The sequence below is a fragment of the Oncorhynchus tshawytscha genome, linkage group LG30, assembly GCF_018296145.1.
Source record: "Oncorhynchus tshawytscha isolate Ot180627B linkage group LG30, Otsh_v2.0, whole genome shotgun sequence".
Taxonomy (NCBI): Eukaryota; Metazoa; Chordata; class Actinopteri; order Salmoniformes; family Salmonidae; genus Oncorhynchus; species Oncorhynchus tshawytscha.
In genome coordinates, this window is record NC_056458.1 from 32,218,136 (window position 1) to 32,506,493 (window position 288,358).

The 288,358-nt window shown below is 42.5% G+C and overlaps 7 protein-coding genes across 17 annotated transcripts in view; 2 read left to right on the forward strand and 5 right to left on the reverse strand.

Annotated features, from left to right (window-relative positions):
- Positions 1-2,109: 2,109 nt before the first annotated feature.
- On the reverse strand, positions 2,110-4,680 carry LOC112228402 (aquaporin-11). The gene is made up of 3 exons (XM_024393698.2): positions 3,940-4,680; positions 3,516-3,632; positions 2,110-2,715 (listed from the first exon to the last, which is right to left on the reverse strand). Exons 1-3 carry the CDS (start codon positions 4,532-4,534, stop codon positions 2,618-2,620), a joined length of 810 nt encoding a protein of 269 aa, XP_024249466.1. The 5' UTR covers positions 4,535-4,680; the 3' UTR covers positions 2,110-2,617.
- A 10,289-nt stretch (positions 4,681-14,969) lies between these two features.
- Positions 14,970-46,650, forward strand: LOC112228400 (glycerophosphodiester phosphodiesterase domain-containing protein 5). The gene is made up of 16 exons (XM_024393693.2): positions 14,970-15,202; positions 18,702-18,871; positions 19,844-19,947; positions 24,224-24,317; positions 26,777-26,836; positions 27,209-27,307; positions 27,399-27,492; positions 31,755-31,900; positions 33,116-33,198; positions 39,914-40,064; positions 40,438-40,662; positions 41,153-41,310; positions 41,439-41,586; positions 42,016-42,098; positions 42,280-42,353; positions 43,505-46,650. The coding sequence occupies exons 2-16, from the start codon at positions 18,704-18,706 to the stop codon at positions 43,579-43,581; spliced, it is 1,764 nt and encodes a 587-aa protein (XP_024249461.2). The 5' UTR covers positions 14,970-15,202; positions 18,702-18,703; the 3' UTR covers positions 43,582-46,650.
- Positions 46,651-47,523: 873 nt separating this feature from the next.
- On the reverse strand, positions 47,524-132,915 carry LOC112228410 (unconventional myosin-VIIa-like). Of its 2 annotated transcripts, none has more exons than XM_042309026.1 (50): positions 132,598-132,915; positions 123,832-123,900; positions 105,896-106,009; positions 105,362-105,514; positions 104,310-104,327; positions 103,488-103,672; positions 103,061-103,182; positions 102,052-102,194; positions 101,470-101,583; positions 100,888-101,041; positions 99,749-99,825; positions 99,498-99,617; positions 99,217-99,359; positions 98,550-98,760; positions 97,871-98,006; positions 92,650-92,756; positions 90,038-90,175; positions 89,678-89,836; positions 89,410-89,502; positions 89,143-89,237; positions 88,629-88,713; positions 88,158-88,376; positions 87,611-87,808; positions 87,246-87,365; positions 86,718-86,924; positions 77,619-77,798; positions 76,772-76,870; positions 76,307-76,434; positions 75,845-75,971; positions 75,461-75,580; positions 74,901-75,074; positions 74,525-74,752; positions 74,035-74,205; positions 73,545-73,662; positions 73,273-73,399; positions 70,905-71,092; positions 68,190-68,383; positions 67,606-67,730; positions 67,297-67,454; positions 66,708-66,861; positions 66,344-66,499; positions 64,262-64,367; positions 64,031-64,144; positions 52,046-52,133; positions 51,340-51,446; positions 51,075-51,260; positions 49,875-49,991; positions 49,356-49,439; positions 49,120-49,239; positions 47,524-48,425 (listed from the first exon to the last, which is right to left on the reverse strand). In XM_042309026.1, exons 2-50 carry the CDS (start codon positions 123,847-123,849, stop codon positions 48,333-48,335), a joined length of 6,591 nt encoding a protein of 2,196 aa, XP_042164960.1. In that variant the 5' UTR covers positions 123,850-123,900; positions 132,598-132,915; the 3' UTR covers positions 47,524-48,332. The 2 variants fall into 2 exon arrangements, with proteins under 2 accessions (XP_042164960.1, XP_042164961.1); XM_042309027.1 differs by having other exon boundaries at positions 70,905-71,074; positions 132,598-132,914.
- Positions 132,916-140,090: 7,175 nt separating this feature from the next.
- Positions 140,091-212,174, reverse strand: LOC112228396 (calpain-5-like). Of its 2 annotated transcripts, XM_024393683.2 has the most exons (14): positions 211,814-212,174; positions 210,874-210,914; positions 186,526-186,691; positions 172,685-172,816; positions 160,529-160,737; positions 157,412-157,604; positions 146,009-146,202; positions 144,672-144,749; positions 144,274-144,469; positions 143,974-144,096; positions 143,581-143,777; positions 142,994-143,115; positions 141,881-142,017; positions 140,091-141,679 (listed from the first exon to the last, which is right to left on the reverse strand). In XM_024393683.2, coding segments are annotated over exons 2-14 (1,932 nt in total). In that variant the 5' UTR covers positions 210,876-210,914; positions 211,814-212,174; the 3' UTR covers positions 140,091-141,496. The 2 variants fall into 2 exon arrangements, with proteins under 2 accessions (XP_024249451.1, XP_024249450.1); XM_024393682.2 differs by lacking the exons at positions 210,874-210,914; positions 211,814-212,174 and having other exon boundaries at positions 186,526-186,966.
- Positions 212,175-213,004: 830 nt separating this feature from the next.
- cul5b (cullin 5b) lies at positions 213,005-234,401 on the reverse strand. 7 transcript variants are annotated; one of them, XM_024393675.2, is made up of 20 exons: positions 234,245-234,396; positions 233,899-233,997; positions 232,114-232,223; positions 231,614-231,713; positions 229,248-229,424; positions 228,846-228,987; positions 228,280-228,425; positions 227,563-227,643; positions 226,015-226,156; positions 224,452-224,582; positions 220,967-221,074; positions 220,741-220,805; positions 220,353-220,485; positions 218,625-218,756; positions 218,420-218,552; positions 217,709-217,884; positions 217,454-217,615; positions 215,244-215,362; positions 214,916-215,039; positions 213,005-214,706 (listed from the first exon to the last, which is right to left on the reverse strand). In XM_024393675.2, the coding sequence occupies exons 2-20, from the start codon at positions 233,920-233,922 to the stop codon at positions 214,512-214,514; spliced, it is 2,400 nt and encodes a 799-aa protein (XP_024249443.1). In that variant the 5' UTR covers positions 233,923-233,997; positions 234,245-234,396; the 3' UTR covers positions 213,005-214,511. The 7 variants fall into 7 exon arrangements, with proteins under 7 accessions (XP_024249443.1, XP_024249440.1, XP_024249445.1 ...); XM_024393672.2 differs by lacking the exon at positions 233,899-233,997 and having other exon boundaries at positions 234,245-234,401; XM_024393677.2 differs by lacking the exon at positions 233,899-233,997 and having other exon boundaries at positions 226,063-226,156; positions 234,245-234,400.
- Positions 234,402-243,242: 8,841 nt separating this feature from the next.
- Positions 243,243-279,971, forward strand: elmod1 (ELMO/CED-12 domain containing 1). 2 transcript variants are annotated; one of them, XM_042309592.1, is made up of 14 exons: positions 243,243-243,551; positions 248,102-248,242; positions 256,183-256,426; positions 256,873-256,957; positions 266,661-266,806; positions 266,997-267,025; positions 267,417-267,514; positions 268,166-268,295; positions 268,807-268,940; positions 269,146-269,214; positions 270,107-270,127; positions 270,518-270,568; positions 271,459-271,592; positions 275,950-279,971. In XM_042309592.1, the coding sequence occupies exons 4-14, from the start codon at positions 256,941-256,943 to the stop codon at positions 276,123-276,125; spliced, it is 1,005 nt and encodes a 334-aa protein (XP_042165526.1). In that variant the 5' UTR covers positions 243,243-243,551; positions 248,102-248,242; positions 256,183-256,426; positions 256,873-256,940; the 3' UTR covers positions 276,126-279,971. The 2 variants fall into 2 exon arrangements, with proteins under 2 accessions (XP_042165526.1, XP_024249436.1); XM_024393668.2 differs by lacking the exon at positions 243,243-243,551 and having other exon boundaries at positions 248,099-248,242.
- Positions 279,972-287,254: 7,283 nt separating this feature from the next.
- gria4b (glutamate receptor, ionotropic, AMPA 4b) overlaps positions 287,255-288,358 on the reverse strand; it is a 175,648-nt gene continuing 174,544 nt past the window's right edge. For both annotated transcript variants that reach the window (XM_042309512.1, XM_042309511.1), the window contains exon 16: positions 287,255-288,358. This exon is cut by the window's right edge and continues 1,142 nt beyond it. The gene's annotated coding sequence lies outside the window, so the exon portion shown is untranslated.

Below are 288,358 nucleotides of genomic sequence, written 5' to 3' on the forward strand. Positions count from 1 at the left end.
TGTTTGTCGCCACTGCTCTTGCTGCGAGACAAGTCATCAATTTGGGCACCAGCGTGTCTGTATAGCCTCTCCCTTAGGGACATTCTGCCTAAGGGAGAGGCTATTCTGTCTTTTCATTCTGCTCATATTGAGTATGTTGTACTGGTGTAGTCATCCAGGGTATAAGGTTCTTACAGCAACAACATAGTCATCCAGGGTATAAGGTTCTTACAGCAACAACATGGTACAATGCATTTGGAAAGTATTCAGACCCCTTCACTTTTTATACATTTGGTTTCATGACAGCCTTAATCTAAAATGGATTAAATAAAAATGTACTTCAATCTACACACAATGACAAAGCTATGAGACTTAAAATTGAGCTCAGGTGCATCCTGTTTCCATTGATCATCCTTGATGTTACTACAACTTGGAGTCCACCTGTGGTGAATTCAAATGGAAAGCCACACACCTGTCTATATAAGGTCCCACAGTTGACAGTGCATGTCAGAGCAAAAACCAAGCCATGAGGTCGATGGAGTTCTCCATAGAGTTCCGAGACAGGATTGTGTCTCAGCACAGACCTGGGGAACACTACCAAAACATTGAAGGGTCCCCAAGAACAGTGGCCTCCATTATTAAATGGAAGATGTTTGGAACCACCAAGACTCTTCTTAGAGCTGGCCGCCGTGCCAAACTGAACAATCGGGGGAGAAGGGCCTTGGTCAGGGAGGTGACCAAGAACCCGATGGTCACTCTAACAGAGCTCCAGAGTTCCTCGGTGGAGATGGTTGTCCTTCTGGAAAGGTTCTCCCATCTCTGCAGCACACCACCAATCAGGCCTTTTTATGGTAGTGGCCAGATGGAAACCACTCCTTAGTAAAAGGCATATGACAGCCCGCTTGGAGTTTGCCAAAAGGCAAAAGGACACCGATATTGAACTCTTTGGCCTGAATGCCAGGCATTACGTCTGGTGGAAACCAGGCACCATCCCTACGGTGAAGCGTGGTGGCAGCTGTGAGAAATTACATGTTTACATGATTTGTTTGATATTTAACAATTATATATTTGAAAGAGTGGGACATTTCTGTTCTAATGATATGTTTTTATGGTCTACACTCTAGCTCCCTGCAGCTAATATAAGCGTATGGTAACTAGAGAGAGCTTGAGATGACTGTTGACTTGGTGATAAAACCTAAAGACTGCATTCCATAGACAAGATGTGTAGGGTGTAACAGAGAGAGCCTGGAGGAGTAGAACAAAATCCCTCATAGTTGCCCAAATACAAGGATGATTAGAAACAAAGCTGGGTTGTGGGTTAAAACGGCACCAGGTGCAGATAATCACAAGATGAACCCAAAGTGTCTGAGTCTCCTGATCTGCATGGGAGGGGTGGAACCAGCCATGACTAAGCATTTTAGTCTCAGCTATATAAGAACCAGGATTCCTCTGGAAGGTTAAGCGCTATACAACACACACTTCAGAGTGTGCTGTCGACCAGCTTCATTATTGCAATAATGAATCAATGTTAAAGATTGATTGTTTGAATAATTGTCCAAATCTCTCCTCAGTATACATGAATTTCCACGACACAGCATCATGCAGTGGGGATGTTTTTCAGAGGCAGGGACTGGGAGACGAGTCAGGATCGAGGGAAAGATGACCGGAGCAAAGTATAAAGATTCTTGATGAAAACCTGCTCAGGACGTCAGACTGGGACGAAGGTTCACATTCCAACAGGACAATGACTCTACGCACACAGCCAAGACAATGTAGGAGTGGATTTGGAACAAGTCTCTGGACGTCATTGAGCAGCCCGGACTTGAACCTGATCGAACATCTCTGGAGACCTGAAAATAGCTGTGCCGCAACACTCCCCATCCAACCTGACACAACTTGAGAGGATCTGCAGATAAGAATGGAAGAAACTCTCCAAATACAGGTGTGCCAAGCTTGAAATGTTATATCCAAGAAGACTCGAGGCTGTAATCGCTGCTAAAGGTGCTTCAACAAAGTACTGAGTAATGGGTCTGAATAGTTATGTAAATGTCATATTTCCCTATTTTTATAAATTTGCAATAATGTCAATACCTGTTTTTTGATTTGTCATTATGGGGTGTTGTGTTTAGATTGAGGGGTGGAAAAACAATTTTAATACATTTTAGAAAAAGGCTAGCGTAACAATGGAAAAAGTCAAGGGGTCTGAATACTTTCTGAATGCACTGTATGCCATTGCTGTAGTCATCCAGAGTATAAGGTTAATTTTAATTCATGAGGTCATGACAGTTTTGGATAGGTTCATACAGGAACATGTTATGCCATTAGAGGTAACCCTGCACTAATAACTAAAATATTGCATAATGACAAAGTCCAGGGAGCCTTTTCTCAGCACATTTTTCATCAAATCTTCAATTTAAGTAAAAATGTTTTACTGGTCAACAGCTGATATTATGGCCCTTTTTTAGGGCAGCATAAATTGTGCTGTGATCAGTGACCACAAAGTTAAGACTTAGTATGTGTGAACACCCTTAGACCTAGTCATGTTAAGGTGACCCTAATAATCAAATACTAATGGCCGCCCTGGCACCATCATATATAAAGGAGCCTACTCAGAGGGCTAAAACCATAATCTCATGTGTTACTGTATCTTCTTCCGGACAACAGGGATGCCCATTGTGCTTTTCCCAGATAGGAGTGGGATGATTTTGTCAAAGAGCAGGATGCACATTGCCATGCCTGTGAAGATAGATAGAGATTATACAGGGTACACTTGGGAGCAAGTTTTTCCTCTGTAGTTCAGCCCTGTCCCAAACCCCAGGGCAGGGTGAAACTCAATTGTCTTACACAAGAACCCATTTTTCTAGCCTGGTCCCTAATTGCCATGCAAATGACCATAGGCTTTGAACTAGCAGCATACGAGCCAGCATCATCCCACCCTGAAGCTAAGCAGGGTTGGTCCCTGGATGGAAGACTAGATGCTGCTGGAAGTGGTGTTGGAGGCCCTCTTTCCTCTGGTCTAAAAACATATCCCAATGCCCCTGGGCAGTGATTGGGGACATTGCCCTGTGTAGGATGCGGTCTTTCGGATGGGATGTTAAATTGTGGTGTCCGTCCTGACTCACTGTGGTCACTAAAGAGCCCATGGCACTTATTGTAAGAGAAGGTGTATTCACCACTGTGTCCTGGCTAAATTCCCAATCTGGCCCTCATACCATCATGGCCACCTAATCATCCCAGGCTTCCAATTGGATCATTCACCCCCCGTAACTATTCCCCAGGTCGTTGCTGTAAATGAGAATGTGTTCTCAGTCAACTTACCTGGTAAAATACAAAGATTGTCTGTACAGCACAAATCGTTCTGGGACCAGGCTACCATTTCTCTATTCTAGTGGAAACAGAACGATATCACCACAACTCACATTCTGTTTCACTTCACGTATGACGAAGTGGAACGGAGTGTGAGCGCTGCTGTCAGTTTGATTGTCCAGGCTACCATTTCCTTTACAGCTGGTAGGCAAATAGCACAAGTACTTTACCTGTGACTGGTCCTAGCCAGTAGACAAAAGCATATTCCAGGAAGGTGTGTCCACTGCAGGGGAACTGGACGGAGAAGGCCATGATTGGGTTGAAAACAGCCCCTGAAATATGACCCCCTGAGATTGGGGGGGAGCAAAGGGTGAAAGTTAATTGACATCTCAGTAGGATAGTTCCTCTCCTATTCATATAGGTTAGTGTAAATACATACATACACCCATGCCCCCCTTCTCTGCTTGCACACTAACACACAATCCAAGTCTCCATTTCTATTCCATTCCCAGTCCCAAGTCTAGTAATTGCAAACAAATTAAATTAGTTTAATTGAAGTATAGATGACATGAGGGCACAAGCATAACTAGGCTATTATACTTTGAGTTATTAAACAGTGTGGCGATGATCATAATGAAAATCAACTTGACAAACCTGAGTAAACCAGTGACGTAATGACAGCAGCGATGACAGGGGCGTGGAATCTCTCGTCTAGTTTGTGAATGTGGAGGACTGCGGCTTGGACAGCGAAAGTGCAAGCCAGCTCCACACCAGCGGCCTCCAACAGGGACCCATTGATGGGACTGAAGCATTTAAATCCGAACCTTTTGTGCGTGAGGTGGTGGTCGGATAGACCCAAGGACCAAATGTGGGGCACAAGGAGCTGCGCTGCTTTCCCACCTATAAACATACAAATTATGCGCGCCACCGCAGTTTTCCCTGTGATATTCTTGCGGTAAACGTTCTCGATAGCACCATTTGGGTTGGCGAACGCCCCGTGAAAAGTTATTACGTGGACCACCGTGATTATGAAAGTCAGTGTGAGTGCTATATGCGGTTCGATTCTGCCAACTTCGCCCAGAACTTTGAGTTCGTGCGTACATGCACAGAGCTGGTAGGTCGAGACAATTTCCACGAGGTAAATCGCATAATCCTTGCCAGAGAAGAGGCGCGAGATCAGTATGCGCGTCGCCTCGCAGAGAAGTACTGTTGTGGCCAATAGTGCCAATGAAATCCCCAAGTCTGTCATTCTCGCAGAAATTAGTTTATTTTTCCGCTTCTCTCAACAACCGTACATTTGGGTAACTTAATGCACCTCTCTGTGTAGTCGGTGACAACATGTATCAAAGTCCTCCGCCGCGAGCCGAATGGCTAGCTCGACAAACGGAAGTTGCTTTCACTATTTGTGTCCGGAAGAACAGCAGAGGGCGCACTACACACACAATTAAAGTAGCTATGCCACATATCACAATTCAACTATGATTTATTTATTAGGCTGTATTCAATGGAATTTCAATTAATGATATACCCATTGATATTGGGGTGGCAGGTAGCTTTGTGGTTAGAACGCTTGGCCATTAACCGAAAAGTTGCTAGATCGAATCCCCGAGCTGTCAAGGTTAAAATCTGTCATTCTTCCCCTGAACAAGGCAGTTAACCCACTGTTCCTAGGCCGTCATTGTAAATAGGAATTTGTTCTTAACTGACTTGCCTAGTTAAATAAATAGATTTTTGAAGAAAATAACTTATACATGCCTTAGGCTATACGGTTGTTGTATTACCCAATGTTTCGTTTTTTGTTGTCTTTTCAAATTACTATGTTCCAGAGTTGCAAAAGTATAATGATAGCTTACTTGCTATCAGATAATATGTAACAGCTACACATATCCATTCAACGTTCAGAAAAGGAATACATTCCTATTCTGTAAAGAATACAATGTATCCTTTACAAGCTACTTTAACTTTTCTGTTTCATATATGAGCTGGGTAAAGGTATGTTGCTTGAACAAGAGTGACCCCTCTTGTTTTAAGTATGAAGAACTATGAAGTTTCTCATTCCTTCCCCTCACTAACTAAAGATAGTTGGCCCTGCTAATGTATTCTTGATCAAATCTACTGATAAAGAGGCAAATTCTAAATTCCATTTAAGACAAAATTGAACTTAGTCATGCATTGATGTCAATTTGAGACACAGTCTGCGTTTAAACAACGGCCCAATTCTGATCTTTTTTTCAATAATTGGTCTTTTGACCAATCAGATCATAAAATTACCTTTACATTTCTATACTGCAATCTGCGATACATTTTAATTTAGGGTTTTATTCAATCTGTAAATGGAAGCTAGGATTTGCCCCATACTGGATGAAATACACCATTCATTCCTAGGTATTTTGTCAGGGCCTAATGAAGGAGAGTGTATTCTGGGAGATTGTGTGTGTGTCATATCGCGCACACACACTGAACTAATCTGAAACACTTGAACCTGTAGTAAAGCCTTCATAGCGCTGTAGTAAAACCTAATAACGAACTAAAACTATGAATGACAACATGAATTCATCATAAACACTGTCACGACACAAACATATCAGGTAGGCATGTTTGCAGGTCTGATCTGCCGGTATTGACTTAGCCTACAGTATACTTATTTACTCAATGTTTGCTAACTGTTTGCTAATCCACACAGCATCACATGATACAGTTTGGGCAGTCAATAGTGTTACACAATTTGTTACACAACTAACACCACTGCCTTCACAAATGATTCCTCACTTTCAGAAGAACGTCATGAACATCATTGACCAAGAAGTCTAGTACACAAAGGAGAGAAGCATCGGTGAGGGACTTGATGTTCTGCTGTCACTGTATCAGGCTGAGCTGTGAGCAAGCAACTGTTATGTTCCAGTCAGACACACTGTGAAAAAGACAGTGCCTCAACCACCCTGTGGAGCAATTCATGGTGTGGACTCCACCACTATTAGCTCTGACAGGATGCAACTGTGGAAAACGCACAAAATATATGTCAAGAGTTAAAATTGTGTTTTGTGTGTTACGGTTTGATCGAGGACATAGTGGCCTCTGGGAATTTAGCCAACTGGAGACTATTAAAGTGCTTCGTTCCTCTGCCGTGCTATCAGGACAATCCATTACCTCAAGAAAATCCAGTCTGCTCTGTGCATCAGTGACTTTAGTAGTGCTGAGTGATTATTGCTTTTTGAGGTTGGTTGGTTTCGGTTCGATTATTACAAAATTCTTATGGATTTTTGGTTTTCGATGTTTAAAAAAACAAACATTAAATGCACAATACATTATGTGGGTTGAATGCTGTAACAACAGAATAAAACAAAAGTGCCACGATGGTGTGAAAATGTTTTCGATGTAGCTCATAAAAATGACAACATTCATTATTTAGGAGTTCAATTTACACAAATGAAGTAAGTTTAGTATGTCAAACAGTGGGCACAATTGATACTGATGCTCCTTGGAATCATTGGTAACCCAGTACCGGTAACTCATGACAGTACTTTTGAGTGTCCATACATAGACCAACATACTGTACTGTATAAGTGTGAATCTATTAAATAAACCATTTGGAAGTTGATTACATCTAAACTGATCGCATTGTTAGTTTTGTTTTTCTCTTCAGAGAGAGAATGGGTGGGCACTGGGCAGTACATTGCTGTTATTGTGTGAGGTCATGGCCTCATTAGGACAATTAGGGACAATCGCAGCTTTGAATCGCTGTGTTTTGGAGGATTACTTTGTGTGGATTTTGCCTTTCAATTGGGTGGCCACAGCCTGTAAGTTTGTGCTAAGACACTTTCTCCTGAGTGTATGGCACAAGTGCAGGTTAGGTAACATAGCCTTTGTTATGAAACTAGCATTGTATCCAGTAATTGGCTGAAACACAGTGGCCAGTTGGCTTCTGTAATTGGGTATTGCATTGCCTTCTATCACATGAACAAAGGCAGTATTTCATTATAATTAAGCGATAATGCCCATGAAGCCGGTGTTTGGAGGATATATTGGCACAGGTGTTGTTAGGCCCGAGATGAAGTCCAGGGTAGGCAAACCATGCCGATATTATATCCTCCAAACACCAACTTCGAGGGCATTATCACTTTTATTCAACGGGTTACCAACATAAATCAAATAATGATTGACATATTTTCATTTTTTTTTTTAATGATTTTATTCATACTATTTCATCCTTCCATGAGATCTAGTCCTGACACACATTTAGGGTTACTACCGGTTATATCGGTTAGGTTGCCAGAGACGCGACCCAGTCGTTAAGTCTTTTTGTTCTATATCTATGGACGCAACCCAGTCGTTTGTTCTAAATGTTCCATTGCAATACTGGCTGGCAACGTTCTTATCCCTTGCTTGCTAGCCAGCCAACTACGGCTAACATACAGTCACATCAAACAGTGCAGCTAGAATAATATCAAAGTATCTGCAATGTAATTTGTTTAAGCTGTTTTCTAATGAAATTTCTTTGTATATATTCATAAAAATGCGGATTCATGACTGGCTGAGAAAAGCTGCCTGTCTGTCTGTCTGTCTCGTCCCGACTCCTGACCCCTACACGTTCATTACTATGGGACAGCTGGAGCTCGAATTTCAATATTGAAACAATGTTGCAAATGTCAGAGGGACAGACAGCAAGGTTTATGCAAGTCACTGCTATTGAAAACCAATTGCTAGTCTAAAGTAAATTGGAGATAATATCTAGATGCTTTTTACAGTGGAGATCAAGTTTGTAAATTGTCTTGCTGGGCTGATGAGACAGTGGATTGTGCAGTGAGATGGAACAGAATAAATAAGAATTTCAATGTCATAGCTTTACCCGGTGGTAGCTTTGTGGAATAGACAGCGGCTAGAATGCGGTTTTAACCAATCAGCGTCCAGGATTAGACCCACCCGTTGCATAACCTGTATTATATCACACTTTGGAGTTGCTGTGATTGGTTGGTTATGACTTCTATCAGATATCATTCTTCATTTTACTGTTTCTCTGAATCCAGGTGTGGCGCAAACAGAGATGGTCGCCTCGCTTCGAGTCCTTAGGAAACTATGCAGTATTTTTAAAAAAATGTATGTACAGTTGAGGTCGGAAGTTTACATACACTTAGGTTGGAATCATTAAAACTCGTTTTTCAACCACTCCACAAATTTCTTGTTTAACAAACTATAGTTTTGGCAAGTCGGTTAGGACATCTACTTTGTGTATGACACAAGTCATTTTTCCAACAATTGTTTGCAGACAGATTATTTAACTTATAATTCACTGTATAACAATTCCAGTGGGTCAGAAGTTTACATACACTAAGTTGACTGCCTTTAAACAGCTTGGAAAATTCCAGAAAATTATGTCATGGCTTTAGAAGCTTCTGATGGGCTAATTGACATAATTTGAGTTAATTGGAGGTGTACCTGTGAATGTATTTCAAGGCCTACCTTCAAACTCAGTGTGTTTCTTCTTGACATCATGGGATAATAATCAAAAGCAATCAGCCAAGACCTCAGAAAATAAATTGTAGACCTCCACAAGTCTAGTTCATCCTTGGGAGTGATTTCCAAATGCCTGAAGGTACCACATTCATCTGTGCAAACAATAGTATGCAAATATAAATACCATGGGACCACGCAGCCGTCATACCGCTCAGGAAGGAGACGTGTTCTGTCTCCTAGAGATGAACCTACTTTGGTGCAAAACATGCAAATCAATCCCAGAACAATAGCAAAGGACCTTGTGAAGATGCTGGAGGAAACAGCTATAAAAGTATCAAAATCCACAGTAAAACGAGTCCTTATCGACATAACCTGAAAGGCCACTCAGCAAAGAAGAAGCTACTGCTCTAAACCTGCCATAAAAAAGCCAGACTACGGTTTGCAACTGCACATGGGGACATAGATCGTACTTTTGGAGAAATGTCCTCTGATCTGATGAAACAAAAATAAAATTGTTTGGCCATAATGACCATTGTTATGTTTGGAGGAAAAAGGGGGAGGCTTGCAAGCCGAAGAACACCATCCCAACCGTGACGCACGGGGGTGGCAGAATCATGTTGTGGGGGTGCTTTGCTGCAGGAGGGACTGGTGCACTTCACAAAATAGATGGCATCATTATGAAGGACAGTTATGTGGATATATTGAAGCAATAATATAAGTTAAAGCTTGGTCGCAAATGGGTTTTCCAAATGGACAATAACCCCAAGCATACTTCCAAAGTTGTGGCAAAATGGCTTAAGGACAACAAAGTCAAGGTATTGGAGTGGCCATCACAAAGCCCTGACCTCAATCCTATAGAAAATGTGTGGGCAGAACTGAAAAAGCGTGTGTGAGCGAGGATGCCTACAAACCTGACTCAGTTACACCAGCTCTGTCAGGAGGAATGGGCTAAAATTCACCCAACTTATTGTGGGAAGCTTGTGGAAGGCTACCTGAAACGTTTGATCCAAGTTAAACAATTTAAAGGCAATGCTACCGAATACTAATTGAGTGCATGTAAACTTCTGACCCACTGGAAATGTGATGAAAGAAACAAAAGCTGAAATAAATCACTCTACTATTATTCTGACATTTCACATTCTTAAAATAAGTGGTGATCCTAACTGACCTAAGACAGGGAAATTGTATTTACTTTTACTACTAGTATTTGGCTAAGGTGTATGTAAACTTAAGACTGCCACTGTATTATTTCTTACATTGTTACCCCAGGAAATCTTAAGTCTTTTTACATACAGCCCGGAAGAACTATTGGATATAAGAGTGATGTCAATTTACCAACATTGCGACCAGGAATAAGACTTTCCCGAAGCGGTGCTTCTGTTTTGGACCACCACCCAGGACAATGGATCTAATCCCAGAAGCCAACTCAAAACAACGCCGCCGCAGACGGAGTGGCCTCATGGTCAGGCTCCGAAGATGTGCACATCGCCTACTGCTCCCGAGTGTACTACTCACCATTGTCCAGTCTCTTGACAAGGTAGATGAAATTCGAGCAAGGGTTGCCTTCCAGAGACACATCAGAGATTGTAACATTCTCTGTTTCACGGAAACTTGGCTCTCTCGGAATATGTTGTCGGTATCGGTTCAGACACAGGGCTTCTCAATGCATCGCGCTAACAGAAATAAACCCCTCTCTGTGAAGAGGAAGGGCGGGGGTGTATGCTTCATGATTAATTACTCATGGTGTAATCATAACAACATACAGGAACTCAAGTCCTTCTGCTCACCCAACCTAGAATTCCTTACACTCAAATGGCGGCCATATTACCTCCCAAGAGAATTCTCGTCAGTTATCATCACAGCTGTGTACATCACAGCTGACTACAAAAAGAAAACCAGCCACGTCACGGACACTGAAGTCATGCTTCCAGACAAACTAAACACCTTCTTTGCCCACTTTGAGGATAATACAGTGCCACCGTCGCGGCCCGCTAACAAGGACTGTGCCTCCCCTCTCCTTCTCCGTGGCCGACGTGAGTAAAACATTTAAACGTGTTAACCCTCTCAAGGTTGCTGGCCCAGACGGCATCCCTAGCCGCGTCCTCAGAGCATGCACAGATCAGCTAGATGGTAGATGGTGTGTCTACGGACATATTCAATCGCTTCCTATCACAGTCTGATGGCCACCATCACCGTCAAGATGGCCACCATTGTTCCTGTACCCAAGAAGGCAAAGATAACTGAACTAAATTACTATCGCCTCATAGCACTCACTTCTGTCATAATGAAGTGCTTTGAGAGACTAGTCAAGGACCATATCACCTGCACCTTGCTGGCCACACTAGGCCCACTTCAGTTTACATACAGTTTGCCCCAACAGGACCACAGACGATGCAATCGCCATCACACTGCACTCTGCCCTATCCCATCTGGACAAGAGGAATACCCATGTATGAATGCTGTTCATTGACTACAGCTCAGCATTCAACACCATAGTACCCTCCAAGCTCATCATCAAGCTGGAGGCCCTGGTGCTCGACCCCGCCCTGTGCAATTGGGTCCTGGACTTTCTGATGGGCCGCCCCCAGGTGGTGAAGGTAGGAAACATCATCTCCACTTCGCTGACCCTCAAAACTGGGGCCCCACAAGGGTGCGTGCTCAGCCCCCTCCTGTACTCCCTGTTCACCCACGACTGCGTGGCCATGCATGCCTCCAACTCAATCATCAAGTTTGCAGACGACACAACAGTAGTAGGCTTAATTACCAACAATGACAAAACAGCTTACAGGAAGAAGGTGAGGGCACTCGGAGTGTAGTGTCAGGAAAACAACCTCTCACTCAACGTCAACAAAACAAAGGAGATGATCGTGGACTTCAGGAAACAGCAGACAGAGCACCCCCCTATCCACATCGAAGGGACAGTAGTGGAGAAGGTGGAAAGTTAAGTTCCTCATCGTAACCATCACAGACAAACTGAAATGGTCCAACTACACAGACAGTGTGGTGAAGGCGCGACAGTGCCTCTTCAACCTCAGGAGGCTGAAGAAATTTGGCTTGTCACCCAAAACCCTGACAAACTTTTACAGATGCACAATTGAGAGCATTCTGTAGGGCTGAATCACAGCCTGGTACAGAAACTGCACCGCCCTCAACCACAAGGCTCTCCAGAGGGTGGTGCGGTCTGCACAACGCATCACCGGGGGCAAACTACCTGCCCTCCAGGACACCTACAGCATCCAATGTCACAGGGAGGCCAAAAAGATCATCAAGGACAACAACCACCCGAGCCACTGCCTGTTCACACCGCTACCATTCAGAAGGCGAGGTCAGTACAGATGCATCAAAGAAGGGACCGAGAGACTGAAAAACCGCTTCTATCTCAAGGCCATCAGACTGCTAAACAGCAATCACTAACTCAGAGAGGCTTGCATTGAGACCCAATGACTGGCCACTTTAATAAATGGATCACTAGTCACTTTAAACAATGCCACTTTAATAATGTTTACATGTCTTACATTAAATCAAATCAAATCAAATTTTATTTGTCACATACACATGGTTAGCAGATGTTAATGCGAGTGTAGCGAAATGCTTGTGCTTTTAGTTCCGACAATGCAGTAATAACGAACAAGTAATCTAACTAACAATTCCCCCCAAAAAACTACTGTCTTATACACATTGTAAGGGGATAAAGAATATGTACATAAGGATATATGAATGAGTGATGGTACAGAGCAGCATAGGCAAGATACAGTAGATGATATCGAGTACAGTATATACATATGAGATGAGTATGTAAACCAAGTGGCATAGTTAAAGTGGCTAGTGATACATGTATTACATAAGGATGCAGTCGATGATATAGAGTACAGTATCTACGTATGCATATGAGATGAATAATGTAGGGTAAGTAACATTATATAAGGTAGCATTGTTTAAAGTGGCTAGTGATATATTTACATCATTTCCCATCAATTCCCATTATTAAAGTGGCTGGAGTAGAGTCAGTGTCATTGACAGTGTGTTGGCAGTAGCCACTCAGGCTACCATTACTCATATCATATGTATATAATGTATTTTACATCATCTATTGCACCTTGCCTATGCCGCTCGGCTATCGCTCATCCATATATTGATATGTACATATTCTCATTCACTCCTTTATATTTGTGTGTATCAAATCAAATCAAATTTATTTGTCACATACACATGGTTAGCAGATGTTAATGCAGGTGATACGAAATGCTTGTGCTTCTAGTTCCGACAATGCAGTAATAACCAACGAGTAATCTAACCTAACAATTCCAAAACTACTACCTTATACACACAAGTGTGAAGGGATAGGTAATTGTTGAGGAATTATTAGATTACTTGTTAGATATTACTGCATTTCGCTATACTCACATTAACATCTCCTAACCATGTGTATGTAACCAATAACATTGTATTTGATTTGAGTGTAGTTTGCTGTTGTGGATCAAACAGAGTAGGGTTAAATTGCCCATAGATGCCCATAGATAGGTCAGTTTAGAATTTTCCCCACTAATGGTTAAAGGTTAGGATTGAGGGAAGGAAAGCTGTACAAGGAACAGGTACCTGCTGGTGTCACAGCTTCAAACAACTTCGAATGCACCTAATATACTTCAGACACCAGCAGAGAACAGACAGATTTCCAACAGGGCTTTCCCTGAGATGGCAGTAGACTCCTATGGCGCTGTCTAACATGAAACATGTCCTTTGTTCTACCCCTTTTTTCATGGTCTTACACACGCACAGCATCTGCTTTGCAATGGAGAGGTCTTTTATGAGATTATGAGATTATGGACTATAATATTGGATTATCTGGGTAATCCACCCAGTAAATGGCATCTTTCAAAACATGGATCCGTTTATATTTTTATGTCTTTCATTTGATTTACAATATGTACCAGACATGTATATTACTGAGAATATGCAGGACGTTTTGCTCAAGAGGTGTCCTGTCAATAAAATAATTACTGAGTTTGAGACCTGCAATGGGGGTTACACTGTTGCCGTTAGCAAAAATTGCTACATTGGTGGCAGCGGTGGAATGCTGCCTTGGGGACCATCAGAGAGGCGTGCACATGTGATGTACTTGGTATGGAGAAGCATAGGGGCACGCTCTCCCGAAAGGAGGGATAGTGTAACAAACCTTGCCTTAGGCCTGTTACAGTCCCCCTAAAAGGGTTAAACCGTTGTTTGAGCAGTGGTTAGCAGGTCAGCCTGTTGAAGACCCGGGTTGGAGGCCCGAAAGGGGGGTTACACTGTCGCAGTTAGCAGAAATCCCTACAATATCATGGTTTAGTTTATTTTGTAAATTAGACTATTGTTGAGAATTCATAGTGACCAAATTGAGTGTGTAAGAAAAAAGGGACACACAGAGAGATGCTTTTAGAATGGTTTGTGGCCACCTTTTACCCCCCTTTGCACAGTTTGAAATACTTCCTAGGGTCCTTTATTTTGAAACTTGATTATGTCACACAGTAAAGCCACAGATGGGCCAGATGTTTCACCTGATGTGTAAATCTGAAGCATCCGGTTTGCGTTTCCAACGACTACCAGATATGGTAAAGCCCAGTGTTCGGCAGTGGGAGAAAATTGAGATGGATTTTGGCAGACATTCTGATAATTTTGTCATCGATAGAACATTTAATCTCATTACACTTTCTCTTCCCAAAACTACAATCTGTTACGGACAGAGTGGACTCCGTTTTGTAAACTTTACCATTTGCCAAAGTTTTTAAAAACGGCATTGTTTAGAAGGAGTGCAAGGGTGAATTGCGTTATTGTACGTGCACACTTCAAAGTAGGTGTTCCCTGACAGGAATGCACAACGCGCCAATACGATCTCGCTAGCTCGTGCTTGGCTCTGCCCACCTCCTTGTTCTGCCTACTGTGATTAATTTGCTCCCATTGGAAACGACAGGATGCAGTCTCTCTTGGAGTAGTTACAAAACATCTTTGGTAAAACTGTAAATTTGCAGCTGTAAGATTTACGTTATGTAAGACCGAAGAACTTGATTTTCAATTTAATTCCCCTACCCTCGCCTTCACAATACACATTCAAATGAACAGTTTCCACCCTGCGTAACACACGTCTTTTTTCATACGAAATATAGTCAGCCGATATTGAAACTCTGATTACAATATTGTCCGTAACTAAAATAGTCTATAGCCTACTCCACACACTGTCATGTGATAAGAGTAGCCTACAGAGTCGGGAAATTGTAACATTGTATCCATCATTATTCAACATCAAAGGACAGTGCACTAGAGGGGGATGTCCGGATGAAAGAAATAGCGCTACGTACTGTACACGAAAGCATATCTCCATTTGCAACAGGCGGCAGTCTATGTCAATTAGACATAGCACGGTATCCTTTACCTGGTCGGCGTGCATAAGGATTTCGGAAATTCTGGAAATCTAACGGAACTCTTTTCAGAGGTAGGTTATTTAAAGGATTAAAGTATCGGATAAAGGATTTAGATGGGATATTACTTGCATGTATGCCATTTATGAGCATTGAATATTACATATGGACATTCTTAACATTTGAATAACTTCAGTCTTACAGGATAGACGTATCTCTGACTAGTTCCCTAAACAGACAATGTGTCCAAATCGTCAATATGTTAGGGGATTTACGATTTCCTGCACGACGACTCTGTATCATAGGTGCTTTTAGCTGGAACTTGAACAACCGTCCACGTAGTATTGTATCAGGTAAACACTGTTGTTTCCCGAGGAAATTTCCGCGCCATAGGGCAGCAACTATAGACCTACTTAGGCTATACAAGCTACATCAAGGCGTTAACGTCTGCAGCCTATGGGCTACAATTCATATGCAATTATTGTTTCCAGTAACATAGAAACATTTGTCATTTTTAGCATAGTGCATGGCATGTGTGCATAATGTCATTGGTTGTCAGATAACGATCGCGTTATGTAGTTTAGGCACCAACAACAGATTATAGAAAACCCTTTTGCAATTACAGTTGAAGTCGAAAGTTTACATACACCTTCGCTAAATACATTTAAACTAAGTGTTTCACAATTCCTGACATTTAATCCTAGTAAAAATTCCCTGTCTTAGGTCAGTTAGGATCACCACTTTTTTTAAGAATGTGAAATGTCAGAATAATAGGAGATAATGATTTATTTCAGCTTTTATTTCTTTCATCACTTTCCCAGTGGGTCAGAAGTTTACATACACTCAATTAGTATTTGGTAGCATTGCCTTTAAGTTGTTTAACTTGGGTCAAACGTTTCGGGTAGCCTTCCACAAGCTTCCCACAATAAGTTGGGTGAATTTTGGCCCATTCCTCCTGACAGAGCTGGTGTAACTGAGTCAGGTTTGTAGGCATCCTCGCTTGCACACGCTTTTTCAGTTCTGCCCACACATTTTCTATAGGATTGAGGTCAGGGCTTTGTGATGGCCACTCCAATACCTTGACTTTGTTGTCCTTAAGCCATTTTGCCACAACCTATGCTTGGGAAGTATGCTTGTGGTGATTGTCCATTTGGAAGACCTATTTAACTTCCTGACTGATGTCTTGAGATGTTGCTTCAATATATCCATTTTCCATCCTCATGATGCCATCCATTTTATGAAGTCCCTCTTGCAGCAAAGCACCCCCACAACATGATGCTGCCACCTCCATGCTTCACGGTTGGGATGGTGTTCTTCGGTTTGCAAGCCTCCCCCTTTTTCCTCCAAACATAAGGATGGTCATTATGGCCAAACAGTTCTATTTTTGTTTCATCAGGCCAGAGGACATTTCTCCAAAAGTACGATCTTTGTCCCCATGTGCAGTTGCAAAATGTAGTCTGGCTTTTTTATGGCGGTTTTGGAGCAGTGGTCTCTTCCTTGCTGAGTAGCCTTTCAGGTTATGTCGATGTTGTTTGTACAGATGAATGTGGTACCTTCAGGCGTTTGGAAATTGCTCCCAAGGATGAACCAGACTTGTGGAGGTCTACAATTTTTTTTCTGAGGTCTTGGCAAAGAGGCACTGAGTTTGAAGGCACTGAGTTTGAATACATCCACAGGGACACCTCCAATTGACTCAAATGATGTTAATTAAAGCCATGGAAGCTTCTAAAGCCAAGGGATTTTCCAGGCTGTTTAAAGGCACAGTCAACTTAGTGTATGTAAACTTCTGACCCACTGGAATTGTGATACAGTTAGTTATAAGCGAAATAATCCGTCTGTAAACAATTGTTGGAAATATTACTTGTCATGCACAAAGTAGATGTCCTAACCAACTTTCCCAAACTATAGTTTGTTAACAAGAAATTTGTGGAGTGGTTGCAAAACAATTTTTAATGATTCCGACCTAATTGTATGTAAACTTCCAACTTCAACTGTATATTAATAAGAACATTAAAAAAATGTATACCAACAATAGTTTATTTTTTTGTGAAATTTCTTTAATTTAATTTAGTCATTTTACAGAGGGGGATTACAGGTACAAAAACAAGCAAAGAAATGCATACAAAATAACCCCAATCCATTCCCCATCCACCCTCCTGCATCCTCCCCACCCGGAAACCATGCCCCACTTACCCTACCCAAAGAAAGCATGCCTCTCACTCCTTCCCATTCCACCCACCAAACAAGGTTGCTTACCAGTCCCACTCCCACCCATCCATCCCCAGAGTCTCAATTGTTCCTTGACTAGCACATTCATTCTCGTTGTCGATAATTGTATTGTTATAACTTCTAGTAGTAACTGTATCCCCTGGTTAAATGGGAAAGAATGAGGTACCATTTAGACCATCCCAAAAATCGCTGCAGTGAGGCCTGCCAGCAATACTTTTCTCTGATTGATTGAGAGATTCAAGGTGCTATCATTGTCAGATAAAATAATAGGTGCAAAGCTTTGAATATTTAAATTCATCCACCCCGAAATGAATGTTGTAACTTTGCCCCAGAAGTAATTTTAAGTGCAGGGCACTCCCACATCATATGAAGGAATGTGCCTACCTGATTTAGGGGACACAGTGAATAGTTGGGAGTTGGGACCAAAATACACAGTCTGTGAACACATTTATGTACACATTTATGGTTCGGATTAGGGGATGCCATGGTCTTATTTTTCCATATTATGTTCTAGTTAAAGGGTTTTTCAGATTCAATTAGATCTGTTGACCATACTTTTTTAAATGGCTAGCTCAGCATATGAACTTTCCAAAAATATGTTTTGACTTTAAAGCAAGGAGATGTTTCTATTTTGATATTGTGAAAGAAAACATTTGACAGTCAAAATGATTTGTTTTTGGATAAATTGTTATACAGTGCTATTCCAGTAATCCATGGCTAATCTCTTTCTTTGTCATTTGACAGTAAACATAATAGATGGTGGTCAACTAACACATAGTAGTCCACTAGCCCACAATCAAGGTAGAAGTTAGTGAGTTGTGGATCCCTCAGAGGGAAATCCCCAAATTCAGAGACGGTAACCATCCCAAACTGAAGCATTGTGAAAATTACGATGTCTGTCAGAATGGGGCTTGTCCTTCGCCTAGCCTGTAATCACGTACCTAGTATGGTTTGATTGATTCATAATCTAGGCCTACAGCAGTTGTTAAATGTTTGGGAGCCAGGTTTAAGGTTAGACACGACTTCTTTTTACTCATTGTCCTTCTCCACCATCTCTACCTTTTGTGATGAAGGCGGGGCTTGAAGGCTCGAGCGGGGCTTGAATCCGGGACCTTGTGAAATCTGAAACCCCTTGACAAGATCAAATCCAATTTTATTTGTCACATGCACTGAATACAACTGGTGTAGACCTCTCTCTCTCTCTCTCTCTCTCTCTCTCTCTCTCTCACTCTTTTCTCTCTCTCTCTCTCTCTCTCTCTCTCTCTCTCTCTCTCTCTCTCTCTCTCTTTCTCTTTCTCTTTCTTTCTCTCGCGTGTGTGATCGTGATGGCATTGTGTGTGTGAGCCATGGCCCCCTCTCTGACCACCCTGGGGAAGCTGCCTGTGGTGCGCTGTCGGCTGCTGCAGCGCTACGAGCACCAGCCCTTTGTCTCATGCCTGGCCGGACTCTACGGCTGTCAATGGAGACGCTACCAGAGGACCCACGCCACGCCGGGAGACTGCTGCTGCACCAAGGTCAGGGATGTCAGGGTTCAAGCAGGGACGGGATGGGGGGATTGAGTTCCCAAGTGAGATCATTTGATGGGAAAAGCTGTTTTTGTTTGTTGAATATCTGGTCATTTCACAGGATGGTTTTATACCCCTGACAGAGACTATACTCACACACACTACTACTACACTGTACTCTCTCTCACTCACATGCACAACATGCATGCGTGCCCACACACAAGTTATCTGTTTCTTTTTCTCCCTCACTCTGTCAATATCTTTCATGGCTTACATAACTTTTACTGTGACAGTTTTACAATCACTGTTTAGCCAGTAAGGAGCTTTTCTTCACATTGCTCTCTCCCCAGAGTTCAAAGTGCACTCCCTCAACTGTATGGAAAGCATTCTAGGCAATACATGCATACATTCAGCCCTTTCAAAGAATAGCACTCTCTTATGTTTTGTAAGAGCATTTATTGGAAAATTCCACCCATCTTTTGGTATTTGTTTCATTGTTCCACTGTTGATGTAGTCCCAAAAATGTTTTGCATGTCAGCAATCAACTTTTCAAGATATATAACTTTCAAAATACAGAAATACCGGCTATATTTTGAAAGTTATATATCTTGAAAACTTGATTGCTGACATGCTAAACATTTTTGGGACTACAGCAACAATGGACTAATAGTTTCTGGGTGGAGTTTTCCTTTAAATGCTGCAAAACAACAACTTGCTGTGTGACAATCCATTGACTAATGTTAGCCCAGGCTTGAGTTGTTTACCTCATATGTCAGGGGAAAACACAAATAGAAGTGAAAAAGGTTTGGCGAAGGTAGTGGCTCTGGCCATGAATTCCTGCCTTGCCACCAATACGTTGTGGGTTCAAACCTCATCACTGGTAATTACTTGTTAGTGTACATTTCCATGCCAACAGTATATGGGTTGTGCACTTGTTATGAAGTCACTATGTGGGATTTATTGTGTCTCTCTCCCCTGCAGTTGGAATGTGCCAGCTTTGCACTCCTCATCGTGACATTCTGTCTCACACTGGTCTTCCTCTACTTCTGGAGTGAAGCTCAGAATGACTACAATGATTTTGACTGGTAGGTCTGACTATTACATATTCACAATGTAATGTAAACACAAATCTAAGTATGAACAAGCATTCAAATATATAAGAACTCAAACACACACACACACACACACACACACACACACACACACACACACACACACACACACACACACACACACACACACACACACACACACACACACACACACACACACACACACACACACACACACACACACACACACACACACACACGTGCAAGGCCAGACCACAACTCTGTGGCAGCAGTGGTAGCAGCAGGAGTATGTCATTGAGATTTAGTGGTGTTCCTGTCAGGAGAATCTCCTCTCCTGCATCACATTAACAACATTACCTCCTACTGTATAGCCACAACTCTTGCTATTGACTATTTGAAAAAGTTATAAAAAGCTTGCCCTGTTCTTTCCATCAGGCTGCACACAATATTCTCTCATCAAGCAATCATATTTTCACCCATCAGACTATTCTAAATGTAATCTTGTCTTTACTAATATGTAACATTTGTTTCGATTTGGAATGGTGCATTATCAAATGGGCAGGAACAAGGGAACAGGGGCAGGGGGGAAAAGACATGTCATCCGTATGCACTGGAATAGTGAATGGAGGCTGCTTTCCCTTAGTTTAAATTATACTGGGTAGGCTCCTCTGGTTTTATAACATAGTGGAGCAGCTTAGAAATGGACTTACAGTAGCAGCTGGGATTCTTCTCTTTTTAGTGGCAACCATCAAAAGTCTGCGTTCACACAGGATTGTGGAAATGTCTGGGCAAATAAGAACCCTTCTTTCATTTCACACATTAACCACTGTTTGAGGAGCAGGTGATATTCCGCCCAAACTCTATGTCATGGGCTCCCCAACCATGTTTCTAAAGCTACCCAGTGCTTAATTTGGGACCAAACCATGAGAAATCTGTACAGGAACATTGATAGTAACAACGAAACATATTTAATTAAACTGGTGACAGGCCCCATCTCTGCACGCTTGAGAAAGGAATAAGACGAGAGAGGAGGAGATATTCTGTGGCTAAAGGTATTGTCAGCCTATTAATTATAAAACTATAAAAAAAGGCCCTATTACTAGGCTATTCAAAATCAAATACAAAATTCACTATAATTGTAGGCTAACTCGCTAAACCAACCTGCACAATCAATGAACCAACAGCATCACCTAGGCCTATACATTCTCTCCCAGACGCATGGATAGAAAGTTTGGAGCGTAGCACAAGGTAACCAGTCCATCCAGTATGCCTAATAATACAGTCCACACTCAGACTATTACTATCTTTTTTTTGTTTTGGAGTATAGGCTAGACCAATTATGTACCAAAGACATCTTAAATCTATGCATTTTGTTATGTTTTTCTGGCATGTATAATATGCGGTAGGCTATTAGGTTATGTATTGTATAACCGCACAATCATTATTTTTTAAATCTTTTTTTTTGTGCTCATATACAGTGCCTTCAGAAAGTATTCACACCCCTTGACTTGTGTTACAGACTGAATTTAACATTGATAACATTTACATTATTTGTCACTTTCCTACACACAATACCCTATAATGTAAAAGTGGAATTATGTTTTTTTTTTAATGTTTATAAATTCATTACAAATGTACGCTGAAATGTCTTGAGTCAAAAAGTATTCAAACCCTTTGTTATGGCAATTTGCAAGCCTAAGTTCAGGAGTACAAATTTGCTTAAAAAGTAAATGACTCACTCTGTGTGCAATAATAGTGCTTAACATGATTTTTGAATGACTACCTCATCTCTGTACCCCACACATACCATTTTTTTGTTGGGTCCCTCAGTTGAGAAGTGAATTTCAAACACAGATTCAACCACAAAGTCGAGGGAGGTTTTCCAATGCCTCGCAAAGAAAGGCCCCATTGGTAGATGGGTAAAAATACAAAAGCAGACATTGACTATCCTTTAGACCATGGTGAAATTATGAATTACACTTTGGATGGTGTATCAATACACCCTGTCACTACAAAGATACAGGTGTACTTCCTTCTTGCCAGAGAGGAAGGAAACTGCTCAGGGATTTCACAATGAGGCCAATGGTGACTTTACAACAATTACAGTGTTTAATGGCTGATAGGAGAAAACTGAAAATGGATCAACAACGTAGCTACTCCACAATACCAACTTAATTGACAGAGTGAAAAGAAGGAAGCCTGTTTGTAACAAGGCACTAAAGTAATACTGCAAAAAATGTGGCAAAACAATTCACTTTTTGTCCTGAATAAGAACTTTTATGTTTGGGGAAAATCCAATATAACTCATTACTGAGTACCACTCTCTATATTGTCAAGCATAGTGGTGGCTGCATCATGTTATGGGTATGCTTGTAATCGTTAAGGACTAGGGAGTTTTTTTAGGATAAAAATACATGGAATTGAGCTAAGCACAGGCAAAATCCTAGGGGAAAATCTGGTTGTCTGCTTTCCACCAGACTCTGGGAGATTAATTCACCTTTCAGCAGGACAATAACCTAAAACACAAGACCAAATCTACACCGGCGTTGCTTACCAAGAAGACAATGAATGTTCCTGAGTGACCGATTTACAGTTTTGACTAAATCTACTTGAAAATCTATGGCAAGACCTGAAAATTATGTCTAGCAATTATCTTTTTTATTTTTTATGTATTTTTTGTTGTTGAATTTTACCCCGTTTTTCTCCCCAATTTCGTAGTGTCCAATTGTTAGTAGCTACTATCTTGTCTCATCGCTACAACTCCCGTACGGGCTCGGGAGAGACGAAGGTTGAAAGTCATGCGTCCTCCGATACACAACCCAACCAAGCCACACTGCTTCTTAACACAGAGCGCCTCCAACCCGGAAGCCAGCCGCACCAATGTGTCGGAGGAAACACCGTGCACCTGGCCTGCCACAGGAGTCGCTGGTGCGCGATGAGACAAGGATATCCCTACTGGCCAAACCCTCCCTAACCCGGACGACGCTAGGCCAATTGTGCGTCGCCCCACAGACCTCCCAGTTGCGGCCGGCTGCGACAGAGCCTGGGCGCAAACCCAGAGTCTCTGGTGGCACAGCTAGCGCCGCGATGCAGTGCCCTAGACCACTGCGCCACCCGGGAGGCCATGTCTAGCAATTATCAAGAAACAATTTGACAGAGCTTGAAGAATTTTGAAAAGAATAATGGTCAAATGTTGCACAATCCAGGTGTGGAAAGCTCTTAGAGACATACCCAGAAAGAGTTACAGCTGTAATCACTGCCAAAGGTGCTTCTACAAAGTATTGACTTGGGTGTGAATACTTACAGTGGGGCAAAAAAGGTGTCTTTTATACTGATAACAAGTTCAAACAGGAGCAATTAATACAGGTAAAAGGGGGAAGGACAGAGGAGCCTCTTAAAGAAGAAGTTACAGGTCTGTGAGAGCCAGAAATCTTGCTTGTTTGTAGGTGACCAAATACTTATTTTCCACCATAATTTGCAAATAAATTCATTAAAAATCCTACAATGTGATTTTCAGGATTTTTTTTCTCATTTTGTCTGTCATAGTTGAAGTGTACCTATGATGAAAATTACAGGCCTCTCTCATATTTTTAAGTGGGAGAACTTGCACAATTGGTGGCTGACTAAATACTTTTTTGCCCCATTGTATGTAAATGATATATTTCTTTATTTAATTTTCAATAAATGTGCAAACATTTCTAAAAATATGTTTTCACTTTGTCATTATGGGGTATCGTGTGTGTGTTTTTAGATGGGTGAAAACAATTATGTTTAATCCATTTAGAATTCAGGCTGTAACACAACAAAATGTGGAATAAGTCAAGGGGTATGAATATTTTCTGAAGGCACAGTACCGGCGTATGCATAAGCTCTAATATGTGTATAAGTGATTTACATTCAACGTCTTAAATGCTTTAAATTAATCATCACCTTAGAAAGCGCTGTCAATTTCATTATTTTACTTTGAAACAACATCAATTGTGTTGTTTGGAACAACATCCACGAGGACCATGTTTTCCAGTTTCACCCTGTTGTTGAACTTCATTCTTCAAATTGATCATCTCAGCGAGGTCGAAAAATGCAGCCTAACAGTGAATTAAAAACATGATACTGTTGATAAGTGTTTAATGATGATGATTTTTGATTACATTTGCATTGATGTCAGAGTGTTTAGAGGGATAATTGAGCCCTAAGTACCCCACACACACACATCCCCACTCTCATCGCCATCCTTGCTCTCGCTCTCTCGCTCGCTCGCTTCCTTCCGATTTTCTCTCTCTTTCTCCAGGTTTAACTTTGGGAACCTGGGTTTCTGGTTCCCCTGGTCTGTGGTGTTACTGGTCATCGCTGCCGCCTTCTTCAGCTACATCACTCTGCTGCTGGTGAGGGGTGTGTGTTTGTTTGTGGGGCTCCACAAGGGGGGTTGGAGGGCATGCATAAATCAGTCACAGATCAATCTGGGGATCCCCCCAGGAATATACTGTACTATACTGAACCATAGCTATACTGTACTGTACCAGGGATATACTGTATTGAACCAGAGCTATACATCAAATAAAATTGTATTTGTCACGTGCTGAATATAACAGGTGTAGTAGACCTTACAGTGAAATGCTTACTTACAAGCCCCTAACCAATAATGCAGTTTTAAGAAAATACTTAAAATACCTAAAAGTAAGAGATAAAAAAAATAAAAAAACAATAGCAGGGCTACCGGTACCGGTACAGAGTCAATGTGAAGGGGCACCGTTGTCGAGGTAATTAAGGTAATATGTACATGTAGGTTATTAAAGTGACTATGCATAGATAACAACAGAGAGTAGCAGCGGTGTAGAAGGGGGGGAAATGCAAATAGTCTGGGTAGCCATTTGATTAGATGTTCAGGAGTCTTATGGCTTGGTGGGATAGAAGCTGTTTAGAAGCCTCTTGGACCTGGACTTGGCACTCCGGTACCGCCTGCCATGATTGCAGAGAGAACAGTCTATGACTAGGGAGGCTGGAGTCTTTGACAATTTTTTTTGTCTCAGACACCGCCTGGTATAGAGGTCCGGATGGCAGGATGCTTGGCCCCGGTGATGTACTGGGCCGTATGCACTACCCTCTGTAGTGCCTTGCAGTCGGAGGCTGAGCAGTTGCCATACTAGGGGCAGTGATGCAACCAGTCAGAATGCTCTCAATGGTGCAGCTGTAGAACCTTTTGAGGATCTGAGGACCCATGCCAAATCTTTTCAGTCTCCTGAGGGGGAATAGGTTTTGTTGTGCCCTCTTCACGATTGTCTTGGTGTGCTTGGACCATGTTAGTTTGTTGGTGATGTGGACGGAAAGGAACTTGAAGCTCTCAACCTGCTCCACTACAGTCCCGTCTATGAGAATGGGGGTGTGCTCGGTCCTCCTTTTCCTGTAGTCCACAATCATTTCCTTTGTCTTGATCACATTGATGGAGAGGTTGTTGTCCTTGCACCACATGGTCAGGTCTCTGACCTCCTCCCTATAGGCTGTCTCATCGTTGTCGCTGATCATGCTTACCACTGTTGTGTCATTGGCCAACTTAATGATGGCGTTTGAGTCGTGCCTGGACATGCAGTCATGAGTGAATAGGGAGTACAGGAGGGGACTGAGCATGCACACCTGAGGGGCCTCCATGTTGAGGATCAGCGTGGCGATTGTGTTGTTACCTACACTTACTACCTGGGGTCTGCCCGTGATCCTGGGGTCAGTCCAGGATCCAGTTGCAGAGGGAGGTTATTAGTCCCAGAGTCCTTAGTGATGAGAACTGTACTGTATACTGTACTGTACCACGAATATACTCTAGTGTACTGAGCCAGAGCTGTATTGTAACAGGAATATACTATACTATACTGTACCAGAGCTGTACTGTACCAGGAATATACTGTACTATACTGAACCATAGCTGTACTTTACCAGGGCTTTACTGTACTGTACTGAACCAGAGTTATATTGTACTCTACCATGAATATACTGTACTATACTGTACTAGGCATATACTGTACTGTACCAGGAATATACTGTACTGAACCAGAGCTATACTGTACTGAACCAGAGCTGTACTGTACCAGGAATATACTGTACTGAACCAGAGCTTTACTGTACTGAAACAGAGCTGTACTGTACCAGGAATATACTGTACTGAACCAGAGCTTTACTGTACTGAAACAGAGTTGTACTGTACCAGGAATATACTGTACTGAACTGAACCAGAGCTATACTGTACTGTACCAGGAATGTAATGAACTGAACCAGAGCTATACTGTACTGTAACAGGAATGTACTGTACTGAACCAGAGCTATACTGTACTGTACCAGGAATGTACTGAACTGAACCAGAGCTATACTGTACTGTACCAGGAATGTACTGAACTGAACCAGAGCTATACTGTACTGTACCAGGAATGTAATGAACTGAACCAGAGCTATACTGTACTGTACCAGGAATGTAATGAACTGAACCAGAGCTATACTGTACTGTACCAGGAATGTAATGAACTGAACCAGAGCTATACTGTACTGTACCAGGGATATACTGTACTAAACCAGAGCTATACTGTACTGTACCAGGAATGTACTGTACTGAACCAGAGTTGTACTGTACTGAACCAGAGCTATACTGTACTGTACCAGGGATATACTGTATTGAACCAGAGCTTTACTGTACCAGGAATATACTGTACCAGGGATATACTGTACTGTACCAGGGATATACTGTATTGAACCAGAGCTTTACTGTGCCAGGAATATACTGTACCAGGGATATACTGTACTATACAGTACCAGGGTTATACTGTACTTAGCTCTCTGATGGTGTGTGTGTTTTAATTTGTAGCTGTTGGCTGTATGTCTGCTGTCAGAGGGACAGAAGCTGTACCTACACTGGGGCCACAAGGTAACGTCCACATGCCTTCCCCTGCCCAATTTCAACTTCCTCTGCCTACTTCTCTATATCGTGTTTCCTATCCTCCCTGTCTCTCCTAGACATCCTCTTTGCTCTTATAAACTTTAGAATCATCCCATCCATTTTTCCATGTATAGATGAAATGAATGACTTTAGCTAGATTAAATTGCTGACTGCCTGGTAGAAGAAAAGACTGATGAAATGCTGAATGCTGCAGATTTATGGATAGATCCTGAAAAAATGAAGTGAAAATTAATTGTGCTCAGCTCAGTGCAAAATGAAATGCTCATTAGTGTGAAAAGGGTAAGGTGCCAATGGTTGTCTGTTGTCCTAACTGTACTAATCCTCCGGATGTGTTGCCAGATTGGGGTCCTGGTGAGTCTAGCCTTCTCCATTCTTGCCATAGCAGTGCTGTCTGACCTATGTAGCAAAGAGTGGACCACTCTTCTCCTCTCTTTCCAGGTGGGGCCTCCCTTCTTTCTTCTATTATGTTCATATCTCTCTCTTTATTTTCTCTTTACTTCACCTCCTGCAATATGTTTGTTCTTAATAGGTGACGGCACCATATTTACACGTGGGAGGAGTCTTGCTGATGACACTCCTTTCCTGGCCAATAGCCTTGCATTTCTACCACATCAATAGGAAAGGTGAGACTTGTGATTGAGTAGGTGGGGCTTGTTTGAGCAGCTGTATACATAATATGCTAATTACAGAGTAGAATAAGGCAAATACTGACTTCAATTGTTGACTTCCGGCGCCGACAGAGATGGCCGCCTCACTTCGCATTCCTAGGAAACTATGCAGTATTTTGTTTTTTATGTGTTATTTCTTACAATGTTACCCCAGAAAATCTTAGGTTTTATTACATACAGTCGGGAGGAACTATTGGATATAAGAGCAACGTCAACTCACCAACACTACGACCAGGAATGCGACTTTCCCGAAGCGGATCCTCTGTTTGGCCTACCACCCAGGACAATGGATTGGACCCAGCCAGCGACGGCGCCGTAGAAGGGGCAGACGGAGCGGTCTTCTGGTCAGGCTCCGTAGACGGGCACATCGCGCACCGCTCCTGAGCATACTACTCGCCAATGTCCAGTCTCTTGAAAACAAGGTAGACGAAATCCGAGCAAGGGTAGCATTCCAGAGAAACATCAGAGACTGTAATGTTCTTTGCTTCACGGAAACATGGCTCACTCGAGAAACACTATCTGCGTCGGTACAACCACCTGGTTTCTTCACACATCGCACCGACAGAAACAAGCATCTCTCTGGTAAGAAGAAGGGCGGGTGTGTATGCCTTATGATTAGCGAGACGTGGTGTGATCATAACAACATACAGGAACTCAAGTCCTTCTGTTCACCTGACTTAGAATTCCTCACCATCAAATGCCGACCGCATTATCTACCAAGAGAATTCTCTTCAATCATAATCACAGTCATGTATATTCCCCTCCCTAAGCAGACACATCGACGGCCCTGAAAGAACTTCATTCGACTCTATGTAAACTGGATCCACATATCCTGAGGCTGCATTTATTGTAGCTGGGGATTTTACAAGGATAATCTGAAAACTAGGCTCTCCAAATTCTATCAGCATATCGGTTGTGCTACCAGGGCTGGCAAAACCCTAGACCATTGTTATTCTAACTTCCCTGATGCATATAAGGCCCTCCCCGGCCCTCCCTTTGGAAAAGGTGACCACGACTCCATTTTGTTGCTCCCAGCCTATAGACAGAAACGAAAACAGGAAGCTCCCGTGCTCAGGTCTGTTCAACGCTGGTCCGACCAATCGGATTCCACGCTTCAAGATTGCTTCGATCACGTAGACTGGATATGTTCCGCATTGCGACGAACAACAACATTGACGAATACACTGATTCTGTGAGCGAGTTTATTAGCAAGTGCATTGGTGATGTCGTACCCACAGCGTCTATTAAAACATTCCCCAACCAGAAAATGTGGATTGATGGCAGCAGTCGTGCAAAAGTGAAAGCGCGAACCACTGCTTTTAATAAGGGCAAGGTGACCGGAAACATGACCGAATACAAACAGTGTAGCTATTCCCTCCGCAAGGCAATCAAACAAGCTAAGCGTCAGTATAGAGACAAAGTGGAGTCGCAATTCAACGGCTCAGACATGAGAGGTATGTGGCAGGGTCTACAGTCAATCACGGACTACAAAAGAAAAACCAGCACCGTCGCAGACCAGGATGTCTTGCTCCCAGACAGACTAAACAACTTTTGCTCGCTTTGAGGACAATACAGTGCCACTGACATGGCCCGCTACCAAAACCTGTGGGCTCTCCTTCACTGTAGCATATGTGAGTGAAGCATTTAAATGTGTTAACCCTCGCAAGGCTGCAGGCCCAGATGGCATCCCCGGCTGCGTCCTCAGAGCATGCGCAGACCAGCTGGCTGGTGTGTTTACGGACATATTCAATCAATCCTTATCCCAGTCTGCTGTTCCCACATGCTTCAAGAGGGCCACCATTGTTCCTGTTCCCAAGAAAGCTAAGGTAACTTAGCTAAATGACTACCGCCCTGTAGCACTCACTTCCGTCATAATGAAGTGCTTTGAGAGACTAGTCAAGGACCTTATCACCTCCACCCTACCTGACACCCTAGACCCACTCCAATTTGCTTACCGCCCTAATAGGACCACAGACGACGCCATTACACTGCACACTGCCCTAACTCATCTGGACAAGAGGAATACCTATGTAAGAATGCTGTTCATCGATTACAGCTCAGCATTTTACACCATAGTAACCTCAAAACTCGTCATTAAGCTCAAGACCCTGGGTCTCGACCCCGCCCTGTGCAACTGGGTCCTGGACTTCCTGACGGGCCGCCCCCAGGTGGTGAGGGTAGTTAACAACATCTCCACCCCGCTGATCCTCAACACTGGGGCCCCACAAGGGTGCGTTCTCAGTCCTCTCCTGTACTCCCTGTTCACCTACGACTGCGTGGCCATGCACGCCTCCAACACAATCATCAAGTTTGCAGACGACACAACAGTGGTAGGCTTGATTACCAACAACAACGAGACGGCCTACAGGGAGGAGGTGAGGGCCCTCGGAGTGTGGTGTCAGGAAAATAACCTCACACTTAATGTCAACAAAACAAAGGAGATGATTGTGGACTTCAGGAAACAGCAGAGGGAGCAACCCTCTATCTACATTGACGGGACAGTAGTGGAGAGGGTGGAAAGTTTTAAGTTCCTCGGCGTACACATCACGGACAAACTGAAATGGTCCACCCACACAGACAGCGTGGTGAAGAAGGTGCAGCAACGCCTCTTCAACCTCAGGAGGCTGAAGAAATTTGGCTTGTCACCACCAAAAACACTCACAAACCTTTACAGAGGCACAATAGAGAGCACCCTGTCGGGCTGTATCACCGCCTAGTACGGCAGCTGCGCAGCCAATAACCATAAGGCTCTCCAGAGGGTTGTGAGGTCTGCACAAAACATCACCGGGTGCAAACTACCTGCCCTCCAGGACACCTACACCACCCGATGTCACAGGAAGGCCAAAAAGATAATCAAGGACAACAACCACCCGAGCCACTGCCTGTTCACCCCACTATCATCCAGAAGGCGAGGTTAGTACAGGTGCATCAAAGTGGGGACCGAGAGACTGAAAATCAGCGTCTATCTCAAGACCATCAGACTGTTTATTTCTTTATTTAACCTTTATTAACTAGGCAAGTCAGTTAAGAACAAATTCTTATTTACAATGACAGCCTAGTTAACTGCCTGTTCAGGGGCAGAACAACAGACATGTACCTTGTCAGCTCGGGGATTTGAACTTGCAACCTTCCGGCTATTAGTCCAACACTCTAACCACTAGGCTACCCTGCCGCCCAATCAGACTGTTAAACAGCCATCACTAACATTGAGTGGCTGCTGCCAACATACTGACTCAACTCTAGCCACTTTAATAATGGAAGAATTGATGTAATCAATTTATCACTAGCCACTTTATATAATGCTTACATACCCTACATTACTCATCTCCACTTTATATAATGCATCTTGCCATCTTGATGTAATTAAATGCATCACTAGCCACTTTAAACAATGCCACTTTATATAATGTTTTTATACCCTACATTAATCTTCTCAAATGTATATACTGTACTCTATACCATCTACTGCATCTTGCCATCTTGATGTAATTAAATGCATCACTAGCCACTTTAAACAATGCCACTTTATATAATGTTTACATACCCTACATTAATCTTCTCAAATGTATATACTGTACTCTATACCATCTACTGCATCTTGCCTATGCCGTTCGGGCATCACTCATTCATATATTTTTATGTACATTCATATTCATATCATATATTTTTATTCGTATTCATTCCTTTACACTTAAGGTATTTGTTGTGAAATGGTTAGGTTATATTACTTGTTAGATATTACTGCATGGTTGGAACTAGAAGCACAAGCATTTCGCTACACTCACATTAACATCCGCTAACCATGTGTATGTGACAAATATATTTGATTTGATTCAAAACTAGGGCAAGGAAGGAAACTTCAGAGGTTTTTTATTTCAACAGTGAAGATCTCTGATGTGTGAAACTTTAGGGAGGTTTTCTATCTCAACAGTGAACATCTCTGATGTGTGAAACTTTAGGTAGGTTTTCTATCTCAACAGTGAACATCTCTGATGTGTGAAACTTTAGGGAGGTTTTCTATCTCAACAGTGATGTCTGCATGTAATAAAGAATACATCTGTAGATATTCATGTTTTGTTCTGTTTAAATATAATTATTTGTTTTACTTATCATTTTTATTCTTTCTTTAGTCTTGAGGAAATTCCCATCAGATTCCACATATCAACCACAAATTAATAACTGTATCCCTTTGTAAACAGTGTGTCTGTGTGTTCTAGTTGGGCAGGCGCTCATCATGGGGCTGTACCTGGCGGTGCTGTGTGCCCTCTACCTGGTGCCCCTGGGCATGTACTCGCCCTGTCTTAAAGAGGAGGGCACTCTGGGCCTTGCACCAGCCCTCATCGGGCACAGAGGGGCACCCATGGTGGGTAGGCCTCATCAGCAACGCCATTAATGCCAACCCATTCTTATCCATAGCTAAAAACCTATTTTCATCAACACTAACCCATTCTCATCAACACTAACCCATTCTCATCAACACTAACCCATTCTCATCAACACTAACCCATTCTCATCAACACTAACCCATTCTCATCAACACTAACCCATTCTCATCAACACTAACCTATTTTCATCAACACTAACCCATTCTCATCAACACTAACCCATTCTCATCAACACTAACCTATTTTCATCAACACTAACCCATTCTCATCAACACTAACCCATTCTCATCAACACTAACCTATTTTCATCAACACTAACCCATTCTCATCAACACTAACCCATTCTCATCAACACTAACCTATTTTCATCAACACTAACCCATTCTCATCAACACTAACCTATTTTCATCAACACTAACCCATTCTCATCAACACTAACCTATTCTCATCAACACTAACCCATTCTCATCAACACTAACCCATTCTCATCAACACTAACCCATTTTCATCAACACTAACCCATTTTCATCAACACTAACCCATTTTCATCAACACTAACCCATTCTCATTAACCCATTTTCATCAACACTAACCCATTCTCATCAACACTAACCCATTCTCATCAACACTAACCCATTCTCATCAACACTAACCCATTCTCATCAACACTAACCCATTCTCATCAACACTAACCCATTCTCATCAACACTAACCCATTCTCATCAACACTAACCCATTCTCATCAACACTAACCCATTCTCATCAACACTAACCCATTCTCATCAACACTAACCCATTCTCATCAACACTAACCCATTCTCATCAACACTAACCCATTCTCATCAACTCATTTCAATACTAACTGCCTGCAGGTAGCCTAGTGGTTGGAGCGTTGGGCCAGTAACTGAAAGGTTGCTAGTTTGAAAATCCAAGCGACGAGGTGAAAAATGTGCCGATTTTCACTTGAGCAAGGCCATACTACTAAGGCTAACCCTGTAAACAACACGTGATGTAGTAGTAGAAGAAGTGTGGTAGTTGGATCATTTATTACCGTTGTCAGTATAAGTCAAACCTTTTGGGCTATGTTATTATCTGAACTGATGTTTGTGCCTGGTATTTATCATCTGTGTCAGTAGTACCTCTGTTTAGGGTAACCATATGTTCAAATCATTTGTATGTGTGTTATACCCCAGCTTGCGCCAGAGAACACTCTCATGTCCTTTGAGAAGGCGGTGGAGGCTGGAGGGCAAGGTCTAGAGACTGACGTCACCATCAGGTCAGTGGTGGTTGTCCACCCTCCTCACACCTTAATGCTCCGTTTCCATCTAGTTCGGGGATAATCTACTACATTCAGCCGTAGGCCGGTTAGTTTTTTTCTTGAGTGGATAGTTGTCACTAGCCTACACACAATACCCCATAATGTCAAAGTGGAATTATGTTAGACATGTTTACCTATTAATTAAACATGAAAAGCATAAATGTCTTGAGTCAATAAGTATTCAACCCTTTTGTAATGGCAAGCTTAAATAAGTTCAGGAGTAAAAATGTGTTTAACGAGTCACATTATAAGTTGAATGAACTCACTCTGTATGCAACAATGAATCACCATGAGGCCAATTGCGACTTTAAAACAGTTAGTTTAATGGTTGTGATAGGAGAGAACTGAGGATGGATCAACAACATTTTGTAGTTACTCCACAAAACTAACCTAAATGATAGAGTGAAAAGGTGGAAGCCTGTACATAATACAAATATTCAAAAATATGCATCCTGTTTCTAATAAGGCACTAAAGTAATACTGTAAAAAAAAAGTAAAGAAATTCTCTTTATGTCCTGAATACAAAGCGTTATGTTTGGGGCAAATTCAACAGAACACATCCCTGATATGAGTGAAAATCCACTCTTCATATTTTCAAGCGTGGTGGTGGCTGCATCATGTTATGGGTATGCTTGTCATTGGCAAGGGCTAGGGAGTCTTTTTGGATGAAAAGAAAAGGAATAGGGATAAGCACAGGCAAAGTCCTAGAGGAAATCTTGGTACATTCTGCTTCTCCAACAGACATTGGGAGACATTCACCTTTCAGTAGGACAAAAATCTAAAACACAAGGCCAAATATACACTGAAGTTGCTTACCATGAAGACAGTTTGGACTTAAATTGGCTTGAAAATCTATGGCAAGACCTAAAAATGTCTGTCTAGCAATGATCAATGGGGTTGAATACTTATGTAATCAATATATATTATTGATTTATTTTTCATACATTTTTTATAAATGTTAGAATGTTTCTTCTACTTTGACAGAGTATTTTCTGTAGATCATTGACAAAAAATTACCATTTTAAATACATTTGAATCCCACCTTGTAACACAACAAAATATGGAAAAAGTCGAGAGGTGTGAATGCTTTCTGAAGGCGCTGTAATTACAAATAATTGACCACAAGAAGCTCAAACAGATATAGTATTTGAATAAAACAACCATTTCAAACCTTGCTTACATTTGTGTACAGTCACATATATTCTATTATGCATGGGAATACTTTGGATTAGATTTCCTAAATTAAAATCACTTGGAGCCAAGTTGCTGGTGGTTTTACAGTATTTTACATCCAAAGAATAAGTGTACAAAACATAAAGAACACTTTCCTAATATTGAGTTGCCTTTTGCCCACAGAACATTCTCAATTTGTCAGGGTCTACAAGGTGTTGAAAGCTTTCCACAGGGATGCTGGCCCATGTTGACTCCTATACTTCCCACGCTTGTGTTAAGTTGGCTGGATGTCCTTTGGGTGGTGGACCATTGTTGATAAACACGGGAAACTGTTGAGCGTGAAAAACTCAGCAACGCTGCAGTTCTTGACACATACCGGTGCGCCTGGCACCTAGTATCATACCCCAATCAAAGACACTTAAATCTTCACTCACTGAATGGCACACATACAGTACACAATCCATGTCTCAAGGCTTAAAAATCCTTATTTAACCGGTCTCCTCACCTTCATTTACACTGAATGAAGTGGATTTAACAAGTGACATCAATAAGGGGTCATAGCTTTCACCTGGATTCACCTGGGCAGTCTGTCATGGAAAGAGCAGGTGTTCTTAATGTTTTGTACACTCAGTGTGATTATGTATTCAAAAGTTTGTGGTCACTTAGAAATGTCCTTGTTTTTGAAAGAAAAGCCTATTTTTTTTGTCCATTACAATAACATCAAATTGATCAGACATACAGTGTAGACGTTGTTAATGTTGTAAATGACTATTGTAGCTGGAAAAGGCAGATTTTTAATGGAAATCTACAAAGGCGTACGTACAGAGGCCCATTATCAGCAACCATCATTCCTGTGTTCCAATGGCACGTTGTGTTAGCGAATCCAAGTTGATCATTTTAAAAGGCTAATTGATCATTAGAAAACCCTTTTGCAATTACAGTTGAAGTCGAAAGTTTACATACACCTTCGCCAAATACATTTAAACTCAGTTTTTCACAATTCCTGACATTTAATCCTTGTAAAAATTACCTGTCTTAGGTCAGTTAGGGTCACCGTTTATTTTAAGAATGTGAAATTTCAGAATAATAGGAGAGAATGATTTATTTCAGCTTTTATTTCTTTCATCACATTCCCAGTGTGACAGAAGTTTACATACACTCAATTAGTATTTGGTAGCATTGCCTTTTTTAATTGTTTAACTTGGGTCAAACATTTCGGGTAGCCTTCCACAAGCTCCACACAATAAGTTGGGTGAATTTTGTCCCATTCCTCCTGACAGAGCTGGTGTAACTGAGTCAGGTTTGTAGGCATCCTTGCTCGCACACGCTTTTTCTGTTCTGCCCACACATTTTCTATTTGTGGGCAGCATCTGGTCCTTTGTTGTTGTTGTTCTGGGATTGTTTTGCGCTTTTCGCACCAAAGTACATTAATCTCTAGGAGACAGAACGCATCTCCTTCCTGTGGTATGACGGCTGTGTGGTCCCATGGTGTTTATACATGCGTACTATTGTTTGTACAGATGAACGTGGTACCTTCAGGCATTTGGAAATTCGCCCAAGGATGAACCAGACTTGTGGAGGTCTACACATTTTTTTTCTGAGGTCTTGGCTGATTTCTTTTGATTTTCCCATGATGTCAAGCAAAGAGGCACTGAGTTTGAAGGTAGGCCTTGAAATACATCCACAGGTACACCTCCAATTGACTCAAATGATGTCTATTAGCCTATCAGAATCTTCTAAAGCCATGGCATAATTTTCTGGAATTTTTTTCCAAGCTGTTTAAAGGGACAGTCAACTTAGTGTATGTTAACTTCTGACCCACTGGAATTGTGATACAGTGAAAAAATCTGTCTGTAAACAATTGTTGGGAAAATTACTTGTCAGGCACAAAGTACATGTCCTAACCGACTTGCAAAAACTATAGTTTGTTATCAAAAAATTTGTGAAGTGGTTGAAAAACGTGTTTTAATGACTCCAACCTAAGTGTATGTAAACTTCCGACTTCAACTGTATGTTAGCACAGCTGAAAACTGTTGTACTGATTAAAGAAGCAATAAAGCTGGCCTTGTTGAGACTAGTTGAATATCTGGAGCATCAGCATTTGTGGGTTCGATTACAAGCTCAAAATGGCCAGAAACAAAGTACTTTCTTCTGAAACCTATCAGTCTCTTCTTGTTCTGAGAAATGAAGGTTATTCCATGCAAGAAATTGCAAAGAAACTGAAGATCTCGTACAATGTTGTATACTACTCCCTTCGCAGAACAGCGTAAACTGGTCCTAACCAGAATAGAAAGAGGAGAGCAAGAGGACAAGTACAGTAGTGTCTAGCTTGAGAAACAGATGCCTCACAAGTCCCCAACTGGCAGCTTCATTAAATAGTACCCGCAAAACACCAGTCTCAACGTCAACAGTGAAGAGGTGACTCCGGGATGCTGGCCTTCTAGGCAGAGTTGCAAAGAATAATACATATCTCAGACTGGTCAATAAAAATAAAATATTAAGATGAGCAAAAGAACACACACTGGACAGAGGAACTCTACCTAGAAGGGCAGCATCCCGGAGTCGCCTCTTCACTGTTGACGTTGAGACTGGTGATGTTGACGTTGAGACTGACGTCCAACCCTTGACTCAGTACTTTGTTGAAGCACCTTTGGCAATGATTACAGCATCACGTTTTCTTGGGTGTGACGCTACAAGCTTGCCACACCTGTATTTGTGGAGTTTCTCCCATTCTTCTCTACAGATCCTCTCAAGCTCTGTCAGGTTGGATGGGGAGCTTTGCTGCACAGCTATTTTCAGGTCTCTCCAGAGCTGTTAGATCGGGTTCAAATCTGTGTTCTGGCTGGGCCACTCAAGGACATTCGGAGACTTTTAAAAATGTAAATGGAACCTTTATTTAACTAGGCAAGTCAGTTAAGAACAAATTTTTATTTACAATGACAGCCTACCCTGGCCAAACCCATATGTCGCTGGGCCAATTGTGCGCAGCCCTATGGGACTCCAAATCATGTCCTGATGTGATATAGCCTAGATTCGAACCTGGGACTGTAGTGACACCTCTTGCACTGAGATGCAGTGCAGTACTCTAGGAAGAGTCTTGGTGGTTCCAAACGACTTCCATTTAAGAATGAAGGCCACTGTGTTCTTGGGGACCTTCAATGCTGCAGAAATGTTGTACCCTTCCCCAGATCTGTGCCTCAACACAATCCTGTCTCAGAGCGCTACGAACAATTCCTTCGACCTCATGGCTTGGATTTTGCTCTGACATGCATTGTCAACTATGGGACCTTATATAGACAGGTGTGTGCCTTTCCAAATCATGTCCAATCAATTTAATTTACCACAGGTGGACTCCAATCAAGTTGTAGAAACATCTCAAGGATGATCAATGGAAACAGGATGCATCTGATCTCAATTGCGAGTGTAATAGCTAAGGGTCTGATACGTATATAAATAAGGTATTTCTGTTTTTTTTATTTTTTTGAAATTTAGAAATTTGCAAACAGTTCTAAAAACCTGCTGTTTTTGCTTTGTCATTATGGGGTATTGTGTGTAGATTGCTGAGGGATTTTTTATTTATTTAATCCATTTTAGAATAAGGCTGTAACATAAGAAATTGTGGGAAAAGTCAAGGGGTCTGAATACTTTCTGAAGTCACAGTATATAAACTCAACAAAAAAAGAAATGTCCTCTCAATGTCAACTGGTCTTATTTTTAATCAAACTTAACATGTGTAAGACATGACATGTGACTAACAGAAATGGAAGAATGTGTCCCTGAACAAAGGGGGGTCAAAATCAAAAGTAACAGTCAGTATCTGGTGTAGCCACCAGCTGTATTAAGTACTGCAGTGCATCTCCTCCTCGTGGACTGCACCAGATTTGCCAGTTCTTGCTGTGAGATGCAACCCCACTCTCCACCAAGGCACCTGCAAGTTCCCGGACATTTCTTGGGGGGAATGGCCCTAGCCCTCACCCTCCGATCCAACAGGTCCCAGATGTGCTCAATGGGATTGAGATCCGGGCTCTTCGCTGGCCATGGCAGAACACTGACATTCAAGGCTTGCAGGAAACACGCACAGAACGAGCAGTATGGCTGGTGGCATTGTGATGCTGGAGGGTCATGTCAGGATGAGCCTACAGGAAGGGTACCACATGAGGGAGGAGGATGTCTTCCCTGTAACGCACAGCGTTGAGAGTGCCTGCAATGACAACAAGCTCAGTCCGATCATGCTGTAACACACCGCCCCAGACCATGACGGACCCTCCATCTCCAAATCGATCCCGCTCCAGAGTACAGGCCTCGGTGTAAAGCTCATTCCTTCGATGATAAACACGAATCTGACCATCACCCCTGGTGAGACAAAACCACGACTCGTCAGTGAAGAGCACTTTTGCCAGTCCTGTCTGGTCCAGCGATGGTGGGTTTGTGCCCATAGGCGACGTTGTTGCCGTGATGTATGGTGAGGACCTGCCTACAAACAGGCCTACAAACCCCCAGTCCAGCCTCTCTCAGCCTATTTCGGACAGTCTGAGCACTGATGGAGGGATTGTGCGTTCCTGGTGTAACTCGGGCAGTTGTTGTTGCCCTCCTGTACCTGTCCCGCAGGTGTGGTGTTCGGATGTACCGATCCTGTGCAGGTGTTGTTACACGTGGTCTGCCACTGCGAGGATGATCAGCTGTCCGTCCTGTCTCCCTGTAGCGCTGTCTTAGGCGTCTCACAGTTCGGACATTGCAATTTATTGCCCTGGCCACATATGCAGTCCTCATGCCTCCTTGCAGCATGCCTAAGGCACATTCACACAGATGAGCAGGGACCCTGGGCATCTTTCTTTTGGTGTTTTTCAGAGTCACTAGAAAGGCCTCTTTAGTGTCCTAAGTTTTCATAACTGACCTTAATTGCCTACCGTCTGTAAGCTGTCTTAATGACCGTTCCATTAATTGTTCATGGTTCATTGAACAAGCATGTGAAACCGTGTTTAAACCCTTTACAATGAAGATCTGTGAAGTGATTTGGATTTTTTACGAATTATCTTTGAAAGGCCGTGCCCTGAAAAAGGGACGTATCTTTTTTTTGCTGAATTTATATTGCTCAGAAAACTTGGGGGACAAATAAAATCACAGCCCATGGGGCCACCAGTTGGGGAACCCTGATCTATTGTACCTAAGCATGTCCCAACATTTAGTCTACCTCACCAGTCGTGGGTATTATGAAACAAGCTTGCTATGGAAGGTAAATCCAACATAGCTAGTGAGCTCGTATCATAAATAAAACATTGTCATTGGGTTCTTTCCCATGCTAGTCCTGGGCATTTGTATTTGTATTGGACTTTGACATACATACCTGAATGAATAAATAAATAAATGAAGTACCTGACTCTCTTTGAGTTTTACAGTCATCTTAATGCACTTCGGTCAACTCCTTAACCTTCAATTCCTTAACCGCCAACTCCTTAACTGTCAACTCTGTAACTGCCAAAGCCTTCTCTTGTTGCCATAGCTATGACGGGGTGCCCTTCCTGATGCACGATCACACCCTGAGGAGGACCACCAACGTGCAGGAGGTGTTCCCCAACCGGACGGACGCCCCTGCGGCCATGTTCACCTGGGGGGAGCTGGAGACCCTCAACGCCGGGGCCTGGTTCCTCCATGTGAGTCACCAACTGCCACCGCACCGCACCTCAGGAAAACTCAGGGGGTGCTACAGAGACATGAAAATTAAGCCTGGTCTTGAACAGACTTTTTAATAAAGATCATGATCATTTAGCTTCATGGACATGGTATGATGGGAAACCAGGGCATGTTTGTGTCCAATGACAGTAGCTAGGACAACATAATAAGATGACGGATAGGGAAGTTATGGACATTTTGACAATACATCAACGTACTATCGATGGGAGGTTATCAATTGCACAACTCCCTGCTTTATGGAATACAATGTGATATAACATTGTCACTATGATTTACCATTCTGCCAAAGCATTCCGTATACTGACTGTCTCTCTGCCCCTGGTGGTTCTGCAGCGTGATCCGTTCAGCACGGCTTGGTCTCTGAGTACCGAGGACCGGGCGCAGGCGCAGAACCAGTCTGTTTGCACCTTCAGGGACTTTCTGGAGCTGGCTTCGCAGAGAGGCAAACAGGTTATCTTTGACCTCTACCGGCCCCCTAAGGGACACCCCTACAGGGACACCTGGATCACACGCACCCTGGAGGTCATCCAGAACGAGTCTTCCATCCACTCACACCAAGTGAGGGAGATGTTATAACATTTTAATTATTTAGCAGACACTCTTATCCAGGGCTATTTAGAGGAGCAATTATGGTTAAATGCCTTGCTCAATGGCACATCGGCAGGTTTTTCAACTAGTCAGCTTGGGGATTTGAACCAGTGACCTTTTGGTTACTGGCCCAACACTCTTAAGCTCTTAACTGCTAGGCTACCTGCCATCCTGATGTGTGTCCTCACTGACGTGGTGTCCATCTTCATCTTATAAATAGGAGTAGGGTGAAGCTGACCCTAGAAACTGATCTTGGGTCAGTTTTACATTTTCTTTACTAATGGTTAAGGTTAGGTTTGTGGGAGGGGAAGCTGGGATTATCTATCTTATATGTCATAGGTTCCTTTTTTGACTTGGGAATGAAGCTGTTTATGGGATATTTTGATTACATTGTAAATACAAAATGTTGTAATGCTGAGGTTATTGTTTAGAGTTAATGGTGTGTGTGTGTGTGTTTCAGGTGTTGTGGCTGCCCTCAGACCTGCGGAGCCTGGTCCAGCAGCTGGACCCTGACCTCCAGCATACCTCAGCATCCCGGGCTCCAGTTGAAGAGCTCCAGCAGAATCACATTGTCCAACTCAACCTGCACTATAGCTCCATGTCCACAGAGATGATAATGTGTGTGTGTGTGTGGTAGTGTGTGTGTCTTTGCATTAAATAGTGTGTGTATGTGTGCACATATTAACTGGCTGTAGGTGTGTCAATTGTGTGTGTGTGTGTGTGTGTGGGTTGTATTCCTCCCTCAGTGAGTATGCAGCAGCCAACATCAGCACCAACCTGTATGTGATCAGCCAGTCGTGGCTCTACTCTCTGGCCTGGTGCACTGGGGCTCAGTCTGTCACAACCAATGCTCTACAGTTCCTCAACAACCTCAGTAGACCCCTCTTCCTTATGGTGAGAACAACCTCACCAGACCCCTCTTCCTTATGGTGAGAACAACCTCACCAGACCCCTCTTCCTTATGGTGAGAATAACCTCACCAAACCCCTCTTCCTTATGGTGAGAACAACAACCTAGGACCAATACCACTGCATCCCAATAATCTTTCCTTCCTCTGGAAGTATTGCACTTGTTCTCTACTCTCCACAAATGTAAAAGCATTGGCTTGATGTAAGCATGAGCTACAGGGAGTTTCCACCATACTGGTATTTATTTTCCCAGTAATTGTCTTTTAAATCTATGAAGGGAAGTGAACAAGTGCACGCTTTGGGAGAAATAAACGATTTATTGTGACACCGGGCCCAAATGCAGCCTTACTGAAATTGATTGGATTGGTGAAAGGAATACTCCTAGACACAATGGATGTCTGTCTTTCTCTTTCAGACTCCAGATGAGTACAATCTGATGTGGGTCCTCACCGACGTGGTGTCCATCACCATCATCATCATCATCTTCATCTTCCACTGGTGAGTGAGCCCACTAGAATGCAGAGTGCGAAGGTCGACGTAAGGTGTATTTTTATATGTCTACGTACAAAACGTAGATTGATTATGTGTCAAATTGAAGCTTCGGATGAACGTCAGTCTGTTTTGTATTGAATGGTGATGTCACTTCCTGTGGTGATGACTGTAACTGTGTTGATGACAGGTGGCGAGAACAAACCCTGGCTTTCTGTTCGGGCAGGAAACTAGAACATGGCACCTACATCAAGTTCAGGACAGGTGAGTCAGAAGTTGTCTCTAGGAGTCACCCTGTTTCTTTCCCATGGCCAGCTTTGATAACATGATACACACACGCACATACCCTATATAGGCTTAAAACAGAGACTGAGCAAGAGGACAAGTACCTTAGAGAGTCTAGTTTGAGAAACGGACGACTCACAAGTCCTCAATTGGCAGATTCATTAAATAGTACCCGCAAAACACAAGTCTCAACGTCAACAGTGAAGAGGCAACTCTGGGATGCTGGCTTTGTAGGCAGAGTTGCAAAGAAAAAGCCATATCTCAGACTGGCCAATAGAAAGAAAAGATTAACAAAAGAACAGACACTGGACAGGGGAATTCTGCCAAGAAGGCCAGCATCCCAGAGTTGCCTCTTCACTGTTGACGCTTAGACTGGTGTTTTGCGGGTACTATTTAATGAAGCTGCCAGTTGAGGACTTGTGAGGCGTCTGTATCTCAAAACTAGACACTAATGTACTTGTCCACTTGCTCAGTTGTGCACCGAGGCCTCCCACTCCTCTTTCTATTCTGGTTAGAGACAGTTTGCGCTGTTCTGGGAAGGGCATTGTACACAGCGTTGTACGAGAGCTTCAGTTTCTTGGCAATTTCTCACATTGAATAGCCTTCATTTCTCAGAACAAGAATAGACTGATGGGTTTCAGAAGAAAGTACGTTGTTTCTGGCCATTTTGAGCCTGTAATCGAACACACAAATGCTGATGCTCCAGATACTCAACTAGTTTAAAGAAGGCTAGTTTTATTGCTTCTTTCATCACCACAACAGTTTTCAGCTGTGCTAACATTGCAAAAGGGTTTTCTAATGATTAATTAGCCTTTTAAAATTATAAACTTGGATTAGCTAACACAACGTGCCATTGAAAGACAGGAGTGATGTTTGCTAATAATGAGCCTCTGTACGCCTATGTAGATATTACATAAAAAATATGCCGTTTCCAGCTATCAGTCATTTACAACATTAACAATGTCTACGCTGTATTTCTGGTCAATTTGATGTTATTTTAATGGGCAAAAAATGCTTTTCTTTCAAAAACAAGGTCATTTTAAGTGACCCCAAACTTTTGAACGGTAGTGTATATCATATATATCAATGACCTTTGTCAACCTCTAAACCCTGACCTCACCCCCTGACAGATGTGTGGTCCGTCTCCAGTGTCAACATCCTGGGAGAGCCCGCTGAGCCTAACTTGGCAACCGTCTCAGAGCACTGATAACCAATCAACCAACCTCTGTGAGGCTCAGTTGAAGCAAACCACTCCTCACTCTCCTTTTCAACTTGGCAACTTCCCGGACCCCAAACGGGCAATTCACCAGAATCGACACAACCTGGAAACCCAGGACCCTACTGGTAACCAAGAGCACAACCTGGCAACCCCCTGTAGATTTGTGTGAGAGAATGAGAACCAAAGAGAATTAGAAATAGTTAAATGATGTGAGTGAGGCCTATCGGAGCTGATGTGTCACGTGCAGAAGGGATTTCATTGGATAGATATTAATCCTTAAGACCGGGCTGCCCAACTCTCTTCCTGGAGGTTGGGTTTTAAGTTCAACCCTAATTTAACACACCTGCGTCTACTAATTATCTGCTCAACAAGACCTTAACTAGCTGAATCAGATATGCTAAAGTAGGGTTTGACTGAAAACATAAAGGACAGTAGATCTCCAGGAGGAGGGTTGGGCAGCCCTGCCTTAATTCATTTAAGTCAAATGTGACTGAAGAACAGCCCAGACAACCTCAAGGACCAACCAACTCATAGTTCATACTACAGACACCATCTGGTGGTGGGAAGAGATTACTACACTGTTTAACCAGGTCCTTTGAGATGGATTACTTACTCACTGAATTAATATAACAAGAAAAGTGACCATCCGCTGTAGATATTCTCAACTTGTATTACCCTCCATTGTCCATAGGTTCCTTTCCATTTCAGCAGCCACTGCAGTGTTGAGTTACGTGAGCCACAAATGCTTGACCATTTTGTTAGTGTGTGAGTAGTGGTTGATAAGATGTGTGAATATGTCCAGACCGGGGTTCAATTAGTATGTTTTTATTTGATTTTAAATACTTTAGCTGTGCTTCATTGCCCTTTCCTGGCATAAGGGAACCAATGAAGTAGTCCCAAAAAGTGCACTTTGCCCATCTGGGATCTGGCACACCAATCAAACTGTCTCAAGCTTTGTTTATACCTGCAGCTTACAGGCATCCTGTGTCCTGATCTTGTCCACATTCAGATGGTGACCACATTTTCAGTCTACACATGCTATTAAAATGTATCTTATGTGTCCTCATTGTGACCAGATTTCCTGGTCATTCCCATTCCAATTATTTGACAGATATTCTTTCAGAATTGTTTATTTATTCATTTTTATTCACATATTGATGCCATAAAGCAATGGTCCCACCTGTGAATGGTTTTAGAGGGTGGGGTAATGATGATTTGTAAATGATTTCACTGACCAGATCCGTCTACACTTGTAAGGCTGCGTTTAGACAGGAAGCCCAAATCGGATCTTTTTTCCACTAATTGGTGTTTGACCAATCAGATCAGCTATTTTGCCTATAATTGGGCAACATTTCAGAATTGGGCCGCCTATCTAAATGCAGCCTGCGTGCCCGTGTCTAGGCTGGACAGTTCATGCAGGTTTAGTATTCTGATCATGGAATTCCAAACGCGTCATGCGTCTACACCTAAATTGAAATGCGTCTACCATGTCCGGATTCCCTTTTCCCGCGCTATATTCAACTGCCAGTATGCATTCTACAAACGGTGGAATAGGGATAATCTGATAGCTACTGCCATCAGACGTTGTTGTGTTATATCTACTGTAGCTAGCTAGCCAGCAAGCAACGCAAAATGAATTGCAAACGGATTAGCATAACTCCAGCCAAAAAAACAACGTTATATTGAAAAGGTTCCTCTCGGTCCCAAAACACAAGTTTTCTGGAGACTTGTGGGAGGAGTGCTGATGACGTTACCCATTGTATGCACTTTCAGCTGCCTGATTCGTCCAGACTGAGGTGAAATCTGCCTCCTGAAGTGGTCAGCCAGATCTGAACACAATCAGACCACAAAGCGACATTTGTGCGTCTAGAGACCAATCTTTTCAATGCGATCTTCCTATTCTGATAGCAGAAGTCATGTAAGTGTCACGTGTAGACACGACCTGACTACCTCCGGAGGTTGGCAGGAACATCTGATCACAATGTATTTTGATTGTCTACACCTGTTTAAAAATGTGGACACAATCAGAATATGGAGAAGATCAGAACAAAGGACGCATGTTGGAACCAGGTATAAGCAGCGCTGAAATATCACAAAGAAAAATGAGTACTATTAGAACTCCGGTTTGGATATGACATGATAATCCTCTGTTTGTGTCTGGAGATAAATGAATGTGTTTGATTGGTTGTGTTCAATGTTTATAAGTACTTATCACTTTATTGAGCATAAGGCATTGTAACGAGGTGAAGTCCATAGAACTTTGCAGCATATAATCACTGCAATGACATAGGTGACCTACAGAGAACAATTACACTGTATTTCCATGGTCCATATCTATATATTTTATATGGTCCATATCTATATATTTTATATGGTCCATATCTATATATTTTATATGGTTCATATTGAGGTCATTGTTTTTAACAAATTTGTTTTCAACACAAATTAAAATCCTTCTGGCAAGGATTAAAAAAAAGCTAATGTTGTACAATATTTAGTCCTTTTAGCCAAATTATAGCAGAACTCTTACATCTCTCTTCAATTGATTGTGCCTCAGCTTTACTGTGCAGTGTTGTCTAATCAATGTGAAGAATACCAACTTCAGCTCTGGTAGCTGAAAGACAGTTTTTCTAGTAATGATTATGAAACCTGTTAGATTTCTTTATGACTGACAACATATTGATGAGTAACCTAGCGCCACTGCAGCTTCGTGATAAGCGGCAGCCTTTAAATCACTATACAAAGCCTTAGGAATACCTAGGAAAAAAAGTATGTTTAGCCAAAGAATCACAGTATAAGATACCAGTCTGATTTGTCATCTGCGTACGACACCTGTAATGTTATCTTGGTTGTAAGATCGTTATAGAAAGAATGATCTGTTGTTTACAGTTCTGTCATTCTGTTCCAATCAGAAGAGTATTATATTAAAATGATAGTCTAAAAGTAGAGCTCAGTTGGTGGTGATAGCCATTGTATTTTGTATGAGCCCATTTCGCTATGACATCATTGTAAACTATGGGATTTCTTTTGCATAAACATTATCAGAAGTTAACTGAACTGTTTTGTTACATTTTTGTTGCTTTGAGCCGCAAAATGCACACATGTTTTCTCATTATGAAATTATGTGATAGTGAAATAGGCTCATTCATCTTTTGGGATGATGAACATTAGGCATGAAAGGAAATATTTGTAATTTCTTTATTAATACCAAAATATTAGGTGTCATGGACCAACATTAAAAAAACAGGAACAATTTGACCTAAATTAATATCCACTATACAGAACGGGGCAGAACATTAATGTCACTGAGATTTACTTTTTAAGGTAGACTAAGCAATTTGACATCACCATACACAGTGGGGTGACTTCCTGTTTACAGACATCAACAATAACTTTAATATGCCAAAACTGCCACCATTAAGAGCCAATAATGTCAGTCCTGACATTGTTGTTGTTCATTTCTGTATGTCGATTATATTTTGTCTATGGCGATGTCGTAACGGAGTTGACCTTTAATACTTAAAAATCCTTCATTTGATCCACTTTTTTTTTTAAAGACAAGTCATATGGACCGGGGGTCTTTATTTACAGAATACATTTTCTTCAATGATTAATTCATTAGGCAAACAGCTAAAAATGTGCTTGTTAGAAATATCACATTATTAAATATTGTCAACTTTCCACTAAATGTTTTTACAGTGATGTGGTATACACACTGTATGCAAAGTCCTAGAGCCAGCTAATGTCCAGAGATCAATCTGACTGTTCTCATCAAATGTACTTCAAATAAACTTCATTAATACATCAAATGTACTAATAACACTGATCGGGTATTTTTTTAAAGTATTTAGCCTGCCTGCGACAATGAGGGCCAATTTTGAATTAAACTCTAAAACAATATAATGCAATGATTACACATGATATCTATAGTATGGACAAGCCGTAGTTGTATAGGTTTAGGCCCAACATTTATAAATCACATTATTGGACATTTTACGATCAAATGCTTTGCATAAAAACATTTTCTAAATAAAGCTCTTGATTAGTTGCCATGTAAAAAGTTGCAATCGTTGGTTGTGCATTTGGGTCAAGTAAAGGCAATTGGTGATTGTTAAGACAGGACCCAAGATATATACCAACATCTGACGATAAGTCAAAACATTGTCATGGCCAAAACATAAATCAAACATTTAAATCATCACCATATCTACTGACAATGAAAAAAATAGTATTCTTGTCGTAATACTGCTATCATGCCTCCATCCCTATAACCAACGATCTATATACATTTCTGTAACACAATAGTGTGTGGAGATGCATGATTTCCAATGTCTCTCAGACTTTGCTGCGAGATGTTGCATCAACGTTGTGTCTGTAGTGCTGAGATTAACAGTATCTGTACAACAGACTATTAGACCAGAGGTTCTCAAGCTCCTGTCCTTCCTACTCTCTTTCATCTACATCTTAGGGAGAATCTGTCAAGTGTGTATATGCGTGTGTGTATGTATACATTTCATTGATTGTGTGTGTGTGTGTTTGTGTGTGTGTGCATGCGTACGTGCACATATATGTATGTGTGCGAGTTTGTGTGTGTATGTATGCATGTAATTGATTTAGCATGTTATGGAGGAAGGGTTGTATTTATCCCTCTATGTTTTAATGAAACCGTGTGATAGATCACACAAAGCCCTCGAGGCCTACACTAATACACTCAACAGCGGGATCGATGACTTTCCAGATCACTTGATGTTGCCACGGGAACCGCGCTGTTTGGTCATGGTGGTCAGCATCTGGCTGATGTAAGAGGTCAGGAGGTCGTCCATCTTGTAGCCCTGTGGTCACACAGACAAACAAACCAGTTTAAAGGTACATTAATGCCTTGCAATATTTCATTGCAGAATATGAATCAGACGTGTTCAAATAGTAGTATTTGTTTTCTGTCAAATACTTTAGAGTGTGCTTGATTGAGCTTGCCTGGTGCAATGGAGCCAACGGAGTATTCCCAAAAGTGAAAATCTGCCCAACTGTCACTCCAAACAGGCCCTATCAAACACTCAGCATTTGAACCCAGGTCTGCTTGCATTTATTATTTAAAAGTTTGACAAAGCTACAGAACCACACATGTATACCATTGAAAAGGCTTTTCTATCTGCACAAAAAGATGGACGACACAAAAAGATCCCACAATGTCAAACAAACAAACAAATTACAAACAAAATAATTATCTGTTGGCATTTATAATATTGTACCAAAGCTCCCTGTTCCCATCACAGCTGTTGTGATTTTTTTTAAATACGGTATGACATTACTTGCATAAAAACTGTGGATGTGAAATTGATTATAGTAAGTCAATATTTCCTCAATTAAGTAATTATCAGCAAAGTCAATGCTTGTAGGAAAAGACAAGTGCTTTTTTTTTGGTACGCATCTTTAGAATACTTTAGTTGATACAGTGTGTATAATGTCATTTTATGTCATATGTTATGTCATGTCATATTGTGGGTGTTGAAACGTCCAGTAGCTCACCAGTGAGGTCTCACACAGCAGCTTTGTGCCTCGGACCAGGTTTCCGATGGTGATGTGGAAGTAGGTGTTGCCACTGCTCCAGTTGGAGATCTTAGTGAATGGGTGTGTGGTCAAGATGTCCTGTTGAGGTGGGAATTAGAGAATTACACAGTAAACACACACATACACAACTTCCATAACACACACGTGTGCACAAGAAAATGTGCACACACCCATGCATGTAGGCACACATTCACCTTTGACTTGGGGTCGATCAGGCTGACACCATGTTTGTTGATTGCTATCAAGAGGATCTCTGGGAAGTTTGGATCACTGGTTTGCTGTTGAATAGGAAAACATCAGTTTAGTCACAATTGGTATCTTACAAACCTATAACAAACAACTTGAGTTTATGATGTTTTAAAAATTCATTAAATAAATAAATAGATACTGGGATCGAGGCAGACAATAGGCCCTTACCACAGATAAACTGACCAAGATAATACATTTATAAAACAAGTTTAAAAAAATTTAAAAGTAGCAAGGAATGCACAACAACTCTTTGACCAGGTCAATAATAATAGTCCACGATTGAGATTGAATGAACTATTCTGAAATTTACACCATTGATCAAGAAAATGCATTTGAACAAAAACCTCCCGAAGTACTAATCAGCACTCACATGGTGACTCAAATGTTAAAAAAAAGAAAAAACACAAACAATGATCATTCTATACCGTTTGCACAAGAACATGAATTCATATAGAAATCTTTACCTTGACTTCAAAGAAGGCCGAACCAAACGTAGGCCACTTGAAGATGACTTTGAGGAATGAGAGCTTGGCCTCCTCTCGAGTCTTCCCCGACTGCTTGTTGAAAAACGCCACTATAGACTGTAAGACAAAAAAACAAGCAGCAGAGTGTGTGACCAAATATGATTTAACCCCCCGGATTCCTATACGCTACAAAACTGTGTTAGTCCATTGAGCTAAAGCCTAGGCATTCACTCTGGGAGCTAACGCTAGTCTTCAGGTCTAAGGGAAGGTTACTCATCGCGCAAGCGTGGTTCCCTGAACTACAGTGCATTCAGAAAGTATTCATACCTCATGAATAATTTCACATTTTGTTGTGTTACAGCTTGAATTCAAAACTGATTGTCTCACCTATCTAAACACAATGACAATGTGAAAACAATGCTTTTTGACATATTTGCTATTTTATTGAAGAATGAGTCAATACATGTTAGAATCACCTTTTGCAGCGATTACAGCTGTGAGTCTTTCTGGGTAAGTCTCTAAGAGCTTTGCACACCTGGATTCTACGATATTTGCACATTATGCTTTTTTAAATTCTTCAAGCTCTGTCAAGTTGTTTGTTGATCATTGCTAGACAGTCATTTTCAAGTCTTTCCATAGATTTTCAAGCCAATTTAAGTCAAAACTCAGGAACATTCAATGTTGTCGTCAGTGTATATTTGGCTTTGCGTTTTAGTTTTTTTTTCCTGAATTTGTCTCTCAGTGTCTGTTGGAAAGCAAACTGAACCAGGTTTTTCCTCTAGGATTTTGCCGGGGCTTATCTGTACTCTGTTTCTTTTCATCCTAAAAAAACTCCCTAGTCCTTACCGATGACAAGCATACCCACAACTAAAATCACCATTGACCTCATGGTGAAATCACTAAGCAGGGTCATTCCTCTCCAGCAACTAAGTTAGGAAGGACGCCTGTATCTTTGTAGTGACTGGGTGTATTGATACACCATCCAAAGTGTAATTAATAACTTCATCATGCTCAAAGGGTGCCCTTCTTTGCGAGGCATTGGAAAACCTACCTGGTCTTTGTGGTTGAATCTGTTTGAAATTCACTGCTTGACTGAGGGACCTTACATATAATTGTATGTGTGGGGTACAGTGACAAGGTAGTTCAAAAATCATGTTAAACACTATTTATGCCGACAGAAATTCTAATTTTCCGACTCACCCGTTTCCAGTCGTCAGGCGAGAGGTGTCTGATCTGGTCCTGAGGGATCAGCTCCTTCAACATCTTGGGAATGTTTGGAAACTGGGATTTGTCCTCCTCAAACTTCACCCTGTAGATCAGCGCTCCCAGCTGGAAAACCTCTTCCCGGGAACACTGGTGGTAACCACGGAGATACTTTGGAAGCTCCTGAAGAAAGAGCAGTGAGGAGGGTCAATACACTTACACAAATACGCACGAGCACTCGCACACCCACACGCACACACACCTGGTAGTAGTGAAAGATATAGTCAGCCATGGAGTCTTTCCCTGGTATGGTATTGGTCCACAATTTCTTCATGAAGAAAACCTGATAGGTCAGTGAAGGCACTACACCTGCAGATGGATGATACCGAGAGATTCAGGACATACCTATCATATTAATACATCAACATAGATGGCAAGTTCCCCAACCCAAGCTTAACCTTCATCTAGCTTTAACCACAACATGTTGACAGTCCTATAACATGAAACACCATGTTTGATCAAATATTTATGTGGCCCACTCCTGAAGGCTACACTAGGTGCTGAAATTTGGGTCATCAATTAAATCCTTAGGATTAATATGGTACGTCATTCTTTCTTTCTGACCCCAATAATGTTGGATGCCTACATGAAAGTTGAAAATAGACTTATTTAACCCTCAAACTAACAACTTGGGTCATTTTGGGTCATAGCCCAAAGGTGGTTTATTCAATCATTTCAATTTGAGAGACTTTATAAAAATTATATTTTGATCAGAGTGAGACAGATCTGAGATGATATATGGTTGTTTCTCTGGAGCAAAATTTGAGAAGAGAAGTATGAGAAAATAAGCAATCCTTTTTCAGTGTTGAATAAAGCTAAATTTTGTCTTGGAGAATTAAAGGTGATAAAGAAGAGATCTCATCTTGGATGTTCTACTAGGGCCCTCTACAGTCAACAGATGTCTTTACCGTCCTTTGCAGGTCTGGCTTTTTTGATCCAGTCGGTCAGATGTCTCACAAAGTCAAAGAAGAAATCCCCCTCAGGCACACTGATAACCTGGAAACAACCAGCAAAGGTCAAACACAAATATCAATACAGTTACAGTGCACTCGGAAAGTATTCAGACCCCTGGACTTTTCCCACCTTTTGTTACATTATAGACTTATTCTATAAAGGGGAGACAGGTAGCCTAGTGGTTAGAGAGTTGGACTAGTAACCGAAAGGTTGCAAGATCAAATCCCTGAGCTGCCAAGGTAAAAATCTGTCGTTCTGCCCCTGAACAAGGCAGTTAACCCAACATGGTTCCTAGGCCATCATTGAAAATAAGAATTTGTTCTTAACTGACTTGCCTATATATATATATATATATATATTAAATGTTCTCATTATTCTACACACAATACCCCATAATTACAAAGCAAAAACAGGTTTTTAGATTTAAAAAAAATATTTGTAATTTTTTAGAAAAATTGAAATAACACATTTATATGGGTATTCAGACCCTTTACTCAGTACTTTGTTGAAGCACCTTTGGCAGCGATTACAGCCTCGAGTCTTCTTGGGTATGATGCTATAAGCTTGGCACACCTGTATTTGGGGAGTTTCTCCCATTCTTCACCGCATATCCTCTCAAGTTCTGTCAGGTTGGATGGGGAGCATCACTGCACAGCTATTTTCAGGTCTCTCCAGAGATGTTTGATCGAGTTCAAGACCGGGCTATGGCTGGGACATTCAGAGACTTGTCCAGAAGCCACTCCTTCGTTGTCTTGGTTGTGTGCTTAGGGTCATTGTCCTGTTGGAAGGTGAACCTTTGCCCCAGTCTGAGGTTCTGAGCGCTCTGGAGCAGGTTTTCAACAGGGGATCTCTCTGTACTTTGTTCTGTACATCTTTCTCTTGATCCTGACTAGTCTCCCAGTCCCTGACACTGAAAAACATCCCCACAGCATGATGCTGCTGCCACCACCACCATGCTTCACCGTAGGGATGGTGCCAGGTTTCCTCCAGAAGTGACGCTTGGCATTCAGGCCAAAGAGTTCAATCTTATTTTCATCAGACCAGAGAATATTGTTTCTCATGGTCTGAGAATCCTTTAGGTGCCTTTTAGCAAACTCTAAGCGGTCAGTCATGTGCCTTTTACTGAGGAGTGGCTCCCGTCTGGCCACTCTACCATAAAGGCCTGATTGTTAGAGTGCTGCAGAGATGATTGTCCTTTGGAAGGTTCTCCCATCTCCACAGAGGAACTCTGGAGCTCTGTCAGTGACCATCAGGTTCTTGGTCACCCTGAGGCCCTTCTCCCCGGATTGCTCAGTTTGGCCAGGCAGCCAGCTCTGGGAAGAGTCTTGGTGGTTCTAAACTTCTTCCATTTAAGAATGATGGAGACCACTGTGATCTTGGGGACCTTCAATGCTGCAGGATTTTTTTTGTACCCTTACCCAGATCTGTGCCTCGACACAATCCTGTCATGGAGCTCTACGGATAATTCCTTCAAACTCATGGCTTGCTCTGACATGCACTGTCAACTGTGGGACATAATGTAGACAAGTGTGCCTTTTCAAATCATGTCCAATCAATTGAATTTACCACAGGTGGACTCCAATCAAGTTGTAGAAACATCTCAAGGATGATCAATGGAAACAGGATGGACCTGAGCTCAATTTCGAGTCTCATAGCAAAGTATGAATATTTATGTAAATGTGATATTTCAGTTTGCAAAAATGTTATGTCTTAAAAGCTGTTTTTGCTTTGTCATTATGGGGTATTGTGTGTAGATTGGTGAGGGAAAATAACTATTAATCCATTTTAGAAAAAGGCTGTAACATAGAAAATGTGGAAAAAGTCAAGGGGTCTGAATACTTTCCGAATGCACTGTAATCTAGAATCAGTTGAATCATCCTCACATTCAGATTATATTCTGTGACAGTAGCGAAATCTTACTAAAATAACATAAATTGGTGTGCAGGAGTTATAGAGGAGGATGGATAGAGTAGAGTGGTATCTTTAAACTATTAAGATCTGCATCTCACACTGTAATAATATATTATTTGAATAAATATTATTAAATTGTAACATTTTATTAAAATATATACAGTACCGTTCAAAAGTTTGGGGTCACTTAGAAATGTCCTTGTTTTTGAAAGAAAAGCACATTTTTCGTCCATTAAAATTGATCAGAAATACATTGTAGACAGTGTAGACATTGTTAATGTTGTAAATGACTATTGTAGCTGGAAACGGCAGAGAGAAAAAAAAAAAAAATCTACATAGGTGTACAGAGGCCCATTATCAGCAACCATCACTCCTGTGTTCCAATGGCACGTTGTGTTAGCTAATCCAAGTTTATCATTTTAAAAGGCTTATTGATCATTAGAAAAACCCTTTTGCAATTATGTTAGCACAGCTGAAAACTGTTGACCTGACTAAAGAGGCATAAAACTGGCCTTCTTTAGACTAGTTGAGTATCTGGAGCATCAGCATTTGTGTGTTTGATTACAGGCTTAAAATGGCCAGAAACAAAGAGCTTTATTCTGAAACTCGTCAGTCTATTCTTGTTCTGAGAGGTTCTCATACAACGCTGTGTACTACTCCCTTCACAGAACAGCGCAAATTGGCACTAACCAGAATAGAAAGAGGAGTGGGAGGCCCCAAGTACATTATAGTGTCTATTTTGAGAAACAGACGCCTCACAAGTCCTCAACAGGCAGCTTCATTAAATAGTACCCGCAAAACACCAGTCTCAACGTTAACAGTGAAGAGGCGACTCCAGGCCTTTTTTTGCAGAATTCCTCTGTCCAGTGCCTGTATTCTTTTGCACATCTTAATATTTTATTTTCATTGGCCAGACTGAGATATGGCTTTTTCTTTACAACTCTGCCTTGAAGGCCAGCGTCCTGGAGTCATCTCTTCACTGTTGACGTTGATACTGTATTTTTGCAGGTACTATTTAATGAAGTTGCCAGTTGAGGACTTGTGAGGCGTCTGTTATTCAAACTAAAAACACTTATCAAATCAAACTTTATTTGTCACATGCGCCGAATACAACAAATGTTGACTTTACTGTGAAATGCTTACTTACAAGCCCTTAACCAAAAGTGCAGTTCAAGAAGAAGAAAATATTTACCAAGTAGACTAAAATAAAAAGTAACAACACAATAAGAATAACAACTGGATCCTTAGCAACTGGATCCTTGACTTCCTGACGGGTCGCCCCCAGGTGGTAAGAGTAGGCAACAACATGTCTGCCATGCTGTTCCTCAACACTGGAGCTCCCCAGGGGTGCGTGCTCAGTCCCCTCCTGTACTCCCTGTTCACCCACGACTGCATGGTCAGGCACGACTCCAACACCATCATTAAGTTTACAGATGACACAACAGTGGTAGGCCTGATCACCGACAACGACGAGACGACCTATAGGGAGGAAGTCAGAGACCTGGCAGTGTGGTGCCAGAATGACAACCTATCCCTCAACGTAACCAAGACTAAGGAGATCATTGTGGACTACAGGAAAAGGAGGACCGAGCACACCCCCATTCTCATCGACGGGGCTGTAGTGGAGCAGGTTGCTGTAGCGGAGCACCAAGTTCCTTGGTGTCCACATCAACAACAAACTAGAATGGTCCAAACACACCAAGACAGTCGTGAAGAGGGCACGACAAAGCCTATTCCCCTCAGGAAACTAAAAAGATTTGGCATGGGTCCTGAGATCCTCAAAAGGTTCTACAGCTGCAAGAGCATCCTGACTGGTTGCATCACTGCCTGGTACGGCAACTGCTCGGCCTCTGACCGCAAGCACTACAGGGGGTAGTGCATACGGCCCAGTACATCACTGGGGCTAAGCTGCCTGCCATCTAGGACCTCTACACCAGGCGGTGTCAGAGGAAGGCCCAAAAAATTGTCAAAGACCCCAGCCACCCCATTCATAGACTGTTCTCTCTACTACCGCATGGCAAGCGGTACTGGAGTGCCAAGTCTAGGACAAAAAGGCTTCTCAACAGTTTTTACCCCCAAGCCATAAGACTCTTGAACAGGTAATCAAATGGCTACCCAGACTATTTGCATTGTGTGCCCCTCAACCCCAACCCCTCCTTTTACGCTGATGCGACTCTCTGTTTATTATCTATGCATCGTCACTTTAACTATACATTCATGTACAGTCGTGGCCAAAAGTTTTGAGAATGACACAAATATTAATTTTCACAAAGTCTGCTGCCTCAGTTTGTATGATGGCAATTTGCATATACTCCAGAATGTTATGGAGAGTGATCAGATGAATTGCAAATAATAGCAAAGTCCCCCTTTGCCATGCAAATAACTGAATTCCAAAAAAAACATTTCCACTGAATTTCAGCCTTGCCACAAAAGGACCAGCTGACATCATGTCAGTGATTCTCTCATTAACACAGGTGTGAGTGTTGATGAGGACAAGGCTGGAGATCACTCTGTCATGCTGATTGAGTTTGAATAAGAGACTGGAAGATTCAAAAGGAGGGTGGTGCTTGGAATCATTGTTCTTCCTCTGTCAATCATGGTTACCTGCAAGGAAACACGTTTCGACATCATTGCTTTGCTCAGAAAGGGATTCACAGGCAAGGATATTGCTTCCAGTAAGATGGCACCTAAATCAACCATTTATTGGATCATCAAGAACTTCAAGGAGAGCGGTTCAATTGTTCTGAAGAAGGCTTCAGGGTTCCCAAGAAATTCCAGCAAGCGCCAGGACCGTGTCCTAAAGTTGATTCAGCTGCGGGATCGAGGCACCAACAGTACAGAGTTGCTCAGGAATGACAGCAGGCAGGTGTGAGTGCATCTGCACTCACAGTGAGGCGAAGACCGTTGGAGGATGGCCTGGTGTCAAGAAGGGCAGCAAAGAAGCCACTTCTCTCTAGGAAAACATCAGGGACAGACTGATATTCTGCAAAAGGTACAGGATTTGGACTGCTAAGGACTGGGGTAAAGTAATTTTCTCTGATGAATCCCCTTTCCGATTGTTTGGGGCATCCAGAAAAAAGCTTGTCCAGAGAAGACAAGGTGAGCGCTATCATCAGTCCTGTGTCATGCCAACAGTAAAGCATCCCGAGACCATTCATGTGTGGGGTTGCTTCTCAGCCAAGGGAGTGGGCTCACTCACAATTTTGCCTAAGAACACAGCCATGAATAAAGAATGGTACCAACACATCCTCCGAGAGCAACTTCTCCAACCATCCAGGAACAGTTTGGTGATGAACAATTTCTTTTTGAGCATGATGGAGCACCTTGCCATAAGGCAAAAGTGATAACTAAGAGGCTCGGTGAACAAAACATTGATATTTTGGGTCCATGGCCAGGAAACTCCCCAGACCTTAATCCCATTGAGAACATGTGGTCAATCCTCAAGAGGCGGGTGGACAAACTCCAAGCATGGATTATGCAAGAATGGGCTGCCAACAGTCAGGATGTGGCCCAGAAGTTAATTGATAGCATGCCAGGGCGATATGTAGGGTCTTGAAAAATAAGGGTCAACACTGCAAATATTGACTCTTTGCATCAACTTCATGTAAATGTCAATAAAAGCCTTTGACACTTATGAAATGCTTGTAATTATACTTCACCATTCCATAGTAAAATCTGACAAAAATATCTAAAGACACTGAAGCAGCAAACTTTGTGGAAATTAATATTTGTGTCATTCTCAAAACCTTTGGCCACGACTGTACATACTACCTCAATTGGGCCGACCAACCAGTGCTACCACCAACCCCTCTTTTACGCTACTGCTACTCTCTGTTCATCATATATGCATAGTCACTTTAACCATATCTACATGTACATACTACCTCAATCAGCCTGACTAACCGGTGTCTGTATGTAAGCCTCGCTACTTTTATAGCCTCGGCAGAAAGAGTGGGAGTACTTTTCTGATGTCCAGAAGTTATGTTCGGTCATAAGAGACGGTAGCAGCAACATTATGTACGCAATAAGTAAAAAAATAAGTTAGACAAAACGCAAAAAATATATAAAATAGCACAATTGGTTGGGAGAATGTAAAACGTCAGCCATGTTCTTCGGCGCCATCTCTGCAAGGTCTTTGTTTCTGGCCATTTTGAGCCTGTAATCGAACACACAAATGCTGATGCTCCAAATTCTCAACTAGTCTAAAGAAGGCCAGTTTTATTGCTTCTTTAATGTACTTGTCCTCTTGCTCAGTTGTGCACTGGGGCCTCCCACTCCTCTTTCTATTCTGGTTAGAGCCAGTTTGCTCTGTTCTGTGAAGGGAGTAGTACACAGTGTTGTACGAGATCTTCAGTTTCTTGGCAATTTCTTGCATGGAATAGCCTTCATTTCTCAGAACAAGAATAGACTGATGAGTTTCAGAAGAAAGGTCTTTGTTTCTGGCCATTTTGAGCCTGTAATCGAACACACAAATGCTGATGCTCTAGATACTCAACTAGTCTAAACAAGGCCAGTTTTATTGCTTCTTTAATCAGAAAAACAATTTTCAGCTGCGCTAACATAATTGAAAAAGGGTTTTCTAATGATCAATTAGCCTTTTAAAATGATAAACTTGGATTAGATAACACAACGTGCCATTGGAACACAGGAGTGATGGTTGCCGATAGTGGGCCTCAGTACGCCTATGTAGATATTCCATTAAAAATCAGCCGTTTCCAGCTACAAAAGTGAACAACATTAACAATGTCTACACTGTATTTCTGATCAATTTTATGTTATGTGACGACTCTCCCACTCTTTCTGTCGTATTCTCTCTTTCCTCTTATTTTCCTTATTAGGATGCCAGTGGGCGGAGTTGGGAGGGTCGTCAGCTACATGGGAAACACCTGGGCCCGGTGTCTCCCAGGATAAATACACCACTTCCCCATTCATGGAAGAGACTCTCTCCATGCAGACACCTTTATGGATTTTGTTGTGTTTCTTGGTGGTTTTTTGGTTGTTTGCTTAAGCACCTTTCAACACCCTGCATTATCCCATGCATGCTAAACACTCACTTACACTACTGATTACACACACACCATTGTATATTATACTTAGTTACTTTATTTAATAAATATATATTTTGTTCCTCCTTATCTCCACGTTGTCTCCCTTTTGTTACGGGCTTTGAGCCGGTTCATGACAGTTATTATAAAAAACTAGGACATTTCAGGACTTCCGGCGACGATGTGGCGAGGAGCAGCAGCTAACTACAGAGTCTGTGTAGCTCCAACTATATTTTAACTAATTATTCAACGCCTAGTTACACATTTTGTTAACTAATTGTCCAAAATATCGGTTACATGGAAAAACAACTTAGAAACACACATAAGCAGTCACAACAAAATACACAAATGTCATCTCTACCTGCAGCTAGCAAGGAAAATGGCAGAGAAGAACAACCTGATGACCCAGTTCTAAATGAGATTTGCAAAATGAACAAAAATTTAGAAGAGAAAATTGCGAAAGTGGGCGAAGATGTGGCGAAATCAAAGGTGGACACACTCGACAACCAAGTTACACACGCAGAAGAGAGGATATCAACCTTGGAGGACAATAACAACCGCCTAAACAACACTGTTGAAAAAATGGAGACTGATCAAAAAACAGGAAAATTACAGTCGGAGAAACACACTTCGGATCAGAGGGGTTCCCATAATCCACATAAATACGGAAGATTGTGTGAGACATTTTACACAACCTATTTGATAACACACTGGAGGGTGTTAAACAACATGCCCATCGAGAGAACACATCGGACACCGACGACACTGAACCCAGGAACAGCCCCACGCAACCCCCGGCCTATCCTGGTGAAATTCTTACGATATACTGACAGGGAGAAGGTCCGGCTCAGAGCCAAAGAGCTTAGGACTTTTCAATGGAAGGGGACAAAGGTGGAGTTTTCCCCTGACTTTTCCAAAGAGGTTCAAGACAAGAGAAATCGGTTCACGGAGGTGAAGCATACAGTATGTGCATGAAACGGAGACTGAAATACTCTTAGCAATATCCTGCCATGTTCTGGGTTACTTTGAGAAGCAAAACAAATTGAGTAGCGTGGTATGGCTATGGAAGTTCCACATGGTGGCAATGGTTCATCACAGATGGACTAACATTTTTCTCTAAGGTAATAGAACTTCCCATGTTGTGAGTAACAGTCTCATCGAGTGTTTATACTACAAATGCTGCCTATAATTTGTCTTTCTGGTTTACAGCTGACATCATTATAGTACTAGATTAAGCAGGACTATAGTCCAAGTAACAGCAATAGTGGGTCAATATAGACCACAACAGGCGTGTTCATGCCATGAGTGATGGACACAAGCCAAAGTGTTAGTCAGCTTATTTTATTTTATCATTATGACTTATACCAGTCTCTCTTTTGTGGCTGACCTCAGTTTACGTTCCTGTCTTTTGGAGTTATTCAGTTCATGTATCAGTCTACATGAGAAAGGTCATTCTTCTCTTTGCGAAAATAATGATCAGCCTTTTATGTTCAATGTTTTGATGTAATCTCTATGACATGTCATATCTGTCATTTCAAAATGTATATGGTCATGCCTATATTTGGCGTTGGTAAAACAGGCTAATTCTAGTTGGATCGTCAGCACTCGGGACACTTCACACGGATGAAGGCCTGGTTTGGGGGGAGGGAGATTTTCATTTTGTATGTTCATTTTTTTGTACCTTGTGTGGTTGAGGGGTGTTTATGACATATTTGTTATATGGAAAGTTCAGTGTTCTAGGTGGGGGGTACTACCAGTTGTTCACTTTCATTGATTCGCTAAGCAGTGGAATGCAGAAATGCATTGATTTAAAATATTCTAACACTAGTTATGTTGTGGTAATAATATATTTACAACCTTTCAGATATAATGACCAATGTGATTAAAGTTACGTCGTGGAATGTGAACAGACTAGGTTCATATTTAAAAAGACCTAAGTTATTGAATTATCTTAAACAAAATCACTCAGACGTGATTATGCTCCAAGAGACCCACCTACTTTAAAAGGATGCTCCTAGGGTGGGAGACAGATGGGTGGGTAGTGCTTACCATAATACATTCAACCCCCAAAAAAGAGGTGTCTCTATTCTATTTTCCAGAGGTATACAAGTTCAAGTGGAAAAAGAGCTAAGGACAAAGAGGGATGAATCTTGATTTTACATGTAAAGATTTCAGGACAAAATATAATATTCTGAAATATTTATGCTCTAAATGAAGAGGACCCAGACTTCTTCCTTTAATTTAATAAAATAATACTAGATTTCTGTGATTTTCCTCTGGTACTAGGGAGGGGATTATAATCAGGTCCCTGATGCTTTTTTAGAGATATGCAAAACTGGTTTAACCAGGGCCTCAAACTCAAGAAGCAATTAAAACTCTGTGTAAAGACTGTGAAGGACCTTTACACTGTGTAAAGGTCTTTATGATATCAATCGAACCGCTTGCGATTACACATTCTTTTCAAATAGGCACACTGTTTATTCACGCATTGACTACATTCTGATCTCACACTCTCTCATAGATAAAGTGGGTGCTTGCACTGTGGGCACGATAGCTATGACAGATCATGCACCCAATGATCTGACTGTTGGAATAGGAGAATAATTCCTTAAAACACACATTACGATATTCTTTGAAACAAACAACAATAGTGTGAAACAGCTACATGTCTGGGAAGCTTTTAAAGATTACATACGCGGAGTAATGATACAACAATCAGCTACTATTAAGAAATGAGATAAACAGAAAATGGTTCAAACTGAAACAGACCTTTAGGTGTAGGTGGAATCAGAAATAAGACAGGCAAGGTGATTGCCAATCATAAAGAAATAAACAATATATTTTGAGACTTCTATCAGGAACTTTCTACTTCAGATGGTCCTTTAGATACGTAGAAAGCAGAGGCATTCTTTCAGAATCTGAACCTTCCTAAACAAGCAGAGGAAGACAGGAACTGGCTCGACAGCCCTATTAGTTTGGAGGAATTGATCGATTTGGATACTTCAGTGGCAGCCTTATCCCTAGACGCAGAGAAAGCCTTTGATAGGGTGGGCTGGGACTACTACTACTATAAATACATTTGGTTTTGGACAGGGCTTTCAGAATATTATTAAACTTCTGTACAACGACCCCAAATCCATAGTAGTCACTAACGGACTATGATCATCTCCATTTTCTGTAGGACGAGGGACGAAACAAGGTGACTGTCTCTCGCCCCTCCTATTTATTATAGCATTAGAACCATTAGCCGAAGCCATTAGACTGCATCAGTCAATCAAAGGGATTAATATGGGAGAATAAACTAATGCCTTATGCAGACGACATATTACTATTAATATCAGACCCCCAACTCTCCATACTGCAATTACTGGACCTTGTAAATGCATTCTCAGAGATATCGAGCTATAAAGTCAACTGGACCACATCTGAAGTAATGCCTCTATCAAAACATTGTCTGAGAAATTACCTCCTCGGCTGGAGGTTTCAATGGGTCCCTAAAAACTTGAGGTACCCGGGGATGGCGTTACATCCTGGTCTAGAGAACATGATCTCTGAAAATATAGACCCGCAATTGAACAAAATCCATCTCCAGTTTAAGAGCTGGAATGGACATGGAAGAGGAATTTAATGCCCCATTCAGAGCATCAGATTATTTGAGTCAACAAAAGGTGGGACTCCAGGATCCAATAATGTCCCATACTAAAAATATATGGAGCCAGATTCATGAGAGAGAGCAAGATCTTCACCTTTCTTGATAAGCTATGCTTCGTTATGGAACAACCCTAAATTGAAAATAGGGGGACACATGGCTTTCTGGAAAGATTGGTATAGAAAGGGGAAAAAAGAACATTGGTTGTCTCTATCAAGAAAACACTTCTACCTCTTATGAAGAGTTAAGGTCCAAGTATAATTTACAGAAACAAAACTTTTGGATGTATCTCCATCTTATAGATTGTTTGCTTAAGGTAGGATTAAACAACAACAAATTCCCAGGACATTCTGATATAAGCATTAAGATAGAAATCCTATGCAATTGACCACATACTACAGGGCTTATATATAGCCACCTTATAGGTGCATTTAATGGAACTTGTAAGGGAGGTAACGAACATAATAGTACCACATACGCTCCTCCCTATGAGAGATGCCCAGACCAAGCGGATTCAATTTAAAGTGGTGCTGACCTGTTGCACCCTCTACAACCACTGTGATTATTATTATTATGAACGTTTGAACATCTTGGCCATGTACTGTTATAATCTCCACCCGGCACAACCAGAAGAGGACTGGCCACCCCTCAGAGCCTGATTCCTCTCTAGGTCTCTTCCTAGGTTCCTGCCTTTCTAGGGAGTTTTTCCTAGTCACCGTGCCTTTACATCTGCATTGCTTGATGTTTGGGGTTTTAGGCTGGGTTTCTGTATAGCACTTTGTGACATCGGCGGATGTAAAAAGGACCTCATAAATACATTTGATTTGATTTGTAATTTCCACTTTGAAATTTCAGACTTGATTTTCCCTCACGAAAAATGTATCAACCCCTACAAAAATGTCCATTCATTTTAATCCACCTAATAATTTACATTTCCTGTTGCTGCAGGATTATTTTCCTGCTGTCGCAAACTGGCTGAAATTAAAGTCCTACATCTGTATATCCACCAATTTTTCACATTTGTGTTTTTTCATCAGAAATTAGTACTTATGGGTACCACTATTTGTGTGTAAAATTGTACTTTTCTCAGAGACATCATACAACCAGATACGATCGGATTACAACCAGGTGAAGTCTTTTTTCATGAAGTCATAAACAATTCAGGGAAATATGTCATATTTTGGTTGTTATCTGGTCATATAAGCAGATTACAACCAGTTTAATATGTCATGTTTAAAAGACATCCTTTAACAACCAGTATACAACTTGACCATGACGTCACAAAGCATGTCCTAATGACCTCATTGAAACCATATCCTAGTAAGGCACTGTACCTTGTCAGTGATCTTGACAAACAGGCTGAAGCCCTCGGAGGACTTGAGGAGTAGTCTGCCTGAGATGTTCAGACAGAAATCTTTGGCCTTGGTACTCGACTCCACTTCGAAAGCCTGTGGGGGAAAACTGTCATATTTACACAATTTGCTATAAAGTGACCACACAAAATGCCCTTTGACTCAACGTTTTGGGCCTCAAAGAGCCATTGTTACTTTGTAATGACCTCTCACCTCGTCTGTGTCATCGGGGAAGTACACTTTGTGAAAGATTTGTGTGGTCTTGTGCTGGATGGCCTCCACCTCCACCAGGTGAGGTGGGTACTTCCTGGATCCATTACTGTATTGGTAAGGAGAGAGCATTATGGGTACAGAACATTATGGGTACTGTAGTACATCATACTACAATTAAGGTTGGACTGTTATTTCACCCAGGGGAAGACAAGAGATAGACAAAGGAAGGAATTTGAGTAAGGAGGCACGGATCTAGAGTGGATCTCTAGTTAGGAGCTGAATCCACACAAGTAACTCAAACGTTTGCCTAAATCTGGCATGGATCTCAAATTAGGATTCAGCCCTATTGCCTAAATATGTCAGCATTTTTTTTCTCTGTTTACATGGCTGAGAAACTCTTATACAGTGGGGCAAAAAAGTATTTAGTCAGCCACGAATTGTGCAAGTTCTCCCACTTAAAAAGATGAGAGAGGCCTGTAATTTTCACCATAGGTACACTTCAACTATGACAGACAAAATGAGAAAAATGACATTATAGGATTTTTAATGAATTTATTTGCAAATTATGGTGGAAAATAAGTATTTGGTCACCTACAAACAAGCAAGATTTCTGGCTCTCACAGACCTGTAACTTCTTCTTTAAGAGGCTTCTCTGTCCTCCACTCGTTACCTGTATTAATGGCACCTGTTTGAACTTGTTATCAGTATAAAAGACACCTGCCCACAACCTCAAACACACATTCCAAACTCCACTATGGCCAAGACCAAAGAGCTGTCAAAGGACACCAGAAACAAAATTGTAGACCTGCACCAAGCTGGGAAGACTGAATCTGCAATCGGTAAGCAGCTTGGTTTGAAGAAATCAACTGTGGGAGCAATTATTAGGAAATGGAAGACATACAAGACCACTGATAATCTCCCTTAATCTGGGACTCCACGCAAGATCTCACCCTGTGGGGTCAAAATGATAACAAGAACGGTGAGCAAAAATCCCAGAACCACACGGGGGGACCTAGTGAATGACCTGCAGAGAGGGACCAAAGTAACAAAGCCTACCATCATCAGTAACACACTACGCCGCCAGGGACTCAAATCCTGCAGTGCCAGACGTGTCCCCCTGCTCAAGCCAGTACATGTCCAGGCCCGTCTGAAGTTTGCTAGAGAGCATTTGGATGATCCAGAAGAAGATTGGGAGAATGTCATATGGTCAGATGAATCCAAAATATAACTTTTTGGTAAAAACTCAACTCGTCGTGTTTGGAGGACAAAGAATGCTGAGTTGCATCCAAAGAACACCATACCTACTGTGAAGCATGGGGGTGGAAACATCATGCTATGGGGCTGTTTTTCTGCAAAGGGACCAGGACGACTGATCCGTGTAAAGGAAAGAATGAATGGGGCCATGTATTGTGAGATTTGAGTGAAAACCTCCTTCCATCAGCATGGGCATTGAAGATGAAACGTGGCTGGGTCTTTCAGCATGACAATGATCCCAAACACACCGCCTGGGCAACGAAGCAGTGGCTTCGTAAGAAGCATTTCAAGGTCCTGGAGTGGCCTAACCAGTCTCCAGATCTCAACTCCATAGAAAATCTTTGGAGGGAGTTGAAAGTCTGTGTTGCCCAGTAACAGCCCCAAAACATCACTGCTCTAGAGGAGATCTGCATGGAGGAATGGGCCAAAATACCAGCAACAGTGTGTGAAAACCTTGTGAAGACTTACAGAAAATGTTTGACCTCTGTCATTGCCAACTAAGGGTATATAACAAAGTATTAAGATAAACTTTTGTTATTGACCAAATACTTATTTTCCACCATAATTTGCAAATAAATTCATTAAAAATCCTACAATGTGATTTTCTGGATTTTTTAAATCATTTTGTCTGTCATAGTTGAAGTGTACCTATGATGAAAATTACAGGCCTCTCTCAACTTTTTAAGTGGGAGAACGTGCACAATTGGTGGCTGACTAAATACTTTTTTTGCCCCACTGTAAATGGCAAAAATACTTATACCCAAATGGTTAAACACGTAATGTCGGAACACTTAAAGTAAATACCCTTTACAAGTGGGTTAGCCCTACCGTAATGCCTTCTGGAGTCTCTGCATGCAGTCAGGGGCGAGGGGATGGTGCTTCTTGGCCTGGAGGAACTTCTGGACGTGGGGTAGCAGAATGTTACTGGGGGGGAACAGACCTGCACACAGCCACAGCAGCTCCCAGCCCTTCTCCTCGCTGTACCTACACACACTGCACACACACACACACACACACACACACACACACACACACACACACACACACACACACACACACACACACACACACACACACACACACACACACACACACAAAGTCGCAAACACACAGCACAACATGGTCAATCCCCATTTGACCACAACTTCCCTGGGAATGTAGATGTGTATGTCGACTGTAGTCTCAGACATACTTGATGTGATTCTCAGTGAGCTGTTTGAGGATCTGACAGTAGATCTCATCTTTGAGTGGCTCTGCCTTCAGCGCTCCCTCAAAGATCTGGTCGGTCAGCTCGTTGACCGAACGCGCTCGCTTGGACGGGTAGTCACCCATATACTTCAACAAGGGTGCAGGGGAGTGGTCAAGGACCATGACCAGTAATTGACCTCAAGACTGCGCACGTTAAACACAGACATAATTCTATGATGCAGTACAACATAATATACATAATGCTAAATTTGACATGTTGAAGTTTGCATCACATTTAAAGTGATTGTTTACCCAAATTACACAATAGTTTCCTTACCCATAAGTAATCTATGGCTAAAGTAAGACAGCAGTCCATGCTTTGTTTTAGTTTACCCGGCCACTGTCTCCAAATGCTAACTATTTAGCATTTTTGTCAAAAAATCTATGCAAGTTCATATCCCTGATATTAGCATATTTCGCATTTCATGTTTAAATCATCCTACAGTGTTCAAAATAAAGTTACTTTAAGATTATTTGGACATGAAGCGTGAAAAAGTCATTGATACACAATGGCTGCAAGACAGTAAAGATATCGATGAAGGCCAGTTGAGCCTCCTGGGAGAGCTCCTCGTGGGCCAGCACCTTCTTCAATAGGGGCTGTTTGAGGGGCTCCCTGGCGCAGCACCACAGACGCTCCTTCCCGCGGCCCTTAGTGATCATTACCCTGCTCAGAGTGCTCTTGGGAGGGGATCTGGATGGGTGGAGTAGGGGTGGATAGGAAGAAGGGAGGGGGAAAGATGGATGAAGGGAACAGAGAGGGATGAGTGGAACAGAATGTGTGTGTGTGTGTGTGTGTGTGGGTATGTAAGTGTGTGTGAGTGATTGAGTGAGTGAGTGGCTACCTGAAGTGATCATAGGAGAACTCCTCTAGGGTGTAGGGCTTGACCTTGTCCTCACTCTCAGCAAGGGCCAGCTGGGACAGGTTTATGGACTCTCTTCTCTGGTCTGGAGTCATAGTCACCAGAGCCTAGCAGAGAGAGAGAGGGGGTTGGAGATGGAGGGATGGAGGGAGGGAGGGAGGGAAGAGAGATGTAGACGTAAGGAAGTAGGAGAATGAGAGATAGCGAAGGAAGAAAACGAGAGAGTGAGAGAGTGAGATAGAGAGAAAAGGGAGGGGAAATGGAGAGGGAAGGGAGTAGAGAGGATGAAAGAGACACGTTGGGAGAGGGGAGAGAGAAAGAAAGACATACAGTCACAAAAAAATAACTTTAGTAAACTACAGAATGAGAGCAGTAAAGACAGTATGAAGCATGAATGCCTGAGGACATCATCAACATCATCACCACCACCATATTGTCATACTGTGGTATAAATTCTTCAAGATTCCATAGATTTACAAAATTACCCATTAATGACCGTAGTTTCTAAAAGATCCTGGAACTTTGGAAATGTACAGAGAATTTTGTAACCCTATGAGTTCACTCACCACGATGTCATACTGCGGCCGGGTTACGGTGGGCAGGACGTAGACGCAGTCGGCCGGGAAGTCCCCCTGTTGCTTGGTCCTGTCATTGACCCCGTGGGCCCACCCCGAGGTCATGACCTGCTCGCCACAGTGCTCGTCCAATAGGATCAGGTCGCCCTTGGAAAAACTGAGGAAGGTGGAGTCCTCGCCGCCCGCTACAGGAACACAACATTCAATTCAATGTACCTTAATGTCTCCTGTGATGGAACTTCATGTGTGGTGGTTGGTAAATACAACTTAAGGAGGTATCGCGTGCGCGGGAGTTATAAAAGTTAGATTTATCTACAATGGTAAATGCAAGACACACATTCATTACTAGGGAACAGCTCGAGATCGAATTTGAATACTGAAACAATGTTGCAAAAGTCAGAGAGACAGACAGCAAAGATTCTACAAATCTCTGCTGTTTAAAACTAAATCTTTGTTTAAAAGAAATGTGAGGTAATGTCTAGATGGTTTTTATAGTGGAGATCAAGTTTAGAAATTTTCTGGCTGGGCTGATGAGACAGTGGATTGCGCAGTCAGATGGAACAGAGTAAATAGGCATTTTAATGTCATAGATTTAGCAAGTGGTAACTTGAGGAATAGACAGCGGCTGGAATGCGGTTTTAACCAATCAGCAATCAGAATAAAACGCAACTGTTGTATAAAATGGTCAATAAGCTAATTCAAAAATTAAAAACAGTCCATTAAATGGTAAAACATAGCAGGTTAGGCCCTCCCAAGTGGCGCAGCAGTCTAAGGCATTGCCTTACAGTGCTAGAGGCATCACTTCACACCCGGGATTCCCATAGGGTGGCGCACAATTGGCCCAGCATCACCCGGGTTAGGGGAGCGTTTGGCCGGGAGGCTTTACGTGGCTCATCGTGTTCTAGCGACTCCTTGTGGCAGGCTGAGCGCCTGCAGGCTGACCTCGGTCGTCAGGTGAACGGTGTTTCCTTCGACACATTTATGCAGCTGGCTTCTAGGTTAAGCGGGAGGGTGTTAAGAAGCATGGTTTTACAGGTCAAGTTTTGGAGGACACATGACTCGACCTTTGCCTTCCGAGCCCATTGGGGAGTTGCAGTGATGAGACAAGATCGAAATTGGGGAGAAAAAGGGGGTAAAATAAAAAAAAGAATACAAAATATATATACATATATACATATATATACATACAAGGTTTTAGAACACCTACTCATTCAAGGGTTTTTCTTTATTTTGAGAAGACATCAAAACTATGAAATAACATATAGAATCGTGTAGTAACCAAAAAGTGTTAAACAAATCAAAATATATTTTATATTTGAGATCCTTCAAATAGCCACCATTTGCCTTGATGACAGCTTTGCACACTCTTGGCATTCTCTCAACCAGCTTCACCTGAAATGCTTTTCCAACTGTCTTGAAGGAGTTCCCACATATGCTGAGCACTTGTTGGCGGGTTTTCCTTCACTCTGCGGTCCAACTCATCAACTCAACAATTATAGTCCCACTATGCCCAAACCAAATGGGATGGCGTAAATAAATAAATCACAGATGGTGTCACCAGCAAAGCACCCCCACCCCATAACACCTACTCCTCCATGCTTTACGGTGGGAAATACACATGCGGCGATCATCCGTTCACCCACACCACATCTCACAAAGACACGGCGGTTGGAACCAAAAACCTCTAATTTGGACTCCAGACAAAATAACTCTGTGAAGCATTAATTTGGGCTGCAATTTCTGAGGCTGGTAAATCTAATGAACTCTGCAGCAGAGGTAACTCTGGGTCTTCCTTTCCTGTGGCGGTCCTCATGAGAGCCAGTTTCATCATAGCGCTTGATTGTTATTGCGACTGCACTTGAAGAAACTTTCAAAGTTCTTGACATTTTCCATATTGATTGACCTTCATGTCTTAAATAAGGATGGACTGTTGTTTCTCTTTGCTTATTTAAGCGGTTCTTGCCATAATATTGACATGGTCTTTTACCAAATAGCGCTATCTTCTGAATATCCCCCTACCTTGTCACAACACAACTGATTGGCTCAAACGCATTTAGAAGGAAAGAAGTTCCACAAATAAACTTTTAAGAAGACACACCTGTTAATTGAAATGAATTCCAGGTTACCTCATGAAGCTGGTTGAGAGAATGCCAAGAGTGTGCAAAGCTGTCATCAAGGCAAAGAGTGGCTATTTTGAAGAATCGTTTAACACTTTTTTGGTTACTACATGATTCCATATGTATTATTTCATAGTTTTGATGTCTTCACCTTTATTCTACAATGTAGAAAATAGTAAAAATAAAGAAAAGCCTTTGAATTAGTAGGTGTTCTAAAACTTTTGACTGGTACTGTATATTTATATAAAAATACAGCGGGTTAGAGCAGATTCTACCCTAAAACATCAATATCAACACACAATTACAACACAACTAATATAGCTTTTTTCACTGCTGTGGTTTAGAAGATAAAACATGAAATGGAGTCATTCTCTTTTTGAAAAAGAGACATACATTATAAAGAATGACAGATTTTCTTCTCATATGGTGGTCTGTATAAGAAAACACCTACAAGATCACAGTCATTTACCATACTTGGAAGACATTACCTGTTCTTAATTGAAAAGTGTTGCCAATGTGGACCAATGTGCATTGCCCCTGTTCATTAACCTAATAAGACAAAGTTAATAAGAGCCAGTAGGTTACTTACCGGGGTTGGGGCAGTCCAGCAGCGCCACCACAAACTTTGACCTCTTCCTGAGGCCCTCCAGGAAGGTCACGACGAGGTCGCGTATGTCCTCTGCATTATTGGAGGTGAACGTGTACTCGTCTCCTTTGATGGTGGCCAGCGAGAAGCTCTGGCCCTGGAGCTTACCACCTCTGTCAAGGGAAATGATTCTTACAATATCAAAACAATGTCACAATTAAAATATAATTTGATATATATTTTATATCTTATTTAGGTCTTTACATGTGTATATATTGTGGTGTACCGCGGACAAGCCACCAGGGGGAGACTCATCACGTGGTGGTGGCTCCCTCTGCTGGACGTGCCAGGTCTCAACGGGTCCTCCAGCCAGGACTAATTGGGGCTGATTGAGGCTGGTGAATAATCAAGGGCTGATTGCTCACCAGCTGTACGGGGCCCATAAAGCTGCCCGGAGGGCAACACACGGGAGGGTTGTAGGTAGTGAGAGGTTGCTACCAGATAGACTTACACACAGTCTGCTATATTTGAGGGGCTCAGTGTTCCACCCCGGAGGAGACAGCACTCCCCGAGCCCAGAAGGCGCTAACCCGGAAGAGGTCTCCTGGAGGAGACCTGTTTCTTTTCTTTTTCTTTGTTGTTTTAAATAAACACCCTTGAAACTGAGGTATCACACTTGTCTCCATGTCGGATCTGTGTAAATGTCTAGATCAAACCCCTTGGTCTTCCACAAGTGGTGGAGAATGCGGGCAATCTGACAATGTGGTCAGACCAGGGTTGACGTTTACGCAGTATCAGCATGGATGAGTTCATAGCTCAGTTTGTTTGGGCCCAACAAGCACAACAGGACATTCAGGAACCAACATTGGAAGGACAGCATCTAAAGAATGTACGCAAGCTGCGAGGAGAAACGCAGATCGAGTCGCATCAAGCTAATGGAGGTTGACGACATTGAGACCTACTTCTGCACGAATGGACAGCACTCCGGGAAGGATGGCCCAAGGTGAAGTTGGCAAGTCTGCTGGCCCCGTTCCTGTCTGGAGATGCTCAAAAGGCATATTATGACCTCAACACCGAACAGGCGGCTAACTCTGACTGTCTCAAGAGGGAGGTACTCAGCCGCTACGGGTACAGCCTGGCCCATCGGGCCCAACTGGTCCATGACTGGAGGTTCATGGCTGAAGCTTCCCCCCGAGCCCAGATGAGCGACCTACTGTGCAGGGCATGGCTCCTAACAAACGTAGCCACCCTCCCCATTATTGACAAAGTGGTCATGGATCGCTTCTTACGGGCACTACCTCACGACATGAAGAGGGCGGCAATCCTACGTATGCCCCAGACCTTGGACGACCTCTTGGGAGCCGTAGCGATGCACCAGAATACTGAGGCCCTGCTGAAGGGGACAGAGGCCGAGTCTGAGAGCCGTCAGTGGGGACGAAAGGACAACCCCACCACGTACTCCCCAATCTGACAGTCAGCCGGGCTAAAGGACTGCAGACCCACAGAGAGACAGCCGAGGCAGAGTCCACCTGCTGCAGTCAACCTTAGGTGGACGGAGACCAAAGGAGGTGATTTGAGTGTGGCCCCCGGGGACACCTCACATGGAGTTGCCCGGGTCGAGAAGAGTTGATGCCATCAGCTGGCCCAGAAGATGAGCTGGGCACAGGAGTAAACTATGTCATCTTCTGTTGGGCCCACAGCGAATGACCAGCACCCACGGTCCCGGTGAAAGTCGCTGGTCACGACCCCCACACTCTGTTGGATTCTGGGAGTGTGGTAGCGCTCGTACAAACGCCGGTGACCGACGAGAGCGGGACAGACCGTCGCACGCGGCCCGGAAGCAAGCGGTTGCCAACCTTGTGTCTACGGACCCGAAGTCGGGGTCCGAGGGGCGCCGGAACCAACCGCACCTGGTGAACAACCAGAGGAGGGTTGTAGGTAGTGAGAGGTTGCTACCAGATAGTCTTACTCACAGTCTGCTATAATTGAGGGGCTCGGCGTTCTACCCCAGAGGAGACAGCATTCCCCGGAGCCCAGAAGGCAGTAACCCAGAAGAGGTCTCCTGGAGGAGACCTGTTTCGTTTTTCTTTATTGTTTTAAATAAACACCTTTAACTGAGGTGTGTCAATGTCTGATCTGTGTAAACATCTAGATGAAACCCCCTGGTCTGCCACAATAAATAAATAAATATATATATATATATTCAGTTGCTGTGTACATTACAACTGTGGAAAAACTATAAAAAGTATTGAATTATGTTTTAAATAATGACAAGATATCAATGAACAACAAGGTGAATGAAAACATATCTAATTATAATTGACAAATAATGACTACAGTCTATTGGGAGAGAGGAATCGTAGCAGCATTACCTGCTACTGGACACATTAGTGATCTCTGGGAAAGAGAGTTCCAAAAGGACCTGCTCCTGCTCATCCACAAAATAGACCCCGGTCCAGTTCACCGCCACAATGACGTCATTCTTAGGCAGGCTGGGCCCTGACGGGTTCAAAAGTGACTTAGAGGTAATTTCAACCTACATTTAGTCATGATATTATGGATACGATACAGGTCTTCCTCAGAAATATCATTAGTGTTACATCCATTGCAGTACATTGGCCATAAATATCAACAATAGACTTACCTGAAAATTTGAAGGCCTCGTAGAAGCGTGAGAAGAGTAAAGGCCACTTGAAACGAGCAAAGTCAACCACGTCTTCCTTCACCCTCTGAGGGTCCAACCTCTTCTGGGTGTAGACTCCCTGGGGGAGTGGAGGGGTTAGCAAGACTGTTTGAGAACTGTGTGTGTGAGGGTGTGTGCTGTTCATAAGACAATATAGTCAAGTTGTAGTGGTAAATAACAAAGGTGGGTAAACACTGAATGCCGATTCAGATGACGGGTGGCGGTTAACATAAAAGCGTATTCAGAAACTCTAATTTTGCTCAGTAGATGCTTAAATGGTATTCACTAAAGACAAAGCTGTGGAAACAGCATTTATGCTTGTTTATCCTCCACTACATCCCTGAATATAATGATAAATAGTTCATAGGATAAAGAGCACGAGACAGGCACTGAAACTGATTTTGGGTCCGAAAGTGAAAGGCGCTGACACTGATCCTTGGGGTACACCTACCTTTTTGTGGGCGGCGACAACTAGCTGGGCCCACTTGTCATTGGTCTTGGCAGAGCTGATTTCGCGGTCAGGGATGTAGGATGGGATGAGGTTGAGGAGGCGCTCCTGGAGAATCCCAGAGCCGTAGTCTATGTAGTACTGCTGAGATGCCAGTTCCGCCAGATCCTCATCCTGAGCGAGAGAGAGGGAAATTGAGAGAGGGAGAGTGAGTAGATGGAGTGGGAGAGAAGGGCAAGGAGCTTTAATACTTTCATATTTTACAAAAACATTAGGCATGAATGTGCTTTCATATTGTACATCAGGATGAAATGAATATCACATGAAAACGCCTTCTCACGTAATTCATCAACCTAGCACAAAGAGAGGACTAGTGGAAAATAGACCAAGAGACTAAAAAGAACTATAGTTCTGAAATTCCCAAAATCTGACCCCCACGTTAATCTCTCTCCTCATACATGCCTTCATCCCTCTGCCCTTATTCCCCACTAACCCTCTCGCAGCGGTACTCGCCGAACTTGACCCCACGGACAGTCTGCTGGTAGATGAGGTTGGTGGCCACGCTGTCTTCGCCAGGATTGTGCCAGGGAGTGAAGATCTCTTTCCTGAAGAACAGGCGCCAGGGGGCATTCCTCTCCTGGGCTCCCTGCTCCTTGGCGTACTGCTCACACTGCGACACGGCGTCCATCACATGGTCGCTGCTGCTCCCCAATGAGGATACCTGGGGGGATGGATCGACATTTGACATTGGGCTCGATAGCTTCTCAAACAAGTTTGTGACCGTGTGTGTATGTATGAATGAGCGAGAGTGAGTGAGTGAGTGAATGCGTGGCTGCATGCATACGTGTGTGTGAGGTCCAGTCAAGTACCTTATCGAACAGGGCGATGTAGAGGGAGAAACCGAAGCGGTCTTGGAGGCTGATTTTGTCTGCCAGGGCATTACACAGCTCGCTGGCTGTGGTGGCTGAGTCGGTCAGCAGGGTCTTAGTGGTACCATCCATGAAGGTCACCGGTAACATGATGGGCTTCTTCGACTTAGTGGCCTGAAAGCGAGGGATGATTAATTTTGGATTAAAAAACAACTCCAGGCTACACTTGAAAGTCTAAGATAGAAGATACGAGATAGAAAGTATGTAAAAATGACCTATACTGTATATCTGATAATAACTACCCTTTTTCTGGCATGCAAATTGATATTGATTAACAAAAAATCTGTGCCCCTCCCCGAAGGCATTATCTGTATTTAGGTCTCGGGCCAAGACGTCATAGCAGTCGAAAGCAGAATATGATGGTAGAGGAATAACGGCAGACACGTGACTGGAAAGAAGCTTCCCCTAGAGGCCTAGACACTGATTTAAGGTCAGTTTTGCCCCTAATAATCAGGTTTAGAACTTCCCCCTTGGTTCAGTTATCCTAGATCTGTGCGTACCTGCAGCTCGAGCCAAGATGGCGGCTGGGTCCTGGTGCGATTCACAAAGGTCCTCCTCAACCTCTCCTCGCAGTATGGAGCGTAGCCCGGCGGACCACTGATCATGAATGTACGCAAATACTGAAGGAAAGAAAGGAAGGGTGGAGGGGGGAAAGAGAAAGGGGAGAGAGAGAGGGAGAGAGGGGGGAGAGTGTCAGGGGGTAAAGTTAACATCAATGAGACATTCTGGGGCATATTCAGTGGATCCACTTCGAATTCAACAGAAATTGAGATTTGAGTGGTGTGTGTATGTGTGTTTGTAAGTGTGTGTGTATGTGCGTGTGTGTAAGTGTGCATGTGTGTGTGTGTTTGCACACATGTGTATCAAAAAGACAAAGATCTTACTTTGACAAACTTCTCAGAGGGAGCGAAGCAGCCAGCGCAGAGAGAGAGCAGGATCCAACCACGGGCATGGCTACTCTTTGACGGGTTCTGGGTCAGCTGCTTGCAGATCTGACAGTAGATCTCATCTCTGGTGAAGGACAACAGCCAACCAATCACAGCCACCATCAGATCATGAGCAGCAAAAACCACAAGCCAATCACATGGACCAATCACACGGACATAAGTAGTAAGTCAGAACCAGGACACATACTGATGATGTTTAGTGTCCCCATATCCAAACTAGCATACGACTCAGAATACAAGTCCAAAACATTACTTAAATCGTTTTTTGTGACGGGTGAAAACAAAATGGTGGGAAGCTCAGATCATAAATGAAGGAGGGGAGCATGGAGAGGACAGATTGAGAAAGCGAAAGAGTCTTTCTGAGTATTTGGTAGAATAAGTCAAAGGGTTGTAGGTCACCTGAGGGCGGGCCTTAGGATGCCGTTGCCAATGATGAAGTGCAGCTTCTCCAGGTTGGATGTGGGACGGTCCTCCAGCATGCTGTTCCCCTGTAGGCTGTAATCGCCGTCAGTCAAACGCCGGGTCACCTAGAGGAGGAGGAGGCGAGGCCAATAGGGAACAGTCATGTCATTGGTGATTCCTTCCATTCTGTATGTTATTGGTATTGGTAAATGCTGAGTTGGCATCGGGGTTTGAATTACAGGGGTGCCCAGAGATTCTGAACAATCCTATAACAAATCAGATGACCCATATAATCTGTCAAATATTAGCATAGGCATATCCATAAGCAGTAAGACAAATGTTGGTCTAACCAACTATTTTTGGGATTGTGTGGCTCAGTTGGTGGTAGCATGATGCCGCTAACTGATATATATTATTATAATATACTGTATATTATGATGATCGCTATAATGAGACACAAACCTCTTCAGTGATTTTGGACTTCCTCTTCAGGGTGAGAGAGACCAGCTTGTGTCTCACACTGTTCTTCTTCTGCCCACCACCACCTTCAATGGAGCTGTTCTGTAAGAGGGAGAGAGGGGTGTAGATGAGCTTTATGTTGTCTGTCTGTCTGTCTGTCTGTCTGTCTGTCTGTCTGTCTGTCTGTCTGTCTGTCTGTCTGTCTGTCTGTCTGTCTGTCTGTCTGTCTGTCTGTCTGTCTGTCTGTCTGTCTGTCTGTCTGTCTGTCTGTCTGTCTGTCTGTCTGTCTGTCTGTCTGTCTGTCTGTCTGTCTGTCTGTCTGTCTGGTCTGTCTGGTCTGTCTGGTCTGTATAGGTCCCCAGGACCAGGATTGAGAAACACTGACTTAGGCCTAATTTTACTTTACACAAGTACACAATAAAAGAATGCAATTAGCAACACAACTACGCCATTTTACGTGGCTAATTGCGTTCTTATGTTGCGTATTTGTGTTATTGTATAAATTAGGCTTCAAACACTTCCTATTACGTTCTCCCTCCAAGTCACATCTTCTCTGTCCCATTTTACTCTGAATACCTCAAAAGCACATTTTACTACTCCTCAACTCCACATCCTCTCAGGTCCTCCCTTTCTCCCCTGCTCTTCCCACCTACATTCTATCCCTTCCCTTCTCTCTACTCCCCTCTCTCACCGAGGTTTGGGGGAGGGGAAGTTGATCCTGGATCTGTACCTACGGGAAGCGGCACTCCAGAGCTCCCCCTCACCTCTCCCTCCACAGTCTGGAGCTCCTGCAGCGCTCTCTTGTAGGACCTCTTTCTTCCCTCTCCCCTCCCTCTCTCCCTTCCCTCACCTCTCCCTCCACAGTCTGGAGCTCCTGTAGTTCTCTCTTGTAGGTCCTCTTGCCCAGCGTCTCGTAGATCTTGGTCATGACAGGGATTTTCTCAGAGCCGTCAATGATGGCGATGTGGTACTTGGGCTCGGGCAGGTCCCCCATGAACCTCAGCACTGTGACCCACACTGCCAGCGCGGCCTGAGGGAGGGGGTTGTTCGCCCAAGTTGATAAATTACATATTGATTTCCTTTAGTCTTTCGACTAAAACAGACAGCAATCTTTGGTTTTGTTTCCCTGGCTGCAGTCACATGCTAACATTAGTATGCTTGTCCAAAAACCAATTTGATATCCCCCAAATTAGCATGTTCTTAATTTTCTGTCAAATCATCTTTGAAAAGGAAAAGGCTCAACACTTGCTGGCCATTAAAAACAAGTAGTTTTATTTAAGCGAAGTATTAAAAAAAAGCTTGACGTTTTGTTCATCAACGGCCTTCATCAGAAGGCCATTGAGGGACGAAATGTGAAGCTTTAGTGGAAGTGACAGCGTTTTAACTTTTCATTTTTTTATTTAACCTTTATTTAACTAGGCAAGTTAGTTAAGAACAAATTCTTATTTTACAATGATGGCCTACCCCGGCCAAACCCTCCCCTAACCCGGACGACACTGGGACAATTGTGAGCCGCCCTATGGGACGGCCAGTTGTGATACAGCCCGGGATCGAACCAGGGTCTGTAGTGACACCTCTAGCACTGAGATGCAGTGCCTTAGACCGCTGCTCAACTCAGGAGCCTAATTTATGCTTCAAAACCAACTTTATAAGAGGTTTTAAAAATAGGTTATATTGACTCAAATTCCATGACATACAGTAAGACAATGTTGGCAGAATAGATGGACGCAGTTCAATTAATGATTAATATAATTCACCAATACATTTCTTGGTAGTTAAAACAATATTGCTATCAGGTTGTAAATCACAACTGGCTTGGCTTGGTGCATTGTTTGCTGCCTGCATCCATTCTGGATGCACTGTTTCAGTTTCAATGACTCAATATGTTGAACAAAAATGGATGACTTGTAACTAAGGCCAGGAATGTCAATACAATCAAACTAGCAAGGATAATGATCACAAGTCAGTCATAACATGGCTAATAGGCTAGTGCACATGTGTCAAACACAAGGCTTCCCGGCCGAACAGGACACACAAGCGAGTATAAATGAGTCCACATTTGAGTCATTTACTTTATGAAATTACAGCCTGATGCGCTCGCAGCGAAAGTGTACAGACACATTCCACAGTCCTAGCTAGGCTACTAAAATATTGCAGCCTGGCTTCGGTTTTTGAAGCTTGACAATGAACAACCAAAAATCAAAACTTGCAACAAAACAACATGCAAGGAGAAACATGTAGGACTACTAAAGCAACATTGGAGCAGTAGTCTCGGTTGGAGCAGTAGTCTAGGTTGGAGCAGTAGTCTAGGTTGGAGCAGTAGTCTCGGTTGGAGCAGTAGTCTAGGTTGGAGCAGTAGTCTAGGTTGGAGCAGTAGTCTAGGTTGGAGCAGTAGTCTAGGTTGGAGCAGTAGTCTAGGTTGGAGCAGTAGTCTAGGTTGGAGCAGTAGTCTAGGTTGGAGCAGTAGTCTAGATTGGAGCAGTAGTCTAGGTTGGAGCAGTAGTCTAGGTTGGAGCAGTAGTCTAGGTTGGAGCAGTAGTCTAGGTTGGAGCAGTAGTTTAGATTGGAGCAGTAGTCTAGGTTGGAGCAGTAGTCTAGGTTGGAGCAGTAGTCTAGGTTGGAGCAGTAGTCTAGGTTGGAGCAGTAGTCTAGATTGGAGCAGTAGTCTAGGATGGAGCAGTAGTCTAGGTTGGAGCAGTAGTCTCCGTTGGAGCAGTAGTCTAGATTGGAGCAGTAGTCTAGGTTGGAGCAGTAGTCTAGGTTGGAGCAGTAGTCTAGGTTGGAGCAGTAGTCTAGGTTGGAGCAGTAGTCTCGGTTGGAGCAGTAGTCTCGGTTGGAGCAGTAGTCTAGATTGGAGCAGTAGTCTCGGTTGGAGCAGTAGTCTAGGTTGGAGCAGTAGTCTCGGTTGGAGCAGTAGTCTCGGTTGGCTACTCAATTACAAAAAAAATGAGTACACGAGTGCAAAAAATGAGTGCATTCAACCACACAAGTCATCCGTGATATATAGATTGTTAAACAACCATCATTGGCCACTTTAATAAATGGAACACTAGTCACTTTAATAATGGCACTACAAGAATGTTTACATATCTCATATGTATATACTGTATGTAGCAGTGTGATGTTGTTCCCCTAGATTATGCACCAAGTTGCACACAAGGACCAATTCAAATAGGCGAGGTCAAGAGGGGATGTTAATAATTTGATAATAATAATAATAATTCAGAGTATTTTTTAAATTTAATTACAGCTGCATAGCTAATGTTTTTCTTTGGTGTACGAACACTTTTTCATATCAATATTGTACATACATGTGATTGTAAAAGTTTTGTATGTTTTTGTTTGGTCCATCGCGGGTTATCTGTATTTCCATACCCCCCTATTGCTTTCTTTTGCCTGACCTTCGTCTAGCAAGGTGCCTGAATGTGTGTTGTCTCTTCGTGTGCAGGGCAAATAAAAATAATTAAACTAGCAGACCTTCAGTTGTGGCAGCGTCCTAATTAAAAGTACACAACCCAGAATGAACAAGGCTACATGTACACTACACTATCTATTCTATACTATGTGTTGCATTTTAGCTGCTCTGTAACTACTCATCCATATATTTTATATTTATATATTCTTATCCCATTCCTTTACTAGATTGTGTGCATTAGGTTTTGTTGTGGAATTGTTAGATATACCTGTTAGATACTGCTGCACTGTTGGATTTAGAAGCATAAGCATTTTGCTGCACTCGCAATAACATCTGCTAACCATGTGTATGTGACCAATAACATCTGCTAACCATGTGTATGTGACCAATAACATCTGCTAACCATGTGTATGTGACCAATACCATTTGATTTGATTTGATGTGCAGAAAAAGGTCAAATATGTTTTAGGTTTAAATGGTATAACAACCTAAAGCTATTTGGAGTTACTAAATACTTCTGATCAGGGTCACAGCATATTATGCACATCTGCAAGTGTAACAGTATAGACTTTACGTCCGTCCCCTCGCCCCGGGCGTGAACCAGGGACGCTCTGCACACATCAACAGTCACCCTCAAAGCATCGTTACCCATCGCTCCACAAAAGCCACAAGGGGAACCACTACTTCAAGGTCTCAGATCGAGTGACATCACCGATTGAAACATTACCAGCGCGCACCACCGCTAACTACCTAGCCATTTCGCATCGCATACACTAGCATAGCAGCTGGACAAAGGCTGGACAAATATCTTATTTTGTTTTAATATGTTAACATGCTATACACAGAATCCTATGTAGGCGGACATTATAAAGGGCTATATTTTTTCTAACAGAACAATGGCCAGTTTGCGTCGCAGTTGCGTGTTATTTTGTATGTCTGGCCTATGTGTTTTTTTTATATGGCCCGTGCTCTGATTGAGTTTGACACCCCTGGGCTAGCGTATCTATTTATGTAGTTAGCTCTCTATTTAGCATGCTAAAAACACGGAGCCTAATGTTAGCTAGCTAGCTGCTGGTAGCTAATGTTAGCAAGCTAGCTGCTGGGAGGATATCATGATGTCATTGGAGGAGTGGGTGAGTGACCAACTTTTCCCCCTCAAATAGCTTTTTGGTAGGCTACAGCTAAAGATGCAGGTGTCATTTGGTTAGTTAGCAAGAAATGTGAATCTCTTTCCTAGCTAGCTAGCTATGCTGAACTTGAACGATTTATCCACAGTTAGCATATCTCTTAGTTGTCAATCAAATGTATTTTGCATTGATCAAATGTGCGGGCAGGCAGGTTCCCATTCAGTTGTCAAAATGTGAGTTGAGTCAAGCATGCATTATCAGGCAAGCTGCAGAAGGATGAGTCGGCTACTATTCCCCATCTTTTCTCAGTGCAATTTTGACGGCCAACTAGCTGAAAAAGTTTGAGAGGTTTGAGAGGGTTTATTTAATGTTCCCTCGTTGGATAGCCTTAGTTGTTGATCTTTTTGATGTGATTAGGCAACTGAGGGAGAGAGAGCCTACCTTTTCATGATTGTTTGAACAATAGGACTGTGAAGTTCCCAAATGTCTGCAGAAATCCATTCAGGTGTATTTTGTGTCTTTTGGCGAATGCATTCTAAAGTCGTGCTGTTGCTACTGCCTGTAAAAACACAGTCCAGTTTAAAGTGAATGATGGCAGGCCTGTGTGGCAAATGGCTTATTAGCATATCGGCCTACTGTAGCTCTGATTGGCTATGGCACCGGTCTGCATAGACTCTGGTCCTGGACAAGACTGATGTTTTTATAAAATGTTAATTACTGCAGTTTCTATTAATTGTCCAAAAGCACGGCTGCTTACCCACTCTATATTGCTACAGAATTTTCACAAATGCCTTCCTCTACATCATTCCCAAACATTCTATGAATTTTCTGACAAGTGCTGGCTTGTCAGAAAATGTAAAACAAGGTCATCTTTCTGGGGGTGTATTTGAATAAGATTTAATGTTGCTAAAAACGCTGTCAGTTCCACTTTAAATAAAACTATGAGTTTTTAAAGGTGAGCAAGTGTTGCGCATTTCAATGATAATCTAATTCTTTGGTCGCACCTCGACTCACATTGGTTGAGCGCCCTCCACTTCTTTCCCGCCCAAATCATCTTAAACAGTGGTCACCAAGCGGTTGATCGATCTCAAAGGCATTCCTAGTCGATCACCAAACATTTCTGTAAAAAACCCAACGATAAAGCCTTGCGTTCTTATTTTTCTTTATTTGTTTTGCACTGTTGGTGGTAGGTGCACTTGTTTAAGCAGCTCTAGCACCGGGAATGCAAAGTGTTCCCATTTTCAACCATTTCATATGTCTGAAGCTAGAACTCTGTCTATCCGGCAGGCCCATAGAGCAAATCAAAGTGCATTTATAGGCCTATCACTAGACAATAAGATGGCTTAGATCACCGTGACTACACAGATTCCAAGCGCCATAGACCACTTGTAAAACTCATTCCACGGAGGGCCGAGTGTCTGCAGGTTTTTGCTCCTCCCATGTACTTGATTGATGAATTAAGGTCACTAATTAGTTAGTAACTCCCCACATCTGGTTTTCTAGGACTTAATTAAAAGGAAAAAACAAAAACCTGCAGACACTAGATCCTCCATGGATTGAGTTTGACATCCCTATCATAGGCTGTAAAAATAATCCTCGAATGCACACCAAAGTGATCATTTAAGATTTCAAAACCATGACTAGAGAGAGACTAAACGAACACAGCAAAGAGCTGTTGTTTTTAAGTAAGTTCATGTTCAAGTTGTTATTCAGCACTGTCAATACCTTGTTCAACACTTTTATAAGCCATAAAATGCACTTTCTCCCTACTTACACTCACACTGGCTGCAACAACCAGTATTGCAGGGTTTCAATAAGCTTGCGATGTTATTATTTGCAGGTTGTGTCTTTTTTTTAAAATCAAGGAATATTTACCTTTCTCTGATCATAGGAGTAACAACATGAATGAGTCTGAAATAATGCAGTGCCACCAGCTGGAAGACTGTGTCCCCTTTTCTCAGCAGAGGGAGGGAAAGAGGAGGGAAGGTGAGTCAGGTTAGAGGCGGCCTCACGCTGCTCCCTCCCCTCAGACTGACCATCAGATGCAGGCTATCAGTCCAGTAAAAAAAAGTGAATTATTATGCTCACTCTGCTGTGCCTCACAAGTAATACAACACATGATCTATTACAAGTGTGATCAAACAGGCAAAACGTCAGTATAGAGACAAAGTGGAGTTGCAATTCAACGGCTCAGACACAAGACGTATGTGGCAATCCCGGACTACAAAAGGAAAACCAGCCACGTCACGGACACCGAAGTCTTGCTTCCGGACAAGCTAAACACCTTCTTTGCCCGCTTTGAGGATAACACAGTGCCACTGACGCAGCCCGCTACTAAGGAATGTGGGCTCTCCTTCTCTGAGGCCGACGTGAGTAAGACATTTAAACGTGTTAACCCTTGCAAGGCTGCCTGTCTAGACGGCATCCCTAGCCGCATCCTCAGAGCATCAGCAGACCAGCTGGCTGGTGTTTTTACGGACATATACAATCGCTCCCTATCCCAGTCTGCTGTCCCCACATGCTTCAAGATGGCCACCATTGTTGCTTGCACACTTCTGTCATCATGAAATGCTTTGAGAGACTATTCAAGGATCATATCACCTTACATGCCACCCTAGACCCACTTCAATTCGCTTAAAGCCCAAACAGGTCCACAGATGATGTAATCGCCATCACACAGCACACTGCCCTATCCCATCTGGACAAGAGGAATACCTATGTAAGAATTCTGATCATTGACTACAGCTCACCATTCAACACCATAGTGCCCTCCAAGCTCATCATTAAGCTCGAGGCCCTGGGTCCTAACCTCGCCCCGTGCAATTGGGTCCTGGACATCCTGACGGACTGCCCCCAGGTGGTGAAGGTAGGAAACAATACCTCCACTTCGCTGTTCCTCAACACTGGGGGTCCACAAGGGTGCGTGCTCAGCCCCCTCCTGTACTTCCTGTTCACCCATGAATTTGTGGCCAAGCCCGCCTCCAACTCAATCATCAAGATTGCAGATGACACAGCAGCAGTAGGCTGGATTACCAACAACAGCGAGACAGCCTATAGGGAGGAGGTGCGGGCTCTGGGAAAACAACCTCTCACTCAACGTCAACAAAACAAAGGAGATGATCGTGGACTTCAGGAAACAGCAGAGGGAGCACTCCCTATCCACATCAACGGGACAGCAGTGGAGAAGGTGGAATTTTTTTTACAACTAGGGGGGCGATATTTTAATTTTTGGATGAAAAACGTTCCCGTTTTAAACAAGATATTTTGTCACGAAAAGATGCTCGACTATGCATATAATTGACAGCTTTGGATAGAAAACACTCTAACGTTTCCAAAACTGCAATATAAGATATTGTCTGTGAGTGCAACAGAACTGATGCTACAGGCGAAACCCTGATAAAAATCCAATCAGGATGTGCCGCATTTTTTGAAACCGCCTCATGCCAATGACTCCTTATATGGCTGTGAATGAGCTACAAATGAGCTTACGTTTTCTACGTATTCCCCAAGGTGTCTACAGCATTGTGACGTCTTTTTACGCATTTCTGTTGAAGAATAGCCATAAGGGACCACATTTAGCAAGTGGTCACCTGATGTCTCCCGCAGAAAATCTTGCGTAAAATACTGAGGTAGCCATTTTTCCAATCGCTTCTTATGAGAAACCAATTGCCTCGATGGATATATTATCGAATATATATGTTAAAAACACCTTGAGGATTGATTCTAAACAGCGTTTGCCATGTTTCTGTCGATATTATTGAGCTAATTTGGAAAAAAGTTTGGCGTTGTAGTGATAGCATTTTCCGGTCGATTTCTCAGCCAAGCATGATGAACAAACGGGAGCTATTTCGCCGACAAAAATAATCTTTTTGGAAAAAAGGAACATATGCTATCTAACTGGGAGTCTCCTGAGTGAAAACATCCAAAGTTCTTCAAAGGTAAATGATGTAATTTGATTGCTTTTCTTATATTCGTGAAAATGTTGCCTGCTGCCAGCAGAGCCTAGCATAGCATTATGCCATGATAAATTTACACAAATGCTTGTCTAGCTTTGGCTGTAACGCATATTTTGAAAATCTGAGATGACAGTGTGATTAACAAAAGGCTAAGCTGTGTCTCAATATATTTCATTTGTGATTTTCATGAATAGGAACATTTTCTAGGAAGATTTATGTCTGCTGCGTTATGCTAATTCGTTTGAGGCTATGATTACGCTCCCGGATCTGGGATTGCTAGTCACAAGAAGTTGTTCCTTGGCGTACACAAACCCGTACAAACTGAAATGGTCCACCCACACAGACAGTGTGGTGAAGAACCTCAGGAGGCTGAAGAAATTCAGCTTGTCACCTAAAATACTCACAAATCTTTACAGATGCACAATTGAGAGCATTCTGTTGGGCTGTAGTCCACCTGGTATGGCAACTGCACAGCCCACAACCGCAGGGCTCTCCAGAGGGTGGTGCAGTCTGCACAACTCTTCACCGGGGGAAAACTACCTGCCCTCCAAGAAACCTACAGCACCCGGTGTCACAGGAAGGCTATAAAGATCATCAAGGACAACAACCACCCAAGCCACTGCCTGTTCACCCCGCTATCATCCAGAAGGTGAGGTCAGTACAGGTGCATCATAGCTGGGACCCGAGAGACTGAAAAACAGCTTCTATCTCTTGGCCATCAGACTGTTAAATAGCCATCACTAGCACAGAGAGGCTGCTGCCTATACACACAGACTTGAAACCATTGGCCACTTTAATAAATGGAACATTAGTCACATTAATAATCTCACTTTAATAATGTTAACATATCTTGAAAAGCTCATCTCATATGTATATACTGTATTCTGTCCTATTCTACTGCATCTTAGTCTATGCCGCTCTGACATTGCTCGTCCAAATATTTATATATTCTTAATTCCATTTCTTCACTTAGATTTGTGTGTATATGTTGTGATATCATTTCAAATATCATATCAAAATGGTCTGGAACAACAACATTGGCAGGGCAATTCAAGCAAAGCCAACACGCAGTGATTATGTATTAGTCCTATAGCCTAATGCTCAAACCTCATTGCTACAGAACAGTTTTTAATTGGTTAATGTTTCATGGGTTTACGTTTTTTAGGTCATGTTTCAAAAGAATCTGAGCGGTAGATCTCAGATTGTATTTTGTCCCAGAAAGTTAACTTATCTAAAAGTGTCTGAAATTGATTGTGTAACTCCATGAAGATTTGTGCAGGAAATGTAAAACATGCTAATTCTGGGGGATATTAATCATTAATTTGTAAGGGGGTGGCTTTTGTGGGGTTGTGTTAATGTTGAATGAGAAACTCATGACTCAGGCTCATGTGAAAAGCTGTAGGACCCCAACGGTGAAAACACACGATAGGTCAAAAGTTAGGTCAACTCACCAGCTGGTCGCCCTCGTCCTCGTGGAAGAGCAGCGGCTGTTTGAGCGGGCGCCGCACATAGGTGTGCGTGGTGGTGCCCTGGAAGTAGGTGGCGGCAAACTTAGAGAACTTGTACTCCGACAGGTCTTCTTCCTCATCGTCAGGCAGAGGGAGAGTCTCGTCCAAGTCTTCCTCCTCCCCCTCGGCCCGCGGAGCCACCTCCAGGTCCTATAACACACCCATGTAAGCAGGCACAGAGGCATGCACGGAGGGAGGGAAGCAGGCACAGAGACATGCACGGAGGGAGGGAAGCAGGCACAGAGACATGCACGGAGGGAGGGAAGCAGGCACAGAGTCATGCACGGAGGGAGGGAAGCAGGCACAGAGGCATGCATGGAGGGAGGGAAGCAGGCACAGAGACACAGAGGCATGCTTGGAGGCAGGCAGGCAGACAGGCAGGTGCACCCACCCACCCACGCACACACACAGACATAGCCTATACACCAAGGCACACACACACACACACCTTACATCTACACCCCTACTCACCTCGAAGCCGGCCGGCCCCTGTCCCTCCAGGTTGGGCAGTGCCCCTGTGTTCCCCAGGAAGCCAAACATCTGGTCCACCATGTCTGAGTGGTCCACTGGTTGCTGCCTCTCCCGCTCCACCTGTTGGGTTGAGGTTGAGTTATTAACACAAACAATGGACAATATCAAACATATAACACAAGGTTGCTCCAGTATGTGTAGCCTGGTCCCAGATTGACCTGTTTGTGCTGTCTTGCCACGTATATGGTCATTGTCACATTACAGTCCATTTTGGCTCATTGACACCAATGCATGAATAAGTGAACATTAGTCTAAAGTAGAAGTTAAGATTCACCTCTAAGTAACCAATTAGCTGCTTCAGATACCTGTTCCACCAGCTCCTTCTTCCGTCGTGCCTCCTCCCGTGCCTCCTTCTCCCTCTGCTCCTCCTGACGGGTCAGCTCGGCCAGGCGCTCCTGGTGACTCCTCTCGGCCTCAGCCCGCGCCCGCCGCGCCGTCATCTGATTCATCAGGCGCTCCTCCTCAGCCAGACGCTGGCCCTCTGCTTCTTGACGCCGCCGGTGCTGAGAAAGGGGCAAGAGAGTTGTTTAATTACTTACAATATCTGTGAAATGTTTTGAAATATTCCTAGATGTCAAAGTAATGTAACAGGAAGTAAACAGGTAACAAAATATTCAGTAAATTGAAAAAGCAGAAGCAAAGGAGCTTAGATAAAATAGCCTTGAGTCCATGAAAGTACAATAACCTAAAGATATCTGTGTGTTTTCAGTCAGTTTCTGCTGTTACACTACAGGACATACAGTATGAGTCTTATATTTTGCCCCTCCTGCCTTACTTTAGCCCTGTTGATTTGCTGTGTGTGTGTCTACCTTTGTGTGTATGAGTATGCATGTGAGTAGTGTAATATCTTACCTCTGCCCTGAGTCTCTGGGTAACCCTCCGTGCGATCATGCCCCGGGCATATGCCTGGATGGTGATCACCGCATGCAGCTGCCGCCAAAAGGACCGCCTCACCATGAAACCACGGCAACGGGCCTGTATTTGGGTGACTCGCGTTTTGGCCAATCGGTAGGTGACAAAGAGTTTCCTTGACCTATAGAGGGCTTGGAGGCGCAGGAAGCCCACCCTCATCTGGATAGGAGACACCAAACACCAATATAACACAAATATAATGTTCTAACAACATAACTACACCAATATAACACAACAATAATGTTATAGCAACATAACTACAACACATAACTCAGCAACTATGGAACATGCTTTTAAGGAACGTCCGATGAGGGAATGAATGTCATTCCTGGCCAGGGATACGTCCAAGTGAACCGTCCAGGAAATGGATGATTGTGAAATGTCAGTAACCATGGAGATAGAGGAACTCACTGCACTGTAGTCCTTCCTGCACCGATAGCCACGCCATGTTTTCTGAATGAGTGTCACTGACCTCCTCACCCTCAGGAAGTTAGTCCTGGAAAACACACAGGGGTGAGAGAGGGAGAGGTGCATATAAAAACATATGATAGCATTCTGTAGTGCTCAACCACAACATACAGATGTGCATTAACATGTCCAGTCAATTCAACGGCAGTATCTGAATTAGAACAATTAGGAATATATATATATTTTTTTAAGTCCATAAAATATGGATAAACAAAATAAACTTGAAGAGGATCCTTCACTTCACCACTTCTGCTCTCCACCCCCACCGCCTGTCCCCTCTCCCCCTCCTCACCCTCTGTTCCTCCATTGTTCCCCTCTTCTTCTCCTCCTCCCTCACTCCCCGCCTCTGTCCTTTCCCCCTTGTCCCCCACCCCTCCATCTCTCCCCTCTCCTCCTCTCCCTCTGTCTCTCTATACCCTTCACTCTCAACCCTCCCCTCTCTCCCCTTCTTCCTCACCTCTCCTTCATTCCTCTTACAGCCTTTTGAATAAGGATGACCTTGTCGGTGATGGCCTTGTCCCTCTCTATCTCCAGCTGCATGTCATGGTGGTCCTGAAATAGAGAGGGAGGGGAGGAGCGACATAGAGAGAGAGGATAGGGGTGAGAGGCAAGAGAGAGAGCATTGTTTTATCGTAATATGTAATTTGTGTAATAATGTAGGTGAAAATATGTTGTTTATCAACCAGATAAGCATGTCGATTTGCAATCTATAAAATCCAGACACCTTGAGAAAGATCTTGGTCTTCCCAATCTGCCAGTCATCATCTCGTCCAAGAACTGCCTCCACTATCTTCTGACATGTCCCTCTCAGGTCCTCCTATGAGAAAACAGTGGGGGTTCAATGACACATCTCTCAACCAATAGCCATCCTGAAGAAGAGTAACATAACATAGTAATATCATTTTCTTATTGGACAAGTCCAGGAGGCCCTCCCTGTTTCAGTCTGGTTTATTTTGTTTGGTGCCTAATGAACAGGGTCCAGCTCTGCTCACCTGTCTGTTTGCAGGTTTGACTCCGGGCATGAGAACACGGTAGCGGTCTACAAACTCTCCGAAGGTGTATCTGATGGGGTAACCGGCGCGCCTGATACGAATGGTCTCCATCATCCCAGAGTACCTCAGCTGACGCACACACAGCTCCCTGTCAAACAGCTAGATGGACAGACAGACGGGCAGAGTTAACAAAGTGAACAGCCGTAAGAGAATGGTAAACGAACATTGTGACACACACAACCATGGATGCAAACACACACACAGATAAACAGGCATGTACACACACAGGCATGTACACACAAGCACATGCACACATAAACACAATATTTCATGCTAGTATGTTCCTCAGGTTGGACTCACCATGGGTTTCTTGAGCTCGTTGGGTTTGATGCAGCGGACGAAGAAAGGCTGACACGCATTAAGGGTTCTCATCAGCAGCTCCAGAGAACGCTTGAACTGGCTGCTCAGAGTAGGGGAACGCTTCCTGGTCTCCACACCCTGCCAAAACACACACGAACACGCACACACACACACACACATTTACAGTACCAGTCAAAAGTTTGGACACACCTACTCATTCAAGGTTCGTCTTTATTTGTACTATTTTCTAAATTGTAGAATAATAGTGAAGACATCAAAACTATGAAATAACACATATGGAATCATGTAGTAACCAAAAACAAATCAAAATATATTTTATATTTGAGATTCTTCAAAGTAGCCTCCATTTGCCTTGATGAAAGCTTTGCACACTCTTGGCATTCTCTCAACCAGCTTCATGATGAATACTTTTCCAACAGTCTTGAAGGAGTTCCCACATATGCTGAGCACTTGTTGGCTGCTTTTCCTTCACTCTGTGGTCCAAATCATCCCAAACCATCTCAATTGGGTTGAGGTCGGGGGATTATGGAAGCCAGGTCGTCTACTTCAGCACTTCATCACTCTCCTTCTTGTTCAAATAGCCCTTACACAGCCTGGAGGTGTGTTTTGGGTCATTGTCCTGTTGAAAAACAAATGAAAGTCCCACTAAGCGCAAGCCAGATGGGATGGCGTATTGCTGCACAATGCTGTGGTAGCCATGCTGGTTAAGTGTGCCTTGAATTCTAAATAAATCACTGACAGTGTCACCAGCAAAGCACCCCCACACCATCACACCTCCTCCTCCTGTCACACCCTGATCTGTTTCACCTGTCTTTGTGCTTCTCTCCACCCCCCTCCAGGTGTCGCCCATCTTCCCATCTTCCCCCACAGATTTCCACCGGTCTAATGTCCATTGCTCGTGTTTCTTAGCCCAAGCAAGTCTCTTCTTATTATTGGTGTCCTTTTGTAGTGGTTTCTCTGCAGCAATTTGACCATGAAGGCCTGATTCACACAGTCTCCTCTGAACAGTTGATGTTGATATGTGTCTGTTACTTGAACTCTGGAAATAATATATTTGGGCTGCAATCTGAGATGAAGGTAACTCTAATGAATTTATCCTCTGCAGCAGAGGTAACTCTGGGTCCTCTTTTCCTGTGGCGGTCCCCATGAAAGCCAGCTTCATCATAGTGCTTGATGGTTTTTGCGACTCCACTTGAAGAAAAATTCTAATTTCTTGAAATTTTCCCACATTGACTGACCTTCATGTCTTAAAGTAATGATGGACTGTTGTTTCTCTTTGCTTATTTGTCCTGTTCTTGCCATAATATGGACTTGGTCTTTACCAAATAAGGCTATCTTCTGTATACCAACCCTACCTTGTCACAACACAACTGATTGGCTCAAATATATTAAGAAGGACAGAAATTCCACAAATGAACTTTTAAGAAGGCACACCTGTTAATTGAAATGTATTCCAGGATGACTACCTCATGAAGCTGGTTGAGAGAATGCCAAGAGTGTGCAAAGCTGTCATCAAAGTAAAGGGTGGCTACTTTGAAGAATCTCAAATATAAAATATATTTTGATTTGTTTAACACTTTTTTTGGTTACTACATGATTCCATATGTGTTATTTCATGTCTTCACCTTTATTCTACAATGTAAAAAATAAAGAAAAACCCTTGAATGAGTACTGTATACAGTATACCATACATTTAAATGAAAATTTTACAGCAGGGAATCCTACAGATTGTTTAAATGTAGGTGTAAACTCTAAATGCCACTTTAAATAACAGTGTTTCTCAAATAGTCGGTCAGGACCAGGATTTGGCCAGTTCATGCTTGGTCGCAGTGTCAAATGAGGTGGCCACAGGATAAAATATTTGAGAATCACTGTTTTAATATTAGTACCACTGGGGTGAAGACTGAAAAGAAAGAGGGACAGAAAGGTTTGAGTTCCACAGAGGATGGATGGATGGAGGGGGTTTTGGGGTAAGCACAAGCTACATAAGGTTTGACATTGGTGGCAGCAGTGGGATCTGGGTTTTACCACAGTAGGAATGTCCGTTGTTTACCTTTGGAGGAGGAGTGGTGGGCGGCAGATAGCCACAAAGAAACTGAGGCCAGACAGAACCATAGAACACAACCACAAAGAGAGAAATGGAGAGAATGACAGAGGAAGATTGAGAGACGAAGAGAAGGGAGTGGTGGTATTAGCCATGCCTAATGCTACAGTATGTGAAAGAAGAATAGTAAAGAAGAGAAAGAATCGAGAGTGATCGCTTGATGACATCATCACTGGGAAACAGGAAGCCCCTGACTATGGGCCACAAAATATGTCATTACCATCGAGAAAGAAGTGAGTAGACTTATAAAATGGCCACCGGTCTAACCACTACAGACACATTGACTTGACTGGGGAGGCACATTCTAGTTATTGTATTATATGGTCGAAACCTTGTCTGGAATTCCACCATTTGCTTTCATGGCCTATTCTTAGCCTTTCTCCCTCTTGCTTAGTGGACACAGCCTGGCGGAGTGAGTGGGGAAAATACATTGAAGGAGTCATCATAACATCATCACTATGCGACCACCAGACACGTTATCTCTCACCATGGCGACATCAGCCTGGAAGATCTGCTTGATGAACTTGTTCTTGGAGGAATGTACCAGCTGGATGATGTCAGTATGGAGGCTGTCACGATTCTTCTCCAAGAAGCCTGAAAGAACACAGGAGTCAGTAATGCCCAATTCCAAAACAACCCTTAGTCCGACCCCTTACCTATGCAGTTGTGGAGAAACTACATGGAGTCTATCGGAGGGCGAGGGGGAGCTATTACCACATTGCTTACACCTGGCATATCCTTTCTATGGTATAGGGGCTATGGGTTACACCTGCATATCCTTTCTATGGTATAGGGGCTATGGGTTACACCTGGCATATACTTTCTATGGTATAGGGGCTATGGGTTACACCTGGCATATCCTTTCTATGGTATAGGGGCTATGGGTGACACCTGGCAGATCCTTTCTATGGTGTAGGGGCTAGGAGTTCCTCCTGACAGATCCTATCTATGGTGTAGGTGCTATGGGTTACACCTGGCAGATCCTTTCTATGGTGTAGGGGCTAGGAGTTCCTCCTGCCAGATCATATCTATGGTGTAGGGGCTAGGAGTTCCTCCTGCCAGATCCTTTCTATGGTGTAGGGGCTAGGAGTTCCTCCTGCCAGATCCTATCTATGGTGTAGGGGTCACACCTGGCAGATCTTTTCTATGGTGTAGGGGCTAGGAGTTCCTCCTGCCAGATCCCAGATCAGATATTTTCTATGGTGTAGGGGCTAGGAGTTCCTCCTGACAGATCCTATCTATGGTGTAGGGGTCACACCTGGCAGATCTTTTCTATGGTGTAGGGGCTAGGAGTTCCTCCTGCCAGATCCTATCTATGGTGTAGGGGCTATGGGTTACACCTGCCAGATCCTATCTATGGTGTAGGGGCTATGGGTTACACCTGACAGATCCTTTCTATGGTGTAGGGGCTATGGGTTACACCTGACAGATCCTATCTATGGTGTAGGGGCTATGGGTTACACCTGACAGATCCTATCTATGGTGTAGGGGCTATGGGTTACACCTGACAGATCCTACCTATGGTGTAGGGGCTATGGGTTACACCTGACAGATCCTATCTATGGTGTAGGGGCTATGGGTTCCTCCTGCCAGATCCTATCTATGGTGTAGGGGTTACACCTGACAGATCCTATCTCTGGTGTAGGGGTTACACCTGACAGATCCTATCTATGGTGTAGGGGCTATGGGTTAACCCTGCCAGATCCTATCTATGGTGTAGGGGCTAGGAGTTCCTCCTGACAGATCCTATCAATGGTGTAGGGGCTATGGGTTACACCTGACAGATCCTTTCTATGGTGTAGGGGCTATGGGTTACACCTGACAGATCCTATCTATGGTGTAGGGGCTATGGGTTACACCTGACAGATCCTTTCTATGGTGTAGGGGCTATGGGTTACACCTGACAGATCCTATCCATGGTGTAGGGGCTATGGGTTACACCTGACAGATCCTATCTATGGTGTAGGGGCTATGGGTTACACCTGACAGATCCTTTCTATGGTGTAGGGGCTATGGGTTACACCTGACAGATCCTATCTATGGTGTAGGGGCTATGGGTTACACCTGACAGATCCTTTCTATGGTGTAGGGGCTATGGGTTACACCTGACAGATCCTATCCATGGTGTAGGGGCTATGGGTTACACCTGACAGATCCTATCTATGGTGTAGGGGCTATGGGTTACACCTGACAGATCCTACCCAATGGTGTAGGGGCTATGGGTTACACCTGACAGATCCTATCTATGGTGTAGGGGCTATGGGTTCCTCCTGCCAGATCCTATCTATGGTGTAGGGGTTACACCTGACAGATCCTATCTATGGTGTAGGGGTTACACCTGACAGATCCTATCTATGGTGTAGGGGCTATGGGTTCCTCCTGCCAGATCCTATCTATGGTGTAGGGGTTACACCTGCCAGATTCTATCTATGGTGTAGGGGTTACACCTGCCAGATCCTGTCTATGGTGTAGGGGTTACACCTGACAGATCCTATCTATGGTGTAGGGGTTACACCTGACAGATCCTACCTATGGTGTAGGGGCTATGGGTTACACCTGACAGATCCTGATCTATGGTGTAGGGGCTATGGGTTCCTCCTGCCAGATCCTGTCTATGGTGTAGGGGTTACACCTGACAGATCCTATCTATGGTGTAGGGGTTACACCTGACAGATTCTATCTATGGTGTAGGGGCTATGGGTTAACCCTGCCAGATCCTATCTATGGTGTAGGGGTTACACCTGACAGATCCTATCTATGGTGTAGGGGCTAGGAGTTCCTCCTGCCAGATCCTTTCTATGGTGTAGGGGCTAGGAGTTCCTCCTGACATATCCTATCTATGGTGTAGGGGTTACACCTGACAGATCCTATCTCTGGTGTAGGGGTTACACCTGACAGATCCTATCTATGGTGTAGGGGCTATGGGTTAACCCTGCCAGATCCTATCTATGGTGTAGGGGCTAGGAGTTCCTCCTGACAGATCCTATCTATGGTGTAGGGGCTATGGGTTACACCTGACAGATCCTTTCTATGGTGTAGGGGGGGTTACACCTGACAGATCCTTTCTATGGTGTAGGGGCTATGGGTTACACCTGACAGATCCTATGATGGGTTACACCTGACAGATCCTATCAGACACCTGACAGATCCTTCTATGGTGTAGGGGCTATGGGTTACACCTGACAGATCCTATCTATGGTGTAGGGGCTATGGGTTACACCTGACAGATCCTATCTGCCAGATCCTATCTATGGTTAGGGGCTAGGAGTTCCTCCTGACAGATCCTCAATTCTATGGTGTATGGTGGGGCTATGGGTTACACCTGACAGATCCTATCTATGGTGTAGGGGCTATGGGTTACACCTGACAGATCATTTCTATGGTGTAGGGGCTATGGGTTACACCACAGATCCTGATCCAGATCCAGATCCTATCTATGGTGTAGGGGCTATGGGTTACACCTGACAGATCCTTTCTATGGTGTAGGGGCTATGGGTTACACCTGACAGATCCTATCTATGGTGTAGGGGCTATGGGTTACACCTGACAGATCCTTTCTATGGTGTAGGGGCTATGGGTTACACCTGACAGATCCTATCCATGGTGTAGGGGCTATGGGTTACACCTGACAGATCCTATCTATGGTGTAGGGGCTATGGGTTACACCTGACAGATCCTACCCAATGGTGTAGGGGCTATGGGTTACACCTGACAGATCCTATCTATGGTGTAGGGGCTATGGGTTCCTCCTGCCAGATCCTATCTATGGTGTAGGGGTTACACCTGACAGATCCTATCTATGGTGTAGGGGCTATGGGTTCCTCCTGCCAGATCCTATCTATGGTGTAGGGGTTACACCTGCCAGATTCTATCTATGGTGTAGGGGTTACACCTGCCAGATCCTATCTATGGTGTAGGGGTTACACCTGACAGATCCTATCTATGGTGTAGGGGTTACACCTGACAGATCCTACCTATGGTGTAGGGGCTATGGGTTACACCTGACAGATCCTGATCTATGGTGTAGGGGTTACACCTGACAGATCCTATCTATGGTGTAGGGGTTACACCTGACAGATTCTATCTATGGTGTAGGGGCTATGGGTTAACCCTGCCAGATCCTATCTATGGTGTAGGGGTTACACCTGACAGATCCTATCTATGGTGTAGGGGCTAGGAGTTCCTCCTGCCAGATCCTTTCTATGGTGTAGGGGCTAGGAGTTCCTCCTGACATATCCTATCTATGGTGTAGGGGCTATGGGTTAACCCTGCCAGATCCTATCTATGGTGTAGGGGCTAGGAGTTCCTCCTGACAGATCCTATCTATGGTGTAGGGGCTATGGGTTACACCTGACAGATCCTTTCTATGGTGTAGGGGCTATGGGTTACACCTGACAGAGTTTACACCTGACAGATCCTATCTATGGTGTAGGGGCTAGGAGTTCCTCCTGACAGATCCTATCTATGGTGTAGGGGCTAGGAGTTCCTCCTGACAGATCCTATCTATGGTGTAGGGGCTAGGAGTTCCTCCTGACAGATCCTTTCTATGGTGTAGGGGCTAGGAGTTCCTCCTGACAGATCTTTTCTATGGTGTAGGGGCTAGGAGTTCCTCCTGACAGATCCTATCTATGGTGTAGGGTCTAGGAGTTCCTCCTGACAGATCCTATCTATGGTGTAGGGGCTAGGAGTTCCTCCTGACAGATCCTATCTATGGTGTAGGGGCTAGGTGTTCCTCCTGACAGATCCTATCTATGGTGTAGGGGTTACACCTGACAGATCCTATCTATGGTATAGGGGCTATGGGTTATACCAGACAGATCATATCTATGGTGTAGGGGCTATGGGTTACACCTGACAGATCCTATCCATGGTGTAGGGGCTAGGAGTTCCTCCTGACAGATCCTATCTATGGTGTAGGGGTAGGAGTTCTTCCTGACAGATCCTTTCTATGGTGTAGGGGCTATGGGTTACACCTGACAGATGCTATCTATGGTGTAGGGGCTATGGGTTACACCTGACAGATTCTATCTATGGTGTAGGGGCTATGGGTTACACCTGACAGATCCTATCTATGGTGTAGGGGCTATGGGTTACACCTGACAGATCCTATCTATGGTGTAGGGGCTATGGGTTACACCTGACAAATCAAATCAAATCAAATCAAATCCTATCTATGGTGTAGGGGCTATGGGTTACACCTGACAGATCCTATCTATGGTGTAGGGGCTATGGGTTACACCTGACAGATCCTATCTATGGTGTAGGGGCTATGGGTTACACCTGACAGATCCTATCTATGGTGTAGGGGCTATGGGTTACACCTGTCAGATCCTTTCTATGGTGTAGGGGCTATGGGTTACACCTGACAGATCCTTTCTATGGTGTAGGGGCTATGGGTTACACCTGACAGATACTATCTATGGTGTAGGGGCTATGGGTTACACCTGACAGATCCTTTCTATGGTGTAGGGGCTATGGGTTACACCAGACAGATCCTATCTATGGTGTAGGGGCTAGGGCTTGATTTGATATTGAGCATTTGACCAACTAGTAGATTTGCTGGAATTCAATACTTTTTCTTCTGACCATGAACCAACCAAATCCTACTACATGGAGCATTGGTGACTTTCTTATATAATTGCAATGACTTAGAGGTAAACATGTAAGCATTGGGTTGAGTATGAACCAATGCCTTAGAATAGGCTTACCTCTGGTCTCGTAATGGACCACCCCAGCAAAGTGCTGGATGCCAAACTGGGTCATGTAGGTGTTCTTAGGAGGGTGGTAGTTGGTGTTGAGTTTGTGCTGAGAGTTGAGTTTATACAACATGGTGGCGTCTGTTCCCTGAGAGACACAGACAGAAAAAACATTTAGGCTGCGTCTGAAATTATAACCTCTTCCCTATATGGTCCTATGTAGTTCAGTTGGTAGAGCATTGCGCTTGCAACATCAGGATAGTGGGTTTGATTCCCAGGACCACCCGTACGTAAAATGTATGCATGTAAGCTGCTTTGGATAAAAGTGATTGGTAAATGGTATATATTATATTATTATGGTGCTAAGGATTAGGGTGCTATCTTGGACGCACCCTTAAAGTTTGTGACCACAAACAAATACAATTCAATAGCACTTTATAACCCATTCAAGGGCAAAGTCATAATCAGGTTACAATTTAAATGTTTAGTTGCACAGTGGTCTTGCTATGCAATACGACAATCCTCTCTGCATGACCCCTAGCGATAATCTGTCACAAAATCGGTACCTTGTTACAGGGTTTTAAAAAAACCCGTTATAGTGCCTGTAACTGTCCACCCCCTCTTACAATACCTAAACTCAATATGAATATGAATTGACCGACAATGGTAAGGTGCCATATTGGTACTGTACCTTGGGGAACTTGCTCTCCTCATCTATGAGAGATATGATGTTCATGGGTTTATTGGCGATCATATCCAGAGCATCCTGGTTGTCGGTGAACTCGATATGTTGCCAGTTGATGTCCTCCAGGTTGTACTCCTCCTGCTCCAGCTTGAACACATGCCTCACAAAGAACTGCTGCAGGTTCTCATTGGCAAAGTTGATGCACAGCTGCTCAAAGCTTCAGGGAAGAAGGAACATAGCGAGAGCGGGTCATTCTGCAGCCAATTCATTTAGGGGTGTGTGTGTGTCCTCACTTTGATAGTAAAACGTGTCAGTGTGTGAGGTTGTGTGTGGTTATCGTTGGAAAAATTGATGCACAGCTTCTCAAAGCAACAGGGAAGGAATGTAGCCAGAGCTGGTCACTGGACAGACAATCAAGTTCAGCTATACTGGTAAAAAATGCAGTGAGCATGTCAACCGCCAAATCAAATAAAGAGGCTGTCGACTTTAGCCTGACTTTAGTCGGGCACATACTATTGTCATCCAATTTTTCAACAGAGATGATTATGATTATGTCATGGTATGTCATGTTCAGTTCTAATGTACCCTAAATGGACAACAAAGCTTTTAGACTTTAGAATTTTAAACAAAGGACTACAACATCCACAAAGCTTGGGTCAGTGAGAGGACCCACCTGTTGACAGTAAAGTTCTCAAAGCCGAAGATGTCAAGCAGGCCGATGGACCTCCTTACGATCTTACTCTCACAGGACGGAGGTCTAAAGATGGCCGCGTTGATCTTGTCCACGATCCACACAAACAGCCTCCCATAGATACCCTGGGACAGGAGGGAACATTAACCTTCTGTGAAGGAACAGATTTAGTAGTGTGTGTGTGTGAGAGTGTGTGTATGTTCTCACTTTGATACTAAAATGTGTGCGTGTTCCATTGCATGCGTGTGTGTGAGGGTCCTGACCTTGACGAAGGCGTTTCTGACGTCCAGGCCCTGTTCCATGCTGAGGGGAGTGGACACACTCTCGCCCCGGGTGATCAGGGTACGTGTGGTCAGACATGACATCACGTCCTTAGAGTCCACCTACATAACAATACAACAACACAACAACATACTGTAGTAGAGTACAACAATACAATACTCAGACACTGTGATGAACTCTACAGCACAAGCCCAGCACAGAGATGGTGTACAGGTAAGTTACTACTACCCACCTCCATCAGAGATGCAGCAGTGGACAGGTCTGGAGATTGCACCACCACACAGGCATCCAGGTTGTCATAGGTATGGGCTGTTGGAGTGTATGTGTTTGCAAGGGGGAGAAAAGGGGGAAAGCAAGTCAAGAGTTTTGTTCCAAAACGCTATATCCACCACATCTGTATTTTTTCATCCCAAATGATTTCTTATGGGTACCTTCATGTTTGTGTAAAATATTACTGTTCTCAGATTTCTTATTTCTACATTTCAGATGTGTATTAAAATGGGTTTTTGTTGTAAAACGCTATATATCAATTGTTTAGCTGGAATGGAATGTTCGTATCTTGTATATTTCACTGTGATTTGTGGTTGTCTCACCTAAGATGAGTGCACTTACTGTAAGTTGCTCTGAATAAGAGCATTCGCTAAACAACTAAATTGTAAATATTTAACATAAGGATCTTATGTTATTGTATTGATTCATAAAAAATATACACATTTTATTGATTACACAAATGTATCATTTGTACAGTTCTTTATTACAAATGTAGTTATTTATCACATTTAGCTATGTAAAACCTAGCAGTACTAGGATATATATTGTTTTGCAACAAAACATGATCATTTGTCTCTCTGAATTGAAACCATCAAGTGATTTTAACAAATACATGTCTGTCATTGAACATCCCTATGCCATGATTAGTTAGTGAAAAAACACCAATCTCTTTCATAATTTCTTTAAGCAATCTAATTTACCAACATTTCTGAAAATGGATATATAGTGTTTTGGAATTAAACCCTTCAAGTCAATTATGTAAGTAAATTATCCAAGTGCATTTATAAATTCTAACTCAATAGCTAACTTGTAGTCATGTGTCAGTTTTGGAAGACTACCCCTCTGTAAACCTGGAACCAAATTCAAGAGAGAACAAGACAGGGATTAACAACTTCCTCAAGGGTCAAATCCCCTCACTTTTGCTGCTCCACAAGTGATCTTTTATAACACTTTCAATATTTAAAAGATCTCTTGTGGGAGCAGCAAACAGTGCATGAACATAAGCCTGTTTTATATATAGTTGCCCAGCTCCTGTGTCGAGTTTGAAGGTATTGTATTGTGCTTCAACACTCTCTTTCCAAAATGGCCACCTCTGCCCACCCTCGTAGCGCAGGTTGCCCATGTGCAGGATGGCAGCCAGTAGTTTGGAGATCTCCCAGTTCTCTGTCTCTGTGAACATCAGCACCTTCATGGCCGACAGGATGCTGGAGTAATCCTTTAGGTCATCACGGCCATCACATTTTGTACAGTTCCCCTGGAGAGGGACATACACATAATGTATAGCCATTCATTATCTATACTGTATAGTACATTCATTTTTGCCCATGCGCAGGATGGACGCCAGTAGTTTGGAGATCTCCCAGTTCTCTGTCTCTGTGAACATCAGCACCTTCATGCTGCTGCTGGAGGAATCCTTTAGGTCATCATGGCCATTATTTTTTATTCAACTCTTTACTATTGATATTGGTTATTGTACTGCAATATTGAGGGAGTTAGTACATGAGCATTTTGCTGCACCTTTTATACCTGCTGTATACTGTGTACGTGACAAATAACATTGGATTTGATATATACTGTGAGTTATATAAATAAACACATGCACGCACACACACACACCGGTATACACATATACAATAGGAGCTAGACGCATGCACACAGCCCCCGCTCACACCCACTACTCACCATGGTGAGGTAGGAGTAGTCAGTGGCTAGGCCCAGGCCCAGCTTGGTCTTCAGCTCTGGGGCCATGCCCCGCAACATACAGTAGAAGATGTGATAGTTCCTCTCATCCGCAGCCTGGAGGAGAGAATAACACAGCAGGGTCGAGTTCATAGGGTACAAAACAAAAGAAAACTGTCAAAACGGGAAACTGTCTGCAAACTCAAGACTTCTCCAGTATGTACTGTTCTATTCCACTCTATAGCCCCTCCCCCCGGACCCTATAGCCCCTCCCCCTGGACCCGTACCTGTCTGCAGACCCTATAGCCCCTCTCCCTGGACCCGTACCTGTCTGCAGACCCTATAGCCCCTCCCCTGGACCCTTACCTGTCTGCAAACCCTATAGCCCCTCCCCCTGGACCCGTACCTGTCTGCAAACCCTATAGCCCCTCCCCCTGGACCCTTACCTGTCTGCAGACCCTATAGCCCTTCCCCCTGGATCCTTACCTGTCTACAAACCCTATAGCCCCCCTGGACCCTATAGCCCCTCTCCCTGGACCCTTACCTGTCTGCAGACCCTATAGCCCTTCCCCCCTGGACCCTTACCTGTCTGCAGACTCGGGACTTCTCCAGAAGATACTGTTCTATCTTTGCCCCCTCGATTGCACCTCTCTTGTTAAAGTGGATGTCGATGTATTTCCCAAAGCGACTGGAGTTGTCATTCCGGATGGTCTTAGCATTCCCGAACGCTGCAGGGATGAAAGATTAAAGTCCAGACTTAGTGTAACAGACGCAGTTCAGTGAACAATGCTCACATGATGAATCACCTTGCCTGAGACCTGAAGAGTATTGTGGCATGCAGTACACCAGGGTTTCCAACCCTGGTCAGATAGTCACATTAGCTTAGAGAGACATAGCTAATACAGTCCACATGTAGAATGCACAGACGGAAACTTCAGAACGTGCAAATGAGGCTTTAGACATGGATAGGAGGCCCAATTGTTGTGTTATTTCCGGGTCACACCAGGTGTTAATGCCAGCTTGGCATAGAGAGGTGAATGAATGCCCTGCCTGACTTAAGCTGTACACCAAATTGTCAGATCACTATTCTTGGCCTGGAGGGTGTTTCCTTCACCCCTGTACTTGTTCCAGGGAAAGAACGCAAGTCATGAATCTGTCTTTTAAGGACTCTTTGAAGAATGCATCCCAAGTTCAGCTTTTCCTACACAGCCTCTGTGATTCTAGCCTACAGTTATTTTTTTTAAACAAACCTGCCCCTGAGGTAGCTTGGAGCAAGTGTACAGTATCTCTGTATTCTACACAACACCACATTTGCCTTGCCAAGTAACATGAGGGCAAGTTGGCTAAGGCAGCGACAGACAGCAAGCACCCTAGCTATTACATTTCATCAGTGCTGCTGAGTGGATATACTGTGGTTAGTCTCACAAAATTCAATAGAATACTGGTATGGACATTGGCATCCATGGAAACATAACTACAAGACGGCCATCTTGGTCAGGAAATGTTTTCAATTAAACTGGTTTGGAATTTGACCAAGATGGCTGCCATTAATAAATAGCCCATTCTAGTGTCTCATCTCAATGTTGAGTCTGACCTTCCAGTATGGGGTTGGCCTCCAGGACCTGTTGCTCAATCCAGGAGTGTTGTCCACTGATGGCTGCCAGGAACTGCAGGATCAACTTGGTGCTCTCTGTCTTACCTGCCCCAGACTCACCACTGAGGAACACAGGAGGAGATGCAATATTTTATGTATAGAAGCAGACAGACAGACAGACAGACAGACAGACAGACAGACAGACAGACAGACAGACAGACAGACAGACAGACAGACAGACAGACAGACAGACAGACAGACAGACAGACAGACAGACAGACAGACAGACAGACAGACAGACATGCACGCACGCACGCACGCACGCATACACACATGTAAATACAGCAACTCAAACACATGCTCACTTAAATAGTGAAACCCAAATGCGCACACACTCACACACACACGCACGCACAAATACACTAACCTGATGATGCAGCACTGGTCCTTGTTGTTCCTCTGCATGTTGAAGTAGCAGTTGTCTGCTATGGCAAAGATGTGAGGTGGCATCTCCCCAATCTTCTTATTGGTGTACAGGCGGATCTGGTCTGGAGTGTAGATTGGCAGCAGCTGGTAAGGGTTTACCGCCACCAGAATCGACCCTGTGTAAGTCTGCAGGGAGAGGTCAAAGTCAAAAGGTGAAATGGTCAAGGTTCATGCCAAGATGAGGGCAACCATGTTCTCCCTGAGGATTTGGCGATAACTTGATTTGTCGCTAGTGATAGCATGATTTGTTGCTAGCGATAGCACAATTTGTCACTTTCATTCACTGGGATTGTGATTAGGCTAGTCACTGGGCTCGTGATCACTGAGATAATGTATTGTGAACCTGATGAAGATTGATCATTTAAATTCAGAACTACAAAATCATTGGAAGTTGAGATTGAAAATCCCCTTAATGTGCATAATCTAAACATAATAATCAGTCATAATAACCCATGATTTGTTGTACTTCCAAGCCTGCAGGCCAAAGCTGTGGTGTGTTCTAAAAGTTCATGTGTGTTGAACATTTCCACTTTGATGGTCAAAGCACATGTAACAAGCTGGATCAAAGGTTAAGCACGAAGCAGAGCTTGGCCTTCAGCCTAGCAGAGATTATATATAGCCATTCATTCAGTGACAGCAAAGAAAAGGAAAGTAGTAGAAGTGCTAGCATTAATGTCATGGGCTAGCTTGTTAGCATGTTCCTTTTTAGCTTTTAAAAAAAGAAATAGGAAAGAGCATGCTTGTCTCTGTAGTTTGTACTCACCCTTCCCCCACAATTTGTCTATACAGAGAGATAGGGAGGGGGATGAAGAGGGAGAGGAAAGAGGTATAAGGAAAAAGCACAAAACAGGCACAAGTTGATGAGGGACCGACTGGGGAGGACATACAAGGGCTAGGTCTCAATACTCTATAACAGCTTCCTTAACCACCCGTACCACATATATCACAACAGACTGAACACGTTTCCATCATGTGTCCTGCCAGAGCAGTGATACTGAGGAAAGGATATGAGGAGAAGAAGCTGGTTCAAACTATTGAGCCACAGCCAGGCAGGGAAGATAAGGAACCAGTGGTGTTGGGGGGGTTGTGGAGGCCAGGGGAACTAACATGCCAGTATAACCAAGAAAGTAAGTCAAATAACCACACAGACAAGGAAAACCCTATAACAGTCAATCAACAACATGACAACATGTTACTAAACAAGGTCACTATGTTTCATAGAATATGTTCTAAACCATACTTCCTTGTTATTTGAAGGACTCATATGCTGTAAAATTATCAATGGTGGAAAAGTATCCATTTGTCATACAATTGTAAAGATAGAAAATTACTCAAGTAAAATTAGAAGTCACCCAGTAAAATATTACTTCAGAAAAAGTCTAAAAGTATTTGGTTTTAAGTATACTTAAGTATCAAAAGTAAGTGTATAGTAATTGCAAAAATATACTTAAATATCAAAAGAAAAAGTAAAAGCATAAATCATTTCATATTTCTTATATTAGGCAAACCAGACGTCATAACTTTATATATATACATTTTTTGCGGACAGTCAGGGGCATACTCAATTTACAAATGAAGCATTTGTGTTTAGTGAGTCCACCAGATCAGAGGCAATACGGATGACCAGGGATGTTCTCTTGATAAATTTGTGAATTGGACCATTTTCAAATATCAATAGTAAAGTAAAGTATAGATACAAAAAAAATGACTTAAGTAGTACTTTAAAGTATTTTTACACAAGTACTTTACACCACTGAAAATGATGGTCTTGTAGTGGTACCAAAGCGAGCAGCAAGTATTGCAGGGGGGACTCACATAGATGACACGCTCGTTGTAGCGGATGAGCAAGTTCCGCAGGATGCCAGCCTCGTTGAGGTCTCCCAGGCGGATCATATCCTCCACACCGTGGATGGAGGTGGGGTGCATGGGCTTAATGTTGGTGGCATTCTGGGGCGAGATCCAGTGCTCCTGATGGGAGAACAGTTACAGTACAGTCACAGCCATTGAGGAACTATGGTGTCATAGGCTACTGTGCGTCCATGTGGGCTTGTTAGAGTAAGCTTAAGGCCCTGTTTGAATGCATCCTCCGTTCCTTCCCCTTCCTTGCTTTCTTCCTTCCATTAAGTAATCACTGATAAAACATGAATCATGAATGGATAGGTGTAGGCAAGCTTTCCATGGCATTGCTTTTACCAATAATGTCATGTCATGATTACTTCAAGGACGGGAGGAAGGAGGGATGCATTTGAACAGGGCCAAAGTCTTGTTCATCAAAATCTTGTTAATGTCTCGTCGTCTTGTCAAAGTAGTGTCAACATCCTGTCAACGTCTCATCTCGAGTGGACTTACCCTCCCCTCGTCATCCAGCACCTGGATCTGTCCCGAGTCACAGAGCTTGAGCACGGCTCCCACTGGGACATCGAACTCCCGGCCTGTCTTAAGGTCCAACCAGACATAGTCCCCCTAGAAAGCAACCACAAACACAATCAGCAATCAGGAAGGAATTCTCAGAAAACTCCTTCAGCAAGTTAAATGTGCTAGTTTTTTTTCAAGAGCTGCAGTCCCATACAAAGATTTTCTCGATAATGTTTCATTTTAAGGGGCCTTATTACAGTGTAATTCCATATGGAATTACCCTGTATCAAGTATTGTAATTAATTGTAATAATACATAGTTAAACTGTAATAACAACATGTTACTGGAGGTAACTACAGTCTAATTACAGAGGTGTAAAAACAAATGCTTGTTACCATGCTTGTTAAAAATGTTAAAGTTTCCAATAGCTTCCCAACCATATCCCAACGCACCATATTTCAGCCTGCACATTTCAGCCTGCACAAACCACGTGAAGAGTGTTAGTTAATTTAATAAAACCGACCACCTCATTGACACAATTCTGTAATAAAGGGCTCTGGAGTCTGATGCCCAGGCCCGATGGCATGAACGAGTTCGCAAATGGTTGACATCAAAAAATACTTTCAATTATTAAATAAATTAACCATGCATTTACTTAACCATAAATGAAACATTATTAGACACATTAATAAACAGTTATGGTTAAAATTGTGAGATAGTCATTCATGCGTGACAAATTGTAAGCCTATTAATCTTGGTTAAATAATGGTTTTTATAAATGCACTTAAAATGTTCATAGGACAAACTCTTATTCCATCATGTAACCTTGCAAGGGTTCCACTGTTGGATCAGTGAAATGTTTTATTTATCACAGAAATTAAGGCATCATGTCAACATCTACGCGTCTGCACAATACACTCAGAGGGGTTTGTTGAGACTAACATCATGTGACAGTACGCAAAGCACGTGTCGCGAAGGTCAGTGTGCAGACATGAGAGACTGCCATGAAAGAGTGTTGTGAACAAGACAAAAACATCAACACAGGAGATAGAAAGTACGTTTTCCATGCTAGCTAATGTTAGCTGGGCTCGATGGTCTTATCTTCCCTGAACCTTGTTCTCAAGGTATCCATACCTCAAGGGTATTACATGAGAAACATCCAGCATGTTAACGTTATCTAGCTAGCTAGCCACTTGTGTCAACAGACTATGAAGAATATTAGTTCATTTTCAATGTAGCTAAACACTAGCTAACTTAGTGTTAGCAAGCACTATTATTGTTAGCTGGACAAGACAACAACTAGCTAGGTAACAGGCCTAAACTATAGAAATCATGATGATAACTAGTATAGGGTAATGTAAATTGTTATAGCTACATACTTTTTCTCTAACACAGATTCCCACAAGGTCTCAGACTTCAAGATGTACCCGGCTCCACGAGGGGGCTAAAGGGGTCTTAGCCCCCTCAGTTGAAACTTGTGCCACCTTAGTTTTAGCAAAAAAGTTCAAACGACTGAGTGACAGGTTGGTGAAAAAGAAATCTGTGTCTCCACTGCGCTGACTCAGCACAATGGACAGAGTGTGTCACAGTGTGTTTAAGGAAGCTATGGAAAGCCACTGGGACGGTTAGGTATGACTCCTTTGGGTTTCCATAAAAATCAGGAAAAAGCATTTCTCATCTTTGTGGAAGGCTAAGTGAATAACATGATAAACCTCCGCTTGTAATGTTTGATTTGGATTTATAAGTGGGGGTCCAGTTTACCAGTCGGGCCCTGGTGAGGACACCATGTTGGAGGCCGAACTGTCTCCTTCTTGCTCCTCTGCTGTTCCTATGGGCGCACTCTGCAGGAGTGTCTTCCCTATGATGGGGTGTGAGAGGTTTTCATCCTGACATTGACTGGCACTAAATTGACTATGACAGAGCTCTCTCCGGAGCCTGGAGAGGAGAACATGTGCTCTGACCCTTTCCGTAGGCTTGGAGAGAAAATCACTGAACCGCAAAATGTTCCTGGGTGTAGCACGGAAGTTGTGTCACTGCTGGGGGGTCTGGAAACCACCCCGGTGTCCACTGTGCATTGTCCGGGAGAGAATGCTCCCTTACCTGCTTCAACAAAGTCCCATTTTATGAGCATGGCCTTATTTCTATTACAGCATATTGGATGACTGTCATTCATATTTCATTCACCCAGCTCGATAGATTTAGGCTACTACATGACGCTCAAATTTTCCCTATACCTATCATGAGGTTGCTATAACCTACAAATTAAAGTTTACAACGTAGGTGCAGAGGTCGAGAGGAAAGTTTTAGTAATCAAGGTGACAGAGAGTGATACATTCAACACCACCTTGCAAACTCTTGCCTGCATCTAGCTGACCTAGGGTGTAATCATTAGTCTATACCATTGCAAATGAGAGTTTCTATTGGAGAAATTCAGGTATGTTTATCCATGTTTCATTTGCTTCCATTTAAGAAAAGTTTTTTCAACATAATCGACAGAATGAATACGCCCCTGATCACCCGCACACACTTCTCTTTCATAGCAGTCACATACAAACAGCATGATCACTTTACTTGTTGTATAATTAATTCTCGCATCTATACGCTCTCCTCCTCTCACCTTCTCCCTTCGCTTGTGGACTTCAGTGCACAACACAACAGCTGGCTGTGACCAGGTGAAAAAATCTTTCCAAGCCAAACCTTCATACCATAACCGCTACACACAGCCTACATCACTGTCTCCATATTAACTAATGTCATAGTCAACATAGCTACTAGAACTAACGAGTTAGTAAACCCACTAAAATCATGCAGTACAGTGTACAGCAAGCAGTTTACACCGGCGGGCCCCGGTAGCAATAAATAAATAAATAAATTTATTAATTAATTTATTAATTAAAACCAAAAGCTTACTTTGACTTGGAAGAGTTCTAGTGTTGGATAGCCTTAGCCAGCTAGCTAACAAAGCATACCTCTCTGGTTGAGCTGGTTGTTTGAGCTGCATTAGCTAGCTAAGTAAGTGAAAGTGAAAGTTTAAAGAAATATAGCTAGCTTTCTGTTCATTGTTTTTAATTTAAGAAATTAAGTTGATCAAAACTGTTCAACAATTGTCTTTCTCTCTCTTTGAGTCAATTACGCACCACGTTTTATGCACTGCACTGCTAGCTAGCTGTAACTTATGCTTTCAGTACTTTCTTTATTCTCTGATCCTTTGATTGGGTGGACAACATGTAAGTTCATGCTGCAAGAGCTCTGATAGGTTGGAGGATGCCCTCCGGATGTCGTCATAATTACTGTGTAAGTCTATGGAACGGGGTGAGAACCATGAGCTTCCTAGGTTTTGTATTGAACTCAATGTACCCAGAGGAGGAAGGAAACTAGCGGTCCTCTGGCTACACCATGGTGCTACCCCAAAGAGTGCTGCTGAGGCTACTGTAGACCTTAATTGCAAAGCAGTGTGTTTTAATAAATTATTTGGTGACGTGAACATATTTAGTATAGTTTTATCTAAAAATTATAACGTTTTTTAATGTTGAACAATTTACATTTATCTGAAATACACTGAGGAGGATGGTCCACCCCTTTCTCCTCTTAGGAGCCTCCACTGGATTTTCCTTTATTTGCTCCGCCAATCTACATTTAACAAATGGACATAACATGTTGGTCAATACAGTATGTATCATGTACTCAGTGCTCGTTCCCAAACCAGAAACCGTAGATTGATGGCAGCATTTGCGCGAAACTGAAAGCGCAAACCACTGCTTTTAACCCGGGCAAGGTGACCGGAAACATGACCGAATTCAAACAGTGTAGCTATTAACTCCGCAAGGCAATCAAACAAGCTAAGCGTCAGTATAGAGACAAAGTAGAGTTGCAATTCAACGGCTCAGACACAAGAGGTATGTGGCAGGGTCTACAGTCAATCACGGATTACAAAAAGAAACTAGCCCCGTCGTGGACCAGGATGTCTTGCTCCCAGACAGACTAAATAACTTCTTTGCTCGCTTTGAGGTGCCATTGACACGGCCCGCTACCAAAACCTGTGGACTCTCCTTCACTTCAGCCGACGTGAGTAAAACATTTAAACGTGTTAACCCTCGCAAGGCTGCAGGCCCAGACGGCCATCCCCAGCCGGGTCCTCAGAGCATGCGCAGACCAGCTGGCAGGTGTGTTTACGGACATATTCAATCAATCCTTATCCCAGTCTGCTGTTCCCACATGCTTCAAGAGGGCCACCATTGTTCCTGTTCCCAAGAAAGCTAAGGTAACTGAGCTAAACGACTACCGCCCCGTAGCACTCACTTCCGTCATCATGAAGTGCTTTGAGAGACTAGTCTAGGACCATATCACCTCCACCCTACCTGACACCCTAGACCCACTCCAATTTGCTTACCACCCCAATAGGTCCACAGACGACGCAATCGCAACCACACTGCACAATGCCCTAACCCATCTGGACAAGAGGAATACCTACGTGAGAATGCTGTTCATCGACTACAGCTCAGCATTTAAAACCATAGTACCCTCCAAACCCTGGGTCTCGACCCCGCCCGGTGCAACTGGACTGACGGGCCTCACCCAGGTGGTGAGGGTAGGTAACAACATCTCCACCCCGCTGATCCTCAACACTGGGGCCCCACAAGGGTGCGTTCTGAGCCCTCTCCTGTACTCCCTGTTCACCCACGACTGCGTGGCCATGCACGCCTCCAACTCATCAAGTTTGCGGACGACACTGCAGTGGTAGGCTTGATTACCAACAACGACAAGACGGCCTACAGGGAGGAGGTGAGGGCCCTCGGAGTGTGGTGTCAGGAAAATAACCTCACACTCAACGTCAACAAAACAAAGGAGGTGATTGTGGACTTCAGGAAACAGCAGAGGGAGCACCCCCCTATCCACATCGACGGGACAGTATTAGGGTAGTAAGTTCGTTCCTCGGCGTAGACATCACAGACAAACTGAATTTGTCCACCCACACAGACAGCGTTGTGAAGAAGGTGCAGCAGCGCCTCTTCAACCTCAGGGGGCTGAAGAAATTTGGCTTGTCACCAAAAACACTCACAAACTTCTACAGATGCACAATCAAGAGCATCCTGTCGGGCTGTATCACCGCCTGGTACGGCAACTGCTCCGCCCACAACCGTAAGGCTCTCCAGAGGGTAGTGAGGTCTGCACACCGCATCACCGGGGGCAAACTACCTGCCCTCCAGGACACCTACACCACCCGATGTCACAGGAAAGCCATAAAGATCATCAAGGACAACAACCACCCGAGCCACTGCCTGTTCACCCCGCTATCATCCAGAAGGCGAGGTCAGTACAAGTGCATCAAAGCAGGGACAGAGAGACTGAAAAACAGCTTCTATCTCAAGGCCATCAGACTGTTAAACAGCAACCACTAACATTGAGTGGCTGCTGTCAACATACTGACTCAACTCCAGCCACTTTAATAATTGAAAAATTTATGGAAATTGATGTAAAAAAATGTATCACTAGCCACTTTAGACAATGCCACTTAGTATAATGTTTACATACCCTACATTACTCATCTCATTTGTATATACTGTACTCTATATCATCTACTGCATCTTGCCATCTTTATGTAATACATGTATCACTAGCCACTTTAGACTATGCCATTTTTATGTTTACATACCCTATGTTACTCATCGCATATGTATATACTGTACTCGATACCATCTACTGCATCTTGCCTATGCCGTTCTGTACCATCACTCATTCATATATCTTTATGTACATATTCTTTATCCCTTTACACTTGTGTGTATAAGGTAGCAGTTGTGGAATTGTTAGGTTAGATTTCTCATTGGTTATTACTGCATTGTTGGAACTAGAAGCACAAGCATTTCGCTACACTCGCATTAACATCTGCTAACCATGTGTATGTGACAAATAAAATTTGATTTGATTTGATGTGCCATTCTGCCATTAGTTTGGGTACTGTGTGCGTTTAAGGGGGGTGAGTTGAAATACTGTACCGTAATGTTTTCAGTTGAAGAGACGACTGCTACGTCCTGACAATGTTTATGAGGTTGCTGTTTATGTGGAACGAACGTGTCTTGAACTTAATTTCAAATGCGGAGACCACAAATAAGGGGAGGGATGTGTGGCCAAGACGCGCTGTACATCTCTCTCCACTACTTCCACTGACTCCCGCCAATACTATTCTAATTTTCCAAGTGTAAACATTGTTTGGAGAATTCACAAACCGAGCAACACTTGTGGTTTATTATAATATTTATTTATTTATTTTACCCCTATTTAACTAGGCAAGTCAGTTAAGTACAAATTCTTATTTTCAATGACGGCCTAGGAACAGTGGGTTAACTGCCTTGTTCAGAGGCAGAACGACAGCTTTTTACCTTGTCAGCTCGGGGATTGGATCTTGCAACCTTTCGGTTACTAGCCCAATGCTCTAATCACTAGGCTACCTATCGCCCATTTAAAGTGGAACTGATAGCGTTTTAACTACTTTGCAGATATGAAGAAACAGGCAATATCATAATATCAGTAAAAACTATCAAACTCTCAGTTTATGCTACAAAACCAACTTCATGAGAGGTTTAAAAATAGGTTCTATTTGAAAGGATGACATTGTTGGCAGAATAGATGGATGCATTTCAATGCATGACTCATATAATTCACCAATACATTTATTGGTAGTCCAACAAATATTGCTATCAGGTTGTACATCACAGCTGGCCTGATACATTTGCTTCCTCCAGCCATTCGGGATGCACTGTTTCAGTTTTGACTCAATATTTTGGAAAAAAACAGACGAATGTAACCAAGACTGGAAATGTCAATACAACCAAACTAGCAAGGGCTATGATCAATTGCCATTCATAACATGGCTAATAAGCTTGCTTATCTATTTATGTAGCTATTTATTTAACAAGACAAAATCACTGAGCCTAACGTTAGCTAGCTAGCTGATGGGAGGATGTTGTCATTGTACGAGAGGTTGAGTGGATGACTTTTCCCACCCATATTGTTTTTCTGTGGCTACAGCTAGAGAGGCAGGTGTCATTTGGTTAACTAGTAAGAAATGTGAATCACTTTGCTTGCTAGTTATGCTGAACTTGAATGACTGTCGTTCACAGCATATCTCTTAACGTAAACTCACGTAAACTCGTACATCACCTTGGTCCGTACAATTGCCCTTATTTTAGCGCCCCAAAAACATAATACTTCCAGATCAACTGTAATGTCAATAAAATTGTAAACGCACATTTTCTCCCCTTTCCAACAGAATCAATTACATGACCTAAACACTGCCCGTTTCTGCATATTTCAAGCAGGCAATGAGCCCCGTCGGGTCTTTTAAAAATGGCGGGTGGGGAAGCGAAACTAATGCATGATAGTGATAAGGAGAGATGTTGTGTGGGAAAATTGCTTTTTTTCACTCGATCTGTCCAACGTATCACCTTATTGCCTCTAAAATGTAAATAAAACACTATAAAGAGTTTATATAATGTGCCTATTTGAAGGTTTGTGTCAAATTTGAATCGGGTTTTTAGGGCGGTGCTAAAGTGATCTTAGAAGTAAACAGCGGCTTTGAGAATGATGGTCGCATGCAATCATGACGAAAACAATGACTAGGTATCCCTCCTTACCCCCGTCACTGTCCATTTCTTGTTTTTAAAGGATGATCGAAGTGCTACACCTGGTGGAAAGAGATTGCAAGACAGAAATAGTTGCTTTATGCATGCTGTACGTTACGACAAGATGTAATGGAGTGTCTGTTTTTTCAACTTTTCTCCAATACTATAGAGCCATTACCATGTCGATCAATGCTTGAATAGAAACCTAGTTCACACCCCCGATTTTAACGTCAACACAGTCGCTACAGTCCCATTAGTTTTCTTTGTAGCCTCATTTGAATGTTGCGGTTGCGCACATTTGTACGGAATGGGGTGAGTTTACGTTACTTGTCAATCAAATGAATTTGGCATCAATCAAATAGGCGGGCAGGCAGGAAGGCAAGTTTACATTCAGTTGTCAAAATGTGGGTTAGGAAAAGCATCCATTAGCAGGCAAGCTGCAAAAAGGCGGGCAGGCTACTATTCCCCATCGTTTATCAGTGCAATTTTGATGGCAAGTAGATGAAAAAGTTTGAGAGGGTTTATCAACTGTTCCCTCATTGGATTTTAGCTCATCTCGCTCTGGCCAACATTAGTTGTTGATCTTGTTGATGTTTAAAGGCAACTGAGGGAGAGATAGCCTACCTTTTCATGGTTAATAATAATAATAATTTATTACATTTTTATAGCGCTTTTCATAAGACTCTCAAAGCACTTCAAAAGCAAAAAACAAACAAGTAATACATCATTATGACTACAGATAGGTCAACCAATTGAGGACAAGTCTTTGAGTGCATCCTCCAAAGATGAAGCGGGACAGTTCATGGCTTTATCAGAAGAAGGTGGTCAGGGAGAAGATTGATGAAGAGTCTAGTGACGATCATGTAAAGGGCTACTCTGGGAACCAGCCTGAGTCGTGTAACTACTGGGCTTCTCCTCCTTCACAATGTGTAGCACCCACTTGGGTGATGCATCAGCAGCTCTGGGCGCCAGGAAAGCTCACCACACACAGTTCAGAGTATTAGCCAGTCATCCTCACTACGAGCCCTCTGCCTCAGCACTGCATTCCTCTACTGCATCTCCCATTTCTCTCAAGCTTTAGGTAACTCCTCAATTGATGGTTTCAAAAGATCAGGAACTAGATCAGGAACTAGCAGCCAGTTGAAATAAAAAGCTGGTAGTGTCCAGATGCATCATTCAAACAAAAACAATGAGCCAGCTAACTTGCTAGCTAGCCAGTCCATCTGCAAATATGTGGGACAAAACCACCAGAAAATACAGGAGCTCTCTGCTTAGGCTACTACTAGGACACCATGTTTCAAACATAGAACAAATAAATAAACATGGTCGTTTGATCAATAGGGCTGTAAAGTTCCAAAATGTAAGTATTTACATTTTTACATACGTAAGTATTTACATATTTGCAGAAATCCTTTCAGAAGTATTTTGTGGCTTTTGGAAATTGCTTTCTAATGATCTAAACTTATGCTGTTGCAACTGCCTGTAAACACACAGTCCAGTTCAAAGTGAATGATGGCAGGCTGTGTGTCACACCCTGATCTGTTTCACCTGTCCTTGTGATTGTCTCCACCCCCCTACAGGAGTCGCCCATCTTCCCCATTAGCCCCTGTGTATTTATACCTGTGATCTCTGTTTGTCCGTTGCCAGTTCATCTTGTTTGTCAAGTCAACCAGAGTTTTTGTTCTCAGCTCCTGCTTTTCCCAGTCTCTCTTTTTTTTGCCTCCTGGTTTTGACCCCTGCCTGTCCTGACTCTGTGCCCGCCTACCTGACCACTCTTCCTGATCCTGCCTGCCGTCCGGTACCATTGCCCCACCTCTGGTTTACTGACCGCTGCCTGCCTTGTACTGTCTATTGCCTGCCCCTGTTGAAATATTAAACCATTGTCAATTTGATGTGTCTGCATCTGGGTCTTACCTTGATTCCTGATTCTGTGTAGATGCTAGAATTAATTATACAACAAGTAAAGTGATCATGCTGTTTGTATGTGGCTGCTATGAAAGTGAAATATGTGTGGGTGATCAGGGGTGTATTCATTCTGCTGATTATGTTGAAAAACGTTTCTTAAGCAGTAGCAAATGAAACAGGGATAAACATATCTGAATTTCTCCAATGGAAACTCTTGCAACGGTTTGGATTAATGATTACACCCTAGGTCAGCTAGATGCAAGCAAGAGTGTGCAAGGTGGTGTTGAATGTATCACTGTCTGTCACCTTGATTACTAAAACTTTCCTCTCGACCCGTGCACCTACATTGTAAACTTGAACCTTTTTGGGAAAGGGGGCAGCATTTTCACTTTTGGATGAATAGCGTGCCCAGAGTGAACTGCCTCCTACTCTGTCCCAGATGCTAATATATGCATATTATTATTAGCATTTGATAGAAAACACTCTGAAGTTTCTAAAACTGTTTGAATGATGTCTGTGAGTATAACAGAACTCATATGGCAGGCGAAAACCTGAGAAAACCAAAAAGGTTTGTAGTTGTTCAAAGCTTGGCCTACCGAATACACATTGAGATATGGATGAGGTTGCACTTCCTAGGGCTTCCACCAGATGTCAACCGTCTTTAGAAACTAGTTTGAGGATTCTACTATAAAGGAGGGGCTCATGAGACCTCTTTGAGTCAGTGGTCTGGCAGAGAGCCTTGGTCTCATGACACGCGCTCCCGACAGAGTTGCCTGTCGTTCCAGTGCTTTTCTGAAGACAAAGAAATTCTCTGGTTGGAACATGATTGACGTTTTATGTTAAAAACATCCTAACAATTGATTCCATACATCGTTTGACATGTTTCTAAAGGACTGTAACGGAATGTTTTTGTCTGTGTGCTTGCGCCTCATGAAGATGGATTACTGGGCTGAACACGCTAACAACAAGTGGCTATTTGGACATAAATGATGGAACTTTATGGAACAAATCAGTCATTTATTGACGAACTGGGATTCCTGCGAGTGCCTTCTGATGAAGATCATCAAAGGTAAGTGATTATTTATGGTGTTGTTTCTAACTCTGTTGATTCCAAAATGTCGGATATTCCTCTGGCTGTTTTGGGTTCTGAGCGCCATATTTCTGCAAAATCACCGGATGTTTTGGAATCAAAACATTACTGCACGTAAGGCGCCAATGTAAACTGAGATATTTGGATATAAATATGCACATTATCGAACAAAACATACATTTATTGTGTAACATGATGTCCTATGAGTGTCATCTGATGAAGATCATCAAAGGTTAGTGATTAATTTTATCTATATTTCTGCTTTTTGTGACTCCTATCTTTGGCTGTAAAAATGGCTGTGTGTTTTTTCAACTTGGCGGTGATCTAACATAATCATAAGTTGTGCTTTAGCTGTAAAGCATTTTTTAAATCGGACATGATGGGTAGATTAACAAGATGTTTGTCTTTCATTTGCTGTATTGGACTTGTTAATGTGTGAAAGTTACATATTTCTAAAAAAGATTTTTGAATTTCGCACGCTGCCTTTTCAGCGGAATGTTGTCGAGGGGAATGTTGTTCCGCTAGCGGAACCCCTGCGCTAGAAAGGTTAATTCGTAGCCTAGATTGTAGCAACTTCATGATGACTATAGGGAAAATTTGAGTATCATGTTGTAGCCTAAACCTATCGAGCTGGGTGAATGAAATATAAATGGCAGTCAGCCAATATGCTGTAATAGAAATAAGGCCATGGTAAATAACGGATACTTCTCAGAGAGTTTTGAATTGTCAAGAGTAGTTAAACAAGGGTGTCCACTGTCACCATATCTATTCGTTATGGCCATCTGTTACGTGATTGTGTTTAGAGGTAGGCGAAGGAGTGAAGCGCAGGAGAGCAGAGATGTCTGATCGGTGACGGCTAGTAGGCCGGCGACGCTGACCGCCGAGCACCGCCCGAACAGGGAGAGGAACCACCTTCGGTGGAAGTCGTGACACCATCGAAATGCTAGCTATTAAAATCAGATCCAATAACAACATTAGAGGATTAGAAATCCAAGGCTTAAAAACAAAGGTGTCCATGTATGCCGATGACTCAAGTTTTATATTAAGTCCGCAAGCTAGATCCCTGCAATGTGTTATTGAAGATCTAGATAACTTTTCTGTACTCTCTGGAATAAAAACGAATTATGATAAGTGTACAATATTACGTATTGGATCCTTAAAAAATACAACATTTACATTACCCTAAAGTTTACCTATAAAATGGGCTGATGGTGAAGTAGACATACTCATATTCATATCACAAAAGATATCAATAAGCTCTCCGCAATGAATTTCAATAGAAAACTTGTAAAAATAGACAAGATCCTGCAACCATGGAGAGGTAAATACCTGTCTATTTATGGAAAAAATTTTACTCAGTTTACTCAGTTACTTATGGTGCTGCCTACTCCTGATGATTTGTTTTTCAAATCATATGAGCAAAAAATATTTTGCTTTATCTGGGAGGCTAAACCAGACAAAATAAAACGTGCCTATCTATATGATGAATATGAATTTGGTGGGTTGAGATGATTAAATATAAAAGCATTAAAACTCTCTCTAAAAGCTTCACTCATTCAAAAGTTTTATTTGAACCCTAAATGGTTCTCAAGTAGATTACTAAGAAAAGCTCATCCATTATTTAAAAATTGCCTTTTTGCCTTTGTGCATATTGCCATGTGTCATTTTCGATTAATTGAAAATGCTACTTTTTTCAAAGTATTTCTCTTTTTCAAACAAGCATTGCAGAGCTGGCTACAATTTCAAATTCTTCCCCCTGAAAAGATAGAACAAATATTACAATAAATATTATGGCTGAACTCAAATGTGTTGGTTGATAAAATACCTGTATTTATGGGAAAGATGTTTGAAAAGGGTATTTTGTTCTAAAATTATATTGTAAATTGGAATGGTAGAGTTATGTCATTTCATGGAGTTATCAGAATTGTACGGAAAGGTCTGCTCAATCCAAGAGTACAACCAATTGATTACAGCATTACCCCAAAAATGGAGGAGGCAGGTGGCAGCGGGAGGAGGTAGGGAACTGGTCTGTCTGTCCAATATAAAGGATCAAAACTGGCGGAGGAATAAAAATAGTATAAATAGGAAAGTATACCAGTTTCATTTGAGGACCAAGATGTTGACAACACAGATTGCAAAATAGTTGGGAAGAGATTTTTGATGTACCGAGTTGATTTATAAAAGTATGAGTTGATATATAAAACAACGCAAGATTCAAGACTTCATGCTTTTCAGCTAAAATTATTATATAGAATTCTTGCCACCAACAAAATGTTGAATTTTGGGGCATAAAATCATCGAAGCTCTGCAGATACTACTTTTCCTACTCATTGATTACAGTTGAGATTGATTAATACTTCTATGTTTATTTAACCTTTTATGCCATTTTTTTATTTGGAGATTCTGAACTGCTCTTGACTTCAAGTAATGACACTAAATGATATGACTGACTGAAGAATTTAACTTTGTGAGGAAACTGAATCAACAGATCATTTATATTGGTATTGTCCTCAGGTAGCCTGTTTCTGGTCTCAGGTTCAGGAATGGCTGAAAATGCATAGAATTTTGATGAGAGGCTTTTTCTTTTGAATGCTGACATTTTGAAGTCAGAACTTTGTATTTATATTTGTAAATATCAGCGTCATCTTTGAAACACCAGCGCTGTGTAAATAAATCCAACACTCATTTGCACCTCTACCTGCCTGCCTCCTGCTGAATCTTTGTCCTTACCTTGTCTGCTCCAGGATGGGGAAAATGCTTACAGAGTTGATTTCCATTGCTACTTATAATGTTAAAAGGGAAGAAAAAGAGAATCACGTTTTTCTAAATTGGCTATCTAGACTAGTACTCACCCGCACTAGAATAGTTCTTTTTACGTTATTGAATAAGCCTATATCTTTGTTTAATCTAAGTAATCAGATTATTAATGTAACAATAAAAATGGTTGTAATTGTGTAAGAAATGTAAGTTCTTTTTACATCTTGCAATAAAGTTGACTAAAAGAAAAGCTCATCTTTTGTTTGTAGCTATTTCCACTTGATAATAAGCTGTTAGTAATTATATTGAAATTACTCATAGGTAAATTTAAAGTTACACAACTTTAAATAGCAAACTCCTGTGTTACAATTACAGATATGTACTCTGTGATGTATTAGTGTGTTTATCTTCTCACTTAGATGGCACTTTTATTAGCTGGTGATCAGATTGTCAGGATGGGTAACACACTTTATAAGTACGCAATTACAATTAGGTACGCCTCAAGATACACTTAATTTGAACTAGCTTAATCCTGTGTAACACCTAGTAATTACATTGTACTTATGCAGATATTACATGTACTCTGTAGTGTACTAGTGTGTTTTTTTCTCTCACTTGGATGGTGCTTACAGAAGCTTTGCAATTAGGGTCAGGTTGTCAGGATGGGTAATGTACTATCTAAGTACACATTAATGACAAGTAAGTACCCCTCAAGATACACTTGATTTTAACCAATTTAATCCTATGTAACACCTAGTAATTAAGTTTTTACAATTTATGCAAATTGTACATGTACTCTGTGTTGTACTTTGTTTATCCTCCCACTTGAGGATGACACCCACTTGAAGATGACACTCGTATGGAAGACCCCAATCAGTGAGGTTGAAGTGTGCATTCATAGGTAGGTAATGATTATTATTATATATTTTTTATTTAACTAGGCAAGTCAGTTCCCGTTTGGGCTAGGCGTCTCGCTAGCGGGACAACTATCGGTGAAACTGAACATTTCGGTACATGTATCTTCTTAGGGATCAAATCCCTTTAGCAGGATCGATTTGACAACATCCGGTGAAATGGCACAGCGCCAAATTCAAATTAAATTAACAACTACACTTGTTGTTAATCCAGCCAACGTGTCAGATTTCAAAAAGGCTTTTATGGCGAAAGCAAACCATGCGATTATCTGAGGATAGCACCCCAACAAACAAACACAGACAATCATAATTCAACCAGGCGTGACACGAAACTCAGAAATGAAGATATAATTCATGCCTTACCTTTGACGAGCTTCTTCTGTTGGCACTCCAATATGTCCCATAAACATCACAAATGGTCCTTTTATTCGATTCATTCCGACGTTATATATCCAAAATGTCCATTTATTTGGCGCGTTTGATCCAGAAAAACACTGGTTCCAGAAAAACACTGTCGCAACATGACTACAAAATATCTCATAAGTTACCTGTAATCTTTGTCCAAACATTTCAAACAACTTTCCTAATACAACTGTAGGTATTTTTTTATGTAAATAATCAAAGAATTTAATAAACTGCGTTCAATACCGGACGAAAACAAAGTTGAGCGTGCTTTCAGGTCACACACCTCTAACAAACAGTACACTTCACTCGACCCTCGTTCTGAACAGGGCTACTTCTTCATTACACAAAGGAAAAACATCAACCAATTTCTAAAGACTGTTGACATCCAGTGGAAGCAATAGGAAATGCAAGCAACGGCCTTAGAATTCTAGATTCCCATTGAAAAGAGAGTGACCTCAAATTGTTTTTTTCGTGGGTGGTTTGTCCTCGGGGTTTCACCTGCCAAATAAGTTATGTTAAACTCACAGACATCATTCAAACATTTTTAGAAACCAGAGTGTTTTCTATCCAAATCTAATAATAATATGCATATCCTAGCTTCTGGGCCTGAGTAGCAGGTAGTTTACTTTGGGCATGCTTTTCATCCTCACGTGAAAATACCGCCCCCTAGCCTATAGAGGATATAAGTGTCTTATATCCTCTGAAAGCTTACATTATTGTTAATCCAACTGCACTGTCTGATTTATAGTAGCTATTACAGCGAAAACATGCCATGCGATTGTTTGAGGACAGCGCCCCACATCAAAATATTTTTCCACCGGCACAGGTTTCATACATTCACAAATAACGATTAAATATAAAACTTCCTCTAAATTGTCATCCAAAGGGTCCCAGCTATAACACGTAGTGTCGTTTTGTTAGATAAAATACTTCTTTATATTCCAAAAAATCTGTTGGCGACATTGATTTGAGTAATCCATTCGTACAACATGCAGAAAAAGGAAATCCGAAAATCTACCCCTAAACTTTGTTTCAACAAGTGAAAATATGTTTCTATTTACTCCTCAGATACCCTAAAATGTAATCAAACTATAATATTTCTTACAGAAGGAAGTAGGAAACTGATTTTAGCAGGTGCGTCCTGTCTTCATGGCGCGCACAAACACGAATTTCCAAGACTGTATCCCTGTACTAAAGCTGATATTTCTTATTCGTTTTTGAAGTTACAAACCTGAAACATAGACTGTTGACACCCTGTGGAAGCCAAAGGAATTGCACACAGGGAGCTAATTTTCATTATGACCTTATACTTGCATTTCTAAGAGGATGGTCTCTCAACAAAAAAAAATCTGTTTGATTTTTCTTTGGATTTTCTCTTACAATATCTACTGTGTTATATTCTCCTACACTATTTAAACATTTATACAAACTTCAAAGTGTTTTCTTTCCAATTGTACCAATTATATGCATATCCTGGCTTCAGGGCCTGAGCAACACGCAGTTTACTTTGGGCATGTCATTCAGGCAGAAAGGGGCCTAGCCCTAAGAAGTTGTTAATTAAGAACAAATTCTTATTTAAAATGACTGCCTACTCATTAGAGCCTATGTAATCTTGGGACACCCAGTGCATATGTCCACAAGAGATTATTACCTTGTGATAGTTTGTATTGAATTGGATGTGCTGAGAAGAACCAAAACACTAAATTTGTGAATTTAGTGGGAGCTTGCCCATTTGTAAGAAGCATGGTAACAACCATTTGTTGTTACACTTCTGTAATTACAGACTGCAATTACCACCGGTTACATGTTATTACAGTCTAACTATGGGTTATAACAATTAATGACACTGCTTGTTAGTGTAATTACACATGTAATTACACTGTAATAAGGACCCCATAAAATGAAGTGTTACCATTTTCTTACTAGTTGAATACATTACATTTGCCATTCCAATATGTTAAGCACATGATTTCAATATATTGTCCATTAGGTCCAGGACGTGATGTGCTTATTTTTTTAAAGACTCACGTTACACCCTGGACCTGCCATCAATATACTTGCAAATTGAAAATGCATTTCAAACCAGCTTTATTTGTGTTTGCTGAAGTACAAACTTGGCAGGAATGTGTTTAAATTACATTGCAACAATAGTAATGAGGGCAGTAGGAAGTTAGGCCCCTAAATTGCAGCTGCCTGAGTCGAAATGCGTTGCAGTTGTGCGTCCTGGTGTGCTATGCTGACTGCTCCTATATGTACTCTTTGGAAAATATATGCAAATATATATGCAATAAACCGTTATTCAATCTCTCACAAACCACCTAACAACATATATATGCAATAAACCGGACAACAACAACATATTTAGGACTGAACCAATCAAAAAAAGTAAAACGTACAAGTTTTGCTCTACACAAAAACATGTTTATATGGAGTCAACTTTCTTTTCAAAAATTGTAATCATCGTTTCATTCAGTAAATTAAATCAAATGTGCATTGAAGTGCAATAAGAATGATTTTGACAACCCAAAACCCAGGTACCAGCTTTGTTAGAAAAGGATGCAGTTAGCAGTCAAAAACTTCAGCAAGAAAAAAGTATCCATTTCTAATTTAGGTTGAGGTGAAACGTCCATGTCACTATCCCTCCCTGTCTAGACTCAGGCATTACAGAGGCTTTACTAGTCTGACAACACAGATGCCTTGCTGATGGAATGAGATGCATGATTCATGACTAGTCTCTTGACATTGAGGTACTCCTTAAAGGGATAGTTTAGAGATTTTACATATTTACATATTTGTTTCCTTACCTTGAAATCAGTCTATGGACAAGAAGTGCCTGCAATTCACACTTTATTTTTGTTAAACTACCCACTCCAAACCCCAAAAATGTAATCGATGAACTATCCCTTTAAAACCCCAGATGAAGTGACCTTCAAAGCCCCACAAAGCTTCTCCAGAACCATGGGCCCAGATGAAAATATATTGATAGTGTGACGGGGGGGGGTGTGATGATCGGAGAATGAGGGTGCATGTTATCTCATGCTACGTGTCACTGTGTCCTCTGGTGGTCCAGCTGATAACACACCATAGCCCCTATCTTATTAGCATTTAAATTGTGTCTCACTTGCACAGGGTGGGTGTGTGTTTGTGTGTGTGTGTGTGTGTGTGTGTGTGTGTGTGTGTGTGTGTGTGTGAGTGTATGTTTGAGAGAGAGAACAAGTGAGAAATGAGGTATTCTACCTGTTGCAGAATGACCATGGTTCAGCTTCCGGTTTATTCCAGGACATTAGAAGTCACCATGTGAGGCTCCTGGAATAGAGAAAAGTCCTATTAGACATACAGAACATATCAAACATACATATTTGCACACTCAGAAACTGGCCCAACAGGGATTCAAACTACCACTGTTGGGGGGCAATGCAGTGGCTGTGTTGACCACTAGACCAACATCCGGCACAGTCTTACTAATGGTAAAGATTCACCACAGGGGTTCTCTCTATACCGTGGTTTTCGCTGGACAGATGGCTTAAAGCTGAGTCCATTGGTGACTGGTGGACCAGACCTCATACTGTCTGAGCCAAGAGGAATCCCACTTTAATTAGGTGGAATTAATGTGTATAAAATGATAAACATTTCTACCCCCGGAGAGTGAGGATACACACATAAGCTTGTTGTCAGAGTCTCCATTACTTTGTGAGATTAAAGGTATTACTGTAAATCAGAATGTCCCCCAAAGCAGTTGTCATTGGATCTAATGTGTAGTGTGGGTATATCCGAAATGGCATAGCACCCTATTCCCCATATAGTGCATTACCTTTGGCCCGAGCCCATAAGGTAGAACATTACATAGAGAATAGGGTGCCATTTCAGACTGTGACTTTTGCAGATGTTTCTGGACTGATTTGCACAGGGGCTTTTAGACCTGTGCTCTTGTCCGATTCACTTCCCTTCTCTTAAATGTGCACTCGTTCACTCCTAATCATGGATTTAAAAGCATTGTATTGTTGCCTCCATGGGCTAAGAGGGATATATATCTTCCACCTTTGAACTTTAAGTCCATGAGTGACCAAGTGCACGTCATGGAGAAGGGGAGAGAATTGGAACGAAGACAGTTCCCTGATCTCACACATACATACGTCACACACAATAAACCAACAAACACACACCACCATTGTAATCCACAAGTAAATGGTCTAATGAAATTAAGCTCTGGCTGAGAGAGTTTGATCAGGCTGTCTTATTTCAAATCTCCATGACTACAGTCAGCTCCCCCGTTACTGACTATCACACATGCGCACACACACAACAAAGTCTCTGACTAACCTTTCAAGACCCTAGTAGAAGTACTAACTTTCTCCAGTTGTAGTTACTATGGCTCTGACAAAGTAGGAATGACACACCCACTAAGAAATAATCAACGAATACACCAATCTGCAGTGGATTGTCCAAAAATACATTTCAACCAATCACAATAAATATGAGGCAGCAGAATGCAAGTGTTTACTTTGATATTCAATGTAGAGACACATTTGCCTGGTCTAAGATCCGTTTGTGCTGTATAGCCAACTCCTATGTGCATTGGCATGTAAAACTGATCTGCAACCAGATCTGGAACCAGGCTAGAGACACATTGACATGATTAAAGTACAGTAGCTGTGGGCCAGTATTCATAAAGCATCTCAGAGTAGGAGTTCTCATCATAGGATCAATTTAGCCTTTTAGATCAGAATCAAAATTGTTATATGGACCTGGGGCCTTATCCACAAAGCATCTCAGAGTGCTGATCTAGTATGTGTCCATATAATATTGTTCATTATTATCTAATAGGCTAAACTGATCTGAGATCAGTGCTCCTACTCTGAGACGTTTTGTGGTTACAGGCCCGGATCATAAATGAGCATACTCTAAGATGCTTTGACTTTGGACCATGGGTATTCTGGGCATGTCATTCCCAGTGACAGCTGCTGCTAGGGAGACCACTATAAAATAACTTGCCCACAATGATCATAGCCAGCTGCACAAGAGAAAATGAGGAGAGGGAGGGGGGTCTATCTATGCAACGCATAATGAAACTCCTTAAGAATGTATAGGTTACACAAAACATATACATTAAACATCAAGTACTGTATGTGTCTCTAAAATTGCACTGAAGCAACTGTGCCATAAGGAACCATTAATTTACTGTAACTACCATTTATTTTTTAAACTTTATTTTACTAGGCAAGTCAGTTAAGAACAAATTCTTGTTTACAATGATGGCCCAGGAACAGTGGGTTAACTGCCTTGTTCAGGGGCATAACGACAGATTTTTACCTTGTCAGCGGGGATTCGGGGATTCGATCCATGGACACCATGGACACCATGGACACTAATTCTCAGAAGCCATCAGTCACAGAAACAAAATATTGAGATGTTCGGTTACTGGCCCAACACTCAAACCACTAGGCTACCCGCCGACCCAAAATTACCTGTACAGGTACTTACAGTGCCTTCGTAAAGTATTCAGACCCCTTGACTTTTTCCACATTTTGTTAAGTTACAGTTACAGTCTTATTTTTTTGGATAACTTTTTTCCCATCAGCAATCTACACACAATACCTTATAATGACAAAGTGAAAACAGGTTTTTAAAGGTTTTGCTAAATTATTAAACATTTAAAAACAGAAATACTTTATTTACAAGTATTCAGACACTTCGTTATGAGACTAAAAACGGAGCTCAGGGGCATCCTTTTTCCATTAATTAATCATCAATTGAAATACAATACAATTGATTGGAGTCCACCTGTGGTAAATTCAATTGATTGGACATGATTTGGAAAGGCACAGACCTGTCTATATAACAGTTGACAGTGCATGTCAGAGCAAAAACCAAGCCATGAGGTCAAAGGAATTATCTGTAGAGCTCCGAGACAGGATTGTGTCGAGGCACAGATCTGGGGAAGTGTACCAATGTTTTTTTGCAGCATTAAAGGTCCCCAAGAACACAGTGGCCTCCATCATTCTTAAATGGAAGAAGTTTAGAACCACCAAGACTCTTCCTAGAGCTGAGCAATCGGGGGAGAAGGACCTTGGTCAGGGAGATGACCACAAACCCAATGGTCACACTGACAGAGCTCGAGAGTTCCTCTGTGGAGATGGGAGAACTTTCCAGAAGGACAACCATCTCTGCAGCACTCCACCAATCAGGCCTTTATGGTAGAGTGGCCAGACGGAAGCCACTCCTCAGTAAAAAGGCACATGACAATCCGCTTGGAGTTTGCCAAAAGGGACATAAAGATTATCAGACTATGAGAAACAAGATTCTCTGGTCTGATGAAACCAAGATTGAACTCTTTGGCCCGAATGCCAAGCGTCATGTCTAGAGGAACCCTGGCACCATCCTTACGGTGAAGCATGGTGGTGGCAGCATCATGCTGTGGGGATGTTTTTCAGCGGCAGGGACTGGGAGACTAGTCAGGATCGAGGGAAAGATGAACGGAGCAAAGTACATAGAGAAGGTTCACCTTCCAACAGAACAATGACCCTAAGCACACAGCCCAGACAACGCAGGAGTGGCTTTAGGACAAGTCTCTGAATGTCCTTGAATGGCCCAGCCAGAGCCCGATCGAACATCTCTGGAGAGACCTGAAAATAGCTGTGCAGCAAAGCTCACCATCCAACCTGACAGAGCTTGAGAGGATCTGCAGAGAGAAATGGGAGAAACTCTCCAAATACAGGTGTGCCAAGCTTGTGGCGTCATACCCAAGAAGACAAGGCTGTAATTGCTGCCAAAGGTGCTTCAACAAAGTACTGAGTAAAATGTCTGAATACTTATGTAAAATGTGGTATTTCTGTGTTTTATTTTTTATAATTTTGAAAACATTTCAAAAATAACTTTTTTTGCTTTGTCGTTATGGGGTATGTGTGTAGATTAATGAAAAAAATGTTTTTCATCAATTTTAGAATAAAGCTGTAACATAACAAAATGTGGAAAAAGTCAAGAGGTCTGAAAACTTTTCCGAATGCACTGTATATATAAGAATGTCTCATCTTGCTTTTGTGTAATATCAGTGCAAATAATGATCCTCACACAGAGCACTGTGTGTAGGCTTCTCCTCATACAGGACACTATTTCATTGGACATCTTTACAGCTGGGTTAATTTTAGTGTCATGCCTTAGCCATGTGGCTCAGCTGGTCATGTAGTCAGGTGAGTGAGGGTATGTTGGGCTGGTGCTTGAGATGATAAATACAAAGTTGATAAATTGTGAAATGTCCCTTTAAGGGTTTATTTAGATTCCTGGGGCTAATCTCTGGGTTTATACAAACCATCATTTAATATTGGCTGCTGAATCATATCCTCCCTGACGGCAGATCTCATTGGGCTGCCTTTGGATCAAAGACTTTGTTTACATCCATAATAACAGTAGCCATTTTGTCTCCATAGGCTACATACAGCAGGACACAGGGGGCATGGCCTGGATCCATTTCTGTACCTCCTTCCCCTAGGTCCTACCCTTTTTCATGTCCACTGCTCATGTAGGACTAGATAGGGGAAAGCAATATGGCATAACTCTGTAGCGTATGCTGAAGGCTAGGTCATCAACATATTGCTAACTATCTGTTTCCCTCAGATCTCGGAGCCAACCGGGTGAACCGGGTGAACAGAAACATCCTCCCTACATGTGACAGGAGAGTGTTGTCACATAAGGAACATATGGTACAGTTTACCAGGGACTCCTCCCATTTGCTGCCCAATAAGTAGATTAACATTGGGCTTAATGATATACTGTACGGATCTGCTGTGCTTTGAATACAGCTACATTGAATGCAACTCAAATATTTAATTGCAAAACAACATGCAAAATGTAGCAGATCCATAAAAAGGATTACATACACTCCCATCTATATGTATTGGACAGTAAAGCTAACATTTTAAATGAGTCTTTTGGGTTATGTTTTGCCCAATAGTAAATCAATAAATATTTATCCTCATATGTGGCACCATTTCATTGGACATCTTTACACTTGATATTAGTATCCAGACTAGAGTCACAGCTGGGTTAAGTGCAGCGTCATGTTGTCAGGTAAATGAGGGAAGGAGGAAAAGAGGGGAGGAGGGGAAGAAGAGAGGAGGGGGTAAGAAGTCCGGGGGTTGATTTGTTTGATTTGTTTGAGAGGATTTCAAAATTTCAGATCCAAATAAAGGATTAGATACACTCCCCTCCATAAGTATTTGGACAGTGAAGCTAACACTTTAAATTAGTCTCTATACTCCAGCATTTTGGATTTGAGATCAAATGTTTCATATGAGGCGACAGTACAGAATATCATTTTTTTCTTCATACATGTCTGTGTTACTGTTTAGCAATGAAAGCACTTAAAAAGTTTAGTTTTGGTCCCATATTTCTTGCACGTAATGACTACTCAATCTTGTGACTCTACAAACTTGTTGGACGCATTTGCAGTTTGTTTTGGTTGTATTTGGGTTTTGTTTTGCCCGATAGTAACTGAATGGTGAATGATGACTGGAGTAATAAGATGTTTCTGAACACTTCTAAATTATTCCTGATAATGCCATGATTAACAAAAATCATGAATCACAAGCTTGATTTAGTCATTGCATGCAAGGAATGCAAGGAATATGGGACCAAATATTTAACTTTGACTACTTTAATACACTATAAGTGAATTTGTCCAAATACTTATGACTTCTTCAAATGGGGGAACAAGACACATAAAGTGCTTTCATTTCTAAATGGTAAAACAGATATGTATGAAAATTCCCTAAAATAAAAGGTGACATTCTGAAGTGTCGCCTAATATGACACATTCTACCTGAAATGCTAGAGTATAGAGCCCCCCAAAAATGTGTATGCTTCATTGTCGGAAGGAGACTGTATAGTGGCCCTTTGACTCTGTATCAACAGCTTTATAGTCCATCTGGATGGAAGTACTGCTCCTCACACCACAATCATGCTAAAACAGAGCCTCTTATCTAGCACCACAGGGGGCCAATCTGGCAACCCATTCCAGCACGGGCCCAAAAATAAGGCTCTCACCCTTCCCAACTACAGGGTCAGGCATAAAGACAGCTGCTGGGTGTCAAAATGCACTTCCTTTCCTCTTTGGACCCATATTCATGAAGCGTCACAGAGTAGGAGTGCTGATCTAGGATCAGGGACCGAGTCCAGTGGTGGAAAAGGTACCCAATTGTCATACTTGAGTGAAGATACCTTCATAGAAAATGACTCAAGTAAAAGTGAAAGTCATCCAGTAAAATTCTACTTGAGTAAAAGTCTAAAAATATTTGGTATAAATATACTTAAGTATCAAAAGTAAATGCAATTGTTAAACTATACTTAAATATCAAAAGTAAAAGTCAAATAATTTCACATTCCTTATATTAAGCAAACCAGATAACACACTTGTTTTTAAAATTTAATTTACAAACAAATGATTTGTGTTTCGTGAGTCCGCCAGATAAGAGGCAGTAGGGATATTCTCTTGATTAGTGCGTGAAATGGACCATTTTCTTGTCCTGCTAATCATTCAAAATGTAACGAGTACTTTTTGGGTGTCAAGGAAAATGTATGGAGTAATAAGTACATCATTTTCTTTAGGAATGTAGTGAAGTAAAAGTAAAAATAGTCAAAAATATTAATAGTAAAGCACAGATACCCCATAAAACTACCAAAAAGTACTTTATACCACTGCCCGTATCCACAAAGCACCTCAGAATAGGAGTGTTGATCAATAAAATTAATTATCTAAACCCTTACTCTGAGATGCTTTGTGAATACAGTCCCTAATACTTACAGTATATGGCATAATTTGTTCTATGCTAAAAGCAGAAATATTAACAAAATACTGTATAGTCAGTCACAATTGTAGCAGTATTTGTTTACAAACCTCTTTTTGCACAAATCGACAATATTCCCAATTTGTTTTGGTCGTGCCAGTTATATGAAATAAAATCTCAGTCAATGCACCGATACTGGCCTAGCCTCTACCTTTGCCGATCTGAAAGTATTCAATAGCCATCAGCAATATGGTAGGAGCTTAATCTATTTCTCTTGTAGGCTGGTTTGTCTTTCTGACTATATTTGTTAACACAATGGACACCAGCCCTGGTTCTGGAGAACTATATGGGTGTATTGTGTATGGTTACTCAGACTTTTGTTCTAACCTAGCTCTAAAACTAATTTTGGTCATACCCAATGACTCTATTCCTTCCCATATCAGAGGACAGGAAAACTAACCAAACTGGGATCCAGTTGAAATAGCTGAATGATTATGACTAAGTGGAACAAATGTGGCTTTGTTGGTTTAGCCTACATTGTTCAGTGAAACTGCTGAATCTTTATGGACCTAAAAACAAACTAGCTGTTTCAAAAACTTACGGCAGACCCTGTTTCAAAATAGCTGTTTTATAATAGCTGTGACTCATTATTGACATACTGTATACACCGAGTGGCCTCTGAGAGCAGCATTATAGGATATGAACACAACATACTGTACTCTCAGATTAGCTGTTGAGCCTTTGGGCATTAGAGAGTCCACACTTTAGTCCTACAGTATGTACTGTATGGATCTGTGTGTGTGTGTGTGTGTGTGTGTGTGTGTGTGTGTGTGTGTGTGTGTGTGTGTGTGTGTGTGTGTGTGTGTGTGTGTGTGTGTGTGTGTGTGTGTGTGTGTGTGTGTGTGTGTGTGTCAAATCTATGTACAATATGTAGATCTATATGAAGTAGAGGAGCAGATGTTTCAGGTTATCCTCAACCCCCTACCCAGCAGGTACAAAATTGGCCATATTATTTGGTTCAACATCAACAGTCCTGAGAAAGACATCCAAGCTTGTTTGTAACCTGGGTAGTTTTGTCAAATGTTCAGAAGCTCATGATGATTCAAAACATAATTCTTATGATTGTTAACATGATCCTTCCTCAACATGTTTAGGACCAAGGTGGTACGTGACTGTGACTTTGAAACTCTTGAAATGGCTAGCTAGTTATTATGTCCAGCAGGTTCCCTGAACAATTCAATGAAGCCACTAAAATACAAATATTATCATCATTATCATTCAGCCATTTCAGCTGAATCTGAACTACACTTCAGTTTGGTTAGTAGTCTTCCAGTTCTCTGATCTGGGAAGATGATTCTACCCAAGTATGTCACTATGACCCAGGAACAGTTGAGGCCAGTGTAGGGTCATATTCATTAGTGCACACCACATCAAAATGTTTGCAACGGAAAAAGAAAACAATCATTTAGGCCCGTTTGCTTCTGTTTGGTTCCTAGTGAATACGACCCAGACAGGAAGGGGAGAATAGCCTGAGCATGGCCTCCCCATTGCCTGAGCTATTATTCCATCTCACCAACTACACTCACTATGACCCAGGCCAGGAAGAAAACACACAGACGGTGACCTGGGAGGCTGAAGAGTCATGTAGGTGGACTAATAACCAATCCAGAAAAACAGCTTCTTTGATGACAATATCAAGACCAGGTCATAAAAGACTTCCAAGCACCCTGTGAACACCAATATTCTCTGATCAGTGCCAGATGTCCTCCTTAAAAACGATGCGCACGTGGAAATCTAGAACTTTTATACTTTAAGTGCCGACTTCATGCACCTTTTCACTTTCCATTCTTACTCACGATCATTTCAGGTTGTACTTTACTAAGTTAATATGATCATATTTACCAACTTGGTTTATTCAAAAAAGGTACAGATCCACTTAAATACACATTCTGGCAATATACACACACACAAACCTGAAGGTACACGCGCACAGAAAGAGTCACGTTCTGTTTCTTTAAGTGAGATTATAAATGGTCCCCTTTGAGGCCTGGCACGAAGGAAGCATGCAGTGGGGGTGTGCTGGCTGTGAGCGCTGAGTGAGCCGTAAGAGGCTTTGGGTAACTAATGCCTGAGGAGAGGCAGCAACACTGAGCCCTGGGCCAGCTAAGCCCTCAGCCCTGACCAACCAACTGCTTTTCTTTACTTTATTTACTCCCTTACTTACCACTCAAGACACTCGGGTTCTCCTGTCTCCTCGCTTTTTCCCTCTTTCCTTGTCCCTCGCTCTTCCACTCTGGTAAGTCCAGGTAACTGGTAACAGCCAGGTAGCAGGTGAATTGACGGAAAGGTGAAAAGAAGCAGGATGAACAAAAGAAAATCTCTCTCTCACTCTTTCCACTTGCTGCGGTCTCTGTCCCTTTTTGTCCTCTCTCTCTCTCACATGCTCTGTCCCTCCTCTTTTTCTTTCTTTCTCTCCAAGGGACCTGTTGCTGCCTGGCGTCCAGTAGAGGAGTGACTACAGCCTCTCTCTCGATCTCTCATTCATCATTCAGTCAGTCCGCTGATCCCTATTAGCAGGGAGGCAGGTTACGTGCGCCACACAGCCACAGTGACCAGCCACTTGGAGGGGGAGGGAGGAAGGGGGAGGAGGAGGGGGACTGAGAGGTCATGGGGTGGCAGGTGGTGCCGGACTGGTCAGGGCCTGCACCTATTGTCCCACAAAAAATGTAAACATTGTACTGTAATATTTATGCATGAGAAGGAGGAGGGTTAACACAGTTGTGTAATCCCACCAGGCCTATGAATAGGGTACATTTGGGGACTATGTGTATGTGGCAGGTGATGATGCCATGTGAAGACTGAAGGTCTTGTTCTAAAACAGCAGCTTAACTAAAGTCAAATCAAAATGTATTGATCACGTACAAAGTTTAGCACATGGTGTAGCAGATGGTAGAGCAGATGGTGTAGCAAATGGTGTAGCAGATGGTAGAGCAGATGGTGTAGCAAATGGTGTAGCAGATGGTGTAGCAAATGGTGTAGCAGATGGTGTAGCAGATGTTGTAGCAGATGGTGTAGCAAATGGTGTAGCAGATGGTGTAGCAGATGGTGTTGGAGATGGTGTAGCAGATGGTGTAGCAGATGGTAGAGCAGATGGTGTAGCAAATGGTGTAGCAGATGGTGTAGCAAATGGTGTAGCAGATGGTGTAGCAGATGTTGTAGCAGATGGTGTAGCAAATGGTGTAGCAGATGGTGTAGCAGATGGTGTTGGAGATGGTGTTGCAAATGGTGTAGCAGAATGGTGTAGCAGATGGTGTAGGAGATGGTGTAGCAGATGCAGCAAAATGTTTATGTAACTAGTACACTCCCCTCTGTATATAGGACAGTGGAGCTAACATTTGTACATTTGGCTCTATACTCCAGCACTTTGGATTTGACATCACATGAGGCGACAGGTCAGAATGTCACCTTTTATTTGAGGGTATTTCATACGTATCTGTTTTACCGTTTAGAAATAAATGCACTTTATGTATCTAATATTATTATTATTATATTATATTATATTATATTATATTATATTATATTATATTATATTCCTCCCAATTGAATAGGTTTTTTTCTACATATGTATTTGGACAAATTCACTTATAGTATTAAAGCAGTCAAAAGTTGAGTATTTGGCCCATATTCCTAGCACACAATTGTGTTATGGTTAATGTTTTGCCCAATAGGAACTGAAGTGAATAATCTATTGTGTCACTTTTATTGTAAATTAGAATACAAGGTGTTTCTGAACAGTTCTAAATGAACTTGGATACTACCATGATTATGGATGATCATTAATTAATCATGTATAATGATGAGTGAGTGATAGCGTCACTGTTCAAATAAATACGGAGGGGAGTGTAACTGTATAACGAGACAGACAACTACACCAGGGTTGGGGTCAATTCAATTTCCATTTAGGAAGTAAACTGAATTACTTTTACTTCCTGAATTGACTGAATTAAAATGGAATTGATCCCAAACCTGGACCACACATTGGCAGACATTTCTGACAGATCAAATTGAAAAGCAATAAGGTTTCATCTTTTATTTGAAAGTCATGCCACAAGTTGACATAAAATACAAAATGAAAATAAATCATTTCCAGATCACTGTAAAATAACTATAAAATAACCACAGTGTAACTGAGGTTCACGTAATCAAATCGAACAAACGCATACGGTAACAAAAAAAGACACACAGACAAGCATACAGTACATAAGATACAGCCTTTCGATGTCTAGCTATTAGTAAACATATAAGCCTAGAGAACACAAGGTTAAGTGGATATATAAAATTAGCAAGAGTACAAAATATTGATAATAAAAGACACTTGTTATAAAGACCATAGTATCTTCTATAAGTTTCACCATGCAGTATATTATAGTCTCAAATTAATAAACATTGGCAGAAAAGTACAAGAGAATCACAAGCTCATTTGTCAAACGCATCAGACTCCATATTGGAAAACATGGCCGCCAATGATAAGAACACAGGTGTCACTTGTCTTGGTAAATTTGAGTCAGCAATGTCATACAGTATACATTATGCTATCGTAAAGATGATGTAACACCTGGCACAACCGTTAATAAAGTTTCATGACCAATATCCTTAACATGCAGCAGTATGCAGGCAAACGAGCTCAAGGCAGCTCCAAGGCTAGCTAAACGAGCTAACCTATGTAAATCATTGCACCATGTTGACGTATGTGTTCAACTGAAACATATAAAGTACTGTTTTGCCATTACACAGGCTTTAATAAAAACACAAAATCAAAATAAATCGTGAACACACAAAGAGTCTGCAATCATACGTTTTCGGTATTCCTCACATTTTTCAGGTTGTCCATGTCCAACAATGATGAAACGTTGTTTGTTTAAAAACGTAACTAGATAAGTATCCATCTTACAAGTATTGTCACGGAATATTGCCTTAAATGTCTCTCAACTATTATGCTCTTACCTCTGAAATAAATGTCTGGAATATATTGTACAATCCCTCCCAACTGGGATATCCCTATTGTGATTGTGGATTGGGTGCTTGTCTTTAAACTCAGAGTTTACAGAGTTTATAGCCTGCTAGGGACTTAGCACTACTTCCAAGTTTTATCAAACTGGTGTCAGAAGTGGGATAGTGCTCGTGGCCTTCGAAAAGTTGTCCTGTAAGACGCAGACCTTGTGATAGTGCAGAAGGGGACATGTTTTCTGAAATGGAAGGAGTAGTGTAATGATCCTATCCTTAACATGTGCCTAACAATCTCTTCCAATAGGGATATTGTTATTGGGTTCGGTGATATATTGTGACGAACACAAACACCCTATCTACATATCACAGTAGTGGACAAACACTTTGGTTGCTGCCACTTTCATATACAGTACATACTGTTCAGAATGCTGAATTCAAATGTTCAGAATCTGTCAAATACATGCAATTATGCAACATAAGCTGCATCAAAGTAGTAACAATGTTTACAACACTTTGAATAAAAAATATATTATCTTTGAAAATCAAACTGTGCGAGCTGATTTGAAGTCGTTTGCTACATGCGTCGGTGTTATTGGCTTGATATAAAACTGGCCAAAGTTCTGAATGTTCTGCTGTGTTTTTTGTACTTCAAACATTTGGCATGGGCCATCAGAAAACCCATACAACAATGCTAACCAGGCAACCAGATCAGTGAATTGACACTCCGCCCACCCAGGGTAAACCAATTGTACCTTGAGTGACTGTTGCTTTTGGCAAATGATAAGAATGCAATGAGATCACAAACATCATTCATTTTTGTCAAAGACACAAAATAAAGCATATTAGAAAGTAAAAGGTCTGAAAATTCTCACAATGTTGAACTAGCTACATGTACGTCCACCAGTGTAGCAAACAAAGTTCATTTACAGTAGAACTCTAAGCAACAAAACACATCTCTACAGTACAACAGTCTTTTTCCTCAGTTCTATTTTGGCACATATGCGGCACATACTTCACATGAGTTAAAAAGACCAGCAATGGTCTACCCTATGTGATACAACCCCTTGGTCCTGGGGCCTATAATGGTTCAGATATGGTCAGAACAGAACTTGCAATACAGCATTAGCTGATGATAGGGACTTGGGTTAATTAGCCAACTTCAGACATTGTTTGTATGTGGGGTGCAGCTGTTGTGAAACTGTTGTGTTGTGAAACTGAGTTTTATAAATAACCAAAATGGCTGCTGCTGCCAACTTGCCCACCACTGGTGCCCCTGATTCGAGTAGAACCGAGTGCCAGTCTGGCTGAATGGGCACACGTTGCCACATCAACAGCCAACTAACCATTCCCCTTTTGGCACGAAAACCTCTCCTTCCCCTACCATGAAAGACTAATCTACTTGGCTTGGCACAATGTCTTTTAACTCTGCCACACCTGCATCTGCTCTATGGCACTTTATCACTGTTACCTCTACCTCTCTCTACCATGATCACTGTTACCTCTACCTCTCTCTACCATGATATACCGTCCATAGCATTAGACTCTCTGTAACACATTACTTAAAGAGGCTGTACAGAACGTTGACCTCTAGGGGGGATCTTGAGTCAAAAAGCGTCCCCTAAATGGAAGAAATATTGCCCAGAAATGACCTCATCAGACCGAGAGGAGCACACCACTCCCACACCCATGAGGGAATTTTTATTTTTAGCCTAAAACTAAGGGGTGTTTGGTTTCAAGAGTTAAGAAATGGATTGTGATATCATTAAAATTGATTATCTATTGATTGATTGCTAACAATAAAGCCAAACTTTGAGGGAAACAATAAGAAATTCAACTTCCATACAGCCTCGTCATGCTTTATAACATGGTTATAATGCATTGTAACACTTGTCACAAGCATCTATAATGTCTTGTTATTATCATCTCAAAATTATCCTGAATAAATTACAGTCAATATGAGTAACTTCAAAATGTCCTTCATAGAGACATAATCTATTTTAAGCCTTATATAACAAGAAATGATAAACTAAAAGATTCATAGCGCTTATAACAAGTAATAAAGTATTATACCTGTCAAATTGAATTAAACCATTAGCGAAAACCATCTATCATACCACTACCCAATGTTGTTTAAACAACCACCTGTCTATCTGCCTTAGTCTGCAACTCAACACAATAGAAGGACATATGTCACACAGCATTTAAGTAGCGCTTTCGTCATTTGAACTTACAAATGATCATTAATACTAAAAGCTTATATCATCATGAATGGTGGGTGTCACTGATTCGTACCTGTAAAGGGACCATTTCAAACCTCTTGATATGATTCTGATATGATGTGCAATAGTGTAAACATGCTGATTCTTACAATACCGTTTGTTTCCCACATTGAAGAAAGAAAGAATAAAGAAGTATAGAATAGTAACAATAGAAGAACAATACAAGGACATGGACATATGATTAAAAACAATCTAAGACACATTCATTATACTGAATAAAAATATAAACGTAACATGTAAAGTGTTGCTCCCATGTTTCATGAGCTGAAATAAAAGATCCCAGAAATGTTCCAAGCTTATTTCTCTCAAATTGTGTGCACAAATTTGTTTACATCCCTGTTAGTGAGCATTTCTCCTTTGCCCAGATAATCCATCCACTTGACAGGTGTGGCATATCAAGAAGCTGATTAAACAGCATGATCATTACACTGGTGAAACTTGTGCTTGGGACAATAAAAGGCCACAAGTTTTGTCACACAACACCATGCCACAGATGTCTCAAGTTTTAAGGGAGCATACAATTGGTATGCTGACTGCAGGAATGTTCCCTAGAGATGTTGCCAGAGAATGTAATGTTAATTTCTCTACCATAAGCCTCCTCCAATATCATTTTAGAGAATTTGGCAGTACGTCCAACCTGCAACACAACCACAGACCATGTGTACACCATCCCAGGACCTCCACATCTGGCTTCTTCACCTGCGAGATCGTCTGAGACCAGTCACCCAGACAGCTGATGAAACTGAGGAGTATTTCTGTAATAAAGCCCTTTTGTGGACTCCCCAGTGGGTGGGCCTGGCTCCTAAGTGGATGGGCCTATGCCCTCCCAGGCGCACCAATGGCTGCGTCACTGCAAAGATGTGAACTCCATAGATTAGGGCCTAATTAATGTGTTTAAATTAGTGGAGGCTGGTGGGAGGAGCTATAGGAGGACGGGCTCCTATAGAATAAATGGAACGGTATCAAACACATCAAACATATGGAAACCACATGTTTGACTCCATTTCATTCATTCCATTTCAATGTGTCCGTCCTCGTATAGCTCCCTCCACCAGCCTCCAATGATTTAAGTTGACTGATTTCCTTATATGAACTGTAACTCAGTAAAATCGTTGAAATTATTGCATTTTGCATTCATATTTTTGTTCAGTATAATTAAACAAATGTGACAATAAAATTTTTGAAAAATGTACAAATGCCATTGTTGTTCAAGTAATGAAAAAAAGGCGCTGGAAAAAACACAAGTAAACAAGTAAAAGGGCTTGATGGTTTGATAAACAGAGAGATTGGTCGATGCTCTCCGCATTACATTCAAAAAAGAAATGTCTTGGGAATGATTCAAACTGATGTAGGATATGTCGTTGTTTCTTGACTGATCCTCTCAACGATGCTGTAAACAATAAATTATTTTAAAAAGACGTACACAGACATACTATCAGATCCTGCACTCCAAAAGTCTCTGCAATCATATAACACTTTTGAAATGATACTCAACATGACAACACAGCGTATGGGGCTTGCATCTCTTTTATCTCCAACGCTTGCCACTGTCAAAGATTGAGATAATTAGCCTGTGGAAAGCAGGTCAAAAGAGCGCGACATGACCTACATGAGAAGATATGCTAACTGTTTGTACCAGTGATGGTTCTGTATGAAGACATAGACTCTCTCAGTCTTGGCAAGACAAAAAGACACACTTTTCAAACTACCATTTCAAATAGCACTGAGTTTACTGTGATGCTAATCCAAAATGTCTGTGTTTCTTTCTGGAACAGTATAGAATCATAACAGAGTCAGAGCCAGGACCAAGGCTATGGCACAGGTTGTTTTTGGCAGGAGTCGACAGACGGATTTCCTCCCGCTCTTCTCTCCGTCCTTCGCTCTCTCTCTTCTTCCACTCATCCCTATATCCAGCCAAGCCCGTGAGCCCGTCAGAACTAAGCGAGGTGCATGATGTGTCCAAAGGCACAGACATAACACATGTATAAATGTATGTTCGCAAACATGCACACCCAACCCACACTCACCCCCCTCCCACACACACACACACAACTGATATACGCAGACAGAGGGACAACAGCTACTGTTTCTTGGGTCACATGATTCAAAGGCCCACAAGTCGAAAGCCCAGGTCACATGACAGGAGTCCCTGGACTCAGGAAGTGTCAGGCAGTGGCGTTGCCATAGAGAAGACCGATTGACGTGGCACAGTGGCGACTGGCGCCGGCAAGAGAGAGAGAGAGAAGGGAAAGCCTGATCTGTCTTTGGTCCCGTAAAGCACTTGATTATGGCAGGCGGAGCTCCACAGCTAAGCTACGTGTGTGTGTGTGTGTGTGTGTGTGTGTGTGTGTGTGTGTGTGTGTGTGTGTGTGTGTGTGTGTGTGTGTGTGTGTGTGTGTGTGTGTGTGTGTGTGTGTGTGTGTGTGTGTGTGTGTGTGTGTGTGTGTGTGTGTGTGTGTGTGTGTGTGTGTGTGTATAAAGGGGGATGGGGGATGCGCAATGCAGGCAGTCTTTTTTAGCCATGCTAAACTCGATATCGTCCATGGCAACCGGCAGAAGCGTAGTCCGAGGGGAGTGGGAGGAGGAAAGGGGGATGGATGGGATGGAAGGGGGAGGAGGCAAGGCTACACTCACATAAACACCAGCAGCCCCCCACGGGAGGTCATTGGTGCTTTTGGCGTCACTTTCTTGGTAGTTGGCTTGTTTTGTGGGGACTATAGAAAGTGGATGATAGACAGAGGTTGCATCCCAAATGACACTCAGTCATTGATGGAAGAAACAGTAACGGCTGATAATATGGTCTTTCTGGGACTACAATGGGGCTGCGACATCAGTCAAGAGACAGAGTAAAAAACACTCAGCGAATAGGATGGATAGAGGGGTCCCAGTATACCACCCAATACCATGACCCCCCTCCCACCCGACATATGGCTGGTCCTAAAAAGACACAGGGTCCTAAAGAGACCCACTCAGCCTTAAGGCGATGCATAGCCCTTAGTGACACTGGGGAGTGCAGGCGCATGTTAAAAGGTATGTGTGTGTGGGAGAGTTGAAGGCATGTAGAGAGATAGGAGTGTGTGGTTGTTTCTGAAATCTGTCTTGTCTACTACTTACTAAAACTAAATACTGTGTGCTAATCATGCTACATACTATTAAGAATGTACTGTTTAGTATATGTATGCAGTAAGGAACATATCAGCATACTAGACTCACCCACACTGAGAATGCGTCATCTAATCAGTTAGTTCCCGCTATTCGTTCATTTTGGTACAGCCCGTCCTCTTTTCTGATGAATAGATTATTATCAGCTGTTGTCAATCATACGTGGGTCTGAAATTATGCTTCTCTGCCTCAATAGTGTGCAGCAAATTATAGTAGATGAAAAAATGAAATCAGTCTGGCATCCTGGCAATTAAAGCACACTAAGTTTTAAAGCATACTGTTTGTCAAATACTATGAAACTTTCTATTTTCGCATACTCAGCCTACCATTTAGAATGCAAGTACAGGTATTCAGACACGGCCTGTGTGTGTGTGTGTGTGTGTGTGTGTGTGTGTGTGTGTGAGAGAGAGAGAGAGGGGGGAGAGAGCGAGAGAAAGAGAGAGAGAGAGCGCGAGAGAGAGAGAGAAAGAGAAAGAGAAAAAAGACACCAAGCTGTGTCTGTATATGTTTAGGGGAGCCCCGGGTCAGGTGGAGCTAGATCCCAGGGTTAACAGGTTAATTGCCATGCTTGGTATAGTGGTGGGGAGGGGAGGGGGAGGCAAAGGGTTGCCATGATGACAAAGGTCAAAGGTAAAGCTCCGACATTCCATGGCGAGAGCGGAGACGGAAGGGACGTCATATGTTGATGAGTGTGGTGCAGGTGATGAGGCGCACGGTGACTGTGCCTGGGAGGTCGTTGTCTTGGCGATTGCCCTTGTCGCGCAGGTGGAGCGTGTGCTGCACCTGCCGGTCGTTCGGGTCACTGGACAGGGTCACCTGACCCAGGAAGGTATCCACAATCACATTCTTATTGTAGATCTATTATGGTATGGCCCAAAGGTAGAGCAGAGGGGAAAGAGAGGGGGATTTGAAAGAGAACAAAGAGAAAAAGAGAGAGAGCATAGGAAAACAGTGATACAAAAAAAAGTTTGAACAAAACAGATTCAAGAGATAGACGGATACATATGAACACAAAGACGGACAGACAAGGAAAAGTTCCTCTCCTCCGTCTGTGCTCACCTCAATGTGGATGCCTTCCTTGGGCTTCTTGCGATAGAACAGGCCTTTGACGTCGAAGTTGGGGCTCCGTGTGTCCTTGTGCACTGGTGAGCGCACCCGCTCCCCCTCACAGGTGATGATGACGTACGGGTCAGAGGCTAGGAAGGACAGGGAGGGAGGGAAGCGGGACAGCTGTCAATCACCGTGTCAATGTACTCAATTATGCAGGACAAAACCAACTCTTAGGTCTAGTCTAATAAATCAATCAATCAATCAATCAATCAATAATATGTTGTTGTATTGTCCCTTACACCGGATAGGTGAAATGTGTTATACCCTGGAAAGAATTAGGGTTAAGCACCTTGCTGAAGGGCACATCGACACAATTTTCACCTTGGCTCATGTATTCAAACCAGTGACCTTTCGGTTACTGGCCCAATACTCTAACCGCTAGGCTACGTGCTACCCTTCTCTGGCCATCAGACCAACCAGTAATCAGACAGGTCTCTGACAGGTAGGTGGAAAAGGGTTTTAGTTGCTTGCGCTAGTAAGTAGGTAGAGGATATGGGGAGGGGGAACTATTGAAGACTATATGTACTTGTGTAGATCTGAAAGTGAGGGCATAAGTTTCAGCCATATGACAAAAAGTCTTCCTAGACCTATCAGAGTGCTAGGAAGAACTACTACCAAATTGCTTATACCTATCCAATCCTCTCAGATCTACATGAAGCTAGGGGTTAGGGGTTGTTTCTGGGCTGAGCCAAAGCCTATTGGACTAACTGTGCAGTATGTCTAGTTGTAGCTAAGCCCCTAGCCACTAGGTGGTGCTGAAGTACCTCCTGTTTTGGCCAGGTGCCTCTTCTTGTTGGGATTGAGACAGTGCAGCTCTGTGTATGACCAGAAAAGTTTAGGCCTTGCATTACCTTGCAATGCAATCTGTGGCACACACACATAAACCCATAGACACAACAACAAAAGATACTAAAACTCAAGTTACCCCTAATATAGCTCGGCCCAGTAATGTGAAAAGGGTATATGCATGTCAGCTCCCAAAGCCTCCCAACCACATGGGTGCATACTGTATCTTACTTTACTATAGGTCTACTATTTCCTACAGTAACCTTACTAGCTTACCCCCATTAGAGTCCTGGCCCTGGAGTCCCTCTGCACTCAGAACGTGGACCTGGGTGACCAGCTGGGGGTAACCACACATGCCCGTCCAACACGTCTGGGGGGGCTCGTCTAGGTTCAACTCTCTGTGGGGGAAGGAAAGAAAGTGAATATGGGTGTTATTAATTTAGATGAGGACAATGGCAGTGGATGACAAATTACGTGAAAAAAGTACTGGGTCCACTTAGAGAATCAGTTTAAATTGATCAAAAAGCAAATGTTATTTTACAGAAATATTCAAATTCAACTAGTGTGTGCATGTTAAAGGGAAAGTTCACTTTCTTGAAGTCTTAAAATACGAAAAAAGTTTAAAAAGTGAACTATCCCTTTAACATGCACACCAGTTACATTTGATACGTTTCTATAAAATTATGTTTGCTTTTTTATCAGTTTCAACTGATTCAAATTAAGCAATCATAGAAAAAAAAGAATACTGTTCAATTTAATTTAACAATCCCAGTGAACTATCCCTTTAATGTTGGCTATCCCTTTGTAATGGTCAGGAGGTCAGGGGGGTGGGGGTGGGGCTGCATGTCGGCCGGCTGGTTTACTTGCAGTCTGAAGGCACGTCGGTGAAGACCCGCAACAGGAAGTCACCCTGCTGCCTGGGGTCAAAAGTCGTGGGGATGATGACGTAGCGACCCTCTTTGAGCTCCTTCCTGAGGAAGACGCAGCGCGAGTTGATGTAGATGGAGCCCGCCACCTTCTGCTGGGACGTGTGCATGCGGTACTTTCTGTTCAGTTCCACCTAGAGGATGGGAGGGTACATAACAAGAGGCAAAAGGTTAAATTAAACATTCATGTGGAGTGACTGAGTGTGTTCATCTTCCTGTGTATGCATCTGTGTGTGTCCATCTGTGTGCGTTTGTCTTCATTGCGTGTGTGTGTGTGTGTGTGTGTGTGTGTGTGTGTGTGCGTGCGTGCGTGCGTGCGTATGTATGTACCCGGTGAATGTCAAAGCCTATGGCCAGGTTATCTCCTTTGCCCTCTTTGGTGGTGGCTCTCCTCTCCTTCTGCTGCAGGGCGATCAACACCTCGTCCTCTACCTTCTTCACATCAAACACAAACTGCAGAGAGAGACAAACACACATAAACACACTGATCCAAACACTCTTCCAATCAAATACAGTACATTTACATTTTAAACATGCAAAGGCACAGTACACAGTACACACACCCTCCCACCCAACCTCATACCATCCACCCACACTCTCCCCACTTCCATCCACCCCCATGCACCCCACCTGTGGGTTCTGCAGGAAGGTAGCCTTGTGGTTGATGCAGCCCCCAGAGCGGTTCCTCAGGGGATCTTGGCGGGGGACCCATGAGCCCCTCATCACCTCCTCCTCCCAGGTCTTGTGGATGCTCAGGTAGGAGGTGTTGATGAGGCGGCACAGGATCAGGTCTGTGAAGTACTGGCAGAAGTCATCAAACGTCATCCTGGGATGGAAAGGGAGGGAGGATATATTTAGGATCTAGGGCTAGTTTCCCGGATCCAGATTAAGCATAGTGCTGAGCGTGCTTTTTAGTCTGGGACTAGGATAAATCTGTGTGTGTGAAATGGCCACTAATATTTAAATTGTGTGTGTGTGTGTGTGTGTGTGTGTGTGTGTGCGTGCGTGTGTATTGTGGTTCCCCTCACCAAAACTCTCCGTCGTCCTGCACGGTGACACCCAGCTTCTCTCTCTCACTCTTGCTCACCTTCTTCCACTCATCTGAGCTGGGAGCACAGACAGGAAATTACCTCATGTTAGACAGCACGACATACAGGAAATGACAGAGAAGACATAACACTGGGATAAACATTTGATTGGAGATTGAGCACCACTGAGACAGATAGAGACATAATCTCAATTGCTAAATTCAGCACCATGTGTATGTCTATGAGTGTGTGTGTGTGCGCCTGTGTGCATGTGAAAATACATGTTTATTTGTTTCTTTCAAATCCCTGCCAGTGCCACAACTTCTGTGACAACTTCCTCATCAAACAGTGAAATGGAATCTTCAACTCCAGTTTTGATCAAACCCCAGATAAATGATTAATTCATTATTGTGACTGTATGAATGAAGGGAGACGACTCCTTTAATATCACCACTCAGTCACTTCCCCTTAGGAACTAACATCTCTCTCCTTTACCTAGTCAATAATTCAGTTGTCTTCATGAGCGAGCCCTACAATCTCTGCTGTGTCACACAACCTAGCGACAAACAATAGGACATAACAGAAGGAGAAAGAGAGATGCTTGTCTTCTCCCCATCCTATTACATCATGTTCATTTCAATCTCCTCCATTCTCCTCCGGGGAGAGGGTAGGGTGTGTGTCAGTGTGTGCGTGCAGCTTACATGTTTGAGTGTGCGTCTGTGACACAAGAAGCAAGAAGTATACACACATACACTGACACACACACACAAAGCATTCCCCATTTCAGTAGAGGGAGAACACCTCTCTTTCCACCTCAATACTCCTACATGGTCTAGTCTTTCCGATGCAGTAAAGGCTCTCTGAAGAGAAGCTTCCATTACGCACAGACTGTCTCAGCCAGACTGTCTGACTCTATAGGTGGGACAGTAAATTACACTTGAAAAGTCTTGCAGATGGCCTATTCTCTGTCCGTGTTCGAATGCCCGTACCTAGTGTTCTAAATAGTAGGCATTTTGGGAATGCGAAAAACGTTTTATAGTATTTGAAATGTCAAATATTGAGTATGCTTTAAATGTCAAGATGTCATAAAAAAAATGCTTTTCGTCTAGTAGAATTCACTGCACACCATTGAAGAATAGAATCGTCTTTCCGGACCCAGGTGTGTTTGACAGCTGATAATCAGAGGAGTTGATGCGCTGTACCAAAATTAACGAATGTTGTGTACATAGAATTAGAATGAGAATTAGAATGAATTGGGATACCCATTCTACTCATGCTAATTCTATGGTTGTGTAGTACCACCTTCAGGCCTAAAGTGGACAGTATTGTGTATTTACCTGTCACTCCAGGGCCCGCTCCACTCCTTCTCTCCCCATGGGTTCCTCATGCGGATCATGTTGAGCTTCTCTGACTTGAAGAAGGCCAGCAGGCCCTGGCCCAGACGCACCTTCTTCACATCCGTCACCGCGTATGCGTGACCTTTAACCAGGCCGCAGTCCAGCCGCGCCTCCATGTCCTCCACAGTGGTTGCCTATGAGACAATTAATAGTCAATTCATTAATTAATCATTATTTATTTACTTGTTCAACACATTTCATACACAGAACACAGCTCAAAGTGCTTGGGTTGTGACAAGGGTTGTGTTTATTAGGGAGTGCGATAGAAAAACATTTTCAAACGTCTTTTCGACAGAGAATTAAAATGTGCATTTCTTATTGGGCAAGTCCAGCTGTTTCAGACAGTTTTGGTCTGTTTTATGCCTAATGAATTTATTTTAATTTTATCTTTATTTAACCAGGTAAGTCAGTTAAGAACACATTCTTATTTTCAATGACGGCCTGGGAACAATGGGTTATCTGCCTGTTCAGGGGCAGAACGACAGATTTGTACCTTGTCAGCTTGGGGGTTTGAACTCGCAACCTTCCGGTTACTAGTCCAACGCTCTATCCACTAGGCTATGCTGCCGCCCCATAAATAAATAAAGCCCAGTGAAGTTGAACTGAGTGTTGGTTTGTTTGGATTGAACTTGCACCGCAAGCGGCCGGTGCGGTCCCTGTGCTATTTGATCATTCAATTATAATTAAGCAAAAGGCCCTGAGTAATGAGCCTGTTTCACAAACGGTGTGATGCAACGACAGCAAGGGAACAACTACTAAGGAGAGAGAAGGAAAACATGAGGAGAGAGAAGACAGGAAGGAAATTAGGGAAAGCAGGGTCGTATTCATAAGTGCACAACGTAGCAAAACATTTTGCAATGGAAAACAAAACAATTGCGTTTTGTTATTGGGCGAGGTCTGGTAGTCCCTCCCCATTTTTGTACATTTTCTTCCATTTGGTGCCTAATGAATACAACCCTGGGGACTCGCGAGCTGCACTAAGAAAAGCAACTGAAACACATTTGTTTGGAACGGCATAGTTCTTCCATTGAAATGCATGTCAAATGAGTGTATTGCAATATTGCAAAGCAATATTGATGATTTGATACGGTATTGATATCGTTTCATATCTCTATAAACAAGGCATATTGTCATTTTATTGCCATTTTAATTTATTCTTCCTGTTAACCTACACTACTATGTAAAAAAAATATACATGACTGTTCCTGCAGGCCCTCTCACAGACCTTCTCACAGACTCTCAACTTAAAGACGTCCTCTAGCGATTGTTTTGCTTTTACTGTTAAAAGCGATATCCCAAGTATAAATACAGTGAAGTACACTAAAGGGTAAAAAAAATGTTCTGAGCAAAATAATGTTTTTTAGACAAAACTGGAAACTTCAAGGAGTAGGGCATTCAAGGAATTGGTCTGATGGAAATCTGTGATGTCACCGGCCTCCCCCTTGCTTTAGGAACAACAGAGAAGCTTAACAGCTTCTATCCGCAAGTCATAAGCTGAACAATTAATCAAATGTTTACCAGGACTATTTGCATTGACCCCCCCTCCCTTTGTTTTGACACTGCTGCTACTCTCTGTTTATTATCTATGCATAGTCACTCTTCACCTACCTACATGTACAAATTACCTCAACTAACCTGTACCCACACACACTGACTCAGTACCGGTACCCCCTGTATATAGCCTCGTTATTGTTATTTTATTGTGTTACTTTTTTCTTTTTTTTAAACTTTAGTTTATTTAGTAAATATTTTCTAAACTCCATTTCCTTAAAACTGCAGTGTTTGTTAAGGGCTTGTAAGTAAGCATTTCACGGTAAGCTCTACCTCGCCACATGTGACAAATAACATTTGATTTGAATAGAGAACAAAAGAGGAAAGGCCCACCGCCACACCTGTGCCATGTCATGACTTATCTTGAATACCTATTGAGATGTGCCTTTTATTAAGTAAAGGTGTTAAATGAGATGAAAAGGACACTGATTGTCACTTTAAGCGTTCTTAATTGTCTGCAGATGGGCCATCAACTGTGGATGGGCTTCCCATTGTATACAATGGGAACATTCATACCTTGCCAAATGGGAACATTCATACCTTGCCCAATGGGAACATTCATACCTTGCCCAATGGGAACATTCATACCTTGCCCAATGGGAACATTCATACCTTGCCCAATGGGAACATTCATACCTTGCCCAATGGGAACATTCATATTGCCAAATGGGAACATTCATACCTTGCCCAATGGGAACATTCATACCTTGCCCAATGGGAACATTCATACCTTGCCCAATGGGAACATTCATACCTTGCCCAATGGGAACATTCATACCTTGCCCAATGGGAACATTCATACCTTGCCCAATGGGAACATTCATACCTTGCCCAATGGGAACATTCATACCTTGCCCAATGGGAACATTCATACCTTGCCCAATGGGAACATTCATACCTTTGCCCAATGGGAACATTCATACCTTGCCCAATGGGAACATTCATACCTTGCCCAATGGGAACATTCATACCTTGCCCAATGGGAACATTCATACCTTGCCCAATGGGAACATTCATACCTTGCCCAATGGGAACATTCATACCTTGCCCAATGGGAACATTCATACCTTGCCCAATGGGAACATTCATACCTTGCCCAATGGGAACATTCATACCTTGCCCAATGGGAAATCTGCAAGCAGTTGTCTGGACTTCACAGAGCAATGGGAGTGAACAGAAAAGTGAACATTCACACAGTTGCAATCAATGTCTTTTACAAACCCTGATATGATATCGATATGGGATTTGAAGGAAAAAGGGCAATCAGAAGGCCTGAGTACAGTATTTGAGATCTTTCTTTAGCTTGTTGATGACAATTGACAGGGGTTTACACTTTTGGGACTATTCCAGAATACTAATAATATTTTAACCCAGGTGTGATAGACCTATTCTGTCTAGGCCATCAGTTCTGTGGAATATGTTCTTCAAGAATTCCCTACCACACAAATTATTTTTCAAACCCAGTTTATAGAAAACAATGGGGTGGGGGTTGAGACAAAAAGCAATTAGGCTTGGAGTCTGGGGAGAGAGATGCATGAGAGTGGCTTTTAAGATGCCTTTGTTGTATTCCTAAATCAGACCTCCTCACAACAAAAATCCTGTGAATAGAGTCTAGCATTTTTATATAACTTTGTAACTTTGCCAGGACGTTAACAACAATAACCAAACGACAACCACCAGACGTATCATGTCCAAGGAATTAAAGACGTTGGCTTTCAGCCCTGTCAGGGCCATTCGTCGGGGCCGTTCGTCGAATGGATCCTCAAGAAAAATCAGGAATATAAAACACTTATCTCTCCCAGTTGAGCTTGAGTACTTGACTCGGAATCACACAATGCTGGACTGTAAATAAGTTCTAGTGCAGGGGTGGACCTATATGGTGGCATACAAAGAGAGAGATAAACAACAAGCATATCGTCTGAGATCCCCAAAGATTGGAAAGATGTCACGGTCATCCCCCTCTTCAAAGGGGGAGACACTCTAGACCCAAACTGCTACAGACCTATATCTATCTTACCCTGCCTTTCTAAGGTCGTCGAAAGCCAAATTAACAAACAGATCACCCACCATTTCGGATTCCACCGTACCTTCTACGCTATGCAATCTGGCTTCCGAGCTGGTCATGGGTGCACCTCAGTCACGCTCAAGGTCCTAAACGATATCATAACTGCCATCAATAACAGACAATACTGTGCAGCCATATTCATCGACCTGGCCAAGGCTTTCAACTCTGTCAATCACCACATTCTTATCGGCAGACTCAACAGCCTTGGTTTCTCAAATGACTGCCTCGCCTGGTTCACCAACTACTTCTCTGAATGAGTTCAGTGTGTCAAATCGGAGGGCATGTTGTCCGGACCTCTTGCAATCTCTATGGGGGTGCCACAGGGTTCAATTCATTGGCCGACTCTCTTCTCTGTATACATCAATGATGTTGCTCTTGCTGCTGGTGAATCTCTGATCCACCTCTACGCAGACGACACCATTCTGTATACTTCTGGCCCTTCTTTGGACACTACAACTCTCCTTCCGTGGCCTCCAACTGCTCTTAAATGCAAGTAAAACTAAATGCATGCTCTTCAACCGATCGCTGCCCGCACCTGCCCGCCCGTCCAGCATCACTACTCTGGACGGTTCTGACCTAGAATATGTAGACAAATACAAGGTGTCTGGTTAGACTGTAAACTATCCTTCCAGACTCACATTAAGCATCTCCAATCCAAAATTAAATCTAGAATTGGCTTCCTATTTGGCAACAAAGCATCCTTCACTCATGCTACAAAACATATCCTCGTAAAACTGACTATCCTACCGATCCTCGACTTTGGCGATGTCATTTACAAAATAGCCTCCAACACTCTACTCAACAAATTGGATGCAGTCTATCACAGTGCCATCTGTTTTGTCACCAAAGCCCCATAAACTACCCACCACTGCGACCTGTACACTCTCGTTGGCTGGCCCTCGCTTCATACTCGTCGCCAAACCCACTGGCTCCAGGTCATCTACAAGTCTTTGCTAGGTAAAGCACTGCCTTATCTCAGTTCACTGGTCACCATAGCAGCACCTACCCGCAGCACTCACTCCAGCAGGCGTATTTCACTGGTCACCCCCAAAGACAATTCCTCCTTTGGCCAGCCTTCCTTCCAGTTCTCTGCTGCCAATGACTGGAACGAACTGCAAAAATCGCTGAAGCTGGAGACTCTTATCTCCCTCACTAACTTTAAGCACCAGCTGTCAGAGCAGCTCACAGATCATTGCACCTGTACATAGCCCATCTGTAAATAGCCCATCCAACTACCTCATTCACACACTGTATTTATTTATTTTGCTCTTTTGCACCCCAGTATCTCTACTTGCACATTCATCTTCTGCACATCTATCACTCCAGTGTTTAATTGCTATATCGTAATTACCTCGCCACTCTGAACCTCCGGCGCCGACAGAGATGTCCGCCTCGCTTCGCGTTCCTAGGAAACTATGCAGTATTTTGTTTTTTTTACATGTTTTTTCTTACATTGGTACCCCAGGTAATCTTAGGTTTTATTACATACAGTCGGGAGGCACTACTGGATTAAACAGCAACGTCAACTCACCATCATTATGATCAATAATACGACTTTCCCGAAGCGGATCCTGTGTTTTGCCCACCACCCAGGACAATAGATCGGATCCCAGCCGGCGAACCAAAACAACGTCGCCGTAAAAGGGGCAGACGAAGCGGTCTTCTGGTCAGGCTCCGGAGACGGGCACATCGCGCACTGCTCCCGAGCATAGTACTCGCCAATGTCCAGTCTCTTGACAACAAGGTTGATGAAATCCGAGCAAGGTTAGCATTCTAGAGAGACATAGGAAACTGTAACGTTCTTTGCTCCACGGAAACATGGCTCACTTGAGACAGGCTATCGGAGTCGGTACAGCCAGCTGGTTTCTTCACGCATCACGCCGACAGAAACAAGCATCTTTCTAGTAAGAAGAGGGGTGGGGAGGGGTATGCCTTATAATTAACGAGACGTGGTGTGATCATAACAACATACAGGAACTCAATCCTTCTGTTCACCTGACTTAGAATTCCTCACAATCAAATGTCGACCGCATTATCTACCAAGAGAATTCTCTTCGATTATATTCACAGCCGCATATATTCCCCCCAAGCAGACACATCGACGGTCCTGAACTAACTTTATTTGACTCTATGTAAACTGGAAACCACATATCCTGAGGCTGCATTCATTGTAGCTGGGGATTTTAACAAGGCTAATCTGAAAACAAGACTCCATAAATTCTATCAGCATATCGATTGTGCTACCAGGACTGGTAAAACCCTGGATCATTGTTATTCTAACTTCCGCGGCTCATATAAGGCCCTCCCCCGCCCTCCTTTCGGAAAAGCTGACCACAACTCAATTTTGTTGTTCCCAGCCTATTCAACGCTGGTCCAACCAATCTGATTCCACACTTCAAGATTGCTTCGATCACGTGGATTGGGATATGTTCCGAATACGCTGATTCGGTGAGCGAGTTTATTAGCAAGTGCATCGGCGATGTCGTACCCACAGCAACTATTAAAACATTCCCAAACCAGAAACCGTGGATTGATGGCAGCATTCGCACAAAACTGAAAGTGTGAACCACTGCTTTTAACCAGGGCAAGGTGACCGGAAACATGACTGAATACAAACAGTGTAGCTATTCCCTCCGCAAGGCAATCAAACAAGCTAAGCGTCGGTATAGAGACAAAGTAGAGTCGCAATTCAACGGCTCAGACACAAGCGGTATGTGGCAGGGTCTACAGTCAATCACAGATTACAAAAAGAAAACCAGCCCCGTCGCGGACCAGGATGTCTTGCTCCCAGACAGACTAAACAACTTCTTTGCTCGCTTTGAGGACAATACAGTGCCACTGACACGGCCCGCTACCAAAACCTGCAGACTCTCCTTCACTGCAGCCAAGTGAGTAAAACATTTAAACGTGTTAACGTGTTAACATATTCAATCAATCCTTATCCCAGTCTGCTGTTCCCACATGCTTCAAGAGGGCCACCATTGTTCCTGTTCTCAAGAAAGCTAAGGTAACTGAGCTAAACGACTACTGCCCCGTAGCACTCACGTCATCATGAAGTGCTTTGAGAGACTAGTCAAGGACCATATCACCTCCACCCTACCTGACACCCTAGACCCACTCCAATTTGCTTACCACCCCAATAGGTCCACAGACGACGCAATCGCAACCACACTGCACACTGCCCTAACCCATCTGGACAAGAGGAACACCTATGTGAGAATGCTGTTCATCGACTACAGCTCAGCATTTAACACCATAGTAAAACTCATCATCAAGCTCGAGACCCCGCCCTGTGCAACTGGGTACTGGGCTTCCTGACGGGCTGCCCCCAGGTGGTGAGGGTAGGTAACAACATCTCCACCCCGCTGATCCTCATCACTGGAGCCCCCCAAGGGTGCGTTCTGAGCTCTCTCCTGTACTCCCTGTTCACCCACGACTACGTGGCCATGCACGCCTCCAACTCAATCATCAAGTTTGCAGACGACACTACAGTGGTAGGCTTGATTACCAACAACGACGAGACAGCCTACAGGGAGGAGGTGAGGGCCCTCTGAGTCTGGTGTCAGGAAAATAACCTCACACTCAACGTCAACAAAACAAAGGAGATGATCGTGGACTTCAGGAAACAGCAGAGGGAGCACCCCCCTATCCACATCGACGGGACATTAGTGGAGAGGAAAGTAAGTTTTAAGTTCCTCGGCGTACACATCACAGACAAACTGAATTGGTCCACCCACACAGACAGCGTGGTGAAGTAGGCGCAGCAGCAGCTCTTCAACCTCAGGAGGCTGAATAAATTCGGATTGTCACCAAAAGCACTCACAAACTTTTACAGATGCACAATCGAGAGCATCCTGTCTCTCCAGAGGGTAGTGAGGTCTGCACAACGCATCACCGGGGGCAAACTACCTGCCCTCCAGGACACCTACACCACCCGATGTCACAGGAAGGCCATAAAGATCATCAAGGACAACAACCACCCGAGCCACTGCCTGTTCACCCCGCTATCATCCAGAAGGCGAGGTCAGTACAGGTGCATCAAAGCAGAGACTGAGAGACTGAAAAACAGCTTCTATCTCAAGGCCATCAGACTGTTAAACAGCCACCAGTAACATTGAGTGGCTGCTGCCAACATACTGACTAAACTCCAGCCACTTTAATAATAATAATTGATGTAAAAATGTATCACTAGCCACTTTAAACAATGCCACTTAATATAATGTTTACATACCCTACATTACTCTTCTCATATGTATATACTGTACTCTATACCATCTACTGCATCTTGCCATCTTTATGTAATACATGTATCACTAGCCACTTTAAACAATGCCACTTTTATATGTTTACATACCCTACATTGATTTGGATTAATATTTTCCAGAAAATGAACCAAGTTTCAATACCAGGAACAAGAGTCCCGGAAAATACCGCAAAGTGCCACTTTTAATAACACTGTCATCTCAGATTTTCAAAATATGTTTTTGAACCATAGCTAAACAAGCATTTGTGTAATAGTATTGATAGCCTAGCATAGGATTAAGCCTGGCATTCAGCATGCAACATTTTCACAAAAACAAGAAAAGCATTCAAATAAAATAATTTACCTTTGAAGAACTTCAGATGTTTTCAATGAGGAGACTCTCAGTTAGATAGCAAATGTTCAGTTTTTACAAAAATATTATTTGTGTAGACACAATATTCCCTTATTCCCTTAATATTCCCTTAGAATGCACTCCCAGGAATCCTAGTTCCACAATAAATGTTTGTTTTGTTCAATAATGTCCATTATTTATGTCCAAGTAGCTACTTTTGTTAGCGGGTTTAGAACGCAAATCCAAATGCTCGTGCAGGTCCAGCCGAATGTGGGACGAAAACTACAAAAAGTTATATTACAGGTCGAAGAAACATTTCAAACTAAGTATAGAATCAATCTTTAGGATGTTGTTCTCATAAATCTTCAATAACGTTCCAACCGGAGAATTCCATTGTCTGTAGAAAAGCCATGGAACGCAGGTGGCTATCATGTGAAATGCGTGTGACCAGGACCTGGCTCTCTGCCAGACCACTGACTCAAACAGCTCCCATCTGGCTCCAAATCCCAGTAGAAGCCTCATTCAAGATTCTAAAGACGGTTGAAGCCTAGTGGAAGCCTTAGGAAGTGCAACATAACCAACATCCCACTGTGTATTCAATAGGGGCTTGGTTGAAAATCGACCAACCTCAGATTTCCCACTTCCTGTTTGGATTTCTTCTCAGAATTTTGCCTGCCATATGAGTTATACTCACAGACATCATTCAAACAGTTTTAGAAACTTCAGAGTGTTTTCTATCCAATACTAATAATAATATGCATATATCAGCAACTGGGCCTGAGGAGCAGGCTGTTTACTCTGGGCTCCTTTCATCCAAGCTACTCTATATATCATAAGAAGTTAACGGGGACAAACTCTGTTTTAAAAATATCCATACTGTTTGTTGATCACACATTCTCTAGTGAAGCTCTCATATGGGCATGAGACAGCAGAGAGAATAGAGCTGTATTTTGATTTGCATAAGCGAGAGACGTGCATTGATAATGCAACCTATGGATTACATTCAGGAATGTTCATGCGAGACAGGAGTCAGGATTTATTTAACTAGGCAAGTCAGTTAAGAACAAATTCTTATTTTCAATGACAGCCTAGGAACAGTGGGTTAACTGCCTGTTCAGGGGGAGAATGACAGATTTGTAGCTTATCAGCTCAGGGATTTGAACTTGCAACCTTCCAGTTACTAGTCCAACGCTCTAACCACTACGCTACCTGCCGCCACCAGATGTGGTGATTTAGTCTGAAGTAGGCTTTGCGACAACCTGTTTGGATAATTAGCTATTGAATTTTTTGCTCATCTGATGCTGCGCATGTTGTGTATTTTGTGGAATTGCATTAGTTCGACATTGGGGAAAAACTTTGTAACTGACATTACATTTTTCTGGACATGTGAAGAATGTTCCAGGGACAGTCCCTGGATCCCGATTACCCATGTTAATCCATAATTCTGACTGTAACCCTACCCCTAGGTGTTCCTTAGATTTTATTGATGTTGTTTTCCACACATTTCCTGATTGGGACAATAAAGAGATTGATCCTGTATACTGTACACACTCATACAAACAAATTAAGTATCATCAGTAAAGTATTGGATGATTAGATGGATCATTTTCCTCTTGCAAAGATACACTAACTATAACTTTTGAAATAGACGGGATGGCACATTATCATGACGATTGCCAAATATTGCAACTGCAAAACTATTTCTCCCCTAAATAGCAGGGCCGTATTAACCCACAATGCAGCAACACGTTTTGCAACGGAAAACAAAATGTACAGGTATTGTAGTACCTCCCTGTTTCAAAGCATTTTCTTAAAGTTTTGTACTGAACATGACTGTGATCGCGTAACTGACTAACCTGAGCCACCACACATTGACTCTGTACTGGTGCCCCCTCGAGTAGCCTCGTTACTGTTATTTTATTGTTGCTCTTTAAATATTTGTTATTTTTCTATTTTCTTATTTTTTTCATTTGTCATTTTATTTATTGTTTACTTCAGTTTATTTAGTAAATACTTGCTTAACACTTTTTTTCTTAAAACTGCATTGTTGGTTAATCTTGCGACTCTCAAACCCGGATCCGGGAGCATAATCATCGCCTCAAACTAATTAGCATAACGCAGCGGACATACATATCCCTGGAAAATCTTCCTATTCATGAAAATCACAAATGAAATAAATTGAGACACAGCTTAGCCTTTTGTTAATCACACTGTCATCTCAGATTTTCAAAATATGCTTTACAGCCAACGCTAGACAAGCATTTGTGTAAGTTTATCATAGCCTAGCATAGCATTATGCCCTGCTAGCAGCAGGCAACATTTTCACGAAAATAAGAAAAGACATCAAATTAAATCATTTACCTTTGAAGAACTTTGGATGCTTTCACTCAGGAGACTCCCAGTTAGATAGCAAATGTTCCTTATTTCCAAAAGATTATTTCTGTAGGCGAAATAGCTCCAGTTTGTTCTTCACGTTTGGCTGAGAAATCACAGCCATATAAGGAGTCATTGGCGTGCAGCGCTTTCAAAAAATGGGGCACTTCCTGATTTGAATTTTATCTGGGTTTCGCCTGTAGCATCAGTTCTGTTGCACTCACAGACAATATCTTTGCAGTTTTGGAAACGTCAGAGTGTTTTCTATCCAAAGCTGTCAATTATATGCATAGTCGAGCATCTTGTCGTGACAAAATATCCCGTTTAAAACGGGAATGTTTTTTATCCAAAAATGAAAATACTGCCCCCTAGTCACAAAAGGTTTTAAGGGCTTGTAAGTAAGCATTTCACTGTAAGGTCTACCTACACCTGTTGTATTTGGCACATGTGACATATCAAATTTGATTTGATAGGACCCCCTTGCACACCCCTCATGATGATACAAAATGTCTGTCTAGTCCAGATCTTCCGGTTTCCACTAGCTTCTATTGCCACAAAGTCAGATTCCACAACCACAAAGTAAAAATTGGCATAATTAAAAAAAATTTTTTTGATCTTAGTTTAATAAGTTTAGCAGTATGGTTGAGGTTAGGTTTGAAATCAAATTTTAAGAAAGAAGATAAATTGTAGAAATGAGCAGGGTTTATGACTTTGTGGGTATGAAAGCTGGTGATGACCAGATCTTCCCGACTGACTCACCCGGATGGAACAGCTGATGAGGCCATCCCGGTTGTGGACCTTCAGTACCCTCTCAAACAGCTGGTTGCGGGCCACCTCGTCCGTGGCCATCTGGCCCTCCAGCAGGTCCATAGGCTCCGACACACCCCCTGTGAAGTCCACCAGTGCATCTGCCGTATTCCCACCGTCCAGGGCCTCGTAGCAGCCGTATACTCTGCAGGGACGGGAGGAGGGATTTAATGAATGAATTAAAATACACTGAACAAAAATATAAATGCAACAAAGATTTTGTTGAGTTACAGTTCATATAAGGAAATCAGTCAATAGAAATAAATTAATTAGTACCTAATCTATAGATTTCACATGACTGAGAATACAGATATGCATCTGTTGGTCACAAATACCTTAAAAAAACGTAGAGGTGTGGATCTCAAGTGGCACAGCAGTCTAAGGCACTGCATCGTCACTACTGACCCGGTTTCAATCACAGGCTGTGTCACAACTATCCATGACCGAGAGTCCCATAGGTCAGAGCACAATTGGCCCAGCGTCGTCCTGGTTAGGGGAGGGTTTGGCCGGGGGGGGCTTTACTTGCCTCATCGCGCTCTTGTGACTCCTTGTGGCAGGCCGGGCGCCTGCAGACTTCGGTCATCAGTTGAAGTTTCCTCCGACACATTGGTGCGGCTTGTTTCCTGGTTAAGCGGGCGGGTGTTAAGAAGCGCGGTTTGGCAGGTCATGTTTCGGAGGATGCATGACTCGACCTTCGCCTCTCCCGAGCCCGTTGGGGAGTTGCAGCAATTAGAAAATATTGTAATTGGATCGCAATTGGATATCATGAAATTGGGGAGAAAATGGGGGTAAAATACAACAACAAAGAAACACCCAGTATCTAGTGTGACCAACATTTGCCTCATGCATCTCCATTGCATAGTTATTCAGGTTATTGATTGTGGCCTGTGGAATGTTGTCCCACTCCTCTTCAATGGCTGTGCAAAGTTGCTGGATATTGTCAGGAACTGGAACACGCTGTCGATCCAGAGCATCCCAAACGAAGGTGCTCAATGGGTGACATCAAATCAAATTTATTTCTAAATTTGTGACATCAGCTGATGTCACAAAGTGCTGTACAGAAACCAGCCTAAAACCCCAAACAGCAAGCAATGCAGGTGTAGAAGCACAGACATGTCTGGTGAGTATGCAGGCCATGGAAGAACTGGGACATTTTCAGCTTCCAGGAATTGTGTACAGATCCTTGCGACATGGAGCCTTGCATTATCATGCTGAAACATGAGGTGATGGCGGCGGATGAATGGCACAGCAATGGGCCTCAGGATTTCATCACAGTATCTCTGTGCATTCAAATTGCCATAGATAAAATGCAATTGTGTTCGTTGTCCATAGTTTATGCCCGCCCATACCATAACCACACTCTCATCATGGGTCACTCTGTTCACAATATTGACATCAGCATACCGCTTGACCACACAACGCCATACACGCTGTCTGCCATCTGCCTGGTACAGTTGAAACCGGGATTCATCCGTAAAGAGCAGACTTCTTCAATGTGCCAGTGGTCATCGAAGGTGAGAATTTGCACACTGAAGATGGTTACGATGCCAAACTGCAGTCAGGTCAAGACCATGGTGAGGACGACAAGCACGCAGATGATCTTCCCTGAGACGGTTTCTGACAGTTTGTGCAGAAATTCTTAGGTTGTGCAAACCCACAGTTTCATCAGCTGTCTGGGTGGCTGGGTGCAGACGATCCTGGAGGTGAAGAAGCCGGATGTGGAGGTCCTGGGCTGGCGTGGTTACACGTGGACTACGGTTGTGTGGCCGGTTAGACATACTGCCAAATTCTCTAAAACGATGAATTGAGGCGGCTTGTGGTAGATAAATTATATAAAATTCTCTGGCAACAGCTCTGGTGGAAAATCCTGCAGTCAGCATGCTAATTGCACACTCCCTCAAAACTTGAGACATCTGTGGCATTGTGTTGTGTGACAAAACTACACATATTTGAGTGGCCTTTTATTGTCCCCAGCACAAGGTAATGATCATGCTGTTTAAAGCAGCTTCTTGATATGCCACTCCTGTTAGCTGGATGGATTATCTTGGCAAAGGAGAAATGCTCACTAGCAGGTATGTAAACAAATTTGTGCAAAACATTTTAGAGAAATATGTTTTTGTGCATATGGAACATTTCTGGGATCTTTTATTTCAGCTCATGAAACATGGGACCTTTACATGTTGTGTTTATATTTTTGTTCAGTATAAAAATAATATATGCCATTTAGCAGAAACTTTAATCTAAAGAAACTTAGTCATGCGACATGGATTTTACGTATGGGTGGCCCCGGGAATCGAACCCACAATCAAACCCACAATCCTGGCGTTGGAAGGGCCATGCTCTTCACCTGAAGTCAAATATCCCTCTATCAATGTTGTCTACAATGCACAGTTGACATCTGGATGACAAAGGAGCCTAGATTCTTAAACAGTATTCCCATTCTGATATTCTGCCCAATTATTGGCAAAAGAGCTACTATGATTGATCAAAAGACCAATTATTGGAAAAAGATCAGAATCGGGCTGCCAGTGTAAATGCAGCCTTAGTTGACTTCAAATCTTAATATGTGACTCTACATCTTAATCAAAAGGACAGTGAATAGTACACGTTTTGAATCAGTCAAAATATTGATAGAAGTACATAATAGATTATTAGGTCTTATTATAAGACATGCTTATAACATGTTATAAAGCATTGAACCTACAGGCGTTAAGTAAAGTGTTACCAATTGGAAATATTTATTACATTGAGTGAGTGCGTCTTCGTTCTAAAGATTTTTTCTGCATACCTAAAATATTGGGAGACTTAAACATAGCATCAGATCTTTAATTAGATGACATTCCCTCAGGGCTGCTACAGTACTCTCTCTTTATCCCTGTCCCATAGGTGTTCATTTAATTGTAATGTTGTTGTTTTTAACCCAGACTTTACATCATATTCCCAAATTGGGACAATATATAGATTGATGGACACATGGATTGAATAATACATTTTTCTCCAAGACAGTACCACACATTTCCCAATTTGTACAATAAAGCCATTGACTGATTGATTGATTCATTGACTAACTTCGCATAGGCCTTCTCCACCAGTGCGCTCCAGAACTCGTTACTGTCATCTGAGTGGCAGTAGACCAGCTGGTTGTCCACCGTGGGCAGCCGGTCGTCAATCACCACGTCCACCCACTCGCCAAAGCGCCAGAAGCGGAAGTGGAAGATTCCGGCATATGACTCAGGCGTCTCTGTGTCCCACTCCTGCTCCTTCCAGTCTGGGATGACCTAAAGGGAGGGCAGGGTGGAGGGGGAAATGTGGGGGGTGGAGAGGACGGAGTGGAGGAGGTCGGAGAAAGTGTAGGTGGAGGGATAAGAGGTTGGGAATGAGGGAGGGAAAGGGTGGGCAAAGGGAGGAGGGGGTGGATGGTGGAGTGGGAGAGGGAGGAGAGAGGTGGAGGGTGTGGGAAAGTAGGAGAGGGAGGAGAGGGGTGGAGGATGGAGTGGGAGAGGGAGGAGAGGGTAGATGTGGGAGAGGGAGGAGAGTTGGTGGAAGGTAGGAGAGGGAGGAGAGGGGTGGAGTGGGAGAGGGAGAGGGAGGAGAGGGGTGGAGGGTGTGGAAAAGTAGGGGGGGAGGAGAGGGTGGAGGGGGGGAGAGTGGGAGTGGGAGTGGGAGGAGAGGGGGCGTGGGAGAGGGAGGAGAGGGGTGAAGGGTGTGGGAAAGGTAGGAGAGGGAGGAGAGGGGTGGAGGGTGTGGAAATGCAAGACGAGTAGAGGGAGGAAACAGAGAGTGTTGGTTATATTATGAAAGCCGAACCTACAAGTTGTGTGTCGGCCGAACTCATAAATACACACCCTCTTGTGAGTGAGGCTGTCATCCCCGCTGCAGCATACCTCGTGCCCCCACCTGGTCCCCTCTAGGCTGGCCGATGCGTTCCGGAGGTTTAGGGGAACATTTAATGTAATTTATCACCAGGGCTCTGGCTAGCATAAATCCAGAGCGAGAACAGGTGGAACAGGACACACGGCTGGGGAACGATTCGAGCTGCATGGAACTACCTGCCAGTCATCCCCTTCCCAGTGGCTCCCCCTCAGACTGCGGTGGGGTGTATGGCACAAATAAGGTCACACTTAAGGCGTCCGCATACATCAGTTACACTGTACTTGGAGATACATGCTGGGGAGTGGTGGACTAAGAGCCCTGGTCGGTAGGTAGGTTCTAGCTGTGTGGTTCCGATGGACCCTTCCTTCTGCTGATTGAGGGGCTTTTCTGTGTGTGTTTGTGTGTGTGTGTGTGTGTGTAGTAGCGGCTCCTTTAAGAGGAGAGGATAAAAGAAACAGCACTGCACCATGGAAACCCCGAGTCATTTTGGAGCTACCCCCCGCCCCTCTTGCTCTCTCTGGCTCCCTTTTCTCTGACTTTGGCCTGGAGGGAGAGAGAGAGAGCAAGGGAAGGTAAGAGAGAGAGAGAACGAGAGAGAGAGCGAAAGAGAGTGAGAGCGAGAGCGAGAGAGAGAGAGAGAGAGAGAGAGAGAGGAATATCCATCTTGGCTTTCATCCAGAACACAATAAAGCTCTATAATAACTCTACTCTGCGAAGGATGGAGTGGCCAGAAACAGCAGCACCATCCACCCCTGCAGTCCCCTCCTCCCATCCCATAACACGATTTTCAGGCAGTGGTGCCCATCAGACCAGACACACAGAGGTACCCCATCACCTGGTCCATATTTAATAGTGCACACTGTAGCAAAACATTTGGCAATAGAAAATTCAAATGAGCGCATCTTGATGGACAATTTCTCCCTATTTCAGTCTGTTCTGCGGCTAATGAATACGGCCCAGGGGGGAAATGTTTTGAACATAGCAGATAGAAATAGAATGTTTAACACAGTTTCTATCTGACAGACAATCATATATCTGTTCTACCTGATACATTTCAATCTGAAGTTGAAGGCATGCGTCCCCTTGTGTTATGAGCAGTGGAGGCTGGTGGTGGGAGATTTCAGAGGACTTGGCTCATTGTAATGGCTGTAATCGAATGAACGGAAAGGTATCAACCACATTCCATTTGTTTGATACCGTTCCATTCCAGTGACACCAGCCCTCCACGGGTCACTTGGCAGACACACCAAATATCGCAGATTTCGGTCATACTTAGCAGAATACAGTATGTAGTGAGAGAGGCAGGCCTCCACTAGCCAAGCACAACGATGGCACAAATGTGAGATAAATATGTGACAACCACACAACTGTCCCTGGTTTCCACAAGGGAAATCTCAAATTCTCCTCCGCAGACGTCATTAGCTCCAGTTGCCTAGTGTCTAATGCTCATCTTGCCAAATAAGAACACCAAGACGGCAAGACCCACCACCCGTCTAAGGGTATTAAAGCCATGCGCGAGAGTCTTCCACACACTAACTGACTAGTTGACACACCAACTGACACACTAACTGGTTAACTGACACACTAAATGACTAACTGACGCACTAACTGACACAATAACTGACCGGCGAGAGAGGAAGAAAAGAAGAGAGAGAGAGAGAGAGAGAGAGAGGGAGAGAGAAAGAGAGAGACAAAGATGCTGAGAACGTGACAAAGAGAGAGTGAGAGATAGAGGGGATTCCTGAGCGAGTGAGAGGACTCAGCCAGCCAAAGCATGATCGAGCCTTCACCCACTTTTCGAACCATCAACCTCTTGAAGCTCGACCTCTTGAACCCAAACCAACATGGCTTCCCAAACCACACTGGAGCTGCCCTTCCAGCCCGACCTCCATCTGACCAAGGTGATGCTCCAGAGGGTCCAGTCTCTGCAGCAGCGCGGCGGAAAGCGGCAGGACGGTGAGCGTCTCCTCCGACCCCACAAGGCCATTTACCACCTAGACTTCTCCCTGCATGCTTTGCACTTCACCCCTGGGGCGTGTGGCTGACACGTCCGGGCCGCCTCACTGTGATTGCCACCTCGCAGCTCTGGACGCCTGACCTCACCCACTTGATGGCACAGCCAGAAGAGGACTGGCCACCCCACATATGCTCTCTCTAATTCTCTCTTTCTTTCTCTCTCTCGGAGGAGATTTTTCAGTTTTTGATTTGTTAAAAAAGTTTGAAATATCCAATAAATTTCGTTCCACTTCATGATTGTGTCCCACTTGTTGTTGATTCTTCACAAAAAAATACAGTTTTATATCTTTATGTTTGAAGCCTGAAATGTGGCAAAAGGTCGCAAAGTTCAAGGGGGCTGAATACTTTCGCAAGGCACTGTAAATACATTTGATTTGATGAACCGCCAGCTACTGGACCCAGCGGGGGTGTTCTGGCGAGCCGAGCGCTATGGCGACGACACGCCTGTGCACCACTACGAGGCCGACGGCCAGGAGTTTGGTGAGCGGATCGAAGATTTAGAAAAGGTGAGGAAGACAATGTACTTCCTGCTGGCGTTTGAGGAGGGTGTTGGTCCCGACGTCTTTGAATGTTCCATCAGTTTCCAGGTGGGCCAGAAGTGAAGACTGCAGGAGGAAATGGCGGCGGGAAGGCAAGGTACAAGGCAGCCATTTTGGAAATGTTTTCTTTAGTCATCTGGCATTATGAGCAAGTGCTTTCCTTTTTTTGTCTTTCATCATGTTTTTCCATTACCATCCTTCCTTGTCGGAGCACAATTTAGTTTTTCCTTTCAAACTTCACACTGTCATTTTCTAAATACAGTATAATATTTCTCCTTAATTAGGAAGTAAAGTTCGGGTTAGGGCAGGGGTCACAATTTGGCGGCCTGTGAGACAAATGGCCGATTTAATGTGGCCTGCAGTAGTTGGTACTTGCAACCACAGGGAAAAGGACACATAAACCGAGCGACCAGAGGGACCACAACCCTTCACGTCCTCTGGGGTGAAAGAAGGATAACACCTCAACACCACCACTCCCTTGTCTCAATTGCTTCCTTCCTTCAACTCTCATCCATCTCTTTTTTTCCTGTCTTCCGTTTTAACATGGTCCGAACGGCATCATAACATAACAGAACCTTGTTTTGGATTGCAATATGTCCTTTTCTACTGTCTACTTTAGGTAGGTTTTCCATAGGGATTCAGGTACTTGTATCTGATCAAAACAACAGAGCATTTTGATGTCTGATGTTGAAATTACTATGAAGGATACAGCGTTTAGAGCCATACTGTAGACTCAGTTGAGTCTAGAGATGTGATTATTCATTACTTGTAATGTTTGTTTGATACCATAAAATGACTAAAGCAGCTAATTAGATAATGACTACTTGTAGGTCATTTATGTGCTGTTGAAATGGATTACTGATCTGAATAAATCTTAACAAAAGATAAAACAATTCTCTCCGTGGCATTTCTAACAGACTAGCAATACAACGTCAGCTCTGATGTTTTTCTATTACAAATTGTGTGTGTGTGTGCACTGTGATTGTGTGTATGTGTGCATGACTGTCTGTTTGCATGTGTGTACTATCGAATTTCATTTTCTCTACTGCCGTCTGACAAAAGAGCAGGCTCGTCACAGGTGACCTGACCTTGAGGGGGTTCCGGCTGTGTGTGGAGTCGTTCTCCTCCCACCTGAGGTGGCAGGCAGCAGAGAGGGATGCTGTACTGTAGTGTGGCAGCACAAGCATAATACCCTAGCGGACAACAGGGTCCTATTAATTATACAACAAATGGAAGGAAACAGACAGAAAACAGCCAAAACTCGTCCAAGAAGAAACGCTTTGGTTTTGGTTTTCTGGTGCAATTTCTTTGGTGCTCTGGTGTGCCCTAATGAACAAGACCCAGACTGGCTTCCTATTACCTCATCCATCTCCGTCTGGCCCCGGCCTGGATGACAAACGAGCACGGGGGGGGGGGAGAAAGCCTCCACAGAGATATAGACGGGTAGTGGAGAGCAAGAGATGGAGGGGAAGGGAGAGAGAGAATATGTAGGAGAGAGACAGAAAGAAAGAAAGAAAGAGAGAGGAGAGAGATGGGCGGCACCCACACCCACTCATCCACTCATCCACCCACTCATCACAGAGGCACAAATTAATGCCTGAAATCACTACCCACCAGTTAGATTGAATGTCTCACTCTTTGTAGTTGACTACTTTTCTCCAAAATTAATCTCATCTCCATTCCTTTTGTCAGTAATGACAATGTGGAACTGAAATGCAGTAGCAGCAGAGTACAGTGACAGTCTCTTGAGTCTCAATTAAGCGAATGGCCTGCAGTCTTAAGTGTGTAATTATCAATCTGATCGCGTCTCCACTGTCCTTCTCTTCCTTATTCAATAATATCAGCTCACAGTCACACTTTTTCCCTCTCATACTTACAGTTGCCTCTCACACACACACACACCGCACCAACACTAATTAGCTAGGCCTGTGCACATACCAGGATCCTGGGGGATCTACCTCTTAGTTGTTGTATGCATCGCTGCATCGCTGCACCGTGCCAGGTGTCACTAAACCATCAATGCACTGCTTCCATCACATTCAGACTGTCATGGTTCACACACATACACACACACACACACACACACACACACACACACACACACACACACACACACACACACACACACACACACACACACACACACACACACACACACACACACACACAGACACACAGACACACAGACACACAAACACAGGAAATCAACATATGGAATCAAGGTCTGTGATCCACAAATCAAAGTTCTTCTGGATGCAACACGCTTACAAATATTGTCTGGGAATCCGACCTACAGACTAGGTCTCCCATAGGACGCATGGAGGCTCTTCTAGGTGTGAATATATTTAAAATGCCTAATATTGGCCTAATGGTCAAGGAGAAGGTCAAAATAATAATGTACAGTTGAAGTCGGAAGTTTACATACACTTAGGTTGGAGTCATTAAAACGTGTTTTTCAACCACTCAACAAATTTATTGTTAACAAACTATATTTTTGTCAAGTCTGTTAGGACATCTACTTTGTGCATGACACAAATACTTTTTACAACAATTGTTTACAGATGGATTATTTCACTTATAAATCAAAAGAAAATAACCAAGACCTCAGAAAAAAATTGTAGACCTCCACAAGTCTGGTTCATCCTTGGGAGAAATTTACAAACGCCTGAAGGTACCACGTTTATCTGTAAAAACAATAGTACGCAAGCATAAACACCATGGGACCACGCAGCTGTCATACCCCTCAGGAAGGAGACGTGTTCTGTCTCCTAGAGATGAACGTACTTTGGTGCAAAAAATGCAAATGAATCCCAGAACAACAGCAAAGGACCTTGTGAAGACGCTGGAGGAAACAGCTACAAAAGTAGCTATATCTAGAGTAAAACGAGTCCTGTATCGACATAACCTGAAAGGCCGCTCAGCAAGGAAGAAGCCACTGCCCCAAAACCTCCATAAAAAAGCCAGACTACGGTTTGCAACTGCGCATGGAGACAAAGATCGTACTTTTTTTTTTGTCCTCTAGTCTAATGAACTGTTTGGCCATAATGACCATCGTTACGTTTAGAGGAAAATGGGGGAGGCTTGCAAGCCGAAGAACACTATCCCAAACGTGAAGCACGGGGGTGGCAGCATCCCGTTGTGAGGGTGCTTTGCTGCAGGAGGGACTGGTGCACTTCACAAAATAGATGGCTTCATGTGGAAGGAAAACTATGTGGATATATTGAAGCAACATCTCATTACATCAGTCAGGATGTTAAAACTTGGTCACAAATGGGTCTTCCAAATGGACAATGATACCAAGCATACTTCCAAAGTTGTGGCTAAGGATGTCTTAAGGACAACAAAGTCAAGGTATTGGAGTGGCCATCACAAAGCCCTGACCTCAACCCCATAGAAAATTTGAGGGAAGAACTGAAAAAGCATGTGCGAGCAAGGAGGCCTACAAACCTAACTTAGTTACACCCACTCTGTCAGGGGGAATGGGACAAAATCCACCCAACTTATTGTGGGAAGCTTGTGGAAGACTACCCGAAACGTTTGACCCAAGTTAAACAATTTAAAGGCAATGCTACCAAATACTAATTGAGTGTATGTAAACTTCTGACTCACTGGAAATGTGATGAAATAAATAAAAGCTTAAATAAATCATTCTCTCTTCTATTATTCTGACATTTCACATTCTGAAAATAAAATGGTGATCCTAACTGACCTAAGACAGGGAATGTTTACTTGGATTAAATGTCAGGAATTGTGAAAAACTGAGTTTAAATGTATTTGGCTAAGGTGTATGTAAACTACCGACTTCAACTGTACAATACCAGCCAAACGTTTGGACACACCTACTCATTCTAAGGATTTTCTTTATTTGTACTATTTTCTACATTGTAGAATAATAACAAAGACATCAAAACTATGAAATGACACATATGGAATCATGTAGAACCCCAAAAAGTGTTAATCAAAATTATTTAATATTTGAGATTCTTCAAAGTAGCCACCCTTTGCCTTGATGACAGCTTTGCACACTCTTTGCATTCTCTCCACATTCATTCTACATTCATGGTAGACACCTGGAATTAATTTCAATTAACAAGTGTGCCTTGTTAAAAGTTAATTTGTGGAATTTCTTTCCTTCTTAATGTGTTTGAGCCAATGCAAAGGTAGTGGTGGTAAACAGCAGATTGCCCTATTTGGTAAAAGACCAAGTCCATATTATGGCAAGAACATCTCAAATATGCAAAGAGAAATGACAGTCCACCATTACTTTAAGACATGAAGGTCAGTCAATATGTCATTTGGATTGCCCTTACTGGGTCTATCATTTGTTTTTCAACAGGACAATGACTCAACACACCTCCAGGCTGTGTAAGGGCTATTTGACCAAGAAAGAGAGTGATGGAGTATTGCATCAGATGACCTGGCCTCCACAATCACCTGACCTCAAACCAATTGAGATGGTTTGGGATGAGTTGGACTGCAGAGTGAAGGAAAAGTAGCCAACAAGTGCTCAGCATATGTGGGAACTCCTTCAAGACAGTTGGAAAATCTTTCCAGGTGAAGCTGGTTGAGAGAATGCCAAGAGTTTGCAAAGCTGTCATCAAGGCAACTTTGAAGAATTGTTTAACTTTTTTGGTTACTACATGATTCCATGTGTGTTATTTCATAGTTTTGATGTCTTCACTATTATTCTACAATGTAGAAAATAGCAAAAATAAAGAAAAACCCTTGAATGAGTAGGTGTGTCCAAACCTTTGACTGGAACTGTGCATATTGATCTGTCTCTGTCCAGCCCACCTCTCTCTGCCATTTTCCCCCTTAAAGCTTAAGAGGGCCATTTTACAAAGTCACAAACGCACATGCGCAAACACACACACACTCTTTTCATTTCCAATATTCACTCCCAATATCTGCTGGGTGGATTGGCTAGGCTGTAAAATAAATAGCCTATTGATCCATCTGTCTCCCTACAGGGTAAGAAATAATGGTGTCATGGCTAACGCTGGCTAATGCTAGTTAACCAATCATTTACCTTATACTGAAGACCTGCCATAACACGTCATAGTAGGCCTACATCTGTGACCAAATCAGTTGCCACCCAGCCGCCAGAGTCCTAGCACCAGGCTAGTGGATACAACTGATGGTCAGAAAATACCAACCAAACTGCCATACCGATTGGGGAGCTCATTTAGTCCAGATGGGTTTGGCTTGGGAGGACAGCAAAGCTATCCCAGATAAACAGATACAGTGCATTCGGAAAATATTCAGACACCTTGATTTTTCCTACATTTTGTTACGTTACAGGCTTATCCTAAAATATATTAAATGTTTTTTCCCCCCTCATCAATCTATACCCCTTAATGACAAAGCAAAAGCAGGTTTTTAGAAATGAAAAACTGAAATATTACATTTACATAAGTATTCAGACACTTTACTCAGTACTTTATTGAAGTACCTTTGGCAGTGATTACAGCCTCAAGTCTTCTTGGGTATGACGCTACAAGCTTGGCACACCTGTATTTGGGAAGTTTCTCCAATTCTTCTTTGAAAATCCTCTCAAGCTCTGTCAGGTTGGATGGGGAGCGTCGTTGAACAGCTATTTTCAGGTCTCTCCAGAGATGTTCGATCGGGTTCAAGTACGGGCTCTGGCTGGGCCAGTCAAGGACATTCAGAGACTTGTCCCGAAGCCACTCCTGCATTGTCTTGGCTGTGTGCTTGGGATCGTTGTCCTGTTGGAAGCTAAACCTTCGCCCCATTCTGAGGTTCTGAGAGATCTGGAGCAGGTTTTCATTAAGGATCTCTCTGTACTTTGCTCCGTTCATCTTTCCTTCGATCCTGACTAGTTTCTCAGTCTCTGTCGCTAAAAATCCCCACAGCACGATGCTGCCACCACCATGCTTCACTGTAGGGATGGTGCCAGGTTTCCTCCAGATGTGACGCTTGGCATTCAGGCCAAATAGTTCAATCTTGGATTCATCAGACCAGAAAATCTTGTTTCTCATGGTCTGAGAGTCCTTTAGGTGCCTTTTGGCAAACTCCAAGAGGGCTGTCATGTGCCTTTTACTGAGGCCACTCTACCATAAAGGCCTGATTGGTGGGGGGCTGCAGAGATGGTTGTCCTTCTGGAAGGTTCTCCAATCTCCACAGAGGAACTATGGAGCTCTGTCAGAGTGACCATCGTGTTCTTGGTCACCTCCCTGACAAAGCCCTTTTCCCCGATTGCTCAGTTTGGCCGGGCCGTCAGCTCTAGAAAGAGTCTTGGTGGTTCCAAACTTCTTCCATTTAAGAATGATGGAGGGCACTGTGTTCTTGGGGACCTTAAATGTGGCGGAATTGCAGATTCAGACGGGACTAAAATTACGGATGCAGTGATTGGTGCTCGTGCATATAATTCAATTACCTGAACTCCCACAGTAAAAATCTCATCCGAATAGGGCTAAGGGCTTAAGTTGTTATTAACACGTAAAAGCCTTCAAAATGTCTTATAACAAAGCCTAAGCCCTATTTGGACAGGATACGTTTTACAAGGGGAGCTCAGGTAATGTAATTATGTCCACGAGCACAAATCACTACATCCATAATTTTTGTCCCAACCGAATCTTTCATGTCAGTAATTTTTTATTGCCAAATATGTCAGTTGATGAAATGTCTTCAAAGGCTACAGTCCATGGTTCTTATTGATAAGCATTATTATTTTGACATTCTCTTAGACCATATGGCCAATACTAAGTTGAAATATCTTCACGCCTTACATATACACTGCTCAAAAAAATGAAGGGAACACTTAAACAACACAATGTAACTCCAAGTCAATCACACTTCTGTGAAATCAAACTGTCCACTTAGGAAGCAACACTGATTGACAATAAATTTCACATGCTGTTGTGCAAATGGAATAGACAACAGGTGGAAATTATAGGCAATTAGCAAGACACCCCCAATAAAGGAGTGGTTCTGCAGGTGATAACCACAGACCACTTCTCAGTTCCTATGCTTCCTGGCTGATGTTTTGGTCCCTTTTGAATGCTGGCGGTGCTTTCACTCTAGTGGTAGCATGAGACGGAGTCTACAACCCACACAAGTGGCTCAGGTAGTGCAGCTCATCCAGGATGGCACATCAATGCGAGCTGTGGCAAGAAGGTTTGCTGTGTCTGTCAGCGTAGTGTCCAGAGCATGGAGGCGCTACCAGGAGACAGGCCAGTACATCAGGAGACGTGGAGGAGGCCGTAGGAGGGCAACAACCCAGCAGCAGGACCGCTACCTCCGCCTTTGTGCAAGAAGGAGCAGGAGGAGCACTGCCAGAGCCCTGCAAAATGACCTCCAGAAGGTCACAAATGTGCATGTCTGCTCAAACGGTCAGAAACAGACTCCATGAGGGTGGTATGAGGGCCCGACGTCCACAGGTGGGGGTTGTGCTTACAGCCCAACACTGTGCAGGACGTTTTTCATTTGCCAGAGAACACCAAGATTGGCAAATTCGCCACTGGCGCCCTGTGCTCTTCACAGATGAAAGCAGGTTCACACTGAGCAAGTGACAGATGTGACAGAGTCTGGAGACGCTGTGGAGAACGTTCTGCTGCCTGCAACATCCTCCAGCATGACCGGTTTGGCAGTGGGTCAGTCATGGTGTGGGGTGGCATTTCTTTGGGGGGCCGCACAGCCCTCCATGTGCTCGCCAGAGGTAGCCTGACTGCCATTAGGTACCGAGATGAGATCCTCAGACCCCTTGTGAGACCATATGCTGGTGCGGTTGGCCCTGGGTTCCTCCTAATGCAAGACAATGCTAGACCTCATGTGGCTGGAGTGTGTCAGCAGTTCCTGCAAGAGGAAGGCATTGATGCTATAGACTGGCCCGCCCATTCCGCAGACCTGAATCCAATTGAGCACATCTTGGACATCATGTCTTGCTCCCTCCACCAACCACAGACTGTCCAGGAGTTGGCGGATGCTTTAGTCCAGGTCTGGGAGGAGATCCCTCAGGAGACCATCCGCCACCTCATCAGGAGCATGCCCAGGCGGTGTAGGGAGGTCATACAGGCACGTGGAGGCCACACACACTACTGAGCCTTATTTTGACTTGTTTTAAGGACATTACATCAGCCTGTAGTGTGGTTTTACACTTTAATTTTGAGTGTGACTCCAAATCCAGACCTCCATGGGTTGATAAATTTGATTTCCATTGATAATTTTTGTGTGATTTAGTTGTCAGCACATTCAACTATGTAAAGAAAAAAGTATTTAATAAGAATATTTCATTCATTCAGATCTAGGATGTGTTATTTTAGTGTTCCCTTTATTTTTTTGAGCAGTGTATTTTGAATGACAAAAAAATAATAAAAACAAATTTTGTCCGAATCTTTCACTGGAAAAACGGACATGCTGGGGTAATAATTACAGAACCGATGTATAGTACTAGTCCTGTGCCAATAGGGCTTTAGAACTGTATTGTGGTACACACATCCATAAGGTGTAGGATATTAAAAAAAAGATGTAATGAAAGAATGCTAGATACACGTACATTCATTATTTTAACACAACCGAGTAGACCAGCAAAGTCTACTATGATACTCTACCTAAACCCCAGTCAGAGATGGCGTTATAAGCTTGGTAGAGTACTCCAACTCTGCTGAGAGTGTTCTAGAGAGGTGTTGATGTGGCCTAATGATGCCTCTGGTAAGATGTGTTTTCCCCTGTTTACCCATTCTTCACCAGGTAATCTGGCCTAATGGGTACACTCGTACGTGGGTACAGTCATGGCACACACGCACATACACACACAGCCCTCCACCCCCACACTTACTTTGGACCACAGGGACTCTCTGGAGGCCAGGCTGGAGCACGCCGCCACAAACCAGCAGTTTCCCAGCTGGCCCTGGTGCAGGTCGTGCGCACTGATCCCATCCACAAACAGGTGAGGGTCCTCACAGAGCTCCTACACAGAGACAGAAGAGAATGAGAGAGAGGGAAGGAAGGAAGGAAGGAGGGAGAAATAGAAAGGTTACATGAGGCCTAGGGACCAAAAAATATATGGGTAGAAAGAGAGAAAGAAAGAGAAAGAAAGAAAGAAAGAAAGAAAGAAAGAAAGAAAGAAAGAAAGAGAGAGAGAAAGAAAGAGGACAGATGGGTTTAGTGAGTTGCCTGACAAGTGTCCGGTCTGGGAGATGTTGTGGTGATTTGTGGGTGAAGCAAGAGGAGGATCTACAGGGTCACGGCTTCATCTGGGCTGTGCTAACCTGAGCCCCACTCGAACAACCTCTCCACACAGACAGCACTACAACTACCCCAGATAGAGCTACAACTACCCCAGCCCTACAACACAGACAGACAGCACTTAAACTAACCCACATAGAGCTACAAAAGACAGACCGACATACAGAATTTAAACTAACCCAAGGTGCCAGACTGGTTCTGCTTTAGCAAAAGTTGCATGGTTGAAGAGCATACCGTTAAGCCATACTGGTAACTATTAACTAGCAAATATCTCTCTTAATGTGGGTCCTGGAGACTGTGGGTCCTGAGTGACTGAAGCAGAGAAGACCTGAGTATGGAGATGCAGGCTACTAAGATTCCTTAGAGGATCCCAATAGGGATCTGCAGTCAATAGTGATGGATGGAAGACTGCAGGAATGACGTGGTGCGATATCCCCTATATAGTTCTTTTGAACAGGGTCGTTAGAGCTCTGGTCTGACGTAGTGCACTATATAGGGGGCATGGTACCATTTGGAGTGATTTATTATCTATCTCTCCCTTTGGGTGGGATGTGTGGTTTCACACCCTCCAGGTGTGAGACAAGTGTTATTTTCAGCCAGTGTGTGTATTGCTCCCCACCAACAGTGTGCGAACCTGCCACCCTGGTGCCATCCTGCTGACGTCCTTCTCCCTCTCTCTCTCTCACTCTCTCTCGCATGGGAGTTTATCAAAACTTGACTCGTTTTCAAATTCTTTGTGGATCTGTGTAATCTGAGGGAAATATGTCTTTCATATGGTCATACATTTGGCAGGAGGTTAGGAAGTGCAGCTCAGTTTCCACCTCATTTTGTAGGCAGTGTGCACATAGCCTGTCTTCCCTTGAGAACCAGGTCTGCCTATGGCGGCCTCTCTCAATAACAAGGCTATGCTCATTGAGTCTGTACCTAGTCAAAGCTTTCGTTCATTTTTGGTCAGTCAGAGTGGTCAGGTATTCTGCCACTGTGTAGTCTCTATCTAGGGCCAAATATAATTCTAGTTTGCTAGTTTTTTGTTAATTTGTTCCAATGTGCATTATAATTATCTTTTGTTTTGTCATGATTTGGTTGGGTCTAATTGTGTTGCTGTCCTGTCCTGTGGGGTCTGTTTTGTCTTTGTGGACCAGCTTGATTAGGGGACTCTTCTCCAGGTTCATTTCTCTGTAGGTGATGGCTTTGGTATGGAAAGGTTGGGAATCACTTCCTTTTAGGTGGTTGTAGAATTTAAACGGCTCCTTTCTGGATTTTGATAATGAGCAGGTATCGGCCTAATTCTGCTCTGCATGCATTATTTGGTGTTTTACGTTGTAGATGGGATATTTTAGCAGAATTCTGTATGCAGAGTCTCAATTTGGTGTTTGTCCCATTTTGTGAATTATTGTTTGGGGTGTGGACCCCAGACCTCACAACCATTAAAAGCAATGGGTTCTATAATTGATTCAAGTATTTTTAGCCAGGTTCCAAATTTGGACTCATCAGACCAAAGGACAAATTTCCACCAAAGGACAAATTTCCACCGGTCTAATGTAATTTGGACTCATCAGACCTAAGGACACATTTCCAACGGTCTAATGTCCACTGCTCGTGTTTCTTGGCCCAAGCAATTCTCTTCTTATTGGTGTCCTTTAGTAGTGGTTTCTTAGCCGCAATTCAACCATGAAGGCCTGATTTACACAGTCTCCTTCTGAACAGCTGATGTGAGATGTGTATCTTACTTGAACTCTGTGAAGCATTTATTTCAAATAAAATCATGGCGGCGGAAACGCCTTTATACATCTAAAATAAATCGTAGATGCATGCTAGCAAAGACACTACACAACATTAAACAATACATTCATTGCACTATAACAGTGACAAGCGGTGCCCACAAACTGTTAGGGCCTACATAAAAATTTAAAAAATCAAATCGAATTTATTTGTCACATACACATGGTTAGCAGAGGTTAATGCAAGTGTAGCGAAATGCTTGTGCTTCTAGTTCCGACAATGCAGTAATAACCAACGAGTAATCTAACCTAACAATTCCACAACTGCTACCTTACACACACAAGTGTAAAGGGATAAAGAATATGTAGATAAAGATATATGAATGAGTGATGGTACAGAACGGCATAGGCAAGATGCAGTAGATGGTATCGAGTACAGTATATACATATGCGATGAGTAACATAGGGTATGTAAACATAAAAGTGGCATAGTCTAAAGTGGCTAGTGAAACATGTATTACATAAAGATGGCAAGATGCAGTAGATGATATAGAGTACAGTATATACATATACATATGAGATGAGTAATGTAGGGTATGTAAACATTATATTAAGTGGCATTGTTTAAAGTGGCTAGTGATACATTTTTTACATCAATTTCCATTATTAAAGTGGCTGGAGTTGAGTCAGTATGTTGGCAGCAGCCACTCAATGTTAGTGGTGGCTGTTTAACAGTCTGATGGCCTTGAGATAGAAGCTGTTTTTCAGTCTATCGGTCCGTGCTTTGATGCACCTGTACTGACCTCGCCTTCTGGATGATAGCGGGGTGAACAGGCAGTGGCTCGGGTGGTTGTTGTCCTTGATGATCTTTATGGCCTTCCTGTGACATCGGGTGGTGTAGGTGTCCTGGAGGGCAGGTAGTTTGCCACCGGTGATGCGGTGTGCAGACCTCACTACCCTCTGGAGAGCCTTACGGTTGTGGGCGGAGCAGTTGCCGTACCAGGCGGTGATACAGTCCGACAGGATGCTCTCGATTGTGCATCTGTAAAAGTTTGTGAGTGCTTTTGGTGAAAAGCCTAATTTCTTCAGCCTCCTGAGGTAGAAGAGGCGCTGATGCACCTTCTTCACAAAGCTGTCAGAGTGGGTGGACCAATTAAGTTAGTCCGTGATGTGTACGCCGAGGAACTTAAAACTTACTACCCTCTCCACTACTATCCCGTCGATGTGGATAGGGGGGTGCTCCCTCTGCTGTTTCCTGAAGTCCACAATCATCTCCTTTGTTTTGTTGACGTTGAGTGTGAGGTTATTTTCCTGACACCTCACTCCGAGGGCCCTCACCTCCTCCCTGTAGGCCGTCTCGTTGTTGTTGGTAATCAAGCCTACCACTGTGGTGTCGTCCGCAAAGTTGCAATCTGAGGTGCAGTTACTCTAATGAATTTATACTCTGCAGCAGAGGTAACAGTGGGATCTTGGAATGTTCCGTATTGACTGACCTTCATGCCTTAAAGTAATGATGGACTGTCATTTCTCTTTGCTTATTTGAGCTGTTCTTGCCATAATATGGACTTGGTATCTTACCAAATAGGGCTATAGTCTGTATACCACCCTTACTTTGTCACAACAAAACTGATTTGCTCAAACTCATTAAAAAGGAAAGAAATTCCACAAAGTAACCTGTTAATTAATTATCTCAACTAGCTTCGTCATAAAGCTAGTTGAGATAATGCCAAGAGTGTGCAAAGCTGTTATCAAGGCAAAGGGTGGCTACTTGGAAGAATATCTAATACAAAATGTATTTTTATTTGTTTAACACTTTTTTGGTTACTACATGATTCCATATGTGTTATTTCATCATTATGATGTCTTCACTATTATTCTACAATGTAGAAAATAGTAAAAATATAGAAAAACCCTGGAATGAGTAGGTGTGTCCAAACTGTTGACTGGTACTGTATGTATAGTTTGTTGTGTGCTCTAGGGCAACAGTGTCTAGATGGAATTTGTATTTGTGGTCCTGGCAACTGGACCTTTTTTGGAACACCATATTTTTTTTGTCTTCCTGAGGTTTACTGTCAGGGCCCAGGTCTAACAGAATCTATGCTGTAGGCCCTCCTTGGTTGGGGACAGAAGCACCAGATCATCAGCCAACAGTAGACATTTGACTTCAGATTCTAGTAGGGTGAGGCCGGGTACTGCAGACTGTTTTAGTGTCCTCGCTAATTCGATTATATATATATATATATATATATATATATATATATACACACAAACATGTTGAAGTGGGTGGGGCTCAAGCTGCATCCCTGTCTCACTCCACGGCCCTGAGGAAAGATATGTTTTTTTCTTCTCCAATTTTAACCACACACTAGTTGTTTGTGTACATGGATTTTATAATGTCATATGTTTTTCCCCCAACACTGCTTTCCATCAATTTGTGTAGCAGACCCTCGTGCCAAATTGAGTCAAAAGCTTTTTTGAAATCAACATAGCATGAGAAGACTTTGCCTTTGTCAGTTAGGGTGCGCAGGGTGAATACGTGGTCTGTCATACGGTAATTTGGTATAAAACAAATTTGGTATTTGCTCAGTACATTGTTTTCATTGAGGAAATGTACAAGTCTGCTGTTAATGATAATGCAGAGGATTTTCCCAAGATTGCTGTTGACGCATATTCCACGATAGTTATTGGGGTGAATATGTCTCTACTTTTGTGGATTGGGGTGTTCAGTCCTTGGTCCAAATATTGGGGAAGATGCCAGAGCTGAGGATGTTGTTAAAAAGTTTAAGTATAGCCAATTGGAATGTGTATATTTTATAATTTAATTTCAGATACCATCAACACCACAGGCCTTTTTGGGTTAGAAGGTTTGTATTTTGTCCTGTAGTTCATTCAATGTAATTGGAGAATCCATTGGGTTCTGATAGTGTTTAATAGTTGATTCTAAGATTTGTATTTGATCATGTATATATGTTTATGCTATTTGTTCTTTGTTATAGAGCCAAAAATATTGGAAAAGTGGTTTATCCATACATCTCCATTTTGGATAGGTAACCCTTCGTGTTGTTTGTTTACAGTGTTCCAATTTTCAGAAGTGGTTAGATTCTATGGATTCTTCAATTACATTGAGCTGACTTCTGACGTGCTGTTCCTTCTTTTTCTGTCGTGTATTTCTGTATTGTTTTAGTGATTCACCATAGTGAAGGCGTAGGTTCAGATTTTCTGGATCTCTATGTTTTTGGTTGGATAGGTTTCTTAATTTCTTTCTTCGGTTTTGCATTCTTCATCAAATCATTTGTCATTGTTGTTCATTTTCTTAGGTTGTCTGCTTGAATTTTTCAAATTTGATATGGAAGATGAGAGGTCAAATATACTGTTTAGGTTTTGTACTGTCTAGTTTACACCTTCACTATTACAGTGAAATGTTTTGTCCAGGAAGTTGTCTAAAAGGGATTCCACACTACATTCCTTCCATCTATAGCATTTCTTAATATTATGTAGTTCCTTTGGCTTTGATGCCTCATGATTGAGTATTGCTCTGTTCAAGTAGACTGATGTTGCTGTGATCTGATAAGGGTTTCAGTGGGCTGACTGTGAACACTCTATGGGAGACTCTGTGTTGAGGTCAGTGATAAAGTAATCTACAGTACTACTGCCAAGGGATGACCTGTAAGTGTACCTACCTTAAAGCGTCCCCTCGAAGCCTACCATTGAGTACAGATCTAGCGAGTGACAGAGCTGCAGGAGTTGTGACCCGTTTCTGTTGGTTGTTTTGTCATAGTTGTGTCTAGGGGGGCATATTTGGGAGGGGATGCTGTTAGGTTCCCCCATGTGCTAAAAGTGTCAGGTTCTTGTCCAGTTCTGGCATTTAGGTCGACACAGACTAGGACATGTACCTGGGCCTGGAAATTGTTTCTCTCCCGCTCTAGGATGGAGAAGCTGTCCTCGTTAAAGTATAGGAATTCTATTGCAAGGATATAGGTAGCATACATGAGGACATTTGTCTTTGTTGAGATAATTTCCTTATACATTTCTAGACAGATGTAAAATGTTCCTGTTTTAAATTAATAGAGTGGGTTAGATCTGCTCTATACCAAATGAGCATACTCCCTGAGTCTCTTCACACCTGGTAGTTTGGTGGATGGCACTGCCAGCTCTCTGTAACCTAGAGGGAAACCAGTGGGTCAGTCTCCTCAATACCATGTTTCTTGTAGGATGACAATGTCTGTATTTCCAAACTCTTGATGAAGTCTGGGTTCCTGCTCATTAGGCCAAAGGTAGATTACCTCAGACCATGTATATAATACCCCCCCACCCTCTCACTCCCCCCGCCCAATCTGTCTACAGCCCATTGGTAGATTGTACTGGAGCTCCAGGGAGGTGACCGTCTCACTGCCCCAACCGGAGGAAAAGACTACAATTTCCACACCATAGACCTTATTTACATAAACAGTCGTGTCTGCCAATGACAGAAATGTCTATAACAATGTGCTAGCAATGTATCTTAAACATAGTAATATTGTAATAATATTAAATAATAATAATAACAATAATAATATTTTACTGATAATTCTGCTGTAATATGAAAGTCTATTGGTCTTCTTATCCACACACCTCATTGCCTGCCGGCCAACATGCTTGTAGTATGCTTGCGAATCGTCATTTCAATACAAATATATTTTACACTGGTGATGGCCTGAGGCCGAAATCTTTAATTTATGCACTTTCTTTCATTATGCAATATTCTTTGGGCACTATTATGTTTCAATAAACATTTTGCATTCAAGCCTCAGTTTTGGATCTATTTATTTTTTCGACAGTGTGCGGGTCTCTATTTCGTCCAATCCAACTGTACTGAAATGGGTTTAGATAAGAGGTTGTAAATACAGTCCAATGTTTACGTGAGGCAATTTGTACTTTGAAGTGTCGGCATGTGTGAGAGAGAGAGATGGGAGAGATGGACTGAGAAGATAGCGAGAGAGCGAGAACTGGCCACTTTAATGAGCCCCATCTCCGCCCCGTACTGTAAATTAAACCAGCCTAGGGAGACGTGTTAACCAAACACACAAACACAACATATCCACTTACCTAAGAGAGGGTCGATGGAGATGCTCAGTTGTTACTCAGCTGGAGCTATTAGGGAGCCTCTTCATTTGACATACTTAATAACACACTTAATTTTAAAAATGTGTGCGCAGTGGATGCATTTTAAAAAATTGTACCTTTATTTAACTAGGCAAGACAGTTAACCAAAAACAAATCAAAATATATTTGAGATTCTTCAAATAGCCATCCTTTGCCTTGATGACAGCTTTGCACACTCTTGGCATTCTCTCAACCAGCTTCACCTGGCAGCAATTCGACCATGAAGGCTTGATTCACACAGTCTCCTCTGAACAGTTGATGTTGAGATGTGTCTGTTACTTGAACTCTGTGAAGCATTAATTTGGGGCAAAGGGTGGCTACTTTGAATAATCTCAAATATAACATATATTTTGATTTAACACGTTTTTGTTTACTGCATGATTCCATATGTGTTATTTCATAGTTTTGATGTCTTCACTATTATTCTACAATGTAGAAAAAAAAATGAAATAAAGAAAAACCCTGTTATGAATAGGTGTGTCCAAACATTTCACTGGTACTGTACATGCATATATTGCACACACATTCTTTCTCTCTCACCCCAAACATATGCATGCGGGGCGGCAGGTAGCCTAGTGTTTAGAGCATTGGACTAGTAACCGAAAGGTTGCAAGATCACAAAAGGTTCAAATCCGTCGTTCTGCTACTGAACAAGGCAGTTAACCCACTGTTCCTAGGCCGTCATTGAAAATAAGAATTTGTTCTTTAATACATGATTCCATATTGCACTGGTACCCCAATGTGTGCATGTGTGTGTATGTCTGTGTCCAAAGAGGACACCACCACGCCCAAGGTCAGTGATTTTTTGATGCAGACGAAAGCAGGTTGCTGCAAAAGCCAACTTTTCGTCAGCAGAGAGGAGAAGCCCACCACTGCACTGCCACTGCAGAGTCCCCTGGAAACCTCTTCAATATCCTATTCGCCTCAGCACCGCTCCTATTACTCAAAGGCCACTATGGAAGTGTCAATGTGCAATTAGTGTGTGCGTGTGTGTTTGTGTGTACAGGCTTGCTTGCTGGCTTGCATACATGCAAGTGGATGTGCAATCAGATTATGTGAGCAGAATGAATATTTCAAATCATATTTCTCAGTCTACATACATATTGATCTGTCTCCGTCCATCCACCCTCTCTCTCTCTGCCATTTCCCCCCTCTGCCTAAAACCTAACACACAGCACAGGGTAATTTTACAAAGTCTCACACACACACACAGTTAATGGGGGAATCGGAGAGGTGATTCATGGGAGATGCAGTTCCATGTCCACCAAGTACACAGTCATCATCCATCCACAATACAGTGAAGCCATTCAAAAAGAAAGGAAAATAATTCAGAGTGAGGACAAGCAAACAACAACAGCAACAAAAACCTCCAGGTGTTCATGGGTTGCATGTTTCCTCACAATATTATTATGTAAGATCTATTGACTCCTGAGTCAATGTTTTACTCAATGCATTGTTAATTGGCGTTGATGAAGATTTAGTCGAAAGTGCGTTATAGTGGCTTGGAAATACGATGTCATTTCTAAAGGAGACAAATAATGAGTAGGAAAACCTTTTGTCATCATTGTGATGTCGTCAGATTAACTTTAGAAGCAGTATAACCACAGATAGAACAAGGAGCCATATGTTTCACCAGATGTATGAATCTGAACCTTCCGGTTTGAAGTTCCACTCCCCACCAAATATGGTGAGGAGAGGAAGCACCAGTGGCCGGCAGTGGCAGAACATGGAGCCAGATGGAATTGGGCAGACATGCACATTTCCTCAGCGATGAAACATTTAATCTGAATACAGTTTGTATGTGTGCATGTTAGTGGTGTTAGTGGTGGCTGTTTGCAACTGCACATGGGGACAAAGATTGTACTTTTAGGAGAAATGTCTTCTGGTCTAATGAAACCAAAATATAACTGTTTGGCCATAATGACCATCGTTATGTTTGGAAGAAAACGGGGGAGGCTTGCAAGCCGAAGAACACTATCCCAAACGTGAAGCACGGGGGTGGCAGCATCATGTTGTGGGGGTACTTTGCTGCAGGAGGGACTGGTGCAAGTCACAAAGTAGATGGATACATGTGGAAGGAAAATTATGTGGATATATTGAAGCAACATCTCAAGACATCAGTCAAGAAGTTAAAACTTGGTCGCAAATGGGTCTTCCAAATGGACAATGACCCCAAGCATACTTCCAAAGTTGTGGCAAAATGGCTTAAGGATAACAAAGTCAAGGTATTGGAGTGGCCATCACAAAGCCCTGACCTCAATCCCATAGAAGATTTGTGGGCAGAACTGAAAAGCATGTGCGAGCAAGGAGGCCTACAAACCTGACTCAGTTACACCAGCTCTGTCAGGAGGAATGAGACAAAATTCACCCAACTTATTGTGGGAAGCTTGTGGAAGTCTACCCGAAACATTTGACCCAAGTTAAACAATTTAAAGGCAATGATACCAAATACTAATTGAGTGTATGTAAACTTCTGACTGGAAATGTGATGAAATAAATAAAAGCGGAAATATATAATTCTCTCTTCTATCATACTGACATTTCACATTCTTAAAATACAAAGTTGTGATCCTAACTGACCTAAAACAGGGAATTTTTTACTATGATTAAATGTCAGGAATTGTGAAAAACTGAGTTTAAATGTAATTTGGCTAAAGTGAATGTAAACTACCGACTTCAACTGTACAATACCAGTCAAAAGTCTGGACACACCTACTCATTCCAGTTTTTTTTATTTAAAAAAAAAAACTATTTTCTACATTGTAGAATAATAAAGAAGACATCAAAACTACGAAATAACACATATGGATTCATGCAGAACCCCAAAAAGTGTTAATCAAGAATTATTTAATATTTGAGACTCTTCAAAGTAGCCACCCTTTGCCTTGACAGCTTTGCACACTCTTGGCATTCTCTCAAACACATTCATGAGGTAGTCACCTGGAATTAATTTAAATGAACAGGTGTGCCGTGTTAAAAGTTAATTTGTGGAATTTCTTTCCTTAATGTGTTTGAGCCAATCAGTTGTGTTATGACAAGGTAGTGGTGGTAAACAGAAGATATCCCTATTTGGTAAAAGACCAAGTCCACATTACGGAAAGAACAACTCCCAGAGCTACCTCTAATGAGGTTTGAAAATAACTTTAATAAAGTTTCTTCAAGTGCAGTCGCAGAAACCATCAAGCGCTATGATGAAACTGGCTCTTATGAGGACCGCCACAGGAAAGGAATACCCAGTTACCCCTGCTGCAGAGGATAAGTTCATTAGAGTTACCAGCCTCAGGAGACTGTGTGAATCAGGCCTTCATGGTCAAATTGCAGCAAAGAAACCACTACTAAAGGACACCAATAAGAAGAAGATGCTTGGGCTAAGAACCATGAGCAATTGACATTAGACCGGTGGAAAACTGTCCTTTGGTCTGATGAGTCCAAATTTGAGACCTTTGGTTCCAACCTGTCTTTGGGAGACGCAGAGTAGCTGAACGGATGATCTCTGCATTTGTGTTTCCCACCGTGAAGCATGGTGGAGAAGGTATTATGGTGTGGGGGCTTTGCTGGTGACACTGTCAGTAATTTATTTATAATTCAAGGCAAACTTAACCAGAATGGCTAGCACAGCATGCTGCAGCAATACACCATCCCATTTTGTTTGCGCTTAGAGGGACTATTATTTGTTTTTCAACAGGACAATGACCCAACACACCTCCAGGCTGTGTAAGGGCTATTTGACCAAGAAAGAGAGTGATGGAGTATTGCATCAGATGACCTGGCCTCCACAATCACCCAACCTCAAACCAATTGAGATGGTTTGGGATGAGTTGGACTGCAGAGTGAAGGAAAAGTAGCCAACAAGTACTCAGCATATGTGGGAACTCCTTCAAGAATGTTGGAAAACTCTTTTTGGTTACTACATGATTCCTTATGTTTTATTTAATCGTTTTGATGTCTTCACTATTATTCTACAATGTAAAAGAAATAGAAAAAATCCTTGAATCAAAGTAGGTGTGTCAACTTCTGACTGTTACTATAAACAATTACAGGGCATATAAACAACGCACTGAGGGACATTATCCTATACAAATAGTGTTAAATGTCCGAAATGATATGACAACCAAAATAGAGCTAGCCAGCAGTAGAAACTACTACTATGACGTTATCGTCGTAGAGTGCATCTTTAGATATAAACACCTGAAAGATACTGTATAATATATTTACATACATGTCAACAAGGATGCACACTGGCCTTGGCTAACACAATTTTTTAAATGTTCTTTTTACCTTTAGTTAACTAGGCAAGTCAGTCAAGAACAAATTCTTATTTTCAATGACAGCCTAGGAACAGTGGGTTAACTGCCTGTTCAGGGGCAGAACGACAGATTTGTACCTTGTCAGCTCGGGGGTTTGAACTTGCACCCTGCCTGCCCTTCAGGACATCTACAGCACCTGGTGTCATAGAAAGGCCAAGAAGATTATCAAGGACCTCAGCCAGTCAACCTTCCGGTTACTAGTCCAATGCTCTAACCACTAGGCTACCCTGCCGCCCACAATGATCGCTAACTGGTGAGAACACAAGGATGGCTTGAACTTTCTCTCAATTTACATTTCTCAAGTTGATCTTCTTCTCTGAGCTGGCGATCGCCCAGCATGCTCTGCTCCACTTCCGCACACACTTTGGTTGAGGCAGGTTTTCAGACCACTAAGTGCCTTAGACCCTCCATACACTGTGTGGTGCTGTTCCGTGCCTGTCCATCTTCGGCGTTATTAAACCACCTCAACTGGAATCCTACCTAAAATAATGTTTACATACTTTGCATTACTCATCTCATATGTATGTACTGTATTCTATTCTACTGTATTTTAGTCTATGCCAGTCCGACATTGCTCGTCCAAATATTTATATATTCTTAATTCCATTCATTTACTTTAGATTTGTGTGAATTGTGTGTGTGATTTTGAAATTTGTTAGATATTACTTGTTAGATATTACTGCGCTGCTGTAGCTAGAAACACAAGCATTTCGCTGCACCCGCAAGAAGATCTGCTAAACATGTGTATGTGACAATACAATTTGATTTGATACATGTCTGTCATCTGTGCCCTAACCAGCACACGGGAGCGAACACATAAAGTAAAACCTAACCTAAAGAATATACAGTCCACCGGGTCCTCACTTACAAACAACCGCCATAAAAAGTGAGAGAAAGAAATTGGAATATCCTGTGTCATAGAGAGATGGAGGTGGAAATAGCTCTCCTCCTTCCACCTTTCAATTCTCCATGCCTCTCTGCTGAGTCATTAAGTGACCCCAAGCCAACCACCAAAACGCTGTAAAATGACAGGCTGACATCGCCACATAGACCCAAACAGGCCATCTGTGTGACCCAGATATCACCGTAATGAATGCTGCCTGCCGCACCACACTTCTCATGTCTAGCTGCTCTGGGACTTTGGAATGAGCGGCACTCTGGGCGGAAAAAGAGGAGAGGGGTTTGGGAAGGAGGAGAGAGGGAGAAGAGAGGGAGGGATAATTGACTTGGACACTTCCTAACACTTTGTCTGGCCCTAGGCACCAGCTTAGCTTGTTTTTTTTTTAGCTGGTGTTGGTTTGGTCCCCCCGTGGGAACATCTGACTCCACACACACACACACACACACACACACACACACACACACACACACACACACACACACACACACACACACACACACACACACACACACACACACACACACACACACACACACACACACACACACACACACGCTACAGAGTCAGTGTTCTTGGCAAACCAGATGTCTTTGCTATTCTGAGTGAGTGAAGCTGTTCAGCAAATTATATGGTAAAAAATGCAGCTCCCGTTAAGGACTACAGAGGTGCCCAATATGGGACTAGGGGTCCTTATAAAATAACATGATTTGCACACAATATATTGGTGCCGGGGCTGGTCTAGTGGTATTGCTGCTGTCCCTTGATTACACATTTCTCCGGGAGGCAGGGGTTCGATCCACGACTGTGCCGTTTTCGGTGTTGTCCCCATCTCAGTCTACTTCTACCCTGTATCAATCAATAAAAATCCAAATACTCTCCTTCACAAAAAAAAAAAACAATATACGTTTCGATATTTTGGCTACTATCTTCTCCTTCTTCATAGTCTGTGGTTTTACACAGGAAGTGAGTGTGTGTGTGTTTAGCTCCAGTCTACCAAGCATGAACCTAAATAGCACAACATTTGCTGACCATGCCAGCCCAACACAGCCCGCCTCAGTAGTGTGAAAAGGATATGTAAGTGTAAACGTGAGGAGAAAAGACCATCTAGGGACAGGTGTAGAAAATGTGCATGAGCTATACGCAATGTATTGCAATGGTGTTTATATGTCTCTGTCCAAAATAAACCATGAATACATTTTTGAAAGAAAAATGGTGTGCTTGCTTCAGCAGTCTTAAAAAAAATGTTTTATGGTAGTGGAAGAAGTAGTAGTAGTAGTAGTAGTAGTAGTAGTAGTAGAAGTAGAAGTAGAAGTAGAAGTAGAAGTAGTAGTAGTAGAAGTAGTAGTAGTAGCTCACTCACCCGGGGTCTCTTCCAGTGCACACGTCCGATCCTGTTGCCCTGGTAAAAGAGGGTGTCATCCACTGCGGGGAAGCGCAGGTCCTCGAACAGCAGGCCGCTGGCAAGGCACTGCCTCTTCAGGGTGGAGTACTGCTGCCCCTCGAAGGCCTTCACAGACGAGAACATCCTACAGCCCGTAGGGACCACACACAGGAGACAGGGGGCTCTGTTAGTGACCTGGAACTGGTCTCCTACCAACAGGTCTCTTATATCCTTGAAGATTAGCATGTGTCAACGTTATTACATTTTACCTTTTGGGTAGGCTACACTATGGACAAATACACACACGCATGTATCAAAAGTTGTGATACAAGAGTCCATAATAGCAGAAAATAAACGTAGATAGATAGACAGAGCTGTTGAGGAAACAAGCTATTCTACTTGTTGTCCCAGCGCAACGAGCTGTTGATGACCTCACCATACGATGTGACAGGAGATCAAGGACTCAACAAATCACCATGGAGACGAAGCAGGATGTTCTCTTCAAGGTTAATTTGACACTTCAGATTTGCTACTGGCCAGTGATGAAACAAAATGGCTACCAAATTGCCTACACAGTACATACAGTTCCAACAGGCTTGTATAGAATGAGCTGACTAATCAAAAGGCTTATCTGTTAGCTACACAGCTGGTTTCTTTATATTTTTTAATCGCGCTTAATCCTACAAAGACAATCTAAAGGCCATTGGGAAATAAACCAATGGGAAGGATTTCTGCATAGCAACTCGGTTAAATAAGGCACACTGCTCTTTTGCCTTGGGAGCAGGATATGTAATGAGATCTTATAGAGGGCCAGAATGGGAAGACGAGGAGTGTGTGTATGTGTGTGTGGAGAGGTGAGGTGAGGGTAGTTAGGCTACTTCTCTTTAAAATCACGTAACATTGTCTGTCTGATGTCGACTCAATCTCAAATGTCCCAGGAATACACTGGCAGAACTGAAGATCGTTCACTACAGGAGCATGGAAGAGGCAAACTGTCAACCAAACACACCGCACACTTCAATACCAGCCAAAAGTCATCCAGAAACACCAACAGCAATATAAAATGAGACACGATAAGAAGAATGGAAGTTGAATACAAAAGCACATAGACCATCCAGTTTATTTTTCCCCAACCTTATGGTTTTTAGCTTTGAACCTCACTCCAGGGTGAAGTTTAACCTAGGTACAGATGTAGGATCAGCTTCCCATCCCCTTATCTTAACCTTAACCATTAGTGGGGAAAATGCTAAAAACTTACCGGAGATCAGTGTCTAGGGGCAACTTCACCCTACAGTACTCTAAGCTCAGTTTGACCTGTCTTCTTTCAACTTCTCTTTTCTGACAAGGGCTTGTAATGCAACAGCAGCACAAGAAAAAGTCAGCGTTTCATAAAAAATGAAATACAATATTTAATCAAAGGAAATACAGGCCGTCAAAATGTCAAGTCAATCAACCAAATCCTTTTACATAATAAAAAAGCTTTACGGCATTTTCTTGCGTTGATCTTGAAGTGGTCTCCGGAGACATGAGATCACAGGAAATGATCACAGAAAAACAGAAAATGGAGGAATGCCAAATCAAATCTCTAAAAAGGTTTTAAAATCATATTAACTTCGATGAGTGAAGTAAGCCTTTCATATCAAGGGATGAATACATAATCTCCCAGAGGAATAAGGAATTATTTTAATTTAACCCAATTTAATAATTCAGATTTAGGCTAGACATTTGGACATTTGAACTACAGTAGCCTACACATGTCTGCGTATAGAGTAAAAATTTGCTTAACATGTCACATAATATACTGAACAAAAATATAAACGCAATAAGCAACAATTTCAAAGATTTTACTGAATTACAGTTCATTTTAGGAAATCAGTCAACTCAAATGAATTCATTAGGCCCTAATCTATGGATTTCACATGACTTGGCAGGGGTGCAGCCATGGGTGGGCAAATGCCCACCCACTTGGGAGAGAGGCCCACTCACTGGGGATCCAGGCCCAGCCAATCAAAATGAGGTTTTTCCCACAAAAGGGCTTTATTACAGAAAGAAATACTCCTGAGTTTCATCAGCTGTCTGGGTGGCTGGTCTCAGATGATCCTGCAGGTGAAGAAGCCGGATGTGGAAGTCCTGGGCTTGCGAGGTGGCGTGGAAAATTACACAATTAGTCATGCTATCCCGTGTTTTACTGCTTAAAGAACAGTGTCTTGTTACATGCTAATGTTTTTTCCAACCTGACACAAACTTGTCTTTGTGTGACTTAGTCATAAGACTGGACATATAGCCAAGATCCGTTTGGATGCGACCGTAGCATGTGACATCCCATGGGTTTACTACGTACAGGAAGTCACACGTATGGAAACTTGCAGAAAGGAGCATATTATAGTGTTTACTGTTGTGAATGCAGTTTAACGGTTGAACCCTCAAGCCATCTTAAATCTGCACAGACAACTAATTGTCTTTTACACACTATCTGCTGACTGCCATGTACACAAAAAGGATGTACTTCTCTATAAAAGTTGAGAGCCGACACTGTTCGTTGGGCCTTAAACTGCACAACTGTTGAAGTGCATAGTTAACTGCTCCATTTGTGCAAATCCTTTACTAAAGTTGTTTTGAAGAATACAGTCTCTCTCCTTTTGGTTAGAATTACCACCACAGAGGTTACAAGTGTTCTGCGGTTGTGAAGCCGGTTGGACGTACTGCCAAATTGTCTAATACGACGTTGGGGGCGGCTTATGGTAGAGAAATTAACATTGAATTATCTTGCAACAGCTCTGGCGGACATTCCTGCAGGCAGCATGCCAATTGCATGCTCCATTAAAACTTGAGACCTCTGTGGCATTGTAGTGGCCTTTTATTGTCACCAACACAAGGTGCACCTTTGTAATGATCATGCTGTTTAATCAACTTCTTGATATGCCACACCTGTCAGGTGGATGGATTATCTTGGCGGCATTATTTTGGGGTGGCAGGTAGCCTAGTGTTTAGAGCGTTGGGCCAGTAACCCAAAGGTTGCTAAATCGAATCCCTGAGCTGACAAGGTAAAAATCTGTCATTTTCCCCAATTTTCCCCGGTAGGCCATCATCGTAAATAAGCATTCGTTCTTAAATGACTTGCCCAGTTAAAGATTCCATTTTTTTTTTAAATGTTATCTTGGCAGAGGAGAAAAATCCTGGCAAAGGAGAAATAATCACTAACAGGGAGGTAAACAAATTTGTGCACAAAATGAGAGAAATAAGCTTTTTGTGCATATGGACCATTTCAGGGATCTTTTATTTTATGAAATATGGCACCAGCACTTTAAATGTTGAGTTTATATTTTTGCTCAGTATAAACTGCATAGATTCACTCTGTGTGCAATAATTGTGTTTAACATGTTTTTTGAATGAATACTTCATCTCTGTACCCCACACGTACAATTATCTGTAAGATCTCTCAGTCGAGCAGTGAAATTCAAACACAGATTCAACCACAAAGACCAGTGAGGTTTTCCAATGCCTCAAAGAAAGGCACCTTTAAGTAGATGGTTAAAAAAAAGCATACATTGAATATTCCTTTGAGCATGGTGAAGTTATTCATTACACTTTGGATGGTGTATCAATATAACAAATCACTACAAAGATACAGGCGTCTTTCCTAACTCAGTTGCCGGAGGGGGGGGGGGCGCTCAAGGATTTCACCATGAGGCCAATGGTGACTTTAAAACAGTTACAGAGTTTAATGGCTGTGATAGGAGAAAACTGAGGACGGACCAACAACATAGTAGTTACTCAACAATACTGACCTAATTGACAGAGTGAAAAGAAGGAAGCCTGTACAGAATACAAATATTTCAAAACATGCATCCTGTTTGCAACACGGTACTAAAGTAATACTGCAAAACATGTGGCAAAGCAATGAACCTTTTTTCCTGAATAGAAATTGTAGTATTGGATTTGCCTCAACACTACCGAGTACCACTCTCCATATTCACAAGCATAGTGGCGGCTGCATCATGTTATTGTTATGCTGTAATTGTGAAGGACCGGGACATTTTTCTGGACAAAAAAAATAAAAAATAAATGGAATGGAGCTAATCACATGCAAAATCCTAGAGGAAAACCTGGTTCAGTCTGCTTTTCTCCAAACGCTAGGAGATGAATTCACCTTTCAGCAGGACAATAACCTTAAAAAAGGCCAAATCTACACTTGCTTACCAAGAAGACAGTGAATGTTCATGAATGGTTGAGTTAAAATGTTGGCTTAAATCTACTTGAAAATGTATTGCAAGACCTGAAAAATGGTTGTCTAGCAATGATCAACAACCAATTTGACAGAGTTTGAAGAATTTTAAAAATAATAAATGGGCAAATGTTGTGCAATCCAGGTGCGCAAACAAGATTGTGGGGGCTGTTTTTTTTTATTAGACTTCAGTGTGACTTTTGACATTATAGATCAATCTGCTGATGGAAAAATGTATTTCTTATGGCTTTACACCCCATGCTATATTGTAGATTAAGAGTTAAGTGTCTAACAGAACACAGAGGGAATGGAAGCCTCTCCAACATAATCCAGGTAGAATCAGGTCTAGACCCCTTACTTTTTCTATCTTTACTAATGACATGCCACTGGCCTTGAGTAAAGCAAGTGTGTCTACAGGTATTCATGTCAGCTACTACAGCGATTGAAATGACTGCAACACTTCACAAAAAGCTGTAGTTAGTTTCAAAATGGATGGCAGGGAAGGAATAAGTTAGTCCTAAATATTTAAAAAACTAAAAGCATTGTATTTGGGACAAATAATTCACTAAACCATAAACATCAACTAAATCTTGTAATAAATAATGTGGAAATTGAGTTGAGGTGACTAAACTGCTTGGAGTAACCATGGATTGTAAATGGTCATGGTCAAAACATGTTGATACAACAGTAGGTAAAATTGGGAGAAGCCTGTCCATAAAAAAGTGCTGCTCTGCCTTTTTAACAACATTATCAACTAGGCAGGCTCTAGTTTTGTCGCACCTGGACTACTGTTCTGGCCCTTAAATGTACAAGGAGAGCTAACAATAATATGCATGTAATATGCATGCTGAATGCACCAAGGTGTCCGTTTAAACCACCAGCACACAGTTTGGAGACCCATGCATACCCCGCAAGACATGCCACAAGAGGTCTTCACAGTCCCCAAGTCCAGAACAGGCTATGGGAGGCGCACAGTACTACATAGAGCCATGACTACATGGAACTCTACCCCACAACTGATGTCAGCAGTAAAATTAGATATGAAAAACCTTATGGAACAGCGGGGACTGTGAAGAGACACACACACAGGCACAGACACGCATTCAACACACACACTTACACATGGATGTTGTATTGTAAATATGTGATAGTGGTGTAGTGGCCTGAGGGAACACACAAAATGCATTTGGTCAAATGTTATGAAATGTAATGTCATGTAATATTTTATACACACTACCGGTAAAAGGTTTTAGAACACCTCATCATATCATTCAAGAGTTTTTCTTTACTATTTTCTATATTGTAGAATAATAGTGAAGACATCAACACTATGAAATAACACATATGGAATCATGTAGTAACAAAAAAAAGTGAAACAAATCTAACTATATTTTTATATTTGAGATTCTTCAAATAGCCACCCTTTGCCTGCATGGCAGCTTTGGACACTCTTGGCATTTACTTTGTCATTATGGTGTGTTGTGTATAGATTGATGAGGGGAAAAAAAACAATAATACATTTTACAATAAGCATGTAATATAACATAATGTGGAAAAAGTCAAGGGGTCTGAATACTTTCTGAATTCTCTGTAACTGCCTTAATGCTGCCTTGGCAGCAGATCCTTAATACAAATCTCTTAGAGACTTACCCAGAAAGACTCACAGCTGTAATTGCTGCCAATGGTGCTTCTACAAAGTATTGACTCAGGGGTGTGAATGCCTATGTCAATTAGATATTCATGTATATCATTTAATACATTTGCAAAAAATTACGAAAAACAAGCTGTACAACACCTGAGCTGTCAATCAAAGCTCCCAACTTCTAGATCTGACCGTTAAACCAGTGAATGATTCATACCCACACTCTGCTTCCCTCCATTTATTCATAATATGAATGGACAATTATGTGGGTGCATCTTAAGCAGCACCCTATTCTCTATAGAGTCCCTATGGGCTCTGGTCAATAAAAGGTACACTATATCAGGAATAGGGAGACATTTGGGATGCACCCACTGCCTTCAGACTCATAGGGCTTATGCCCTCAGAGCTGTGAACCTTTCCAATAGCCATGTGCATCAAGCATCTCAGAGTAGGAGTGCTGATTCAGGGTCAGTTTTGGCTTTTATATCACAATAATAAAGACTACATGCACAGGGGGAACCTGATCCTAGATCTGCACTCCTACTCTGAGATGGTTGATAAATATGGATCCTGACCTACAGTATACAGACCTTTGGAAAACAATTGTCGATGCTTACTCACAATTTTTTACATTTATTAATTTAGCTTTTAGAGGTGTTCACATCTGCTAAAAATCTACTTCACATAGAGACCATCACCAACATCTGCCATCAATAGCCTATTCACTGATGGATAAACCGACATGTGATATTGTCATAATGAAATAAATAGCCTACCCCTAATATTGATGAAGGCAACTGATTAAATTCAGACTCACTGATTACATTTATCAGCTGAATACCTGTGGAAATGATGAGGTTGCAGTTGGAGGCCGAATGTGACACAGATGGTGCAGAGGAGTCTCGATCGTGACTACAGCGGAAAACCCCCCATGCTGGCACACGCCTACTCTCTCCCACACTACACAAGCACAAATGGGTAGATGGCTGGAGCTCGGAGATAAGGTTCAAGAACTTACACGGTCATGTATATGGATCAGCTGCAATCAACAGCTAATAGGCCTAAAGCCTAAATGTAATTGATTGGAGAGAAGTTGATGAATCTGAATAACAGGTCTATAGGCTAATGTTAGGCATACTAAACATGTTTCTATTTAACAATATTCATATAATTATCATTATCTTTACTTTGTAATAAGTGTTTGTTTTACTGGATAGCCTTCTGGCAGACACTTCTAATGGAGCAAGTCATGGAGCTTACTTCTTCCAGGGTAGCCTAGTGGTTAGAGCGTTGGACTAGTAACTGAAAGGTTGCAAGTTCGAATCCCCGAGCTGACAAGGTACAAATCTGTCGTTCTGCCCCTGAACAGGCAGTTAACCCACTGTTCCTAGGCCTTCATTGAAAATAAGAATTTGTTCTTAACTGACTTGCCTAGTAAAATAAAGGTAAAATAAATAAAATAAACAAGCATAAAATACTTTTAGACAACTAAACAAGCACACACACACATTTACTTCTGGAAATATGTTCTAGTTGTGTGTGTGTGAATTAGAGATCTAGTCACCTTAACAAATCCATTTGAATCCCCAATTACTTGTGGATATTTATTCACTCCTTAAATGAGACTAGAAAATATGGTTAGATCCTGCTATTATGAATGCTCAGATCTTTCTCTTCTGATCCTATAGGAACTTCTCCCAGTCTCCACATCTGCCTGTCTGTGTTCTGAGTGACCTCGTCATCTGAAGCATTCAAGTTATTTTACCTTGTAATTGCATTAAACATCACATCATAATAATTTCTTAATAATGAATTAATCAACACGGTTTCTATAAACGTCAGTGGAAAATGTTCAGGTGAAATTGATGCGCTTGCAGAAAGAATTAGACAGGATCCAAATATAAACAGGTATCAGTATGGGTGAACATAAAGTAAACTTATTTGCAGACAATCTCTTGATATACCTGACCAATATTGAAACCTCAATGCACCCTCAGGATATAAAATTAAAATTAACGTGAGAAAAAAAACTAAATAATGTCAATAAGAATAAGAGAATACTCCTTGATCTACAGCCATCCCATTACTCAACAATATGACAGCAGACCGATGGAACACATCTTCCCATAAATCTAACAGGTAGAATGCATCTCTTAAGAATGGCATGGCTCCCAAAGTTTCTATAATTATTCTAGGTAAGACCAATTACCCCACCAAAAACATTCTTTAAAAGAAGTACACACGGTCATAAGACTTTATATGGGCAAATAAAACTCATCGAACAAAAAATAAAGTTTTACATCTTCCTATGTCTGAGGGTGGTTTTAACCTTCCAGACTTGCAATTGTATTGATTCGCCATCCAATGCTTTTACTTGAGACATATTGTTACATGCACTAAAGAGGAACAATGGGTACATATTGAAAACGCTTACGCTCATTCTCAGAATCTTTTTATGTTTTTTCAAAGGATAAAGCTAAGAACATTATCAACTTCAAAGTTAAGAACACTATAACATGGAAAATTTGATGTATTCTACAAGAACCAATATCACTCCCTAAAAACCCCTATGGAACAATCCTTGGATAGCTTTTCAGAATTCACCAATAAATTGGTCACATGGAAAACTAAAGGCATAAAAAGGGTAAATGACTTGGTAATAGGAAATACTTATTTCCATGAAAGCATTAAAAAGCTATTTTGGATTGACCAATGCAAATATTTTAAAATACAAGCAACTTAAAAGTTATATATCACAATTTTGATTTGAAATCTTTGGACATCACAGCAATCTTGAGGGAATCCTATTTCAATCAGAAAATTATATTCACATGATAGGTAAGCTATAAGAAACCTTGCAGAGAGTTTATCCAACCGACTACTATTGGAACCAAGACTTAAAAATAATGGATGTTGGCACAAGACTGAGGGAATTTTGGAACATAACTAAATTACAGTTCACTAAAATATATACGCTTAACCCAGTATAAGCTCACGTATAGAATGTATTAGACAAGAGACAAAATTCACAAATTCTACAGCACAACGGCAGAGTCATATCTTAAGTGTAAAACTAACAATGACTCAATAATCCATGCCTTCTGGGAATGTTGTATAGTCCAAAAGTTATGGATGGAGTTAAAAAGTTGGGTGTGAGAAGCAATACAATGTCAATTTACTTTGAATCCGTCTGTCTGCATATTTCAAGACATGGCATACGAGGGTGCAGTGAGATACCCGATTGGTTGGACCATACTTTTCCCATCAATCATCTTGGAAAAACATGTACATAAAAACTGGAGAATTATTATTATTTATTTTTAAATCAACCAATCCTCTGTCATTAACACAATGGAAAGGACAAATGTATTGTTATCTAAATGTTCAAAGTGCGTGAGCGGCGGAGAGAAACAAAATGGTGCAGTTTGAGGCCATGTGGCAGAGAGTGATGCGTCCACTGGGGATGGGGGTGTGATGGGGGTGTACACATGTGGGTCTGGGCAGATGTAATGTAATTGACCTTTGTGTGATATTGTCGTTCGTATGTGTTGTATTGTAAACTCAAATGTTCTATGAAAATCGTACAAAAAAAGGAAACATTCAGGTGCATAAAGAACAGCAATCAGTTATTTTGCTGAAATGACTATAATTAGAAACTCAACCGTTCACTGAGATGATCATTTTTGGGATGGATATCGCATGGTTGAAGATCTTGAGGCCCTGATAAGCAAACATGAGAGCAGACAATATTTTAGAGACTAATTTCTCTGGAGTCCCATCACCAAGTAAAGTCATGGTTGTCAGCTCAAAGTCCCAGTGACATTATCAGCAGTAAGGCCAAAGTATCTTTGACCAGTCTGTCTATCAAAACAATATCTAGTGAAGACATCAAGAGAAATGCCACACAAACAGTGAGTGGATTCCTGGTCAAGTCCATCAGTAACGTAACTAGTGCACAAGCTAATGATTGTATGCAGGCATCTAGTTCCAACACCATCCAGTGAACTTCACTTTCCAAGTTCCAGTGATGAAGAAACTCTATGAAGGGGTGTCAGCAACAAATCCAACTTCTCTGGGCTAAAAGAGGGGATGCTCTTAAGATCACTAGGAACTGAGAAGTAATTCAATGATCCAGATCTCATGTGAGGTGAGACGTCAAATGAACCTTGCTCCTCCACAGCTGGAAGGACAAGATCTGATATATTCGTTGAGGTCAGCCAGTTTGTAGGTGGCATTCTTTCTCAGCTGAAAGATATTTCCTTATCAGGGTTCCCATCACCATGTGAAGACATGCTTGCATGTCCACACGTTTTTATTGTATCTTCACATAGTCTCTCAAACAAGAGCCTTCAAAAACTCTCTAGACATGAGTTTCAATTCAAAGCTGTTCAACGTGTGTAAGGTCCTAAGAAAATGATCTGATCGGTTTCTATTAGCGTCTACCACTGCTGCAGAGTTCGATAAAGACATGTCTTACACTGCAATGACCAGTAAACATACTGAATCAGCCTTGGGAAGATTTTGGTCAACATTCAGCAGGGGTTGTTTCGAATCAAGTCTTCAGACTGTGGAGGAGCAAGGTTAAGTCGCCCAACCCCACTGAGCTCTTAGAATACATATACAAGAGGATATTGGAACATTCAGCTATAGAGTGAAAATCCCTCTCTCCTTCACATTCCTCCCTCTCCACATCTAAGCTTACTTCAAGAGCAAGACAGTCTCCAACACCACAACATATCACCTGTAATATTTTGGTAAAGACTGGAAGCTACTCTACCTGCATTATTATTCCAATCCATCTCACTTATCTGTTGGCTCAAATCAGATGCATACCAGCAGTACAGAGTCAGACAGTACCATGCCTACTACATTATCTCCCCTCAGTGATGATCACCTTCATGGCGAGACTATTATGAGAAAGAAATTAGTTTAAAAATATGAAATTTACTGGTTTGCAGTAATATTACAGAACCTTGTAATAAAGATACACAGACCATGCAGCGAAGTCCCTTACCTAGCCGAGCTACAATGAACCTCTTTAGTTTGCTAGCCCACAAGCCTATTTTCTGTCCCACAACATACATCACCAGTTTCAACATTGTCAAAACATTCCAATGGCACCGGAGGAAATGGTTAGGAGACCGTAAAACTGCAGGCAATTGTGTGTGTTTTTTTGCGTTATTTGTAACTTATTTTGTACATAATGTTTCTGCCACCGTCTCGTACGACCAAAACGGGCTTCTAGATATCAGGACAGCAATTACTCACTTCATACTGGACAAAGATTTTTCTTTAACGAGTCGGACACAAAGGATTTACTTCAGACACATGACAAGGCCCACATCCCCATCAAAGAGACAGAGATATCGGGGACGTAGGTCAGGGTTCCTTGGAAGGATCCAACGGCGAGTGGGTAATCTGCCTCTACCATAAGTCCTATTAGCCAACGTACAATCATTGAATATCAAAATAGACGTGCTACGATCGCAAATATCCTACCAAAGGGACATTAAAAACTGTAATAACTTATGTTTCATGAGTCGTGGCTGAACAATGAAATGAATAACATTCAGCTGGCGGGGTCTACGCTGCATTGGCAAGATAGAACAGCCACCTCCATTAAGACAAGGGTTGGCGGTCTGTGTATATTTGTAAACAACAGCTGGTGCACGAAATCTAATATTAAGGAAGTCTCGAGGTTTTCCTCGCCTGAGGTAGAGTATCTCATGATAAGCTGTAGACCACACTATTTTCCGTAGCTGTCTATTTACTCCCACAAATTGATGCTGGCACTAAAACCACACTCAATGAGCTGTGTAAAGCCATAAGCAAACAGGAAAACACTTATCCTGAGGTGACGCTCCTAGTGGCCAGGGACTTTAATGCAGGGAAACTTAAATCTGTTTTACCAAATTTCTATCAGCATGTTAAATGTGCAACCAGAGGAGAAAATAAACTCAAGATCACACACAGTGACGCATACGAAGCTCTCCCTCGCCCTCCATTTGGCAAATCTGACCGTAATTCTATCCTCCTGATTCGTGCTTACAAGCTAAAACTAAAGCAGGAAGCACCAGTGACTCGGTCAATAAATAAGTGGTCAGATGGCGCAGATGCTAAGCTAAAGGACTGTTTTGCTAGCACAGACTGGAATATGTTTCAGGATTCTTCTGATGACATTGAGGAGTATACCACATCATTTACTGGCTTCATCAATAAGTGCATCAAGGACATCGTCCCCACAGTGACTGTACGTACATACCCAAACCAGAATCCATGGATTACAGGTAGGCCGCACTGAGCTAAAGGGTAGAGCTGCCGCTTTCAAGGAGCGGGATGCTTATAAGAAATCCTGCTATGCCCTCCGACGAACCATCAAACAAGCAAAGCGTCAATACAGGACTAAGATTGAATCATACTACACCGGCTCCGACGCTCGTCGGATGTGGCAGGGCTTGCAAACTATTACAGACTACAAAAGGGAGGCACAGCTGCGAACTGCCCAGTGATGCAAGACTTCCAGACGAGCTAAATTACTTCTATGCTCGCACGAGGTAAGCAACACAGATGCATGCATGAGAGCATCAGCTGATCCGGACGACTGTGATCCCACTCTCTTTAGCCGATGTGCGTAAGACCTTTAAACAGGTCAACATTCACAAGGCCAGACGGATTACCAGGATGTGCACTCCGAGCATGCGCTGACAAACGGGCAAGTGCCTTCACTGACATTTTCAACCTGTCCCTGTCTGAGTCTGTAATACCAACATGTTTCAAGCAGACCACCATAGTCCCAAGAACACTAAGGTAACCTACCTAAATCACTATCGACCCAAATCACTCACATCTGTAGCCATGAAGTTCTTTGAAAGGCTGCTCATGGAGCACATCAACACCATTATCTCAGAAACCCTAGACCCACTCCAATTTGCATACCGCCCCAACAGATCATGCAATCTCTATTGCACTCCACACTGCCCTTTCCCACCTGGACAAAAGGAACACCTACATGAGAATGCTATTCATTGACTACAGCTCAGCGTTCAACACCATAGTGCCCTCAAAGCTCATCGCTAAGCTAAGGAACCTGGGACTAAACACCTCCCTCTGTAACTGGATTCTGGACTTCTTGACAGACCACCCCTAGCTGGTAAGGGTAGGTAACAACACATCCGCCACACTGATACTCAACATGGGGCCGCTCAGGGTTGTGTACTCAGTCCCCTCCTGTACTCCTTGTTCACTCATGACTGCATGGCCAGGCACTACTCCAACACCAATCATTAAGTTTGCAGATGATACAACAGTGGTAGGACTGATCACTGACAAGTATGAGACAGCCTATAGGGAGCAGGTCAGAGACCTGGCTGTGTGGTGCCAGGATAGCAACCTCTCAAAGTGACCAAGACAAAGGAGATGATTGTGGACAACAGGAAAAGGAGGAATGAGCATGCCCCCAATATTAATGGGGCTGCAGTGGAGCAGGTTGAGAGCTTCAAGTTCAACTATCATAGTTCAAACACACCAAGACAGTCGTGGAGAGGGCACGACAAAACCTATTCCCCCTCAGGAGACTGAAAAGATTTGGCATGGGTCCTCAGATCCTCAAAAAGTTCTACAGCTGCACTATCGAGAGCATCCGGACTGATTGCATCTCAGCTTTATATGGCAACTGTTCGGCCTCTGACCACAAGGCATTAGAGAGTAATGCGTATGGCCCAGTACATCACTCGGGCCAAGCTTCCTGCTATCCAGGACCTCTATACCAGGCGGTGTCAGAGGAAGGCCCTAAATATTGTCAAAGACTCCAGCCACCCTAGTCATAGGCTGTTCTCTCTGCTACCGCATGGCAGGTGGTACAGGAGTGCCAAGTCTAGATCCAAAAGGTTTCTTAACTTCTTGGTGACGGGGCAGTATTTTCACGTCCGGATGAAATGCATGCCCAAAATCAACTGCCTGCTACTCATCCCCAGAAGATAAGATATGCATATTATTAGTAGATTTGGATAGAAAACACTGACATTTCTAAAACTGTTTGAATCATGTCTGTGAGTATAACAGAACTTATTTAGCAGGCGAAACCCCGAGGACAAACCATTCAGATTTTGTTTTTGAGGTCACTCTTCCAATGGATGTCAACAGTCTATAGAAATTGGTTGAGGTTTTTCCTTTGTGTAATGAAGAAGTATGGCCATCTTGAACAAGGGTCACTTGAAGTGTACTGTTAGATAGAGGCGCGTGACCAGAAAGCTAGCTACAGTTTGTTTTCCTCTTGTATTGAACACAGATCATCCCGTCTTCAATTGTATTGATTATTTACGTTAAAAAATACCTAAAGTTGTATTACAAAAGTAGTTTGAAATGTTTTGGCAAAGTTTACAGGTAACTTCTGAGATATTTTGTAGTCACGTTGCGCAAGTTGGAACCAGTGTTTTTCTGGATCAAACACGCCAAATAAATGGACATTTTAGATATATAACGACGGAATTAATTGAACAAAAGGACCATTTGTGATGTTTATGGGACATATTGGAGTGCCAACAAAAGAAGCTCGTCAAAGGTAAGGCATGAATTATATTTTTAGTTCTGCATTTTGTGTCGCGCCTGCAGGGTTGAAATATGGTTTCTCTCTTTGTTTACGGAGGTGCTATTGTTACGGATACAGTTATCCTGTGTGTGTGTGTATCCTGTGTGTGTGTTTCTTTTCTCTCCTTCTCCCCTCACAGGTGAAAATCATCACTCCCCAATCAGTCAACAATCAATCATCAATCAGAAGACACACCTCCTCCTATTTCCTACCCTATCACAGTTCCTTCCCCATGGTTTAAAAACCCCATCATTTGTTTGCTCTAGAGCTCAATCTCTCTGTAAATGCCATGTCTGTAGGTCTCTGTGTTTCACTCTCGCTTTGTGTCTTAACCTCTCTTTTGTTTGAGCACCTCCATAGCACTTTCATCACCTGTGAGTATTGTTTTTGGTTATGGTGTTTGTTTGTTGCTGGTGGGAAAAGGGGGAAACCAAGATAAGTCGCCCATGGGCATACACTACCCGTAGGTGAACTTTGTTAAATACACTAGTTAGAACTGGGCGGACCACCCACTGTATTTTTGGTTAGTTAGCTGTTGTTAAAGTAGGCTAGTCTAGCTTAGGGGTGTTTTTGTATATTTGTTTCTTTCCTTGGGTCCAGCTCAGCCCCTTTTCCTGCTCCCCCCATTACCGTGTGTTTATAAATAAACCTGGAGTTTGACGGTAGATTTCTGTTGTCGTGGTTATTTCGTTCACACTTTTACTTTGTCACAATAATAATTTGCATGAGTTATGTTACGGGTCTCATTACCATCCACCCTAGACTGTCGGGCCAAAAGGGATTCGGAACAGCTATCCTCAGATAATAGCATTGTTTGCTTTTACCGAAAAGCCTTTTTGAAATCTGACATGTTGGGCTGGATTCACAACAAGTGTAGCATTAATTTGCTATCTTGCATGTGTGATTTAATGAAAGTTTGATTTTTATAGTAATTTATTTGACGCTAGCGTCCCACATATCCCAGAGAGGTTACAGCTTCTACCCCCAAGCCATAAGACTTCTGAACAGCTAATCAAATGGCTACCCAGAATACAGTTTCTTCTTAAAGGATTTGCCCCTTTTTTTAAAGTTTCAGCTTAAATGACACCCAAATCTAAATGCCTGTAGCTCAGGACCTGAAGCAAGGATATGCATGTTCTTGATATCATTTGAAAGGAAACACTTTGAATGGTGTGGAAATGTGAAATGAATGTAGGAGAATAACACATTAGATCTGGTAAAAAGATACTAAGAGAAAAACATAATTGTACCTTCATCTTTTAAAGGCAAGAGAAAGGCCCTAATGTATTATTCCAGCTCATGCGCAATGTAGATGGCAGCAGTGAATGTGCACAGTTTTAGACTGATCCAATGAACCATTGTATGTCTTTTTAAACTGTTGTATCAAGACTGTCCAAATGTGCCTAATTGGTTTATTCATACATTTTCAAGTTCATAATTGTGCACTACTCAAACAATAGATTGGTATTATTTCACTGTAATACCTACTGTAAATTGAACAGTGCAGTTAGACTAACAAGAATTTAAGCTTTCTGCCCATATCAGATGTCTATGTCCTGGGATTTTTTGGGGTTTCTTACAACCTCATGCAAATCACATTAGCCTACATTAGCTCAACTATAGAGGTTAAGGGCTTGTAATTAAGCATTTCACTGTAAGGTAACCTGTTGTGTATGGCGCATGTGACAAATAATATTTGATTTTAACAACTTTAGAACAGATTTAGAACTGCTCCATTGTAGCTGAAGATTTTAACAAGGCTAATCTGAAAACAAGACTCCCTAAATTCTATCAGCATATCGATTGTGCTACCAGGGCTGGTAAAACCCTGGATCATTGTTATTTTAACTTCCGCGATGCATATAAGGCCCTCCCCCACCCTCCTTTCGGAAAAGCTGACCACAACTCCATTTAGTTGCTTCCAGCCTATAGACAGAAACTAAAACAGGAAGATCCCACTTTCAGGTCTGTTGAACGCTGGTCCGACCAACCTGATTCCACGCTTCATTGCGTCAAACAACAACATTGACGAATACGCTGATTCGGTGAGCGAGTTCATTAGCAAGTGCATTGGCGATGTTGTACCCACAGCAACTATTAAAACATTCCCCAACCAGAAACCGTGGATTGATGGCAGCATTCACTCGAAACTGAAAGCGCGAACCACTGCTTTTAACCAGGGCAAGGTGACCAGAAACATGACCAAATACAAACAGTGTAGCTATTTGTTACGTTCCCCAGATTATGTGTTGTAGTTTGTGTATTTGCATGTGTTTATTTCAGGAAATGGCTTCCTGAAATCCCTTAGAGCAGCTGATTGGTCGACTCCAGGGCTAATTGGAGCGCTGACCCCGCCCCCTCGTGACACAGCTGTCTCCAATTACACATTAATTCTGAAGCTATATAAAAGCCAGTGTTCTGCTCAGGAGAGATATTTTCTGGGAGGTCATTGCAGAGATTTTGCTAGAGGTTGATCTTGCTGGGAGTTCATTGCTGGGAAGTTGGTATGTTTTGTGAGTTTGTTGCTCAGATGGAGCTTATTTGATGTCCTTTGTTTCTTAGTTTGTTTGTGAAATTGTTTAATATTCTGTTTCATTTGTTCACAGGGGGAAAGGAGAAGGCACCTTGGGAGTGTTTAGGCAAGAGGCCCGCGGGCATACATATACCCGTAGTATATTCATTGTCTATGCACAATAGGTAAGACCTGGGCAGACCACCCCCTGTATTTTGGTTAGGGCACCAGGTGGTGCTAAATTAGGTAAGTAGTGGGTAGGCAGGTAAGATAGGAGAGGGGGGGCTTTGAGATTTACTTTCTTTGCTTTGGTTCCGTCCAGCCCCTTTTCCCCATATTACTGTGTAAAGGAATAAAGTCCTTGTAAACGGTACCACATTCTGCCTGTTGTCATCCTTACTTGCACCTACAGTCCATACCTTTTTCGCTTCACGGAGAGTTTAGTTGTAGCAGGGTGTTGCGTTCCCTCTTCATAGAGGCGTGCGTAACACTATTCTCTCCGCAAGGCAATCAAACAAGCGAAGCATCATTATAGAGACAAAGTAGAGTCACAATTCAACGGCTCAGGCACGAGAGGTATGTGGCAGGGTCTACAGTCAATCACAGATTACAAAAAGAAAACCAGCCCCGTCGCGGACCAGGATATCTTGCTCCCAGACAGACTAAACAACTTCTTTGCTCGCTTTGAGGACAATACAATGCCACTGACACGGCCCGCTACCAAAACCTGTGACTCTCCTTCACTGCAGCCAACGTAAGTAAAACATTTAAATGTGTTAACCCTCGCAAGGCTACAGCCCAGACAGCATCCCCAGCCACGTCCTCAGAGCATGCGCAGACCAGATGGCTGGTGTGATTACGGACATATTAAATCAATCCTTATCCCAGTCTGCTGTTCCCACATGCTTCAAGAGGGCCACCATTGTTCCTGTTCCCAAGAAAGCTAACTGAGCTAAACGACTACCGCCCCATAGCACTCACTTCCGTCGTCATAAAGTGCTTTGAGAGACTAGTCAAGGACCATACCACCTCCACCCTACCTGACACACTAGACCCACTCCAATTTGCTTACCGCCTCAATAGGTCCACAGACGACGCAACCACACTGCCCTAACCCATCTGGACAAGAGGAATATTTATGTGAGAATGCTGTTCATCGACTACAGCTCAGCATTTAACACCATAGTATCTTCCAAACTCGTCATCAAGCTCGAGACCCCCCGCCCTGTGCAACTGGGTCCTGGACTTCCTGACGGGCAGCCCCCAGGTGGTGAGGGTAGGTAACAACATCTCCACCCTGCTGATCCTCAACACTGGGGCCCCACAAGGGTGCGTTCTGAGCCCTCTCCTGTACTCCCTGTTCACCCACGACTGCGTGGCCATGCACGCCTCCAACTCATTCATCAAGTTTGCAGACACGACAGTGGTAGGCTTGATTACCAACAACGACACGGCTTACAGGGAGGAGGTCAGGGTCCTCGGAGTGTAGTGTCAGGAAAATAACCTCACACTCAACGTCAACAAAACAAAGGAGATGATCGTGGACTTCAGGAAACAGCAGAGGGAGCACCCTCCTATCTACATTGACGTACTAAGTTTTAAGTTCCTCGGCGTACACATCAGACAAACTGAATTGGTCCACCCACACAGACAGTGTGGTGAAGACGGTACAGCAGCAGCGCCTCTTCAACCTCAGGAGGCTGAAGAAATTTGGCATGTCGCCAAAAGCACTCAAACTTTTACAGATGCACAATGGAGAGCATCCTGTCGGGCTGTATCACCGCCTGATACGGCAACTGCTCCGCCCACAACCATAAGGCTCTCCAGAAAGTAGTGAGGTCTGCACAACACATCACCGGGGGCAAACTACCTCCCCTCCAGGACACCTACACCACCCGATGTCACAGGAAGGCCATAAAGATCATCAAGGACAACAACCACCCGCGCCACTGCCTGTTCACCCCGCTATCATCCAGAATGCGAGGTCAGTACAGGTGCATCAAAGCAGGGACCGAGAGACTGAAAAACAGCTTCTATCTCAAGGCCATCAGACTGTTAAACAGCCACCACTAACATTGAGTGGCTGCTGCCATACATGTACAAAATGTATCACTAGCCACTTTAAACAATGCCACTTAATATAATGTTTACATACCCTACATTACTCATCTCATATGTACAGTGGGGAGAACAAATATTTGATACACTGCCGATTTTGCAGGTTTTCCTACTTACAAAGCATGTAGAGGTCTAATTTTTTATCATAGGTACACTTCAACTGTGAGAGATGGAATCTAAAACAAAAATCCAGAAAATCACATTGTATGATTTTTAAGTAATTAATTTGCATTTTATTGCATGACATAAGTATTTGATCACCTACCAACCAGTAAGAATTCCGGCTCTCACAGAACTGTTCGTTTTTCTTTAAGAAGCCCTCTTGTTCTCCACTCGTTACCTGTATAAAAGACACCTGTCCACACACTCAAACAGCCTCCAACCTCTCCACAATGGCCAAGACCAGAGAGCTGTGTAAGGACATCAGGGATACAATTGTAGACCTGCACAAGGCTGGGATGGGCTACAGAACAATAGGCAAGCAGCTTGGTGAGAAGGCAACAACTGTTGGCGCAATTATTAGAAAATGGAAGATGTTCACGATGACGGCCAATCACCCTCGGTCTGGGGCTCCATGCAAGATCTCACCTCGTGGGGCATCAATGATCATGAGGAAGGTGAGGGATCAGCCCAGAACTACACGGCAGGACCTGGTCAATTACCTGAAGAGAGCTGGGGCCAGAGTCTCAAAGAAAACCATTAGTAACACACTACGCCGTCATGGATTAAAATCCTGCAGCGCACGTAAGGTCCCCCTGCTCAAGCCAGCGCATGTCCAGGCCCGTCTGAAGTTTGCCAATGACCATCTGGATGATCCAGAGGAGGAATGGGAGAGGGTCATGTGGTCTGATGAGACAAAAATAGAGCTTTTTGGTATTTTTTTTAACCTTTAACCAGGCAAGTCAGTTAAGAACAAATTATTATTTTCAATGACGGCCTAGGAACAGTGGGTTAACTGCCTGTTCAGGGGCAGAACGACAGATTTGTACCTTGTCAGCTCGGGGATATGAACTTGCAACCTTTCAGTTACTAGTCCAACGCTCTAACCACTAGGCTACCCTGACGGTCTAAACTCCACTTGCCGTGTTTGGAGGAAGAAGAAGGATAAGTACAACCCCAAGAACACCATCCCAACCATGAAGCATTGAGGTGGAAACATCATTCTTTGGGGATGCTTTTCTGCAAAGGGGACAGGATGACTGCACCGTATTGAGGGGAGGATGGATGGGGCCATGTATGTAGAAAATCTTTGGAGGGAGCTGAAAGTCCGTATTGCCCAGCGACAGCCCCGAAATCTGAAGGACCTGGAGAAGGTCTGTATGGAGGTGTGGTTCCAAATCCCTCCTGCAGCTTGTGTAAACCTGGTCAAGAACTACAGGAAACCTATGATCTCTGTAATTGCAAACACAGGTTTCTGTACAAAATATTAAGTTCTGCTTTTCTGATGTATCAAATACTTATGTCATGCAATAAAATTAATTACTTAAAAATCATACAATGTGATTTTCTGGATTTTTGTTTTAGATTCCGTCTCACAGTTGAAGTGTACCTATGCTAAAAATGACAGACCTCTACATGCTTTGTAAGTAGGAAAACCTGCAAAATCGGCAGTGTATCAAATCTCTGTGAATAGTTTGTCCTCTGACAAATCAACTGTACATTTCAGTGTTCCAAGGTTCCATTTTAGGACCACTATTGTTGTCACTGTATTTTACCTCTTGGGGATGTCATTCAAAAACAATCTTAACTTTCACTGCTATGCGGATGACACACAGCTGTACATTTTAATGAAAGATGGTGAAGCCCCAAAATTGCACTCGCTAGAAGCCTGTGTTTCAGACATAAGGAAGTGGATGGCTGCAAACTTTCTACTTTTAAACTTGGACAAAACAGAGATGCTTGTTCTAGGTCCCAAGAAACAAAGAGATCTTCTGTTGAATCTGACAATTAATCTTGATGGTTGAGTCGTCTCAAATAAAACTGAAGGACCTCGGTGTTACTCTGGACCCTGATCTCTCTTTCGACGAACATATCAAGACTGTTTCAAGGACAGCTTTTTTCCATCTACGTAACATTGCAAAAATCTAACTTTCTGTCCAAAAATGATGCAGAATTAATCCATGCTTTTGTCACTTCTAGGTTAGGCTACTGCAATGCCCTACTTTCCGACTACCCGGATAAAGCACTAAATAAACTTCAGTTAGTGCTAAATACGGCTGCTAGAATCCTGACTAGAACCAAAAAATTTGATCATATTACTCCAGTGCTAGCCTCCCTACACTGGCTTCCTGTTAAGACAAGGGCTGATTTCAAGGTTTTACTGCTAACCTACAAAGCATTACAAGGGCTTGCTCCTACCTATCTTTCCAATTTGATCTTGCCGTACATACCTACACGTACGCTACGATCACAAGACGCAGGCCTCCTAATTGTCCCTACAATTTCTAAGCAAACAGCTGGAGGCAGGGCTTTCTCCTGTAGAGCTCCATTTTTATGGAATGGTCTGCCTAACCATGTGAGAGACGCAGACTCGGTCTCAACCTTTAAGTCTTTACTGAAGACTCATCTCTTCAGTGGGTCATATGATTGAGTGTAGTCTGGCCCAGGAGTGTGAAGGTGAACAGAAAGGCTCTGGAGCAAAGAACCGCCCTTGCGGTCTCTGCCTGGCCGGTTCCCCTCTCTCCACTGGGATTCTCTGTCTCTAACCCTATTACAGGGGCTGAGTCACTGGCTTACTGGTGCTCTTCCATGCCGTCCCTAGTAGGGGTGAGTCACTTGAGTGGGTTGAGTCACTGACGTGATCTTGCTGTCTGGGTTGGCGCCCCCCCTTGGGTTGTGCCGTGGCGGAGCTCTTTGTGGGCTATACTCGAACTTGTCTCAGGATGGTAAGTTGGTGGTTGAAGATATCCCTCTAGTGGTGTGGGGGCTGAGCTTTGGCAAAGTGGGTGGGGTTATACCCTGCCTGTTTGGTCCTGTCCGGGGGTATCATCGGATGGGGCCACAGTGTTTCCTGACCCCTCCGGTCTCAGTCTCCAGTGTTTATGCTGCAGTAGTTTGTGTCGGGGGGCTAGGGTCAGTTTGTTATATCTGGAGTGTCTTATCTGGTGTCCTGTGTGAATTTAAGTATGCTATCTCTAATTCTCTCTTTCTTTCTCTCTCTCTCTCGGAGGACCTGAGCCTTAGGACCATGCCTCAGATCTACCTGGCATGATGACTCCTTGCTGTCCCCAGTCCACCTGGCCGTGCTGCTGCTCCAGTTTCAACTGTTCTGCCTGCGGTTATGGAACCCTTACCTGTTCACCGGACGTGCTACCTGTCCCAGACCTGCTGTTTTCAACTCTCTAGAGACAGCAGGAGCGGTAGAGATACTCTTAATGATCGGCTATGAAAAGCCAACTGACATTTACTCCTGAGGTGCTGACTTGCTGCACCCTCGACAACTACTGTGATTATTATTATTTGACCATGCTGGTCATTTATGAACATTTGAACATCTTGGCCATGTTCTGTTATAATCTCCACCCGGCACAGCCAGAAGAGGACTGGCCACCCCCATAGCCTGGTTCCTCTAGGTTTCTTCCTAGGTTTTGGCCTTTCTAGGGAGTTTTTCCTAGCCACATTGCTTGCTGTTTGGGGTTTTAGGCTGGGTTTCTGTAGAGCACTTTGAGATATCAGCTGATGTAAGAAGGGCTATATAAATACATTTGATTTGATTAATACCTGTGTCACTAGCCACTTTAAACAATGCCACTTAATAAAATGTTTACATACCCATCTCATATGTATCTACTGAACTCGATACCATCTACTGCATCTTGCCTATGCCATTCTGTACCATCACTCATTCATATATCTTTATGTACATATTCTTCATCCTTTTACCCTTGTTTGTACAATGTAGCTGTTGTGAAATTGTTAGGTTAGATTACTCATTGGTTATTACTGCATTGTCGGAACTAGAAGCACAAGCATTTCGCTACACTCGCATTAACATCTGCTAAACATGTGTATGTGACAAATCAAATTTGATTTGAGAACTAGATTTTTTTTTAAACATCTAAATCCCTCCAAACTGGACTAGGCCTATACTATAATACTCTTAATTCATTTATTTTATTTAACCTTCATGCAGAAACACTTTTTTCAAAGCACCATCTTGTTTTTGCAAAGAAAAACCGTATAGTCCTATCTCCGTTTTGGAAATGTTGGTGATGACAGAGAGCTTGGGACTATAAGGTTCTATCTACATTTTTGTCAAATGTAGTTATTAGCATAGCCTTGTTCTGTTCCATGTGCTCTACCATAGTAGTCTAAATACCCCAAATCATGTTGTTAAATTAAAGAGAATACAAGATTGAACTTTAAAGCCAATTATCGCAGAATCATCTTCTGGCAGATCGTCCCATACGCTTGATATTTCAAGTTGTCAAAATGAATCATTCAGAATTTTGAGATTACATACAACTATGAACTGACATGTACAGAACATTTCTATTTTACAATAAACTCCTGATACACAAAATCAGTAATCCTGTGAAAATTAAAAATGCACATATATAGTTCCTCGTTGCAAGGGTTAATTTGATAGACTACTAGAACATCAAGACCGAAAAAGACAGACAGAGGGGTGGGACGAGAGAGAGCAAGAGAAATGGGAAGGGAGATCCCCCTCTTTCTCTTTGGTGGTGTGGTAATGTACAGAGAGATAGAAATAGGGGAATCTCTCTTTCCATCCCTGACTGTGGTAGCGCAGAGAGAAAGAAATAAAACAACTAAGAGGATATCTGCACTGGTTGGCTGGTGGAGGGGTGCACCACAGGCAGGCAGGGCCTTCCCCCTCGCCCCTCCCTCTCCATGAATGTGTTATGAGGAGGGCTATCCCAGCCAGCAGCATCATGTCATCCTTTCTTCCTCTCTGCAGTATCCTTTAGCCAGCCACTAGCTGGCCAATCCATGCATCTGACACCAGGGTTTTATTCAGTGATGTTAAATGCTCTGAAGGTTGCAGATAGAAAAAGAATGAATCGAGCAGACATGGTTCCCTATTTCTATCTGAAAGACAATCATTTATGCTCTACAAAACACATTTCTATCTGAATGTTCTGTTTCCTCAACAGTCACTCCTAAACCACCAGCCATGTGATTACCTTGTAACTAAGGCATCATAATTGTCTATAACTAAAAGGCTTGCCTATATGATTCATGAGTAAAAGAGTGCATTATTGGAAAAATTGGATACTTACATGAGAGAGCGCTTTCATCCAGTATATGGTTTCACATAGACCTACATATAAGAATCAGCAAGGGAGTTAGTTGTATGTTATTCAACACCTGTCAGATGACATATGGTTTGACAAATGGCTAGCATATGACAGAAAGTCAGGTTTATAGTAGATATTTCTTATTTTTCAAAGTACTGTTGGTGTTCTGCATTAGATCTGGCCATTGATGTAAATCTGCCAATAACAGTAGGGCATTTACTCAAGTCTGTATGGAACTGTTCAGGTTTGAGATTATCGGTGTAGACCATTAACATTATAACAATACGTTTATAATTTCGGAGCAGCTGCTTCTGGTAGCTAAGGGAGACGACGGGATGCGCGTGGGTGTTCGCATCTCCGGAGTAGCAAGCTAGCAATGCAATCTTCCGAAATAACTCGATTGTCAAATAAAGCGCCACTCCGGCGCGAACCCTGCTGGATGGCATAAATAAGAAAGTAGGGTTTTACATCAGCAATGGCAAATTGTAGCTAGAAATCACGGTTGAAGTAGGCTACTTCAACAACAGGGATAGGCTATTATTTTATGGGATAATATGTTGTTATTCTGTCGCCTATTGTGGGCAGCGCAAAACCTGGCTGGTAAGCACATCATGCACTGCTTCCGTCGCGCGCGGTAGCCCACAGCACGCGACCGGTCAAATTGCCCCCTCGAGCGGAACGCTTAGTGAACTGAATGCGGCTCGGCGAGGCGTAAATGGGATCATGTCTCGCGTATCTCCCGTGCTTTGAGGACAACACACGTCGCGACAGCAGCTCGCATGCCTAACCTACTGTATTTTCTTTCCAACCACAGTCGCAGTCTCCTCATCACCACACAGCCGTCAAAGCGTATTGCGCGGATTACAACAGCGGCACCTGAGGTCCCTAATGCGACTGAGGCGGTGTTGTTTTCCACTGTTACCTGAACAGAGCTCCTCTCCCTTGGGCGACGTGTTCTCTCCGTTCCTCCAGGGATCCAGCGGGTCGGGTCTGGCAGTCCCGGCCGGGGCTGTGGTGATTCCTCCTCGGTCCTGCCTGCGCGACGCACCCCCCCTCTGAACCGCTTGCGGATCTCGGTCTCCTCTCTCCTCACGCGCACGCCAGGGAGGAGCCTACGAGGAGCAGCAGGCTGAGCTGTGGCCTGAGCATGTGCGGCGTCGGTGTCTCCCCACACACACACACACACACACTTAAATACGATACTGTACATTATTTCCCGTGCGATGAGCATGCAATTATGCCGTGGTGGCCGAGGGAAACAAATCTGAGATCCCTTGAACCCACCATCCAAGTGCCAATCTTATTATGCAGGCTTATTCGCCTACGCAGTGTCCTCAGTCTGAAAACATTATACGGGGAATGTCTTCAATAAGGTATTGGTCATGTCGGATATGTGCAATGGATGAGAATTGCTAAGAAATTAAATCACCGAATTGGAAATAGTTTGTTACACTCACGTGACTACGATGTGCAACAGAAGAAATGGACTGGTATAAACCGATGGAGCGAGGGACCAAGGGTAGCATCCCAAATAGCGCTCCTTTCTCCCGAAGTGTGCACTTGTTCACTTCCCTTCATGATTTGAATGGACATTACTGGTCTATGCAAACTCCCTCTAGAGCCAATCAAATGCTTTTAAATTTGTGTCGAGTAGTGAACGAGTGCACACTTCAGGAGGAAAGCGATTATTAGGATGCAACCCCAACCATATATAGTCATGTTACCTGTAGTATTCTTGTCTAGGTTTAGGGTACACCATGTTGCACACAGATGATTTGAACCTGTGGTAGGGAGGCATTTCAGTTCACAAAGCAAGATAAAATTAGTTACCCATAACTTCCCTCAATCTCTTCAAAAGGACTCAATTTGCCAAAATGCCTCACCCACCTTGCCATACTAGCACTCAACATCAGCTTTCTTTACTAACCAGCTGCAACCTGCGCAAATCAGAGATTCAGCACCGCTCAAGTGGACAGCGGTGGAATCGGAATTAGTCAGTGCCACACAGCAACAATGGACAGTGGCTAGTATATGCCAGGAAATGTAAAGTTATCTGAAAGTTTATTCTGCTTTGGGAAGTAGCCCAGGGTCGATTAACAAAGTTCATACAACGTTTTATAATAAGGTGCTGTTTATTTCATCATCTCATTATTAACATCTTTATGTACACACCTTTAGCTCTGTATTGTAGTAGTTACCATCAGAGCCATGTATAAAGATACAGTTATATATAAACAGATCTTTATATATGGCTCTGGCTATTACCTAGCTCTGGTCCAGAGTGTTTACGTGCGACTTGCTAATGCCGTGCAAGTTCAGCATCAGTGAGCCGTACTTAAACGCTCTGGACCAGAGCTAGTTATTACCATATAATACACACAACCCCTCTTCCCCCAGAGGCTTAGCTCAGGCAGCCTGCAGAGATGAGGGGTAAAGATCCAGAAAAAGGTGACATTGGCCTAATTCTAAACCGACCGCTAACAGCTATGCTTAAACTCTTCCTGTAGATCTGAAGAGATTGAATATGAGCGACCACCAATATGGTGATTACTCCACCTTGCTTTCTGATAGAGCTCCATCAAGTCTATCGTGTGCACTTATCAGATGTTGTCAGAATTTGAAAGACAAGTTCCCATGGGTAGAATGCTTGGGGTCGATTTGGAACTGGGAACTAATAGCCCACAGTCCGTCTCTTTTGGGAAAACAGTTTCTGAAATTTAACATACTGTTGAGAATATTTCCCCGACACAGGATAAGCCTCGTTCTGGACTAAAGTGCACTTTCAATGGAGATAATCTATTGAGAAATATTTTTTAAACCCAGGACTAGTCTTAGTCTGGGCCCGGGAAACCAACCCTGAATGTCCAAGAACGGCGTCACATGTGTGACAGCAGAGAGTAATTGTCTTTAGTGCTTTGTTTGTCACCACCGGTGGCCACAAAAAACATGGCCGACAGCTTGGCTCAGACAGCTGCCAGGGGACACAACTCGTTCTGTTGAAGAGGTCCGGTGAATAGTGTTGGCCTGGCTCAAAACTAGGACTTTAGATATGGAGGGAAACGGAGCTTCTTCTAACGCTTTTCCTATTTCTTGCCATGTCGTTAGAGATACCCAACACCAGCCAATGTTACTCCAATTGTGGTGGGGTGTTCATGGATGGGGTGGGAGAGGGGGCGTGGTCTGCGGGGTGGTTTGACAGGGAGGACGACGCATTGCAACAGACCTTTCACAACTACCAACCATGTCCCGTCTACAGACTAGGAAACGCCTTCTAGCCAAAAACGACAACTGAAAACTCAGTGGGTGTCGACTCCCGCTGAGAAGCTCAAACTCATTTTCTTTCTTACCCTTTAATTTCCCCACACAAACTCCTCCTTTTAAACATTTCTGTAACGCTGTCATAAATCAAGTCTGCATTTCCCCATGCAACAGATCATCTGTTTATTAAAGGGAGGTCAGCCTGGAAATATTCTATTGTCCATCAGGCTTGAACCCTCACGAACCAAAGATATTTTTTTCCCAAAGAGGGTTGGGCCTAAAAATATTCTATTGTCCATCAGGCCTGATGAAGAACCCCCAAAGTCACACGTTGTCACCACAATTAAACGTTGTCAACGCCGCTACGCCATGTAGAGGAAGGTGTTGAGATCAGTCTCGTCGCGCTTGATGTACTTGTGCTCGATGAGCCACTCCATCTGCTCCTTGATCATCTTCTTCTGGGGTAGGAACATGTTTTTGAGGATCTCCACCAGCTCCGTCTGCAGCTGGGCATTGGTGATCCTCTTCCTCATCTTCATGATCTGGATGATGGCCTCCTGGAAAGGGAGTGAGAAGGGAGAGAGAGTGAATTTCAACTGAATTTAACCCTCCTTGCCTCCTCTAAATGCATTGGAGAAGAGCAAGGGGCGAAACCTTAGATCTTCTGCCCCAATGTGCGTTGAGAAGAAGACGAGGGAGGACGTCCGAAATCCCCAAATTCTTATTTGCAATGATGACCTGTCAATAGGAAGCCCTTATATAGTACCTGTGTTCTCAATATCCTGAGCTGGACAATTCCTTCGTTCTCCTCCTCCCTCATTCGCTCCGTGGTGAGCTGAAGCCGGCCAATCAGGTTGATCTTCCCCCTCTTTTGGACCTTGGAGTTTTTTCTGGACACAGACACACTATTTAGAGCTGGAACCTAGTGTCATTTTTGTGCCACGTACAAAATACATGACAACCTCCAACTTCAACCTGCAAGTTAAGTAAAGCCAGCCCAAAGAGTAATCTTTGACGTGGCGGTGGAAAGCCTGGTTGCAAACCCCAGCCTGTCTCACATAGATTAGTGAACACTTATATTAGCCAACACTTACATTAGTGAGAACTCCTGGTTGACGTAGAAGAGTGTGCCCTCGGCAAAGTCTTTGGGCGAGCCCACCACGGGGTCGTAGAACAACACCTGCCGCTTTAGCTTGGGGAACGCTACCAGGGACTGGAGGAAAAGGAAAGGGAAATAGAAAGAGGTAAGGAGGAGAGACTAGTCAGTACACTTAAATGTGTAATACAAAAATAAAAACAAATTAGCTGTGAGGAGTGTAGGAGGTTGAGATTGCAGTTAACAGTCGATGAAAAATGCTTTTAAAAAGTACTAATAGTTATGGTCATATGGAATCTGCAGAGGAGCTTCAGGGTGTGTTTGTTGAATATGGGAAACCTCTAGGTGCCTTAAGCAAAGAATTAGTGTACATAAGGCATAATGATGAATATTACCCTGTTCCCTGCCACTTCAATACATGTTCACATGGTCTCCTCGTTACATTTTCAGGGTATTGAAAAGTTTAACCTTCACCCAGAGGGAACACTGACAAAAAGCTGTACCAAAGGGAACTCTTTTGGATTTATATGCTTGGCACTTCACATCCATCAGGGCTTAATGAGGATTTAGACATGAGGGTCATGCTCTAATATGTTTCGTTTGAGGCTTCTCCTGGTATTAACACCCGTTAAGTGTTTATGCATTATGTAAACATTTTTTTTAACAAATGTAAAAAATATATACTAAAACAATAAAATGTCTCCTGGTGTTTGTTTTTGTACACAGGTGTTGCTCATCATGTCTGATTGCTTTGACACACGTTGCCTATGTGTTGCCTCTGTCATTGTGTTTATTTCTGCTCTGATGGTCTGACGACCAAAAGCTCAATACACTACATGACCAAAGGTATGTGGACACCTGCTTGTCAAACATCTCATTCCAAAATCATGGGCATTAATATGGAGTTGGTCTCCCCATTACTGCTAAAAATCAGCCTCTACTCTTCTGGGAAGGCTTTCCACTAGATGTTCTTACATTTCTGCGGGGACTTGCTTCCATTCAGCCACAAGAGCATTAGTGAGGTCAGGCACTGATGTTGAGCGATTAGGCCTGGCTCGCAGTCGGCATTCCAATTCATCCCAAAGGTGTTCGATGGGGTTGAGGTCAGGGCTCTGTGCAGGCCAGTCAAGTTCTTCCACACCGGTCAACAAAACAATTCTGTATGGACCTCGCTTTGTTCACAGGGGCATTGTCATGCTGAAGAAACAGGAAAGGGCCTTCCCCAAACTGTTGCCGCAAAGCTGGAAGCACAGAATCATCTAGAATGTCATTGTATGCTGTAGCATTAAGATTTCCCTTCACCGGAATTAAGGGGCCTAGCCCGAACCATGAAAAACAGCCCCAGGCCATTATTCCTCCTCCACCAAACCTTACAGTTGTCCCTATGGATTAAGGCAGGTAGCGTTCTCCTTGTATCCACCAAACCCAGATTCGTCCGTCAGACTGCCAGATGGTGAAGCGTGATTCATCATTCCAGAGAATGCGTTTTCACAGCTCCAGGGACCAATGGCAGCGAGCTTCACACCACTCTAGCCAATGCTTGGCATTGCACATGGTGATCTTAGGCTTGTGTGCAGCTACTCGGTCATGGAAACCCATTTTATGAAGCTCCCGACGAACAGTTATTGTGCTGACTTTGCTTCCAGAGGCAGTTTGGAACTCAGTAGTGCGGTCAAATGAGGATAGACGATATGCGCTTCAGCACTCTGCGGTCCCGTTCTGTGAGATTGTGTGGCCTACCACTTTGCGGCTGAGCTTTTGTTGCTCCTACACATTTCCACTTCACAATAACAGCACTTACAGTTGACCGGGCAGCTCTAGCAGGGCAAAAGGGGTGTGGCAGAAATAGCCAAATCCACTAATTTGAAGGGGTGTCCACATACTTTTGTGTATATAGAGTACATTTTAAATTGTGCATTGATCCTGAGTGTGCGGAGATTCCTTTTCCTTTAGTGTTTGTCACATATCAAATCAATAAAACGCTGTGGTTAGCAGAAGTTTTTTTCTAGTAACTTTCCCAGGTATTCCAGCAAACCTAGTTGGAAGATTGCAGGAATCAAGCAGGAATATGCAACAAATATGGAATTCCTTTAACTAAGATTTTGGGAAAACATGGTAATTTTGGGAATGTTAGAGGAATCTTGCATCCTTAATCCTTGCGATAGCTAACCCTTTGACCTCTATCTATCCATTGACACCGTGCGTTACCCATAGGGTGCGTCGGAGCTCAGCGTCAGGCAGCTCCGTGGCCAGCTTGAGGTTCTCAAAGCTGATCCTCTCCCGGGGCCTCTGGTTCCAGGCAAAAAGCACTGCCAGCTGGAAGGTGGTCACCTCCAGGTCGTACTGTCCCACCTCGTTCTTAAAGGTGATCTGGATAGAATTACACAGAGAACATAGAATGAAATATAGGATCTCTAGGGTCTGGCCAGAGAGGAGGGTGCCTGCTACATGCTCTACACTCACAATGCCATTGGACATGAGGTGGTGCCAGTGCAGTTTCCTGCCGCTGTGGTTCTTCTTGTAGAAGTCCTCCACCTCGGGGATGAGATCCTCCAGTTCAGTGGGCAGTGACACAAACACCTTCTCTGAGCTTCGAGACCACGCCCCGGCATTCAGGATCTTGATGTTGACAGAGTCCGCTGCACAAGAGGGGAAGGAAGGGGGAGAAAGGAAATACACCCGAGTTCAAATCCATTATGTCTAATATATACACCATAGAGATATATAATATACTAGTAGAACAACAATAATTGTTTTAAACAATATATTTGTTTCTAGAATGAAACAACTGACTAAGATGGCCGTCATTTTTTGGCAAATTGCTAAAAAGTGTATGTCCATTCTAGTTTCCTGTTTCATTCTATAATATACACTTTCAAGTACTTGAGCTATGCTTTTTTTCTGGTACAACGGAGTCAGTGGAATAGTCCCAAAAGTGCAAACTCAAAGCAGAATCCCAAACAGGACTGTATCAATAGCATTTGTATTACTTTTCACTAGGTCTAATCCAGCCAGCTACACCAAACACCCAAACGTACAGGTACACAGGTTCGATTCCAGCTAGGGCCAGCAATACGAACATTTATGCATTCACCGTTGTAAGTTGTTTTGGATAAAAGTGTCTGCTAAATGGCATATATATTATATTAGGTAAATTATATTAGGTACAGCTACCTGGTTTACCTGATAGGGCCAGCTTGTTGTGTTTGTGACACTCTTTGAAGTTCTGGTTGAGATCATCGGACACCTTGATGTCCTGGAACATCCGGGCCAGCTTATTCACGTAGTCCGCGGGCATGCCTACCTCCTGTAAGCAAGGTTAGAGGTAATTGGAGAAGTGGCGTAATTGTAGCTAGTCAATCACACACACAGGTCATACCCTGAGCCACTCCACCATGTTCTCCTCGATTTCGCTGTCGGCGGAGATGTCCAGGATGAGGCGTCGCGTCAGATGGGCTTTGTGGTAGCGCATGAACACGTCTTTGTTCTGCACGTACTTCAACACCAGCAACTGCAGGATAACACACACAGAACACCACTGTGCAATCAGGGTATTCATTACTGCACACCGTAGCAAAATGTTTTGCAACGGAAAACAAGTGTTTTTTATTGGACAAGTTTAAGTAGTCCCTCCCTGTTTCAGTCCATTTTCTTCTGTTTGGGGTCTAATGAACACGACCCAGCTAAGATTGTCCCGTCCAAAGAACAAACGTTTAAGTGTTTGCAGATCTGAAAAAAGCGGATAGGTGAAGCAACATGATCGACGCTCTCCTCAACCTAAGGCCAGATATACACTGATTTTGTGTCCGAAAATGGAGACAAATGTTTTTTTTTTAATGGGAGTCATCTGTTGCTGCATGAATGACAAGGGATGTTTGTCTGACAAAAAAAACATATGGTCAGTTCTCTCACAGATAAAGTCACCTGAAAAACATATGGTCAGTTCTCTCACAGATAAAGTCACCTGAAAAATATATGGTCAGTTCTCTCACAGATAAAGTCACCTGAAAAACATATGGTCAGTTCTCTCACAGATAAAGTCACCTGAAAAACATATGGTCAGTTCTCTCACAGATAAAGTCACCTGAAAAACATATGGTCAGTTCTCTCACAGATAAAGTCACCTGAAATGGTTGACTTTAGATGTACTTTTGACAAACAAAAACAGACAATGATATACGTCATAAAGCGCCTTCGGAAAGTATTCAGACCCCTTGACTTGACACATTTTGCACCATTACAGCCTTATTCCAAAAAGTGATTTGGAAAGGCACACACCTGTCTATATAAAAAGGTCCCACAGTTGACAGTGCATGTCAGAGCAAAAACCAAGCCATGAGGTCGAAGGAATTGTCCGTAGAGCTCCGAGACAGGATTGTTTCAAGGCACTGATCTGCCAAAGGGCACCTAAAGACTCTCACACCATGAGAAACAAGATTCTCTGTTCTGATGAAAACAAGATGGAATTATTTGGCCTGAATACCAAGCGTCACATCTGGAAGAAACCTGGCACCATCCCTACGGTGAAGCATGGTGGTGGCAGCATCATGCTGTGGGGATGTTTTTTAGCGGCAGGGACTGGGAGACTAGTCAGGATCAAGGCAAAGATGAACGGAGCAAAGTACAGAGAGGTCCTTGATGAAGTCCTGAGCGCTCTGGAACAGGTTCTCAGACTGGGCCGAAAGATCACCTTCCAACAGGACAATGACCTTAAGCACAAAGCAAAGACAACGCAGGAGTGGCTTCGCGACAAGTCTCTGAATGTCCTTGAGTGGCCCAGTCAGAGCCCGGACTTGAACCCAATTGAACATCTCTGTAGAAACCTGAAAATAGCTGTGCAGCAACTCACCCCATCCAACCTGGCAGAGCTTGAGAGAATCTGCAGAGAAGAATGTGAGAAACTCCCCAAATACAGATTTCGTACATTCTAGAATAAGGCTGTAACGTAACAAAATGTTAAGGAGTCTGAATACTTTCCGAAGGAAGTGTACAATGTAATATGTGTTAATGCATCCAAGTGTTGCTGTAGCCATATGGAAAGCTTGCATATCATTACACACACACACACACACACACACACACACACACACTCCTCCCATCCACGTACCACTTCCTTGAGCTTGGCCTCGATCTCCTCAGAGGTGAGTTTCTTGCTGAGCGGGGTTTTCCTCAGCAGCATGTCACAGTAGTTGGCCAGCAGTTCAGGACACTTTGACTCCGGCTGGGTCTTCAGACCCACCCTGACAGACAGACAGCACAGAGGAAGTAGAGCAGTGTTGTAAACACACACATTCACTCATTAACTAATGAAGCAATTAACAATTCAGAAGTAGACTTTTTTATTTAAGTTGTGAAAAAACTAAAAGATCACCCAGCCGCAGTTTTATCAAGTGCAACGTCACTAAAACTGTGGGAGCATTCAACTGTGTGCAGGAATCCATCTTTAATTGAGTGAAGAAATGAAGGCATACAGTAGGACACAGAGCGTCTCTTACCCTTTCTGCTTCAGCGGGAGTTCTAATTTAAAAATGGTAGCGTCGTTCACAACTGCTTTGTAAGCCTGAAGAAGAAAAAACATTGGTTAGGTTATGCAGTGACAACCACGTGCATATACTGTGCATATATTACCTGACAACGTTGTGTCAATGTTTGACAAATGTTGACAGAACATTGGGCTTCATTGGTAATGTTGGACCAATGTTGGACAAACATTGTGCTGACCTTGTCCCTGGCTGTGAGGAAGCGAGGGTCATCCTGAAAGGCATCCTTCACCAGTTTACTGAAGCTGTTGAACAGGGTGAGGAGCTGCTCCACGTACTTCTCAGAGTCCTAAACACACACACACACACACACACACACACACACACACACACACACACACAGATTATACCTTCTTTCAGTAAATACAATACAAAAGTAATATACAGAGAAGGCAAAGACTACTAAATATAATTCCCCAAAAATATCCTAAAGACCAATGTATCAAAATAAAATACTTTTGCAAGTACCCCCTTAACCTCAACAATATTCTCTGTAACAAAAGAGATTTATTTGCGGTTATATGTGGTTGTTTATCTTAAAATGTACTGACTAAGTCGCTCTAGATGCTAAATGACCAAAATGCTTATGTAAAAATGAACACTTGCAAAGCATGCTAGGTATTATTCTAATGAATTCCATCCCCAAACAAGACCTCATTTGAAGAAAAAAATTGAATGACTGTAGAGATGGGAAACGATAGATCAAAATATATCTTGTTATAAAATACCCTAAAGAATGTATGAAAAATAAAATAATGTTGTCAAAATACATTTCTATATATAAATATATATTTTCAAAATACATTTCAAGTAGGCAAAAAAAAACAAAATAAAGCCATAGATAGAACTGTGCAGTTGCAAATCAAACCAATATGTGTGAATTCCAAACTTTTTCAATTTCAACTTATTTTCTAAGAAATAGACCCTATATCATTTTCTATCAGGACTGTTGAAAAGAACACCTTCCTAATATTAAGTTGTCGCCATGTACATTGGACTGTAGTTCAGGCCAGTGACATACAAATGACATAATACTCAAAAGTAATTGATATACGCATTTCAAATAAGTGCAACGAAAATACTGCCCATTTGCCTTCGGAAAGTATTCAGACCCCTTGACGTTTTCCACATTGTTACGTACAGCCTAATTTATACAGCCTAATCTCTGGAGGGACTTGAAAATAGCTGTGCAGCAATGCTCCCCATCCAACCTGACAGAGCTTGAGAGAATCTGCAGCGAAGAATGGGAGGAACTCCCCAAATACAGGTGTACCAAGCTTGTAGCGTCATACCCAAGAAGACGAGGCTGTAATCGCTGCTAAAGGTGCTTCAACAAAGTAATGAGTAAAGGATCTGAACACTTATGTAAATGTGAGATATATATATATATATATATACACACACACACAGACAGACGAAGTATATGTGTTTACATACACACATTTCTTGTTAACAAACTATAGTTTTGGCAAGTCGGTTAGGCCATCTATTTTGTGCATGACAAGTAATTTTTCCAATAATTGTTTACAGACAGATTATTTCACAACTCCAGTGGGTCAGACGTTTACATACACTAAGATGACTTCGAAATGGACAATGACCCCAAGCATACTTCCAAAGTTCCTAACTGACCTAAGACAGGGGATTTTTACTAGGATTAAATCTCAGGAACTGAGTTTAAATGTATGTAAACTTTTGACTTTGTGTGTGTATGTATGCATGCATGTATGTATATATAATATTTTAAATATACATTTGCAAACATTTTTCTTTTTGCTTTGTCATTATGGGGTATTGTGTGTACAGTCGTGGCCAAAAGTTAAGATTGTGAAAATTAATATTTGTCAAAGTCTGCTGCCTCAGTTTGTATGATGGCAATTTGCATATACTCCAGAATGTTATGTAGAGTGATCAGATTAATTGCAATTAACTGCAAAGTCCCTCTTTGCCATGCAAATGAATTGAATCCCCCAAAAACATTTCCACCCCATTTCAGCCCTGCTACAAAAGGACCAGCTGACATGTCAGTGATTCTCTCGTTAACACAGGTGTGAGTGTTGACGAGGACAAGGCACGAGATTACTCTGTCATGCTGATTGAGTTCGAATAACAGACTGGAAGCTTCAAAATGAGGGTGGTGCTTGGAATCATTGTTCTTCCTCTGTCAACCATGGTTACCTGCAAGGAAACACGTGCCGTCATCAGTACTTTGCACAAAAAGGGCTTCACAGGCAAGGATATTGCTGCCAGTAAGATTGCACCTAAATCAACCATTTATCGGATCATCAAGAACTTCAAGGAGAGCGGTTCAATTGTTGTGAAGAAGGCTTCATGGCACCCAAGAAAGTGCAGCAAGCGCCAGGACCGTCTCCTAAAGTTGATTCAACTGCGGGATCGGGTCACCACCAGCTTGCTCAGGAATGGCAGCAGGCAGATGTGAGTGCATCTGCACGCACAGTGAGGCGAAGACCTTTGGAGGATGGCCTGGTGTCAAGAAGGGCAGCAAAGAAGCCACTTCTCTCCAGGAAAATCATCAGGGACAGACTGATATTCTGCAAAAGGTACAGGGATTGGACTGCTGAGGACTGGGGTAAAGTCATTTTCTCTGATGAATCCCCTTTCCTTTCCGATTGTTTGGGGCATCCGGAAAAAAGCTTGTTTGAAGAAGACAAGGTGAGCGCTACCATCAGTCCTGTGTCATGCCAACAGTAAAGCATCCTGAGACCATTCATGTGTGGGGTTGCTTCTCAGCCAAGGGAGTGGGCTCACTCACAATTTTGCCTAAGAACACAGCCATGAATAAAGAATGGTACCAACACATCCTCCGAGAGCAACTTCTCCCAACCATCTGGGAAAAGTTTGGTGACGAACAATGCCTTATCCAGCATGATGGAGCACCTTTCCACAAGGCAAAGGTGATAACTAAGTGGCTTGGGGAACAAAACATAGATATTTTGGGTCTATGGCCAGGAAACTCCCCAGACCTTAATCCCGTTGAGAACTTCTGGCCAATCCTCAAGAGGCGGGTGGACAAACAAAAACCCACACATTCTGACAAACTCCAAGCATTGAATATGTAAGAATGGGCTGCCATCAGTCAGGATGTGGCCAAGAAGTTAATTGACAGCATGGCAGGGCGGATTGCAGAGGTCTTGAAAAAGAAGGGTCAACACCGCAAATATTGACTCTTTGCATCAACTTCATGTAATTGTCAATAAAAGCCTTTGACACTTATGAAATGCTTGTAATTATACTTCAGTATTCCATAGTAACATCTGACAAAATATCTAAGACACTGAAGCAGCAAACTTTGTGGAAATTAATATTTGTGTCATTCTCCAAACTTTTTGCCACGACTGTAGATTGATGAGGGGAAAAAAACAATATAATTTTAGAATAAGCCTGTAACGTAACAAAACGTGGAAAAGTCAAGGGGTCTGAATACTTTCCGAAGGCACTGTATGTATTTTATATTTCTGTTAGTATAACACGTCTGTGTGTGTGAGCATGACCGTATGTGTGTGTGCTGAAACCGTAAGGGACTAATTGGACTCATCAATAAAAAAATGCAAATTTTTGTTTACTATTGCAAAACATTGCGTGCTGATAAACTTGGCCCCTGGGGACCTCCCTGTCTTCCCTATGCAGTGTGTGTATAGCACTCACCGAGGTGATGGTCTCGGCGGAGGCCATCATGTCGGCCAGCCCAGCAGACATGACGTGGTCCTCTAGGTCATTCAGCATGGGTTCGATGCCACTAGGCACCTTGTCCATCAAAGAGAACATGAGGTGGAGCTCTAGGAGGCGGAGAACTACAATCAAACACTGTCCAAAGTAAGCTACAGTCTATAGATTCTATACTGTACAAAAACATAAGCGCAAAATGTAAAGTGTTGGTCCCATGTTTCATGAGCTGAAATAAAAGATACCAGAAATTTTCCATCTGCACAAAAAGCTTATTTCTCTCAAATGTTGTGTACCAATGTAGTTTACATCCCTGTTAGTAAACATTTCTCCTTCGCCATGATAATCAAGCCACCTGACATGTGGCATATCAAGAAGCTGATTAAACAGCATGATTATTACACAGGTGCACCTTTTGCTGGGAACAATAGTAGGCCACTAAAAAGGTGCAGTTATCACAACCCAATGCCACAGAGGTCTCAAGTTGAGGGAGCGTGCAATTGGCATGCTGACTGCAGGAATGTCCACCAGAGCTGTTGCCAGAGAATTTCATGTTAGTTCCTCTACCATAAGCCACCTCCAACACAGACCACATGTAACCATGCCAGCCCAGGACCTCCACATCAGGCTTCTTCACCTGCGAGACCAGCCACCCATACAGCTGATGAAACTGTGCATTTGCAAATCAAATAATTTCTGTCAGAAAACGTCTCAGGGAAGCTCATCTGCATGCTTGTCGTCCTCACTAGGGTCTTGACCTGACTGCAGTTTGGCGTTGTAAACGACTTCAGTGGGCAAATGCTCACCTTCGATGGCCACTGGCACGCTGGAGAAGTGTGCTCATTATGGATGAATCCCGGGTTCAATTGTGCTGGGCAGATGGCAGACGTGTATGGCGTTGTGTGGGCGAGTGGTGTGCTGATGTCAACGTTGTGAACAGAGTGCCCCACGGTGGCGGTGGGGTTATGGTATGGACAGGCATAAGCTACGGACAATGAACATAATTGCATTTTACCTATGGCAATTTGAACACACAGGACGTACGGTGAGAAGAACCTGAGGCCCATTGTCGTGTCATTCATCCGCTGCCATCACCTCATGTTTCAGCATGATAATGTACGACTCAATGTTGCAAGGATCTGTACACTATTCCTGGAAGGTGAAAATGTCCCAGTTCTTCCATGGCCTGCATATTCACCAGACATGTCAACCATTGAGCTTGGGGATGCTCTGGATCGACGTGCACGACTGTGTTCGAGTTCCCGCCAATATCCAGCAACTTCGCACAGGCATTGAAGAGGAGTGGGACAACATTCCACAGGCTACAATGAACAGCCTGATTAACTCTATGTAAGGAGATGTTTCGCGCTGCATGAGTACAAGGTGGGTTTGTGGTCAGACACTGATGTTTGGGGGTTAATGTTGACAACATGTTGACTGACACACAGAATGGGCAAAGACAGAGGTTGGTTGGTTGGTTGATGTGGACAAATTGAAATAGGAAGTGAAGTGGAAGACTGCAAGGTTATTTCCTGGTTTGCAAACCTGAGCTGGCCGAGCCTTTGGTGCCAGGAGCACTCCGGCCGTACTCACTCTCTGTCTCATTTTGCTTGATCATGCCTGGACACTCGGCCAAGATGGTCTCCTTAAAGGACGTCACCAGGGCGTTCACGCAACACTCCATCAGCTGAGGAGGAAAACAGAAAAACCATGGTCGCTCATGTCACCAATAATATCATTTAAAAATTGTTTTATTTATAAATAACTTTTTATATCAGCATGTCACAAAGTGGTTTAACATAAGGAATTATTACACTGCCATTTTTAAAGCCATGCCCTCCTCCGTTCTCGACTTTTCCTAAATAAGTCTATAACACGGTCATTGTTAGAATCTTAACATTACAAACAGAATTATACGTTAGGAAGGAATGTCGCTTTAATGGTTGACCCCCCCCCGACAGCAGGGCCTGCTCCCGACAGTTGAAGGTGCGGTGCCCAGTTGACAATAACCCCGACAATTGCCTAGAAACTGAACCTAAACTATACCAAAACTAATTGAACACCTATAACAGATGAAATAAATGAAGTAAAGTATGATGGGGGAGAAAGGGAGAGTTGAAGAGCGAGTGGAAGCGAACGATGCAGAATTATGTCATCCCCAATTGAGAATGAAGAACAGAGCGGACCAATCTATTGTACTGGTATATTCTAATTATGTACCCTTTATCAGACCAACGAATCCAAGCAGTCTCATCAGTCTACTCTGGCCTACTTGGAAAACATAGTGAGAAAGTGCGTCATTTATGAATGGATGCACATACTGCGTTAGAGTTGCTACAAGATCTGAATAAAAACGACTCGTGATGGGGAAGAAATATATTATGATATCTCTGATGATTATTCTTCTGATTCTGAGCCTCAACCTACACCGCTGAGGACTAAGCGTAAAAAGCAGAGGAATGTGAACACTGAGCAGGTGCCCGTTCAACCACCAAATGAAAACGGTGAGACAGGAGAGAGGAAGGGACAGCACCGCTTGGATAGAACAAGCCGGTGACATTGCTAAGGGCCGATTATCAGCACAAAATGTCATCACAGAAAGCAAACCCTACATCTCAAGCAAAAAACATCAGCAGCAACACACTCACCAGCTTTCATTGTTTATGTGACGTGGACATCCTCCAACTGACGCTATTGCATAAAGACACACACCATGTAAGCACGAGCTGACAATAATTGACTATTTTCAACTGCTGTCCTATCGACACATTCATTTTAATGCCATTATTGCGTTTGTGGTGATTTTCACTATTTATGAAGCACACTTGGCGCTTATGGTAATGTTGAGGCTACTGATGTTTTTATAATTTGACCATGCGCCTTGGTGGTTGGGGTATTTTTTTGTTATAAAAGCAGTAAAAACTGTAGAAACAGAAACAGTAAAATTGTTACAGCAGCACCTCAGTTTCAAAGGTTTTGTGTTCTAATGAACATGGCCCTGCTCTGAACGGGAGGGCTCAACCTGCTTTATATACAGACCTTTCTACAGCCCATAATAGTCACACAGAAGTGGTGGCGATATAGAATACTCACTGCTTGTACAGAGTTACATTCCCGTCTCGTCTCCAAGTAGCGCAGCGCCCGTTTCTCCTCCTCTCTCAACTTGGCGTCTGCCTGTTAGAACACACATGTTGGTTTCACCTCAGATGGATAGCCCAGCTTACAGACAAACACGTTTTCCAGACATCTCAGTAGAAGGATTCCCACATTTCCTGCTTATTCTAATTTCTGGAAAACCTGGGATTTTGGGAATGGTACCAGAATTTTACAGCCTACTGAGAAATCACAAAGAACCTGCTGAACAGTATTTGTCTCATACAGATCGTTTTCGATTTCTTTCGACCACTGTCATCACTGAATTCCAAATCAAACCTCAGGCACTATAGATCTGAAAGGAGTAGATAGGTTTAAACAGTGTGGTCATTGCTTCAAATTGCCTTCCAATTGGCTGTTTGGGATTTGCGCCATATGGCTTACACCTATGCAATCGTTTCAAATCTACATGAGCACCTGAGGGGTATGGACTAGGCTCGTCCATTTGGAATTCAAATTATAACTTATCGTGTGATTATGTTGACAGAGGAGAGCGGTTGTCACGGAGACAGCGGATCCTTTAGGGTGGCAAAATTCCAGTAACTTTATAAAAACTGCCAAGTTTTCCAAAAATTCAGGATTCCACCAGTTCTGGAAAATCTGGGAATTTTCAAAACGTTATAAGAATTGTACAACCCTAATCCTGGTAATACGCACATATTTCATGTAGTTCTGAACTCCGTTCTGCTGCAGGTAGGAGGGGGCCTGTGTTCTGTAGAACCTCTCGGTGGAGTCCATGTAGGCCTTCTCAAAGTTCTCTCTGTAAATCTGCAACTTGTCATCCGTGTTTGAGCACAGGTTCACTGCAGAGGGAAGACAGGGAGGTCCCCAGGGGCCAAGTTTATCAGCACGCAATGTTTTGCAATAGTAAACAAAAATGTGCATTTCTTATTGGATGAGTCCAATTAGTCCCTTACGGTTTCAGTACGTTTTCTTCCATTTGGTGTGTTATGAACACTACCCAGGAGGATTATAGATATCTTTGTGGAGGGGGGTTAAGAGTTCATTTCTCTCGTTCACTGTAACTTGTAGTAGCTCACATTTTCACGTACATCCCACATCAATGTCATTGGGGGCTTCACACCAATATCGACATGAAATATCTATCCAATTTGGCACCATGATTTGGTAAATCATCCGTTGGTATTGTATACATACACCACAGTCGTGTTCATTAGGCACCTTTCTATCCCAGCTAAAGGAGACAGTATTATTTTGCTCACCATAAGACTCCCTGACACCAATGACCAGCTGAGAGTCGAAGGCCTCCCCCAGGCGCTCGGCATGCACCAGCTTCATGGCGCTGTCCTGGAGCCTATTCTTGATGTTGGAGAAGATGGACTCGTTCCACGTGTCCAGCATGAGCTGAGGACACAGAAGATTATTAGAACATGGCTTTATTGTTAAATATATACACTACCGTTCAAAAGTTTGGGGTCAGTTAGAATTGAAGGCTATTCCTTGCGAGAAACATGCAACAATTTCAAAGGTTTTACTGATTTTCAGTGCATATAAGAAAATCAGTCAATTGAAATAAAATCACAAGGCCCTAATCTATGGACTTCACATGACTGGGAATACAGAAATGCATTGGTTGGTCACAGCTACCCCCCCCCCTCTCTCACCTTCCGTACGATGCTGTCCTCTACGTTAGACTTCTTGTTGCAGCCCTGTTTGCCCATGAGCGTAATTTCCAGCTGGCAGAAGGGTTTGGGCAGGATGTCACACTGAGTGAAGAACTTCCTCCACTCAACGATGTAGGCATTCAGCAGCGCCGTGTCATCCTGGTGGCTCAACACCCGCTGTGGGGGAGAGAGCATGGCACTTATGGACTTTATGGCATTGGAAAAACTGGGGGTAATAGACGGTCTGCTTGGTTACTCAACATGTTGCAGGGGGAGAGAACAACTGAGTGCAGTGTTATAGACACTATGATGTTGAAAATATAGGTTCTCAGGGATAGGCTAGTAGAGTGCTTGGTTACGCAGTAGCCGACTGGCACAGATAGCTTGCTTCCAAGCTATCGTTAAGGTGTCAGCATGCCTCATTTCGGCTGGCGGCTAGCCGAAGTTGGCTAGGCAAACCAAACAAGTGTGCTCGCATACTCCCTTAAAAGACATTTGCTTGAAAAACGAGAAAAAAAAGCACAATAGTACTGTTTGTTCATTTTGAGACACCGTTGCCAGTATACACTTCCTCAAAATAGAATGAATCTAAGATAACTTAATAAATCAGTCATTCACTTTGATGTTTTTGCAGAGGATATCTCAGTCATGCAAAATGTACATCTAACTATGATGTTTGGTATAGTATTTTTCAATTAAAAAATGTGCTTGAAAATGAGTCGTCTCTTGTTTGATGACAAAGACATTATTGAAGCATCCCTACTGTTGACCAATAACCGACAAAGGACGCCTTTGGCTCCGAACTTTGGCTTGCCTCCAGGAAAAATGTGCCCCCGAACAGCCCCCCCAAAAAACTTGTTAGTCCAAAACTAACAAATATTTCACAAAATGTTGTCATAATATATGTACGAACTCTACAGAACTGTTTCGGCTGGGAAGCGTGCGGATGCCTTTAGTAGTACTCAGTGAGGGAATAAATGGCAGTCATTTCAATGCTAGCAGGCCTTAGCAGACAAAGCGTCAATACAGGACTAAGATTGAATCCTACTGCACCGGCTCTGACACTCGTTGGATGTGGTAGGGCTTGTAAACTATTACAGAATACAAAGGGAAAACCAGACGCGATCTGCCCTGTGACACAAGCCTACCAGACCAGCTAAAAGCATTTTATGCTCGCTTCGAGGCAAGCAACACTGAAGCATGCAAGAGAGCACCAACTGTTCAAGGACAACTGTGCGATCAAAAACTCTCCCTGACCGAGTATGTAATACCTACATGTTTCAAGCAGACCACCATAGTCCCTGTGCCCAAGAAAGCGAAGGTGAGTACCGCCACGTAGCATTTGGACCCACTCCAATTCGCATACCGCCCCAACAGATCCACAGATGACGCAATCTCCATCGCACTCCACACTGTCCTTTCCCACCTGGACAAAAGGAACACCTATGTGAGAATGCTGTTAATTGACTACAGCTAAGCGTTCAACACCATAGTGCCCACAAAGCTCATCACTAAGCTAAGGACCCTGGGACTAAACATATTTTGCAATTGGGTCCTGGACTGATCCTCAACACTGGGGCCCCTTAGGGGTGCGTGCTTAGTCCCCTCCTGTACTCCCTGTTCACCCACAACTGCGTGGCCAAACACGACTCCAACACCATCATTAAGTTTGCTGACAACACATCAGTGGTAAGCCTGATCACCGACAACGATGAGACAGTTTATAGGGAGGAGGTCCCTATAGGCTGGGTCAGAGACCTGTCAGAGAGGTCAGATACCTAGCAGTGTGGTGCTAGGACAACAATCTCTACCTCAATGTGAGCAAGACAAAGGAGCTGATCGTGGATTACAGGAATAGGAGGGCCGAACAGGGCCCCATTAACATCGACAGGCAGTGGAGCGGGTTGAGAGTTTCAAGTTCCGCAGGAGATTGAAAATATTTGGCAGGGGTCCCCAGATCCCCAAAACGTTTTACAACAGCACCCTTGAGAGCATCCTGACCGGTTGCATCAATGCCTGATATGGCAACTGCTCGGCATCCGACCGTAAGGCGCTACAGAGGGTAGTGTGTACGGCCCAGTACATCACTGGGGCCAAGCTTCCCGCAATCCAGGACCTCTCTACTAGGCGGTGTCAGAGGAAAGCCCAACATTTTTTCAAAGACAAGTCACAGACTTTTCTCTCTGCTACCGCACAGCAAGCTGTACTGGAGTGCCAAGTCTAGGTCCAAAAGGCTACTTAACAGCTTCTACCCCAAGCCATAAGACTGCTGAACAATTAATCAAATGGCCACCGGACTATTTACATTGAACCCCCCTTTGTTGTATTCGGCGCATGTGACAAATAAAATGTGATTTGATACATACTGCTTGTGCTTGCTTGATGAAGTCTAGGATGTCCTCTTTCAGGGCCTGGTGAATCTTGGCTGGCCCCTTGTCATCCCATAGGCATACTGCATGGACATCTCTATGGAAACCAAGAGATCAGATGCAGGCATTGGAGGAGATCAATCAATTAATCCATTTGTTGGTCTTTAACAGCTCAGACAGGCGTTAATGTGAAATGCCTGATAAACAGAATGACAGCCTTTTCTCGAGGTATCAAGTCCAGACTGTATCACAACCGGCCGTGATTGGGAGTCCCATAGGGCGGCGCACAATTGGCCCAGCATCGTCCGGGTTAGGCTGCCATTGTAACTTAGAATTTGTTCTTAACCGACTTACCTAATTAAATAAAAAGTTAAATAAAACATGTTCACTAAAAACATGTTCACTAAGAACCAAACGGAACACTGGTTTTCAATGTGTGCACACTAATGAATACAACCTCAGTATGACAGAGCACATGGACGAGTGGCCATACTCACGAGAAGAGGTCGAACCACTGCTGTTTGGTGACTGACTCTTGGCGGAGCAGCTTGAGGACGATGGGACGCATCAAGTCCCACTTGTCCTCGAACTGGAGGGAGCCTTTGTTCTTGGTGAGAATGAGAAGGGTAGAAGTGTCACCTCTGGCTATAGCAGTTATGACAACATCAGGGGTGAACCTCAATTGTATTTACTTGATTCCTCGCATCCTCTCTCCTTGCCGCCTTCTCAAAACACATTTTAGCAGAGAGGAGGAACCTCAGCTCTTCTGCTCCAATGTGATTTGAAAAGGAGATGAGAAGGGAGGATATGGGAAATCAAGGATATACAATTGATATTAATCCCAGTGGTTGCTGAATGTTTAGGAACTAGGCAGTGGGCCCATTTGAACATTAGCAGGAACACAACAGCAGTAAACAAGCCTGGTGGTGGTTAATTTCTCCAATATCATAGGACAGGCTGATTGAGGCCCATTAGTAGAAAACAGGCTTGCTTGTGCTGGATAGTTTCTATCCATAACAACAACCCAGGTGCTTCAATTCTGTAACATCTGTTTTTGTCTATAGCCAGCCAGCTTACCTGTGAGGGAGTGTTACGTGTAGTGATACAATAACAATGCAGTGAGTATACAGACATGACTAGCTATAGGATCGTTCCAATTGATTTCAAGCAACTTTTGGTCACACCCCTTTTTATTTAACTTTCCATACATGTTTGCCCATGGTAGAAGTGGTCAGAAAGTGACTTACTGGACCTGAATGACACAACATTCAGGAGATAGTGGTGCTCAAAGTTGACCCATTTTGCATACTCCACCATACCATTACACATCCTTTGTCTTTATCACTGGAAAATAATAATGGTTGAGTTTGATATAATTTAAAAGCTTGAAATCAGGGTTTTATGATTTCTTAATGTTCCCCAATGCTGGAACAGGAGCCTGAGTGAAACAGTTTGGGAAGCCCTGGATTAAGGCAGCCCCTCACACCTCTCTGATTCAGAGGGGTTGGGTTAAATGCGGATGACACATTTTGGTTGAATAGATTCAGTTGTGCAACTGACTAGGTATCCCGATATCCCTAATGGGAGTTTGAATCTCAGCTTCCTGGGCATTAGAGGAGACACGTCATAGGCGTAGTCAACGTCTCTTGTGGTGCTTTCAAGAAGACTGGGAACGAGGGAAAAAACAAGGTCAAATCAAGACGTCAGTAATCTTCCGAGTTTACGACTTGGAATTCCGAGTTGGACGACCTTTGAAATGGCTTTTGCACCGTTGGAGTTGGTTTTTTCCGAGTTTCCAGTTGTCTTGAACGCGGCATAAAGTACAGCTACTGGGGCATCTTCTAACCAGCCATCTAACGTTATTGTTATACCGGCTGCCTAACTACTGTTAGCAAGCTAACTTAGTGTGTTTCATGAAAAAGGCAATCGATCGTTTGTGAGGTTAGCTAGCAACTCAGTGAAAGACAGTCATGCCAAGTTAAATGATCATGCTTTCTTAGCCAGTTAGTTGGCTGGTTAACCAGTTAGCTAACGTGTGTGTACTAGCCACTAACTGACACAGCTAGCTAGCACCAGGCTAACGTTATTAACGCCAGTGACTTGGAGGAGTAAATAGCTGTCCTTTCAATGCTTGCAAGACAAACAGGACTTCATATCACCTACCTATATTGCAAGACCATCTTCAGGCATGGTCGCTTAACAATGTACAGTAATATATCATTGACTATGCAACAAAGACTGATTAAATGTAATCAAAAGTATTGAATTGCGGTGCCTGTTACCTTTAGCAAATTAGACGTCGCCATGTTCCCTGAATTTAGTTCCTCGAACAATCTCGCGAGATTTACAGGGTTGTAGTTGCCAATGGGTTGTTAACAAATCTGGAGAAACGGTTTATCATGATCATCAAGTCCTGATTTCGTATTATTTAACCCAAACAACATTTTGAAATAGCCTACCCATGGCTCAGGTCTACTTATGAAAAACCTGTCACCCACTGAAAAACTGTGAAACACTGGAAAATAATATAAACTATTGTGTTCAGTAGCTAGGTTTCCCTCCAGTTTGTGACAGATTTTCATGCGAATATTCTAAAATGAACATAAAACAGTATGCGTATTTTCCCACCAGAGATGTGTTTCCAAAACGTGTCGCTGTTAAAAGGCTGTGCATGATGTCGTAGCGCACATACAAATAACTTATACCGTTAAATGTTGATGTACCAAATGAAAAATATAGGTTAAATAGGTTTCCATCGCATTTTCTACTCCACTGATGTTTTGGTGGTGCACCGTCACAAAAAAAAACAACGGATGCGTTATTTTGCAAATATGTCCACTCTGATCTCGGCGCATGCGCTCTAGCCAACAGCTCACAGCTACAGTGCGGGTAGGCTAACTACATTATGAGATTATTATGGATAGGAGCGATACTAATTTGTGTTTGTCAATTGGCAGGCAAGAATCGATCATCATGTCACCAGAATAAGACCCTCGATATTTATTGGAAAGGAACATCAAGTTCATCACTTTCATCACATATATATATATTTTTTTTTTGGGGGGGGGGGGTTGCCTGTTTTGCATGTTACTTTTGCATTAATACGTGTCACATATCAGTTTGCACACATATCAGTTTGTTAAAAATATATATAATTGAGTTAATAAAGCCGTTTACACACATGGTCCAGTTTTTGTTTCCTTGAGAAAGGCAGCTCCAAAATGCAGGTGTTTCAGCCTAGCTCACGGCTTTCTGTGGTGGTGGAGCCAGCAATAAATAGGAGCATTGCGCCGTGATTGGCTCAGTGTTCTGTCACTCACGGGGACACTACGTCATAGCCAAGTTCATCTCCTTAGTAAGGGTAGTTTCACCAACAAGCTTTACTGGCCTGGAAAATATGTTTCCTGCACAATTTTTCCCCTCATTAAGCTCTTTTGTGGAATAATTCAGACAGAACTGTAAGGAATAAGTCATTGTTCTACCCCAGCTGGCATGAGAGGAATATTTACTTTGTTCTTGATATTTTCGACAACAAGGGTAATATTCTCACATATGAACAATTTATAACATTGAAAGAGTTTCCAATACCTTTCAGAGAGTTTATTTCTGTGATCAAAGCCGTTCCCAGTGGTCTAACTACACTTATGAAAAGTAATCTTAATTTTGGGAATGATCACAAAGTTTATCCAGAACTCAGATTGGAAGGTGTGGGCTTACTTGAGAAATCTTGTTGTAATAAATATATAAGACAAATTCTTCATCTCACAAAACTATAAATACTAAAGTATTTCTGGAACATGCTTATTCCTGACATTGTCTGGAAAAATGCATGGTTAAGGCCTTACAAATACTGTATACCAAACAAAGTTAAGGAAGTGCACTTCAACATTTTACATAAGATATATCCATGTAATTCTATGATTTCCAAATTTGTGGCTATTGATGATATCTGCACTTTCTGTGAAAAAGTAGGTGAGAATCTGTCTTACTTGTTCTTTGAATGTACATTTGTGTCAGAATTTTGGGAAAACCTTGCAAAGTACTTATTTACCATTATGAACACTGCCTAGAATTTTAACATAAAATATATCATATGTTACTATTGCAATGATAACAAAACCACTGAAATTATTGTTATTTCTTTTATTCTTGTCAAATACTTTATACACAAACAAAAATTCCCAAATTATATACCAAAATTACACATTTTTCTGATTGAATTTAATTATCTTATTAAAACACTAACCCTAGTGAATAACAACAAGAATGACATCCTCATGAGTGAATATAATTGCACTTAAATAGTTTATTTTTTTGTATTTTATTTTTATTTATATTTTTTGTATGTTTGAGTATTGTTAATACCTGTGTTTGGTTTGCTAGACATGTTTGATGTAGCAATGTAAGTTGATTTATGTATTATGAATAAAATAAATGTATAATAAAAAAATAAAAAATAATACAATTTTAAAAAGGGTAGACATCCAAAATGTCAGCCCTTTGTGTCCTGGCCTTCAAAGAAGGCTCAAGGTCAGTGGCCACACAGATTAAATTATGTCAAATCACATTATATGTACAGTAGCTTTGATTGGTCTGATCATGTCACAACATCTTACTTTCAAAGTCTTAGCTAGCCGTCATCATCATGAATCAAGCCAACAATCTACTGGCAAAACCTTTTTAATCCTTGTCATATGAAGATAAATAAAGAAGATAAATTATAGATAAAACGTATCAGTGCTAGTTGGACATAAAGATTACGCAACAAGTTGGAAATCGCAAATTCAACACTGTGTCGTTTGGAAGGAATCAGTGCAAAACTGCAAGCGTTGCAAAGCAACCAATAGTGTTACGGTTTTCTTCCGTCGAAAGAGAGTCGGACCAAAATGCAGCGTGGTTAATACGATACATGTTTAATGACGAATAAACACGACAATACAAAAACAACAAACGGACCGTGAAAACCTATACAGCCTATCTGGTGACAACTAACACAAAGACAGGAACAATCACCCACGAAACACTCAAAGAATATGGCTGCCTAAATATGGTTCCCAATCAGAGACAACGAGAATCACCTGCCTCTGATTGAGAACTGCCTCAGGCAACCATATCCTTTGCTAGAACACCCCACTAAGCCACAATCCCAAAACCTACGAAAAACCCCCATACATAAACACAACACCAAATAAACCCATGTCACACCCTGGCCTGACCAAAATAAATAAAGAAAACACAAAATACTAAGACCAGGGCGTGACAAGTAGCCTGCTATTCAATGGAGTGGCTGTGTGTTTTTTTTTTACCAGAGTTTCCACCATAAATCCAGAATTCCAGACATTGATGACAAAGTTTGATGACAAAATTTGCCCACAAAGGACCGCCGCACCACCTTCTTGTTTAAGTGAGCACATCACAGGCCAAGGTGATTTCAAAAAGGTCTTGTATGCTGCATGAATGATGTAATATGCAAGGGAGATATGTATATGTAGCCGGTGCTATACTGCACCTCTGTAACTCTGCGTTGTGTGTGGTTGATAGAGAATATAAACGTGGACTTTGGAGATCAGGTAGTTTTAATCAAGCAGAACTGACTCTCTGCATCTTGCATCTGCATCCAAAAGGAAATAAAACATTTGTAGAGCACATCTGTTCTGAGAATCGTCGCCTCTTTCTCTCTCAGTGCATCAAAATGATTTTGGAATACAAAAATTAATACACTCTCTCCTTATTATACATAACATATTTTACATTGATAAAACCACATACTTGCATCCAAAAGGAAATAAACATTTGTAGAGCACATCTGTTCTGAGAATCGTCGCCTCTTTCTACAACAGATGCACAATAGGAGGGACTGGGATCATTGGAGGAGCTAGCCATCGTTCACACATACAATAGCCTGCTAATACCTTAGCTAGCTATTACCCACATGTTGATTTCAGAATGTTGATATCATCCTAAAAAGTACAATTACAAGTGCATCTTAACAATACCATCCACTTATGAGTAACCTCTAAATATACATCATTATTCATGAACAAAACACTGTGGGTATGACTTTGTACTTAAAAGAATCAAACTTTTCTGAAGACAGAAAAAAGCGTGCCTACCTCTCTCAGTGCATCAAAATGATTTGAGCACGCCGGGCAAAACGTAAGTACACACTCCCCTTCTCCCAGGATGCAGGCATGCATAACAAATCAACACAACATATTGATATATAAACCTGGTGAAATTCACACAGTACTTTAACAACTGTTACATATACTGTAGCTTAGAAAGTAATACTTGTGTATATAAGTGTATGTTGAGTAGTAAGCAATTTTCACCGCTTAATTTCACCTAAGGTTACTGTTCTGACTCGGTGGTGCTGCACATGTTGCTTATAACCTGTTTTTGAGAAATGTCATCATCTAATATTGTAAAAGGTTTCGTTATCTGCTTATATGCCCCCTTTATTTATCCTACAGTTCTGACTTGGTGTAAAGGAAAAATACTGTAAGAGCAGCCCATGTTCTGCATTCTGTCGCTGAACATTTCAAAAGTGCTGAACACATAGTTATATTGACTATGTCCGTAGTCGCTCACTAATTAATGTCTTAATCGAAATTACGGAAGGCCTCTTATCCGCGTATCGTTCCGTTATGCCATAGTTTGTACATCTCAATTGTCAGTAGAAACCACATTTGTTTAAGCAAGTACGCCATATCAACTATGTTTTTTAAAAAGGCAGTAAACAAGGCTGAATTAATTGTTTCGCTGCCAGACAAGGCTCCGCTGATAGCCAGGTATTAGCGGTGGTAAGGATTCACTCCATTGTGTTGGAAAGAAAGCTCTGCTGTTGGGACAACAACATGGACGAATACGCTGATCCGGTGAGCGAGTTCATTAGAAAGTGCATTGAAGATGTCGTTCCCATAGCAACGATTAAAACATTCCCAAACCAGAAACCGTGGATTGATGGCAGCATTCACGTGAAACTGAAAGCACGAACCACTGCTTTTAACCAGGGCAAGGTGACCGGAAACATGACCGAATACAAACAGTGTAGCTATTCTCTCCGCAAGGCAATCGAACCCGCAAGGCAATCAAACAAGCTAAGCGTCAGTATAGAGACAAAGTAGAGTCGCAATTCAACGGCTCAGACACAAGAGGTATGTGGCAGGGTCTACAGTCAATCACGGATTACAAAAAGAAAACCAGCTCCATCACGGACCAGGATGTCTTGCTCCCAGCCAGACTAAATAACTTTTTTGCCTGCTTTGAGGACAATACAGAGCAACTGACACGGCCCGCAACCAAAACATGCGGACTCTCCTTCACTGCACCAGAAGTGAGTCAAACATTTAAACGTGTTAACCCTCGCAAGGCTGCAGACCCAGACGGCATCCCCAGCCGCATCCTCAGAGCATGCGCAGACCAGCTGGCTGGTGTGTTTATGGACATATTAAATCAATCCTTATCCCAGTCTGCTGTTCCCACATGCTTCAAGAGGGCCACCATTGTCCTTGTTCCCAAGAAAGCTAAGGTAACTGAGCTAAACGACTACTGGCCCGTAGCACTCACTTCCATCATCATGAAGTGCTTTGAGAAACTAGTCAATGACCATATCACCTCCACCCTACCTGACACCCTAGATCCACTCCAATTTGCTTACCGCCCAAATAGGTCCACAGACGATGCAATCTCAACCACACTGCACACTGCCCTAACCCATCTGGACAAGAGGAACACCTATGTGAGAATGCTGTTCATTGACTACAGCTCAGCATTTAACACCATAGTACCCTCCAAACTCATCATCAAGCTCGAGACCCTGGGTCTCGACCCCGCCCTGTGCAACTGGGTACTGGACTTCCTGACGGGCCGCCCGCAGGTGGTGAGGGTAGGTAACAACATCTCCACCCCGCTGATCCTCAACACTGAGCCCTCTCCTGTACTCCCTGTTCACCCACGACTGCGTGGCCATGCACACCTCCAACTCAATCATCAAGTTTGCGGACGACACTACAGTGGTAGGCTTGATTACCAACAACGACGATGTTGAATTTTTTCTTTGGCTGCCTCTCCTTCCAGTTCTCTGCTGCCAATGACTGGAACGAACTACAAAAATCTCTGAAACTGGAAACACTTATCTCCCTCACTAGCTTTAAGCACCAGCTGTCAGAGCAGCTCACAGATTACTGCACCTGTACATAGCCCATCTAAAATTTAGCCCATACAACTACCTCTTTCCCTACTGTATTTATTTTATTTTATTTCTTTATTTATTTTGCTCCTTTGCACCCATTATTTTTTTTTCTACTTTGCACATTCTTCCACTGCAAATCTAACATTCCAGTGTTTTACTTGCTATATTGTATTTACTTTGCCACCATGGCCTTTTTTTGCCTTTACCTCCCTTATCTCACCTCATTTGCTCACCTCGTATATATAGACTTGTTTATACTGTATTATTGATTGTATGTTTGTTTTACTCCATGTGTAACTCTGTGTTGTTGTATCTGTCGAACTGCTTTGCTTTAGCTTGGCCAGGTCACAATTGTAAATGAGAACTTGTTCTCAACTTGCCTACCTGGTTAAATAAAGGTGAAATAAATAAAATACAAAAATATTTAGGCTGTGGCGTGCACAAAGATACCTCGCTAGATTTGCCCGTTAGCATATGGTGTCATCACACGATTGTCATTTTGTATCATTAGATTGTAGTCGTGTTACAGTTGTAGTAGAAAAAGGCCGAACTTCCCATAATTTCTAACTCATTTGCAAAACGTACAATGTGTTATGAATTTTCAAAATGTGTCATTTCAACTTGGTGTGGCAAACATTAGCTAGGTGGTGAGGTGGCTAACGTTAGCTAGCACTAGGGGTTAGAAGTTAGGTTAAAGGGTTAAGGTTAGGTAATATGCTAAGTAGTTACAAAGTAGCCAACAAACATTAAGTAGTTGCTAATTAGCTAAATTTGTCAGTGATGAGATTCCAACGCTCAACCTTTAGGTTGTCAGACGTTCCAGTTATATGCCACCCATACACCTCGATCAACAACCCTCTTTGAATTTTTTTGCATAACCATACCAATGTAACATATGATACTTTTGATCATATTTTTGTATTTATTTAACCAAGCAAGTCAGTTGAACAAATTCTTATTTACAATGGCGGCCTACCGAGGAACAGTGGGTTCAGGGGCAGAACGACAGATTTGTTGTACCTTGTCAGCTCTGGGATTCGATCCAGCAACCTTTCGTTTACTGGCCCAACGCTCTAACCACTAGGCTACTTGTCACCTTATTCATTCTTCCATGGTGCAAGAACGAATGCAATTAATTGTTTATTGAATGTAATGATGGACACAGCTTTGTAGAACCAAAACACACACAACCTCAGCTCAACAAACTCAAACTTGAGAACAAATCGTTTGTGGTGCTGCCTTGGTGCTGCAGTTTGGGAACGATATTGTGCTTATCACCCTCTTGGCAGTCAAGCAATGCACTGCGTCAAGAGTCGTTCACAATCTAGTCCGGTTACGGCCACAACTAGTCCTCGTTTGAATTGCCTGCATTTCTTCATAAATTGGTCATAACATTTGATATGATCTTCATCTAAGTCACAACAACAATAGACAAACACAGTGTGCTTAAAGTAATAACACACAAATTATTGTATTTTTCTTGTATATATTGAATACATCATTTAAGCAATCACAGTGTAGGTTGGAAAAAGTATGTGAACCCCTAGGCTAATGACCTCCAAACGTGAATTGGAGTCAGCTAACTTGGAGTCCAATCAATGAGACAAGAATGGAGATGTTTGTTAGTGCTGCCCTGCCCTATAAAAACACTCACAAAATGTAAGTTTGCTATTCACAAGAAGCATTGCTTGATGTGAACCATGCCTCTAACAAAAGAGATCTCAGAAGACCTAAGATTAAGAATCATTGACTTGCATAAAGCTGGAAAGGGTTACAAAAGTATCTCTAAAAGCCTTGATGTTCATCAGTCAACGGTAAGACAAATAGCCTACAAATGGAGAAAGTTCAGCACTGTTGCTACTCTCCCTAGGAGTGGCCGTCCTGCAAAGATGACTGCAAGAGCACAGTGCAGAATGCTCAATGAGGATAAAATGAATCCTAGAGTGTCAGGTAAAGACTTACAGAAATCTCTGGAACATGCTAACATTTCTGTTGACGAGTCTACGATACGTAAAACACTAAACAAGAATGATGTTCATGATAGGACATCATGGATGAAGCCACTGCTGTCCAAAAAAACCCCAATGCTGCATGTCTGAAGTTCGCAAAAGAGCACCTGAATGTTCCTCAGCGCTACTTGCAAAATGTTCTGTGGACAGTTGAAACTAAAGTTGAGTTGTTTGGAAGGAGCACACATCACTATGTGTGGAGAAAAAATGCACAGCACACCAACATCAAAACTTCATCCCAACTGTAAAGTATGGTGGAGGGAGCATCATGGTTTGGGGCTGCTTTGCTGCCTCAGGGCCTGGACAGCTTGCTATCGTTGATGGAAAAATGAATTCCCTAGTTTATCAAGACATTTTCCAGGAGAATCTGTCCGCCAATTGAAGCTTAACAGAAGTTGAGTGATGCAACAGGACAACGACCTAAAACACAGAGGTAAATCAACAACAGAATGGCTTCAACAGAAGAAAATACGCCTTCTGGAGTGGCCTAGTCAGAGTCCTGACCTCAACCTGATTGAGATGCTGTGGCAAGACCTCAAGAAAGTGGTTCACACCAGACATCCCAAGAATATTGCCGAAATTAAACAGTTTTGTGAAGAGGAATGGTCCAAAATTCTTCCTGACCATTGTGCAGGTCTGATCTGCAACTACCGAAAACATTTGGTCGAGGTTATTGCTGCGAAAGGAGGGTTAACCAGTTATTAAATCCAAGGGTTCACATACTTTTCCTACCCTGCACTGTGAGTGTTTACACAGTGTTTTAAATAAAGACATGAAAACATATAATTGTTTGTGTTATTAGTTTAAGCAGACTGTGTTTGTCTATTGTTGTGATTTAGATGAAGATCAGATCAAATTTGATGACCAATTCATACAGATATCCAGGTAATTCCAAAGGGTTCACATACTTTTTCTTGCCACTTGATAAAATAATGTATAAGTTGAAAGATAATGATAAAATAATTCCACTCTGAAACCTTATAACTGTATGAAATTGATTAGAATCATAAAATTATAATCTGATGATGTGTGTAGTTTTAGTCAGAATTAGGTTAAACAATGTATCTGTATAGTGGGAAAAAACAGACTGTCTGAGCAAGGCGTAGTTTAGGATTTGAACTTGTATGTGTGTGCAGAAGAAGAAAAAAACGAGAACAGTTAAACTGTGTTTGGACCGACATGGCTAGGCCTCTGAGGAACCTATGAGAGCATAGGGAGTACTTCTCAAGGTTTCCCTAATCTCGGGGGAATGGAACTGTCGCCTGGGCAGTGATACACAGTGGTGAGAAGTATGGAGATAAAACTCACCTACTGTTTGTGTGGAAGTATGTGTGCAGCTATAAAATGGATGTCTTTGTATAATGGACTTTAGAACGTTCTCTGAATAAACTGTACTATCTTTTTGCATAAGCTGAGTCTTTGACTAATTATTATTGAACCCATGGTCTTACAAACCTCGGGGATTGGTCAGAGCTATTGATTGTCAGTTATTATCATTGGGATTGAAAAATTCTTGTGACAGCTTGGTCCTTCGAAGCCGGATTTCAATACCTGTTTTCTGTCGTCCCACGGGAGCGCCGAAAACCTTGCACGGACAGATCAGAGATCCGTATGTTAAAGACCTGACCTCTGGAAATTGAGGTTCCATTTCAGGCCGGTGGTGAACTGGTACGCGACAGAAAACGGTGACGAAATCTAAACCACATTGAAACCTCAGCTGCAAAAAACTAAGGTCGGTGCTCTTTATTCACGGCCATATAGGGGATGATGTCTGTATGATTGCATTAAATGAGGTAAAGGATTTTAAGGGAATGCAGGAATTAACAGGAGATGAGTAAAGGATTTTAATGTATTCTGGGTGTTAGACGCTAACATATATCCGAAGGAGTTTATATCTGGTGACCAGTCTTTAGAATTTTGTGTGGAGAAAAATGTTTTAAAGGGAACCAAGTATTCTATGCAAATGGAAGACAGGAATTAGTTGTAAATTCAACAATGAAGCAGGGTCCGCAATGACCCTGGGCAACTGTGGCCACTGCCGATTTAAAATAACTAATGGTGAGACCTAAAACGTATAATAGGGTCAAAAGAGAGAAGGTCAGAGACATGATTATATTAATATAGGTCGCCTGTCTAAATACGTTTAAATATAAGAAGGGGAGAATCAGATCTTCCGGAGGCGCACTTCTAGGTCTGATTATCCAATGAAGAAGGGAAACCTAATATAGTGGAGTGAGATACGAGATATTAACGAGTCAAAGTCACAAGGAACAACAGAAAAATAGGCTGCTAACTAGGGCATTACGACCCCTGGAAAATAGCTTATAGGTTGTATACGTGTGAGACCTAATGTCTGATTGAAAGACACCTCTATAGATAAAGTTTCAAGAAGGTTAGGTTAAGAGATACACATAGATTGTGAGCATAGAGTGTGAGCACACACATAGGGAGTAGGGACATACACATCAATTGTGAGACACATAGAAGTAATTGAATCAGTTTTAAAAGCACACACATAGAATAAGAAGATAGATATATTTATCAGTCAAGTCACAAGGAACACCTAAGAATAAGTAGAATTTATGGTTGTATAAAGTGTGAGATCTAAATAATATATCAGGATTCATACAAATAATTATTCTAAAATCCTAGGAAAGATTAACGGGAGGTATTTATCAACACAGGTTAAGGATAATAACGGTAAAAAGAACAGACACATAGATTGTGAGAAGAAGCATAATAACAATAATAGTAATGGAATAAACATGGGTAGTAAATCCTCAAAGGAGGTCCCGGGATTAACCGGGGATGAGAGGTAAATCTAATGCCCAAAATGGAGGAAAAAGTACGAATTTGACGGACGTTTAAATAGAGAAAAATTGGAATCAATGATTAAACAAATAAATAGGGTTTGTGGGGGACAAGGTAGAGAAGCAACGGACAGAAGGGCTCGACACGCTCATATTTGGCTGGCTGAAGCTAGAAAAAGAGCGGAAGGGGCCAAGAAAAAGGGAGCTACTAAGGAGGAAGAATTAGGTAGCCAGGAACAGACAGAAAGGACTCCCACGTCTCCCACAGAGACATCACCTAAACCCAAATTATACCCCTCCCTGGCAGACCGGGGGGGAGGGAAAATCCAGACGGCGAGGTCGAGGTCGCAGACGCATCAGGTGCCGCCCGTCCCGTTACCCCCTCCCCCTTATGCTGGTCCTCAGGGAGCTGAGGGAGGAAGAGAGGAAGAGGCACAGAAAGGAGAACAGGATTTAGCAACAGTCAAAAGAAAGGGGGAGATAGATGCTTTAACTGTCACAAACCAGGTCATTTTGCTAGAGCTTGTGAGACACTGTGTAAACACTGCAATAAAGTAGGCCATAATCACCGAGACGGTAAAAAGAGAGTACAGGTTGAGTCAGAGCATCTGACAGTAACTATCGGGGTAATTGTAGACAAACATAAAGGAGGCTTTAAGGGGAAGGGACCTAAGAGAGAAGGAAAAAAATGGACAGGATCAGACAATAGAAAATGTTTCAATTGCGATGAGACAGGACATTTCTCCCAGGAGTGTAAGGCTCCCTGTAAACATTGTGACCGAGTAGGACACAACCACCGAAATTACGAACATAAGGGGAAGGACAGGCGCCATTCCAGATACCATTCAATCCATTCCAGCCATTACACTCCATTCCAGCCATTATTATGAGCCGTCCTCCCCTCAGCAGCCTCCACTAGAGCAAGTTAACCCAACTGTATTGACTAATAGGTAATGCCTCCACTAGTAGTTAGTGGGTACTGCCTGGCCAGTGGTCTAGCTAGCTACATTTGAGTAATTATCTATCCTCCTAAATGCGGTGGTCGGTGGATAAACTAAGTAGAACAGTTCAAAATATTTGTCTGAAAACGAACTAGTCGCAAGTTGTTGCCCGTGGTGTAATCCAGTCTAATCCACTGGCTCCTGAAGCCTATATCCCCATGAGCTCCCGAGTTGGGTAATATAGCTTGTGTACCCATGAGCTCCCAAGTCTCTTACACTGTGTCTTTTGGCCTCCACCATTAGCTAGCTAGCTAGCTAGTTGACTACTGCATGGCCAGTGTGAGCCAGCATGCCAGTTAGCAAGCTACATTTCAGTCACTAGCTATCCTTTTAAATGTGTTGAAACATACAGTATTTGGCTGGCAACTAACTAGTCAGTTGTTGCCCACGGTGGAATCAATATCTAACCCACTGGCTCCTGAAGCCTATGTCCCACGTGTCGAGTTGCAAATTAGCATTTTGTTAGATAGCTGAGCTGTTCTCCTCCCCGGCGAACGATGAACTGAAAACTCGAAGGAGTAATGATTCTACAAGCTTTTAGTTTACATGTCATTCACCATAAGTGGCTTATTGGAGCTGCCATTTGTGACAGACTTGTAAAAGTGTGCTTTAAATACTGTACATTGGTGTCACGAGAATTTTCCATCCCAATGATAATAACTGACAATCAATAGCTCTGACCAATCCCGAGATCTGTAAGACCATGGGTTTAATAATATATGTATTTTTAAATAGTTAGTTATTCCGTATGCTACAAAGTGTTGTCTAATTACCTGTACCATCTACCATCCCTTCGGTTGATACATGGCTCTGCCCATGTATCAATATCGCTGCATATCTAAACAATGACTTAGGTAGTATGGGCAACTTATCATTGTACCAAATCTCTTCTGAATCCCTCTATTCCTGTCTTAGGATGTGTGACTTCTTCTAATGCCCTTGCTACATCCCTCTGTGTCCATGCCCTATAGACTTATATTGTGTCTGTTTATGCTCCATCCCCAGCTCTGGGGTTGGGTAAGGTAATGAATGGGAATTGGGGTATCTTCTCATCGTCATCTAACTATTCTGTGTCCCTTCTATCTTCTCTCAATCCTGGCTTATTATGAGATTCTAACCTTCGCAACTCTCCAGGTCTCCTGCTCCTCACTCCCAGTCTCTCACTCTCATTCTCCTCAAGTTCCTTTTGCTCTCTCTCTAGCTTACTCATTCCCCCTCCCCCTTCTCCTAATACTCCCAAACCATCAATGTCACCTTAGGCCTCAGCATAGGGCGAGGGAGCCCTTCTCCATCTGCCTTTTCTACTCTCTGCCTGTCGCTCCTTCCCACAACCGTCAGTATCAAATATAGGATGTTTCCAAATATAGACTAAATGTCTCACTGTCTCCCTGTCTGAACTCATGGATTTTAGAAAAATCAACATGTCTATGGTAGTAATCTCTAAGATTATTACATAGTTTGATTACGGTTATCTTGATGATCCTGAATCACCACATATTTCATATATCCCTGTCCTGTTGGCTTAAAATATGTTCTAAATACTTAACATAAGTCTACCATAATTAAACATATTCTTGCTATTTTATAACCTTATTCAACAACAAACTATAATAATAGTATTATATCAATTTCACAGCCTTGTTGTGTTACATTTCTTACACTGCAGACAACAACAGCTGACTACCTAAGGGAAAATACAACTTTTCTAGATTACTAAACATTACTTAAGCCAAAACAGTGGGAGTTTCAAAATAACCTTATGACAGTTTTTTATAAACCCACCTTCGCCCCATTTTTAACCCATATTACTACTGGTCAAAAGATAAAACAAAGTTTCAAATGACATAATCAGATCAAAATCTCTACTCTGAAACCCTCCACAAAGAAAAGTTATTGCACCCTTATGGCCATAGGAAGAGAGACTTAAGGAAGTCTTCTCATCGTCAAAGGTTATGCCATCTTCTTTCTTCTCATTGGTTCAAATGACAAATATGTCAAAGAACTATAAACTCCATCATAATTATCAATTACACAAATTACCTTAAATCAGTATTACAAATTACCTAAAATTCATTATCCAAATGGCCCACCCCTGAGGCTGATCAGACCACACAGGAGAGCCATGACAGAGGTCAAAAGTCATACCACCCTTTCAAATAAGTATTTCTTACTATATTAGACAAATTAAAGAAAAACCATCAAATGTTTTCTACATGTTGTATCCCAGGTTCCCAGAACATTCCTTTATCAAAAGAATTCACATGTTTAATGAAAACTCAGAACATAAAACTTCTACAATTCCATGTGTGTGTGTACCCCTTTAATTCTTGTCTCCTCTCTCTGTTCTTTCTCTCTCGCTCCCCTCTCTTTTCCGTCTCTCCCTCCATTTCTCTCTTCCATCGCTCTCTCTCATTCCCTAATCTGTCTTTCTCACCCCCCTTCCTCTCTCTCTCTCTCTCTCTCTGTCCTAGTTTGTTTCTCAGGGCTACCTCAGAAGGACATGGAGAGGTCTGAGCTGCAGAGAGCTTTGACTGGTACTGTGGACGTGGAGGGAGCTGTACGACAGCCTTTGCTGGGCTGTGTAGCTAGAAGCTGAAAGATGTCTTCACGTGGTAAGCACAACAAGACAAACAACACAGACACAACAGACAACACAGACACAACAGTGTGTGTGAGAATGCGTGCGTACAAAAATGTTCAGTAAAATAGCTAAATGGCTATGTCTAACAAAGATATGCTGTCTATACAGTTGGGAGAACAAGTATTTGATACACTGCCGATTTTGCAGGTTTTCCTACTTACAAAGCATGTAGAGGTCTGTAAATTTGATCATAGGTACACTTCAACCGCGAGAGACGGAATCTAAAACAAAAATCCAGAAAATCACAATGTATGATTTTTAAGTAATTCATTTGCATTTTATTGCATGACATAAGTATTTGATCACCTACCAACCAGTAAGAATTCCGGCTCTCACAGACCTATTAGTTTTTATTTAAGAAGCCTCCCTGTTCTCCACTCATTACCTGTATTAACTGCACCGGTTTGAACTCGTTACCTGTATAAATGTCACCTGTCCACACACTCAATCAAACAGACTCCAACCTCTCCACAATGGCCAAGACCGGAGAGCTGTGTAAGGACATCAGGGATAAAATTGTAGACCTGCACAAGGCTGGGATGGGCTACAGTACAATAGGCAAGCAGCTTGGTGAGAAGGCAACAACTGTTGGCGCAATTATTAGAAAATGGAAGAAGTTCAAGATGACGGTCAATCACCCTCGGTCTGGGGCTCCATGCAAGATCTCACCTCATGGGGCATCAATGATCATGAGGAAGGAGAGGGATCAGCCCAGAACTACACGGCAGGACCTGGTCAATTACCTGAAGAGAGCTGGGGCCAGAGTCTCAAAGAAAACCATTAGTAACACACTACGCCGTCATGGATTAAAATCCTGCAGCGCACGCTAGGTCCCCCTGCTCAAGCCAGTGCATGTCCAGGCCCGTCTGAAGTTTGCCAATGACCATCTGGATGATCCAGGTTTCCTCCAGACATGACTCTTGGCATTCAGGCCAAAGAGTTCAATATTTGTTTCATCAGACCAGATAATCTTGTTTCTCATGGTCTGAGAGTCCTTTAGGTGCTTTTTTCCAAACTCCAAGCAGGCTGTCATGTACCTTTTACTGATCAGTGGCTTCCGTCTGACCACTCTAGCATAAAGGCATGATTGGTGGGTGTGCTGAAGAGATGGTTGTCCTCCTGGAAAGTTCTCCCATCTCCACAGATGAACCCTGGAGCTCTGTCAGAGTTACCATTGGGGTTCTTGGTCACCTGCCTGACAGAGACTCTTCTCCCCCGATTGCTCAGTTTGGCTGGGCGACCAGCTCTAGGAAGAGTCTTGGTGATTCCAAACTTCTTCCATTTAAGAATGATGGAGGCCACTGTGTTCTTGGGGACCTTCAATACTGCAGAACTTTGTTGGTACCCTTCCCCAGATCTGTGCCTTGCCACAATCCTTTCTCAGAGCTCTACGAACAATTCCTTCGACCTCATGGCTTGGTTTTTGCTCTGACATGCACTGTCAACAGTGGGACCTTATATAGACAGGTGTGTACCTTACCAAATCATGTCAAATCAATTCAATGTACCACAGGATGGATTCCAATCAAGTTGTAGAAACATCTCAAGGATGGCCATTGGAAACAGGATGCACCTGAGGTCAATTTTGAGTCTGATAGCAAAGGGTCTGAATAGTTAACCTGTTATGGCTGCAATAAGTGTCATCAACAACCGCTGAATAGCATAGCGCTACATACAATAAATATTACTATAAATATTTATATTCATGAAATCACCAGTGCAATATAGGAAAACACAGCTTAGCCTTTTGTTAATCCACCTGTCGTGTCAGATTTTGAAATTATGCTTTACAGCGAAAGCAATCCAAGCGTTTGTGTAAGTTTATCGATCGCACAATGAAACATTAAGTACACTTAGCATCAGGTAGCTCGGTCATGAAAATCAGAAAAGCAATCAAATTAATAGTTTACCTTTGATGATCGTCAGATGTTTTCACTCACGAGACTCCCAGTTACACAACAAATGTTCCGTTTGTTCCATAAAGATGATTTTTACATCCAAAATACCTCCAAAATTCCAAATAGTTTCCATTATGTTCACAGAAACATGTCAAACGTTTTTTATAATCAATCCTCAGGTTGTTTTTAAAATATATAATCGATAATATATCAACCGCAAATGTCATTCACAATAGGAGAGGGGAAAACAATGGCTGTCCAAATTCTGTTGCGCAAGCAAAACTCATGTGACCACTTGACGCGATGTTATCTTTCTGGCTCATTTTTCAAAATAAAAGCCTGAAACTATGTCTGAAGACTGTTGACACCTTGAGGAAGCGATAGGAAAGGGAATCTGGTTGATATCCCTTTAAATGGAGCAAGGGGAGCCTATGGAACATGGAGTTTTCAAAATAGAAGCCACTTCCTGTTTTGATTTTCCTCAGGGTTTCGCCTGCAATATCAGTTCTGTTATACTCACAGACAATATTTGGACAGTTTTGGAAACTTTAGAGTGTTTTCTATCCAATACTACTAATAATATGCATATATTAGCAACTGAGACTGAGGAGTTGGGGTGTTTACAATGGGCACCTTTTCATCCAAGCTACTCAATACTGCCCCTGCAGTCATATGAAGTTAAGTAAATAAGGTATTTCTGTTTTTTATTTTCAATACATTTGCAGACTTTTCTAAAAACCTGTTTTTGCTTTATCATTATTGGGTATTGTGTGTAGATTGATGATCATTTTTAAAATCCACTTTAGAATTATGCTGTAAAGTAACAAAATGTGGAAAATTCAAGGGGTCTGAATAATTTCCGAATGCACTGTATATGTAAAAGTATGTGGACACCCCTTCAAATTAGTGGATTCGGCTATTTCAGCCACACCTTTTGCTGACATGTATATAAAATCGAGCACACAGCCATGTAATCTCCATAGACAAACATTGTCAGTGGAATGGCCTTACTGAAGAGCTCAGTGACTTTCAACGTGGCACCGTCATAGGATGCCACCTTTCCAACAAGTCAGTTTGTCAAATTTCTGCCTTGCTAGAGCTGCACGGGTCAACTGTAAGTGCTGTTATTGGGAAGTGGAAAGTCTAGGAGCAATAACGGCTCAGCCACAAAGTGGTAGACCACACAATCTCACAGAACGGGACTGTCGAGTGCTGAAGCGCGTAGTGTGTAAAAATTGTCTGTCCTCGGTTGCAACACTCACTATTGAGTTCCAAACTCAAAGCAATGTCAGCACAATAACTGTTTGTTGGGAGCTTCATGAAATGGATTTCCATGGCCGAGCAGCCACACAAACGCCTAAAATCACCATGCTCACAGCCAAGCGTCGGCTGGAGTGGCGTAAAGCTTTCCGCCATTGGACTCTAGAGCAGTGGAAACGTGTTCTCTGGAGTGATTAATCAAACTTCACCATCTGGCAGTCCAAGGGATGATTTGGGTTTGGCAGATGCCAGGGGAATGCAACCTGCTCCAATGCATAGTGCCAACTGTAAATTTGGTAGAGGAGGAATAATGGTCTTGGGCTGTTTTTCATGGTTTGGGATAGGCCCCTTAGTTCCAGTGAATGAAAATCTTAACTCTACAGCATACAATGACATTCTAGTCAATTCTGTGTTTCTACTTTGTGGTAACAGTAGTGGGAAGGCCTTTTCCTGTTTCAGCATGACAATGCCCCTATGCACTAAGCGAGGTCCATACAGAAGTGGTTTGTCAAGATCGGCATGGAAGAACTTGACTGGCCTGTACAGAGCCCAGACCTCAACCTCATCAAATATATTTTGTCATGCCCTGATCTGTTTCACCTGTCCTTGTGCTTGACTCCACTTCCCTCCAGGTGTCGCCCATTTTTCCTATTATCCCCTGGGTACTTATACCTGTGTTCTCTGTTTGTCTGTGGCCAGTTCGTACTATCACGTTTCAGGTAAGACCAAAATGCAGGCTGTGTTGAAGTAACAATGTTAATTACAACAACAGGGGCAGGCAAACGACAGGTCAAGGCAGGCAGGGGTCGATAATCCAGAGTAGTGGGGCAATGGAACAGGACGGCAGGCAGGCTCAGGCTCAGGGCAGGCAGAGGTCGGTAATCCAGAGTAGTGGGGCAATGGTACAGGATGTCAGGCAGGCTCAGGGTCAGGGCGGGCAGAAAAGGTCAAAACAGGAAGAATCATTAGACAGGAACAGAGGGAAAAACACTGGTAGGTCTTGACGAAACAAAACTAACTGGCAACAGACAAACAGAGATCACCGGTATAAGTACCCATGGAATAATGGGGAAAATGGGTGACACCTGGAGGGGGATGGAGACAAGCACAAGGACAGGTAAAACAGATCAGGGCGTGAGACCTTTGGGATAAATTGAAATGCCCACTGCGTGCCAGGCCTAATCGCCTAATATCAGTGCCAAACCTAACTAATGCTTGTGGCTGAATGGAAGCAAGTCCCTGCAGCAATGTTCCAACATCTAGTGGAAAGCCTTCCCAGAAGAGTGGAGGCTGTTAAAGCAGCAAAGGGGGGACCAACTCTGTATTAATGCCCATGACTTTGGAATGATATGTTCGACGAGCAGTTGTCTTCATACTTTTGGTAATGTAACACGTCATTTTATTGGATGAAATTAAATATACGTCCTTCGGAGGCCATCGCTTGTGTATCTTTCCTACATTGGTATTTAGGTGTACATTTGCTGAAAATGGTTTGTCAAAAAATATGCCTTTGCAGAAGTGTTTGAACCCTTGTGTTGTCTTAAGGGTCAAAATTGACCCGCCACTATGTTTAACAGCAGAGACAACCCCCTAAATGATATTTTTAAAACTTGAAATTTGATGACATTTCCTAGAGTGACCCAGAAATTGGAAAAAGTGAAACATCACCTTTGTTCATATTTCCATGAAAGCTGTACACCACCAGGGTACAAAGATTGTCTTTGGGTCATTTTTGACCTGGTAGTTGTAAAATAATTTACACACCACAAAAACCACAAAAACACACACACACACACAATGAGAAATTGAGACAATGTGTGCTACTGATTGAACTCAGCCAGCAGCTCCTGAAGAGGAAGATCACCATGGTTGGCACAGTTAGAAAGAACAAGCCTGAGCTCCCCCTGCACTCCTTGCAACAAGGGGGAGAGAGGCCTTATAATCAAAGTTTGCCTTCAACCCCACCACCACTCTAGTTTCTTACCTCTCAAAGAGGAACAAGAATGTGGTCCTCCTGAGCACACTGCACAAAATGGCTAAGATCAGTGATCGTGAGGACAGGAAGCCAGCCATCATCCTGGACTACAACCACAACAAAGGAGGCGTGGACAACCTGGACAAGGTAATTGGAACTTACAGCTGAAGGAGGATGACTGCCTGCTGGCCCCTGGTCATCTTCCATAACATCATTGATGTGTCCTCATACAATGCCTTCATGATATGGAACAAGATCAAAACCTACCTGGATGCCTGATAAGCGGAACAAGAGGAGGGTGTTCCTGGAGCAGCTGGGAAAGGCACGTGTAACCCCACACATTCAAAGAAGGGAGCGCCTATCCTGCACAGCAGCCTTTGCATTGCTTGTTAAAGCTGTTCAGGGGGCTGAATCTTGTTCTGATCCACCTGAGGCTGCAGCTGGGGCAGGCAAGAGGAGGAGATGCCAATTCTGCCCACCATAGAAGGACTGTAAAACAAATACAATGTGCTGCACGTGTGTGTGCATGGACTTTGCAGATGTATTTCTCACATGTGCAGCACATTGTATTTGTGCCTGAAGCCTCCAGTGATGATCCATGGGACGAAGCCTCCAGTGATTATCCATGGCCCGGAGCCTGTAGTGGTAATCCATGGCACGAAGCCTCCAGTGATGATCCATGGCCGAAGCCTCCAGTGATGATCCATGCACGAAGCCTCCAGTGATGATCCTTGGCACGAAGCCTCCAGTGATGATCCATGGCCCGGAGCCTGTAGTGGTAATCCATGGCACGAAGCCTCCAGTGATGATCCTTGGCACAAAGCCTGTAGTGATGATCCATGGCAAGGAGCCTCCAGCAATGGTCCCCAGTCCAGAGCCACAGGCGCCGCCACCAGGATAGATGCCCACCCGGACCCTCCCCTATAGGTTCAGGTCTGCGGCCGGAGTCCGCACCTGTCACGCCCTGACCTTAGAGATCCTTATTTATTCTCTATGTTTGGATAGGTCAGGGTATGACTCGGGTGGGAGAATCTGTTTTCTATTTCTTTGTTGTTTTTGCCTAGTGTGGTTCCCAATCAGAGGCAGCTGTCTATCATTGTCTCTGATTGGGGATCATATATAAGTAGTGATTTTCGTTTGGGTTTTGTAGGGAGTTATTTTTGGTTTAGCTGTTTTGTTGCCTGACAGAACTGTGCCCTTTTGTTTTTTCTACTTTGTTATTTTGTTGCAGTGTTCAGTTTATTAAAAGTCATGAACATGTACCACGCTGCACCTTGGTCTCCTTCTTCAACTCACGAGAGTCGTTACAGTCCTACATGTGCTGATTAGAGTTGATTGATTTATGTTCTTCACATTTTTGTTTTGTATCTCTTATTTTATTGTTATTTATTGTTGTTTATACCTTGTGGGCAGGGGGCAATGGTTTAAAAATGGGAGAAAACTAGTATTTTGTAGTTGAATTCCTCATTGTACAGTATATAATAATATATCACTATATTGCCAAAAAAGTTCAAGACTTGTTTCTCTTCAATAAAATGCATTCAAAACTACTTTCTGCACATGTATGCTACTTTCTTAGGCTATACAAGTGCTATCTCTTGCTAAAAAAAATCATGTTTACACCTAGTACCTTTAGCAATAATAAAAATAACAATAAACCTCTTTTAGTAAAGAAAACAATTATGATAGGTGTGTTGTAATAAAAACGAGTGGTGTCCACTGATTAAATGCAGTCTTTCTGCATTGTGAAGAGGGAAAACCCAGATATTCACAAAGTTTATGATGAATGACCGGTTGTTTCTAAACACAAAATAGATTGGGGGTTTAAAATTCAATTAAGCTGCTTTATTTTTGGGGTTTAGTGAAGACAGGTCATTTTTTACCCTTAGGACAAAGGGAGTATACAGAATGTTAAGACTACACATGGGTTAAATAGCCTATTGATGATAATAAAGTCAGTTATTCTCTTGTATTTCTGGTTACCTCATCATGGCTCTTATTTTCTATGTGGATGTTGTGTTGTCATTATTGTGCTATATCCCTCTTTGACTGTCAGTTTGTCAATGTAATGTCCCATATTCAGACGAACAGATAGCATTGAAAGGGCAATGCTGCAAAGTGCAAACCAATTGCTGCATTATGGCTATACATATTATTTCATTAACATCTTGATTCTTAGTCTTGGTTATTATTATGGTTGTCAAAAAACCATGCACAACTAATATTTCCAGTGTATGGAGACAGTTATCCTAGAAACCAAATCAGAATTAATGATAGGCTATAATTAGAGAAAGACCCTGCATCATGTTAGACAAGTTGCCAGGTCTGTCTTGAGACAATACAAGAAACAGATCAATAGCCTAGCCCTATAAGACGATGCACTGTTGGACGTACAGAAATAACAGATCGCGGGGCCTGTAAATCACACAACTAGATAATATTGATAGCTCATTAGAACACATAATTTAAAACCTTGAGGTTCGTGCTCGCGCATCCAATACGTATATAGGCTTAATAGCCCATTTGATCTTATTATAGTGTCACAAATATAGAGTTGTTTTTACGGTTGACAGTCGAAATGGACAGACATAACCTGACCCTGACAGACTGCGATTCCTGCTCCCTAAGCTATTTTGTAGTCAGACGCACCGCATTTACCAAGTAGGCTAGCTGGCCTAAGCGACACAAAACACATATGACAATCTGATAAAATTATATAATTTAGGTGGACATCTCTTTGGGTCTGATGAGTCGGTGACCCGTTTTGTTTTTACGAAGGTGTCTGTCTGAAGCGCGAGGCTTGGGCAGGGCTGACGCTCTTTACTCCACCTCGCGGCGGCCACAACCCTGCATTGCGATGCAGTTCTGCCGCTCCGTCTCCCCATCCACTCAGTGACGCTGTCATCATGGAGGAAGAACAGTTACCTGCTACGGAGTGAAGACGACAACCACACAAACGCGAGGCCACCACCGGCGGCAATCTATTGCGTCTTTTTAAGGCTCCTCTCATTTCTTCTTTCCTGTGAGTGCAATTTATTGATATATTGGTAAATATGTGCATGTTCCATTTTGGGACGCACGATTGATTTCATTGTGTTATTCGAGAGCTCGGATTATGCATGGTGTGATTTGGGTGCCAATTATTAGCTTCGAGAAACAGGCTGCACCAAACCACACAACTGTGTGATGCATTTACCTTATAATGAGATTAAGAATGTTAATTTCATCATATTGCAGGTAGCCTTACCCGAAGAAATGGTAGGCTAGGCTATATTGTTACTTGCTCACAGCAATGTAGCATATAGCCTATAATCCGACAGCACAGCAGCACCATGGAAACTGCCGACCACATAAAACGCGCCATTCACCAGACATTAACAGGTTTTAGGGCTATCTTTGTTTCTGTGTGCTTGAATCAATCATGTAAAATTATGTTTTTCCCTTCCCACCTGTTTCTTTTTTATACAGGAATACATCGGCCATTGCCCGTGTGTCATTTCTAAAGAAACGATAAGGAACTCGGCAAAACCATAAAAATGAAGCATTTTTTGAGGTAGGCAAATACATGCTCTTTCTGCAAGGGATACTTTGCTGTAGGCCTGGCCTAATAAATATGTTTTTAATGAATGGTCAGAACTTCTTGTAATGAGACCTTGACTATACTGTCAACTCACATAGGCGAAGCCTAAAATGTTGAATGCTTTCTTTTCACTCATGTGGAGTGACATTTTGTTTATATAGCCTTAAATGGTAAACGAAGTCCTCCCAGTGGCCTTAAATGCATGTTGTTTTTCCACGGTCAAATGCGAATGAATAAGAAGCTAGTTATCAAGAAGCTTGACAACCCGAATTTAATTTACACCGTATTGTTTAGATAGGCCCGATTTTATGTGACAAACTGTGCCCTTGTGTGTGAGGTGCTGAAAGGACAGCTCCGCCAATCGGTCAGGTGTAGGAGAATAGAGAACGGAGGGTTTTTGCAGGCAACTAGGCCTTTATTCTCGTGCCTTTGCGCTTTTACGATCTTTTCAGTGACGACGCTCGGTTAGGGTAGTTATTGTGCGTAGTGTAGGCCTACCAATGACTTAGTTACTATGTGAGTGTTTGCAAGCACAAGTGCTCTCCGCCTATTCCCGTGTCCCATGGCAGTGCTTGGTGCTGCTCCATCGGCTAATGGAGTTGGCTAATGTTTGAATGCGCTCACCCTGCGTGTGCTTGGCCTACTTAGCATGCCAGTCTCGTTCTCAGGCAGTGGGGAGAGAAAACGGTCCCCCGGGATGTGTAGTCTGTGATCAATACACTCAGTGGACATGTGTTAGTCTACATGGCTACTGTGTATCCTTTCATACTATCATCTGCTTCATATTAGTAGGCAGGGCAAACCCCTGTTGGTGATTTCTGGTACATCAACATAAATCAATCACAGCACGTTTTTGGACCCATTCTGCAGTTTTTACCTGATTAAGTACAATACAATTGGAGATTAATTATATTGCTTAAACTTAAGTTGAAAATGATGCTGTTGCTGCTTCCTGTTGACAAGACATTTTCATGAATAGGGTGAATTCAGAAAGAGTGGGACATCATATAAACTGGGACAGCTTAATCCTGACTTGTCTATTTCTGACAAGAGAAAATCAAAACTATTGTTACTAAGTTCTTGCAGAGAAACCACACCCTGCAAAGCACACAGTACAGATTAGTGATGTAGCTTTTTTTGTGTTGATTTTAAGGTTATACTACTGTCATAAATAATGCACTGTGCCAAATTGTGATGTAAATGTGTATACTTATACTGGTGCATCAAAATACAAAAATGCCAATATTATGTTTACATTTTGTAATTCTGTCGTTTTTTTTAGTTGCCCCGCTTTACTAACCATAGCTAGCTAAAGTAGGACAGCATGGAGTAGCTAAAGTAGGACAGCATGGAGTAGCTAAAGTAGGACAGCATGGAGTAGCTAAATTGGGACAGATTTATGGGGGAAAGAGATTCCGTTTACCTTAAATGTAGACTGCAAAGTAGGCCTACCTGGCCGAATGATATGATGATTTGTAGCAATCGGGTGCACATTTGTTTAGTATACTCTGCCATCACAGTACAGAAACCTGACAAAAACACTGCTAGCCTAACACAAATGTACTGTGACTAATGTTGCTCTTCAACACCTGACACCAATATACAGTGCCTTCGGAAAGTATTCAGACCCCTTGACTTTTCCACATTTTGTTAGGTTACAGGCTTATTCTAAAATTGATTAAATCATTTTTTCCCTTCATCATTCTAAACACAATACCCCGTAATGACAAAGCAAAAACAGATTTATACAGTTTTGCTAAATTCTTAAAAATGTAAAACTGAAATAGCGAAGGGTTTGAATACCTATGTAAATGTATTGATGTATTTTTTATTTATTTTTATTGCACCCCATAATGACAAAAACTATTTGTAGATTGCTAAGGATTTTCTTAATTTAATCAATTTTAGAGTTAGGCTGTAACGTAACAAAATGTGGAGAGAGTCAAGGGGTTTGAATACTTTCCAAAGGCACAGTAGTGGTTTAGGGGGTACTGGGACGCAAACCCTGGTCCCTGTGACTGTAATATGAGCCATGATGAGGGTTGCAGGTAGCCTAGCAGTTAAGAGCATTGGGCCATTAACCAAAAGGTCAACTGCAGTGAAAATGTAATTTGAATAATGGCATAAAAGCCCTGTTATTTGAATGTTTCTTTCCATTAGGTTCAGTTGTGGGTTTACTTTCTACATATTATACATTCTAGAAAGGCACAGAACAGGACTGTCAGAAATGTTTTTTCTGATACTGATGCTCTGTCCGTTGCCAATCATCATTCTCCCAAGTCGTCCTATATATTGTAGCCGCAAAGGCCTATGCTCCCAGCAGACCCTGGTATTCAAAAAAGCTTAACGCACGTTCTGCCTCCTTTCCGATCCAAGAGGCTATTCCTTGACCTAGATCCTAATGCTTCAATTATATCCTAAATATTTGTCATTTAACTTTTAAATTGTATTACCTTATTTTTGTAGCATAAACACAACCATTCACATTAAAAAAAAATCTTATTAGGCTACTTCAAAATTCTCCTGTCGGCTACCTGCGTCCTGCATCCAAACTGCGCACCTGCCAATCGATGATTGCAAACAGACTGTTTCAAAACAACAAAAAGTTTAATGGCATTCTGAGATTCCACGCTTTAGATACTTAGCAGGGAGGGATGTATTTTCTATTTGTCGAGATTGACAAACTCTTATTTGATTGGTGTTGAAAACGCAAACCATGATGAAACGCTCAAAGTCGGTAATCGGAATATGCAGTTATGCATTTCTTATCAAACTTTAATTGTCACATGCGCCGAATACAACAAGTGTAGACCTTACCGTGAAATGCTTATTTACAAGCCCTTAACCAACAGTGCAGTTCAAGAAGAGTTAAGAAAATATTTACTAATTAAACTAAAGTAAAAATAATAAAAAGGTAACAATAAAATACCAATAACGAGGTTATATACAGTGTGTGGGGGTACAGGTTAGTTGAGGTAATTTGTACATGTAGGTAGGTGTAGAGTGACTATGCATAGATAATAAACAGCGAGTAGCAGCAGTGTAAAACAAATGGAGGGGGGGTGTCAATGTAAATAGTCCAGTGGCCATTTGATTAATTGTTCAGCAGTCTTGTGGCTTGGGGGTAAAAGCTTAGAAGCTGTTAAGGAGCTTTTTGGTCCTAGACTTGACGCTCCGGTACCGCTTGCCATGCGGTAGCAGAGAAAACAGTCTATGACTTGGGTGACTGGAGTCTCTGACAATTTTATGGGCCTTCCTCTGACACGCCTATTATATAGGTCCAGAGGGCCGTACACACTGCCCCCTGTAGCGCCTTACGGCCAGATGCCAAGCAGTTGCCATACCAGGCGGTGATGCAACCGGTCAGAATACTCTCAATGGTGCAGCTGTAGAACTTTTTGAGGATCTGGGGACCCATGCCAAATATTTTCAGTCTCCTGAGGGGGAATAGGTTTTGTCGTGCCCTCTTCGCGACTGTTTTGGTGTATTTGGACCATGATAGTTCGTTGGTGATGTGGACACAAAGGAACTTGAAACTCTCGACCCGCTCCACTACAGTCCCGTCGATGTTAATGGGGGCCTGTTCTGCCCTCCTTTTCCTATCGTCCACGATCAGCTCCTTTGTCTTGCTCACATTGAGGGAGAGATTGTTGTCCTGGCACCTCACTGTCAGTTCTCTGACCTCCTCCCTATAGGCTCTCATCATTGTCGATGATCAGGCCTACCACTGTTGTGTCGTCAGCAAACTTAATGATGGTGTTGGAGTCGTGTTTGGCCACGCAGTTGTGGGTGAACAGGGAGTACAGGAGTGGACTAAGTACACACCTCTGAGGGGCCCCAATGTTGAGGATCAGCGTGGCAGACGTGTTGTTGCCTACCCTTACCACCTTCAGGATGTCCAGGATCCAGTTTCAGAGGAAGGTGTTTAGTCCCAGGGTCTTTAGCTTAGTAATGAGCTTCGTGGGCACTTCACGGGCACATTCTTACATAGGTGTTCCTTTTGTCCAGGTGGGAAAGAACAGTGTGGAGTGCGATTGAGATTGCGTCATCTCTGGATCTGTTGGGGCGGTATGCGAATTTGAGTGGGTCTATGGTGTCCGGGAGGATGCTGTTGATGTGAGCCATGACCAGCCTTTCAAACCACTTCATGGCTAACAATGTGAGTGCTACAGGGCGGTACTTATTTAGGCAGGTTAACTTAGGTTCCTTGGGCACAGGGACTATGGTGGTCTGCTTGAAACATGTGGGTATTAGACTTGGTCAGGGAGAGGTTGAAAATGTCAGTGAAGACAGTTACCGGTTGGTCCGTGCATGCTTTGAGTACATTTCCTGGTAATCCGTCTGGCCTCGCGACTTTGTGAATTTTGACCTGTTTAAAGGTCTTGCTCACATCGGCTACCGAGAGCGTTAAAACACAGTCATCCAGAACAGCTGGTGCTCTCGTGTGTTGCTTGCCTCGAAGCGAGCATAAAGGGCATTTAGCTTGTCTGGTAGGCTCTGGGAAGCTCGCGTCTGGGTTTCCTTTTGAATTTTTTTTCTCCTCTGGTTGCACATGTGACATGCTGGTAAAAATGTGGTAAAACTGATTTAAGTTTGCCTGCATTAAAGTCCCCGGCCACTAGAAGCGCCACTTGTTTGCTTATGGCCTTATAGAGTTGGTTGAGTGCGGTCTTAGTGCCAGCATCGGTCTGTGGTGGTAAATAGACGGCTACGAATAATATAGATGAGAACTTTCTTGGTAGATAGTGTGGTCTACAGCTTATCATAAGGTACTCAACCTTATTGGTTGTGTGTGGTGCATTCTCACAGAAAGAAACCTGTTGGTGGAAAATCGTTGCATACATTTTAAAATGATAAATGTTGAAAATCTGATTTCCCCCTACCAAATCATTGTCTGCAGCCGGCTCTGACCGTGGTGTAATGAGACAGGCAAGTTGAGTGAGCTCATCCGTGGTGGTCAGTAACCTTCTGGCCCAAACTGATCCTATTTCAAATGAATTACAGTGTGGCATAGGATATCAACAGTGAGAACGTTTAGCAGCTATTTCAATTTGACTGTCAAATCTGTGTATTGGTGTGTAGCCAACGACTTTTATAGAGAGACCACCTCAAATTTTTGGTGTCATTCCATTAACCCATTTCATTAAGATATTGATGTTTTAAGCAGTCAATCTTGTCATTGTGATGACTATAAACATTTATACTAACATTACCAATCTAAGGTAAAAAGGATGTGTAATTCCACTCAATTTTATGGGGTAGAAATGCAAGCTTGTGTAAGGTAATAGCACAAACTGTCCACATTAGGGAAATTAGGGAAATATCCAATAATTTCATATGGAAAAATAATTAAACATATCAATTTAAGACGATAGTATATGTTGCCCACTCACATTGCAACAATATCTATTTCTCACTAATTTAACCATTTAGACAGTTATAAAATGCTCTCAAACACAATTTAACCAGGCGCTCTAGACTAGAGCCTCCATGGTGTCAGTGCAGTAGCCTGAATGTTTGACGTCCCTAATATTAGGTTATTATCACATTTCGAACACATTTCAAAGCACTAGTGGTGTTCACATGTGTTGCCACTTGCTGAACATTGAACAGAACAAGGCTATGTCAATAACTACATTTTGACAAAAATGCAGATTGAGCCTTATAGCTTCCAAGCTCTCCGAATTGGCAGGTACTCAGTTGAGTACGGGCCATGAACCACAGTTCTCACTCCAACTCATCACCTCCAAACAGGTTCCCCTAGATAGATAGATAGATAGATAGATAGATAGATAGATAGATAGATAGATAGATAGATAGATAGATAGATAGATAGATAGATAGATAGATAGATAGATAGATAGATAGATAGATAGATAGATAGATAGATAGATAGATAGATAGATAGATAGTTATCTAGATAGATTAGATAGATAGATAGATAGATAGATAGATAGATAGATAGATAGATAGATAGATAGATAGATAGATAGATAGATACACTTAATATATCTGAGAACAGTTACTTAAAGTGATTTTGTAGTCATTACTTAAACCAACAGAGCACATGTATCAATCTCATTCCACGTAGGGCCGAGTATCTGTGAGTTTTTCCGCTCCTCCCTTGTACTTGATTGCTGAATTAAGGTAACTAATTAGTAAGGAACTCCCCTCATCTGGTTGTCTAGGCTTTAATTAAAAGGAAAAAACAAAAACCAGCAGGCAGTGCCTTCCATGGAATGAGTTTGACACCCCTGCCCTATAGGGTCACAGTGACTATCTCAGAGGTGTCAAACTCATTCCATGGAGGGCCTAGTGTCTGCGGGTTTTTGTTTTTTTCTTTCAATTAATACTCAAGTACATGGGAGGATCGAAAACCCGCAGACACTTGGCCCTCCGTGGAATGAGTTTGACACGTGCTGTAGGGGGTCCAGATTTGAGTTGTATCAGCTTGAACATTTTGAGTAATGGCTCCACTAAGCCACGCCTCCAAAATCATTTCCCAGTATACTTTGCATTTTTGAGTGAAATGTACAGTTACCACCCATGACTGTATTTCAATGCTGTGGCCTTCACCAAGTGAGTTCCTAGGTGAAGATTGTCATTATAATTAAACTCTTTATGACAATCACAGGAGGTTGGTGGCACCTTAATTGGGGAGAATGGGCTCGTGGTAATGACTGGAGCGGAATCAGTGGAATGGTATCAAATATACATGGTATCCAGGTCATATATTCTCATGGTTCTGGCCATTTATCATGAGCCGTCCTCCCCTCAGCAGCCTCCTGTGCTGACAATACATTACATATCTCATTAGGCCTTATTTTGAGGAAGCTTTACCCTAATACAATGGTCTGAAACTGATGGTTTACAGGCCACATCGGGCCTGCAAGTAGTGTTGCAAAATTCCAGTAATTTCCCCAAATTCACAGATTAAAAAACTATCCTGGTTGGAAGATTTCCAGGAAACCTCCAACCAAGATTTCTAGAAAACCTGGGAAATTTACAAGGATTTGCAACCCTGCCTGTAAATCACATTAGGCCAGTTTGCAAAGTGATGTGTAATTCCTATTGGAATCCTGTAAGAGTTAGGCTATTCAACAGTTGGAATTGTTATTCACCCACAACCTGCATAAGGACTGACAGGATTTTGATACTACATGAGCCATTTTAAATGGAACAACCATTTCAGTAATGGTGCAAAAAAATCTAACTAAATGTTTGGATTAGTTTAGGAAAATGTATGTTATTTATCTTTGTGTAGCATAAGATTAATCAATCACTCACTCATTGTACATGCAAAAACACATATTACAAACATTTCCCAGAAATGGACCTGCAGTAGAGCATGCTGGGTAGAAAGTTAATGAGTTGAAACATAATTTGTTTTTGTTGATGTGACTTCTCATTTAGTTTTCAGTCAATTCCACATACACATTTTAAGTAAAAATGACTTTTCATTGACATTGAGTTCAACTTACTATAAGTATTTGAGTTAAAAATGCTTTGGGGTTTACAGTGCAGGAAGAGTAGCTGCTGCTTCTGCAAGAGCTAAAGGGGATCCAAATAAACAAATACAGTTGAAGTTAGGAGTTTACATACACTTAGGTTGGAGTCATTAAAACTTGTTTTTTAAACACCACCAATTTCTTGTTAACAAACTATAGTTTTGGCAAGTCGGTTAGGATATCTACTTTGTGCATGACACAAGTCATCTTTACAACAATTGTTTACAGATTATTTCACTTATAATTCACTGTATCACAATTCCAGTTGGTCAGAAGTTTACATACACTAAGTTGACTATGCCTTTAAACATCTTGCAAAATTCCATAAAATGATGTCATGGCTTTAGAAGCTTCTGATAAGCTAATTGACATCATTTGAGTCAACTGGAGGTGTACCTGTGGATGTGTTTCAAGGCCTACCTTCAAACTCAGTGCCTCTTTGCTTGACATCATGTGAATATCAAAAGAAATCAGCCAAGACCTCAGAAAATAATGGTAGACCTCCACAAGTCTGGTTCATCCTTGAGAGAAATTGTACATCTGTACAAACAATAGTAAGCAAGTATAAACACCATGGGACCACGCAGCCGTCATACCGCCCAGAAAGGAGCCGCCCTCTGTCTCGTAGAGATGAACGTACTTTGGTGTGAAAAGTGCAAATCAATCCCAGAACAACAGCAAAAGACCTTGTGAAGATGCTGGAGGAAACAGGTACAAAAGTATCTATATCCACAGTAAAACAAGTCCTATATCGACATAACCTGAAAGGCCGCTCAGCAAGGAAGAAGCCACTGCTCCAAAACCGCCATAAAAAAGCCAGACTACGGTTTGCAACTGCACATTGTGACAAAGATCGTACTTTTTGGAGAAATGTTCTCTGGTCTGATGAAACAAAAATAGAACTGTTTGGCCATAATGGCCATCGTTATGTTTGGAGGAAAAAGGGGGAGGCTTGCAAGCCAAAGAACACCATCCCAACTGTGAAGCACGGGGGTGGCAGCATCATGTTGTGGGGGTGCTTTGCTGCAGGAGGGTTTGATGCACTTGATCACCCAACTTATTGTGGGAATCTTGTGGAAGGCTACCCGGAACATTTGACCCAAGTTAAACAATTTAAAGGCATTGCTACCAAATACTAATTGAGTGTATGTAAACTTTTGAACTACTGGGAATGTGATGAAAGAAATAAAAGCTGAAATTAATAATTCTCTTTACCATTTTTCTGACATTTCACATTCTTAAAATAAAGTGGTGATCCTAACTGACCTAAGACAGGGAATATTTACTCGGATTAAATGTCAGGAATTGTGAAAAACTGAGTTTAAAAGTATTTGGCTAAGGTGTATGTAAACTTCCGACTTGAACTGTAGATGTTCCCTACAACAGAAATTCACATTCTCACACTCTACCCCCCCCCCTCACACACACACGGTGCTAGTACAGCCTACATTAGGAGGCTGCTGTGTGCCCGACCCACGTCATGCTTCTCCCTCTGTCCCAGTTGGGCATCTGGAACTACACTCTCTTATCAGGATGGGGGCGGTGGCTCCCCTCAGACCTAAATATTGAGCTTGAAGGAGAGAGAGGGAGAGGGGGAGGAGAGAGAAGAGAATAGAGAATAATGTAATTTTAAACAAACAGCAAATAGTTATTCACGTGTTAAAGAGGGAGAGGGAGATAGTTTAGGTCTGTTTCCTGCCAGGGCAGCTTTTGGACAGATCAGTCATCAATTTGATGGGTACATTGAACAACAACACAAATGAAGAGATGTGGCAGGCTTTGGGATTCAAGTATAAAAAAATTGTGCGGCTGAGCAGGTATTCTCTTCCCTGAGCATAAACGCTTAACAATGGTGCCCATTATAAGCATACACTGTACAAGGTACAGAACATTATGGCAGATCACTGTACTTCTGTCCTAGATTAAATCAGTGTGTCTTAGTCTAACTGAGGATGAGTGACTTTGACTGTGACCTGAAGACTTGAATTAGTTCCCCAAGCTAATTCCTAGACTTTAGCTCAGTCTGCTACCACAGTCTTGATGGGGTACGCAGAAGACCTGGGTCGGTCACAAAAGGAATGTAGAGAAGTTGTCTCATTCTGTGTCCAATACCCCTGATGTTGTCCTTTTGATAGGAGAGAATATACTCTCTCTCTCACCTCCTGTAGGGTGGTGACACAGTTCTTTGTGTTCCTGTACTGTAAATGTCTGTGGCGAGGCCTGAAGTTTGTGATCAGGAAGGTCACGGGGAGGTGCGAACTGCAACGGATATGCCACAACAACAAGCCAGGGGCCCGAAGGACCCTTAAGATCGGTAGGCCTACTTATTGTCTTTGAATAATTGTTTAATTTGTCAACATGTAATTTAATCTGTTCTTCAATTCTGATTCTGTGTGAGAGATATGTAAGCTATGAGAATGATAAAAAGTGGTGGGTGGGAACTGGGAGTTTGAAATAGTGTAGGTTTGTTAGCATTTCTTTTTTAACTTGTTTTTCCCATTCAGAGTCTTCCCTCAGGTACTCAAAGAATGAGGTGAGTGGTGTACATTTGATGGGTAATATGGTATTTCATAACTTATACACATTTATACACAACTATGATGATGCTTTGTGCTTTCCTCCTCTTCCTGCCCGCTATTCCTCCTCCTCCTCATCCTGCCCCCTATTCCTCCTCTTTCTCCTCATCCTCCTCCTCTTCCTGCCCCCTATTCCTCATCCTCCTCCTGCCCCCTATTCCTCCTCCTGCCCCCTATTCCTCCTTCTCTTCATACCCCCTATTCCTTCACCTCCTGCTCTCTATTTGTCCTCCTTCTCCCCATGCCCCCTTTCTACCTCCTCCTGCCTCCTATTCTTCCTCCTCCTGCCTCCTATTCTTCCTCCTACTCCTCCTCCTCTTTCTCCTCATCTTTCTCTTCCCTCTCCAGCTGTGCCAGTCTGCCCTCAGTGCTCACCCAGACCGAGTGGAGAAGACCATCGATGACATCATGACCCTGAAGAAGGTCAACCCTGACACTAACCCACAGTAAGATCATGTTCAGCACTGAATCTGTTGATCACTGTGCATCATTTGCATAGGCAGATTTAATCACTATAATGAAGTACTGAGAGTCACCAAGCGGTCTTTTAAGGTTCATAACGTGCCCGACCTAACTAGAATACAATTGATTTGTACTCTAGTCAGACAACTGACCAGGATTGGAACACCTACAGTGGGCCGGGATTCATTCCAAGGCACCTATAGCACTGGTTACTATACAGCTGACAATCCCTTTTTAAAGGTATTTTCCACAAAGTTCTTCAGAGATTGCATTTTTGGTAAACCTTGCAAGTCGGCTCAAACGCAAATTACCTTTAAGAGATGGTTATAGTACCCTGCGCTACAATGCACCTTGGATTGAATCCTGGCTCTACAGTACTTACAAAAGGAGCCTCCAAAAAGAGCATGCTCTCACAGACCTCAAGGCTCATCCAGGCTAAGCCATAAGAGAAGCACTGGGTTGAGTTCATTAGGGTACACCATTGCTTATTGTTTGAGCATTTTGTATAGGAAAAGACTAGACCAGCTTCTCTCCACTCCCCCTTTCATTCTCTTCCGTTTGGTGTCTATTGAACACAAACCTTTAGTAGTACGTCACCTCCAGGCTGATCCTTGCATGGCTGTGTCTCTCCCCAGGCTAGGCATCTCCCTCCAGGCCAGTCTGTTCCAGATCGTCGGCTACCGTAGCCTGGTGTCGGAGGTGGAGAAGCTACGCAGGGAGCCATACGACTGTGAGAACCCCGACCATGAGGAGATGCTGATGAAGGTAAGATGTAATGTTATTATAATGCATTATGAAGTGCTACAATAAATACCACTATTTAATGTATGTGTTGATATACTGACTTGTGCTGCTGACATCTGTGCTTACTGGAATTGACATGAAGTAGCTAGACAGGTAGAATTTCTGTGCTTTCTATAGTTTGGGAGCTAGAGTGGGGCAGTTACTTTGTGTGGGTTAGATACAGTAAATCATTTGATCCCCTGCTCAGAATGTAAGGTGACTGAATTGCTGATATAAATTGTTATTTGCTATGTTTGAAAGGGCTAGGTTTTGAATATCAGGGCCCATATTCATAAACTGTTTCAGAGTAGGATTGCTGATCCAGGATCAGTTTGGCCTTTAAATCATAATGAATAACAATATATTGACAGGGGGGGGACCTGTTCCTAGCACTGCTACTCTGAGACACTTTATGAATACGGGATCTGGCTTTATTTACTGATAGCAGTAAGTAGTCTCTCCCTGATTAATGTCTGTGTTTGTTCTGTTGTAGCTGTGGAAGACACTGCGTCCTGATTCACCACTCACTGGGCGGATCTCCAAGCAGTGGTGTGAGATCGGTTTCCAAGGCAATGACCCCAAGACTGACTTCAGGGGCATGGGTCTACTGGGCCTACACAATCTTCTGTGAGTGTCTCTGTGTGTGTGACAGTGTCGTGTGTGTGTGTGTAATATGAGTCACTGTACTGTACAAATGTTTTCCTCTGCAGACAAGGACCAGACAGTAGTACAGTACTGATTATACATCCAATAACAATGTCAAGGGACATAGAGACAATCCTGGACAATCCTAATTTATGTTTCCCCTGTGTTTTAACTTCCTCTACCATAGATATTTTGCTGAGCATGACAAGGCCACCGCTCTCCAGGTGCTTCATGACTCCTTGCAGCCGAAACACAGGTGGTTCCCTCCCCTTTACCCCTCCTTCACCCGCCCCCTGACCTATAGCGTAGAGATTGGCTCTTGATTTATCTCAACCCTTTACAACATGCTATGAAGAATGACCTGTCTAGGGTCGAACCAATGACTGCTAGATATTTTGGATGATTTGTACCTATCGTGCTTATTTGTCAGCTCACCATCTAATCCCGCGTTCCAGGCTGACTACATTGGAGACGCCTTTCAGATCCACAACACCTGGATAGGTGTTGAACATATTATCTAGCCACATCATATGATATAGCAATCAGATGCCCGACTGTGCTGTCGATGAAGTGGCACTTAACCATTGGTTGATGCAATGCAACGTCTGCAATGTAGTTTGCCGGGAACTCGACCTGTATGATTAATTTAAGCGCTGGAGTCACACTAACTCTCAACCTAACAGAGTCCCACTATTGAAACCCCATTGGAGGAAATCTTATAAAAAGGGGAATCCCTATCAGTAGTCTTGAATTCTATTTCCCTTCAGACCTCTCTGATGTTTTGAGTTTCTCGTGGGTCATGTTCATTAAGCACCTAACAACAAAAAAAGGACTGAACAGGAAGGAACTACCTGAACTTGCCCAATAAGAAACACACATTTTTGCTTTCCGTTGTGTACAATTTAAGACTATTTTCCAGTGTGCCCTAATGAACCCAACACTATGTTTTCCACACTGGTTAGGCTACATTGTGGCTGTGTCAGTCTATAGCTGCAATTTATAGTACGGACTTGGATGACTGCAGTTGTGACTAGCGTTTTAATTTCTGTCATTTGGCACATTTGCTTTGGTCTACATCTCACTGGGCACACTCACTTTCTTTCTTTCTCCACCTCCATTCTCTCCATCCCTGTCTCTCACGTGTGTAGGAGCATTCCCAAAGAGGCAAGGTACTACTTCATCATTTCACTTTCATACTGACCAATTGATTTGCAACGTTTTAGAATTATCTCTATATGTACTTGTTATGGTTACGCATTCCATTCATTAATTGCGATGAGTTATAGAATCTAAATTGTCATTGATATTGTCATATGAAACTGCATCATGGCACTTTCTTTGCACTACTCATTTTGTTTCACTAGCTGAGGTCTTTGTACGTTTCTGAGGTACCTCTGAAGTAGACTGGTTGCAGTTCTGTTTGTGCTGTCTGACAATGACCATAGGAGTTGGCAAGACAGCACAAACAGATCTGGGACCAGGCTACTTCAGTAGTCAGAAAACACTGCAATGTCAGAGCTCTAGATGCACACTCACACTCACGCTTGTGTCCTCCACAGCAAAATGAGCAAAGCAGAATGGGAACAGAAGAACTTTGATAAAGCAATTGGGTGAGTCTCAAATCCCTAAAACACGCACGCACAGAGGAGATGGCACAGGAGAGAATATCAAGAAGAATCCTTTGATGTCCATGTGTCCTCATCATACCATAGGCTTGGCAGTGTCATAAAGGATTATGGGAGATCTAGGCATGGGGTGGAGGGTTACTGTAGCTCTAGGGAGATTTGGGCATGAGGTGGAGGGTTACTGTAGCTCTAGGGAGATCTGGGCATGGGGTGGAGGGTTACTGTAGCTCTAGGGAGATCTGGGCATGGGGCGGAGGGTTACTGTAGCTCTAGGGAGATTTGGCTCTGGCAGAGGGGCTGTTTCAGCACTGAAAGTCCGGCGGTGACATCTATATTCAGGCTGTGTGTGTGTGTGTGTTTTCAGAGGGTGAAATGTGTGTGTGTGTTTTCAGAGGTGAAATGTGTGTGTGTTTTCAGAGGGTGAAATGTGTGTGTGTGTTTTCAGAGGTGAAATGTGTGTGTCTGTGCCAGGATTTGTTTAGATTCAGCTCTTGTACACACCTATTCCTTTAGTTCAATTGTCTCAGTCAAACCTTGGCAAAATCACTTCTCATACTTGCACTGCAATAGGTACTGCAATAAGTCCACAATAAGTTGCACTGCAATAAGTCCACGTTGTGGATTTCAAATCTCAACAGGGCCAAACATGATTTTCACCCAATCAAAACCTGTGAGATCATTAAGCTACATTACAAGCATAAGACTGTAAATATATTCCATTCTAGTCCATATCCACTAGTGCCTACTGCCTACTTATTAAGTCATGTAGAAGGAACAACCACAGGGGGCAGCACAGAGGCTTGTGTACAGCTACAAAGATTGCCTTCGTTCCAGCTTCAGATAAAATGAGATATGTTTAAAACTGATTGTTTCAGATACTCCTTTGCCATCGTGGGCATCAACATCACGGATCTGGCCTACTCTCTGCTGGTGAGCGGAGCCCTGAAGACCCACCTGTACAACGTAGCCCCGGAGATGCCCAGCCTCAGCCACTTCCAGCAGACCTTCTGTGAGTGGGAACCACTGTGCCCATAATGGCACCCTATTCCATATGTATTGTACTACCAAATGGTACTCTATTCCATATGTATTATACTACCAAATGGTACTCGATTCCATATGTATTGTACTACCAAATGGTACTCTATTCCATATGTATTGTACTACCAAATGGTACTCTATTCCATATGTATTGTACTACCAAATGGTACTCTATTCCATATGTATTGTACTACCAAATGGTACTCTATTCCATATGTATTGTACTACCAAATGGTACTCTATTCCATATGTATTGTACTACTAAATGGCAACATATTCCCTATATAGTGTAAGACATTTGCCAAGAGTCCAATAGGGTGCCATGTACTTCCGGCGCCGACAGAGATGGCCGCCTCGTCGCGTTCCTAGGAAACTATGCAGTTTTTTGTTTTTTTTTTTACGTGTTATTTCTTACACTAGTACCCCAGGTCATCTTAGGTTTCTTTACATACAGCCGACAAGAACTACTGAATATAAGATCAGCGTCAACTCACCATCAGTACGACCAAGAATATGTTTTTCGCGACGCGGATCCTGTGTTCTGCCTTACAACCAGTGTAACCGAGTGGATCACATGCAGCGACCAAAAAAAAAAAAAAAACGACTCAGAAAAAGAGGGAAACGAAGCGGTCTTCTGGTCAGACTCCGGAGACGGGCACATCGTGCACCACTCCCTAGCATTCTTCTTGCCAATGTCCAGTCTCTTGACAACAAGGTTGATGAAATCCGAGCAAGGGTAGCATTCCAGAGGGACATCAGAGACTGTAACGTCCTCTGCTTCACGGAAACATGGCTAACTGGAGAGACGCAATCCGAAGCGGTGCAGCCAGCGGGTTTCTCCACGCATCGCGCCGACAGAAACAAACATCTTTCTGGTAAGAAGAGGGGCGGGGGCGTATGTCTTATGGCCAACGTGACATGGTGTGATGAAAGAAACATACAGGAACTCAAATCCTTCTGTTCACCTGATTTAGAATTCCTCACAATCAAATGTAGACCGCATTATCTACCAAGAGAATTCTCTTCGATTATAATCACAGCCGTATATATCCCCCCAAGCAGACACATCGATGGCTCTGAACGAACTTTATTTAACTCTCTGCAAACTGGAAACGATTTATCCGGAGGCTGCATTCATTGTAGCTGGGGATTTTAACAAGGCTAATCTGAAAACAAGACTCCCTAAATTTTATCAGCATATCGATTGCGCAACCAGGGGTGGAAAGACCCTGGATCATTGTTACTCTAACTTCCGCGACGCATATAAGGCCCTGCCCCGCCCCCTTTCGGAAAAGCTGACCACGACTCCATTTTGTTGATCCCTGCCTACAGACAGAAACTAAAACAAGAAGCTCCCACGCTGAGGTCTGTCCAACGCTGGTCCGACCAAGCTGACTCCACACTCCAAGACTGCTTCCATCACGTGGACTGGGAGATGTTTCGTATTGCGTCAGACAACAACATTGACGAATACGCTGATACGGTGTGCGAGTTCATTAGAACGTGCGTTGAAGATGTCAGTTCCCATAGCAATGATTAAAACATTCCCTAACCAGAAACCGTGGGATTGATGGCAGCATTCGTGTGAAACTGAAGGCACGAACCACTGCTTTTAATCAGGGCAAGGTGTCTGGTAACATGGCTGAATACAAACAGTGCAGCTATTCCTCCGCAAGGCTATCAAACAAGCTAAGCGCCAGTACAGAGACAAAGTAGAATCTCAATTCAACGGCTCAGACACAAGAGGTATGTGGCAGGGTCTACAGTCAATCACGGACTACAGGAAGAAACCCAGCCCAGTCACGGACCAGGATGTCTTGCTCCCAGGCAGACTAAATAACTTTTTTGCCCGCTTTGAGGACAATACAGTGCCACTGACACGGCCTGCAACGGAAACATGCGGTCTCTCCTTCACTGCAGCCGAAGTGAGTAAGACATTTAAACGTGTTAACCCTCGCAAGGCTGCAGGCCCAGACGGCATCCCCAGCCGCGCCCTCAGAGCATGCGCAGACCAGCTGGCCGGTGTGTTTACGGACATATTCAATCAATCCCTATACCAGTCTGCTGTTCCCACATGCTTCAAGAGGGCCACCATTGTTCCTGTTCCCAAGAAAGCTAAGGTAACTGAGCTAAACGACTACCGCCCGTAGCACTCACATCCGTCATCATGAAGTGCTTTGAGAGACTAGTCAAGGACCATATCTCCTCCACCCTACCTGACACCCTTGACCCACTCCAATTTGCTTACCGCCCAAATAGGTCCACAGACGATGCAATCTCAACCACACTGCACACTGCCCTAACCCATCTGGACAAGAGGAATACCTATGTGAGAATGCTGTTCATCGACTACAGCTCGGCATTCAACACCATAGTACCCTCCAAGCTCGTCATCAAGCTCGAGACCCTGGGTCTCGACCCCGCCCTGTGCAACTGGGTACTGGACTTCCTGACGGGCCGCCCCAGGTGGTGAGGGTAGGCAACAACATCTCCTCCCCGCTGATCCTCAACACTGGGGCCCCACAAGGGTGCGTTCTGAGCCCTCTCCTGTACTCCCTGTTCACCCACGACTGCGTGGCCATGCACGCCTCCAACTCAATCATCAAGTTTGCGGACGACACAACAGTGGTAGGCTTGATTACCAACAACGACGAGACGGCCTACAGGGAGGAGGTGAGGGCCCTCGGAGTGTGGTGTCAGGAAAATAACCTCACACTCAACGTCAACAAAACTAAGGAGATGATTGTGGACTTCAGGAAACAGCAGAGGGAACACCCCCCATCCACATCGATGGAACAGTAGTGGAGAGGGTAGCAAGTTTTAAGTTCCTCGGCATACACATCACAGACAAACTGAATTGGTCCACTCACACAGACAGCATCGTGAGGAAGGCGCAGCAGCGCCTCTTCAACCTCAGGAGGCTGAAGAAATCGGCTTGTCACCAAAAGCACTCACAAACTTCTACAGATGCACAATCGAGAGCATCCTGGTGGGCTGTATCACCGCCTGGTATGGCAACTGCACCGCCCTCAACCGTAAGGCTCTCAGAGGGTAGTGAGGTCTGCACAACGCATCACCGGGGCAAACTACCTTCCCTCCAGGACACCTACACCACCCGATGCTACAGGAAGGCCATAAAGATCATCAAGGACATCAACCAAGCCACTGCCTGTTCACCCCGCTGCCATCCAGAAGGCGAGGTCAGTACAGGTGCATCAAAGCTGGGACCGAGAGACTGAAAAACAGCTTCTATCTCAAGGCCATCAGACTGTTAAACAGCCACCACTAACATTGAGTGGCTACTGCCAACACACTGTCAATGACACTGACTCTACTCCAGCCACTTTAATCATGGGAATCGATGGGAAATGATGTAAATATATCACTAGCCACTTTAAACAATGCTACCTTATATAATGTTGCTTACCCTACATTGTTCATCTCATATGCATACGTTGATACTGTACTCTATATCATCGACTGCATCCTTATGTAATACATGTATCACTAGCCACTTTAACTATGCCACTTGGTTTACATACTTATCTCATATGTATATACCGTACTCGATATCATCTACTGTATCTTGCCTATGCTGCTCTGTACCATCACTCATTCATATATCCTTATGTACATATTCTTTATCCCTTACACTGTGTATGACAGTAGTTTTTTTTGGAATTGTTAGTTAGATTACTTGCTCGTTATTACTGCATTGTCGGAACTAGAAGCACAAGCATTTCGCTACACACGCATTAACATCTGCTAACCATGTGTATGTGACAAATAAAATTTGATTTGATTTTGATTTGATTTGATTTGATTTCAGATGCAGTCTTTGTGTTAAATCTGCTAGCACGTGTGACGCTATATTGATACTGATATAACTTGAGAACCGAACGGCACACTTATACACTTTCAGTCATGCTTCACACTAATATCAATCAGCATGCCTTCAACTTGTCAGACAGAAAATGCTGTTAGAATTCCTACAGTATGTTTCCCTGAAATATTGTTTTATCGTAATATCATAGTAGTATCTTTCCCTGAAGTATGATAACCCAAAACAAATGTTTTTTTTCCATTTTGGTACAGTTATTGTAGTACTGTATGAAAACGTTATACTGTTGTCCCACCCTTACCTGCTAACCTACAGGTTTTCCGTTTTCTTCTGGTCCTCCTCTGTGATCCCAGCCGCTTGTCCCAGATCTGTTTGTGCTGTATAGCCAACTATGACCATAGGAATTGGCAAGATAGCACAAACAGTTCTAGGACCAGGCTACTGTGGTTCTGTCCGGCTAATGGCCCACCCTCTCCTCTCATAGGTTACCTAATGCAGGAGTTCCATCGGTTCTGGATCGAGGAGGACCCCTGTGACATCATGGAGTTCAACCGTGTGCGTTCCAAGTTCCACCGGCGGGTGCTGCGGCAGCTCAAGAACCCCGACATGGCGCTGTGCCCCCACTTCGCCGCCTCCGATCTCCACCTGGTCAACCTGTAAATACACTCCCCCTGACTTCTAACCCCTGACCCTATACCTCTAACTTCCTCAACCCCCCCTCCGTCCTCCGTCCTCCCAGCTACATCACGTCACTGCCAACCGCTCACCCCGCCAGCGCTCACACACATGCTCACACACACCCTCCCCTCCACGCCCTGCCTCTAACCCCCACAGCGACTTCAGAACCACCAGCACCACTAGATGACCATGGCGATTGTAGGGGTGCATGATGAGGCTGCACCACATAGTCATTCACTGACTCATTGTTATTCCTTGCTTTAATGATTTGTGATTGTACAACAGCCATCCATTGCTGGTTATGTATTGCTATTATTATGCATTTTTAAAGAAATAGTTTACCCAAATTACAAAATGAATATGCACTTTGGGTGAACTATCCCTTTAACTGAATCATCATGGAACAAGTGCTTTGTTTTCTCCAGTCCGTTAGCCCCTTGAATACATCTCATTGTGATGAATGTTCGGCTGTGACACCAAAAATATTTGAGTCCATTTAAGGAGACAGTGCTTCCTCTTTACCATTAGACAGGGCAATAACAGTAGGCCTAAGCTGTGCTGTCAGATTGTCAGAAGTCACAAACTGAAAAGGCTTCATAAGCTTCCTATGCTTATGTAGGGAATTGTACAAGAGCTATGTACTTATTCTATATTTGGCTCTGTAGTGTAGTGTACTGCACTGTACTGTATAAGGAAGTCAGAGTTACTATCTAGTCCTATGTTGCCTGCCTTATTTAAGTGGGGATGCAGCAAGGCTTTGTGTTGCAATGTGCAGACAGAACATTCTATCGGTTGAGGAGGGGTATATGAAGGAAATGAAAGTAGGCTACTAAAAGAAGATTGCTTAATGATACATGAGCTGGAAAAAAAGGGCCTATGCACTATATAGGACTGGATTCATTTACAGTCAAAACCAATCAAGAGAGATAGCAGACATTCATTCATCCAATTAAATCACTCGCAGCCATCATCTCAGCAAGGCCGTTTCTTTTCTAAATCATTTGTCCAATATTTATCAATTGTATTTAATCACATTTGAGGTCAAATGCATGATAAGAACACTTCACACGAGCATAATTCTCATTGCCAAAATGTAGACTAATGTGGACAATTCACATGAATCAGAATAGCCGTTTGAAGAAATGGTCATTTATTTTATGAATGTTATTCAGCTATGTCCATGATTGTTTGATTTGTAAATCTTTATTCAACTATGTCCACGATTGTTTTATTTGTAAATATTTTTAGATATATTGAATGTGACACATTAAATGTTCACTGAATTAGTAAATCAATTATTTACATTCCCCCCATGAGACGTACATATGACTTTGGGTGTTTTCATACTTGGTCCCTTTCAGACAATTTTTGTGAACTCAGTGCGGCTTGCTTATTTTTTTCATGCAGTGTGAACACTCCAAAGGAACTCAGACCCCTCAAAAGAGCCCCCGAAGTAAAACCAATCTCGAGGGGTGGTCTGAGTTCAGGTTCCCTTAAATTTCGTGGTCCTATTCCCTTTTTTAGGGCAATGTGAGCACAAAGCTCCACAGGTTCACTTGTCATTATTCCCGTACGACACACTAGACTACTGCAACACCATTTCTTCTGCCATAACCCCTCGCATTGGTACCACAAAAGAGAGAAGATGATGATGTGCTGGGACGTATTCATTCCACTGATTCTGTTGCAAACGTTTCTTAAACGGAAGTAGACGGAATGAAAATGGAGAGGAACCTACCTGAATTTGTCCAATACAAAAATGTGTTTTAGGTTGACTGTTTGGCTAATGATTACACCCCAGACTCACTGAAAATACCTGTGCTGTTTTTGGATATAGATTAGTGATTGTCAAGGATGCACAGAAATTCCAAAATATGTGAGTTTTTAGTTCAGATTATTTGTTTGCAAAATGTGATCTATAGACTAAGCGAGCTTCATAAACTGTTTATTCAATCGTGCAGTAAGAAACTACAATATGTAACTTTTTGGGCGTCCTGACCAAATTCACATAGAAATGTGAGTTAAAAATGAATTCCCGTTGAAAGCAAGTCTACGAAGCTGTAGATGAGTGCTGTTTCTATGCTACCCGTTCTGAAGTTTCGTTTTTGCGTAGTTTTGTACACCAGCGAATTCTGCATAGTGCATCTTTAGGTGAAAATCACAACACGGAGTGCAAAATAAATGATATCTCTGAAAGGACCAGTAGCCTACATTGGGTGTACAATTTTCAATTACAGCATTATTTAATCTGCAGATATTTGTCTGCTATTTATTCTGTTACCAATAGTAATTACATGTTAATAGTATCTTCTGATTACAATTATATCTCATCTTTTAACTAAATGCAATTTATTAGCTACCAAAATGTAAGTAGGTATATCTAGCTGTCCGATAACACACGCTGATGGAATGGTTTGTCCTGCACTTTGTAAAAACCCAGAGTGAATTGAGTGAATGTTGGAAAAAGAATGGTTCCTTTCTAAACATAGAAATATGAATGCAAAGAGGTCTTGAACCACAAAATGGGTGAAGTGAACTGGCAAAAGAGTTGAGTACTCATTCAAAGGCAAAGGCAGCATGAACACAAAGAAAATTGGGTTATTTAGCTATTATTTATCTTCACTTTAAAAGAGGACTGAGATTAGTTATTTTAAAAAGGCCCATGTGAAAACACCCTTAGTTGTTACTGTAGGCTAAAATCTTGTTTGCAACAGTTCTGCCTGTGTTGTTGTTTTACTCACTGTATGGCATAATCAATTAAAACGAAAAGACAATTTAATGTAACCGATGATTTTGGAAGGAAGCGGGATCACAAGCGTTATTCCCCATAGAATGAGCTGTGTCTAGTGACTGACTAAAGCTTACACCAATGCCTCCAAACTGAATTGACATTTTGCTGTGTTTTTTTTGTTACAGTGACTAATTTATATTACAGTGACTGGAATATTATTCCAGGTGTGCATGTTTTGTACTTTTCCATTCTACTTCTTTTGAACGAGGTAAAGACCACTAATTTCTAATGGTTAATTAAAGGGACATTTTACACGATACATGAACGTTTGTCAGATGTTTTCAGACCTCAACTACGTTGTGAGATGTAGTGAAATCAGACTACTTTTGAGGTCTGAAAACATCTGCCAAACTTTGATCTGAAAGTGTAATGCCCTTCTGAGATTTTTATGGTTCAGACAGTTCACTGCATGATATTATCAGCTAGGACTTTCAGTGAACACCACAAACATCATTATCATAGGCCTTCTTTAAAAAAAAACGTGTCTTGTTGAAATGCCATGCTTGCACAGTTTCTTTATTTGGAATAGTATGTATGAACAGGTTTGTTACCTTTTAAGTGAATGTCAATGCTTGTGATCCGTAGTTTTGCAGCAGTTTGCTTCACTGCATGTCAACGTGTGGTTTGTCTCGTTACCCCTTTGTTCTTTCTTTCGCTTGATGGTCGTCAACACTGCACTTTTGGAAATAAATACGATTTCATGTCATTCAAATATACTATAGTGCAACACTTATTTATTTGTGTTATTTGAGTGTATTTGGGCTTAATGCTCAATAAAGATGTAGATGTTGTTAGACACAATCAGCTGTACATACTGCTTGAAGAAATGCTACTAAAGAGATCATCTTAAGCAATATGCATGATCAAACCCACGATGTCGCTGCTCCTCCGGCATCTTGTGCTGCTTCTGTTTAAGCCTAGATCATGAGAAGATACATTCTAGACAATTAGGAACTTATTTGTGCTTAAATTCCTTGTGCTGTGTAACAGTTACTTTTTGAGACAACAATAAAATATCAATGTAATTAAACAATCAATGTATTTGTGTTTCCTCTGTGTCCGTATAGTATCATAATTGTGTTTGTGTGTGAGTGGGGGTATTGTCAGTTAATCATTGACCAGGTCACCTTGTTATATCTGTAATGGCCAGGTCAGATAAAGCCTCATCATCACCTCCTGTACTTTCCTTTTTTCTTGTCCTTTCTCTTTATAATATGCAATTTGTGAAATGTTTTATGATTGGTTACAAGACTTTTAACATAGGATTATCCAACTAGCAACAGCTGCTGATTGGTCCAGGAAGTAGCCTAGTGAAGTTTGAACAAACTAAACTAGTTGAAAGGAATGGGAAAATGCATGCAGTTAATGTCAGCCACTGTCACTGATTCCTTCCAAACCACTCATTGTTGAATTAGAGATTTCCAACTTGTTGTGTAATGTTTATGTCCAATGGCCGATGAGCAACTATATGTTTTATCTATAATTTCTCTTTGTTATTTCTCTTCATATGACAAGGATTAAAAAGGATTTGCCAGTAGATTGTCTACTTGATTCATGATCATGACTGCTACAGTAGCTAAGATTTTGAAAGAATGATGTTGACATGATCAGTCCAATCAAAGCTACTGTACATATAACGTGATTTGACGTTATTTTATCTGTGGCCAATTACCTTGAGCCTTCTTGGATGGGTACTTATAATGTAACTCTATGGCAGCACCCAAGGGGCTAGAATTTTCAAGCTCTACCCTTAGATTTGGCGGTGACGTAGTGTCCCCATGAGTGACAGAACACTGAGCCAATCATAGTACAACATATTTTCTGCTGGCTGGCCCCACCACCAGAGAAAGCACTGGAGCTGCCTTACTCAAGAAACCAAAAAAGAGACCATGTTTGTATGCGACTTTAAAAATATGATATACATATTTTTTACATTGCTTGCAAACTGATATGTGACACGTATTAATGCCAAAATAACAAAAAAACAGGCCCCCTCATCAATCAGATTCTGATTCTTCAAGGCGACCACAACAGGGAAAAGTGAGAAAATGATGGATGATATGATGTTTATGGACATTATTATCTAAATTAAGCTGAAATGACAAATGTAAATTGTATTTCATGATTGAACCCTCAAATGTCAGAAGCCTTTAGTTTCCAGGTGTTTGTGGCTGTCAGATATAATTGAAACATGTATTTGTTCAGTCAGTAAGTGTAATAAGAAAGAAAGAGTCACACACTTTAAACCCTGAGTTTACAAAACATTATGAACACCTGCCCCACAACTAAAACAGTGACACAGATATTTCACTGGATGTATAAATGTGAAGCATCCACTTGGCGTTTTCACTCACTATCAAATATGGTACTGAGAGGAAGCCCAGTGGCGGGCGATGGAAGGAGATGGATTCTGGTGAACGTTCTGCACATTTTCTCATCTATGAAACATCAAATCAAATATTATTGGTCACATACACATGGTTAGCAGATGTTACTGCGACTGTAGTGAAATGCTTGTGCTTCTAATTCTGACAGTGCAGCAATATCTAACAAGTAATCTAACAATTCCTCAACAACTACCTAATACACACAAATCTAAGTAAAGGAATGGAATAAGAAAATATACATATAAATATATGGATGAGCAATGACAGAGCGGCATAGGCAAGATGCAATAAATGGTATAAAATACAATATATTCATATGAGATGAGTAATGCAAGATTTATAAACGATTTATTAAAGTGGCATTATTAAAGTGACTAGTGATCCATTTATTAAAGTGACCAATAATTTCAAGTCTGTATGTAGGCAGCAGCCTCTCTGTGTTAGTGATGGCTGTGTAACAGTCTGATGGCCTTGATATAGAAGCTGTTTTTCAGTCTCTCGGGCCCAGCTTTGATGCACCTATACTGACCTCGCCTTCTGGATGGTAGCCGGGTGAACAGGCATTGTGTCACGGCCGTTGAAAGAACTGGACCAAGGTGCATCGTGGTGGGCGTACATATTATTTTTATTTGAAAAATGCGCCGAACAAAACAATAAACACTACAAAACAAACCATGCTACAGGCTATGTGCCATAAACAAAAGTCAACTTCCCACAAAGACAGGTGGAAAAAGGGCTATCTAAGTATGGTTCTCAATGAGAGACAACGATAGACAGCTGTCCCTGATTGAGAACCCTACCCGGCCAAAGCATAGAAATACAAATAATAGAATATAGAATACCCACCCCAACTCACACCCTGACCAAACCAAAATAGAGACATAAACAGGATCTCTAAGGTCAGGGCTTGACAGTACCCACAAAACCTAAACATATAGGGGAGGGTCTGGTTGGGCATCTAGCCGCAGTGGCAGCTCAGGTGCGGGACGCAGACCCCGCTCTACTACTGGCTCACCCCACTTAGGTGGCACCTCTGGTGCGGGGACCCTCGTCGCTGACCCCGGACTGGGCACCGTTGCTGGGGGCCTGGAATGGAGACCGTCGCTGGGGGCTCCGGACTGGGGACCGTCGCTGGGGGCTCCGGACTGGGGACCGTCGCTGGGGGCTCCGGACTGGAGACCGTCGCTGGAGGCTCAGGACTGGAGACCGTGTGATTTTCCCAATGTGATTTTCTGGATTTTTTTTCAAATTTTGTCTGTCGTAGTTGAAGTGTACCTATGATGAAAATTACAGGCCTCTCTCATATTTTTAAGTGGGAGAACTTGCTCAATTGGTGGCTGACTAAATACTTTTTTGCCAACACTGTATTATGTACAAAATCAGTTATGAATAACGCAAAAAAAACACATAATAGCACAATTGGTTGGGCGCCCATAAAACTGCTGCCATTTCTTTGGGTGCCATTTTAATTTTAATCCATTAATCCCATAAAGCCATGTACACAGCAGAGGGCTGGCTCACTGTCCAAAACGGCGACCTTAAGGCCCTGTACACAGCAGAGAGGCTTGCGTACAAGCCTTTTCCAGCTACAATTGTCACTTGCAACATTAACAATGTCTACACTTTATTTCTGATCAATTTGATGTTATTTTAATGGACAAAAAATGTGCTTTTCTTTCAAAAACAAGGACATTTCTAAGTGACCCCAAACTTTTGAACGTTAGTGTATATATATATTTACAAAAGATATATGCGGGATTGGAAATGATGAAGATGATAACACTGATAGAAGCCACAATCTATCTGCAATATTAAAGCTGATCTACCCTCCCCTCCAAAAAGTATGTACTACAGATTGCTGTCCATGAAGACAAAATTGCGACATGTTTATGCATCTGCCTAACGAATAGGTGATAAGCTTTCTGTGGTGCCAGGGCATGTAGCATATATCTTTGCTTTAGATAATGGATAATTGTTTATTGGTAGGCCTATTTGGTACAAATTTCTCATGTTAATCCTAACATTTCACAAAGCTATACACGGTGTCGCAATGCTGATATTTAGGCTGCTGGCTGGCGGCAATCATCTAATTACTTGTTCTGTTCAGTAATTCAAGTTGTAAATTCAAACAATGCCGATTGTAAAATGTATTTTCAATGTGTAAATTAATTATTCCCTTAATTTCTGTATTACAAAACCATCACCATGTACATCCCCCTGGGCACAGAGGTCGAGTCAACGTCCATTTCACATTGGTTCAACGTTATTTCATTGAAAAGCATGGAAACAACGTTGATTCAACCAGTGTGTGCCCAGTGGATCTCCATGTTCATCTTTCTCAGTGTGTGTAAATAAACTTCCCTGTGTGTGTTAACTGTTTTGCTGCCTTACTCCCCACTAACAAGGGCAGTGTCAATGGTTCACAGGTAAGCAAATAAGTAGAGCCGGGTCGCTCTCTTTCACTTTGTGTTTAATGACTTTACTATGGGGTCCACAAAGAGTATAAACTAATGATGCATTTCAACAAATATCTACCTAGCTGCAACATGATATCAGACACCTGGTTGGGGTCACAGCCTTTTATACACCAAGGACTCATCCCTGCCAAATCAATGTCTGCCTACAACATCCCTCCTATATCCCTCCCTTTTCCCTACTCGTGTTGACTCTCAGTGAGGATGTGACCAAGGTTGGGCAGCTTGATCTTATATTTTATTCCCCTGAAGGTCAGAACCCTGCTGTCTCCCCCTTTTGACATACACCATAGATAAAAGTATGTGGACAACCCTTCAAATGAGTGGATTTGGCTATTTCAGCCACACCCGTTGCTGACAGGTGTATAAAATCAAGCACACAGCTGTGCAATCTCCATAGACGAACATTGGCAGTAGAATGGCCTTACTGGAGAGCTCAGTGACTTTCAACGTGGCACCGTCATAGGATGCCACCCTTCCAACAAGTCAGTTTGTCAAATTTCTGCCGTGCTAGAGCTGCCCCGGTCAACTGTAAGAGCTGTTATTGTGAAAGTGAAATGTCTAGGAGCAACAACGGCTCAGCTTCGAAGTGGTAGGTCACACAAGCTCACAGAACGGGACCACCGAGTGCTGAAAGGCGTAGCATGTAAAAACTACCGAGTTTCAAACTGCCTCTGGAAGCAACGTCAGCACAATAACTGTTCTTCGGGAGCTTCATGAAATGGGTTTCCATGGCCAAGCAGCCACACACAAGCCTAAGATCACCATGAGCGATGCCAAGCATTGGCTGGATTGGTGTAAAGCTAGCTGCCATTGGACTCAAGCTGTGGAAACACGTACGCTGGAGTGATGAATCATGCTTCATCAACTGGCAGTCCCACGGATAAATCTGGGTTTGTTGGATACCAGGAGAACGCTACCTGCCCTAAAGCATAGTGTCGACAGTAAAGTTTGGTGGATGAGGAATAATGGTCTGGTGCTGTTTTTCATGGTTCGGGCTAGGTCCCTTAGTTCCAGTGAAGGGAATTCTTAATGCTACATGCAATGACATCCTAGATGATTCTGTGCTTCCAACTTCCTGGCAACAGTTTGGGGAAGGTTTGGGTTTTCCTGTTTCAGCATGACAATGCCCCCATGCACAAAGAAAGGTCCATACAGAAATGGTTTGTTGAGATCAGTGTGGAAGAACTTGACTGGCCAGCACAGAGCACTGACCTCAACCCCATCAAACACCTTTGGGATGAATTGGAGTGCTGACTGCGAGCTAGTCCTAATCGCCCAACATCAGTGCCTGACCGAATTATATCCCTGCAGCAATGTTCCAATATTTAATGGAAAGTCTTCCCAGAAGAGTAGAGGCAAAGTGGGTCCAACTCCATATAAATTCCCATGATTTTGGAATGAGATGTTCGACGAGCAGGTGTCCACATACTTTTGGTCATGTAGTGTATGCTGTCACTTCTGTCTTACAGCAAACGTCCTGTCCCCTTGGCTCCACACGTTGAGTTCCTCAGCTGCCTACAGCCACCGCAGCCTGCTCTGCGTCCCTGTTTACATCGCTAGTAGCTATAGTAGAGATGTACACAGTGTTTTAGTGCGAGCACAACCAAGGTTTGACTGTAATATGGAGTGGAAGGTCAAGGCTGAACATGAGCAGGGTTGGTCTAATTTATACCGTATGCAACACAATAACTCAATTAGCTATGCAAAATGGCCATTCTGCATACTTGCATTTTGTGCAGCCCAAAAGTCTATGGGCTCTTTCCTCTGCACAGGCCAGATATATTTAATAATTTTATTTTATTTGTATTTATTTATTTATTTAACTAGGCAAGTCAGTAAAGAACAAATTCTTATTTACAATGACGGCCTAGCCAGGCCAAACCCTCCCCTAACCCGGACGATGCTGGGCCACACATTTTACAATGCCTGGATAGACATTTATTATGTATCAGCTAATCATCATATTCTATAGGAATCTGTCAATCAATAACTCAGTCGATGACGTGTCACGCAACCACTAGTTGATGCATGCTACGTCTGAGCAGGGGAACTCAACCTATAATTTGTCGCAACTATGAAGGGTAGCCATTTTGCGTAGGTGTAAATGAGGCTTTGTTCCATCACTGCAGCATTCACCTGATGGTTTCAGCACCTTGTCTTGGTCCATCTCTCATGTTGGTGGTCGGTTCATAGTGCCCGAGGCTGAGGCACTGCTACGTTAGGAGGATATCAAATGTAAGGCCCCGTACACACTCAGGTTGCACAATGCATTTGACACAATAGGTTTGATACAACTGATATTTTTGTGATACAAAACTGATACAACAGATAATTTAGTGATGCGTTGTATAACTGATGAGCCAAATGCGTTTTATATCAGTTGAACAACTTGAGTGTGTATGTGGCCTAAGGCCTAGATTCAATCAGATGAAGCGTTAACTGGAGATAGGCAACACTTATGTTTTGGCATTGTCAGAGGTGTGACTGCGTTGGAGCTGTCAAATCGCTGAGCAGCTGCTCTTGATCATTGTCAAGAAGCCACACCCATCCCACTCGCATTAGAAGTTCAGAATGACAAAGTGAAGGATATATAGAAATAATGACGCTCAAATTGAAAATGATTCAACAAAATAATGAGGATTTCTATCATCCTAATAGAGGTCTAGATTACATCTCACATTTCAGTGTTTGAACTTGTAATCAAGGCTGCATGGAATTGATCTTAATGCGACCAATGGTAATGTCCGCTTTAGGTTTAATGCCGGGAGCTGCTTGTGGATTTGACAGCTTTAGTATCTTATAATGCTCACGTAAGCATGACATGAGCATGATCATTAAACATTGGTTAAAAATTACATAAAGCCTTTACATTAGACTGGGTGCATCTTATTACCAGTTGAACACAAATATTAGTTAAAGTAAATGGAACATATTGCATTATTATTGTAAAAACGTCATTCATTATTCAGGAATACACCTTTTAAATATAATACTCTCCCCAACAGTTGACAATGCGCAATTGATTGAATTCCAGCCTGTGAGTGGGTTATATCTAAAAAAGAAATATGAACAGAGATCCCTCTCACACCTGTCCACAATAAAATCACAGTGACAAATCCTTTGGATTAACTTTTTACTAAAAAAATGATCAAAATAAAGATGTACAATTGAAACCAAAATAGGATACCATTTGAATTTTACAGACATATGGCAGAACCAAAAAGCATGGCCTGAAATATTTTAGCTGGTTTATTCTCTCAAAGCAACAAGGTCCATCCGGTGTGTGTGTGTGTGTGTGCGTTTGTGTGTGTGTGTGTACCAGAAGAGGCTGGTGAGAGAAGCTATAGGAGGACGGGCTGGAATGGAATCAATGGAACAGAGTCAATCATGTGGTTTCCATGTGTTTGATGTGTTTGATACTGCTTCAATTGATTCCATTCAGCCATTACAATGAGCCCGTCCTCCTATACCTCCTCTCACCAGCCTCCTCTGTGCATGTCGTGTACACAGTGGCGGATTTAGGTATAGGCGACATGGGTAGCCGCTCAGGGTGGCATCTTGCCATTTGTTTCTATTTGTCTTTGTTACTTCTTTTTGATATTTATGAGTCTTATTTTGTATATATTTTTAAATGTTTTGATTATTTATTTGTGTTACAAATGTCTGAATAAAATTGACAGAGGGGGGCTGAAGTGGAGGTTCGCCCAGGCAGCCATACAAGCTACAACCACTACTATGTGGACATGTACGTGGACGTGCATGTGAATGTGTGTAAGGGAAAAAGACAGAGGCAGCAATTGAAAACATTGATAACATTGCACATATTTGTCCAACATCAACAATAGCAGAAACAGGTTTTGGGGGGGAAAAAAGTTGAAAATGAAAGAGACAAAAGGATGACACAGTAAAAGTCATTGTCCTATTGCTGCCCACGGGCCTAGAGGTTGCCCTTCCATTGGTCATGTGTTGAAACCTCCACTGCACACTAATAACTTCAATGACAGGAAGTAGACCATAGATTCTTCTACTGAGGATCCACAGTGTTAGGGACCAAGAGGGCCAAAGCTTTGACCATGGCTCAATAATATAAATATTCTTCTTTGTCTTCTTTTTTACTCAATAAATACTGTTTATATAAGCTTTGACTAGTGAAATAATACAGCAATGAGGAAAGAAATGGCATTTCACATTTCACATTTGAAAAAAAGCATTATTCTCTCCATACACAATTATCTAAAATATCTATCCAGATAAGACGTTCAACGTTCAACAGCCGCGAACATTGAAAAAACATTGAAAAATCAGGAGACGGACAGTCATATTAAATGTAATTGATCGTTACAAAAAATAGAACAAACGACACAAAAAATATTGTTTGTTTTCTAGTGGAAACGCAAGTAAAGCATTTAAACATAAAATTCGGTCTATCAGCCACTTCTGGTCTATGACTGCACAGTGTGGGGTGTGGCTAGAGGATGGGGGCGATGCTCGAGGATGAGGATGGGACTAATTAACATTCATCGCTGAATATATTAATATGTAGAGAACAGGTATCTAGAT

Coding starts and splice junctions, on each gene's coding strand:
- LOC112228402 (XM_024393698.2), bottom strand. CDS start 4,534: ATGACAGACTTGGGGATTTCATTGGCACTATTGGCCACAACAGTACTT. Junction 3,633..3,939: donor TACGTCACTGGTTTACTCAG/GTTTGTCAAGTT, acceptor CCCCAATCTCAG/GGGGTCATATTTCAGGGGCT. Junction 2,716..3,515: donor CTGGCTAGGACCAGTCACAG/GTAAAGTACTTG, acceptor CTATCTTCACAG/GCATGGCAATGTGCATCCTG.
- LOC112228400 (XM_024393693.2), top strand. CDS start 18,704: ATGGCCCCCTCTCTGACCACCCTGGGGAAGCTGCCTGTGGTGCGCTGT. Junction 18,872..19,843: donor GAGACTGCTGCTGCACCAAG/GTCAGGGATGTC, acceptor TCTCCCCTGCAG/TTGGAATGTGCCAGCTTTGC. Junction 41,311..41,438: donor ATGTCCACAGAGATGATAAT/GTGTGTGTGTGT, acceptor TTCCTCCCTCAG/TGAGTATGCAGCAGCCAACA.
- LOC112228410 (XM_042309026.1), bottom strand. Junction 76,435..76,771: donor AGTCCAAAATCACTGAAGAG/GTTTGTGTCTCA, acceptor CTCCTCCTCTAG/GTGACCCGGCGTTTGACTGA. Junction 67,731..68,189: donor GGCCGCAGTATGACATCGTG/GTGAGTGAACTC, acceptor TCTCTCTGCTAG/GCTCTGGTGACTATGACTCC.
- LOC112228396 (XM_024393682.2), bottom strand. CDS start 186,792: ATGCTAATCTTCAAGGATATAAGAGACCTGTTGGTAGGAGACCAGTTC. Junction 144,470..144,671: donor CAGGACGACGGAGAGTTTTG/GTGAGGGGAACC, acceptor TTTCCATCCCAG/GATGACGTTTGATGACTTCT. Junction 142,018..142,993: donor GGGCCAGGACTCTAATGGGG/GTAAGCTAGTAA, acceptor TGTCCTTCCTAG/CCTCTGACCCGTACGTCATC.
- cul5b (XM_024393672.2), bottom strand. CDS start 234,289: ATGCACAGCCTTTTAACAGCGACACGTTTTGGAAACACATCTCTG. Junction 220,486..220,740: donor CTCCCGCTGAAGCAGAAAGG/GTAAGAGACGCT, acceptor TCTGTCTGTCAG/GGTGGGTCTGAAGACCCAGC. Junction 217,616..217,708: donor ACCTCATGTCCAATGGCATT/GTGAGTGTAGAG, acceptor AATTCTATCCAG/ATCACCTTTAAGAACGAGGT.
- elmod1 (XM_042309592.1), top strand. Junction 267,515..268,165: donor AACCCTGACACTAACCCACA/GTAAGATCATGT, acceptor GTCTCTCCCCAG/GCTAGGCATCTCCCTCCAGG. Junction 268,941..269,145: donor CTGGGCCTACACAATCTTCT/GTGAGTGTCTCT, acceptor CCTCTACCATAG/ATATTTTGCTGAGCATGACA.